Below are 288,358 nucleotides of genomic sequence, written 5' to 3'. Positions count from 1 at the left end.
ATTAGCATTAAAATAGATGGATAAATCAATGGAACAGAATAGATCCATAGGTACTGATTTTCATCAATGACACCAAGGTCATTCCATAAGGAAAATAAAGCTTTTCAACAAATAGTGCTGAAGAACTGAATAAATATATGGGGTAAAGTGAACCTCAACCCCTACTTCACACTATACACACAAAAAAAAATCAACTTGAAACAGATTATAAGTGTAAACATAAAAGCTAATACTGCCAGGTGCTGTGGCTCACACCTGTAATTCCAGCACTTTGGGAGGCTGGAGCAGAAGAATCACTTGAGCCCAAAAGTTCAAGACTAGCCACAGCAAGACCCTATCTCTACAAAAAAAAATTAAAATATTAGCTGAGCATACTGGTGTATACCTGTAGTCTCAACACATTGGGAGGCTGAGGTGGGTGGATCACTTAAGCCCAAGAGTTCAAGACTGCAGTGAGCTATGATTGCACCACTGCGCTCCAGCCTGAGCAACAGTATAAGAGACCCTGTCTCAAAAAGTATAGTTTTGTAAATACTATAATATTTATAAATATTAAAAATAAATATTATAGTAATACTATAATATTATAGTAATGCTAAATATTATAATAATTATAGTATTATATTTATAATTATAGTATTATATTTATACTTATTATATTTATATAGTATTATAACAATATTATAATACTAAATATTATAGTAATACTATAATATTTATAATATTACTATATTTATAATATTATAATGTAGTATTATATTATAATACTAAATATTATAATAATACTATAAATATTATAGTAATATTACTATATTATAAATACAGTATATATTATATATAGTATATATATTATAAATATAGTATATATATAGTATATAGTATATATTATAAATATAGTAATATTATAAATATTTATAGTATTACTATAATAATATAGTAATACTATAATATTTATAATATAGATTACTATAATTATTATAATATTTATAATATTATAGTAATACTATATTAATACTATAATAATATAACCGGAGAATAATTTCATGACCTCTGATAGACAAACATCTCTTAGAGAAAATACAAAAGGCACTCACTTTAAAAGAAAAAAATGATTAACAAATTGAACCTCATGAAAGTTAAGAATTTTTACTCATCAAAAATTGCTGTTAAGAAAATGGAAAGACTCCGGGCGCAGTGGTTCACGCCTGTAATCCCAGCATTTTGGGAGGCCAAGGTGGGCAGATACCAAGGTCAAGAGATGGAGACCTCCCTGGCCAACTTGGTGAAACCCTGTCTCTACTAAAAATACCAAAATTAGCCAGGCGTGGTGGCAGGCATCTGTAATCCCAGCTACTCAGGAGCCTAAGGCAGGAGAATCGCTGGAACCTGGAGGTGGAGGTTGCAGTGAGCTGAGATCGCACCACTGCACTCCAGCCTGGCGACAGAGCAAGACCCCATCTCAAAAAAAAAGAAAACGGAAAGACAAGCCACAGACTGGGGAAAAATATTCACAATTTGTGTATCTGACAAAGTACTTGTATCCAAAATACATAAAGAACTTAAATAAATCAAAAATAAAAGACTTGAGCAGACTTTTCCAGAAAAGATATTTAAATGGCCAAAAAGCACATGAAAGGTGCTCAACATCATTAATCCTCTAAGAAATACAAATTAAAATTACAATGAGATACTACTTCACAGCCACTAGGATGGCTAAAATTAAAAAGACTAAGAATACCAAATGTTGGCCAGCATGTGAAACAACTGGAACTCTCATACATTGCTAATGGGGATTAAAATGGAACAACCAATTAGGAAAACTAGCAGTTTCTTGGAAATTTAAACATACACTTACTATATGACCCAGCAATTCCACTTTCAGATATTCTCCCAAGAGAAGTGAAAATGTATGTTCACACAAAACTTGCCCACAAATGTTCATAGCGGCTTTTGTCGTAATAACCATACAGCTGGATACAACCCCAAGTGTTCCTCAACGGAAGAATGGATAAACAAACTGTGGTGTATTCATACAATGGAATACTCCTCAGTCGATATGTACAATAACATGGATGAATCTCAGAAACCGTACGCTGAATGAAACATGCCAGGCACAAAAGGGTACATGTTATGTGATTTTACTTATTTGAAGTCCAAGACAGATAAAAGTAATCTATCATGATAGAAATCAGATCCACTATGGGTGGTGGGAATTCGCTGGAATGGGGCACAGGGGAACTTTCTGGAGTGAGGGAAACGTTCTATATATTTTTTCATATATTCAAAGGATACATACGCAGGTCTATTACCAGGGTGTATTGTGTAATGCTGAGCTTCTATGGAACCCATCACAAAAATTAACTCAAGTTGGATTAAAAACTTAAATGTAAGTCCTCAAACTATAAAAATCCTAGAAGAAAATCTAGAAAAAAACTTTTCTGGACATTGGCCTAAGTAAAGAATTTATGACTAAGACCTGAAAAGCAAATGCAACAGAATCAAAAATTGACAGTTGGTTCTTCATTAAAGAGCTTCTGCATAGCAAAAGAAATAATCAACAGATTAAACAGACAACCTACAGAATGGGAGAAAATATTTGCAATCTATGCATCCAACAAGGGGCAAATATCTAGAATCTATAAGGAAGTTAAACAACTCAGCAAGAAAAAACAAATAACCCCATGTCTTGATTGTGGTGTTGGTTCCAGTTGTATGGTTTTGTCACCACTTGTAGAATTGTACAATTAAGGTATGTGTATTTCACTGTATACAGATTTTAACTTCAATTTAAAAATGTAAAAACACATTCCACTTGCACTGAATATTGCTAATGCAGGACTCCAGCCCCTTACTAAATCCCAACGGTGTTTTCTGAAGTTCCCAGAGTGGACTGTGTGTGCTCATGAACAAGTCCGTCAGGCTTCCATGCAGCCCCTGCTGTCATTGTGGCTTCTGCAGGCTCCTGGGGCTTCCCAAGCATCCTTGACTTTCCTGGCCTGGCTGCTGCCTCCTTTCCACTGCAGTCTCCCCTGTCTGTTCGATCTGGCTCCTCACACCAAAAAAAGCTGTGGTTATTTATCTGTGCTGACGAGCCCCTAGCAGGTCACTCATAACTCTTCAGTGGAAGACTCCCAAGCAGTGTTACTGTGAGAGTTCTGCCACCATTGTCATCATGTTTCTTTGTTGTTGGCCCCAGTGTTTGATAGGTTTTGTTGTTATTAATGTTGTTTTTCTGGAAAACTGCTCTTTCAGCTTTTTCTTAGACCCATCTTTCCTCCCAAGACTTGTGGCAGCTGGACCAGGATCAGAGATGAGCAGGAGACAACCTACTGTCTTTAGGATCATATCTCACTCCAGAGCTCACAGCTTTTCAAGGTCTTCCTTTGCAATGATATCCCTGCCCCGCCCCACCTCCTGAGAAGACAGACCATCCTGGACCCTCTCCTTCTCCCATATTTCAATGTGGATATCCAGGGACAGCTGATGTGCTCTTTTTCTTAATTTTTTTTTTATTTCAGTAGCTTTAAGGGTGCAAGTGTTTTTTTTTTGTTACGTGGGTGAATTTGATAGTGATGAAGTCGGGGATAGTGGTGAAGTCTGCACCCATCGTCTGAATTGTGTATTTTGTACCCAATAGGTAGTTTTTCATCCCACCCTCTCCCCTTTTGAGTCTCCAGTGTTCACCATAGCGCTCTGTCTGCCCTTGTGTACCCATAGCTTAGCTCCCACTGACAAATGAGAACATGCGGTATTTGGTGGTCCACTCCTGAGTTACTTCCCTTAGGATAATGGCCTCCAGTTCCATTCAAGTTGCTGCAGAAGGCTTTGTTTCATTCTTTTTTATGACTGAGTAGTATAACATGGTGTATATATACCACATTTTCTTTATCCTGTTATTGGTTGATGGACGCTTTGGTTGATTCCGTATCTTTGCAATTGTCAATTGTGCTGCAATAAACATACACGTGAAGGTGTCTTTTTGATATAATGACTTATTTTCCTTCGAGTAGACACCAGTAACACTAATTTACATTCCCATCAGGAGTGTCTAAGTGCTCCCTTTTCACCACATCTGCCTGTTGCTGTTGCCCGTCCCACTAGACCTCTATGAGCTCCTCTGATGTTGCCTAAGAAAATCTTATACTCCTTCCCATTATTCCCCAGTTTTTAGTAAAGTTTGTTAAACACAAGTTTATGCTAGGAGGGCTTTGTAGAAATGAGAGGAAGCCTGTCCACTTTGCCCCATGTGTAAACTCCAGGCTTCTCCCCATTTCTCAAAGGCCTCCAAGCATGAACTGAGTGTTTCACAAACTGTACTAAAGACTGGGGATTGTAGGAGGGAACACACAGCAGAAGAGGAAAAATTTAATATTGGACACCTGATCTCTTGATTCCATCAGCCATGATCTTTTCCCCAGGGATCCCTGATTCCCTGGAAGATTACACACTGCAGGGGTCCTCTGTAATCCTCTTTCTCCCCTCTTCTCAAGTTTTGTCAGAGGGATTCAAAAGCAATCAAAACAAACAAACAGAAGATCTCAGTTAATAGTGCAGCTATCTCAGTGACAGGCCCAGTCTGAAGTCTGTGCATCTTGGTTACCCACCATGCTTCGACCCCCAGTGCTTCAGGCTCACTCACTGCTCTCTACCTCAAAGTTGCAGACACAAGCTGCTGGGAGTTCTGAATGGGCACATAGAGTCTCTTCCTACTTCTCCAACCCCTCAGCTTCAGGCATCACTGGGTTGAACAAACCTTGGTCCTCTCGACTCCTTCCCACTACCTCTCTGCGCCGGGTTGCACTAGGCTCCCAAGGCAGGCAGCCAGGGCTGAAGCCCCTATCCCTTTCAATGAGTCTTCTCCAGGGAGGGTTCTCATTTTGGGGTATCAAGAGTGTCCACAGCATGGAAGCGGTGAACAGGTAACACTTCTACACTGCTGGTGGGAATGTAAACTAGTACAACCACTACTGAAAACAGTGTGGAGATTCCTTAAAGAACTAAAAGTAGAACTACCACTTGATCCAGCAATCTCACTATTGGGTCTCTACCCAGGGAAAAAGAAGTCATTATATGAAAAAGATACTTGCACATGCATGTTTATGGTGGCACAATTCACAGTTGCAAAAATGTGGAACCAACCCAAATGCCCATCAATGAACAAGTGGACAAAGAAACTGTGAGATACAGATACAGATAGATATAGATATAGATAATGGAATACTACATAGCCATAAAAATGAATGAATTATGGCATTCACAGCAACCTGGAGGAGATTGGAGACTATCACTCTAAGTGAAGTAACTCAGGAATGGAAAACCAAACATCATATGTTCTCACTCATAAGTGGGAGGGAGTTAAGCTATGAGGACACAAAGGTGTAAGAATGACACAGTGGACTTTGGGGACTCAGGGGGAAAGGATGGGAAGGGGGTGATGGATAAAAGGCTACAAATTGAGTCCAGTGTATACTGCTCAACTGATGGGTGTATCAAAAATCTCACAAATCTCCACTAAAGAACTTACTCATGTAACCAAACACCACCTGTTCCCCTATAAACAATAGAATTTTTTTTTTTTTTTTTTTTCTGTTGAGACGGAGTCTCGCTCTGTTGCCCAGGCTGGAGTGCAGTGGCCGGATCTCGGCTCACTGCAAGCTCCGCCTCCCGGGTTCACGCCATTCTCCTGCCTCAGCCTCCCGAGTAGCTGGGACTACAGGCGCCGCCACCTCGCCCGGCTATTTTTTTGTATTTTTTACTAGAGACGGGGTTTCACCGGGTTAGCCAGGATGGTCTTGATCTCCTGACCTCGTGATCCGCCCGTCTCGGCCTCCCAAAGTGCTGGGATTACAGGCTTGAGCCACCGCACCCGGCCAACAATAGAAATTTTTTAAAAAATAAGTTTTAAGAGTGCCCACAGGACACACACATCTCACGCTTAGCCTTGAACATTCAATATCCCTATTTCGATAACTACCCTGTTGATGTTTGCATTGCTATGGCTGTGTGCATTTTGCCTCACAATCAATTTTAGATGATTGCAGAACCAAAGCAAATGATTTGCAGTAGGGTTGGGGTTTAAAGGTCTGGTTTGGGTACTGGAGCTATGCTCTATCGTTGGGTTCTCACTGACTAGGTGGGTGACCTCGGGCAAGCTACAGCAGATTACCTTGAAGTGACTTTGGCAAGTTACCCCACTATGCCTCATTTTTCCCATCTGTAAAATGAGGGTAATAACAGGATCATGGGGTGGGGGTGAGGATTGAACGAGTTATTATGTGGGAAGGGTGTATAATAGAACAGCATCTGCAAGAGAGTAAGTGCTACTTAAACATTTGTTAAATAAATTATGAACATTATATAAATTGTCTTCATGGACTTCAAAAGGAGGACATGACACACGGTGGGAAAATGAGTTGAAGAAACCAAACTTGTATACATTCCTTTAAATACGCCACTTGTGTTAATATTTTTAATTCAGCTAAGGGGTAAATTATATAGATGTGCACACAAGGTTGCTTTTAGCTTAGTCAACAAGAGCAGAAGCTTCAAGATGGCAACATAAAACAACATCCAAGACAACGTTGAAAGAAAGGTGAATGATAAAATTGGGGTCAAGCCATCTTCAATTGAGGGCACTCTCTTGGCTCCACTTCCCCTCACTGTAAGAAATACAGTTGGAGGGATAAATACAAGGACATAGGCCCCAAAGTTGCCTGAGTGGCCAGAGAAGAGAGACCCCCAAGGCTGGCTTGCAGGCTACCGGGCTGCGGGGGGAGTTGAGAAGAACCTTCCTTGGTGTCCTCTTATGGGGCAGAGGTGACCAGACTGTCCATCACAGCATCATAATGCTTAAGCGGCATGAAGTCGTAAAGCCCACAGTGAAGCAGGGATGCTCCACTGCCGGCGGAATCTCTCTCTCCCTCTCTCTCTCTCTCTCTCTCTCTGTCTGTCTCTCTCTCTTCCCTCTCTCTCTCTCTTCCCTTCCCCTTGTCCCTCCTCAACCCAACGGGGGAAGCAGGAGACCCTGAGCAGCCAGCCCTCCAGCTCAGTCACTGGCCAGAGGGACCTCCTGAGGATGGGCACTCTGCCCTGCCCAGCAAGGCTAGAAAGTCCGGGAGAAAGTAACATCATTCACTCATTCATCCACTCATTCAGTAATTATGTACTGAGTGCCTATCACGTGTCAGACCCTGCCCCAGGCATTGCAAGCATCAGAGACTCAAACCAAAATGCAGTACAGGCCAGCTGTGGTGGCTCACGCCTATAATCTCAACACTTTGGGAGACTAAGGTGGGAGGATCGCTTGAGGTCAGGAGTTCGAGACCAGCCTGGGCAATATAGTGAGACCTCATCTCTACAAAATATCAAAAAATTAGCCAGGTGTGGTGGTGCACACCTGTGGTCCCAACAACTCAGGAGTCTGAGGCAGGAGGATCGCTTAAGCCCAGGAGGTCGAGGCTACGGTAAGCTTTGTTCACACCACTGCCCTCCAGCCTGGGCAACAGAGTGAGACCGTATCTCAAAAAAAAAAAAAAATTGTAGTATAACCGCACAGTGGAATATTATCCAGCCTGAAAAGGAAGGAAATTCTGAAACATGCTACGATGTGGATAAACTTCAAGGACATTATACAAAGTGAAATAAGCCAGGCACAAAAAGACAAATATTCCGTGATTCCACTTATATGAGGTCCCTACAGTAGTCAGATATACAGAGACAGAAATTGGAACAGTGGTTACCAGGAGCTGAAGGCGGGGTGAACGAAAAGTTATTGTTTAATGCGGTCCCCACCCCAACCTTTGTGGCACCAGGAACCAGTTTCATGAAATTTTTCCACTGATGGGGTAGAGTGTGTGTGGGGGGGATGTTTCAGGATGAAATTCTTCCCCCTCAAATCATCAGGCATTAAATTCTCATAAGGAGCACACAACCTAGATCCCTCGCATGCGCAGTTCACAACAGGGTTCACACTCCTCTGAGAATCTAATGCCGCGCTGATTTGACAGGAGGCAGAGCTCAGGTGATAATGCTCGCTCACCTGTCTCTCATCTCCTGCTGTGTGGCCCGGTTCCTAACAGGCCACAGACTGGTACCAATCTGCCACCCAGGGGTTGGGGACCCCTGGTTTGTGGTACAGAGTTTCAGTTTTGCAAGATGAAAAGAGTTTTGGAGATGATGGTGGTAATAGTTGCACATTGCGTAACAATGTGAATATACCTAAGACCACTGCACTATACACTTAAATATTGTCAGGATGATACATTTAGCATTATGTGTATTTGACAACCATTTGAAGCAACAACAACAATAATAATGATGAAAGAAGGTGGAGCTTGAGTAAGCACTTGAAGGAGGTGGTGAGATTAGCCAAGTAGATCCCTGGGGTGAGAGCAGACCAGGCAGAGGGAAGCAAAAGAGAAGAAGCCACTGGAGCGGGACCATGTGTTTGATGTGGTGAAGCCACCGCATCCCCCCAGACTTCATGCCACACTGGTGACATTTTATGCCGCCACTGTCTTTGACCTTAGTTTCTCTTGGGCAGGTTTCAATTTATTTTCTACTTGTTGAAGCACCTGCTAGTCAGGTTTTTGGGATAAGCATCTTGTAAAGTGCATCTAAGTAGCACGTGTTTCTGCACCTGACATGATAGACCACGAGCCCCACGAGGCCAGTCCCTCATCCTCGTTTTCCCTCTGAGCCCTGAGAGTGCCATGCTGGCCCCAGATTGAGACACCTACAGCTGCTCGCCAATGAGCAACGTGCTTGAGAGGAGAGCACAGGGAGATAGGAGAGAGAAGAGCACTTCGTGTTCCACAGAGGAAGAAGGTCCTTGAGATATAAGCCCCAGAGGCTCAATGGACTATGTTGATTTCACCAGCTTTGGTGATAAATAAGCTTCGTCATTCCCCAGTCTGCTAATAATTAGGTCTCAGACAAATCAGTGATCGAACTTTAAAAGATAGTCTGTGAACCACTACATCTCACAGAAGAACAATTGCACAAAAGTTTACTGTAGCCATATGAAGGGAATTTTTATGAACCTTTTAAATCTGCTGATATACTTGGGAAGCAAGCGCATCGGTGGTGCATTTAAAAGTGTATTGGAAGTAAACATTTTACGGCATGTTTGGGAGGAAGGGAAAAGTTAGCCAAGATTCATATTTTTCTAGGGCAAATGAGGTCATGCACTGGTTTGTGGCTGATCTTCCCTCCCATGGGATCCTGTAAAGATTCGTGAAGGCCCCAAACACTGCTGTTTTGCTACTCCTGGAGATTTGTGGGGTTTGGGTTAAATGCAATAGTAAGCATTCTCCCTCAAGACAGCCCAGGAGGCAACAGCCAGAAGATGGCGCTGTAGCTACGGAAACGAAGACAACAGCGTCCATGCGTGCCCTCCCACAGCCCGAGGACTTGGGACCCAGGAACAGAAGCAGATGCGTCCAGAATGAGGCTGGACCTTAATGCCCCACTGGGGCCTAAGCAGCGGTCCCCAAGCTTGGTTGGGCACAGTGGCTCTCACATGCAATCCCAGCACTTTGGAAGGCTGAGGTGGGAGGATCGCTTGAGCCCAGGAGTTCAAGACCAGCCTGGGAAAGACCAGGGTCTAAGCAGAAGGCAAAAAGAGACTCCTTCTTCCTTCTCCTGATCCACAGCCCTGCCTGGAGCTTTCAGCGGAAGCGTAATAGGACACCAGAGTTGCTCTGTGTTTCTGTGGTCTCAGCAGGAAGGCAGTCTTTGTTCAAGTGGACATTCGCCATTTAGGCTGTTAAAATTGCTTCTTCCTCTCAGATCCTCGTTTTCTTTAAGAGACTTGTGTCCCCTTGCTCGGGCTTGACCCGTCAGGATCCTTAACCCAGGCCCTGGAGGGAGCCCTCTCATTGCAGTCCTGGTGTCTGGACTTGCGTCTACCACACTACATGATGTCTCAAGCCACCCTGCTTCCTCTGTTTTTCCCAAGCTTTGTTCTCTCGCCTCTCTTGAGTTGTCTGGGAACCTTCCAGTAAATTCCTAATGTGCTGATACTTGCTGGAATTTGTTGCAGTTGCCTGTCAGCGGAGAATCTTGATGGGTAAAGATGGGTATAGCCCCAGGGTCTGCTACTAAGACAAACCTCAGAAGTACTTGCACCACACATCTCCAGGCAAACACTCACTTTGCCTCCAGAGGTCTGTGATAGTTAATACTGTCAACGTGATTGGATTGAAGGATGCAAAGTATTGTTCCTGGGTGTGTCTGTGAGGGTGTTGCCAAAGGAAATTAACATTTGAGTCCGTGGACTGGGAGAGGCAGACCAGCCTCAATCTGGGTGGGCACCATCTATTCAGCTGCCAGCGCAGCTAGGATAAAACAGGCAGAGGAACGGAGAAGGACTAGACTGGCTGAGTCTTGCAGCCTCCATCTTTCTCCTGTGCTGGATGCTTCCTTCCCTTAAACATCGGACTCCAAGTTCTTCAGCTTTTGGACTCTTGGACTCATACCAGTGGTCTGCCAGGGGCTCTCGGGCCTTCAGTCACAGACTGAAAGCTGCACTGCCGGCTTCCCTACTTTGAGGTTTGGGACTCACATTGGCTTCCTTGCTCCTCAGTTTGCAGATGGCCTATTGTGGGACTTCGCCTTGTGATCAAGTGAGTCAATTCTCCTAATAAACTCCCCTTTATATATTCATCTATCCTGTTAGTCCCATCCCTTGAGAGAACCCTGACTAATACAAGGTCCTACCAAAAAATGGCCAGTGTGCTTCTCTGGGGGTGCAAATAAAGCCACGAGGAGCTATGATTTCATTATTTCAAAAGCCAGAAATAATCCTTGGGATTCCAAGGCTTCACAGAGACAGAGGATGGACCCTATGCTCTCTCCAGGACCCTTTCTCAAGCAGGATTCTCAGGTTAGAAGTGTCAGGAGCCATCAAAACCCAAGAGGCTACCATGCAGAATCCTGGATTTAATTTTATTTTAATTGTGGTAAAACATACATGACATACAACTTACCATTTTAACCATTCTTACGTCTACAGTTCTGTGGCATTAAATACATTCATGTTGTGTGCAACCATGACACAATCTGCATCTCCAGAGTTCCTTTCATCTTCCCTAGTTGAAACTCTGCACCCACTAAATGCTAGTTCCTCATTCCTCTTCCCCATCTCCAGCCCTGGGCAACCACTATTCTACTTTCTGTCTCTATGTATTTGACTACTCCAGATACCTCATATAAGTGGAATCATACAGTATTAGTCTTTTTGTGACTGGATTATTTCACTTAGCAGAATATCCTCAGGGTTCACTGATGTTGTAGCATGGGTCAAAATTTCCTTCCTTGGCTGGGCATGGTGGCTCATGCGTGCAATCCCAGCACTTTGGGAGGCCGAGGAGGGAGGATTGCTTGAGCCCAGAAGTTTGAGACCAGCCTGGGCAAGATAGGGAGACCCCATCTCTACAAAAAGTCAAAAAGGTAGATGGGTGTGGTGGCGCATGCCTGTGGTCTCAGCTACTCAAGAGGCTGAGGCAGAAGGATCACTTGAGCCTGGGAGGTCAAGGCTGCAGTGAGCCATGATTGTGCCGCTGCACTCCAGCCTGGGTCACAGAATGAAACCCTGTCCCCTCCCCCCAAAAAAATCCTTTCTATTCCAAGCTGAATAATAATCCCTTGTGCAGATATAGCACATTTTGCTTCCTCATTCATCTGTCAATGGACCCTTGAGTCGCTTCCACCTTTTGGCTCTTACGAAGAATGCTGCTGTGAACACGGGTGTACAAATATCTGCTTCAGGCCCTGTTTTCAGTTATTTTGGCTGAATTTACTCTCGAAGGCAGCTGAATGTGAGTTGCACAGCCTTGCCATTTTACAGGCAATCTACTTGAATAATGTCTATCTGAGCACTTCTCATGTGCAGGGCACTATGACAGGCTCAAGGGACAACAAGATGAATCTACAAGGGCATGGGTCCTTCCCCAGGTCCCAGCAGGAAGAGAAGAGGTTCTAGCACAGAAACGTCAGGAATGATGCTTACCCAGCTCCCACGAGGTCCCAGACAGGACTGCCAGTAGCTCCTCTAGGAGCTCTGAGAACAGAGGGACTGGCATGAGCTGGCAGGGCACTGGGGATGGGCCATGACATGGAGCAGCAGGGACCACCCTTCTTGTGGTAAGAGCCTTGTTGTCCCATTACAGAAGCTCCAAGATAGGCCTTTCAAAGCCTCCTTACCTGGAATGCCCGAGGAGGCTCCTGCCCTGCACCCTCATGGGCAAGGACTTTACATGAGGTCTCGAAGGTGGGCAGCACACCTCCCACTGGATGTGATCTTGGGTAAGTTACCTATCTCAGGTTAAGTTGACTGAGCCTCTATCACTTCATCTGAAAGCTCATAGCGTGGTTGTGAGAACTAAATGAAATCATGCATGTTGATATTTAGCTCTGTGGCTGGCCTTAGGAATTCCCTGACACAGCATTGACTGTTTCTCTCTAACCTACTAGCTCCATGTGAGCAAGAATTCTGTTTTGCTCATCCCTGTATCCCTGGGAACTAACATAGTACCCAACACTTAGGAGGTGCCTAGTAACTATTACCAAATTTTCTAATCTTCACATTTTAAGCCACCAAAAAAAGGCCGGCCTAGGTGAATTTACAAGACAAACTGTGTTATCTCTCAGCAAAAAAAAATCACCCTGCTATGCATGCCTCTCCAGCACTGGGGCTAGGTGCCTGCAAACTGCATTTTCCATATTCTTTTGCTAGCTGGCTGACTTTGGGCGAGGTTTCACTAATACAAAGCCCTGGGGATAAAAATGAAAGGCATGAGAAAAGGTAAAACTATTTTCCAGAGGCTTCTGTGGCAGAAGTAGCAGTAGCAGCCGTGGAGGAGGGTCAGCAGGGAAGGGGACAGTGGCCAAGGCAGGAACAGTTGTGATGGCAGCAGCGGGTCAGAAAATGCAGGCTCGGGTTCCTGCTCAGGCAGCTCGTCCTTAACAGCTGTGGTCTCAGGGGCATCCAGCTATGTAGTTGTAGCTTCCATAGCTGTTACTCATTGGGTATATTCACTGCACCCTTTTTTCCTCCTTTCACTTTTCTGACACCTTTGTAACCAATTCCTTAGATTAAATGCCCTGTTTTGAAAGACCTGGGGGTGTTTGACTGATGGGACTTGAACAGATACAGTTAACTCATTCTTGGAGCAAGTGTCTAGGGGAGTCAGGGCAACCCTTCTCGCACGGCCATTCTAGCGATGGTCCCACCTTTTCATCTCTGCACAGCAGAGGCTGTTATGAAGAAGCCTCATAACAGGGTCTTCCAGGGCCCACCTGAGACACAGGCCACTTCACACGGTTGTGCTGGTTGTTCATTGCACAGAAGTGCCCTGCTAAGAGTACATGCGCAGCTGAGACCTGCTCTCCAAGCCTGTGCCCAGACTGTGGCACTCGCCTTGTGGGTGGGGGAGGCCTTTCTCTAAGGTATACATAGGCAGATGATAACCCCGCTGAGATGGGTGGGGCCAGCTAGCTCAAAGCCCCTAGCACCCTCCCAAACACCCGCAGGGTTGTTTTCTGGGCAGACTTGGACATTTCAGAGGAAAAGCATTTTGGTCAGGATTGATGAACAATTCCACTTAGGCAGAGGCCAGGCCAGACCTAAGCGGATTCCAGACCCAGCAGAGCTTCTGGTGCGGCCCGAAACCTGGCTCTCCATTGCTCAAAACATCTCCAGGCCTCCCTCCTATTGTGTACGAGCTTCCACTGGGAAACTGACCTATTTCTGCCCTCACAGAGCTCCTCGGCAGTTGGACCAGCAGCAGTCAGAAATCTTTCTCTATGTATCCTCTTACTAAATGAAGAACCCAGGAGACGGTACCACGCCCTCCCCAGATCACTAGCTCCCCAGGCTGGGCCTCGGTGGCACCCACTGTTTTCCAGGCATCTGTGTCCACACTGCATTTTTGAAGGGTTTCAGGTGCCTCTGACAAAATGCAATCAAATGAAACAAGCCACCCATCTCTGGGCTCCCTAACCCTTGCAGAACTCAACATTTCTTTTCCTGTTGATGGGGAGAAGCAACACCACCCACTGAGTTCACTGAAACCGAGGCTTCCATATTCCCGCAGGAGAGTGCTCGTATGCTTAAAACCCTCGCCATATGTGTCGATTTAAATGGAAACCAAACGGGGAAGGATTCTGACGACAGTCTGTCACTGACTGGAGCGCTACTTCCTCTAGTTAATTTATGTCTTCCGTAATCACATTGAGGCTTTTTAAAAGGCTCTACCTGTGACGGCATTTTTTTTTTTTTTTTTCCCCATACGTTCACATTCAAAGGTCCCTGGCCCATGTGCTAATAGTCATTTTAAGACACCTCATGCTCCTATCACTTTATCTTCCCAGCTCTTCACCTATATTAATTAATTAGTGCTATAAATACAACCAGCACATGACTACTCTGGAGCTAATCAGTCACTGACACGGCTCAGGACCTGGAGGAAAATTAGGAAAATTGAATCTTTCCAAAGTTGGGCCTGTGCAAGGTAACTTAGTCAATCGTGTCCTGAGGGTCAGTGAGGACCAACTGATTTAGGCTCCACCTGGGTAGAAAAGCAATTTCCTGAACAGCAAGCCAGCAACCCTAGTTAAAGTGATTCTGACCTGTTATAAGTAAAGCATGAATTCTGTTTTCCTGCTGGTTGGGTGTACGGCCACTTACTGAGGGCCTGGTGCTGCACAGCCCTCATCCTGGGCTGTATAAGGAATGTCAGAAGACAGTGTCAGGCCTATCCCACTACATCGCTATGGTGGAGTTAAACAGAGCCAGCATGCATTCCAGGGTTTGAAACATCAATCCCAAAAACCGAGCAAGGGAAATCAGGGGACTTGGGGTTGACGTCACATATTAGAGATTCTCTGAGTCATTCAAAAAAAATAGTGAATATCTACAATGTGTTACAGGCCCGAGACACTAAGATACTTGATGTCTATTCTTTCTTTTATTTATTTATTTAAGACAGGGTCTCACTCTATAGCCCAGCCTGGAGTGCAGTGATACAATCGTGGCTCACTGCAGCCTCGACCTCCGGGGCTCAGGTGATCCTCCGACCTCAGCCTCCTGGGTAGCTGGGACTACAGTTGCATGCCACCATGCCTAGCTAATTTTAGTTTTTTGTTTTTTGTTTTTTTTGTAGAGATGGGGTTTGCAAAAACCCCATCTCTACAAAAAATATCCGCTTCCCGTAAGCTGTGAGGATGCCTTTGCATCCTCATAGCTTAGCTCCCACTTATGAGTGAAAATATACGATGTTTGGTTTTCCATTCCTGAGTTACTTCACTTAGAACAAAAGGATATTCCAAACTGCCCAATTTATCCGATCATTGGCCTGCCTAGAAAGGAGGCTGGAAGAAGAGAACTCTTGATTCAACCATAGGTCTCAAGGACTCTTCTTAGTGCTGATCCAGCCTGTTAATGTTTAGCTTGCACCTTCACTCTTGAGTTTCTGGGTCCAAATTCTGGGGTTGGCCCTGGCGAGTTCTCCTCCACACTGAGCCTTGGCCTGGCCTACAGACCTCTTGTCCTGGGGCTGGCCTCCTTCTGGGTCACAGGCAAATAGGACTAAATGGGAGTAAGATCCAGTGGGACTGAATCCTTGAGTCTGATCTAGGAACGTCACTTCGGTTTTTTTTTTGTTTTGTTTTTTGTTTTTTGTTTTGAGACACAGTCTTGCTCTGTTGCCCAGGCTAGAGTGCAGGAGCCGGATCTCAGCTCACTGCAAGCTCCGCCTCCCAGGTTTACCCCATTCTCCTGCCTCAGCCTCCCGAGTAGCTGGGACTACAGGCGCCTGCCACCACGCCCCGCTAGTTTTTTGTATTTTTTAGTAGATACAGGGTTTCACCGTGTTGGCCAGGATGGTCTCGATCTCCTGACCTCGTGATCTGCCCGTCTCGGCCTCCCAAAGTGCTGGGATTACAGGCTTGAGCCACCGCGCCTGGCCTAGGAACCTGATTTCTGTAGCTCAGTTTTCGTAACTTCTTGTTAACTGCAAGATAAAGAACTCATCTCACGCAGACTTTTCACATGAAATGGGAGCTGCAGGCTGGTGTTTATATCTGTGAGTAGAATTGCTTTGGTCACCTCTAATTTGCATTTGTTTTTTGCCCACCTTGCAGATGAAATCCAACAATGCTATTACACATAAGGCTCTGGACTAGACATGGGGGATTAAGGATGTAAAATTCTTAGACACCAATTTGACAAAGAAGGAAGGCTGTCTGGGCTCTGGCTAGGAACTTGGGCCTTGTGTGGGATGTGTAGATGAACAATAGTGTCAAAAGCCAGACCCTGTGACTCACATCTGTAGTCCCAGTTATTCAAGAGGTTGAGGCAGGAGAATCACTTGAGCCCAAGAGTTTGAGTCCAGCCTGGGCAATACAGCAAGACCCCACCTCTAAGAAATAAAAATAACCAGACGGGGTGTGTTGGCTTGTGCCTGTAATCCCAGCACTTTGGGGGACTGAGGCAGGTGGATCACCTGAGGTCGGGAGTTCAAGACCAGCCTGGCCAACATGGTGAAACCCTGTCTCTACTAAAAATACAAAAATTTAGCCGGGCATGGTGGCGGGCACCTGCAATCCCAGCAACTCCGGAGGCTAAGGCAGGAGAATCGCTTGAACCCGGGAGGCGGAGCTTGCAGTGAGCCAAGGTTACGCCATTGCACTTCTGCCTGGGCAACAAGAGCAAAACTCTATCTCAAAAAATAAATAAATAAATAAAAATCAACAACAATGTTAAGTTTAGTTTACAAGAAGCCTTGAAAGTACAAGGTGGGAGAGCTGGATTCTGCCTGCTTAGGGTGGAGAGTGGAGGAGGCGGGCAGGAGGTCAAGAGGAATGTCGGAAGAGGTCCATTTCCAACAGGCAGGGTTAAGCAGTGCCAGGGGAGGGAACACTGGAGGGCACAGGAACCACGTGGGCAAGGACAGGAATGGGCAGGGCATGCTGAGGAGTGATGATTGGGAGCCCACTTTCAACACCCATCCCAAAAAGGCTCCTGGACTTCCACACTTTGGAGATTTCATTTCCTCCTTCAGTGTCCCAATCCCTCATTCCTCACCCAGTCAAGTATCTTACAACGGCAGTGAAAGCAGGGACAGGTTTCCCTGGGAGCCAGCCTGCAGGGAAATGATCTCTTTATGTCTCCTGTGCCTTCCTGCCCCTTCTGCACTCTCACGGTCCAGCTCTATTCTGAGGCAGTCCCTCTGAGTGGGAATAGGTGTGTTTTATTCTTGCATCCTTGGCGCGACAAGCCACCCTCCAATAGTTTGCTTCTGCTCCTCATGAAAGAGTCTGAAATATCCAAAGACAAGTGTTCCGCCCATCCACATAGAAGGAAAAGTCCCACAAGTGGACAAAGGCATTCTGAGCAGCTACAGGTTGAAGACTGTGAAATTGACAAAGGAAGGTGCATTTTCTTAAAGTTTTTCACTCCACTGTAACAATGTATTCTTAGGCGAGAGGGGGCTCTGGACACCTGGTGGAGCTTGTGAGACATGCCCATTAAGGCTGCTCAGGAAAATTTCACCCTCTTGGAAAAGACACCATTCTGTTGGTGCACAGCCAAGGCTGTCTCTGCTTTCTGGAAGGGGACTCTTCTCTTTCAGGGATCGTTAGGAATCCCAGCAGCTGCCCTGTGCTGTGCACGAACCTCAACATCCACCAACACACAGAAATCCTGCTACCTCCTGGCCACTTTTCTGCTCCACATCCCCCCAAAAAATTTTACTGAAGTAGGATTGACAAACAAAAATTGTATATATTTAAGGTATACAACACAATGATTCATATATATATATATATATAGTGAAAATATTTCCACAATCAAACTAATTAACAAATCCATCACTTCCCATAGTTATCCTGTTGTGTGGGAGGTTGGGGGGGTGATGAGAACATTTAAGATCTAACTCTCTTAGCAAATTTCAAGTGTGTGATACATTATTACTAACTGTTCACCATGGTGACTGTGGATTAGTCTATGGTTAGTCACCGTGCTGTACTATGGTGACTATGGATAGTCACCATGCTGTACATTAGATCCCCAGGCCTTATCCATCCTGTATAACTAAAATTTTATATCTTTTGACCAGTATCTCCCCCTTGCTCCCACCCCACTAGCCCCTGGTAAGCACCATTCAACTCTCTGTTTCTATGTGTTTAACTTGGTTAGATTCCACTAAGTGAGGTCATGTGGTATTTGACTTTCTCTGCCTAGCTTATTCACTTAGCATAATGTCCTCCACATTCATCTATGTTGTGGTAAATGGCAGGATCTCCTTTTTTAAGGTTGAATAATACTCCATTGTATGTAGGTATGTTTGTGTGTATGTGTGTTGTATGTGTATGTATATACATACACATGTGTATATACATGTCTATTCAGGTCCTTTGCCCATTTTAAAATCAGGTTATTTGTTTTTTTGCTATTGAGTTATTGAGCCCTTTATACATTTTGGATGTTAACCCTTTATCGGATATATGGCTTGTAAATATTTTCTCCCAATACATATGCTACCTTTTCATTTTGTTGTTTCTTTGCTGTGCAGAAGCTTTTTAGTTTGATATAGTCCCATTTATTTAATTTTCTTTTATAGCCTGAGTTTCTGGTGTCATATCCAAAAAAATCATTGCCAAGACCCGTGTGAAGAAGCTTTTCCCCCACATTTTCTTTTAAGAGTTTTATGATTTCAGGCTGGGCGCAGTGGCTTACGCCTGTAATCCTAGCACTTTGGGAGGCCAAGGCGGGTGGATCACGAGGTCAGAAGATCGAGACCATCCTGGTTAACATGGTGAAACCCCATCTCTACTAAAAATACAAAAAATTCACCGGGCATGGTGGCACGCACCTATAGTCCCAGCTACTCAGGAGGCTGAGACAGAAGAATCGCTTGAACCCAGGAGGCGGAGGTTGCAGTGAGTTGAGATCATGCCACTGCACTCCAGCCTGGGCAACAGAGCGAGACTCCGTCTTTAAAAAAAAAAAAAAAAAAAAAGAATTTTATGATTTCAGGTCTTATGTTTAAGTCCTTAACCCATTTTGAGTTGATTTTTGTGTATGGCATAAGAATAAGGATTCATTATCATTCTTTTGTATGTGAATATTCAGTTTCCCCAGCAACATTTAATGAAGAGATTGTCCTTTCTCATTGTGTATTCTTGTTGTTTTTGTCAAAGATTAGTTGATCATATATGTGTGGGTGAATTTCTGGGCTCTCTATTCTGTTCCATTGATTTATGTTTCTGCTTTTATGCCAGTACCATACAGTTTTGATTACTATAGCTTTATAATATAATTTGAAATCAGAAAGCTTGATGCCTGCAACTATGTTCTTCTTTCTTAAAACTGCTTTAGCTATTTGGGATCTTTTGTGGTTCCTACAAATTTAAGATTGTTTTTTATAGTTCTATGAAAAATGCCATTGGAATTTTGATAGGAATTGCACTGAAATTTTAGGTCACTTTGGATAGTATGGACGTTTTAATAATATTAATTCTTCCAATACATAAAACACAGGATATCTTTCCATTTATTTGTGTCTTCTTTAATTTCTTTCATCAACATTTTATGGTTTTCATTGTACAGATCTTTCACCTCCTTGGATACATTTAGTCCTAAGTATTTTATTCTTTTTGATGCTGTCATAAAAGGAAATGTTTTCTTAATTTATTTTACTAGCAGTTTGTTTTTAGCGTATAGAAACAATTGGATTTTGTATGTTGATTTTGTATTCTGCAACTTCACTTAATTCATTTATTCTAACAGTTTTTTGAGGATGTCTTTAGGGTTTTCTATATATAAAATCATGTCATCTGCAGAGAAAATTTAACTTCTTCCTTTCTGATTTGTATGCCTTTTATTTCTATTTCTTGCCCACATGCTCTAGCTAGAATTTCCAGTACTTTGTTGAATAGAAGTGGATAGAGTGGACATCCTTGTCTTATTCTTGATATTAGAGGAAATGATTCAGCCTTTCACTGTTGAGTTTAATGTTAGCTGCGGGCTTGTCATATGTGGCCTTTATTATGTTGAGGTACGTTCCTTCTATACCTAATTTGTTGAGAGTTTTTATCATGAAATTATGTTGAATTTTGTCAAATGCTTTTTTGCTTTTATTGAGATGATCATATGGCTTTTATCTGTAATTCTGTTAATATCATGTATCACATTCATTGGTTTGTGTACATTGAACTATCCTTGCATCCTGGGGATAAATTCCATTTGATCAGGGTATATGAGTTTTTATGTGCTGTTGAATTCAGTTTGCTAGTATTTTGTTGAGGATTTTGGCATTTATTTTCATCAGAGATATTGGAAAGTAATTTTTTCTTATAATCTCCTGATCTGGCTCCTCTATTAGGTAATGCTGAGCTTTTGAAATGAGTTTGGAAGTGTTCCCTCTTCTTCAATTTTTGGTAGAGTTTGAGAATTGCTATTAATTCTTTTTTTAAAGTTTGGTAGAATTCACCAGTAAAGCCATCTGTCTATGGGCTTTTCTTTGCTGGGAGATTTTTCATTACAGATTCAATTTCCTTGTTTTTCATTGATCCGTTCGTATTTTCTGTTACTTTACAACTCAGTCTCAATATGTTCTATTGTTTCTCTAATCACTATTTCATTTATTTCTGCTCTGATCTTTGTTATTTCCTTTCTTCTGCTTACTTATGTTGGGCTTAGTTTGTTCTTTTTCTAGTCCCTTTAGATGTAAAGTTAAGTTGTTCATTTGAGATCTTCACTTCTTCTTAATGTAAGTATTTATCTATATAAATTTCCCTCTTAAACTGCTTTTGCTGCATCCTAAAAGTTTTAGTATATTTCATTTCCATTTTGTTTATCTCAATTTTTAAAAAAAATTTTTTTTTCTTCTTTAACCCGTTGGTTGTTGCTGTGATCTGAATATTTGCATCCTCCTTGAAACCCTAACCTGCAAGGTAATGGTATTGGCGGGGAAGGGGGGGGCTTTTGAAATGTTATTAGATCATAAGGGCAGAGCCCTCATGATTAGGATTAGTGTCCTTATAAAAGAGATGTCACCAAGCTAGCTAGCCCCTTCCTCCATGTGAAGTTACAGTGAAAAGACATTAGTCTATGGAGAAAGCAACCCCTCAGCAGACATTGAAACTTTCGTTGCCTTGATCTTGGATTTCTCAACCTCCAGAACTGTAAGAAATATATGTTTATTGTTGATAAGCCACCTAGTTTATGCTACTTTGCTAGAAAAGCCTGAGCAAACTCAGACAGTTGTTCAGAAGTGTTGTTCAATTTCCACATATTTGCTAATTTTTCCAGTTTTCCTCTTGTTGTTAATTTCTAGTTTTATACCATTGTGGTCAGAAGAGATACTTAATATGATTTCAATATTCTTAACATTTGTTAAGACTTGTTTTGTGACCTAACATCTGTCATAGAGAATGTTCCATGTGTGCTTAACAAGAATGTGTATTTGGTTGCTGTTGGATACAGTGTCCTGTATATGTCTGTTAGGTTTATTTGGTCTAAGGTGTAGTTTAAGTACAACGTTCCCTATTTATTTTTATATCTGGATGATCTATCTGTTTTTTTAAATGGGATATTGAAGTTCCCCTTCTATTATTATATGCTGTCTATTTCTCCCTTCAGATCTGTTAATATTTGCTTTATATATTTAGGTGTTCCAATGCTTAATGCATATATATTGTCATATCCTCTTGATAAATTGATCCTTTTATCATTATATAATGAACTTATTTGTCTCTTGTGACAGATTTTTACTTAAAGTCTATTTTTTCTGATTTAAGTATAGCCACTCCTGCTCTCTTTTGGTTACTATTGGCCTAGAATATCTTTTTTCATCCCTTCACCTTCCATGTGTGTCTCTTGTAAGCATCATATAAGTAAATCTTTTTTTTTTTGGTTTGTTTTTTTGAGACAGAGTCTCACTCTGTTGCCCAGGTTGGAGTGCAGTGGCGTGATCTCGGCTCACTGCAACCTCTGCCAACCGGGTTCAAGTGATTCTCCTGCCTCAGCCTCCCAAGTAGCTGGGATTACAGGCACCTGCCACAGCATCCAGTTAATTTTTGTAGTTTTAGTAGAGATGAGGTTTCACCATCTTAGCCAGGCTGGTCTTGAACTCCTGACCCTGTGATCCACCCACCTCGGCCTCCCAAAGTGCTGGGATTATAGTTGTGAGCCACCACACCTAGCCAAATTAAATCTTTTTTTAAAAAATCCAGTCAGTCACTGTACATCTTTTGATTGGAGAAATTAACCCATTTACATTTAAAGCAATTATTGATAGGTAATAACTTACTGTTGCCATTTTGTTAATTGTTTTCTAACTATTCTGTAATTTTGTTTCTTTCTTCCTCTCTTAACATCTTCTTTTGTGATTTGATGGTTTTCTATAATGGCATGCTTTGATTTCTTTCTTTTTATAGTTTATGTATCTGCTAAGGCTTTGCTTTGTGGTTACCATGGGGCTTACATGAAAATCTTATAATTATATCAGTCTATTTTAAGCTGATAACAACTTAACTTTGATCATCTACAAAAACTCTATACTTTTACTTCTCTCCTCACATTTTATGCTTTTGATGTCACAATTTACTTATTTTTATATTGTGGGTCCATTAACAAATCATTGTAGCTACAGTTTTTTTTCATAATTTTGATTTATACACCACCATTACAGTATACAAGTATTCTGAATTTGAGTACAGATAGTCCCTGACTTACAATAATTCAACTAATGCTGCTTCAACTTTACAATGGTGCAAAAGCAATATGCACTTAGAAAAAAAAGTAAACCAAAACAAAAAACTTCAGTATAGTATTTAATCAATTACATGAGATATTCAACTCTATTATAAAATAGGCTTTGTGTTAGATTATTTTGCCCAACTTTAGGCTAACATAAGTACTCTGGGTATGTTTAAGCTATAATATTCAGTAAATTGAGTGTATTAAATGCGTTTTCAACTTATAATGTTTTCAATTTATGATGGTTTTATCAGGACATAACCTCATCATAAGTCAAAGAGCATTTATATATACTTACCTTTACAATTAAGTTTTATACTTTTATACGTTTCATTTTACTAATGAGTGTCTTTTCATTTCAGCTTGAAGAATTTCTGGCCGGGCGCGGTGGCTCAAGCCTGTAATCCCAGCACTTTGGGAGGCCGAGACGGGCGGATCACGAGGTCAGGAGATCGAGACCATCCTGGCTAACATGGTGAAACCCCGTCTCTACTAAAAACAGAAAAAATTAGCCGGGCGCAGTGGCGGGCGCCTGTAGTCCCAGCTACTCGGGAGGCTGAGGCAGGAGAATGGCGTGATCCCAGGAGGCGGAGCTTGCAGTGAGCCGAGATTGCGCCACGGCACTCCAGCCTGGGTGACAGAGCGAGACTCCATCTCAAAAAAAAAAAAAAAAAAAAAAAAAAAAAAAGAATTTCTTCAGTATTTTTTTTTTCCTTTTCACCAGGCTGGAGTGCAGTTGCATGATCTTGGCTTGCTGCAGCCTCCACCTCCCAGGTTCAAGTGATTCTCCTGCATCAGCCTCCCAGGTAGCTGGGACTACAGGTGCGTGCCACCACGTATGGCTAATTTTTGTATTTTTAGGAGAGATGGGGTTTCACCGTGTCGGCCAGGATGGTCTTGATCTTTTGATCTCATGATCTGCCCACCTCAGCCTCCCAAAGTGCTGGAATTATAGATGTGAGCCACCATACCTGGCCTTCTTCAGTATTTCTTATAAGACAGGTCTAGCGGTCATGAACTCCTTCAGCTTTTGTGTGTCTGGGAAAGTTTTTATCTCTCCCTCATTTCTGAAGGATATATTTTCCAGATAAAGTGTCCTTAGTTGATAGTTTTTTTCTTTTAGCACATTGAATATGGTATATTTGATTATATCCTACTCTCTCCTGCTCTGCAAAATTTTTGCTGAGGAATTCACTGATAACCTCGTGGGGGTTCCCTTGTATTTTCTCTTATCATCTATTTTCTCTTGCCTCTTTCAAAATTCTCTTTGTCTTTGTTTTTTGACAATTTGATTACAGTGTTCCCCACTGCAGTCTTATCTAGATTGAATCTGTTTGGGGATCTTTGATCACCATGTATGTGGCTGTCCATATCTCTCCCACTATTTGAAAAGTTTTTAGCCATTATTTCTTTAAATAAGCTTTTGCCCTTTTCTCTCTCTATTTTCCTTGTAAGATTTCCAGTGTGGAAATTTTACTTCTCTTGGGGATGTCTCATTAATTCTGTAAGTTTTCTTCATTCCTTTTTATTCTTTTTTCTCCTCTGACTGGATAATTTCAAATGACCTGCCTTCAAATTCACATATTCTTTCTTCTGCTTGATCAAGCCTGCTGTTGAAGCTCTCTATTGCATTTTTTCATTCCATTCCTTGTTTTCTTCAGGCCCATAATTTCTGTTTGGTACTTTTGTGATTTCTTTCTCTTTGTTGAATTTGTTCTGTTCATGTATTATTCTTCTGATTTCATTGAGTTGTCTATCTGTATTCTCTTATAGCTAGGTGAGCTTTCTTAAAACAATTATTTTGAATTACTTGTCAGGCAATGTTTATAGATCTTCATTTCTTTGGGGTCAGTTACTGGAAAATTACTGTGTTCCTTTGGTTGTGGTGTATTTCCCTGGTTGTTTGTTTGTTTTTTATGTTCCTTTAAGTCTTGCATAGATGTCTTTCCACTTGAAGAAGCAGTCACCCCTCTGACTTGCTTTGGGAGAGAAATGCCTACACCAGTAAACCTGGCTAGAAATTCCAAGCCCTCTCAGACATTTTTCATGAAAGCATCCATTCCACCCTTCTCGTTTCCTGTTAGGATGGAATTCTTACAACTGTATACCTTCTCTCAATTTTACAAAGCCATGCTGGGTGTTGAGAACCTCATTTCCCATATGACAGTGTTTTGAAATGCTCAAATTTGTGTGCCTTCTCCCAATTCCCCAGAGTCAAGCTGGCTGACTATACATGCTTGTTAGCCATCTGCAAAGGCTAACACTCACTTTCCGGGGTTATACACAGGGAGCCAGCCATGGGTGGAGAGATAGGTGAGGTGTTTGGAGCATTGAGGTGTCCATGGATCAACTGGAGAAGTCTGCAGGTGAAGCATCCCTAACAGCTTGTGGGTAGGCTTCCTGATGGATTCTGCAAAGCAGTTAGTAGGATTGTGGCCCTTTGTTGAGTCCCATGCCCTAGTTACTGTGAGTCTCCACCTCTATTTCCTACTCCCAGCTTCTCCCAGCTACTCAGCATACTTATCTCCTCAGTATGACAGGCGAGGAAAAGGCAAGCCTCTTGGACAGCATTCCACACAGCTGTGAAACCTGGGCACTCATTCATTGCTTTCATTTTTTCCAGTGGGAGGAATTGCAGGCTGAGGGAGTCTCTTCTGTCATTGAGCTGTGACCCCATGGTGGAGGGAAGGTGCTGGTAAAGTAAAAGTGTTCTTGCCCTCTTGAATGCATCTATTCTCAGATTTTATGATTCAACTGTGTGCTGGAACTTCTCCCACTGGACTCTCAGATTCCCACAGAGGTACTCTTATCTTGGGGTGACTGTCAAAATTGGTGTACTATAGGTAAATTATGACAGAAAATTCCTATTCCACCGTCTTGCTGACATCATTGTCTTCCATTTGTTTTCTGTTCTAAAGTTTCCTGTGCTCTCTAGGGCTGCTTCTCAAGGCCACCTGCCCACATCATTGGTGCCTTCTCTCAACTGCCCATGGTTTCTGTGAGATTGCCCATGAAACTGTGTTGTAGTCCAGCTCTTATGCTCTCAGAACAAGAAACCTAGAAGAATAATAAAAATACCAGATTTAAGCCCAGAATCCACTTCAGCAGCATTCAGATCTTCCAAATGAAGAAAGCTAATTATCTGCACCCACTCTTCCTTAAAACAGCAACATTCAAAAAGAAGTGAGCAGCTCCTCTCCAAAGATGTGTAAGCAGAGGCACAGGAACTATCTGTTCTCAGCCAAAGATATTCTAGCCTTTTGCTACTACCAATGTGGTCCATGGACCAGCTGCATTAGCATCACCTGGGATGCATCAGAAATGCAGAATCTTGTTAGAAATGCTGCTCCACTCCAGATCTACTGAATCAGAACCTGCACTTTATCGAGATCCCTGGACGATGCGTGTGCACAGTAAGGTTTGAAGCTGCACATTAGAATCACCTTGGCAACTTTAGTTTTTAAATATCAACACCCAGGCCCCACCCACAACCAAGTAAATCAGACTCTTTGTGAGTGGGGCCCAGGCATCTGTATTTTAAATGTTCCCAATAGGATTCTAGTGTGGCCTGAGTGAGAATTTCCCACGAAGATTCCTGTAGTTCATACCCAGCTAGACTTGAGAAATTTTCCTTCTCTTCTTTGTTACTTTTTCATAGGTAATATGTGCACATAACTTTTTTAAAGTCAAAGAATAGAGGCCAGGCATAGTGGCTCACGCCTGTAATCCCGGCACTTTGGGAGGCCGAGTCAGGCAAATCACTTGAGGCCAACAGTTTAAGACTAGCCTGGCCAAAATGGTGAAACCCTGTGTCTACTGAAAATACAAAACAAAAAATTAGCCAGGTATGGTGGCACATGCCTATAGTACCAGCTACTTGGAAGGCTGAAATGGGAGGATCACTTGAACCCAGGAAGCAGAGGTTGCAGTGAGCCAAGATCTCACCACTGCACTCCAGCCTGGGTGACAGAGCAAGATTGTCTCAAAATAAATAAACAAGCAAAAACAGTGAGCCAAGGTCTCACCACTGCACTCTAGCCTGGGTGACAGAGCAAGTCTCTGTCCCAAAATAAATCAACAAATAAGTAAATAAATAAAAGTCAAAGAATATAAACTAGTGTACAGTGAAAAGAAAGTCTAGCTCCATCTCTAAACTTCAGTGGCCCAATTTCCTCTCCAAAAGCAACCACTGTTACCAGTTTGTGTGTGTGTGTGTGTGTCCTTCCAGAGATTTTCTGCTTTTCTTTTTTTTTTTTTCAGTCTCACTCCGTGGCCCAGGCTGGAGTGCTGTGACGTGATCTCAGCTCACTGCAACCTCCACCTCCCAAGTTCAAGCTATTCTTCTGCCTCAGCCTCCCAAGTAGCTGGGACTACAGGCACATGCCACCATGCCCAGCTAATTTTTTCTTTTTTTGTATTTTTAGTAGAGATGGGGTTTCACCATATTAGCCAGGCTGGTCTCAAACTCCTGATCTTGTGATCTTCCCACTTCGGTCTCCCAAAGTGCTGGGATTACAGGTGTGAGCCACCGTGCCTGTCCCTCCCAGGGCTTTTTTTCTATGCATGATCAAACACATCCAAGTACAGACACCCTTCTTGTTTATATACATAGTAGTATTATACTACACATGCTGTTCTGTATCTTGCTATTTTCACTTAACACTATATCGTAGACATTGTCCCATAGCAGTAATCATGTCTCAATTCTTTTTGACAGCTACATACTCTTCCGTCGTATCAATGTAACATCATTTATTAATCAATCTCCAATTGATGTACATTCAGGATATTTCCAATTTTTTTGTTACTACAATCTGCAATGAATAATACATAAAATAGCACACACTTCAGTCACTCTTTCCCTCTTTTCCTACTTTTTTTCAAAGCACTCAATACCACCTCAGGGTAACCACATCATTTATCATAGAGACTGGGACACCTTTTTTTTTTTCTTTTTTTTTTTGAGATGGAGTCTTGCTCTGTCTCCCAGACTGGAGTGCAGTGGCGTGACCTCGGCTCACCACGTCTTCCACCTCCCAGGTTCAAGCAATTCTCCTGCCTCAGCCTCCCTACACCTGTACCTGGGACTACAGGTGCCCACCACCACGCCTGGCTAATTTTTGTATTTTTAGTAGAGACAGTTTCACTATGTTGGCCAGGCTTGTCTTGAACCCCTGACCTCAAGTGATCTGACCACCTCGGCCCCCCAGAGTGCTGGGATTACAGGTGTGAGCCACCGTGCCTGGCCCAAACTGAGACACTTCTGAGAGCAGAAGGGGACCCTAACAGTTCTGCTAGAACATGTCTATGACTCTGCCAGGCAACTGGGATACATGGTCATCCTATATGATCTATTGTGCATTGCCTATTTATTTCTTTATCGTCTGCTTCTCTTACTCGAATGCAAGCTCCTGGAGGGTAAAAACTAGTCTGTCTTCCTCATGACTGTTTCTCCAGAGCCCTGAACAGTGCCTGGAATGCAGCAGTACCTCATGAAATGTTTGATGAATGACTAAACAAATTAAAATTAAATATCTCTGAATAGCATCATTAACACATTTGTAAGAATATCATCAAGATAAATTCCTAAAAGTTGCATGATTGCATCAAAAGGTATGTGCTTTTTTTTTTTTTTTTTTTTTTTTTTTGAGATGAGACCTCACTATGATGCCTTGGCTGGACTGGATCCAAACTCCTGGGCTTAAGCTATCCTCCTGCTTCAGTCTCCCAAGTAGCTGGTAGTATGTGCATCTTATAATTTAAGAGATATGACTGTATTGTACTCCATGGAGTATGTACTAATTAGCACTCCCACAACAATGAGAGTGGGACATCTCCCTCCCTCCATCTGCACGGCCTGCATGTGTGCATGTGTGTGCAAATGTGCTCATGCTCACACATCCATACTCAGTGTGCTCCACACACAGGCACACAGAGACCTGCTGCCACAGTGCTGCCAGGACAAGCACTGTATCTTCTGACTTCCAAGGGAAACAGGTTCTGGAGCTGGGAGAGGAGAAGGAGGCCCCTCACGCTTTCAGTCAAGGGTGTTTGTTCATCCTCTCTTCTCTCCCATACCCCTCCCAGACAGGATCAACATTTGCAAATTACCTTCCGGGCCTCTGACTATGAGATGCAGCATGGCAGCACCTAGTGCAGGCCTAGCTCAATAAATGTTTAATTAATTAATCAATCAAGCCAAATCAAAGATTAGGTTGATTATGCAGATATTTTTATCTATGTGGAAGTAGGCAACTGGTTAATTGCTTTTTCTCTTTTTTAAAATGTTATACTGAAATGATAATAATATATTGGGGAATTCTGCAGATATGGCCTCAAAGGTCAAAAACCTGATAAGTATGAAATATTCCCAGAATGTCCTCAGGGGCAGACTGCTGCAAAAGCAATCGTCATTATCCTAGGAGTCAATGCCTTGATGTTGCCATGATGCTGAGGTAGAAAATACTCTGGCTTATGATGGAATAACTAAAATCCACAAATATGGTCTGTTACAGGAAAGGGGTTCCAATCCAGACCTCAAGAGAGTGTTCTTGGATCTCGCACGAGAAAAAATTCAGGGAGAGTCCACAGTGCAAAGCAAAAGCAAGTTTATTTGAAAAATAAAGGAATAAAAGAATGGCTACTCCATAGACAGCAGCCCCAAGCACTGCTGGTTGCCCATTTTTATGGTTAGTTCTTGATGATATGCTAAACAAGGGTGGATTATTCATGCCTCCCCTTTTTAGACCATATAGGGGAACTTCCTGACGTTGCCATGGTATTTGTAAACTGTCATGGCGCTGGTGGGAGTGTAGCAGTGAAGACGACCAGAGGTCACTCTCGTGGCCATCTTGGTTTTGGTGGGTTTTAACCAGCTTCTTGACTGCAGCCTGTTTTGTCAGCAAGGCCTTTATGATCTGTATTTTGTGCTGACCTCTTGTCTTATCCTGTGACTTAGAATGACTTAACCATCTGGGAATACAGCCCAGTAGGTTTCAGCCTCATTTTACCCAGCCCCTACTCAAGATGGGGTTGCTCTGGTTCACACACCTCTGACGATTTTCCCCACTGTGGCTGTCCATACATATGCTGATCATGAGGACAAAGGAATGGGTTATTGCATAAGATCCTTAACCACGCGTCTCCCTGTGGGATTCCAGCAGAATCTGGGCATGCCACAGCTCTGTGAGAAAATATTAGGTTGAGGCCGGGTACAGTGGGTCCTGTAATCCCAGCACTTTGGGAGGCAAAGACAGGTGGATTGCTTGAGGCCAGGAGTTCGAGACCAGCCTGGCCAACATGGCGAAATCCCATCTCTATTAAACAAAATTGGCCGGCATGGTGGCACGCATCTGTAGTCCCAGCTACTCAGGAGGCTGAGGCAGGAGAATCGCTTGAACCCAGGAGGTGGAGGCTGCAGTGAGCTGAACTTGCACCACTGCACTCCAGTCTGGGCAACAGAGTAAGACTCCGTCTCACCAAAAGAAAAGAAAAAGAAAAAAAAGAGGAAATATTATGTTGGGTAAAATGTAGCAAGTGAAAGTCTGGTCATCAAATAACCTCAGTGAGGAGAGACACAATGTGGCCCCTGTGCTTCATAAATTTCCCATGGATAGTGGTGATTTCTATGAAACCCCATCCAAGAACCCTGTGGGGATCCCATGTTCGGTTCCCTAAGTTCCTCATGTCATCACTTAAGAGTCATAAATTATCTGCCTTACTTTCATTTACAGATCAGAAGGTGCTAAGATTTTTGTGACATTGCGTTTAGTTGCAGGTATTAGACTAGGGCTTTTTGGATATTAATCTGGTTGAAATTGTTCTCCTGGTGGATTTGGGATGGAATAAAGTGACAGCATCCTGAGGGCCTTCTCTGCGAAATCCACAACCAGGCACCCTGGGCAGATACCTCCAGAACCTACCATCCCCTGTTACTGGCAGCAGCTCAGTCTAAAGTGGCCCGGGACCTCTGGAAGGTGCAGTCTGCAGAGCGGGAAGCCCTAGCAGGTTCAATACAACTAGAAATTTTGGGGTAACTTCCAGAAGCTGGGAAAAATAATTCACAAGTTCCCCTTACTTTCTAAAGATTTGCCTTTGATTTTTAAAACGCTCTTTTGGGTTGAGTTGGAGCACTCACTCACACATTCGTCTGGGAGGCGGTGATCTGGCAGCAGCCCATGCCTCAGAGGCTGCCAGGAGGACTCCAGCGGCTCGTCGAGGCCTCCGATTCTTTGCAGCCTGAGCTTGAGCGCAGAGATGCGTGATCCCGACCATAAGCGCTGCCTTCACAGGCTGTCGGGGAGTGTGAACCGGGGACAGCAGAGCTGGCTGGCAGCCTCACAGTAGCCACTTCCTCCTCCACCCGCACGATGCAAACACTCAGAAAGATCAATAGCTGTTGCTTCAGAATTTCCCTCTGCTCAACGTTGTCAACACATGTTCAGCCACACTCAGTGTGTGTATAAGTCCACAAATACCCGAGCCAACAAACACATTGATCACACGTCGATCTTCACGGTCGACTCAACACCTTTCAATGGCGCAACACATCCCAGCGGAGGGCAAACTTGGGCCCGGCTAAGGATGGATGCCCGCAGGCTCCCAAGGGGTCCAAGTCTAATCAAGATTCACTAAAGCTTTGGGGATGCTAATCTGGGGACCTTGCAACCATGCAAGGGATATTTGTGCTATCTTCAGGCCCGGATCGTGTGTGAGGGAACATGCCTCCAGGGTCTGGATAACAGATCATGTATCAGAAAGCACAGAAGTAGGCCAGGCGCGGTGGCTCACACCTGTAATCCCAGCAATTTGGGAGGCCGAGGCAAGCGGATCACTTGAGGCCAGGAGTTCAAGACCAGCCCGGGCAGCATGGTGAAACCCCATCTCTACTAAAAATACAAAAATTAGCCAGTCATGGTGGCATGTGTCTGTAATCCCAGCTACTCGGGAGGCTGAGGCAGGAGAATCACTTGAACCCGGGAGGTGGAGGTTGCAGTGAGCTGAGATCATACCACTGCACTCTAGCCTTGGCAACAGAGTGAGACTCTGTCTCAAAAAAAAAAAAAAAAAAGAAAGAAAAGAAAAGAAGTAGTGTCCAGAGAGGCAGCACCTGGAGGCATGGGCTCTAGAACAGTCACCTGCCTTCTGGAGAACTCATGTTTTCAGCCACGACGCATCTTCCATCAAGTGCCATAGGATGACCTCTTAACAGGTGGCAGCTCTGGAACAACTCAGTTCCAAATTACCTGTGTCTGTCTGTTTTAAAACGAAGAGGCAGCACTGTCTTTCCCGGGGACTCTAACCAACAGCCTCAAGAGCACTATGGAAGGAACCCAACTTTGGCAATACGTAGGCTTGGGGTCCAGCTCTGGCTGTGCCGTAAATAGCTGGGTGGCCCTGACCAGGTTTCAGAACCTTTTGGAGCTTTGATTTCTTCATCTCTAAAATGGGGATGATAGCATTCTCTCCCTTGAGTTTGTTGTGGGAATTAAAGAAGACGCGTATAAAACGTTTAGGACTCAACATGAGGGCGGCACGTAGAGGCAGGAAGAGGCCAACAGTCAACCCACTGAGCAGGGAAACTCGGCCTTCCTGTGGTCTTTCCTCCTGCAGGGCAACCTTCCCCAGGACCCTGTGGAAAGCAGAGTTCAGACCAGTGTGCTTCTGTAAAGTATCACAGCCTTGGGATTGACCTTGAACATGACAGTGTGTCGTGGACATGCAGTGAGATTGGGGATAAGGTAGCTCATGGGCAGCAGGCAGAGGAGGCTTGGGTTGGGAGGAATCAGAAGAAAACCTTGTACTAAGTGGACCCATCCCACACTCACAACTCAAAGACGGAGGAACTGATGGGTGACCTCCTCGAGGATGCTATTGTAGTGCCTACGAATCTCACTGGGGTGTCCTCACCAGCAGACATTCCCACCCCTGATCTTCATGCCCACATTGTGGGCCTTCCACAACAGACCCCACATACACACCCAGGCACCAGGAGGGTGAAGACCGGCCCCGTTATCCAGCTCCCCTTATTCCTGCAGTGTCTTCCTTTTTTTTTTTTTTTTTTTTTTGAGACAGAGTCTTGCTCTGTCATCCAGGCTGGAGTGCAGTGGCGCAGTCTCGGCTCACTGCAACCTTCACCTTCTGGGTTCAAGCGATTCTCCTGCCTCAGCCCCCCAAGTAGCTAAGATTACAGATGTGCAACACCACGCCCAACTAATTTTTGTATTTTTAGTAGCGATGGGGTTTCACCATGTTGGCCAAGCTGGTCTCGAACTCCTGACCTCAGGTGATCCACCCGCCTCAGCCTCCCAAAGTGCTGGGATTACAAGTATCTTCTGAGACTGCTGTAAAACCAGTGGGGACTCCTGGATACCTCATAGGACCCCAGGGAGGAGCTCCAGCCCTGCACGGGGATGAACTGAGTGGACTTTGGCACCTGTAGGTGGGGTACGCACACCCCATCACACAAGCAGTTGAGAATATCACCTATCGTTATCACTGTTCAGGTCCAGGAAGTCGGACTTGGACACACGATGGGGAAGCTGCCAGGCAAGTTCCCAGGGCAGAAAAGCAGACACTGAAAGAGGCTTCTGAGAAACCAATTTGGGAATCTACGTGATATGACAGAGATGAGACAAAAGGGAGAAATGTCATTTCAGACTTCTTCCTGGAGAAAAACTATAAGCATTTAGAGGAAAGACTTTGATAAGCTGCCTGTGGTTTGGGGGTGACACCGCAGAAGCCTGTTGAAGTAAGAAAGACGGCATTTTAAAAATAATAATAAAAACTGGCCGGGCACAGTGGCTCAGGCCTGTGATCCCAGCACTTTGGGAGGGGTGGATCACCTGAGATCAGGAGTTCAAGGCCAGCCTGGCCAACATGGTGAAACCCCATCTCTACCAAAAATACAAAAATTAGCTGAGCGTAGTGGCATGTGCCTGTAATCCCAGCTACTTGGGAGACTGAGGCACAAGAATCGCTTGAACCCAGGAGGCGGAGGTTGCAGTGAGCCGAGATCACGCCACTGCATTCCAGTCTGGGTGACAGTGTGAGACTCTGTCTCAAAAAAATAAATATAAATAAATACATAATAAAAATAAAGATGGCAATCAATCTGCCTCCTAAAGAGAATCCTGTTATCTGGGGCGGAGTGGCAGGGAGGAGTAGAGCTTTGTTTTATTGGGTTTGGGATTATGAGTTTGAGGATAGGACGGAGGGAAGAGCTTAACAGTTGGACATAGAGAGGAGAAAGATTTTGCACCCTGGCACGATGAACAGTCAGGTGATTGGACACTGTCTAGAGGACAGTTGGGAATGACCAAGAGTAGCCATTGGTAGCCAAGAATTTTCACTGAGAGGCCGGGCGCGGTGGCTCAAGCCTGTAATCCCAGCACTTTGGGAGGCCGAGACAGGTGGATCACGAGATCAGGAGATCGAGACCATCCTGGCTAACACGGTGAAACCCCGTCTCTACTAAAAAATACAAAAAACTAGCCGGGTGAGGTGGCGGGCGCCTGTAGTCCCAGCTACTCGGGAGACTGAGGCAGGAGAATGGCGTGAACCCGGGAGGCAGAGCTTGCAGTGAGCTGAGATCTGGCCACTGCACTCCAGCCTGGGCGACAGAGCGAGACTCCGTCTCAAAAAAAAAAAAAGAATTTTCACTGAGGATGTTACAAAGTCTTTGAGTTGTGACCCTAAAAACAAAATTTTTTCCCTACTCACAACACTTCTGGCACAAAATGTATGCATTTTTCACATCAAGTGATTTTCTAGTTCTCTGAAGACACCAGCTGGGTATCTAGTGATTCATTTCAATTCTGACCTTAGGTACCCAGAGATAGCATCCGACTCCATAAGACTGCCTCCCACGTCACACCCCAATTGCAAGTAGGGGGTTGCCCACACTTCTTTCTGTCTGACTTAGCTACAAATCAGGAGTTCCCACAGCCTCCTCTTCAATAATTCAATAATTTGCTACAATAATCATAATAATTAGAAAATAAAGGTTCAATGTTTTGCTATAACAGCTCACAGAACTCAGAGAAACGCTTTACTTACCGTTACCAGTTAATTATAAAGCATATAAATAAACAGTCAGATGACTAAGTATGTGGGGAGAGGTCTGGAAGGGGCAGGAGGTCCGTAGGAGCTTCTGTCCCCATGGAACTAGCTGGGGTGTGCCACCCTCCCGGCACATGGAGGTGTTCACCAACCCAGAGGCTTGTCAGCTCCCATTGTTCGAGAGTTTTTAGAGCTTCACCTCCAGTCCGCTTCCCAGAGATCAGTGTGTGGGAATGAAAGTTCCAATCCTCAAATTATTTGGTCCTTCTGGTGACCAGAAAAGCTGATCTTTCTGGCAACCCAAGCTAAGGCTGTCTAGGGATCCCAGACTAAGCCACGTCATTAGCATAAATTCATGGGACCAAAGAGGCTGATTATGATTGACAAAACACTCTCCTATCACTCAGGAAATTTCAAGAGTTTTAAGATCTCTGTGCCAAGAACTGGGAACAAAGACCAACTATATTTCTTATACTATAGCCTTCTCTGCCGACCCGGGGTCATTCATGCTTTTGTGGGTAAGGACTTTTGGAGCGTATGGGAACAATGTCTAGGTTGACATGTGAGCAAAACACACACCACATGCCTAGACACAGGAACCAGGGGATGAGGGCGGAGCTGCTATTTACGCTGTAGCAGGAGCCAGAGGCTTGAGTACAGACCCAGCTCTGCAGCTAATGATTCTCATAAGCAGCCAAGATCAGGCCACTGCACTCCAGCCTGGGCAACAGAGTGAGACTCTGTCTCAAGTAAATAAATAAATAATAAAAATAAAGATGGCCTTCAATCTTCAATCAAAAAAATCAATCAGCCTTCTAAGGAGAATCCTGTTAACTCGGGCGGAGCGGGTGTTTTGTTTCATTGGGTTTGGGTTCGTGAGTTTGAGGATAGGACGGCGGGAAGAACTGAACAGTTGGGCAGAGAGAGGAGAAAGGTTTTGCACTCTGGCACGATGAAGAGACAGGTGATTGGATACTGTCTAGAGGACAGCTGGGAATGACCAAGAGGCTCTGGAAAAGCCCCTTCCCCTCTCTGGGTTTTATTTATTTACTCACCCCTAAAATGGGCTCATGCGCTTCCCACCATAACATTGTAGATTCTGACTTTTAGTTCAGCACTCTCCACAATGCAAAGTGGGGTGATAGCGTTTATTGACAGAGCATTTGTGCATTTATATGGAATGTACTTGCTGCATCCCCATATAATGAATTTTCTCACAAATTACACATGCTAAGAACTGCTCAGATTAAACTGTAAGATCACATCAGATGCACTATTGATTTTCATTATTTTAGTTTTGTCCATCCCTGAGTTTTCTGCAATTTATCTGCCAATTTCAGCAGAACAATCTCTGCCTCCTCTTTCTAGTAATCAGTTCATAAAACTTCAGAACTTGGGAGTTTGAGGAACAAGGCTAGTTTGGATACAATGCCTGTCCTTCTACAGGGATGATGACTGTGGACCTCCTGGAGTCAGTAGGGATTCCTCTGGCTACAGCATTGGATGTCTTTCGATGGCAACGTGAATCAACAGTCATGCCTGCATACACACTCTTCTTACGAAATAAGGAAGGCTGGACGCTGTGGCTCATGCTCATAGTGCCAGCCCTTTGGGAGGCTGAGGAGGGAGGATGGCTTCAGCCAGAAGTCTGAGACCAGCCCAGGCAACATGGTGAAACCTCACCTCTACAAAAAAAAAATACAAATATTCACCAGGCATGGTGGCATGCACCTATAGTCCCAGCTACCTGGAAGGCTGAGGTGGGAGGATTGCTTTAGCCTGGGAGGTTGAGGCTGCAGTGAGCCAAGATCATGCTATTGTACTCCAGCCTGGTCAACAGAGCAAGACCATGACTCAAAAAATAGTAATAAAGCAAAAGAAAGAAAGCAACTTCTGTTATGAAAAATATATCCTGCTAATGCACAAATGCTTTATCCCCCTATTATTATAGCTGCCCACTGGGGAACACTGGCAGCCCTTCTCCACGGACGCTCTCTGGGGTGCCTACTTTCCCACCCATTTTGCCCTTTTGACCCTGTTTCCTTGCAGTGACTGGGCTGCACAGTTTCTAGGCAACCCTAGTTCCCCCAAAAGGGCAAGCAAGGTAATTTTCCAGCAAAGGAGGCCCCTCCTGACTTTGCAAGGGCCATGTAGGGAGCTGAGATCCCTCGGGTGTCCCTTTCAGAATCTCTCCTCTGATTCATTGTCATCCTGGAACAGATTAGCTCTGCATACAAACACCAAGTTATTAAAATTGGACACTGCTCTGCCTCTGATATTGGGAAACAGTTACAGATAGCTTTGTATAGAATGACTTCTATGACAGAGCTACAAGATGTACAACTCCAAGGCTATTAAAAACAAAGGAAGATGAAAAGCAAAACCAGAAGGGCTGCTCACCCAAAAACTTTCAGGGGAACAGCAAATAAGTCAAGGGATTATTCATGAGAAAAAGACCACAAATAGAGAAACACTCAATGGCTTGAAGTATGAGCCTTGGGGACTTGCAATGAGCTCATTCATCATTTACTTACTTGTACAAAGGGCCGAGCGCTGTCCTAAGTGCTGGATCCCCCACAACTGAGAACAACCAACAAGATCCTAACTCCTCTGATATTTAAACACCTGTAGGAAGCCAGGCACCATGGCTCACGCCTATAAACCCAGCACTATCTTGAGTCCGGGAGTTCAAGACCAACCTGGGCAATGTGGAGAGACCCTGTCTCTACCAAAAGTACAAAAAAAAATTGCCGGACGTAATGGCATGCACTTGTAGTCCCAGCTACTCGGGAGGCTGGGGTGGGAGGATCGTTTGAGCCTGGGAGGCAGAGATTGTTGTGAGCCAAGATCAAGCCACTGCACTCCAGCCTGAGTGACAAAATGAGACCCTGTCTCAAAAAAAAAAAAAAAAATCAGTAAGGGGAGACAAACAATTAAGTTGTAAACATATCATAAACAAGATGATTTCAGGTTGGACACGGTGGTCACACCTGTAATCCCTACACTTTGGGAGGCCAAGGAGGGAAGATCGCTTGAGGCCCGTAGTTCGAGACCAGCCTGGGCAACATAGTAAGACCCTGACTCTACAAAAAATCATTTTTAAGAAATTCGTTTTTATAAAAGATAACTTCAGAAAGTTGTAAATTCTATGATGAGAACGCAACAGAATAGAGTGATTGAGAGATATTGGCAGGGACACAGAGGCCACTCCTATACCCTGGGTGGTCAGGAAAAACCTCTCAGGATGCGACATTTAAGTGGGGTGCAGAGAAGCACAAAAAACTCTGGGAAACTCCCGGAGGATTTTGGCTTGAGCAACTCCAGTGAAAATGAATGATCAGTGTGTCAGGATGAATGATAAACCCTTTCCATCATTCTTGGGAGGGACACAAGTTATTCTTTTGTTTTTGTTTTGTCGGGAGTTTAGGAGCCAACTCATTAGAAATAAAAGCGGTGACAACATTCCACTCTGCAACCTGAGAAACACTTGAGCTCTTCTTTGCATATGATGCTTTTTAATCTATTTCTTCAGAAAAACAAATGCCAAGCAGGGGTTAGAAACAAATGCTGGCATAAGTGTAAACATCCATTTTATGAAGACTCAAAGGCAGGCCCTTTCTCTGCCAGAAATCTGTTTCTCATCTGCAAAGGGCAGGAGAGGCCTTAACCCAACTGTTTGGTTGAGGATCCAGACTTCAGACTTAACCCAGTGGGTCTTGGAGCCAACTTAATAGAGAATGGAGTGTCTTTGTTGAAAACTCTAGTGTGTTTTGTGGAGGGGAGTGGGCAAAAGCTAGCTGAATGTGCAAGGGAGGGATGAGATTTTAGAAGAGGCAAAATATCAAGGAAGAGAAACTGCAAACAGATTCATGAGACTCAATTGGCTGCGTAGCCGCAAATATCATTTCTGTGATTCCTGTAAAGGAATCACACGACAACTTCCAAGTGCATCTGCTTGCTGTGCGGATGGCCTCTAATGAGACACAGTTTCTAGCCAATTGGGTTTCACACCACTCAGTGCCAGCTTGGCGATTTGTTTTGCATTAAACACTGCAGCCTGTTAACCTGGTGAGTAACTGTTCTGGGTGGGCAGGCAGAATCCCCCACTGCACTGCCCTTTTTTCTTAAAAGAAGAAGAAAAAGATCGTGGTGATGATGGTGGGGTGGTGATGATGATGATAATGATGAAGAAAATGCCATCAATCAAGTTACCCTCTTGAAAACTTGAATTCATTGAGCTAAAACGACCCAGATAATGGGCCTTTTAAAAATATTTTCTGGGCTGGGCTCATGCCTGTAATTCCAGCACTTTGGGTGGCAGAGGCAGGTGGATCACTTGAGGTCAGGAGTTTGAGATCAGCCTGGCCAACATGGTGAAACGCTGTCTTCACTAAAAATACAAAAAATTAGACGGGCGTGGTGGCGGGTGACTGTAGTCCCAGCTACTCGGGAGGCTGAGGCAGGAGAATTGCTTGAACCCTAGAGGCGAAGTCTACAGTGAGCCAAAATTGTGCCACTGCACTCCAGCCTGGGCAACAGAGCAAGGCTCCATCTCAAAAAAATAAATAAATAAAATTCTGAGGGAAGCGCTCAATCCATTTTTCAGCCTTTCTGTGCCCTCTGCTCTTGCTGGGAGAACTAGGCCTCTCCATTTCTTTCATTTCAGTCTCAAGATAATTTAGAGTTCTGGAGTGTGCAAGACACTTGGGAATTCGACCTGGAGGTGACTGAGCTGGGGACCTGGGGGCAGTGGAGGGGAGCAGTTTAGGAACAAAGACATCAGACTTCATAAATCTCAACCGTAAATGTAAAAGTCCTCCTGTGTAGGATTTTTCTTCTTTAGAGGACAAAAATGAACCATCCCCAGCAGAAGCAGTCTGTCCATGGTCTCTTTCTCATTGGTCCATATAAATTTAAAACCTTGGACTGGGCCAAGAGTCTGGATCCCAAAGCACACTCACTGAGGCTCCATTAGAGCCTCTCATTTACCCTGAAAAGACTGTGGTCACCTTCCCCGCATTCCTCCTACCTCTTTCCACAGCAGAAGGGAGAGGGGTGTGTCAGCTGTGATACCATGAGCCACCAATGTGTGTCACTGCTTCTTCCACAATGGGACGCTTGCTGGGTAAAACAGCTCATTCTCAAGCCTCCTTCCTTCGAGGTCAGAGCAGGGCAATGGTGGGGATCAGTCGCTGCAGAAGAATCTTGATTTTCTGGATTTCAGCTGCAACTGCTGCTTCAACAAGTACTGCGTGGAGCCCATCAGAACCATTACGCTGCTGAAATGAGTTGAAAGCAATGCCCCATCCACGTGTGAAACTTACAGGGTGATAATAAAAGCTTTCCCTGGCAATGACAACAAATGTTTCGTTCGTGTGTTGTTTGTTTTTTTAGGCACTTCCACCAAGGAATACAATGAATGTTTTTTTACCTACATTAAAAAAAAAACAGTCTTCTTAGCTTGTAGAAGTCAGGAAAGAGTGTATGTAGCTGCACATGTATTTGTAGGTGTTTGCACAGTGTACATGAGTGTGAGGTGTGTGTGTGTGTGTGTGTCACTTTCAAAGTACCAGAAGCCAAACTGTCTGTTGATTTTCTGACAAGCTACAGGGTCCTTTTCAACCACCAAAAATAGAAAGATGACCATAAGCAGATGAATACTGTCAGGAAGCCCACACCAGGCGGCCCTGAGCATTTGATTCAGCTGACACTGGCAATTGTTCACAGTGAGTTTCTGCTCCCATCATGGTCAAGACAACCCTCCAAGCACTGTGGCCCCTTAGGCCAAGCCCAGAAGTTGCAGGGCTTATTGGTTTGACACCAATATGTGCTGATTAAGAAGCTGCACCCTGGAGAACCACGAATCGTTTTAAGCATTTTGTGATCTAACATCTTTTCTTTTCTTTTTTTTTTTTTTTTGAGACAGGGTCTCACTCTGTCGCCCAGGCTGGAGTGCAGTGGTGTGATCATGACTCATTGCAGCCTCGATTCCCCTGGGTTCAAGCATTCCTCCTACCTCATCCCAGCTACAGGCATGCACCACCATGCCCAGTTAGGTTTTTGGTTTGGGGTGGCGTTTTTGGTTTTTCGTTTTGTTTTTGTAGAGACAGGGTCTTGCTATGTTGCCCAGGCTGGTCTGAAACTCCTGGGCTCAAGCAATCCTCCCCCCTCGGCCTCTCAAAGTGCAGGGATTACAGGCATCAGCCACCACACCTCGCCTGTGATCTAACATCTTAAGATTTCAGGCAAATATGATTATGATTACTTTCCAAAAGAGAATATTTCCCCAGGCCGGGCGCGGTGGCTCAAGCCTGTAATCCCAGCACTTTGGGAGGCCGAGACGGGCGGATCACGAGGTCAGGAGATCGAGACCATCCTGGCTAACACAGTGAAACCCCATCTCTACTAAAAAATACACAAAAAAAAACTAGCCGGGTGAGGTGGCGGGCGCCTGTAATCCCAGCTACTTGGGAGGCTGAGGCAGGAGAATGGTGTGAACCCGGGAGGCAGAGCTTGCAGTGAGCTGAGATCGGGCCACTGCACTCCAGCCTGGGCGACAGAGCGAGACTCTGTCTCAAAAAAAAAAAAAAAAAAAAGAGAGAGAATATTTCCCCAATGCCTCCCTCAAAGAACCCAGGATTAGCAAGCCATTCGAGACTTGTTTGGTGAAGTGTTTGTGAGATGGTTCCATAACATATAAAAGAAACTTAATCAAGGCAATATGAGGCTTTGTAAAAATTAACAGACAAATAACGGGGGCTTTAGAATTCAATGCAGAGGACTGGGCTGTGGCCAGACTCCGAACTGCAGGAGGGTGACACACATTAGGACACAAAGAAGCAACCAGCAGACAGGTCATATCTGAAATACATAAACCCATGCTATTGGTAGTGCAATTCAAAGAATTTGTCTTGCTAGACCATTTTACATAAATATTTTCCAACATATTCAATCAGCCCCCTCAAATTGACACTGTCACCAAAGTCAAATCAATAGTTCTTGGGAGGGAGGAATAAGTATCTTATCTAATAATCAACTTATTTGAGATCTGCAATGCTGGCTCTCATTACCGAAAGACATTTCTCAATTATTTACATTTAACTATGCATTACTTTGATTTTTGTCTCAGCTGCATTCAGATAAAATGTGAGCTTCTAATTTAATTTTCATCTGGATTTCCTGTGACATATCTATTTATGCCAATTTCCCAGGAGGAAATGGACATCAGTAATAAAGATAGTTATAGAAAACACTTACAAAGCACTTTTAGCACACCAGACTCTGAGCTCAAGCCACCATCAGGAGTGTCCACTTCAATCTTCAGGCAAGTCTATGAGGAGGCCACGGATTGGTATCCCCATTTTATGGATGATGAACTGGAGCTGAGATTAAGTGTCTTATCCCTGAGATTGAACCCCTGCAGTCTGACTCTAGAGCCCTGCTCCTGGCAGGACGTGGTGACTCACACCTGAAATCCCAGCGCATTAGGAGGCCAAGGCAGAAGGATCGCTTAAGCCCAGGAGTTCAAGACCAGCCTGGGCAACAACATACAACTCTCTCTCTACAAAAAATTAAAAAGTTATCCGGGCATGGTGATGCGTGCCTGTAATCCCAGCTACTTGAGGGGCCAAGGATGGAGGATGACTTGAGCCTGGGAGTTAAAGACTGCAATAAGCTTTTATTTATTTATTATTTATTTATTTATTTTTATTTATTTTATTTTATTTTTTTTGAGACAGAGTCTCACTCTGTTGCCCAGGCTGGATTGCAGTGGCACGATCTCAGCTCACTGCAACCTCTGCTTCAAGTGATCCTCGTGCCTCAGCCTCCCAAATAGCTGGGATTACAGGCATGTACCACCATGCCTGGCTAATTTTTATATTTTCAGTAGAGATGGAGATTCGCCGTGTTGGCCAGGCTGGTCTCGAACTCCTGGCCTCAAGTGATTCACCCACCTCGGCGTCCCAAAGTGTTGGGATTACAGGCATGAGTCACCGCACCCAGCCCTGCAGTGAGCTTTGATCATACCAGTGGGCAACCGAGTAAGACCCTGTCACAAAAATAAATAAAATTAAATTAAAATAAAACCCTGCTTCTAACCACTGCACAGCCCCACTTCTCAGTGGCATGAGTAATTCCAAGCAGAGATTTCCGTACGATTTTCTGCTCTGAGTCAGCAGATAATAAGCGGACCATGATGTTAACACCAGAATGGACCGAAGAGATGACCCCATCCCTGAGGAAAGTCAAAGTCACTTCCGTCTGCTGTTCTGCTCTGCCGTTTGATTTCCTTCTAAGATGTTTGCCCTTCTCTAGGAGTTTTGTACAAGACTTGGCGCCTCTGTCTATTGCATTCTTTAGACAAAGGGTATTTTCTGAGTAGGACTCGAAGCCAAAGAGACGAGCATGTGGATGCAGTGCGGCATGTGGATGAAGCCTGCCTGCACCAAAACCCCAGCTCATCCCCTATTAACAATGTCTCCCTACAGAAGGATAAAGTCACCGTACCTCAGCGCCTTCATCTGTATAATGGGGATGATCATAATTCTGCTGCAACGTGGGGTTAGGAAGAGGAGGACAAGAAACCACACATGTTGGCCAGGCGCTGTGGCTCATGCCAGCAATCCCAGCACTGTGGAAGGCTGAGACGGGCTGAGGTCAGGAATTCGAAACCAGCATGGCCAATATGGCAAAACACTCTCTCTACTAAAACTACAAAAAAAAAAAATTAGCTGGGAGTGGTGGTGCACGCCTGTAGTCCCAGCTACTTGGGAGGCTGAGGCAGGAGAATCGCTTGAACCCACGAGGTGGAGGTCGCAGTGAGCCAAGATCGTGCCACTGTACTCTAGCCTGGGCAACAGAATGAGACTCAGTCTGAAAAGAGAAGGGAAGGGAAGGGAAGGGAAGGGGAGGGGAGGGGAGGGGAGGGGAGGGGAGGGGAGGGGAAGGGAAGGGAAGGGAAGGGAAGGGAAGGGAAGGGAAGGGAAGGGGGGGGAGGGGAGGGGAGGGGAGGGGAGGGGAGGGGAGGGGGGGAGGGGAGGGGAGGGGAGGGGAGGGACCACACATGTAAAGAGCTCACCATGCTGCTGGCACAGAGTAACTGCTCAGTTCTCAGTTACGAGTCGCAATCTCCCCCAGGGGCTCTCCCTGCAGCACACCCTGCACGGCACCTGCTCTGGGACTTCGTTATACACCTTCTTTCTCCACTGTGCTTTGACTCGCTCACTGACCTGGGTTGTACCTCATTCAACTCAGGAGCCCCAGCCCCAACACAGTTCCCAGCCCATAGCTAGCACTCATGAATGTCTGCTGATTGAGTGACTGCATATATGCACTGGCTGCAACCCCAGCTCACCGCGCAGACGAGGCTGCAAGGTCAGAGGGGCCAAGCCTCTAACTGGGGCCATGGAACTGGATGGTGGCAGAGTCAAAGGGCAACTCAAGCTGCTTGACTTCCAGTCCAGTGTCTGCACACCACAGCAGAGCACCTCACCTTTGCTTCTTGCTCAGTCACCCAGGCTGGAGTGCAGTGGCACGATCCTAGCTTACTGCAGCCTCAACCTCCTGGGTTCAAGTGATCCTCTCATCTCAGCCCCCTAAGTAGCTGGAACCACAGGAAGGTTAATTTTATTTTTTTATAGAGATACGATCACCCTATGTTGCCCAGGCTGGTCTCACACTCCTGGGCTCAAAGAGATCATCCTGCCTCTACCTCTCAAAGCACTGGGTTTACAGGTATGAGCCACTGCTCCTGGCCTGCAATTTTCTTTAAAATGGTTTTTTTTTTTTTTTTTGGAGACAGAGTCTCGCTCTGTCACCCAGGATGGAATGCAGTGGCATGATCTCAGCTCACTGCAGCCTCTGCCTCCTGGGTTCAAGTGGTTCTCCTGCCTCAGCCTCCCGAGTAGCTGGGATTAAAGGTGTCCGCCACCATGCCTGGCTAATTTTTATATTTTTAGTAGAGACAGGGTTTCACCATGTTGGCCAGGCTGATCTCAAACTCCTGACCCTGGGTGATCCGCCTCAGCCTCCCAAAGTGCTGAGATTACAGGCGTGAACCACCACACCCAGCCTAAAATGATTTTATCATAGACCAAGATCCAAGGGATATCCAGAGCATCATTAATCTCAAACTAGGGATACATTCACAATCTATTTTTAGTACTTTCCATAATTTACATGTCAGCATTCCATCACAAAATGAAAAAAAAAAAGTTACAAAAATACGGACCTAAACATTTTTAGTGTCTTGCATTTTAACTAATTACACAGTAATACTATGATAATCTAATAGCAATTGACAAGATAAAAATGCACAGTAATCATGTATTGTACCTGATATAAGCAATATTACATCACCTAATATCCTGCCTTTTATGTGCCTATTTCATTCCTTGGAAGCTCCCTGGTAATGAATATGCTATTAAGCAGGGCTTTTTTAATTTGCATGTTTCCCTTATAGTGATTCATCAATAAATTTTTCTGATTTCCTTCACAAATAAGTTTCATTATTCCTCATTATTTAAAAAAACAACCACATTCTCCTGTCCTGAAAGGATGTCATATATTAGATGACCTTCCTATATAAAATCACAAATGAGAGAAGACCAGACAACCTGCAAGAAAATAAGTAATCAGACAATCAGGCACTAAATACAGCTGGGCAGACAGTAGGCATTATGGTATAGTCTGCCAAAAAGGCCAGGCACAGAGGCTCACACCTGTAATCCCAGCACTCCAGGAGGCTGAGGTGGGTGAATCACTTGAGGTCAGGAGTTCAAGACCAACTTCCCCAACATAGTGAAACCCTGTCTCTACTAAAAATATAAAAATTAGCTGGGCATGGTGGCGGGTACCTGTAGTGCCAGCTACTTGGAAGGCTGAGGCACGAGAATCGTTTCAGCTGGAGAGGTGGAGGTTGCAGTTAGCCAAGATCACACCTCTGCACTCCAGCCTGGGCAATAGAGTGAGACACCATCTAAAAAAAAAAAAAAGAAAAGAAAAGTCTGCAAAAGAAAATTTTTACAAAGCAAAAATCGAAAGAGAATTTAGTTTTACTACAGCATGAGTTAAATCTCAGCTTTTGCACCATTTATCCACGATTTCTTCATTTTGTTGTTTTAAGCACGCTTTTAAGACATACTGGATAACTAGTAAAAATTGTATACAATTTCAAATGACATTTCAGATAAGTTTTATTGACTTAATGCTCTGATAATAAAATTATAACAATCAGTATTATTCTGATTGATTGCCATTTTTACTTTCACTTTGTAAAGGACTTGGTGCATCCCAGAATTGAATGTAATGTTGCTGCCATCTCAAGGTCAGTCACTGAAAATGAGGTGGCTCACTCCAATCTAGTGCACTAAAGCACATAAGTAACTGAGGGCTTTATGGATGAAAATACCACTTTGCGGTCACGTCGCGGTAAATCTAAACTTTTATTTGCAATGAAATAATGGGTTTTATATACAATTTTCAATGCAAACATACTCAAGTAATGCTACTATGGCAGTGTGAGTACTGGATCTGTGAGAGAAAAGGCTTATACGTCGCAGTCCAGGGGAAGAAATGTCAGTGCATGAAATTGAAGAACCATCTGTGCCACTGGCATATTGACACAGCGTCATCCAGATACAGTGGTTTCTTTAGAAAGAGATCTCGTTCTTGAGTTTATTTTGCGTTCGTAAAGCATGCTTGGCTATTTTCCCTCCCGCTTCAATCTTTCCCAGTTGGTGACCTCCATGACCCTGACACTCTTCCGTCTGGATTTATCAAAACTACCCTTAACATGAACAAACAGTTCACGGAAAAGGAAATGCCAACAAGCCGATTCAAGGAGATACATGTTTTGCCTAACAGATTGTCAAAGATCAACTTTCGATCACACTGGTTTGGCAAGGTAGTGCTGTAAATTAGAAAAGAGGAATATGTGGTGATAGTTTCCAAATTTTAAAATGCATATACCTTCTGACCAGCGATCTCATCTCTAAAAATGTATCTGTCAGATCTATACATACGTGTGCACACAGAGATGTATGTACAAGGAAATTTATCACAGCAAAAGACTGGAAACAAACTAAATGTCCATCAACAGAAGACATGTAAATTATGGTAAATCCATAAAATGGAATACTGTACAGCCTTTGAAATCAACAAGGCAGCTCTATATGTACCAATATGGCACAATTTCCGAGATCATACGGTTAAGTAAAAAAAAAAAAGCAATGTGCAAAACGTTGTGTATAGTGTGCTTAGAGTGTATGTATTTGCATAGAATCTCTGTGGAAAAACACAATCAACGCTAACAATGGTTCCTTTGTAGGAAGAACTAGGGGACTGGTAACAGGGTGGGAGAGACTTAAAATTCACTATACACTCATTTTTGTCTTGAATTGTATACTGTATATATGTATTAACTACTTGAAATGCATACATAAAAATAAAACACTTCAAAAACTGCTTTGGATTGTAATTCAAATAAAAAGTCAATATTTACGAAGAAAAGACCGGCCAGGCTCAGTGGCTCACATTTGTAATCTCAGTCTGTTGGGAGGCTGAGGCAGGAGGATCACTTGAGCCCAAGAGTTCAAGATCAGCCTGGACAACAAAGTGAGATCCATCTCTACAAAAATATAAAAATTAGCTGAGCCGGTGGTGCGCACCAGTAGTGCTAGCTACTCAGGAGGCTGAGGCAGGAGGTCGACGCTGCAGTGAGCTGTGATCACACCACTGCACTCCAGCCTGGGCAACAGAGCAAGATCCTGTCTCAAAACAAAAAGAAAGAAAGAAAGAAAAAATAAAAGAAAGAAAGAAGGGAGGGAGGGAGGGAGCGGGGAGGGAAGGAAAGAAGGAGGGAGTCGGGGGAGGGAAAGAAGCCACAGAGGAGAGGACAGAAGTAGAAGGATACAAGAAGGGCAGGTGAGGGCTGCCACTGGGGGCCAGGGATTTGCTTCCCTCCACCATCCTTCCCACATCCCCCCCTTGACAGTTTCTCTGTTCTAATCCAGCCTGAATTCACATTTCTTTTTCTTTCTTTCTTTTCTTTTCTTTTTCTTTTTTTTTTTTTTTTTTTTTTGACAGAGTCTCACTCTGTCACCCAGGCTGGAGTGCTGTGGCACAATTTCGGCTCACTGCAACCTCTGCCTCCCGGGTTCAAGCAATTCTCTTGCCTCAGCCTCCTGAGTAGGTGGAATTATAGGCATGTGCCACCACGCCCAGCTAATTTTTGTATTTTTAGTAGAGATTGGGTTTCTCCATGTTGACCAGGCTGAGGCTAGTCTCAAACTCCTGACCTCAGGTGATCCACCCGCCTCAGCCTCCCAGAGTGCTGGGATTATAAGCATGAGCCACCACACCCAGCCTGAATTTGCATTTCTTCCCCAATCCTCCCGCTTCTTCCATTCTCCTCTCACTTCCCATTTACTCTCCTCTGCATTTCCATTCACTCTCCTAGTGGTCAATCCTCATTTCAGTTTCCCTGGTTTCTCACGTTCTGCCTGTCTCTGAGGATTCTCCCCAGCCCCCTCCGTGAGGAGGACCAGAGCCAGCCCTTCCGTGCTGGTGCCAGTATACGACCGGGCTTGCCAGGTACACACTGCGTGCACCCGGGACGCCCAAACAGTGTGAACAAGCTGCGTTGCGGTTAACAGCCCCATCTGTCATCTGCCCTCTTCTGGGCCTCCAAGTGCTCAGCAGAGAGTTGTCTGTTTATCTTCTTCTCTAAGTTCAGATACCACAGTGATGAACAATATATCTGCCCCTTGGACAGCACTGGTCAACATGTAGAAGAAAGGCATCCGGGATGGGCTCTAGAAATCTGGAGATATTTCACGCATTTGGGGTGGGGATTCTACCCACAGTCTCTCAGACAGGGACCCAGGAAAACCCAGTACTAGCCGAATGTCTGTGCTGAATACATCAGCAGAGGTGGTAAGAGAACGCCACACACAGAGGAGAAAACGGAGCCGAAGGAAGGAGGCGAGGACCTCCAACTGTTACGCATCATGCGTTTACTGCACTTTACTTGCCTTTCCCTTTTTCCTCCTTTATTAAAGCAAATCACCTGCTATGTTTATAACTCCTTTCAACGGGACATCATTAATGGTGAAGCCGAAATTCTGTTTAACATGGCTCAATAATTCAAATTCCATCAACCATCCATCAAAATACTTTTATAAGCCATTGACATGAGGCATTTCAAAAAGGTGCACATTTCATCTATCCAAACCCACATTAAAACCGGTTGGTTTTCTTTTGATATTAATTTGAAATGCTAGAGTTCAAAAGATTAGGATTCCTGCACCAACTCACTGAGTTTTCCAACTTGATCCACCTTGAAAACAGACACATTGTTTTTATTCTATTTGACGGTTATTGAAAAAGCTACAAGCAAACCAATACGCACTTTATTTCCTCTTAAAGAGATGCCTTGGTAGATGTCTGGCCTATGGAAATCCTCCATTTTTCTCACAGAGATCCTCCAAGAGAAGGTGAACATGCTAAGCCCTGCCACACCATGTTACAGCGGTTCTCCAGAACGGAAAATGGTGCAGAAACTGGGTCCTTGGCAGGATGGTTGAGTCCAGGCCCCTGTTCCGTGGGCCCCCAGCTGCACCACCTCTCTGCTTTTCCCATCCCTGAGATCCTTCCAGCTCTAAAATTCTACAACATTAACTCTGAGATAAACAACAGAAGAAGAGCAGGACAGCAAAAACGCAGAGCAATGAAAAGTATGGCCAGGCACGGTGGCTCACACCCGCAATCCCAGAACTTTGGGAGGTGGAGGCAGGAGGATCGCTCAAGCCCAGGAGTTCAAGACCAGCCTGGTCAACATAATGAGCTCCTGTCTCTACAAGAATATTTTTTAAATAGGCAGGCATGGTGGTACCTGCCAACAGTCCCAGCCACCTGGGAGACTGAGGCAGGAGGATCACTTGGGCCCAGGAGTTTGAGACCAGCCTGGGCAACATAGGGAGATCCATATCTCTACCAAAAAAAAAAAAAAAAATTAAAAATTAGCCAGGCGTGGTGGCACATGCCTGTAATCCCAGCTACTCGTGATGCTGAGGTGGGAGGATCACTTGAGCCTGGCAACTGGAAGCTACAGTGAGCTATGTCATGTCACTGCGTTCCAGCCTGGAGAACAAAGTAAGACCCCAACTCTGAAAAAAGAAAATAAGAGTATAGAATGCATGCAGGGCTTAAAACCTAGATGACAGGTTGATAAGTGCTGCAAACCACCATGGCACATGTATACCTATGTAACAAACCTGCATGTTCTGCACATGTATCCCAGAACTTAAAGTAAAATAAATAAATAAATAAAAGAAACTATGTTATAATAAAAGAGACTTGAGGGACTGGAAAACTCTAAAAAAAAAAAAAGAAAGAAAGAAAGAAAATTTAATCAAGCCTGAGTCCCAGTCAGAGACAGGAAATGGGCTTCCATTGTCTTCCCAATTTTAGGGGTTTTACACAGATATGAATTAAGAGAGACTATTTTTCTTTTGCCTCCAGGTCCCTTTTTCCACCTTCTGTGTGATCATCTGCAATCATCTCAATCATATATAACAGACACTTTTAAAAGTACCCCCACCTCAGGAGGTGTCAAACTGGGCTTTGAGATGGCACTCTAGAAATCCAAGATCTCCTTAAGATGCAAGGCATGTCATGAAACAAGGGCACAATGGCAGATGTGACTTCTGAGTAACGGCTGGGGCTTCAGGAAACTGACCCCTGAACCAAACAAGCAAGCATAGTGGCTGAAGAATTAAGGCCCGTGAAAGAACCAAAAGGTGGGATTAAGAGACAGATGGACTCCTGGCTGGGTGCAGTGGCTCATGCCTGTAATCCCAAAACTTTAGGAGGCTGTGGTGGGAGGATCGCTTGAGCTCAGGAGTTCAAGACCAGCCTGGACAACATAGTGAGAGAACCCCATCCCTACAAAAAAATAAAAAATAAAAATTATCTGAGCACAGTGGAACATTCCTATAGTACTAGCTACTCTGGAGGCTGACACAAGAGAATCACTTGAGCCCAGGAATTCAAGACTGCAGTGAGCCATAATTGCCCCACTGAACTCCAGCCTAAACAACAGAGCAAGACCCTGTTCCAAACTGGGTTTTGAGATGGCACTCTAGAAATCCAAGAAATTTTGTTTGTTTGTTTGTTTTTGTTTTTGAGAGAGAGATAGATGGACTCCTAAAGACAGTACTTGGGAGTGGAGAAGGAATTATCTAGAAGGGAACAAATTAAGAGAATGAATGCATTGTAGGGCACTGACCTCATCAACCAAGGAATCTAAGATGAGGCCTGCCGTGAACAACACTGTTGACCACCAATCTGATGTGGGGTCTCCCCGTTGACTCTATCCCAGCATTGTACAGAAGTGGATTGGACAGAATTACTGCAACCACTGGTGTTACAGGGTTTCGAAGACTTTTATTCTGCATTTAAGAGATTTACAGGAAATCTCCAGGCAGTTAAGCTGAGGGGCTGAGCGTGCCTCTCAGCTGGCTGGAAGCCAATCATTTGGAGGGTCATTCTAATTCCTGGGATATGCAGTCATACAGTCAGGAAGCAGCCCTGACCCCACTAAGGTCAGTGTCATGGCCAACTACCCTGAGCTCAATTTAGAGACATAACTATGGCAACGACTGTGCCCAATCGGTTATTAGAGGAGATTTATTGACGGATATGCTTGAATAGCAGAGCCATTAATTGCAATTACTAGACAAGACACTTTGTTCATCTCGGGGAACTGGATGCCAAAATGCCCTAACAACTTTAAAATCCCATTTGCTCTTGGGCGCTCCGCTGGTGTCACTGCACCTGCCCAGCTTTCCAATCCTGAGATGGAGAGGATAAGGGGCTGAGCCTGACATGGCACCAGCTGGAGAAACCCACAATGCTGGGTCCTGAGGCACCAGGCAGAGGAACCTTCCATAGACCCTGCAAGGCCCTTCACAGAGGTGAGGGAAGTATGAGCCGTCCTGCTCCACCCAACGCCCCTTCTCCTGGCCTGTTCTCACACTGCTATAAAGACATACCTGAGACTGGGTCATTTACAAATAAAAGTTTAATTGGCTCATGGTTTTGCAGGCTGTACAGGCTTCTGCTTCTGGGGAGGCCTCAGGAAACTTACAATCATGGTGGAAGATGAAGGGGAAGCAGCCACGGGAGCAGAAGGAAGAGAGCAGACTGGGGTCACAACTATAATCCCAGCACTCTGAGAGGCCAAGGCGGGCAGATCACTTGAGGTCAGGAGTTCAAGACCAGGCTGGCCAAAATGGTGAAACCCCATCTGTACTAAAAGTACAAAAACTAGCTGAGCATGGTGGCAGGCGCCTGTAACCCCAACTACTCAGGAGACTGAGGCAGGGGAATCCCTTGAACCCAAGAGGAGGAGGTTACGGTGAGCCGAGACTGCGCCATTGCACTCCAGCCTGGGCGACGGCGAGACTCCATCCCCTCCCCTCAAAAAGAATAAAGAAGGAAGAAAGCAAAGGGGAAAGTGCCACATACCATTTTTTTTGGTTTTTTTTTTTTTTTTTTTTTTTTTTGAGATGGACTCTTGCTCTGTCGCCCAGGCTGGAATGCAATGGCGCAATCTCGGCTCTCTGCAAGCTCCGCCTCCCGGGTTCAAGCAATTCTCCTGCCTCAGCCTCCCAAGTAGCTGGGATTACAGGCAGGCACCACCACGCCTGGGTAAATTTTGTATTTTCAGTAAAGATGGGGTTTCACCATGTTGGCCAGGCTGGTCTCAAACTCCTGACCTCAGGTAATCTACCCACCTCGGCCTCCCAAAATGCTAGGGTTACAGGCATGAGCCACCACACCCAACCCAAAGTGCCACACACTTATAAACAACAGACAGTACTGGGGGATGGTGCTAAACCATTAGGTACCACCCCCAGGATCCAATCACCGCCCACCAGGCCCCACCTCCAGCACCTGGGAATACAATGGAGCATGAGATGTGGGTGGGGACACAGAGCCAAACCATATCAGATCTCACCAACAGAGCACTGAAATATCTTCTACCTTTGCTCTGCCAATCCACACTTGTCATTTCCTTTGAGATTTCCCTGAGTGGCCCTGCTGTGTTTGGTGGTGTTCCGCCCTGGCTCTAATCACTTTGTGGTCCCCTGAGCCTGGAAGAGTCCAGTCCCTGGATACCAGCCTTCTGGTCTTCCTCAGTGCTGCCTCCTCTGAACACCCCATTTCTCTAAAACAGAACCTCCACCTCCCTCATGTACCTTCCATCCCCTCACTCTGTTCTAGTTTCTTCCAGCACTGAAATTACACTTTGCATTGGTCTGCCTCTTTGCCTGTTTATTTCCGTCTCTTTCACTAGATTCTAAGGTCCAGGAGAGCAGAAATTTGGTCTGTTCCTTCCACCACTGTATCCTTGGCGCCAAGTACAGTAGCCGGCACACGGCTGATACTCAAGAAACATTTATTTTTTGTTTGTTTGTTTTTCTCTGTTGTGTTCTTGTTTTTGAGACAGTGTCTCGTTCTGTCGTCAAGGCTAGAATGCAGTGACATGATCATAACTCACTGCAGTCTCGAACTCCTGGCCTCATGCAATCCTCCCACCTCTGCCTCCAAAAGTGCTGGGATTACAGGCATGAGCCACTTCTCCCCATTCATATTTGTTGCATGAATGAATGGACTCGGCACATTCTGAAGTTGTGCTTACAGGGACCTTCTCTATCCAACTAGATCATGGCTTCTGTGAAAGCATCCCTTCTTCCTCAGCACTGTGCCCATCTTAGATGCTTTAAAACTTAAGTAAGTGGGGCCAGGCGCGGTGGTTCATGCCTGTAATCCCAGCACTTTGGGAGGTCAAGGCAGGCGGATCACCTGAAGTCAGAAGTTCGAGACCAGCCTGGCCAACGTGGTGAAAACCTGTCTCTACTAAAAATACAAAAAACAAAAACAAACAAACAAACAAAACTCTAGCCAGGCGTGGTGGTGGGCAACTGTAATCCCAGCTACTCAGGGGGCCTGAGGCAGGAGAATCGCTTGAACCCGTGAGGCAGAGGTTACAGTGAGCTGAGATGGCGCCACTGCACTCGAGCCTGGGCAACAGAGCTAGACTCCGTCTCAAAACAAACAACAAAAAAAAGTAAGCAAATGAGTGACACTTTGAGCCACAAACCCTATCCACACATCAGAATAAGAAAAAGCACATATCCCACCACTTTTCTAGGGAATAATAAGAGCTAACACTTAAAGAATGCTTTCTCCAGGGAGAGTTGTAAGTACTCTCCAAGGTATTCATTCATAAAATTCACAAGACAACACTAGGAGGTAGGAAATAGAATTCTGTGCTCGTGACAGGTAAGGACTTGGGGTTACACAGTTAGCAAGTGACAGTGATGGAAATAGGTCCAGGCACTCCAGACAGAATCTCTGTCCTTAACCCCCGTGCTAGGCTTTCTCTTTCTCCCGACTTTGAAAACTAGGATAAATTCAAAAATAATTAGAAAAACATCTCAAGAGAGGACTTTGGGTGCTAACCCTCTGCTCTGCAACCTTGAGTTTATTTTTTATTTTTTATTTTCTTTTTTTTTTTTTTTTTTTTTTTTTGAGGCAGAGTCTCGCTCTGTGGCCCAGGCTGGAGTGCAGTGGCCAGATCTCAGCTCACTGCAAGCTCCGCCTCCCGGATTTACGCCATTCTCCTGCCTCAGCCTCCCGAGTAGCTGGGACTACAGGCGCCCGCCACCTCGCCCGGCTAGTTTTTTGTATTTTTTAGTAGAGACGGGGTTTCACTGTGTTAGCCAGGATGATCTCGATCTCCTGACCTCGTGATCCGCCCGTCTCGGCCTCCCAAAGTGCTGGGATTACAGGCTTGAGCCACCGCGCCCGGCCTTTATTTTTTCTTTCCAAGTAGATTGCAAGTTACAAATCCCTGCTCCAAATTAAGATGTCACATGATAATCTCTCCCTTACAGGTAAAACTTCAAGACTATGCTTAACCTGCGGTTAGTGAGGCACATGAAGTTCTTTCCAAGAGAGAGTTGAATGCAGCTCTTCCCTGAGCTGTAAGAACGCAGCCCCAGATTAAATTGGCAGAGCGAAGGCGGGAGCAGGCAGAGACAGTTGGACTCTCTGCCAAGGGTGTAGAGTACAAGAATTTCCAGCTAACAAAGATGAACTTCTCCACTGATGCAAAACTGGCCCCCTCAGGTGTCCCTGTGATTTACAACATTTCCGTGTTAACATGCAGGGGGGCCTTTGATAAACGAGACCCCTTAAGTAACTGGAATGTTCTATACTCAACACTGATGCCCACTAATGTTAATTAAGTATTCACTGAAATAAAAATTTCTGGCCTGGCATGGTGGCTCATGCCTGTAATCCCAGCACTTTGGGAGGCTGAGGCAGGCAGGTCACTTGAGCCCAGGAATTCAGGATCAGTCTGGGCAACATGACAAAACCCTGCCTCTACTAAAAATACAAAACAATTAACCGGGCGTGGGGATGCACACCTGTGGTCCCAGCAAGGGAGGCTGAGATGGGAGGATTGCTTGAGCCTGGGAGGTGGAGGTTGCAGTGAGGCAAGATCGCATCACTGCACTCCAGCCTGGGCAACAGAGTGACACCCTATCTCAAAAAAAAAAAAAAAAGAAAAGAAAAAGAAAAAGAAAACAAAAAGAAAAAAAGAAAAGAAAAAAGAAAAAGAAAATCAAGATTTCCTCAGTGGATCCAACAACCCACATAAATGTAACCCTTGATAACCCAACCAGTCTACCATGGATGTCTACCATCCAGTTCTCTATTTTACACAGTTAAATGGAGCAATGTGATATTGGGTAGATAGATCTGAAGCACTACAAGAATCTACTAGCACCATGCCAGATGCTGATACTACATTGTGGATGACCCCACAGAATCCCCAGTCTATAGAAGGGGGTGGCCATTCATCCCCAAACTACACAGATAAACTGCAACTATAGCAAGGGGCACACAGTGTTAAGAGAGGGTAAAGAGATTTTAATCCGGTCACAGAGGTCAATGAAGGCATCCCTGAGAAAATAGCTCTTTCATTAAGACCTGAAGGAAGAGTAAGAGAATGAATGGGGAGTGGGGAGAGACAGTGAGGACACGGAACATGGTCTGGCTGGAAAACCGAAGTGTAGATTGGTGAAGATGGGCAGGGGTGATGGCGCTGAGGCTGGGGCAGTGCCTAGGGACATCAGGCTGGACCTCGAAGATGAGATAAAGGTCTCGATCTTTATGAGTAGCCACTGGGAACCTTTAGGCTCCTTCAGAAAGGCACAGATTCGAGGACTATGTAGAAGTTGAAACTGACAATCTGCTATGCATCCGTTCGGCACACTCTACTTGCTGAGGCAGGAGACTAGACAGACACACTAAAGAGAGAAAAAGAAAGGTCAACAGCAAGGGCTGAATGAAAAGGACTTCCTGGCCCATCTTAAGGTAAACAGAAAATTAGACACTGAGGGCACACATCCCCAGAGTGGTACAGTCAGGCCAAGTTTCGCTACTCTCAGTTAACTGCAAATGTACACTTCTGCAAATGGCCCAGAAACAAATCTCAGAGCTTAATAACAATGAGAATCAACCCATCTTCAACCACGGAGATGGGTTCTATTTTGCACTGCTCTCACTAAAACAAAACAAAAATCTAGGCAGACGTGAGGTCTGTAATCCCAGCACTTTGGAAGGCCAAGGCGGGCAGATCACCTGAGATCAGGAGTTCGAGGCCAGCCTGGCAAACATGGTGAAACTCCGTCTCTACTAAAAATACAAACAAAAAAAAAATAGCCAGGCGTGGTGGCACATTCCTGTAATCCAAGATACTCAGGAGGCTGAGGCAGGAGAACTGATTGAAGCCGGGAGGCGGAGGTTACAATGAGCCAAGATCAGGCCACTGCTCTCCAGTCTGGGTGACAGAGTGAGACTCGGTCTCAAAAAACAAAACAAAACAAAAAATTCGAAAATCTATAACATAGCTATTCTTGTGATGACACCAACATTATTATGCATCCATAGAGCAAGGTACTGGTCTTAATCTGCACAAAAATCACAGAATGTTCATGCTGGAAGGAAACTTAAACATTATCTGAATATTTGTGTACTTTTCCAGTATTCTCACATATGTTTTCATATACAGTTTATTTTCTGTTAACATGTATGTTTGGTATCCTCTAATTAAACTATGTGTTTTTCATGTGGGCTATACCATGCGTACTGCCTTTCAGGTTACCCTCATTCCCATCTAAGCACCAGTGGAACACACATACCCCCACCCACCACTCCCTTCCCCCCACCCCCACCCCCCTACACGACTGTACTCAGAGGAGCTTAATCAACACTGTTAGTTGACTGACTTGCTGACAACAGACCAAAGGCTGCCTCTGAGACCGATGGTCAAAGCCATAAAGTCAAGAGATTTATTTAGTCTCCATTTAAAAGAATCTGATTCGGCTGAGCTCAGTCGCTCACGCCTATAATCCTAACAATTTGGGAGGCCAAGGAGGGCAGATCACCTGAGGTTAGGAGTTCAAGACTGGCCAACATGGTAAAAGCCCGTCTCCACTAAAAATATAAAAATCAGCCGGGCATGGTGGCAGGCACCTGTAATCCCAGCTACTTGGGAGGCTGAGGCAGGAGAATCGCTTGAACCCAGGAGGCAGAGGTTGCAGGGAGCTGATACCATGCCACTGCACTCCAGCCTGGGCAATAGAGCAAGATTCTGTCTCAAAAAAATAAAAATGAAAATGAAAGAATCTGATAAAAATATAAGGGAGCCAGGCACGGTGGCTCATACCTGTAATCCCAGCACTCTGGGAGACCGAGTCAGAAGGTTTGCTTGAAATCAGCAGTTTGAGACCAGGGTGGGCAACATAGCAAGACTCCCATCTCTACCAAAAAAAAAATTAATTAGCCAGGTGCAGTAGCGTGCACCTGTAGTCCTGGCTACTCTGGAGGCTAAGGTGGGAGGGTCACTTGAGTACAGGAGTTGGAGGCTCAGCTAAGAGTCAGTAGCTAGGATCATGCCATTGAATTCCAGCCTAGGCCACAGAGAGAGACCCTGTGTCAAAACAACAACAAAAACAACAACAACAACAACAACAATCAACCAACCAACAAACAAACAACCACAGGGGAGAGATGAAATGAACCGCCAAAGACTTGCTCCACCGGCTCTTCAAAGGATGGGAAAAACCAAAAGGGGCTAGAACCTGAGGCCCCAGCCCCTCTCCATGCAGGGAAGTTGGTTCTGTCACTCATGGGAAGAGTGGACCTGGATTAAACAGGAAAGCTGAGAAGGATGCCATATCCCTGGTTAAAAGGTCAGGGGGAAAATGAGTATATCAAGCAAACTGAGAGGTGTTGCAATTTCAGAAGGAAAGTAATTTTCTTAGATGACAGCAGAAGCCACTTTCAGCTTTTTCTTTTCTTTGATCCATCAGCGAGCGTTGCCCTGGCCACCAACCAAGTTCACACAGTCCAAGCAGACATTCTGGATTGCATCAACATGTTAGCACTCTTCATTTTCAAAATGTAGACCATATATAGCTAAGATTAAACCTGTAGCAACCAACCCCTAGATGTCATTGTTGCTGCTGAAATATCAACTCTTGAGTCTTGGAATTTTTACATCCGAAGAGATAGCAGTGTTCATCTGAATAAGCCCCTTAAATAATGCAAATTCAATTCACTTTCGGTTTTTCAAAGCCAAGTCCAAAGTCTTCTGGACTTCTTAACCAAAATGCAACTAAATCTTAGGGTGTTAGCACACATTCAGTTGCCAACAAAATCCGCATTCAGGAAAAATAGGCTGAAAAACCCACGTAGTCGTATGTGACATTCCTAACGTGCTCACATCAAATTCCACGACATAAGCTGATTATGGAGTCGCTGGGCGGTTCTGCCCTTCTTCTTTTCGTGTGTTGTCTGACTTCTGTGCCTGCCTCTGTCATCGGTGTCTGGAGCTCAGAGCCGTCTGTGCCTTGCGAACAGCAGCTTCCAATCAAGGGCGTGTGGAAGAGCAGAAGCGCCCACCCTGTTTCCAACAAGCCATCGAATGCGACATATTCTTTGTTCATAGTGTCCTTCAACTCCAACTTTTCCTTCCATTTCATATCATTCCAGTCCCAGTCTTTGCAATAACAATACTTTATTGCTTATTGATTGCTTTCTATGAGTCAGACATACATTTGGTTCTTTAAACTTTTCAACAGCCCTGTAAGGTAGGTATGAAGTAACTGAGGCACAGAGAAGTACAGTATCTTGCCCAGGACACACAGCCAATGAGTGCTAACAGGTTTTGAAGCACAGGGTAAGTGAAAACCCGTCCACAGACTGGATTCTTAGGACCTTTCTGTGGCTAACTCCCTTGTCTCTAACCGGGTGCCATGTTTATTCTCTTTCCAAGCCTCCGGCCCTCAATCTCACGCCCTGTCTTCCCAAAACATGATTTTAAGTGGCTCCTCCAATAAACTTTATGCTTGGGAGCATGTCTGCTAAATGAAATCACTTTTTTCTTTGATCACTCAGTGTTGACTGAATGTAGCTAAATTTTAGGCCCTGTTCTAGGCCAGGAGGGCAGGAGAGATATTGATGAACGAAACTGACAAGCTCTCCTGGGCTCTTGAAGCTCATCTCCCACCAGTGTAGACAGATGTTGAGACAGTGATTACACACGGAATTAATGACAAGAGAGTGAAGTCCACAATGACGCAGGAAGTCACACAAGCAGAGCCCCTAACATGGGCCCTCCATCAGAAGGCCCTCAACAGAGGCCTGCTGCCTGTCTCCGTCTGGCTCAGTCTCAGCCCCAATCTGCCTTTCTGGTCAGAGCTCTTCCTGCTCCCCATACTGAGTCCTTCAACCCCAGCAGAGGGGTCTCCACGATCCAAATAGATGCCCTGTGTCCATGTGCACCTCCCTGCTCCATTCAGGTTGGTCCACTTTCTTCCACATGCCAAGGTGACCCATTCTTGAACTTAGCTAGCTCAGGTTTTGCCTTCCCATTACCTGGTCCTAGAGATGTCCCTGCAGGTGGCTAAAGATATGAGCTGAAGGAGGAGGCCTGATGCAAGATGGATGGATGGCATGGCAGCCTGACCACCTACTCATGAAGCTTCATGCACCTCACAGCTCCGCTCATGTCTAATTCGGGATGCACCACTTATACCTGGTGACAGATTTCTACTGGGCCCTCCTGCCTTACGGCCTTGTGGAGCTGATGAAGAGGCCAGAAGGGGCATGCAATTTGCTATTTGCAGTGTGAATAATATGGTTTGGCTCTGTGTCCCCACCCAAATCTCATCTCAAATTGTAATCCCCACATGTTGGGGAAGGTCCTGGTGGGGGGTGATTGAATCATGTAGGCGGACTTCCCCCTTGCTGTTCTCACGATAGTGAGTGAGTTCTCACGAGGTGTGGTTGTTTGAAAGTGTGTGGCACTTTCCCCCTCACTCTGTCTCTCTCCTGCTCCAACTATGGTAAAATGTGCTTGCTTCCCCTTGCCTTATGCCATGATTGTAAGTCTCCAGAGGCCTTTCAGTCAGGCTTCCTGTTAAGCCTGCAGAACTGTGAGTCAATTAAACCTCTTTTCTTCGTAAGTTACCCAGTCTCAGGTAGCTCTTTAGAGCAGTGTGAGAATGGACTAATATAGTGAACTTTCTTTGGGTACGATATGCATTTTTTTCCTCTTCTTTCTCACTCATGTCTCTCTCTCAGTAAAAGAAACATCCCAGGCTGGGCACAGTGGCTCACGCTTGTAATCCCAGCACTTTGGGAGGCCAAGATGGGTGAATCACTTGAGGTCAGGAGTTCAAGACCAGCCTGGGCAACGTGGTAAAACCCTGTCTCTACTAAAAATACAAAAATTAGCCAGGCATGGTGCCGCACGCCTGTATTCCCAGCTACTCGGGAGGCTGAGGCAAGAGAATCGTTGGAACCCAGGAGGCAGAGGTTGCAATAAGCTGAGATCGCGCCACTGCACTCCAGCCTGGGTGACAGAGTGAGAGTCAGTGTCAAAAAAACAAATATAAATAAATAAATAAATACATACATACATAAATATTTAAAATAAAATGACGCAACACTCCAGAAGGTCAAATACTACACCATGTTCCCTCTGCTTGGTCTTCCCCAGTATGAAGAGCTCAAGCTGGGAACCTTAGAGGACAGACTCCTTGCAATCTACAGTTATCCATTTACTGATGTCTTAAAGAAGTAAGAAGTAGAACTCCCAGCCAGTCAGTGATGATGCCAGCAGCTCCTCCTAGTCTATCACCTCAAGAGGAGCTGTCAAAATAACAAATGACATATTTTTAAGTTGCAGGATTACCCCTTAGCTGGGCTCTCTTGGTTTGATTAGCAGTTACTCTTTCTTTTAGTGTCTTTCTTCATCTTCTCCTCCTTCTTCTTTTCATTTTCTTCCTCTGCTCCACTCATCAATAAAGGCCACTGTTTTCAGGAAACTGCTTCTCTAGGAAGAATTGAACAGTATCCTATTACAATCACATTGTCTTGTTCAGAAGCAGGTGGTATTACCTGTCAACAGGGGTTTGGGGCAGAGCAAATAGCTCCCACCCAGCTCGGTGGAGCCACTCCCTGGCTCCTGGGGAGAGAAAAATGGCCAAAGGAGAGAGCTCTTTGGAGGCCTCAAAATCTCATTTTCATTCCCCTTGCAGAGAAGAGACTGACTTTATTGACAAAGACGACTGAAAATTGCTTGAGCGTTCCAATAACCAGTCTGCGTTGAGGCAGAAAGACAGTCTGGCGGAGGCAAGCTCCCTGCTCCACCGCTAGCTCCGCCGAGCCACGCTTTCCTGCAGCACCAGTCTGTGGCATATGCAGACTAGACTGAAAGGAGCCTCCTGTCGGCCTCAAAAGCAGCCCCCCTCCACCTCCACTCCCAGCCTGCTGGTGCGTTTCCTGGATCCCAATCACAAATCAACACGAATGCAGGGAATCTCTGCCAGACACCAAACTCTTAGGCTGATTCAGGAGCTTGGGGTCAGGCCTAAGTTGGCTTGGACCAGGCACAGGTCCCACTTTCCACTGGAGTGCCCTGTGGCTTGGCTGCACATTGCAGGTGGGCCGCTAGATGTCACCATTATTGATTCTTGTCCTTATACCCACGTCCTGAGTCTAAGACAGGGTCTCAGGGCTAGGGGAACTCTGGAGAGAATTCTGTCCCAGTGTTGACTGCAGGAGTGCTCTATGTGCTATGTCTGAGTTCCTCGGTGGGCCTTTTCTAAATAAGTTAGCATCTCAGCCCCAAAACAGCAGAGCTGCAAATTAAGCAAAGTCCAGTGTTAGCCAGAGCCAACTTTCACAATCACGTCCCCTGCCCTTTCTCCTCCTCTTTGTCGTCATGGTTGATCATTATGTATCCTTCTGGTTTACTTGGGCCCTCAATAAGAAATCAATTAATATGTATGCCTCATAGCACCAGGGATTTTAGATGTCGATGTGCTGTTGAAAAAACGTAGGTCTGTGGCTTTTAGCAGAGAATGAATGACAGATGGATAATTTATGATGGTCCTTGAGACCTGAACTATAATTATGAAGTATTTCTAGGTGTATATTCAGGATGCAAAGTGTAAGGAATCCAGAGCTAATGTTAATTTATTACTGACAGCTGTATATATAATAATATATCACATCTTTTCATCTTACATTCCTTCTGACTTACATCAAGCAATCTTTTCATTCATTAATAAAATCAAGTCTTGCCATTACTCTTAATGATGGGGTTCCATCTTGAACCCAGAGGACTCCTATCATTAAACTCTGTGCTTCTATATATCAGTCACCTGAAGCTCAAAAAAAGGATAAATTGAACTTCTTGTTTTACAAGCAAGGTGAAAACATCGGAAAGACGGAGCCCACTTGCTCACAGTCCCACAAGAGCTAAGTAGCAAAGTCAGGGACAATTTTGGGGTTTATTTTTCTCAGCTCACACTACCACATCCTTTTTTCCCTTTTAGCTCTTTTGCCTCCTCTCACCCTTGTACCATCTCTCCTTTTTTGAGGCAGTGTATTTTTTAAAGGTCATGATAAAAATTACAGCTTAAAGAAATACGTGCCACACGTCTCGTCCAATTTTCTGTGCTGTGCCAAAGACTTACATGATTAATCCCTTCAAAAGAAATCTAATCTTATCACACCAAAGACAAGGTGTCCTTCATAAGTATTGTGGCTGGAAACAAGTAGGTCTTCCTCCAGTTTCAACTGGTTCAATGTCTCATTCAGTTTACAACCAGTCATCACCTTGGCAACTTACTCGAGGCACTGCCTTCAGTGTTCCCAAAATGTAAGCAGTGCTCCAGTTCAACTTGTAAAGCACTATGTGTCATCAAATTCCATGGTCACTTTAGGAGATACGGAGACCCATGATACTTGTAGGAGAAGCGAAACCTTTAGCCTCATCAACTAATTAATGGCCTCAAAGTAAAATAATGAGGTGTGTGGAGATAGGGATTCAGTTACCGGGTCATCTCTCATCTGGAGACACAATCAGATTCCACTGAATAGGCGCTAGATAACTGAGTAAGCAAGTTTCCTATCTATAATACTAAATCTTACTAGGATTGTTTAATTAAATCATGATAAATAACACTCTGTGGCAGGTGAGAGGTGCTGAGAAGAGTTTAGGTGAGATGTCCACAAGTTCAGTGGAACTACATCTGAATGCCTTTGCATTCTTCTGACTTAAAAATGGTGACTGTAATTTTCCAGAGAATTCTTTTCTAGGAAAAAGAAATACTGAGGTTCTGTGTCCCAGGCTTTTTGAAGTTGTCTTGGTTTTCCTATCAGATTCTGCATTGTATACTTTCTCAGTCTTCAGGAATGAAGGCCCTAATTCTTTCATTATCATTCCTTTCTGCCTATAATGATTTCTTCCTAATGGCTCTGGCTGTTGCAGGTACATCAGAGTAGGAAGTGGGTATCAGTGGCTGTGTCATGCTACAGTAACAAACAGAGTTCTCAAAGAACTAACATTAGAATTACCATTCCACCCAACAATCCCACTACTGGGTGTATACCCAAAGGAAGATAAAGCATTTTACTGAAAAGACACCTGCACTCCTATATTTACTGAAGCACTATTCACAATTGCAAAGACATGGAATCAACCGAAATGCCCATCAATGGTAGACTGGATAAAGAAAAAGCAGTACATATTAATAGCAAGGAATACTATGCAGCCATAAAAAAGAACAAAATCATGTCCCTTGCAGCAACATGGATACAGCTGGAGGCCATTATCCTAAGCAAATTAATAGAGAAACAGAAAGCCCAATACTGCATGTTTTCACTTATAAGTGGGAGCTAAACATGGGGTATACATGGACATAAAGAAGGGAAAAATGAACACTGGGGACTCCAAAACGGGAGAGGCATGGACGGGGGAAAGGTTTGAAAAACTACCTGTAGGGTACCATGTTCACTATTCGGGTGAGGGAATCAATGGAAGCCCATATCTCAGTATCACGTAATATACCATGTAACAAATCTGCACATGGACCTCCCAAATCTAAAATTGAAGAAAAGAAAAAAAAAAAAAGGCCAGGTGTGGTGGCTCACGCCTGTAATTCCAGCACTTTGGGAGGCCAAGGTGGGTGGATCATCTGAGGTTGGGAGTTCGGGATCAGCCTGGCTGACATGGTGAAACCTCGTCTACTAAAAATACAAAATTATCTGGGAGTGGTGGCATGCACCTGTAATCCCAGCTACTCAGGAGGCTGAGGCAGGAGAATTGCTTGAACCCAGCACGGGGAGGTTGCAGTGAGATGGAATCGCACCACTGCACTCCAGCCTGGGCCACAGAGTGAGACTCCGTCTCAAAAAACAACAACAAAAAATCAGCTCCAAAATCATCAGAGACTTGCTCACCCTACATATCCACCACCATGGGTCAGCTGGGGACTCAGCTCATCATTTTCCCTCTAAGATGCTGGCTGACGGGGTGGCTGCCACCTGAAACATTGCCAGTCATCAAGCCAAAGGGAAATGTACACTGGAGGGAACTGCACTGGCAATTAAATGCTCCAGCATGAAGGGAATGCCCTCACTCCCACACACCATCCATTCACCAACACCAGTACTGGCCACACCACCAAGCCACAGGGCCAGGAATTTCTATCTAACCTTATGCCAGAAGAGGGACAATGGGAACTAGCTGGTGAATACCAGTAATGACCACCACAGGAACTTCAGACAAAGATACACTTTCGTTCGCTTGTTTTAGAAGTTCTTTATTTCCCTAGATTATATTACACTGTGTTTCTGTACTCTCCCTTGATCAAATAATTCTATCATTTCGTCTGTCTACTTTCAGATTCATGGACATTACACTTAAGACATGAGTAATGAAAAGGCTCTCTTCAGATAATGATAAGCTAAGATAGTTTGTGCCAATAGCCCAGGGGAAGGAATTGCTCATATTACTTGTTTGTTCTCCCTTTCAACACTTCGTATTTCTGGTTTTCCTTGACTGTTTTTTCCTTCCACCCTTCTATGCTAGTCTCCTGCTCAATCTCTTACTTTTTATTGAAAAAAAAAATTACTCAACATTTTATTTTTATTTCTTCATAGCGCTTTGGTCTAATTGGCAAAGGATTCTATGGAACAGCAGAATTCTAACTTTGCGGCCGGGTGCGGTGGCTCACGCCCATAACCCCAGTACTTTGGGAGGCTGAGGCGGGTGGATTGTGAGGTCAAGAGATGGAGACCATCCTGGCCAATATGGCGAAACCCCATCTCTACTAAAAATACAAAAAAATGGCCGGGGGCGGTGGCTCACACCTGTAATCCCAACACTTTGGGAGGCCGAGGCGTGCGGATCACGAGGTCAGGAGATCGAGACCATCCTGGCTAACACGGTGAAACCCCGTCTCTACTAAAAATACAAAAAGTTAGCCGGGCGTGGTGGCGGGCGCCTGTAGTCCCAGCTACTCGGGAGGCTGAGGCAGGAGAATGGCGTGAACCCGGGAGGCAGAGCTTGTGGTGAGCCGAGATCACACCACTGCACTCCAGCCTGGGTGACAGAGTGAGACTCTGTCTCAAAAAAAAAAAAAAAAAAAATTAGATGGGCCTGGTGGCACGCCCTGTAGTGCCAGCTACTGGGGAGGCTGAGGCAGGACAATCACTTGAACCTGGGAGGCGAAGGCTGCAGTGAGCCGAGATTGTGCCACTGCACTCCAGCCTGGGGAGAGAGTGAGACTCTGTTTCAAAAAAATAAAAATACAAATTCTAACTTTGCTGGTTTCCTAACCCCCAAATTCAGATGAATTTGTATTCTGAAATACAGTAACAGGAATTATCAGCCTTTCTGATTCTAAATTTTGTTGGCTCTTCCTCCCAGGACCGTGGACAGCCCAGCCAGCTGTAAAGGCTTCTAAAAGATCTGGAATAGATCCCCAGGAGGTATCTCACCAAACGAGTCCATTCCATTACAATGGCCAGAATCTTCAGTTTTACTTCCTTGCTCATGTCCACCGCTCACCCGGAGTCCAGAATCAAGCACCACGCTGCGTAGTTCCTAATACGGCAAAACTATCCAGCATTTTTGGTGAAATTGGCTGGAAAGCTTCACTCAGTCCGTTTTTCACTGTTAGCAGGGGAACCACCCTAGTATCTTTCATAAAACAGATCCGAATGACAAACACCATCGTGCCCTCGGAGGGCTGAGGTTGTGTTACTGAGTCTGGCCCTACAAACCCTGAAAATCCTGAATCTCTCAAGCAAAGAGATTTTCCCCCCAGCTGTTGTCCTTAACAGGCACCCCTTAAAGCCAAGCTGCGAATCTGGCGAGGACTTCTATATTTTAGCCAAGAACACCTCAAAATGTACAGTCCTACCAAAAGAACTAATACAAATCTAGAAGCACAAGTCTAAAGGAAAAAAAAAAACAATGCTCATTGTTGAAAACCAATTGCGGGGTGAGTGGGGTGATAAGGCTAGCCCAGAGCGGATTTAGGCGACATGGGGAGATGCCAAAGTGAATACAAGGTGACTTCTAAACCTAGACGTGGAAGGGGCCGTGAGAGCCAGACAACTGGGCCCGAACCCCGCCTGAGAGCCGGGATTTGCAAGGTGCTAAGCCTGCTAGGGAGCCTCCCTCTCGCGGGTCCAGCCTCAGCGGCCTGGGATGCCTGTGGGCGGGGCCTGAGCCTCGCCCCGCCCCCGCTGCCCGCCATTCGGGTCACCTGACCCACCCGCGGCTCACGTGATCCATCCCCAGCGCCGCCATTTTGGAGCTCCGCATGAGGAGGGGGAAAGCGGGGGAAAAGAGGGAAAAGAGCCGGGAGAGAGGTGGGCAAGGACGAGGGCGAGGGCACGGCCGGGTCCTGCCTGGCCAAACGAGGCTCGCGGAAGCAGCAGCCGCCGCCTGACCGCAGGTACCGCGCCCCGGGGCCGCCCCTCCGCCCGCTGTTAGCGCCGCCGCCGGCCATGTGCATCCTCCCCTCAGGCCTCTGCCGGCGCTCGCTTCCTCCTCAGCCGGCCGAGCCCCTCCCGGTGCTAGCCACAAGCCCCAAGTTCCGTGTCCCGGTTCTGTTTTCTGTGCAGCAAGGCCTGCGGAGACTCCGGGCTTGCCCTGCAGCTGGGGGTGGGGGGAACCCGCTGCTCCCCGCATACTGTCACCAGCCCGGCCCGCCTGCAGGCCCGCCCGCGGGCGTTGCTTCCTTCTGCGGACGTGAGATCGTTTAGGCCAGCCGGGGTGGACCCAGCAGCGATGTTCTCACAGCATCTTTTGATTAATTTTCTAAGCCCCCTCATTCCCCACCCATCACCTCAGTCCTTTAGCCAGTGCGTGTTGTAGAAAAAGCTAGTACGGAAACGCAGTCCTGGTCTTCTGCATTTATTACCGTCCTCTGGAGATAGAATGATATCTCCAGCGATCACGGAGACCATCAGGGAAAGTTCCCACCTCTTAAGACCTGGGGGCATCGGAATGAATGGTTTGTGTAGAAGGCCGGGATGATTAATAAGGTGGAGGCCACTTTCCCAACCCCAAGGCGGTCTTTTTAAGTTTCTGCAGTGGGCTGTAATTTGCTATCAGTCTGCATCGCTCTTCTCAGGCAATTACTGGATTTATCACCTCTTTGAGTTTGCACTTCCTCCAGTACTCTGCTCTCACTCAGAGTATGGGTTGCGTTATTGATTAAAAGAAAGCCTGGCCCTTCATTTCTTTACCTCACTAACTCGTTGAAAATTAACTTCAGGGGAGCCCTAAAGATGTTTTTTCTGCGCTGGCAGTGAGCTATTTTACTTAACCGTAATCGATAAGGTAGTTGCATTGTAGGTGAAACGAATAAGCATTTTTTTATCTTTTAGATTTATTCTAGCCAGTATAATAGTGGCAAAGAAATGTAGGACCAGAGTAGGAAACTGCATTAGAAGATATATAGGTCACACTACTGTGTCGTATCTTTTTACGCTGTTTTTCTGCCTGTTGTGCTTGAAAATTTGCAGAATCACTCGTTAGATTGTGTTTTTAGTTTAGATTAAAATAGCAATGTGCAATTTATTGTTCCATTCTCATTAGAAAATGGTGTCAGTAAAAGCAATCGTGTAGAGTCCAGCACGTAAATTCTGAAGTAAAACAAAATACACAATTATTGGGAGAGGTTTCCAGAGCTATTTTTTCCTAACTTCTGCAAAACCCTCAAGTCGGCTTGTTAGATAAATTATTTAAATTTGCGTTACGTAATGGGGTTGCATGAACATTCCTCTGAATTTCTTTTTACATGGAATATTGAGACATTTTTCACTGCCAAAAAAAAAATCGTTACTTTGTTTCACCAAGAAAGAGAAATGTTTTGATACTATATACTTTCGTTCTTGGCCACAGCTGGATTTTGAAGATTGATCCAAGGGACTGTGTTAATTTCAGGAATTGATTTGAAAGACACTGGCTCTGCCACTTAACAGCCATGTAACCTTGGGTAAGTCACTTAAACCACAGTGAGTGTTTCCTTATGTATAAGTTTTGTATAACACCCACCTAGCCTGTCCCAAAGAGTTATGAGGATCAGATACCACTAACATGTTTGTTAGAGCCTAGCTGTAAGGAGCTGTTACTCTTTTGAGTATTGATATTTTGTACATGTTTATTCTCATTGAGAATTAAGAGGAAAATTGGTGTATTAGAGAAAGCATGGCTTTAGAATGAGATCGGCCTGGATTCCTGTTCTTAAACCAGTTACCACTTTGTGTCTGTGAGTCTTAGGTTCCTCATCTGCAAAAAAAAATACACAAAATTTGAGTATTACACAAAATCTACAGAGGCATTACTCCCTAGACTTGCACCTCATGGGCGAGGATTTCCTCAGTCATTTTTGTAGTCTCCAGCACTCTGGTTGGCACATTATAGGTGCTCAATAAATGATAGTAAATCTGAATATTGGTTAATGTTAGTTAGACCTTATGTCTTCATTGCAGCTGCCAGATTAGAATATTCTCTCAGGCTATGTGCCAACTAAGAAACTCTAGACTATGAAACTCCATATACTTGTGATATTTATACTCATTTTTTTCTTAGTGGTAATTAATAATTGCCTGGGGCTCAGAAGGTTTTAAATCAGATAAATTATAGCCAATATAGTGAGTTAAATCTATAAATAATGTGTAAGCAGTTTCCAGGTAACTTTATAGACAGTTTATAATTCAGGGACCTGAACGTTCATCTAGCTTCACCCTCTTGTTTTACATCTGAGCAATCTAAAACTCACAGAGACAGTGACTTGCCTAAGGTCACACAGCTAATTGAGGGCACTTTAGGGGAGGGACCCTTGAGCTTATGTCCCCTGCCTTCTTTTGGCTGGAGCAAAATAAATGTGTCATATTTTAGAATTACAATAATCTGGAAGAATGGGGAATTTATTGGCCATTACTTCTATAGCACAAGTTTTTTTTTTTCATTTTGGAAAAAAATTCTTGTTCAGAAAGAGAAGGTTCTTTTGTATTGTATTGTACTGTCCTTCATATATACACAGAAAATTATAGCCTTTTCTCCAGGCCCAGATAGATTGTTCACCTTGATTTTACTCATGATAACCATACTACTGTAACTATAAGGAACTAATTAGATACACAAATCACCAAATAGCAAATTATAAGGAAATGAAGACAACTGAAATAATTTGGCTCCTAACTTTTTGTGAGAAAGATATTAATTAGAAACGTTTGCCTGTGGAATACTGTTGTCAAGGAAAGATTTGAGAGAGTTGGTGGAAAGGGTTATAGAACTTTTCTGATTTGGGATAAAACTTTTGTTTATTACTTATTTATTTGTAACAATTTAATATATTTAATGTTGTTATGTCTAAACATTCCAAACAAGAAATCTCCTGTTTTGCTAATGCCTGTCGTCGTCTTCCCTCCTAGTGAACTTTCATATTCAGCTATATCGATCTTTTCACTCACCCCCAGATAGCATGCTTATTCTCACTTCTAAAAATGTAGTTATTTCGTGGCTGCTTTTCTGGTCACTGCTACCCTTGTGTCAACTTGTATCAGCAGTATTCCAAGGAAGCACATGGCACATTGAAATGAGGATAATTCAAGGAAGGTGTATTTACAAAGATATTAGTAATAAAGGTGTTGGACTTCAATAAGCAAACCACAGCATAATGCAGTTATCTGGAGCTAGCAACATTAGGAGAGGGAGAGGTGTCAGAATCAGAAGAAGGGTCTTGGAGAGCAGCCTACCTGGAAAGAAATAGCCTTCTATTGAGGAACATGGCCAATCCAAGGTGACTTAGAGATAGAGAACCGGGACAATGAATATTCTGATCTCACTCTGCTTCCTCCCTCTGATCTGTCTTGGTTCTTCATTGGCTGACCTCAACCAGAAAGCAGAGGGCAGGGGAGCCTAGTGATGTAATCCCTCTGACACAGAGCAGAATGGAAAGGAGGATACAGTGAGCCTGGAGGGCAAATGGATGATGTCTGGCATGCTACCCATCCTTTGGGAACCAGTGGACATTTTAACCTCTCCATGAAGCCTTTGTTTACCTTGCTAGCCCAAAGGAGCTCTTCAGTCTCTTTCAGGATTTAGTCATTGACTGTTGCCTTTTATTTTACCTTGTATACTATTGCATTGTTTAAATGCCGTTACTTTTTAACTTCCAAATGTTTGCCTTATCCATTCAACTCAGTTTTAAACTACAAGTATTAAAAATATAAAATTTTTCCTGATACTTTGCCTTGTGCCTTGCATGTAACAATTTGTTACATGCACACACATATTTGTATTTCTGCATTAGTGGTCTAAGTAAAATTTCTGGGATTCTAAGTAATCAAGAAATTTGAAGAGTTGGCCATAAGGTAACTTGCCCTCTGTGTATACTTTATTATGAGCTGTTTAGCCTTTTTATTATGAAAAATGTTAAACATTTATATAAGTAGAAAGAACAGTGAATTCCTAGGTACTCATCATTCAACTTTAATTACAGAATTAGTCATTCTTACTTTATTCTCATCCTCTCCACCCTACCACTGCACTATCACCAAGGTTATTGTTTTACATGGATCTCTTGGAGGCCAAGGAAAGTATGCAGATTGTCATAGTTTATGTTGTCATCACTATTGAGCCACTGACATTGTATGTGTACCCCTTATTTCATCTCTTTTGTTCAGATTTACTTCACTTGACACGCAATCTCATATATATGTGTATGTGTGTCTCACACACACATATCATACATATATGTATTTCTGCATTAGTGGTCTAAGTAAAATTTTTGTGAAAATTGGAAGAGTTGAACTTACTTCCCCTCTGTGTATACTTTATTATGAGCTGTTTAACCTTTTTTTTTTTTTTTTAAACAGAGACTCGTTTTTATGAGATTAACCTGTGCATTGGTTTTGCATGTGGACCCAAACTGGTGTTTTTCAGGTGTTTCCTGACGTATTTTATGTTGTCATATCTGTTTTATAGCTGCCATTACTGTACTTATCCCCAAATGTATGCAGCCTTTAAAATGAGATACTTACATAAATGTTCAGGGAAAATTGGAGCATCTGCTGCAAATTTCCATTAGCTCTTAATGCCTGAGCAGACACAGCTTTAAAAATCTGAATGTTTTGTCAGATTCTTTTGTATTAGTCTTTTTCTTGAGTTAAGATGAACTCCTCCTTTTCTTCATTTCACTTTCTTTTTAAGGTACACACTGAAATATCCACAGGGAGCAATTTGCACTGGTCTGTGTCACTTCTCTTATATCATTAAGTAGAAGAGAGATAACATGAGTCACCTTTGTAACCCTATGGGTGTACAAAGTCTCTTGAACAAACATTCACTTGTTAACCTCCAGGTGATCAGTCAGCCTACATGGGTGTTACATTTCATGGGGAAGGAGACCTTAGATCTACAGTAGAGAGCCGTATCGTGTTCAGAAAATTGAATGTTTGGGGATTCCTATTATTAAACTGATTATTTAACCAATTTGCATTTAACCATTGAACTGACAGAAATAAGGCCTTAAGTTAATCACCTTAAAGGGAAATCAGTAGTCACATGAAGAGCCCCAGCTCCCCTTGGCCTAAAAATGTGGAATTGTAAGACAATAAAGCAACTTGGGAAGTCACAAAAGGGTTTTTCTAAGGAAACAAATTGTTCCCCCATTGGTCTCCTCTTTAATGACTTACAGCTGAACGAAGAGATCTAAAAAGACTTTTGTTCCTTCTACCTGAGAAAGATGAAACAGAACTAGTATTTTGAGAGATTGTTTAAGGGAGAGTGGCTGAAGGACCACGGGCCTTCGGGAGCCAGGGTAGCTGTCATTGTTGGAATGGCCATGGAATGCATTTTCTGCTGTGAGGGCAGCAAGAGACAGCTAGTAGCAAAGAGAAAAAAGCTGATGCCATAGGGCAGAGTATTGTTAGGAAGAAGGGAAGAAGTAGTACTGAAGAAGCCAAGAGTAAAGTGTTTGCATTTTTGGCTGATGTGGACGTAGATCTAGAAAGCTGGCTTGCCAGAAAGAGTAGAAAATGAAGAAAAGCCATAGCTGCTGCCCAGAGTTGTGGGCGACCTGGCACTGAAGCTGGTCACCACTGTGTGTGTGTGGGGGGCGGGGGGGGCGGCGGGGAGGAAGGGCGGGGCCTGGCAGGACATTAGGTATCATCTTGGCAGGGGCTGAAGGGCCCTTATATGTTGATTCAGCCATGCGGGGAAGAACAGCCATGATTCACCACCTAAAATAAGAATTCAGAGCCTGGGACTGAAGTTTAAGAATAGTGTGGTCTCTGGTCTATAGCTAGTGCCACTAAAAATTTTTGTTGGCATTTATTGAATGTTGTGAGTAAGATTCCAGAATGCACCTAAAATGTGGAAAAACAAAACTTGTTGCTGGAAAAAAGCCTAAACTTAAAAATGTGATCCAAGTCAACAAATTAATCTCACTTTAAGCCAAAGGAAATGTTTGAAATGAAAGTACTGCCAGGAAATATAAAGAGTATTCTAGACTTAGGCAGGAAGATTTATGGGTATTTTATGTTTAGTGACTTCCTCAGCCATAATGCATTATTAGAATGAACAGATAACCCCTTCTAAGGAAACTCTGTTCATATCTGGACCTGAAACACAACTGGGATATCAATTTCTTCCTTCTCTGATGTCCCTTACCCTTTCAGGAAAAAAAAAAACAAAAACAGAAAACAAAAAAAAAAAACCTATATATGTGGATATGAGTAATAGTTGACCACTAATATGACCTCTAGAAAAAAACCACAGGATAGTTTGTGGTTTATCTTTAGGAAGATGAAGGAAGTAAAAGTAGGAACTAGATCACTGCTTTTATTTAATTTCATTTATATAGTACTTTCCCAAATTCACTATGCCCTGTACAAACTACATGACTGTAGTTTCACAATTCCAAAGATTTGGGGAGAAAATAAACAAATCTGTGATTTTAGTAATAAAACTGCAGCTGTATTTAGTATAAGAAATAGTCTCTCAAGAATTGTATCAGTCATTGACTTTACAGAGTGATATTTCACAGTAACTGGAGGGGTTTCACATGCCTTGAGAATGGCTATGCTCCTTTAATCAAGGAGTAGGAGTCTTTTTTTTCTTTCTTTCTTTCTTTCTTGGCATTGTGCAAAAGGGAGCGAGTACTTTTAGTCCTGCTGGATGCTGAAGGCAAAGAAAGTGAAGAAAAATGGAGAAAAATATCATCATTTCCAAAGAAATAAGTGATAGAGGGGAGTATCTTCATTATTAGTCTTGATTGCGTTCTAAAGAGAAATTCTAACCAATTTAAATCTATACTGGGGATCGCCAGGTGTGTGGACGTGGCGCTTCCAGCGTGGAAAAGAGTTAGGTTAGATTTGACACTAAAATTCGCTTATATTTCCTAAATTACATGCCTGTAATTATCCTGTAACCTGGAATTTTTGTTTTACATTATCCTTTTTAGATATGGAAGAAAGTAGCAGTGTTGCCATGTTGGTGCCAGATGTTGGGGAACAGGAAGCTCTATTGACTGCTGAAAGTATCATCAGTCCTTCATTGGAAATTGATGAACAAAGAAAAACTAAACCAGATCCATTAATCCATGTTATCCAGAAGTTAAGCAAGATAGTGGAAAATGAGAAGTCACAAAAATGTCTTTTAATTGGGAAGAAACGCCCACGTTCAAGTGCTGCAACACACTCTCTTGAAACACAAGAACTTTGTGAGATTCCGGCTAAAGTAACCCAGTCACCTGCTGCTGATACTGGAAGAGCTGAGATGTCACAAACAAATTTTACCCCTGACACTCTTGCCCAGAATGAGGGGAAGGCTATGTCTTATCAGTGTAGCCTTTGTAAGTTTCTATCATCATCTTTTTCCGTGTTAAAAGATCATATTAAGCAGCATGGTCAGCAGAATGAAGTGATATTAATGTGCTCAGAGTGCCATATTACGTCTAGAAGCCAGGAGGAACTTGAAGCTCATGTGGTGAATGACCATGACAATGATGCCAATAGCCACACCCCATCCAAAGCCCAACAGTGCGTAAGCCCCTCCAACTCTTTATGTCGGAAAACCACAGAAAGAAGTGAAACCATTCCAGACATCCCAGTAAGTGTGGACAATCTACAGACTCATACTGTCCAAACTGCATCTGTGGCAGAAATGGGTAAGAGAAAATGGTATGCATACGAACAGTACGGCATGTATCGATGCTTGTTTTGTAGTTATACGTGTGGCCAGCAGAGAATGTTGAAAACACATGCTTGGAAACATGCTGGGGAGGTTGATTGCTCTTATCCAATCTTTGAAAATGAAAATGAGCCCCTAGGCCTGCTGGATTCTTCAGCAGCCACTGCGCCTGGTGGGGTTGATGCAGTGGTCATTGCTATTGGAGACAGTGAACTGAGTATCCACAATGGGCCATCAGTGCAAGTGCAGATTTGCAGCTCAGAGCAGTTATCATCTTCATCTCCTTTAGAACAGAGTGCAGAAAGAGGAGTACACCTAAGTCAGTCAGTTACCCTGGACCCCAATGAGGAAGAAATGCTGGAAGTGATTTCTGATGCAGAGGAGAATCTGATTGCTGATAGCCTACTTACATCAGCACAGAAAATCATCAGCAGCAGCCCCAATAAAAAAGGGCATGTTAACGTGATAGTAGAGCGATTGCCAAGTGCTGAAGAAACCCTTTCACAGAAGCGCTTCCTCATGAACACTGAAATGGAGGAAGGGAAGGACTTGAGCCCGACAGAAGCCCAGATTAGGTGCGAAGGAACGGATGATGTTTATCGTGCTGATAAATGTACTGTTGATATTGGGGGATTGATCATAGGCTGGAGCAGTTCAGAGGAGAAAGATGAGTTAATAAGTAAAGGACTGGCCACTGATGAGAATGCCCCACCAGGCCGGAGAAGGACAAATTCTGAGTCTCTTCGATTACACTCATTAGCTGCAGAAGCCCTTGTCACAATGCCTATAAGAGCTGCAGAGTTGACAAGAGCCAACCTGGGGCACTATGGAGATATAAACCTTTTAGATCCAGATACTAGTCAAAGGCAAGTAGATAGTACATTGGCAGCATACTCAAAAATGATGTCGCCACTTAAAAACTCTTCGGATGGATTAACTAGTCTTAACCAAAGCAACTCCACCTTGGTAGCACTCCCAGAGGGTAGGCAGGAATTGTCAGATGGGCAAGTTAAGACAGGCATCAGCATGTCCTTACTCACCGTCATTGAAAAATTGAGAGAAAGGACAGATCAAAACGCTTCAGACGATGACATTTTGAAAGAGTTGCAGGACAACGCCCAGTGCCAACCCAACAGCGATACAAGTTTGTCCGGAAACAATGTGGTGGAATACATCCCGAATGCTGAACGACCCTACCGTTGCCGCCTGTGTCATTACACAAGTGGCAACAAGGGCTACATCAAGCAGCACTTACGAGTCCATCGACAGAGGCAGCCTTATCAGTGTCCTATCTGCGAGCACATAGCAGACAACAGCAAAGATTTGGAGAGCCACATGATCCACCACTGTAAGACAAGAATATACCAGTGCAAGCAGTGTGAAGAATCCTTCCATTATAAGGTAAGCATTGGTTCAGGAAGCCTTTCAGAGGACCTTAGCATCTTAGAGTGAGAAGGGAACTTTGTAGATCTAGTCCAACCACCTCATTTTATAGATAAGGAAACTGGGTCCCAGAAAAGTTGGATAATTTGCCCAGGGGGATCCCTACTTATCAGTATTAAAGTTGAGACTGAAATCTAGGTCTTCAGAATTTCTGCTGTAGAATCCTTTGCCCTGCCTGCTGCCTCCTTAACAGCCTCTGTGTTTGAGTGTGTATAGTTTATTTAAAGTGTTGATTTTCTGTTGCAAGAGAATTATAGGGAGTGTGTAGTGGATTGACATCATACATACGTTTGACTTAAATTTAACCGTACATCATCACAACAAAAAAATATGTATTTTTCATCTTATATGGCCCCAAAATAACAGGCATTCAGTTCAGCTTCTGCACAACCAACAGTGATGTGTATCATTGCAGAAGGAAAAATGGGCTATAGTGGACCTATTGAAAGGCACTGTCATGGAAATAGAACCCTGTGTGTCATGTTTTATGGGCAGGGTAAACAACTTTCAAAGTTATTTTGACTGTCTGATTTTTATCTTAAGTGCTGACCTTATCAAAACTAACATCCTGTATGAAGTGCTATTTTGTAAAGGTAACTCGTTGAATCATTGGTTTAGAACTTTTCTTCTTCAGTGGACCAGGTGACTCCTTGAAAATGTATTACAAGTGTTATCCTAAGGGCTAACTAGAAGTTAGACTTTTTCCCTCAGATTACCGTGGGGTCTAGCTGTGATAAAAAGGTAACAGGAGGGAGGCCGAGGCGGGCGGAGCACGAGGTCAGGAGATCGAGACCATCCTTGCTAACACTGTGAAACCCCGTCTCTGCTAAAAATACAAAACCTTAGCCAGGCATGGTGGTGGGCACCTGTAGTCCCAGCTCCTCGGGAGGCTGAGGCAAGAGAGTGGCGTGAGCCCGGGAGATGGAGCTTGCAGTGAGCCGAGATCGTGCCACTGCACTCCAGCCTGGGCAACAGAGCGAAACTCCGTCTCTAAACAACCAGACAAACAAACAAAAAGGTAACAGGAATAAAAAAGCCCTTGAGTCTGAGGTTCACTGCTTCTCAGATTACACTCATGAAATTCCAAGTAGGACATCCACATAGGCTGCAAAGACAAGTTCCAGAAGTCTCCAGGAGTTTCTTTTGCTGCTGAGCTCTTGATTCGTGGGAATGGAAGTAGAGGAGACAGGATGTCCTTGGAGGAGCACTTCCAGTTAGGTCTCTTACACATTTAGATATTTAAATGAAAAATTAGGAGTCTGGAGATTACGGATTGGATTTACTTTTGTGAAGCTGCATTATTCTGAACACTGCTGGTTCCTCTGGGCCTACCAGTGTTTCAGTAAATACGGACACGCCCTGCGTAATCACTTAAGAAAGTGGTGACTTCCTTTCAGAGAATATGAAGAGGAACTGTCCATTGCATGATATTATGATTTGCTAATGTACCTCTTTCTATAAATTGTCAAATGTGTCAAATGATCTTTTAGCAGACTTGATTTTAAAATACGGTAATTCGTTGTACTAGGCCATGAAAGCAATGAACCCTTTCTTCTACAGCCTCCTAAGAGTTGGACATGTATATTTATTGAAAATTACATATTTCTTTCCACTTTTTAGAGTCAATTGAGGAATCATGAGAGAGAACAGCACAGTCTTCCAGATACCTTGTCAATAGCAACTTCTAATGAGCCAAGAATTTCCAGTGATACAGCTGATGGAAAATGTGTCCAGGAAGGTATCTATGTATTTTGTTATATAGGCTGCAGTGACTCGCACATGACGTAAAAGTGCCCTTAGTTGTCATGATTGGTTATTTTCAGGGCAAAAGCCTATATTCTTCTCCATTTTTGTACCATGGATGTGAGTGAATCTGATCTCTGTTTCTGAGGAAATGCCAACTACTGAATGAAGCAGATGATTACTAGGTCCTAGGTGAGAAGCCCTAGATAGTAAAGATTCATCTTCAGCTTTGTAGGTAGATATTGCAGTTGAAACTTAAGCGCCCCTTAGGAGGTGATGTACCAGAAAGCCAGAAAAGCTACAACGTGGAAAACAGGCCTCCCCTCCCTCTCTCCGCACCAGTTGACCTGCTGAGAACAGAGCTTTTGCAGATGGTAGGCCCCCACCCCAAACTTTAACTGGGGCTTCCCGCTGTGATCTTATTCTTACCCAAGTATGACTGCCAGATTTCATCTGCATTATTTAAACAAAAAAAAAACCTCACGCATAGACACACAAGATCTTTTTATGTACTAGTTAGGTGGCAGTCTACCGAGTTTCTGGTAATAGGAATATTAGAATCAAAAGATTTAATTAGCGCTCCATGAAAAGGCGGATGCCACATCCAGAGAATTGAGTATAAAGTGTACTAAGCTGTGCCGCTTTGGTTCAGCTCACTTAAATTGATATACTTTAAATGTCTCCAGTGTGGCGCATAATGTTTATGGGAGATAAAACATATTGGGGTGACTTTCCTTTTTAGATTTACTAAGAATTAAAGTTAGAAACGACTACAGAGTGAAATGTTTTACCATAATGTTTCATTAAATTATACCCCAGAAAGCATAACTGATTCTAGAATGCTTCTGAAAGAACTGATTTTGACACCACTGTAGCACCAAAATTCTCATGTCAAACAGATGTCATCCCTGTAAAACTCTCCAAAACAAAAGGAGTTTATGGCATAGCATCTGTTTCTGCAGTAGATGGCTGAGCTAAAACAGTTTTGTTTCCTTTTTACAAAATAGCCCTCAATGCCTCCTTTTATTTTAATTCATTATGTTTCCATATCTCCTTTAAAGGAGACATTAAAACGTTTGATATGATTGGACTATAAATCCCTAATGAAGGGATGAAGTAAATACTACTCAGTAGCACCACCTGCAGTTAATATCAGTGTTGGAAGATGTCTTTTTTAGCACCGTCCTAAAAAGCAAACATTTCAAACTGTCCAAATGAGTTAACAGATTAAAATTCACAATTTTAATAAAAAGATTAAAGCGTCAGCTCAAAATTAAAATAACCGCTTCAGACTTTACAGTATTGATGTATGTTTACTATATTTTATGTTGCAGCATCTTTTCTTTGTGGCTCATGCCTTTTTTTTAGGGTTACATGTATGGATTTTTAAATTGCCTGCCATGCCTCTTTTCCTCCACCTGCCTCCATTTGCTTTTTTCTCTCAGTACTGTAGCAGTTCAGATGGCTGCATATTTATACCTGGATGGGTACTTTATTAACTCAATATTAGATATTTTGAAATCCGGTTGTCAGGCCAAAGAGAAAATTTTTAGCTCACAAATAAGGTAATAATAATTCATGCTTTGTTAAAACTTCTTTAACCATTTAGTAAACTTGTTAAACAAGAAGAGAGATGTGTGCCTCTGTGATCCTCAGTCTCTGCCGTTCTGACAGCACAGATACCTTAGGGCATGTTTCAGCTTAACATTTGCTTGGCCAAAAGGTGTGGCCTGCCTTGTCTTGACTAGATACTGTGCTAGGTGCTGGGAGTGCAGTGAAAGGCATCACTGCCCTTCAGGAACCCAACTCAGTGAAGAAGACAGAACGAGGCTGATGAGTATGTCAGCAGATACCACAGGAGCTCAAATAGAGCCGCAAGCAAAGCTCTTTTGTATGGTGTTACTCCATGAAACCTAATTAAATTGGTTTTTATTGGAAGCCTATAATTTGCCAAGCCCTGGGGATTCAGTCTAAACAAAACAAGCAGATCCCTTATCCTCAGAGAATAGACATTTAGTGACAGGGCAGAGATTTTACCCAGACATGCAGGTAAAATACAGACTTTGCTAAAGGAAAAATGTAGGACTTACTAAACTATGCTGTGAGGTTCTAGCATTTCCAATTTGTAGATGAGAAAACTGAGACTTCAAGAGGCAAAATAATTTACCCATGATCATACTAGTAGAAAGTGGCAGAGCGAGGACTAAGCCCAAGTTTTTGAACTTTAAATCCAATATTCTTTCCATTGGAAACAGTTGCTTGAAGTATCACAGGCTCTCATTTTGTGCTATATTAAGTTTTTCCATCTGTCAGTTTTATTAGTTGTCATTGATCTGTAATATTTCTCACACAAAACCATTATCCAATATTTCACACTTCATTTTTTAGGGTTTTTTAAAAACTGTATTTGGAACAGTGCCATTTACAATCAAGTCCAAGTTTTTAACCTACCAATTAAGAGCAATACTTAGATTATAATTATGATTAGTGTGTATATTAATGTTATAGATTTATACCAGGAAATTAGGACATTTTGTTCTGCCTGGCAGTAGTTATTAGCAAAAGAAAATTTCAATTTCAGAAGCTGTAAATTTAACTTAAGGATTTTCTTTGTTGAAATTTCAGTGTGGGTTTTCCTTTGTATAATACCACGGATTTTACTTTTATGCAGTGTATACAGGTGTTCTACCTAAGCTTTCTTCCTGCCAAGAGACACACAGTTCTTCCTGCTCTCCCTTTTTCATGAACTTCCATGCTTGTTTTGTTTCTGAATATAAAGCAGAGTGTGAATAGCCTGTGGACTGTATGCTGACAGACAAGTACATGAAGCGTTGAATATCTTCAGGAAATCGTTTTATATGATCAAGTCACTCAACTCGTGTTGACATAAGCTTACCCCCAACTTGAATTACTCAGCCCTGTTGTTGCAGAGTGAGTTTAGTAACATGGCTTCTTTTCATTGGATCCATGTTTCCTGCGTTTCGGAGAGCTGCATATTCATGTCAGTCATAACCTTTGTCCCTGTAACCTGTCAGTTAACTAGAAAGAATTATACATTGCATAGCACTTAAAAATTTACGGCTGCTTTTCCTTTCTTGTTGCATTGATAGCTAACGTTTAGTGGTAAACAAAGAAAATGCACTGGCTGAAAAGGCCTTAGGCTTTTTTTTGCAGGGGGAGAGTGGGGGAGAGATCTCTTGCTCTGTTGCCCAGGCTGGTCTCCAACTCCTGGCCTCAAGCGGTCCTCCCACGTTGGCCTTCCAGACTGCTAGGATTATGGGCATGAGCCACCACACCCAGCCAGCCAGGCTTTTTATATTGAGTTGGTTATATATGCTTCATAGCTACACTTTATAATATTGGAGTATAGTATTAAATTACAACTTGTTGGCAAGTCAGTGTTTCTTTAAGACAGTATATCCAGTATTGGTTAGAGTAACACCTATTTGGTGATACAGATCACCAGGGTGTCTCTGATTAATGTAGCTCCTACACAGTCAGCCGGAAGCAAGTTCATTATGATTTAGAATATTGTACACGGTTATGCAGAAATCATCCCAACCTATCTGCGTTTATAGGTCAGATGATGTTCAGTTTATATCTGCTGATAGTGTATATGCAGGAAAACCTATAAAACCACTTCAGACTTGTTAAAACAGCGAGAAAGCCGTGATTGAAATACTAATACAACTGTGTGGTATAAATTTTCATTTACAATGGAATATAAATGCTGTCATTTGAATCTTGTCAAAGCCTACTACTAAAACTCTGAAATACCTTGTCTAGGGAATAAGTCTTCAGTCCAGAAACAGTATAGATGTGATGTGTGTGATTATACAAGTACAACGTATGTTGGTGTCAGAAACCACAGGCGAATCCATAACTCTGATAAGCCGTACAGGTAAGTGTTATGATTCTAGAATTTTAATGCTTGTATTAAAATATTTTATAGTAAAAAACTAAAATGAAATAATTAAAAATGTATAGCACTTATTGAAACACAGGTTAAGAAGTAAGAAATTTCCACTAATTGGTTTTATATGTTGTTGTTTATATATTTACTTATTTATTTTTTGAGTCAGGATCTTGCTGTATTGCCCAGGCTGGAGTGCAGTGGTGTGATCATAGCTCATTGCAGCCTCGAACTCCTAGCCTCAAGGGATCCTCCCACATCAGCCTCCCAAAGTGCTGGGATTGCAGGCGTGAGCCACTACACCTGGCTGGTTTTATAAGTCTTGTTTGGTTTGTTAAGATGTGAACTTTAAGCTTGAATCTTAGGACAGTAGGCATTTTGTCTAGTTGATATATAGGAAATTGTCTATCTGTCAATTTTATGTTTTCATTTCATATGGGTATAAATTTCATAGCAATTTTCAGTGCCTTAGAGTTCATTTCAGTAATTTGGCAGTAAGGTACTCAGTATTCCAGCAAAAGATCCTTAAAACTTAAAGGCAGTAAAATTTCCTATTAAAGAGTCCATTTTTCAAAATTAAGCTAGTATGTATAGAATAAGTCATTTAATGTTTTTAACTTGATTTTTCCCAAAAGCCAATTCAAATATGTATTTCAGAAAATATAGGCATTCTCAGTGATGGTGCTAGGCCATGGGCATGAACTTTTTCACCCCCTTGTCAAAACTTTGCAGGTTTTAACTCTCTCCCCAGAATTTATAGATACGATACAAGTGAGTGTGGGAAAGTTATTCTATTAATCTCAATGAAAACCCGATAGACTGTGCCATAAAAGGTCATTGTTTAATCCCATAGTGTGGTGATCTGTGTATGGTTTCGAATATTTAATACGTGCTTAGTTTGCAAACCAGTAGATTTACTTATAATCACTCTTGAGACAGTACATCTGTTTGCAGAGTCTTAAAACTCTGTGGAAGATGTTTGACCTTGCCTCAGTCTTCCTCAGTGTCTTTCTTTCTTTCCTTCTTTCCTTCTTTTCTTTCTTTCTCTTTCTCTCTTTTCTTTTCTTTCTTTCTGTCGACAGAGTCTTACTCTGTCATCACCCAGGCCGGAGTGCAGTGGCGTGATCTCGCCTCATAGCAACCTCCGCCTCCTGGGTTCAAGTGATTCTCATGCCTCAGCCTCCCGAGTAGCTGGGACCACAGGCATGCTAATTAGCTAATTAGAGACGGGGTTTCACTAGGTCTTAAACTCCTGGCCTCAAGTGTCTGCCCACCTCAGCCTCCTGAAGTGCTGGGATTACATGGTTACACCATGTCCAATGCATCTATTTAATAGGTGGGACTGAGTATGTATACATTCGTGATTTATACTGGGAAATGATTAGGAGAATGTGATGGAAACAGGGAACATTGGTTTACCTGATAGGAGGAGAAAGCTTTGCCTTTATATTTTTGGTATCCTTGAATTTAGACATACCATGCCAAATTCATGTGATTTAAGTAAGAAGAAAATAACATTTCTCTGGGTCCAGAATTACATTGTTCTTTCATTCATGGAGAAATATTTATTGAGCAAATATTATGCTTCAGGGGCCATGCTAGATTCTTGGACTACAGTCATAACAAAACAGATGTCATCTTTGCTGTCATGGAACTTGTAGACAAACAATATGCAAGTAGACCCACAAATACTTAGGATAAATGTATGCAACAGGTTAGTGATTCCAGTTCTGTTGAAGGTTTTACATCTGCTTTATTAGATCAGTCTTGCAGCTTAAAGATTCATTTTGATAGCTGTCAGTGTCTCAGGGATGTTTTCTTATGTTCTTAAAATATTCACAGACTCATAGGATTCGTTGCAGTTGTCCTAAGGTCTTCCTTCTAACGGGCAACATCCTGTGAGAATCCTCTTTGTGTAACATCAGAGAAGTCTCAGTCTGTTATTTTCCAAATTTATTCACACTCCACTTTGTCACTGGATTTGGTGTGTTTATGCCTTAGAAACAATTTTGTCATACCTCCCTCTTTGTACTTATTATCAGTTTTTCCTCATAAGTCTTATTTTCTAATGTCATGGCTCTCCTTTTAACCTTCTTTAAATACTCACCATCCTTTGTCTTCATGGGATTTCTGGTCACAGAGCATTATGGATTAACATGTTCTATTCCAGGATGTTTCTAGGACTTTCTCCTCATTGTCCTATACTGTGTACCTTAAGCTGAGCTGGTAAATTTATAAATTTATAAAGCCTACAGGCTTTATAATGCCTGACTTAATTCAAGGATCACAGGAGTTTCTCTGGCTCATTTTGCGTCTGCTTCATTCAGTTTCGTTGCCTGGTGCACTTATGGTCAGAGTTTGGGCTTGGTTTCTCAGAGTTCATGCCATACTCTATGCATTTCTGATTCCCTACATTTTGTTAAGAAACATGCTCACAAGCAGCAGTAACAAGTTCTTATAGAGCTGCAAGGTCTTGTTGCACAACTTCTACATTTTGCACAAGGGCACAAAAGGTTTATTGTTTATTTTAGTGTGCCTGTTACATAATAGGTTTTCTGTAGTGGTGAAACCTGTTCCTTTCTCGTGCTTTTGCTTTTTGTGCTGTCATTCCAGTCCTTCAATGTCCCCATCTTTGTGGTCTGGGCAGTATGGCTTCATGGATCCCTGGTTCTAGGGGCAGATAGTCCTGAGATTGAATCTGAGCTCTCTCACTTGTGGGATTTGTTTCACCTCTCTGTGCTTGGTTTTGTCATTAATAGAATGAGGATATTAAGGTTGTGAGGATGAAATGAAATACCATATAAGGTACCAGCACATAATAAGCAGCCAGTAAGTGGTAGCTGGTAGTTACTCGGCCCAGCGTTTATCTTCTCAATAATTCATTATCTAAACAAAGAAAAGTACTAAAAGGCTGATGACCTCTAAACACTAGGGAAACAAAGAATGAATTCTGTGCCAGGGTAGGCAGGCAGAGCTCATTTTACGGGAGAGATGCTGGGCCCAGGCAGAGTGCTGTCCCTGCTGAGGTCCCCGTGCTATGTCTGGCTGCTTTGGAGTCACTCTAGTGTCTTGGGAGCATCCCAGGCCTGGACCACACACTTCCTGTGCCCGACTGGTGGCCTTGGGAATGTTATGCTTCACTAAGCCTCTTTTCCCATACAAAACCGGGGAGAATACTTCCCTGCTCATAAAGCTTTGTGAAGATTAAGTGAAATTATATTTATGAAGTACCCAGCATGTTACTTGGTGCATTGAAGGGACTTGTTCCCATTTTCTGCTCATGAAGTTGTCAGATTATCTCAGAAGCCCTGTTCTTACTCAGAAAAAAGAGAGCTGTTTTCCATTCCTGTGGAAGGCAGGTAAAGATTAAAATGACATCATTCCGGCAACAAAAGCCAAAATTGACAAATGGGATCTCATTAAACTAAAGAGCTTCTGCACAGCAAAAGAAACTACCATCAGAGTGAACAGGCAACCTACAGAATGGGAGAAAATTTTTGCAATCTACTCATCTGACAAAGGGCTAATATCTAGAACCTACAAAGAACTCAAACACATTTACAAGAAAAAAACAAACAACCCCATCAAAAAGTGGGCAAAGGATATGAACAGACATTTCTCAAAAGAAGACATTCATACAGCCAACAGACACATGAAAAAATGCTCATCGTCACTGGCCATCAGAGAAATGCAAATCAAAACCACAATGAGATACCATCTCACACCAGTTAGAATGGCGATCATTAAAAAGTCAGGAAACAACAGGTGCTGGAGAGGATGTGGAGAAATAGGAACACTTTTACACTGTTGGTGGGATTGTAAACTAGTTCAACCATTATGGAAAACAGTGTGGCGATTCCTCAAGGATCTAGAACTAGATGTACCATATGACCCAGCCATCCCATTACTGGGTATATACCCAAAGGATTCTAAATCATGCTGCTATAAAGACACATGCACACGTATGTTTATTGCGGCACTATTCACAATAGCAAAGACTTGGAATCAACCCAAATGTCCATCAGTGACAGACTGGATTAAGAAAATGTGGCACATATACACCATGGAATACTATGCAGCCATAAAAAAGGATGAGTTTGTGTCCTTTGTAGGGACATGGATGCAGCTGGAAACCATCATTCTTAGCAAACTATCACAAGAACAGAAAACCAAACACCGCATGTTCTCACTCATAGGTGGGAACTGAACAATGAGATCACTTGGACTCGGGAAGGGGAACATCACACACCGGGGCCTATCATGGGGAGGGGGGAGGGGGGAGGGATTGCATTGGGAGTTATACCTGATGTAAATGACGAGTTGATGGGTGCAGCACAGCAAGATGGCACAAGTATACATATGTAACAAACCTGCACGTTATGCACATGTACCCTAGAACTTAAAGTATAATAATAAAAAAAAATAATAAAAATAAAAAATAAAATAAAATGACATCATTCCATCCCAGTCCCTACTAATGCAGCTATTAATAACTTTGTTTTATTTTATGTAAACCATACACCAATTATAGTTATACCTGACATTTCTTTTTTTTCTTTTTAAAATTTTATTTTTCCAGAAGTTATCGGGGTCCAGGTGGTATTTGGTTACATGAGTAAGTTCTTTAATGGTGATTTATGAGAACCTGGTGCACCCATCCCCCGAGCAGTATACACAGCACCATATTTGTTGTTTTTTATCTTTCGCCCTCCTCCCACTCTTTCCCCCCAAGTCCCCAAAATCCATTTTATCATTGTTATGCCTTTGCATCCTCATAGCTTAGCTCCCACATATCAGTGAGAACATACAATGTTTAGTTTTCCATTCCTGAGTTACTTCACTTGGAATAATAGTCTCTAATCTCATCCAGGTCACTGCAAACGCTGTTAATTCATTCCTTTTTATAGCTGACTAGTTTTCCATCATATATATCTCTCTCTCAGAGTTCTTTATCCACTTGTTGATTGATGGGCATTTGGGTTGGTTCCACAGTTTTGCTATTGTGAATTATGCTGCTGTAAACTTGCGTGTGCAAGTGTCTTTTTCAAATAATGACGACTTTTCCTCTGGGTAGATCCTCAGTAGTGGGATCGCTGGATCAAATGGTAGTTCTACTTTCGTTCTTTAAGGAACCTCTGCACTGTTCCATAGTGGCTGTACTAGTTTACATTCCCACAAGCAGTGTAGAAGTGTTCCCTTATTGCCACATCCACACCAGCGTCTACTGTCGATTGATTCTTTGATTATGGCCATTCTTACAGGAGTAAGGTGGTATCACACTGTGGTTTTGATTTGCATTTCCCTGATCATTAGTGATGTTGCATTTGATTTGCATTTCCCTGATCATTAGTGATTTTTTCATATGTTTGTTGGCCATTTGCATATCTTCTTTTGAGAATTGTCTATTTATGTCCTTAGCCCACTTTTTGATGGGATTGATTGTTTTTTTTCCTACTGATTTGAGTTTGTTATAGATTCTGGATATTAGTCCTTTGTGAGATGTATAGATTGTGAAGATTTTCTCCCACTCAGTGGGTTGTCTGTTTACTCTCTTGACTGTTCCTTATGCAGAAGCTCTTTAGTTTAATTAGATACAGCTATTTATCTCTGTTTTTATTGCAATTGCTTTTGTGGTTTTGGTCATGAAATCCTTGCCTAAGCCAGCGTCTAGAAGGGTTTTTCCAGTGTTATCTTCTAGAATTTTTATAGTTTCAGGTCTTAGGTTTAAGTCCTTAATCCATTTTGATTTGATTTTTGTATAAGGTAAGAGATTATACCTGACATTTATAACATTGACCCCAAAGTTTTACTGAAAAGTTCCAGTCAAAACTTTTCATAATAGATGGTCATCAGTTTAGTTTAATATTGCACTGCTGGACCTGCCCTGATTTACATCTCCCAGTACCACTTTTGTAGAGAACAAGATGGGAGAACAAAACGTTGTCCTGAGAGTATCAGTTTCTTTTTAACCGTATGGCATGGAACCCATTTTCCCTTAGAGACACAGCTGTACTGTGCTTAGGTTCTGAAACTACACTGTGGCAGGGGGACAGTGTGATGTCAAGGGAAGTACAGGGGCTTTGGGCTCAAGTACTCCACACACTGCCCGGGACATAGTATGTGCACAGTAAATGTTGACTGATAGTTGTCCATATCCCTCAGTTTTTCATATCTATAAAATGGGTCTGATTCTTTAAGTTTTTTGTATAAGTTTAATTTATTCTTGAAAATAAATGTGTAGTGGTATTATTATACCTTTTCTTCCTTAAGTAGAATAGCTGCCCAAATAATATAAGATGAATTTTTTTAATACCCAGTCCAAAAATACCCATTTTTCCCTAATTGTTTCAAAATGTACTTTTAGAGGTAGCTTTTTCATATCGAGAACCAAACAAGGTCCAAGTCACTCTATTAGGAGAGTCTCTTAAGTCTCTGTTTCCTTCCTTCCCTCTAAATTTTTTAAATAGATTTTATTCTTGATGTTCCTATGCCTCCTGAAAACTGCATAAATCATAACGGTACAGCTGATGAATAATGACAAATTAAACTCATGCTTGTAACACAAACCGTTATCAGCTCTTCAGCAGCACCCCTTCGTGGGCCTTCCAGTCTTTAACTACCCCTCCCCTCTTTCTGGTAACCACTATCTTCACTTGTAACATTATCAATTAGTTTTTTCTGTTTCTGAACTTAATAAAAATGGAATCATACAGGACATATTCTACTTTATGTTTAGATTTTTTCACTCAACGTGTGTGTGTATAGTTCCACCTAGCACAAATGCATTTTATTGCTGTATAGTATTCCACTGTTAAGACCACCACAATTTATTCATTGTGCTGTGGATAGACATTTGGGTTATTGCAAGATTTTCCTCCCTGACATGATCTGATACCAGTTTGAACATTGTTTTACATGTTTTGGGGCATATATATGAAATGAGTCCATTTCCATTGGGTTTATACCTAGGGGTGGAATTTCTTGGTAATTGGACATGTATATGTGTTCAGATCTGGTAGACAGTGTCAATAGTTTTCCAAAATGGTTGTACCTATTCACATCCTCAGCAGCACTTTGTGTTGTCAGTCTTTAATCTCTATTGTTTTGGTAGATGTATAACAGTGTATTATTGTGCTTTCGTTTGCATTTCCCTGATAATTTCTGAGTTTGAGCATCTTTTCATTTATGGGCTATTGCCCACTTCTTTTTTGCATTGTCTGTTGTATTTAGCATTGTTATGAGGGAATACGTATTCTCAGGCTGAGTAGTTTATAAAGAAGAGGTTTATTTGGCTCATGGTTCTGCAGGCTGTCCTCTGCTTCTGGTGAGGGCCTCAGGAGGCTTCCAGTCATGACAGAGGTGAAGCAGGAGCAGATATGTCACATTGTGAGACATGGAGCAAGAGAGAGGGAAGGAGGTACCAGGCTCTTCTTAACAGTCAGATCTTGCAGTAACAGAGAGAACTCATTATTCATGAATGGCTACACCAAGCCACATTCCTAAGGGATCCGTCCCCATGACCCAGTCGCCTCTCCCCAGGCTTTACCTCCAACATTGGGGATCAGATTTCGACATGAGATTTGGAAGGACAAATATCCAAACTATCATCTGCTGTTTTCTTACTGATTTGCAGGAGCTCTTTATGTATTCTGAGTACAAGGCCTTTGTGGGGCATATTGCAGATGTCATCTAAACTATGGCTTGCCTTTCTACTTTCTTAATGGTGTCTTTTGATGAACAGACATTTCCAGTTTAATATAGCCAAATGTATTAATCTTTGTGTTTAGGACTTTTTTGTCTTTATATTCTGAAACTGGTTTTGATTTTTTGAAATAGTCTGTTGAGTAAGGTAGATGACGATACATAAATAAAAATGTGTGCTGATTTTCAGGGATGGTGTATCAACTATGTGTGCTTAGGTATTACTGAGCCTGGTTTACTATAATATGGCACTAAAGCTAAAAAAAATCTAAACAGAAAACATTTCAGAAAGGCTTTCAGCAGTGGGAATGACAGTTTGGAATGGAAATAATAAGGTTGCCTCTCAGTGTAGTCAGTTATTGTATGGGATTTGTATAAATATGTTAGAAATGATAACAGCTGATATTTTTGAGAAGATTGTTTTTGGGCCAGGCATTCAATACATGTCAGTTCAGTCCTCACAGCAGCCCAGTACTTAGGAATATTACTACCCCAATTTTATAGACATGGAAACAGAGGCTGGGCTAGCTTAAACAACTTTCCCCATGTCTCAGAGCTGGGGCTTGAACTCTTGCTTCTAATAACTGTGTCATCCTGTCTGTCTGTGCTACACCAGGGAGATCTCTTTATGAAGTGTACTGCTGCTGCGTGCCAGCAGCCCACACCAAATCAGGGTGTGAAACAGAAGCAATTTCATTATGCTCAGGGATTCTGTGGGTCGGTCAGGAATTTGGAAAGGACACAGTAGAGATGGCTTGTCTCTGTCCCATACCATCTGGGGTCTCATCAGAGAAAGCTTAAAGGCTGAAAGTGACCCAGACAGCTAGGGGTTACAGTCCTCTGAAGGCTGCCTCAGCACAGGCTGGTGCTGTGCTAGCCTTTGGTTGGGCCTCAGCTGGAAAACACACATGATTTCTCCTTGTGGACTTTGCAGGTCTGCTAGTCCCCAAAATGAGCTTCTTAGATAAGTAGGCAAAAGCTGTGTTGCCTTTTATGACCTAACTTGGAAGTCACAGCCCATCACTTCCACCAGAGTTATAGGCTTCAGTCTTTTTTCATCTGTAGGCATCGTGATTCTTTAGTCAATGTGTTGGCTTGGGGAAAAACTTAAGTCTTTAAAAAGCTTCAGTTTGTTTAAGGAAAACAGTGAAGGAGATAGTTTCATCAGGAGGAAAACATGTATATTTTGTTTTGAAGAGATGAACTGAAAGAGTTTGTTTTTCTCAGTGGCATAAAGATCTCTCAGGTTCATCACAAAATTTGAAGTGGCTGTTTTGTGGGGGCCTTAGTTATTTCTTTAAAAGCGTAGAAAATGAATTGAAGGTCATAAGATAAGCCCTATTGCAGAATTTCTGTTGAAATCATTGTATATGTGTTCAAGCCAGACTCAAGTCACCCCAAATCTTGTAGGACATCCAGCTACTTTCTTCCATCTAAGCCCTGAAGGCATTTGACCTGGAAAGTAACCAAGTAAGGTCCCAGGCCAGGGAAGTGGGGGTTTTTTAAACCAGCATCGTTATCTCCTTGGGGTTCTGAGACCAAAGTAACTGACTTACTAACAGTGGGAGAAAGTCTGTAGAAAAATTCAGTCTCAGGCTTTTTAGCCAAGTTGTAAGAAGCCTTGAGTTTCTACACTGGCTTTCTTTGGGTTGCCGAAGTAGCTTCTTTGCATTGGGAAGAAATCATTTTTATACAGATACACATCGGGTTTTATTGGGTAACATAGAAATTGTGCTTCTTTGGACATTCCAAAGCCTGGATTCCGCAATGGCCATATTTACAGGCCACTCTAGGAGTCCAGCAATCACACTGTTAGGGTGTTCGCTTCTTTCCTCATGTCGTGTGTATGACTTTGCCTTGGTAGAGGAGTCCCAAATGGCTCTGTCATCAGGAGCATCTAGCAGTTCCACCAAGGAAGCAAAGCAGAATCATGACAGGTGGTGTCATGATCAGTGTGCTCTTTTGTCAGTGTGGTTTCGTTTTGGTTTAAGACTTTTTTTGCCCAATGGATGGGGCGGGATAGGAAGGAGCAGTTTACCCTACGTGGAAATATGGTTGGTGCTGGTCTGTTGGTGAGGTGGTTAGAAATGATTTGTTAGACATAACCTCTGTTTCAAAACATATTTTCTTTTTTTTTAATGTTTTTGTTTTTTAATAAATCTTATTGTATATATTGGAGGTTAACAATATGATGTATAGAATATAGACAGTAAAATGGTTACTATAGTGAAGCAAATTAGCGTATCTATCATCTTACATACTTTTTTGTGGCAAGAGCAGCTACAATCTACTTATTTAACAAAAATTCCTAATACAGTACATTTTGATTATAGTCGTTATGCTGTGTATTAGATCTCTAGACAAGTTCATCCTACATACATGCTGCTTTGTATGCCAGAATCTTCTCTCCCTCCCCACCCCCAGCCCCTTGTAACCACTCCTTCCTTCTCTGTGTGTGTGTGTATTGGACTTTTAAGTAACATTGAGCAATACTTGTCTTTCTGTGTCTGGCTTATTAGCATGAGGCCTCCAGGCCCATCCATGTTGTGGCAAAAGGCAGGATCTCCCTTTTTAAGGTGGAATGATTGTGTGTGTGTGTGTGTGTGTGTGTGTGTGTGTGTGTGTGTGTGTCGCGCGCATGCCACGTTTTCTTTATCCATTTGTCTGTCAGTGGACACTTAGGTCGTTTCCATAACTTGGTTTTTGTGAGGAATGCTGCACTGAGCATGGAAATGCAGATACCTGGTAAGGTGGCGATTTCATCTCCTATACAGAAGAGGGATTTCTGGGTCATGTGGTAGTTCTATTTTTAATTTCTTTAGGAACCTCCATACTAGTTTTCATGGCCGTACCAATCTACATTGTCACCAACAGTGTAGTAGGATTTCCTTTTCCCAACACCCTTGCCAACATTTGTTCTCTCTTTTGTCTTTGACAATAGTCATCCTAACAGGTTATCATTTCATAGTGGTTTTAATTTGTGTTTCTCTGATGATTCGTGATGTTGAGTACATTTTCGTATCATTGTTGCAATTTTTATGTCTTTGGAGAAATATCTTTTCAGGTCCTTTGCTCATTTTTTAATCAAGTTATTTGTCCTTCTGCTATTGAGTTATAAGTGTTCATTATAAATTTTGGATATTAACCCCTTATCAGATATGTGGTTTGCAATTTTTTTTTGCAGTCCTTAGGTTGCTTTTTCCTTTTGTTGATTGTTTTCTTTGCTGTACAGAGGTTTTTTGGTTTGATGTCCCTTTTATTTGTGCTTTTGTAGCCTGAGCTTTTGGTGTCATATCCAAAAAATCATTGCCACTGCAGCGAGATTTTTCCCTGTACTCTCTTCTAGGAGTTTGACAGTTTCTGATATTCCATTCAGCTATTTTGTCCATTTTGAGTTGATTTTTGTGGATGATGTAAGATATGGATCCACTTTAATTCTTTTGCATGTGGATATCCAGTATTCCCAGCACCATTTATTGAAGAGACTATTCTTTCTTCATTATGTCCTCTTGGTGCCCTTGTCAAATATTCATTGACTGTGTATGTTTAGATTGATTTCTGGGCCATTTATTCTGTTCCATGGATCTGCATTTCTGTTTTTATGTCCTTACCATACTGTCAAAACATATTTTCTGTCATTTCTCCTTTTTCTGGGTACTACATTTATAGATCAGAGCCTCCCAAAGTGCTGGATTACAGGCATGAGGCACTGCGCCCGGCCCATTCTTTATTATTCTTAAGGAGTCTTGGGGGGAAATGAACTCTGTCCTAAAGAATAATCTGCAATGCATTTATATTGATGTACAAGATAATTTGTTATAGCATTGCTTATAATGTCAGAAATATCAAAAACCTCTAGCTCTATGCTACTTAGTAGAGTGGTTAAATTACGATATTTTCATAGGATGGAACGTTATACCCCATTGAAAATGCATAATTTTTAACTTGAGAAAATACTCATGGAACATTGTCAAAAGTAGGATTAAAAATCTATAGTATGATTCTACTTTTGCTTCAGATCTACATATGTACATTTAAAAAGACCAGAAAGCTATGCAAGTAATTTTTTATAATTTGTCTTTATACTTGCCTATATTCCATTTTTATGCAAGGAATATAGATTATATAATCAGAAAAGGGTTTAAATAAAGAGATAGCATTTGCTGACCAGTTGAGTGGACAGGAATTGGCTCAGTAATTTAAAACAACAATCCATAAGCAAAGGGCTCTGATAGCATGGCAAATCAGATAACCCACAATGCTCCAAATGAAGAAAAGGCGTTTTTTTCAGCTGTCAGTTCTGCAGGCCGAAAAGTTTGAGGGCCTGGCCCTGGCTTCTGGTGAAGGTTTTTGTGCTACAACACAACGTGGCGGAGAAAGTCACAAAATGGGGGACACATGCGAAGAACCAAAGAACTGAGGGGTGTCTTGGCTTCATAACACCCCACTCTCGAGAACTAATTCATTCCGAGAACCAGTCCGGTCTTAGAAGAGCAGGAACTCACTTACCACTGAGAGAACAACACCAGCCATCCCATTTATAAGGGATCCACCCCCAAACACAGAAACCTCCCACAAGGCCCTTCGTCTCAGTACAGCCCTACTGGGGATCAAATTTCAACGTTAGTTTTGGTGTTGACAGACAGACGATATCTAAACTGTGGTGCTGTGTCTTAGTCCATTCAGGCTGCTATAACAAAATGCCTTAGACTGGGTAATTTATGAACAACAGAAATGTGTTGCTTACGGTTCTGGAGGCTGGGAAGTCCAAGCTCAAGGTGTCAGAAGCTTTGATGTCTGATGAGGGCCTGCTCCCTGCTTCATAAATAACACCTTTTTGCAGCCTCCTGACATGCTGGAAGGGGCAATAAAGCTCCCCTGAGCCTCGTTTATAAGGGCACTAATCCCATTCACAAGGCCTCTGCCCTCATGACCTAGTCACCTTCCAAAGGCCCCACCTCTTAATACTATCCCTTTGGGATTAAGTTTCCACATAGGAATTTCAGCGGGGGGCACGTACGCATACATTCAGATCATACCACTCACATTCACAAGGCCTCTGCCCTCATGATCTAGTTACCTTCCAAAGGCCCCACCTTAATACTGTCCCTTTGGAGGTTAAAGTTTCCACATAGGAATTTCAGGCAGGCGGGGGCAGGGGTGGGAGGCAGGGGACACGTAAATTCAGATCATACGACACTTAGAAACTTTGAGAAATAAAATGTTTTGTCTCTTTTTAAGAGACTTATTGAGTGGTTTGAATAGTGCTTGCCTTCTCATTGTGTCCTTTACAGTCTAGAATGAGCATCTTTCCTGTGCTTTGGCAAGTGGTCAGTTGTCCTTTCTAAGAAATTGTCTCCAAGAGTTCATCTAATGCAGACTTTTTTGCTGCCATAACTTCCTTCAGGAACTACATACCTCGTTGTTAAATTCACTTTCAGTAAGATCCTCTGGCTGCATATCCCAAGTTTTCTTCAATGTCAGCAGTATCAGCATTCCTGTGGCCAATTATTTATTTGTTCTAGAATTCATTTACATTTATGTCTAATTTTGCTTCCAGCATTATCACTTTGTGGGTTTTTGCTGCACTTCAATTTTGTTGGCCAGTTCCTCTCTTGTGACTATCCATTTTCATAACATGTCCTGCAGGTTTAACGTTGGGAGATAAGGATGCAGCATAACTACATGCTTTGCTGTCGGGGAGTGAACTGCATAGCACAGTGACCAGTCACCAGCTTTGAAAGGCTTGCTTGGTCACTGGGCATGGTACATCTCTGTTTACATAGTAGACAGAAGAGCTGCCAGTGAAGTTTGTTTTCTGCAGTTACTCACAGTTCATATTCCCATAGTAGTTAATAACTGAAATTTGAACCATGCTGTTGGGGGACTGATAATGTTTAACTAAGCCATAGTAACTGAAATTCATGCAGCTCGGAACCGTGCAATGCAAGGACCACACACACACACACACTCTCTCATTGTTAGGCTTCTTCTTGTATATTTTATTTTTTCCATTGCTATTATAAATTGTTTTTTCCTTCTTCTAGCATTTTGCTAGCATTTTAATATTGTTTCTATATAAGAAAGTTGTTGATCTGTACAGAATGTTAGATTTGTGGCTTAGTTAACGGTTTTTAATTTTCTGTTGGATTGTTAAGGTATATCATTACATTATCTGCAAATCATTTTCTCATACTTTCCTTTCTGTTTATAGCTTTTCTTTCTTTCTATTTTTTTTATTTTTTCTTGAGACAGAGTCTTGTCTGTCACCCAGGCTGGAGTGCGTTGGTGCAGTGGTATGATCTTGGCTCACTGCAACCTCCATCTCCTGGGTTCAAGAGAGTCTCCCAAGTAGCTGGGATTCCAGGCACCCGCGACCATGCGTGGCTCATTTTTGTATTTTTGGTAGAGACGGGGTTTTACCATGTTGGCCAGGCTGGTCTCAAACTCACGACCTCAGGTGATCCGCCCACCTCAACCTCCCACAGTGCTAGGATTATAGGTGTGAGCCACCACACTCGGCCTATACCTCTTCTTTCTTTCCCTCGTCTGATTGTCCTAGCTGGTACCTCCACAACACTGCATAACAGTGGGGATAGTAAATGTCCTTGTTCTGTTCTTGAATTTAATAGAAATGCTTCTGGTGGTTCCTAATTAAGCTTGACACTAGTTTTGTAGTTGAGAAAGTTATATTTTGATGATATTGAAGAATTATCCATCTACCTTATTTTGTAGAGAAGTTTTATTAAGAATGTGTATTGGGTTAGGTGTTGTTGGTTTAAGTGCCTCCTGAGTATGGCAGTAGGAAATACACAGCTATACCCATGGAGTATATTTGTAAAAAAAAAAAAAAAGAAGAAGAAAAGAAAAAGAAAGAAAATTAAATATGACCTTGAATCTAATGAAATGAAATCTGTAGATCATTGGTTCCCAACTAAGGGTGCTTTTGCCCCCTCAGAGGACTTTTGCCAGTGTCTGGAGACATTACTGTGTTTGTCACAATTGACGGAGAAAGCGCTAATGGCATTTAGTGAGTAGAGGCCAGCGATGTTGCTGGACAACCTGCAGTGCCCCAGAAAGCTGTCACAGTGAAGAATTACCTAGCCCCAAATGTCAGGAATGCAGAAGCTGAGAAACTTTTTTCTAGATCTCACTTCCAGTTCACAAGAAACATGAAGGACACAGGGACATGATAAACGACATCACCAGAAAGTCCTCAGTGTAGTCCATGTGGTGAGAGATTCTGCAAGACAGATGGCCTGATATCTGCAACAGATACATGCATGAGGGGTGACGGGAAAGAAAGGAGAGATATTATAGATTAAAAGAGACTTAAGAGACTTACCAACCAAATATGAAATGTACATCTCATTTGGATCCTAATTTGAATAAGACATGTCTGCAAAAATCAAGCAACTTTAAGTTAGGAGACTACATGAAACAAGATTAGCAAAATGCCAACAATCAGTTATTGAAACTGGATGGTACAGATTCATCACATTTTTATTTATAATTTTGCCTTTGTTTAACGATTTCCATAATCAGAAATTTAAAAATGAATATTGATTTTTTTAGATTTAGTCTCAGCAACACCAGCGAAAATATGCCTTTTCTCTTCCAATCCTTTCAAATGGTGACTCATAATAATGAAGCTTCTAATACTGAACTGTCTGTATTCCTAGAATAAGTCTCCCCTAAAAGAATGAGCACATGCTGGTGCACAAATTAAAGTTTATAGACTGTGTTCCTAGAAGCTTTAAGTGCCTAAAATTTTTATGCAAAGATGATTGTCAATTGTCAGAATTATATATTCTGCATAAAATAGAGAATTAAATGGAATTCCACCAATTCCATCCAATGTGAAATGCTAGGCAGCTTATTGTAGTCAATAAATACTTTATTGTAGAAAGTTTAAATTGTAACAGTAGCCTTCCATGATTCAAATTTTATAAAAATATATGTATTTTTAAATACTGGAAAATAAACATCAAAATAATAATAATGGTTATATCTAGTGAAAAGGCTATGATTGATTTTTATTTTCTTTTTTTTTTCTCCTGTATATTTCTAATTTTCTAGAGTGAATTTTTGAAATCAGGAAAAAAGTTATTTACAAAATTAAAGCAGTTCACCGATCACCCAAATCTTGGTTTCTGATACCTTTTTCCAATAGAAAGAACTAGAGAAATTATCAGTCTAGTCTAGGACTGGTGGGGAATATGCAAGGTGATCTTGGAGCGTCTCATAGGACCAGCAAGTAAGGAAGTGCTTAAGAAACAAAATTCGGGGTGTAGCAGAAGGACATGGGAGCCAACCACAGAGGCCCAGGGGGCAAGGCTGGAGGAGTTTGAGCAACAAAATAAATAGTGCAATACAGAATTATACCCCAAAGTATAAAATACCCATGTGTCCATACTGATGTACATAAACGGTTGAATAAATAGGTGGGTGAGAATCGACACGTCCTGTGCAGAAGAATTCCACGTGATTGACGTAGATACCCCTCCCTCGAGGAGGCGGGTGATCATCCCAGCTTTTAAGTGTGGGCTGCACACAGGGACCACCTTCCCAGTGGTACGCTATGGAAACAGGGTTGAGAAAGAGGAGCTTGTCCCTGGAGAAACCTGAGCTCAGCCAGGGGAGGAATGTCAGGGGCAAGTTCTCGTGAGAGTGGGATGTCGGGAGGACGGCGCTTTTCCTTTGTGGCCTTTCTCCCAAGAACTCATCAGCTTAGTCTAACTGTGAAAAAAACAGCAGACAGCCCCAACTTGAGGGACATTTACAAAATACCTGACCCATGTTCCTCAGATCTGTCAAGGGCATTAAAAACAAGGCAAGTTAGCCAGACTTGGTGGCTCAACGCCTGTAATCCCAGCACTTTGGGAGGCCGAGGCAGGCGGATCATCTGAGGTCAGGAGTTAGAAAGCAGCCTGGCTAACATGACGAAACCCCGTCTCTACTAAAAACGCAAAAATTAGCCAGGCGTGGTGGCGCACGCCTGTAATCCCAGCTACTCCGGAGGCTGAAGCAGGAGAATCGCTTGAACCTGGGAGGCGGAGGTTGCAGTTTGCCGAGACCACACCACCGCACTGCAGCCTGGGCGCCAGAGTGAAAATGCATCTCAAAAGAGACAAGGCAAGTAGGAGAAATAATTGCAGTCTAGAAGATCCTAAGGAGTCGTGAGGACTAAAAGCCTTGTTGTGTCCTGGATGGGGTCGTGGAACAGAAACAGGATGCTAAGTACGAACCAGGGAAATCCAAATAAAGTGTGGACTTCAGTTAATAATGATGTAAGGAACATTGGCTCCTGATTTGTGACAGATGTACCCCAGGAATGTAACATGTTAACAGTAAGGGAAATAACTTTTCTATGTATCTATATCTATATCTGTAACTATTCTAAAATGAGAAGCTTTTTTTTTTTTTTTTTTTTTTTAAGGAAAACAGTAGACAGTTCTCTCTTATTTTTAAAAGGTTGGAATAACATTAGAGATGTTCTATAGGATACATTTGCGATTTCTGGTGTTTACTTTCTGACCCAGTTTTCGCAAAAGTATGAAATTCTTGTTGCATATATCTGACTTGTCATTGGGGGATCATTCCGGATAAAGAATTTTCGGGTGAGGCCTCAGGACCACAGTCTGAATGTAAGTTAGGAGGCAGGTATCTGAAGAGCCAGCATTTCGTGTCTGTTTCCCTTTAGCATAACATAAAAATTAATGTATGAGAGCCCGACATGTAAACGCACCTTGGTAGAGGCACTAGGTGGAAGGGAGTGGGCATCTCTTGGCTGGCATCGAGCTGGGTGCCCAGCCACCATGGCGCAAGCAACTGATCCAGAGACATTTGAGCAGGGACTGTAACCACGCTATAGTACACACCACCACCGTGTGACAGTCACAGATACAGACACTGAGTTTAATGGTTTGGGGGTGGAAAAGCTGCCAGCTGCCCACCCTCTGATAAAGATGTTAGTGAAGATATTATAGATTTATTGAGGTTTGTCAAAAAGTGGCTGCATCTCAGATATAAATGGGCAAAGTAAAATGAATTTAGTTTGTTTGTTTTTTTTGTAGATAACCAAGAATAAAATGTAGTGATTTTATTTTATTATACCAGCTGTAATAAAGTCTTAAGGAGAATGCAGGCTGTAAAAGCTTAAAAGGGGAACAATTTTTTAAATATTTAAATAATGAAACGTCAAACATTTTACCACATTTTGAAGAAATAAAACATTGTAGATATAGCTAAAGCTTCAATTTCTTACTTCTTCAACCCTTCCTCCTGAGAGGTACCCCATTGTCTTGATAGTGATGTGTATCATTTCAGGTATTCGTGAATAACTTTTCTATGTACATAACGTATATGTATGTGTATATACATATATATGGATGTATTAAGCAATACATTCTGTTGGTTTTGGTGTTTCAACTATTTAAGTTAAAAGCCTAACAGGTCTTTTTATTTTTCTTTTCACTGATCATTATTGACATTGGTTCCTGGTGCTAAGTGTAGATCTCATGGGGGTTTTTTGGTTGTTTTTTTTTTAACCCCACTTTGTAACATTCCACTATATGAAAATAAACCAATTTGTTTTCATATCCTTGTGGAAGAACAGAGGCTGTGAGTTGTATCCTTTTTTTGCTGTTCATGGCTAGGATGATTCTTGTATGTGTTGCCTTGTGAACACCAGAATTGTGGGGCTATAGGTGTGTGCCACTTCAGCCTTAATAGATATTGCCAAATTGTTCTTCAGAATGCCATACATAAAATTTGTACGTTTCCATTTTTCCACATCTGTGAAAAATCTTACCAGATTTATCAGATTCCACATCTTATCAGACTTACTTATCTTTGCCAATCTGAGGGGTGTGATACATTTCCCTGATTGTTGTAATGAGATTGAACATCTTTTCATATAGTTGAGTTTATTAGAAGTTCTATCAAGAATTGCCTATTTGGGCCAGGTATGGTAGCTCATGCCTGTAATCCTAGCACTTAAGGAGTATGAGGTGGGAGGATCACTTGAGCCCAGGAGGCCAAGACTGCAGTGAGCCATGATCGCACCACTGCACTCAAGCCTGGGCAACAGAGCAAGACCCTGTCTCAAAAAAAAAAAAAAGAACTGCCTGTGTATTGCCTGTAAGTGGGCTGGTATTTCTTGAGATCAGAGGCCTTTGGCTTTGGACCTGATTCCTCAGGGTGTGTAAAAAAAGAATACTGCTGCATGCTATCACAAAGTTAAATTGGAGGTGGGTCAGAGTAAGAGTTTAGTCTTTGCCCGTATTTAATTGTTTTATTTACTCCTATGCCGTTTGATTTTCTTTGTGCCTCGTTATTGCTGACTGTGTCTCTTATTGGTGTAGGAAAGAGTTCAGGTAAGTCACCTGATTTGTTAGGTTTGTAATTAAGTATTTAACAAAAATGTCTTTGGAAAAGTGCATTTGCAGTTTCCTAAAAAGATGACAGTTTTACAGTACGACCCAGCAATTATGCTCCTAGGTATTTGCCCAAATGATGACAACTTTTATCCTTATAAAAACTTGCGCTTTCCTTATAAAAACCTGTGCTTGCTGGGAAGCTAACGCAGGAGGATTGCTTGAGCCCAGGAGTTTGAGACTGCAGTGAGCTCTGGTCGTGCCACTGGACTCCAACCTGGGCAACAGAGTGAGACCCAGTCTCAAAAGCAAAACAAAACAACTTTGCACATGAATGTTCATATCAGCAATTATTCGTATTTGCAAAAAACTGGAAGCAACCAAGATATTGTTCAGCAGGTGAGTGAACAAACTATGGTACATCCACACAGTGTAATATTATTCAGCAATAAGAATGATCAACCCCTGACAGACATGGAAAAACCGTACATGCATATGCTGTGATTCCAATTATGTGATGTTCTGGGAAAGGCAAAACTATGGAGTCAATAAAAAAAAATCAGTGGTTGCCAGGGATTCAGGGGCAGGAAGGAAGGATGAAAAGGTGGAGTACAGGGCATTTTTAGGGCAGTGAAACTGTTCATATGACACTGGAATGGTGGATTCATGGCATTATACCTTTGTCAAAACACAGAATTGGCTGGGCATGGTGGCTCACACCTGTAATCTCAGCATTTTGGGAGGTGGGTAGATCACCTGAGTCCAGGAGTTCGAGACCAGCCTGGACGACATAGTGAAACCCCATCTCTATCAAAAATATAAAAATTAGTCAGGCATGGAAGTGCATGCCTGTAATCCCAGCTACTCAGGAGTCTGAGGCACGAGAATCACTTGAATCCAGGAGGCAGAGTTTGCAGTGAGCCAAGATTGCGACAGAGCAAGACTGCACTCCAGCCTGGGCAACAGAGCAAGACTCTGTCTCAAAAAACAAAAACAAAACAACCCACAGAATTATACAACACAAATAGTGGACCCTAATGTAAACTGTGGACTTTTGTTAATAAAAAATGTATCAATATAGATTCATCATTTATAACCAATATAGCACACTGGTATTAATAATGGGAGGAATTGGGAGCAGGGGAGGAGGGGGCATGTGAGGACTCAGTTCTATCTGACCAGTTTTTTTTGTAAGCCTAAAGACATCTAAAAAAGTATATTAATTTTTCTAAAAATCCTTCATTGTTAAATTCAGATTTTACCAAGTGTACCCAACTATGTGGAACAATTGTTTTTTAATAGAAACTTTTTAAGATTATTTGTTTTATTTATGAAATCTAAATTGTGGAAGCTTTTTCAAGATGACTGCTTCCATTTTTTGTGGGTCTGTAAAGAGTGCAGAGTTCATGTTGAAAATCATTTCATTCCTTTTTGCTTTCTCAAGTAGAGTGGTATAAAGTATTAATTGTGTAAGTTTTTCTTTGTGTGTGTGATTAATTTAGAGCAAATGTTTTGCATATTACTACATCAAAAATCTTTCCAAATATTGTAATAGCTAAAGTAATCTGGAATGTTTGTCTTGATTGTTACTCATTCTTTATAATATAAAACACTTTCTTTCATTGATTCCAGGACATCTATTCTAGGACCTCTCTGAAATCAGTGTACTTCTTAGAATGAGTAACGTCTTAGATTCAGTGAAATACGATATGTCTAATAAGGGTCCGGAAGAAGGGCTATAATGATTGTTAGAGAATCATGATAATTTTTCACTGGTGTTATGGGACCGTTCTTATTTTCCTTTGCCTGCCTGTCTTCCAGATGCTCTCTGTGTGGGTATGTGTGTAGCCATCCTCCTTCTTTGAAGTCTCATATGTGGAAACATGCAAGTGACCAAAATTACAACTACGAACAAGTAAACAAGGCTATTAACGACGCAATTTCACAAAGTGGCAGGTATTTCATCCTACCCCCTCCCTTTATTGCTATATGTAAATTAAAGCCAGGATTAAATCTACTAGTTCTACATTATAGCCTCCTCACGGTGTGGTGTGTTTGTTTTGTTTTTAAGAGTTCTGGGGAAATCCCCTGGAAAGACTCAATTAAAGAGCAGTGAAGAGAGTTCTGATCCCATCACCGGAAGTTCGGAAAATGCGGTGTCATCTGCAGAACTGATTTCCCAGACTCCCGCTGAAGTTCTGGGTCCCAGCGAGAATGAAAAACTGAGCCCTACAAGTAATACCTCATATAGTTTAGAAAAAATCTCCAGTCTGGCCCCTCCTGGTATGGAGTACTGCGTTTTACTCTTCTGCTGTTGTATTTGTGGTTTTGAATCAACCAGCAAAGAAAACCTCTTGGATCATATGAAAGAGCACGAGGGTGAAATTGTAAACATCATCCTGAATAAGGACCACAACACAGCTCTAAACACAAATTAGGTGGAATAATGACTCGAACACGAAAGCAGTAGAAGAGGATTCCTTCACCACAGTTTCACATTTGCGCTGTCAAACAACTTCCTAGCCACAGAAGAAATCATTGATGTGATTTTCAAGAAAATGACAGATGTGACTTTGGAACCAAACTTGTAATAAAAGGAATTCCAAATGGACAAGCAGTAATGATATTTAAATATTTTGAGTGAGGGGGAGTGGGTCGAAGAGGAAGCAGAGGTGTAATCCTGTATTAACCCTCTGTCACCCCTTCGTAGTGTTGAGTGTATTTATTAAAGCTTATTAGAGGGTAGAAATGCAAGCAAAAGAATTAAGAAAGGGCTTTTCAGGAACCATTCTAAAAGTCATAAAAAGGTCACAGTCTTAAGCAGAGCTTAGTTTTCTTCTCACTTCTCAAATGCAGACTGTGAGGCCTCCAGTGAGAAATGGGAGGCATTTCTGGGAGGGGTTTTTTCAGTGTCACCAACAGAGTCAACAAGGAAACAATTAGAGGGCTTTGAAATGATCTACTGAAATCCCTAAATTGATAGAAATTCATCATACTCAATCTAGGACATGTTTTAAGGAGTAACCTTAAAAAAGAAAAGACCTCTCAATTCAAAACTAGATTGTAAATAGGCATTCAAGAAGTGTTGTCTTAAATTTACAATGAATTTCTTGTGAGCCGAGGACGAAACAGGTGAATTCCCACCAGACTCAAACCAGATCTCAGTTCATAGTAATGCTAAATCGTCTTGCGTGTCCTCAGAGGTTCTTTTCAGTGTCTGTTAGAATTTGGCATACTTTCTCCATAGTACATAGACCTTCTAATACTCTCTGCTAAATGAGACCACACTTGTTATCTGAAAGTGTAAAAGAAACAGTGTATGAAAATTTACATTTGATCATCCTGCACTGGAAATAGTTGAAACTATTTCCAAAAATCCCTTAGGGGATGAGGGGTGAAATTTAGAAGCTGCTGAAAATGAGTACTGCTGTGTTGAGCTTTTCCTTCCTGGGATATATTAATTTAGTTATATTTAGCAGAAGAGGAATATAACCAAATGTGACTAAAATTAATAGCAGAAATTCAGGTTGTTTGTAAAAATTTTAATAACAAATAGCATTTGGCAAGTCTATAGGATTCCTCCTATCTGGGAAATTCTATTTTGTTAAGAGTGCGACAGGACATATGGAAAACCAATGCAAAGTGCTTAAGCATTAAAACTTACCATCAAATAGATGTAGTCTTATTAATTACACATTTTGTGATTTAATTATTTCAAGGAGTGAAGAAAACAGGGTGTTTTTGTTTTTGTAGTTCTGATTACTCATTTATGCATTGTTTTGTTAAAGTAAATTCTGCCTACAAGTGAAAAGGTCGGTGCGCTCTTCCGTGCACCATCCTCATGGTGCTATTTCCGAATATCTGAATATTGATTTCTAACACCTGAGATGAGGCTGTGACCGATCAACTTGGAACACTGTGAAGGTTTTCGAATGGGATATGCTGTAGGCACATTTTAGGAAGAATTCTGTTCCCAAAGTCCAGGTATGATTGGATTAATATTTATAAAATTATTACTAGGAATTAAAGTGGGGCCAGGCATCTTGCAACATTTTCTGATTTGTTGGTTTTTTTTTTTCTTTCTAATCTCATTTTGGTGATATTTAAGCAAACATAAATGATTGTAACTTTGCAGCCTTTTTATTTAGGTAGCTTTAATTTATTTATGAAAGTTAATCCATTTCTGATACATGGTTTTTAAAAATATGAAATGGATTTATATATACTGTATTCCTCAAATCCACTGAATGTGGACTTATATGCATTTTCTCCTTTTTTCAGAATGGAAACATTTTAATTTCAAATTCAAATAAAACATTTAAAATGACTTCATTATTATTACCCATACTGTTGCCACTCATATTGTAAGTCAGTTTTTTCATTGCTGGTACAATGACTCAGTATTTCTTTATAAAAATATGTTGTTCTGAAAATCAACAACCTTAGAAGAATTTTGTTTTATAATATTTCCTTGGCTTTAGTTTTATGTCATTTTTAGAAAATAATAATAAGCATGCCCAAAATTTCAAAGATGTGAATTTTTAAATTACCTTTCTTTATTTCTTTAAACTAATTCCATTGATTGTTACTTAAATTTTCCACTTGGAATCATGGATTTAAAATTTCCCCACCTCATGGGGAAAAAACTAACCCAGAAGTTCAAAGCCTCTAAAGTTTCGTTTGATTCTGGCCTTAGAATTGTCCTTAAAAGCTTTCTCCTGGCCCATAGGAGGAAGCATATATCAAGGAGGTTCTTTACCTTCCCATTATCATTTTGTGGCAAGCCTTAAGTTAACAATGTGTCTACCAAGAACAATTGAGTTTTCTAAAAGTGATAATGAAGATTATGCAATTATAATTGTAGCAGAGATAGCTATTAAAATAATCAGTAGCCTGGGCACAGCAGCTCACACCTGTAATCCCAATACTTTAGAAGGCCAAGGCTGGAGGACTGCTTGAGTCCAGAAGTTTAAGACCAGCCTGGGCAACAAGGGGAGACCCCGTCTCTACAAGAAATTAAAAATTAGCCAGGCATAGTTAGTTGGCATGTGCCTGTACCCCAGCTACTCAGGAGGCTAAGGTAGGAGGATCACTTGAGCCTGGGAGATAGAGGCTTCCAGTGAGCCGTGATGGCACCATTGCACTCCAACTGGGGTAACAGATGAGGTCCTGTTACCCACCACCGCCCCCGCCCCCCCGCAAAAAAAAAATTCAGTAGCAATTCCTTCATAGGAATAACATTTTATTTATTGGTATTAGACTTATTAGACAGAGCTCACAGTATTTGCTTTCTCTTCTGAACACTTAAAAAATTCTAAGATGTGATAGTGAAAATAGCTTTGAAAAGAAACTGCATATGGCAAAGGTGGGGAGGGGGGAAGATGATGCATTCTGATCATTATAAAGAATACTTTTCAGGGCTCTATCATTTTCTCCCTTTCTCTAATCATCCAGAATACGGCAGGTGTCCCAGTGTTCAACAGTATCATGCTAATATTCCATTTGATCGGTAGTCCAAGTTCTTTGACCAGATAGTGCAATGTTGTGACACCAACCGAAGCCTTTGTTCTGGATCTTTCTTCTATTGAAGGTGGCTGCTGGTGGCTTCATAATTATTTTCTGTTTTTTTCTCACAAAGTAAATGGTGGGCATCCATGTTTACATTGCACCTTCCTGTGCTGTAATTGGCTTGACAAAGACAAGCAGGCTTCTCTGTTGAGACTTACTGTGTTTTTAGTTTTCATAGACACTTATTTAATCTTTTTAAATTGTACAGCAAGGTGCTCTAAGTAATATTCGATAAAATATATTTAATAGAAATTTGCGTTTGATATTCATGAACATGAATACATGTATTTTTTTAAGAAATAAGTATTGTGTAACACTATGGCATTGCTTCTATAGCCAAAGTATAAAAATTTCTGGAATACTGACATGTAAAGACTACAGTTAATTCTGACACTGTATCTTATTAAAATAGGATGATTTGCATTTTGTAAAATTATCCTGCACATCGAGCTGCATGCCTTAAAGCTGAAACTCTAGGACTGTGTTCATGGGAGAACAGTTCATCTGTTCAGAACAGTGAGGCAAGGTCTGTAGTGCTTCTTTAACTACCTTTGGAAATACTGTACAATGTTAGAATAATTTATTTTGCTTTACAGGAGTTTGTCATGTATTGACTTTAATATTGTATTTTGGTAATAAATTTTTTGTTAAAAAAACTTGCCTCCAAGTTTTATTAACCACGGGTTGTGTCCATTCTTTTCCTGGAAATGATGACTTTATTGCTTAGAAAGTTGTATTTAAATAATTAAAAGCTTCCCAAGGGTTAAACGAAGGTTTATGATGACTCTTGATAACTTGTTAATCTGTTGCTAACTAGCATTAGACTGTTACACGATAAATTGAATAAGCATTTAGCTTTTTAAATCATTTTTAAAATTCAGTCTAATTTTGAAGCTTTTTTCCTTGCTACCCAGTTCAGTTTCTCTTCCAAATGTGACACGCTTATATGCTTTCAATTCTGATATAGTCAAAGTGCTAATGACTAGTTCTGCTATTGACAATTAGCATTCCTTAGCGAAGGCCAAAAACTACAGTGATATGTTCACACCTTGATCATTTTGTAATGTATACAGATAGCTGTTGACATCATATTTGTTGCATTGACAAATGAAGCTAATATCATCTGACTGTATTGTGGGTCTGGTTATCCATTTGTGCCCTAGAATCCTGAGCCACCTCAGTTGAAAGTGACCAAGACCAAATATTTCATCCTATGCTTCCCAGGGACAACGTAATCATATCCCCTGTCTTTGAAGAACCCAATCTGAAACTGTGTCACTAACCTCCAAATTAGAGAATCCTAGCATGGAAGCTCTAGAACATATGGTCCAGTGTGGCAGCCACTATAATATGATCTAAGTGTAAAATACATAGCAGTTGCAAAGACTTAGTACAAAAAGAAAGGAAATGTATTAACAGTATTTTATATTGATTACATGTTGGAATGATATTTTGGTTTAAATAAAATATTAAAATTAGTTTTACCCTTTTTTTAATGTAGCTACTAGACAATTTTAAATTATATGTGTGGCTTACATTATATTTCTTTTGGACAGTGCTGGTACAGAAGAGAGATTAGCAAACTAGGGCCCTCTCTTCAAAGCCAGCATGCCTCCTGTTTTGGCAAATAAAGTTTTATTGGCACACAGCCATGCTTGTGTGTGTACATATCATATACAGCTATTTTCAAGGTACAACAGCAGCACTGAGTCATTGTGACAGAGACTGTATGGCCCACAAAGCCTAATTCACCACCTATTTGATAGAAAAAGCCTTCTGACTAGACCTCTGAACTAGAACAATGGTATAATTTGTGCTCTAGAGCTACCAGAAAGAAAATGGCTTTTTACAAAGAAAGCTTTTTATAGTAGCGCTTTATAACTAAATTAGTTTGTTTCTTCCTTTGTAATTTTTATAGTCTACCTGTCTCAGATCTTAACTATATTTGATGACTTGAACCTATTTCATCTCTGATATTTAAAGCCAAACAGTTTGAAATAACAATGCATAATTAAATAATAAATTAAATCAAAATGCAGCTATAAAAAGTCTCACTTGCCTCCTGACAACTTTATGGTGTTGATGTCAGCCCCCACGGCTTCACCCTGCCAGTGGTGTGGGACTGCAGCACACCGCCTGCACATGTAACCATGGTGCAACGTAACCCCAGTGACTAATCCACTTGGCTGGGGTGACAAGTGAATTGAATAATCCAGGATATAAAGAAAAGAGTCTTAAATGCACCTCTTTATAATGAATAGCATGTGTGACTCCAAAGCCAGCTTCAAAGGTAGGGAGGAGGTGGTAGTTGGCTTTGGTCTAGAGCTGTTGATTAAACTGGCAGAGCTAAGAAAAAGTCCGTACTCTTCTACATAGATTTCTTCCAAGTCAATCAGTGAATATGTAAAATGAGAACATTTTTGGCCCTGTAAATTCATAGAGAAGTTACTAATTGGTGCCATACGATAGACTGACTTAGGTAGTGTGTTTTGATGTGTATCTTAGAATCCAAATCAGCGGCGCATAAGATGCTGAAACCATTTCCAGAGACCTATGGGTACAGCACAGTCCAGTTTGCATGCTGTGCTAGGGGACGATAGACCTCATTTTTCTAGTGGTACATTAATAAGTATACTATATCTAGTTTTATTTGAACTAAGTGTTTATGAGAATATGACAGCTTTGGTTTCTTTAATCTCCTGGGTTTTTTTTTTTTTCCAATAATGGGTAATCAGTTTAAATTGTTTGCCTTACCAAAGTAGATTATGTAGGTAAGAAGGTTTTCTTTTGAATTAAAAAGTTTAATGTCAGGCATCTAATATAAATTCTTACTGCCATATAACAAAATTGTGTCACATGTTGGTGGCTTTTTGCTCCCTAAGTCAACCAGATTTACACCAGTCGTGTTACTTAATCCAGATAGAAAAGGTGTCATTCTGTAATAATTTGTACAGATCTATATAAGACAGGTACTTCTACAACGCGGTGTTTGTTTTAAAAGGATTCTACATATTAGGTAAATGTAGAAAAAACATCTAAAAACATCTGTTAAAAAACTGTCACCAGATGCAGTGGCTCCCACCTGTAATCCCAGCACTTTGGGAGGCTGAGGCGGGCAGATCACTTGAGGTCAAGAGTTCAAGACCAGCCTGGCCAACGTGGTGAAACCGTATCTCTACTAAAAATACAAAAATTAGCCGCTTGTAGTGGCACACGCCTATAGTCCCAGCTACTTGGGAGGCTGAGCCTGGAGGACTGCTTGAACCTGGGAGGCGGTGGTTGCAGTGAGCCAAGATCGTGCTGCTGCACTCCAGCCTGGGCAACAAAGCGAAACTCCGTCTAAAAAAAAAAGAAAAAAAGAAAATATTTGCACAAATCAGAAAATCATGGATCCTTAGCCATGAGCTCAGACCCAACTGTTTCACCTTTCTGATTTATCAGCTTTGCACTTTGGTAAAAGGAAAAACAAAAAGAATATTTATAATTACCCATGTTATTACCATGGATTGATCAGTAATAATGAAGTATAGTTTTAAAATGAAAGTGTGTTATCTGAAATGTATACACAATGGAAAGCTGGACCTGAACAGACGCTCAACAAAATAAAACATTCATTTTTCAGGATTTTTATTAGCACCTACTATTGATATTTAAAGGCTTATTGTCACAACTATGCACATCTCCAATTTTTTTTCCTACTTGTCATCTCATGCGTATTTCAGAAATAATGTGGCTGTGTTTTACTGAAATAGGCACGTCAATCCACATCTTGTTCTTTTTGTTTATATCTGCAGTCCCATTTAAATTCAGTATTTCCCACCACAAACGGTGTTAGAAAATTCTATTTTGGGCTTATGAGAAAAAGTACAGCAGGATATGGTTCAAAGCTTAAGCTGTATTTCTGCTCTTCCAGAGCTAGCATTCCACAAAAAATAGTTATGCTGAAATAAACAGTGGTAGGAAACCAGTGGTTTCAAGGCTATCTGCACTTTCTAAAACCCTTCTCCATGTGAAGCCTGAGAACACAGTTGGTGCAGCTGTGCCTCCCTGGAATGGTGATATTGGAGTCCACCAGTTTCACCGCAGAGGTGAAAAACTCTAACATGAAGCTCTTCGGCATTTGGGCCCCCCTGGAGCAACCCTGTGCTCAGCCTGCAAATGCAGACAAAAGCTCCAGTGTACTGTCTGACAGTTGTTTTTTAAAGTTCCAGGGTACATGTGCAGGATGTACAGGCTTGTTACATAGGTAAACATGTGCCATGGTGGTTTGCTGCACCTATCAACCCATCACCTAGGTATTAAGCCCTGCATGCATTAGCTATTTATCCTCATGCTTTCCCTCCCCCCATCCCACCCCCAACAGGCCCCAGTGTGTGTTGTTCCCCTCCCTGTGTCTATGTGTTCTCACTGATCAGCCCCCACTTATAAGTGAGAACATGTGGTGTTTGGTTTTCTGTTCCCGCGCTAGTTTGCTGAGGATTATGGCTTCCAGTTTCATCCATGTCCCTGCAAAGGACATAATCTCATTCTTCTTTATGTCTGTATAGTATTCCATGGTGTATACATACCACATTTTCTTTATTCAGTCTATCATTGATGGGCATTTGGGTGGATTTCATGTCTTCGCTATTGTGAATAATTCTGCAATGAACATATGCGTGCATGTATCTTTGTAATAGAATGATTTACATTCCATTGGGTATATACCCAGTAATGGGACTGCTGCATCAAACGGTATTTCTGGTTCCAGATCTTTGAGGAATCACCGGGCGTGGTAGCACACACCTCTAATCCCAGCTACTCGGAAGGCTGAGGCAGGAGATCATTTGAACCCGGGAGGCGGAGGTTGCAGTGAGCCAAGATCGCGCCATTGTACTCCAGCCTGGGCAACAAGAGCAAAACTCCATCTCAAAAAATAAAAAATTTAAAAGTATACCTGCAAACCAGTCCAAATGCTAGCCTCTTCACGTCAGGTGCCATCCTGCAGGCCCAGGGCATAGCTTACTAGTTCTATCAAGTGGCCTCGTGATCAGGCAGGAAAACAGCAAAAGTGGCAAAAATAAAACCAAATCAGCACTTGTCTTTAACCATAATCCACTGATAAAACTTACTCTTGAAAGATAAAGTGGAACAAGGCACGGTGCAGTGGCTCATGCCTGTAATCCCAGCACTCTGGGAGGCCGAGGCGGGTGGATCATTTGAGGTCAGGAGTTTGAGACCAGTCTGGCTGACATGGTGAAACCCCATCCCTACTAAAAATATAAAAATTAGCCAGCATGTTGGTGGGGACCTGTAATCCCAGCAACTTGGGAGGCTGAGGCAGGAGAATTGTTTAAACTCAGGAGGCAGAGGTTGCAGTCAGCCGAGGTTGCACCACTGCACTCCAGCCTGGGCGATACAGTGAGTGTGATTCTGTCTCCACAACAACAAAAAAAGTGGAACAAGAGCTTCATAGCCATATTCCTAACTAGGTTATTCCTTACAAAACTAACAAGAATAAGTATGGACATGAGATACAAAGGGCATGATCGCTAATTAAAACCCTAAAATAGTAACGCCTATCTACCGTAAACAGGCAAGCCAGCTGCACCTATACATTGTATTAAATACCTTAAGAGTTTTTGAAATTCAAGACATCAGTGGCTCACTGTAATCCCAGCATTTTGGGAGGCAAAGGCAGGAGGATTGCTTGAGGCCTGGAGTTTGATACCAGCCTAGGCAACATGATGAAACTCCATCTCTACAAAAATAAAAATAAAAAAATTAGCCTGGTGTAGTCCCAGTTACTCGGGAGGCTGAGGTGGGAGGAATCACTTGAGCCTGTAGCAAACTGTGATTGCACCACTGCACAACACCCTGGGTGATAGAGCAAGATGAAAAGAAAGAGAGAGAGAGGAAAGGAAAGGAGGAAGGAAGGAGGGAGAGAAAGGACGGAAGGGAGGGAGGGAAGGGGAAGGGAAAGAGAAAGGAAAGAAAAAGAAAAAGAAAAGAAAGAAAGGAAGGAAGGAAAAGAAAGAAAAAAGAGAAAGGAGAGAAGGAAAGGGAGGGAAGGAGGAAGAAAGAAAAAGCAAGAAAGAGAAGGAAGGGAGGGGAGGAAGGAGGAAGGGGAGGGAGGGAGGATGGGAGGATGGGAGGATGGGAGGGAGGGAGGGTGGGAGGGAGGAAAGGAAGGAAGGAGAGAGAGAAAGGGAGGGAGGGAGGGAGGGACTAATGGTGTGCCTGAAACAATACACATCAACCTTAACCTTCAAAAGAATGTACTTTTCACATGGGTAATGGCAGGTGCTGCCAGTTGTTCCTCAACATCCATTCTTCCATGATCACAGAATTTTTAGCTGGGCACAAAGCTGCCCAGGTAGGCTGTATTTCCCAGGCTTCCTTGTAACTACATGAAGTCATGTGACCAAGTTATAGTTCATGGGATATGATTAGTGATATATGAAAGTTCTGAAGAGATCACACCAGGCACAGTGTCTCATGCCTGTAATCCCAGTACTTTGCGAGGCCAAGGAGGGAGAATCACTTGAGGCCAGGAGTTCCAGACCAGCCTGGGCAACATGGTGAAACCCCATCTCTACAAAAAAAATACAAAAATCAGCCGGGTGTGGTGACACACGCCTGTAGTCCTGTTACAGTAGGCAAACAGCTAGACACGAGGAGGAGGGGAAGCCCCTAGAAAAGGAAGGTCTGGGAAACCTCATGCCCAGGGACCACCCAAAATTTGCAAATTATTGACATCTCTAATGCTGGAGGGGGTGTGCAATGAGTCCAGTGTGAGCAAGGAGGCGGGGAAATACCTATGCAGAAAGGGACACCCCTTAAGACTCCTGGTAAATCACCCACTCTTCAGTAAACCTCTCAGAATGTTGCTAGCTGTGTGCTGTTGAGGGAAAGATGGCAAAGGAGAAATTCCTAAGATACCAGGTACAATAAATACAGACCTGACCTCTATACAACCCTCCTGTGGTGGCGGCAATGAGCAATGCAGCCATTTGGTAGAGTCTGCACCCAACACCAGCCACACATGCCCACCAAATAGTAGTAAGAGAGGGTCCCATGAGCCTGGGAGGGAACGAAGCAGTGATAAAGGCAAGGACTTAAGGCAGAAGCAGGAAAACTGGACAAAGAAAAAGGGCAGGAACTTAAGACAGACGCGGGAACTTCCAGAAAAAAATCGGACATCATTAAAACCCACCACAGAACCCTTGGAGCGGCTGCTGGCTCGTTCTGTCTCCACAGCTGGCTCTGCCTCATCTTTCAAAGTATTCTGTCTCTCTAAATAAACTCTCTGCTCTCTGTTTTCCTTCAATCAATTCTCTCTTTTTTGGCTAAACTGTCTCTTGGCCGAATTCCTTCTCCCAAGGAAGACTAAGAACTGAGGACTCTGCCTTCCAGGTAACACCCCCAAGTACTCAGGAGGCTGAGGTGGGAGGATTGCTTAAGCCCAGAAGGTCGAGGCTGCAATGAGCTATAATTGCACCACTGCACTCCAGCCTTGGCAACAGAGTGAGATACGATCTCTAAAAATAAAAATTAAAAATTTTTTTTTAAAAAAGAGATGAAATGAATCTAGGATCACAGAGTTCAAAGCTGGCTGAGAAAATATACCAGTTGTCCTTGAAACATCCACTGTATTTGATGGCTGTCTTTTCTCTAAACATATTGTAATGCAAATATAAAATTGCTTTGTTTCATAAAACGATAGAATACATCAGCTGAAGTTACCACCAAAAGAAATGAAAGAAACTTCTGGGTGTGCCCTTAAAATGAAGGGAAGTTCCACCTCCCTTCTTTCTCTGTGCTGCCACCTGTTATGTAAATGTTATGATCACTAACTATGAGAACAAGCACAGGAGAGAACTAAAACTCAACAACAAAACCCAATTCAAAAACGGGCAAAGGGCTTGAATATACATTTCTCTAAAGAAGATCTACAAATGGCCAAAGAGTACATGGAAGGATGCTCAACATCACTCATCATTAAGGAAATGGAAGTCAAAACTGCAATGAGATACTACCTTATGTCTATCAGGATGACTATCAAAAATTTAAAAAGCAGAAGATAATAAAGTGTTGGTAAAGATGTGGAGACACTGGTACCCTTGTGCACCATTGGTGGGAATGTAAAATAGTACAATCACTGTGGAAACAGTACGGTGGTCTAATGTGCATAGAGTTTCAGTCTTATAAGATGAAGAGTTTTGGAGGTATATGGTGGTGATGGTCACACAACATTATGAATGTAATACCACGGAACTGTACATATAGAAACAGTTAAAATCAGCCAGGCACAGCAGCAATCCCAGCACTTTGGGAGGCCAAGGCGGGCAGATCACTTGAGGTCAGGAGTTTGAGACCAGCCTGGCCAACATGGTGAAACCCTGTCTCTACCTAAAATACAAAAATTAGCCAGCTGTGGTGGCAGGTGCCTGTAATCCCAGATACCTGGGAGGCTGAGGCACAAGAATGGCTTGAACCCAGGAGGTGGAGGCTTCAGTGAGCTGAGATCACAGCCTGAGCGACAGAGCAAGATAAGAAGGTAAATTTTATGTATTTTGCCACAAAAGAAAAATTTTTAAAAAAACCACAAGTGTGACATTTTTGTTGAAAGGACCCTGGGTCCCTGACATTGTGGAACCAGACTGCTTACATGACAGAAATAAACATTATTTCAGCCACTGTCTTTGGGTCAATACTGATCCCTCAGCTCTTATTTCCAGTCTGTCCCACCATTTACATATCGAGAAATACATTAAAGGGAAAAGTAAACCACCAGGATTCTGCAAGGATCCAACTACCAAAACATAGTCTATATCGGTGTTTCCACCTTTATTTCATTACCATCCTCCTAAGCCCTTCAAGGCATTTTTCCCAATTAATTTCCCCACCCATGACACAGAAGTACTGTACTGTTTCTCTTTCTAGGTACTGTAAGTATATCTGTGCTTTTTCTTTTTTTGGAGGGGGGGGACGGAGTCTCACTCTTGTCACTCAGGCGGGAGTACAGTGGCGTGATCTCAGGTTACCGCAACCTCCACCTCCAGGTTTGAGAGACTCTCTTGCCTCAGCCTGCTGAGTAGCTGAGTCTACAGGCACGTGCCACCACACCTGGATAACTTTTGCAGTTTTAGTAGAGACGGGGTTTTGCCATGTTGGCCAGGGTGGTCTCTAACTCCTGACCACAGGTGATCTGCCAACCTCGGCCTCCCAAAGTGCTGGATTACAGGCATGAGCCACCGCGCCAAGTCTGTATATCTGTGCTTTATACATTAAAATAGTAATTTTTTTCAACAACCAGGGACCAGTTTTTCCCCACTAGGGGGTTATATTGCCATAGGGAATTCATCCTTGTATTTAAATGAACTGGTTGAATGAAGACAGTTACAAGGAGAGCTATTTATTTCAGACCTCATTTCCTGGTATCTTGACTGAACATCCAAAAAAGTCAAGAGATTGTGAGGAGAAACCTGCAAGAGGAGTCTGGATTTGTTACCTCCATCACGTGGAGAATCACTAAAGTACAACCAAATCAACGTGATACTGCTAGACTCCATCTAGCTGTTGGGATAGTTTCCATCTCAGAGCTTTCGGACCTGGACAGTTGCAATCAAACCTGTGGACTTTATGCATAAGGAGTCCTTTGGGTTATCTCATCTCTGTCCACTGGTTGACTCAGGAAGGTTTGTGGGGAGCACTTGATAAGGGTGAGTGAAAATCCAGCCATAATTTAAGGCACGATAAAATGTCTGAATTCGAGAGTGTTAGAAACACATCCTTTTCTGGCTGAAAGTCCTGCGTACAACAAGAAAAAAAAAAAAAGTCCCAAGCCTAACAATACGCCTTGGCATCTATTAGTGGGAAAATTCTGCTGCTGAGATTTGTGGACACGTGTGTACATGCCTGTTTTGCAGGAAATGACATTACAGCAGTCCAAGGAAACAAATCAGAAGGACCAGCCAAGGACACTGTTTCTCGGACTAACATCTAGGGAATCAGCACATGTGGCAAAAGCTTATGTAATAAAACATCATCATCTGCTTTAATTGAATACCTTACCTATTTGTGTCCTCATTCAAAAATATACAAGTTATTCTAACCATGGAAATGAAAAAAAGTGTAGGTGGTAACCATGGAAATGAGGAAAGTACAGACAAGTAGAGGTAAGCAGAGAAGCAGGTGTTAAAGAAGAAAACGAGGCCAGACACAGTGACTCACCCCTGTGATATCAGCGCTGTGGGATGCCAGGGCAGGAGGATTGCTTGAGGCCAGGAGTTCGAGACCAACCTGGGCAACATACTGGAACCCCACCTCTATTAAAAATTGACCAGGTGCAGTGGCTCACACCTGTAATCCCAACACTTTGGTAGGCCAAGGTGGGTGGATCACCTGTGGTCAGGAGTTCGAGACCAACCTGGCCAACATGGTGAAACCCTGTCTCTACTAAAAATACAAAAAAGTTAGTGAGGTGTGGTGGTGCATGCCTATAATCCCAGCTACTTGGGAGGCCGAGGCAGGAGAATCACTTGAACTCAGGAGACAGAGGTTGCAGTGAGCCGAGATCGCACCATTGCACTTGGTCTGATGACAAGAGTGCAATGGGTGACAAGAGCGAAACTCTGTCTCAAAAATAATAACAATAAAAGAAAATGAAACAAAAATTCCCTATGTAAATACTTTGCTAACTTTACATTTTATAGAAATCCTTGGATTTGTGCACCTATGCTAATCTGTCTAAAAATGTCACTATTTTAAAGCACTACAAATTTAGTTAATATAAAGTTGAACAAAGGAGGAGAGAAAACACAAACATTTCATAATGCTTTTCTGAAGGTTCCTGGACCAAATCGAGGGTCAGGCTGCTTATTCTCACAGCCCAATAACGAGATGCAGATGAACTGGGAAAGGAGGGAGTTTATTTCTGTAACTGGGTACAGGGAGAAGGCCTAGAAATTATCCCCAGACCAACTCAAAATCATAGTGTTCCAGAGCTTATAGACCTTCTCAGCTATATGTCTGTGTGTAAGTGTGCATTCATCTAAACACATAAGTGATCGACTTTTTCAAATCTATAACTAAGATCTAAGTTCTGAAGACCCTCCTCTGGAACCTCAGTAAATTTATTTAATCTAAATGGGTCCAGGTGCTGGGGTGATTACCCTTATCTTGTTTCCTGTTAAATCATGGTTTGGGGAGTTCCTTCGGACCCCAATAAAACTAGTATAATCCTAAACGGGTCCTGTTGAGAATTCCTCGTTATCTTGTCACGCTTCAAGACCCAGGAAAGGCCAGGGCCAAACTCCGGATGGGCATTTGCTACATTCTAGCCTTTGTATAGGGTACTGGCTCTATCGCTTTTTACTATTTAACTTCACCACTCAGTCAGTAATGAAATGGTTGTTACGGAGGCCTGCATTAGTGAGACCTGGCCTGCCACATGAAGACTCCAAGAGAAGAAGCCATCTATTGACAAACACTTTAAAAGGAGGGAAAGAGGAATCCAGTGTGATGTCAGTGACTGTGGGACTCTGGAATGATGCGAGCATAGAGGAAGCTCATCCCTGGCACTCGGCCTGGGTTCCCTAAGACCTACACATGCCGAGCCAATCTCAGAGGACTGCCATAGACATGCCCCACCTCTGTGGTCTCAGACATGAGTCATACAGTGTGTGTAAAACAATTCAATGGGATATATGCAGAAAACACTAGGATTTCCACGTGTAGTCACTTTGTTTAAAAATATGTTTATATGGGCTGGGTGTGGTGCCTCATGTCTGTAATCCCAACACTTCGGTAGCCCAAGGCTGGAAGATCACTTGAGCTCAAAAGTTCAAGACCAGCCTGGGCAACATGGTGAGACCTTGCCTCATTTTTTAAAAAAAATATGTTTATATACATACAGAAAGAGAATACAAAATTTTTTTTCTGATAAAAGTTTGGAGGCTGGGCGCGATGGCTCACACCTGTAATCCCAGCACTTTGGGGAGACCAAGGCAGGCAGATCACTTGAAGCTAGGAGCTCAAGACCAGCTTGGTCAACATGGTGAAGCCCCGTCTCTACTTGAAGTACAAAAATTAGTCAGGTGTGGTGGTACACGCCTGTAATCCCAGCTACTCAGGAGGCTGAGGCACGAGAATCGCTTGAACCCAGGAGGTAAAGGCTGCAGAGAGCCGAGATCGCACCACTGCACTCCAGTCTGGGAAACAGAGTGAAACACTGTCTCAAAAAAAAAAAAAAAAAAAAAAAAAAAAAAGTTTTTTGGAGACCACTGCTTTGACCTTCACCAAGACACTTGAAAAGTCAACTAAATTGGATGAAAGCACTGTTGGAAAAAATATATACGTAGTGTACCAAACTGTCCCATACATGTTTCTATAAGGGAATACTCAGCATTGTAAATATCTCATTTCTCCCAAACATTTCTAAACATTTTATATAATTCTAGTAAAAATTTCCATGGATTCTGTTTTGGAACTTGGTAAATGATTATAAAGTTTATCTGAGCAAATAAATATGCAGAAATTGCCAAAATACATATTGAGACGGAGTTCTGCTGTTGCCCAGGCTGGAGTGCAATGGCGTGATCTCGGCTCACCGCAACCTCTGCCTCCCAGGTTCAAGCGATTCTCCTGCCTCAGCCTCCCTAGAGTAGCTGGGATTACAGGCTTGTGCCACTACGCCCAGCTAATTTTGTATTTTTAGTAGAGATGAGGTTTCTCCATGTTGATCAGGCTGGTCTCAAACTCCTGACCTCAGGTGATCCGCCCGCCTTGGCCTCCTAAAGTGCTGGGGTTACAGGCGTGAGCCACTGCACCCGGCAACTATCTAATTTTAAAAAAAATTGTCAAGTCTCTCTCACACCATAAGAAAAAGATATAATATTTTTAAATACTAGCAGAAAGAATTTAAAAAAATTTACAATCTTGAGACGGGGAAGGTTTTTCTAAGCATGATGGAAAAACCCAGAAGGCATAAAAGAAAGTTGACAATATAAAAATGGAAAATTCCTGCACAGCAAAAGACATCATACCAGATACACAATAATGAGAAAATATCAGATACACAATAATGAGAAGATATCTGCAGCATATATGACAACAGATTAATAAATACCCATAATCAGCCAGACGCAGTGGCTCACGCCTATAATCCCAGCACTTTGGGAGGCCAAGGTGGGCAGACTGCTTGAGCTCAGGGTCAAGACCAGCCTGGGCAACATGGCAAAACCCCATCTCTACAAAAAAATTTTTTTTAAATTAGCCAGGTGTGGTGGCACACGCCTGTGGTCCCAGCTACTCAGGAGGTTGAGATGGGAGGATTTTGTGAGCCCAGGAGGTTGAAGCTGCAGTGAGCTGAGATGGTGCCACTGCACTCCAGTCTGGGCAACAGAGCAAGACCCTATCTCAAAAACAAAAACAAGAAAACCCGATAATCTATAAATAATCCCTTCATAGCAAGATTAAATAGATGGTGAAAGAACACAGAAAGACAAATTACACAAAATAAATGCAAATAGCCAATAAACTCCTGATATATTGTCCTCACCTCACTAACAAAGAATGCACACTAGATAATCATGTATTATTTGTCACCTAAGATTGGCAAAGGTTTAAAATGCTAATTGTTGGCAAGGGCATGGAGAAATAAGTGCCATAATACCCACTGGTGGAAAAGAAAAACAACAGAATCTTTAACCTTTTTGGAATGTAGCTTGCCAATGTTTATCACAATTTAGAATATGAGTTATAGGGCTGGGCGTGGTGGCTCAGGCCTGTAATTCCAGTACTTTGGAAGGCTGAGGCGGGTGGATCACTTGAGGTCAGGAGTTTGAGACCAGCCTAGCCAACATGGTAAAATCCCATCTCTACTAAAAAGACAAAAATTAGCCAGGTGTGGTGGCGGGCTCCTCTAATCCCAGCTTCTTGGGAGGCTGAGGCAGGAGAATCACTTGAAGCTGGGAGATGGAGGTTGCAGTGAGCCGAGATCGCGCCACTGCACGCCAGCCTGGGTGACAAAGCTAGACTCCACCTCAAAAAATTAAATAAAATGAACATTGTATATCAGACAGGAAAAAGCCAGTAATACAGAAGAACTCACACCCTCGGGATCCCAAGAAAAGATACTTCCATGGGAAGGATGTAATGAACAGTGTTAATGACTTCTGGTGCAGTGCTTCTCAAAGTGTGATGGACATATAAATGAACTGGGGGGCATATTAAAATGCAGATTTTGGCTACACAGGTCTTGGGTAGGACCTGAGACCCGGCATGTCTCAGATGACCCCAGGTGATGCCCATGCTGCATAACCCACAGACCACATGCTGAGTAACAAGGTTCTGCTGTGGTTCCCTAACTTTTCTGAGAACAGAACTATCTGGAAAACTTCTGTATTAGTCCACACAGCTATACATACTGCTCTGAAGAATACTGCTATAAAGAATGCCCGAGACCGGGTAATTTAAAGGAAAGTTGTTTAACTGACTCACAGTTCAGCATGGCTGGGAAGGCCTCAGGAAACTTACAATCATGGCAGAAGGCAAAGGGGGAAGCAAGGCACTTTCTTCACAAGGAGGCAGGAAGAAGTGCTGAGTGAGGAGGCAAGAGCCCCTTATACAACCATCACATCTCGTGAGAACTCACTATCACGAGAACAGCATGGGGGAAGCTGCCTCCATAATTGAATTACCTCCACCTGGTCTCTCACTTGAAAGGTGGGGATTATGGGAATTACAATTCAAGATGACATTTGGGTGGGGACATAAAGCCTAATCATATCAACTTCTTATAAGGATTAGTGGTCCCCTAGCCCTACAGATTCTAAATTCAGTAGGTGTGGGGTAGGACCTGACAACGTGCATTTTTTTTTTTTTTATTATACTTTAAGTTCTAGGGTACATGTGCACATCGTACAGGTTTGTTACATACGTATACATGTGCCATGTAAGTGTGCAGCACCCATTAACTCGTCATTTACATTAGGTATATCTCCTAATGCTATCCCTCTCCCCTCCCTCCACCCCACAATAGGCCCTGGTGTGTGACGTTCCCCTTCCTGTGTCCAAGTATTCTCATTGTTCAATTCCCACCATGAGTGAGAACATGCAGTGTTTGGTTTTCTGTTCTTGAAATAGTTTGCTAAGAATGACGGTGTCCAATAACGTGCATTTAACCTCCCAAGCGATGGTGACAGTGACGCTGCAGATCCCCAGACCACACTTTTGAGATGCACAGCACAACTATTTCTGGCCCTGGCAGAGACAACCAGGGAGACCATTCAGGCTTCTAAACCTACTGCAAACCAGAAGTCTTCCTCTACACCACCACTGCAGTCACAGTCCATTACTGGAACCCATTCCTTTTACATTTCGTCTCTGGCTCCTGGCTCATATGGCCAGAAGTGTGAGCGAGGACCTACACTCATTACCCATCACCTCCATGGTTACTTTATCAGAACCAAAGACTAATTCTTAATTGGCTTATTCTCCCCAAGACTTACTCTCAGCAGTAGGTCCTACTTAGGAAAAGTCTCAAAGCTTTATCTTGCTTAGGAACGTCCTTTCATAGTATTAAAACAAGCAGCTGCTGCTGAATTCTACTTCTTTTTAACTAAGTGATGATGTTTCACAACGGTCACATTTCCCCCAGAGTGAAACAACTTAAGAGAAAAAAAAAAAAAACCTATACAGTAAGAGGGAAATCCTATTTAAGGGGAACTCAATTCACCTATGTATTCATGAAGCAGACAAATGTACATAAAGTCACCTTAACATGAAAGATGATAAACATACAGTCCTTGCCCTCAAGCCACGTGACAGAAAAGCTACCAACAATCAGGCTGAAACAAGACAAATGTCATCTGAAGAAACAGCTGACATTTGTTTCTATCAAAGTCATTCAGCAGATACCTAATGTGTGCTCTTTACTAACAACCGACACACAAAGGAGGACGATCTCCAGCAGAGGTGACTAGGAAAGGCTTCCTGGATGGAGTAATTTAGTGTTGGAGTCAGACCAATGAGCCGCCTTTTCAAGGGTGGAGGTCCCAGATGGCCATTCCTTTAACAAAAATCAATTAACATGTAAAGTATGTGCTGACAAATAAAACGTTTGATGGGCCCGGTGCAGTGGCTTAAGCCTGTAATCCCAACATTTTGAGAGGCTGAGGCACGCCTGCCTGAACTCAGGAGTTTTAGACCAGACTGGGCAACACGAGACCCCATCTCTACAAAAATTAAAACGAATCTCAGCTACTCATGAGGCTGAGGAAGCAGGGTCACTTGGGTGCAGGGGACTAAGGTTGCAGTGAGCTATGACCACACCGCGGTACTCCAACCTGGACGACAAAGCAAGACCTCCGTGTCTAGGAAAATTTAAAAATTAGCCAGGCATAGTAGTGCGAGCCTGTGGTCCCAGCTACTCGGGAGGCTGAGGTGGGATTGCTTGAGCCCAGGAGGTCGAGGTTGCAGTGAGCCGTGATAGAACCATTGCACTCCAGCCTGGGCGACAGAGTGAGAGCCTCATCTCTAAAAAATAATTTGAAAAAAGGTTCCATTTAGTGTTTTTCGTGGTGTGACTAAGAAAGGTATCTAGAAATAAAGCACAGTCACTACCTGCTCTCAAAAAGCGGCTGCCAATCTAGTTTGGAGACAGAAAAATATACCCGAGTGAGAACACAGAGGAGCCTATTTTCGGAAAAGGGGCGTCTTTGGAGACGAAAAACCCTCTCTGTGGGACGCTGACGGGCAGTCGTTAAAGGACTTCCAAGCACTCGTCAGTGGCAATCGGGCAGAGGCTTTGCCAAGGCTTGGAGGCGGCGCGCCAGGCCGGGCAACGCGGGAAGCGGGGCAGGCCCGAGTGGCCCTATTGCTGGCGTCCCTACCGATCCCTGCGCATCCGCCACAGAGCAGGGGACCGCAGGAAGGAGGAAGGAGGGGAAGTCCCGTAAATCAGGCCCTCAGGGGCTCCCAGGCCCGCACCCTTCTCAAGCCCCGGAGGCCACCGCTGAGCCGCTGCTCTGGGCCGTGCGGCTCGAGGCGACCCTTCCGCGGAGCCGCCGGGCCCTCCTCTCCCGAGCCCAAGCTCTAGCTCTGGCCTGAGGTGACCGGCGCCTGCGTGCGCAAACACAGGATTCGCACCCCGCTCCCCACGAGAACGGTTCCGCCGCGGCGCTCAGAGTCTCCGGAACAGACCGGACTCAAGGCAGGCCAGGCAAGCGGAAGTGTGCCGCTTCCTTCCGGCCAGCGCCGCACGAGACGGGGCGGGGACCCGTGGAAGGAGGCGGGGACTCGTGTTGACGAACAGCTCCTGAGGCCTATGGGCGCGGCCGCAGCCGCCCGGCCTCTCCGGCGCGCCCCCTCCCCGGGGCTGTCGACGCCCCCCAGCCCCTCATTTCCACAAAGCTCAGCGGCGGCTCTGCCCTCCTTGTCCCCGCGGCGCGCTGCGGCCCGTGGCGCTGCCCCGCTCCCGCCTAGCCCAGTCAGCCTCCTTCCCCTCCCGGAGCCGCGCGTGAGGACCGCTGAGACCGCAGGTCTGTGGCGGCGCGCGGGGACGCGCGGGGGAGGGTCCCCCGAGAGGGCGGGCGGCCGCCGGCGGAACACACGGCTACAGCCTAGAGCCCCTCAGGCCGCACCGCCCCGCCGCGTGGCGCATTCGGGGGGCGCGGCCGCGGCGTCTGGGCGTCGGGAGGGGCGGAGCGCGGAAGTGTCAGCCGGGACGCGGGCCGGGCTGGACTCGGGAGGGACCAAGTTTGCGGAGCGACTTCTACGCGACGGCCGTGCGGCCAGGCAGGGCCTGGGCTGCGACCCCCAGGGCCGCTTGCCCGAACTTCCCGGCTGCCCCTGTCCTGGGAGATCTACCTGATGGGGACGCCAGGTGTGCAGGGGCGTGGCGCGTAGGTAAGCGGACCCGGTGCCTGCCTCACCCAGGGGATGCTCACTAGAGCGCTAGGCTTTTTAATTTTTTTTTTTAGAGACGGGGATCTCGCTTTCTGGCCCAGGCTGGAGTGCAGTGGCGCGATCACGGCTCACTGCAACATCGAATTCCTGGGCTCAAGCGATTCACCTCAGCCTCTGGAATAGCTGGGACCACAAGCATGCACCACCGCACCCGCCTAATTATTTTATTTTATTTTTTTATTTTTATTTTTATTTTAATTTTATTTATTGTATAGATAGGGTCTCGCTCTGTTGCCCAGGCTGGTCTCAAACTCTTGGTCAGAAGTGATCCTCCTGCCTCAACCTCCCAAAGCGCTGGAATTACATGAGCCGCCTCGCTCGGCCAGCACTAGTCGTCCTTATTAATAAAGAATCGAGTCTGGTCCCTTTTCGGTCGCTTAGGATGGCATTCCTTTTGATCTGATGGAGGAACTTTTTGTTTCATAGTTCATGGGACTATTGCAGTGCCTGACACATAATTGGTACTTAAATATGTGTTGGTTTTCTGCCTTACTATATCAGAATATATGAATTGTTTTAAAAAGCCCTTTCCCACTTAGAGAGGACTCTAGGATGAGGTCACGTGGGGGATAAGCCCATCTGTGGCTGTAGGACTTTGTTAAACACTCTCTCTGTTCCAGGTTCTCCATTTCCAGTGCTTGAAAGCGCAGTACTTAAATCTGGCTTCCTGCTTTTTTATTTTTTATTTTTGGTATGAATGAGTACATGAATTGTATAATGTTAGTTGGTTTGTTCTGCAGAGCAAGTTACCCTTAGGAATTAATAAACTGTGGAAACAATCATGTCAGGCTACTAGTCACATTTGAGAAATAATTAGTAAGAGGCTGTTCATTATTCAGAGGAGTGAAGCAAGATGTTCTGGAGGACTGGAACCCGCTTACTCACTGCCACCACTCCCCCGCCTCCCACTTACTGCTGCCAAACCAGGCTCCTGCTCCCCGCGGTTACTCCCACCGACGCTCCCTGGGATGGCAGCTGCCCTGATTGGCACACCCCCGCAGTCATCACCACTGAGGCATATTCCTGAAGCTGCCAGTGTGAATTGTTTTATAGAACACTGGTGTTAAAATTCAGGTACCTGAGACAAAACAATATTTTAGTTCTTCAAAATCCGGTTGTCAACACATTTACTATGGAGTATCTCCCACGTGGCCACTTCTGTGGGAGGTACTGAAGACCTACTACCGCCTATGGAAGTAGAAAATAATATACAACTGTGTAATTACGTGACGCATTGCATGGTAACTGCTATGGCTCAGGGAGGGAGAAGATCAGCCGGAACTGGAATGTCCCAAGATGTTCTGGAAGAACAGTGTCGTGTGTGTGTGTTGCTCACCTGTATTCCTGACTCCTGGCAGGGCCTGCTGTAGAGCACATGCTTCATGAATAAATATGATTGAGTCAAATAAATATTTATGTTTTGAGTGTAGCTTTGAAGGCCAGCAACGATTTAGATGGCAAGATCGAGGGCAGGCTGGGCAGAATGGCTCATGCATGTAATCCTACAACTTTGGGAGGCCAGGGCGGGGAGGATCACATGAGGCCAGGAGTTCACTACCAGCCTGGGCAAGATAGGAAGACCCCATCTTTACAAAAAATAATTAGCCTGGTGTGGTAGCACATTCCTGTAGCCCAGATACTTGGGAGGCTGAGTTGGGAGGATCACCTGAGCCTGGGGAAGTAGAGGCTCCAGTGAGCCATGATGATGCCACCGCACTCCAGCCTTGGTCACAGTGAGACCCTGTCTTAGGGGGAAGAAAAAAAAAGATGGGAGGGCATGCGAATCGAGGGAAAATGGCATTAGTAAAGGCATTTCAGCCTGGATGAGCACGGGGTGTGTTGGGGAGAAGGTACTGACGTTGATGGCCTGTTTATTTCTGTGTAGAAGTGATTGGGAGAACAATGCATGAAGGTCTGACATCATGATGTCCATTCGGCAAAGAAGAGAAATAAGAGCCACAGAAGTTTCTGAAGACTTTCCAGCCCAAGAAGAAAATGTGAAGTTGGAAAATAAATTGCCATCTGGTAGGTGATTTAAACTAAAGCAGCGATTTGGGTTGCTTTTATTTCTGCATATTAAAATGTCACTCTCCAATAGGATAAAAATTTGTTGGGACCTGACAATTAAAACTTGTTCTAGTACCCTGATGTTCTAATTGCAATTTGATTAGATTGATTTTACAGTTATGATTTAACAAAAGATGAAAGAACTTTGATTCGAAGCATTCGTCAGCTGTCTGTTCATTAACTTATGGTTCTTCCAATCTCATCCTTTGGCTCTCTAGAGTAGTGGTCCCCCATCCACACCCCAGAGTTTAGTCTATCTCTAATTTTTGTGGTCGTGTGTACTGTTCACACCAGGCAGCCTTACCTTGGGTGAGTTTCTCATTTCATGAAAATAGTGAACGGTGGATCAACATTTTTTTAAATCCCTTGTAATTTAGTCAAATACCTGAAGTTTTCTTTTGCTTTTTTTTTTTTTTCTTTTATTGGTGGGAAAAATAATCAGAACTCGGTCAGTTGTTTGTATAATGGTAAAGCTTGCTAAGTGATGCATCAGATAGCATTAACTTCTGTCTTCCTGAGTAGGTTTTATAACTAAAGCATGGTCAGGATTTTAAAAGTTAACATGAAAATCTTCATACCCATTAACCATTTTGGATATCTGACAGAATTTACATTATTTACAGCCATGTTAATTCTTACCAGCCAGGCTAGTAAAGCAGTTCAGGGAAACAGTTTAACAAAAGTGATTTGTAATGGGAGGTCATGCCACCTGGCTCAGCCATTAGCAAGTAATCAATGCATTTTGGATAATAGTACTTTCTGAACACCTTAAACACTGCAAAGAAAGAAAAATACACTCCCATCCTGAAACTAACACCAGTGACATTGTCTTGCTGTCTAAATGTCATATTCTGCATATGTATACCCATAGACATTCATATACAGTTTTGCAAAATTGGGATCCACATGCTGTTTTGTAGCTTGCTATTTTTCTCTTATTATGTTATGAACATGTCATAAGCCAGTTAACGTATTTTTGAAATATCCATGTAAAGTATTTTTATAGCTGCCACTGTAGAAGTGAAAGGTTTTCTTACCATTTGCTAATACAGACAGAACTGTGATCAGTGTCCTTGTGGCCATATGTTTGTTTAAAACTTTATTTCCTTGGGGCATATCTTAGTCCATTTCTGTTGCCATAAAGGAATATTTGAGGCTGGGTGATTTATAAAGAAAAGAGGTTTATTTGCCTCAGTGTTCTGCAGACTGTACGGGAGCATGGCACCAGCACTGGCCTCTAGTGAGACCTCAGGAAGCTTCCAATCATGGTGGAAGGCCTAGGGGAGCCAGTGTGTAGAGATCACATGACCAGAGTAGAAGTAATTTCCGGGGAATACAGGGTGTCAGGCTCTTTTTTAACCAACCAGCTCCCCTAGGACTAACAGAATGAGAACTCGAGAACTCAGTACTGCTAGAATCTCACCAGGCCATTTATGAGGGATCTGGTTCCATCACCACACCACCTCCCATTAGGCCCCATCTCCAACATTGGGAATCATATTTCATCATGAGATTTGGAGGGCCAAATAGTCAAACCATAGCAGGGTACATGCCTAGATTTGGAATTACTGGCCAAATGGGATGCTCATTTTTGTGGCTTTTACTCACTGCTGCCATGTTGCATTCCAGAGAGGCACCAATTTATTCTTCTAGCAGCAGTGTTTGAAGATGTCTATTTTTTATACCCTTACCAAAACAGAGTATTCGCATTTTGAAAGCTGTCAAATTGGCCAAGATTTTTAGAAGTATAACTCACAGTTTTGATTTGCAGTTCTTTAACATTAATGAATTTGAACATCTTCAGTCTGTTATTATTGGCCACTTTTTTCTATTGTACATTGCCTGTTCATGTCCTTTATCTTTTTCCTACTGCAGTATTCATCTTGACAGGACAATAAATTGTCCTGAAATAAAATAAATTGTCCTGAAAGTATTCATCTTATATTAAGGGTATTTAAGCTTTCTTGTATGTGGTATCCATATTTTTCCTAGTTTATATATCCTTTAACTTGAGTTATGTTGGATTATTTATTCTGTGGGTTTTTTCCCGCCAGAGCATTCCTGCAAAACCTGTGGGTTTTAAAAAAAGTTTTAGGTAATCGGCCAGGCGCAGTGGCTCTTGCCTATAATCCCAGCACTTCGGGAGCCCAAGGCGGGTGGATCACTTGAAGTCAGGAGTTCAAGACCAGCCTGGCCAACATGGTGAAACCCTGTATCTACTAAAAATACAAAAATTAGCCAGGCATAGTGGTGTGTGCCTGTAGTCCCAGCTACTCAGGAGACTGAGGTGGGAGAATTGCTTGAACCTAGGAGGCAGAGGTTGTAGTGAACCGAGATTGCTGATTGCTCCACTGCATTCCATCTTGGGCAACAGAGCAAGATCCTGTCTCAAAAAAAAAAAAAAAAAAAAAAAAAAATTTTTTTTTAGGTAATTAAGTGTTTAAAATAGCTTTTAAAGAATAAACCACCGGTTGTACCTAGATCATCTAAAAGATTGATTGCGTCCTAGGCATGTAACACATTTAGTCATCCGTTTAACAGACTTCATAGTTAAATTATGGTGGTTAAAGTGTGCCAGACAGAGGTCCTCAGTATTAAAAATGAATAAGATATTTGTCTTCAAGAAGCTCACACTGTAGTTGGCAGAACGGACACATGAACAGTTGGATATGGGGCAAAAGTTGTAATAGAATAAAACAGGTCTGTGGAGTCAGAAAGGACCCTCTGTTGGAGACAGGAAAAGCTTTCCCAGTGACAGGCAGCTAGACTTAGCTTACTTGGTAATCAAAGTAGAACTATTACATTCTAATTTTTTTGCTAACTTAGTTATTTATCTGTTCCATTTTTCCAAAAGGTTGTACCAGTAGAAGATTATGGAAGATTTTGTCATTGACAATTGGTGGAACCATTGCCCTTTGCATTGGACTTCTGACGTCTGTCTACCTTGCCACATTACATGAAAATGATTTATGGTTTTCTAATATTAAGGTATGGAGTTTCTTTGACCATTGTATGATTCACTCAGTGGGGTCTCCAATAGTAAGCCATGTGGATGAATGACCAAGGCAACACAGTTTTGCCATAAAGAATCCAATCTCTAGAAAGGTTGAACTATAGAGTGAAAAGATTTTTGTGTTTATTATTTTAAAATAACATATCAGAATCTTTTAAAAAATATTTATTTATTTTTTTGAGATGGAGTCTCACTCTGTCACCCAGGCTGGAGTGCAGTGACACAATCTTGGCTCACTGCAACCTCTGCCTCCCAGGTTCAGGTGATTCTTTTGGCTTAGCCTCCCGAGTAGCTGGGACTATAGGTGTGCGTCACCACACCCAGCTAATTTTTGTATTTTTACTAGAGACGGGGTTTCACCATGTTGGCCAGGCTGGTCTCGAACTCCTGACCTTGTGATCTGCCTGCCTCTGCTTCCCAGCATGCTGGGATTACAGATATGAGCCACCACGCCCAACCAGAATCTTTATTTTTAATTTTTTGAGATAGGTTATTGCTTTGTCACCCAGGCTAGAATGCAGTGGTGCAAACATGGCTCACTGCAGCCTGAGCCTCCTGGGCTCAAGCGAGTATCCTGCCATTGCTTCCTGTGTTGCTGGGACCACAGGCATGTACCACCTCGCCAAGCTAATTTTTTTATTTTTTTGTAGAGACAGGGTCTCACTTTGTTGCCCATGCTGGTCTCAAACTCCTGGGCTCAAGTGATCCTACTGCCTTGGTATTCCAAAATATGAGAATGAGCGACAGCACCCAGCCCAGGATTTTTCTAATCAAATGAGTTTTTTCTTTTTCATTAAATTATTCCATTTATTTAGCAGTTATTCTAAATTAGTATTTTTCAAGTTATAGATTGTGAAATTAGTGCAGTAGGTCATGAGTAACATTTTTCTTAATGAAATCAAAAAGAAGAGAATACTATCACATCTAGTAGAGTTGAGGATTGTTTTGTGAAACTTTTAATTGTGTATATATATATGTGTGCACAAACTGGGTCACAGTATATAAGGTACTTCTCTTTTTTTTCTTGTTGGCTACAACAGGAAAAAAACCAACCAACAAACAAACAAAAAAACGAAAAAGAAATCAGAAAGCCACTGCTTTAAATCATGAGCTCCACAGAGGGTCCTCAGCATGTTCATGCCTATCTAATACTTTGTGCAAGTGGTTTTGCAGGGCATAGGGCGATGGGGAACCTATGATATTTCCAGGGAAAGGAGCAGTAATTTTAATCCAATTTGCAAGGGGGTCAGCCGGGCATCACGCCTGTAATATCAGCACTTTGGGAGGTTGAGGTGGGTGGATCACTTGAAGTCAGGAGTTCAAGACCAGCCTGGCCACATGGTGAAACCCCATCTTTACTAATGAGCCAGGCATGATGACATGCACCTGTAATCTCAGCTACTCGGGAGGCTGAGGCACAAGAATCACTTGAACTCGAGAGGAAGAGGTTGCGGTGAGCCAAGGTCACACCACTGCACTCCAACCTGGGCAACAGAGTGAAACTCTGTCTCAAAAAAAAAAAAAAAAAGTTGGGAGGGTGGTCTGTGACTCTTTAAACACGTTTCCTTGTTTTCTTTCTCTCTCTCTTTTTCAGCATTTCTAGAACTCCTCTTGGCATTGTTTTCAGAACTCATATATAACTTACATGTGGAAATTTACATCCAAATATACCTTATTTTTAAATCTAATATGTCATGCTCTTAAACTGTGGTGTCTGATGATTAGTTGCTTGTAAAGGTAAACAAACACCATCAAAGCCAAAGATGTATATCTGTAAGAAAGTTCAAAAGAAGTGACTGATGTAGGATCTAAAGACATTTTCCAAAGAAAGTTTTCCAAAACATTTTGGGCTTTGGTTCTCTTACTGGAATGAGCCTCCAAAGGAGATTGCTTTGATGAGAAATCTAGTTCATAAGAATAACTTCTAGTGTGTTTATTTTTAAACCTGCTGTGTTACTTTATGGGAACAGTATATATATCTTTATACAAATTATCATAGTACCAAAGAATAATTCTTATCCTTCAGTGACAGTAGGTAGGTCTTGTCAGAAGAATTTTACCCGTTTATCTATCTTTTTTTGGGAGGAGCTGGGGCGGACAGGGTCTTTCTTTGTCACCCAGGCTGGAGTGCAGTGGCGCAATCACAGCTCGCTGCAGCCCCAGCCTCCTGGGCTGAAGCATTACTGTCACCTCAGCCTCCCAAGTAACTGGTGCACGTCACTATTCCCAGCTAATTATTTAATTTTTTGTAGAGATAGGCCTACTGTGTTGCCCAGGCTGTTCTCAAACTCCTGGACTCAAGCAATCCTCCTGCGTTGGCCTCCCAACGTGTTGGGATTGCAGGTGTGAGCCACTATGCCCTGCCTATCTCTTTAAAATGGAATGCTGGCAGGGCTTGGTGGATCACTTGAGGTCAGGAGTTTGAGACCAGCCTGGCCAACATGGTGAAACACTGTCTCTACTAAAAATGCAAAAGAAATTAGCCAGGCATGGTGGCGCATGCCTGTATTTCCAGCTACTCAGGAGGCTGAGGCAGGAGAATTGCTTGAACCCAGGAGGCAGAGGTTGCAGTGAACTGAGATCGTGCCACTGCACTCCAGCCTGGGTGACAGAGCAAGACTTCATCTAAAAAAAAAAGTGCTTATAAAGCGATTACCTCGAATTAAACCATGTAGTGCTTATATATTAACATAAGTATTTTGAAAAAAGACTGAAATATCCCTGTGTGAGCAGATAGCTCAAATTAAATGCTAACAACAGTGTAGCAAGGAGACATGTTGAAAGAGATCATATAACTTAATTATAAACTATTAAGTGTAGCTCTTTAATGTAAAACTTGTAACTAGCCTTGCTGGTTTCCTTAAATAAATATACCCCATCATCAAGCAATTTGAACACCCTTGGTTTTTCTCTCTTTACTTTCACTGGGTTAAGGAAGTTCTAGTTTCACCTAGCATTTACTGAGCTCCTGTTCCGTGGGTAACATTGAGTTAAACACTGTGGAGAACTTGGAAGGAATAACACAGATTTCTGAATTTGCCAGCAGATTTTCCAGTATAGTAAATGAATTGAGTAAGTATATATTAAGCACCTACAGTATGCCAGCAGGCACTGTGCTTAGTGGTAGCAGTATCACTGAATAAGACAAGGCCGTGCCCCCAAGGAACTTACACTCTTGAGAAGGAAACAGGTGAGTATCCAGACAATTACAGGACATCCACACTCAGTGCTAGGATGGGGTGAGATAGAGAGCACTGTGGGAGCACATAGGAGGGGGAGCCTAACCTCATTTTGGAAGATCAGGGAAGCTTTTCTAGAGGAAATGATGGTTAAATAGACCTGAAGGAGGAGTAAGAGTTAACCAGGCAAGCTGGGGAGGAAAGATGAGTGTCCTAGAAGAGGGACAAGTGCAGGAAATTGAAGAGGCAAGAGAGCCTGGTATGTGAAGCATTGGCAGTAGTTCAGCCTGGCTAGAGAGTAGAAGGGGAGAAGGGATGTACTGGGAATGGTAAACAGAGGCCAGATAATAAAGGGTCTGTCTTCTCTGTCTCAAAGATAGAACTCTCTCTGAATGTATTATAGTAGTGAGCCATATTTTTAGTGAGGCAGCGATGTCATCGTATTGGTGTTTCAGAAAGTTGCCTCAGGCTATGATGTGGAAAATGGATTTGGGGAGAGCAAAACTAAAGTCAGGAAACTGCTAAGATAATCCAATTCAGCGGATTCAGTAATATTTATCGCATTCACATATTCAGTAAGTGAATATCTTCTGTGTGCCAGACAGTTTTCTAGGCCTTGGGAATAAAACATTGAATACGACATAGAACTTAATTAGGATGAAAAGGGGAAAAATCAGAAAGAAAATGAAAATGAATCCTGTGGTGAAAGTCACACGGGATGATGAGATAGTCACTAGAAGGCTGCTTGGAATAGGAAAGTGAAGCAGACCACTTTGAGGACATGTAAACCAAAACCTACATGATATTATAGAAGGAACCAGCCAAGCTAAGGTCTGCGAGAACGTTCTAGGCAGAGGAAACAGCAAGCCAAAAGTCTATAAGGTAGGAATGAACTTGGCAAATCCAGGATCAGAGAGAAGGTGCATGTGGCCAGAATTTTATGAGCAATGAGGAGAAGGTACAAGAGAGGAGAAGAACAGATCACGTAGGGCTTTGAGGCTGCAGAAGAGTTGCAGAGACGTGAACTGAAGTCAGAGCTTTTTAGGAAGTGGACTTGGAGGGATGTCTTGATTCATTGTGTAGAAGTTCGTTGAGAGGGAACAGTTGAGAGGCTGTCGGTCCAAGCTGCCTGGTTTGCTTAGCAGCGGGGTGGATGGATGGACATGCCATTTACTGTGACAGTGAGCACCGAGAGGAGCAGAGCTGGAGGGTCTGAGTTCTGATAGCTACCCACCATTAGGCCAAACTTCACAGGATGAGGGCACAGCTCTCTACAAAAATGCCTTCGTTTCACACACCAGTGCAAGTTTGGGCCCCCCCACCCCCAGACAACCCTCACTTCTGACCAGCTGGCTACAAATTCTGAGGTTCCCACCACCCGCTCAGGTTCAACAGTTCACTGGAACAACTCACAGAATTCAGGAAAGTGCTGTATTATGACTACAGATTTGTTATAGCAAAAGATTACAAATCAGAACCAGCCAAAGGGAGTGACATATGCAGCCAAGTCTTCGAGGGTCCCTTTGGAAGCTTTCATTATCTTTTCCCCATGGAGTCAGGCCCATTACCCTCCTGGCACATCAGTGTGTTACACTGCGTGGAGCCAACCAAAGAAGCTCCCCTGAGTTCCGGTGTCTAGTTTTTATTGAGGTTTCATTATGTGGGCACGATTGATTGAATTATTGCCCACAAGGCTGGACACAATCTCCAGCCCTTTTCTTCTTAGAGGTTGGGCTGCTAGCACATGGCTCAAAGCCCTGACTCTCAGGCCACATGGTTGAGTGTTCTGGCATGGCCAACCCCAATCCTGAGTCATCTCCTTAACACAAATTAGGAGCTCACCCTGTCACCTGCTAGCACAGGCTCTCAGATGAGGTCTGAAGAACCTACCATGAATAACAAAGACACTCTCATCACTTAAAGTTCCAAGGATTTAGAGCGTATCTTCCAGGAACTGGGGACAAACAGCAGCCAAATTCTTTATTCCTAGAGCGTAGAGTTTTAATATGGTTTGGCTGTGTCCCCACCCAAATCTCATCTTTAATTGTGGTTCCTATAATTCCCACATGTCGTGGGAGGGACCCAGTGGGAGGTAATTGAATTATGGGGGTGGGCCTTTCCTGTGTTGCTCTCGTGATAGTGAATAAGTCTCACGAGATCTGTTGGTTTTATTTATTTATTTTAATTTTTTTTTTTTGAGACAGAATCTTGCTCTGTCGTCCAGACTGGAGTGCAGTGGCACAATCTCGGATCACTGCAACCTCCACCTCCTGGGTTTAAACAATTGATTCTCCTGCCTCAGCCTCCTGAGTAGCTGAGATTACAGGTGCGTGCTACCACGCCTGGCTAATTTTTGTATTTTTAGTAGAGATGGGTTTCACTATGTTGGTCAGGCTAATCTTGAACTCCTGACCTCGTGATCTGCCCACTTTGGCCTCCCAAAGGGCTGGAATTACAGGTGAGCCACCACGCCTGGCCAGATCTGCCTGCCACCGTGTAAGACTTGACTTTGCTCCTCATTCACATTCTTCCATGATTGTGAGACCTCTCCAGCCACGTGGAACTGTGACTCCAGTAAACCTCTTTCCTTTGTAAATTACGCAGTCTCAGTTATGTCTTTATTAGCAGAGTGAGGAATGGACTAATACAAGGTTACCTCCCCGTAACCAGGGACAGAGGCCAGCCAATTTTTTTCTTGCACAGGAGGCAAGGCAGGGAACAACGAGCTGAGGTTTGACTATGTTGTGAGGCACTTTTAAAGCAGTCCACACAGAAATATGGAGTAAAGGGAGCTAGACTTACGGGGCTGAAGGCAGGAGTTCCGTCTGTGTTGGAAATGGGCATTTTCATATTACCATCTTGTAGATGTGTGGGTGAGATTGTTTCAGGAGTGTGTAAAATGAGAAAGGAAAAAGAACCTGGGCCAGTTTCTGTCTGTGCCTCAGATACCATCTGGGAAGCTATAAAACAGGCACTTTTCCCCACCCACCACGCTTGTCCTCTGAAACTTACAATTGAGCTCAGAGTCTTATTCAATTTTTTTCCTCTTTGTTGAAGCAGTAGTCCATAGCACACATTTTGGTTTGTTTCGTATATCACAAGAAGAATCCTCCAATGTTAGAACCATTTCTCAAACCTGTTAATACTTCTGCGTAGGCATTTGGTTTAGTGTTTTGTTTAGATTCTCTAGATCAGCATTGTCCAATAGGACTATAATGAAGGAAATGTTCAGTCTATGCACTGTCTAGTACAGTGGGCACATGCGGCTGCTGAACACTTGAAATGGGGTAGTACAACTCAAGAACTCAATTTTTTTTTAATTAATGTGATTTAATTTTTAAATATGTACATATTTTCTGTCAATAAACAATTAGAAATTATAAATATCACTGAACAAAGACCTTATTGACCAAAGAAAAACTCATTTTTAGAGTGTATATTCCTTTATAAATCTCCTCTAATTTATACCATTTCTATATTGGGGAATTATTTGAGAAGAGTAAATCTGTTTTCCTTTGGTGTTCCTACCTCATCAAAATTAGGTAGTGTTTAGTGAAAATAGTTTGATGTTATTTTTTAACATTTTGAAGTAGTTGTAATTATTCAGAGAGTAAAAGTGTTGCTTATATAATAGACAAGTCATACATTGAATTTATGCATTCAAAATTATTTTTAAATGTTTGTTGTATTGTTTGTATGTGAAAAGTGGAAACCCTGAAATAGCAACTGGAAAGTTAAAGGAAAAGATACTAGTTTTACATGGTCTTAGAAAATATATATCTAGTATCCTTTCTCAGCATATTTTTGAAATTTTAAGTTATTTTTCTGTTGTCTTAATGCTGGGAAATTGAAAGTATTCAAGATTTTTAAAAATACCGTTTATTGAATGTCTGTTATATGCTTAGAACTATTTGGGGGCATTTTAATACATACTGTATTTATTGGTACCTATTTTTTGAGACAGGTTCTTTTTTTTTTTTTTTTGGAGACGGAGTCTTGCTCTGTCGCCCGGGCTGGAGTGCAGTGGCCGGATCTCAGCTCACTGCAAGCTCCGCCTCCCGGGTTTACGCCATTCTCCTGCCTCAGCCTCCCGAGTAGCTGGGACTACAGGCGCCCGCCACCTTGCCCGGCTAGATTTTTGTATTTTTTAGTAGAGACGGGGTTTCACCGTGTTAGCCAGGATGGTCTCGATCTCCTGACCTCGTGATCCGCCCATCTCGGCCTCCCAAAGTGCTGGGATTACAGGCTTGAGCCACCGCGCCCGGCCGAGACAGGTTCTCACTCTATCACTCAGGCAGTGGCACAATCAAGGTCACTGCAACCTTGAACTCCTGGGCTCAAGCAATCCACCCACCTCAGCCTCCCAAGTGGTGCCGGCTAATTTTTTCATTTTTTGTAGAGACAGAGTCTCACTTTGTTGCCCAGGCTGTTCTTGAACTCTTCGCCTCAAGCAAGCCTCCCACCTGGGCCTCCCAAAGTTCTGGATGATAGGTGTGAGCCACAATGCCCGACCTACATATTTGTGTAATCTGCCTATCTTTAGAGCCCAAACACTAACTCTAAATTGTCCTTTCAGTGCAACCAGCTTTTTTACTGCCCTTTATTGTAAACAAAAACAAAAAGTAAACCACCCCCAGCCTTTTTTTTTTTTTTTTTTTCTTGAGACAGAGTCTTGCTCTGTCACCCAGGCTGGAGTGCAGTGGCACGATTTTGGCTCACTGCATCCTCCACCTCCTGGGTTCAAGCGATTCTCCTGCCTCAGCCTCCCAAGTAGCTGGGATTACAGGCAGGCGCCACCGTGCCCTGCTAATTTTTGTATTTTTGGTGGAGACGGGGTTTCACCATGTTGGCCAGGATAGTCTCGATCTCTTGACCTCGTGATCTGCCCACCTCAAACTCCCAAAGTGCTGGGATTACAGGCATGAGCCACCATGCGCAGCTAGTGAAAGCCCGTTTTCTTACTTGGTGTTCTGCCCTTATGGTGCCTGGCACGTCATCAGTGCTAAGTAGCTTTCAGTATTCTGCAGAAGAGTCAACTGCTGGGGCTGAGGGGTGTGGGGTAGGCAGAGGAAAAGGGGAGGCACTGGCTGCTGTGAAGGATCTGGATGGGAACTAGAACCAAAGGATATGACTTCCAGAGCTTGCCTTCAAGGATACGATATGGTTAGTCCTGGCAGTTACAGGAGCCAGTGGATGCATTTTAAGTGATTTTTGTTTAGTAGTTTTGTTTTTTATTGTGGTTGTTGTTGAGATGGAGTCTCACTCTGTCGCCCAGGCTGGAGTACAGTAGTGTAGTCTTGACTCACTGCAACCTTCGCCTCCCAAGTTCAAGTGATTCTCCTGCCTCAGCCTCCTGAGTAGAGTAGCTGGGATTACAGGTGCGCACCACCACGCCCAGCTAATTTTTGTATTTTTTAGTAGAGACGAAGTTTTGCCATGTTGGTCAGGCTGGTCTCGAACTCCTGACCTCAGGTGTTCCACCTATCTCGGCCTCTCAGAGTGCTGGGATTACAAGCGTGAGCCACCGTGCCCTGCCATGTATTTGATAGATCTGTATAGCCTTCCTTTTTATTTTTTGAGTGTGTATTTTTTTAAAATTATTGAAGCTGTGTTGTAACAATAATGAAAAATTTTAAATGAAAAAATTACTTAATATTCATTACCCTTAACAAAAAACAGTTTTCATTTTTCCCTTCTATTCTTCCTCCTAAGTGCCTAAATATTTTACTTATTTATGACCCGAGTATAGCTAGTTTTTATAATCTACCTTATCTGCTGTTACATCCTATGCTTTTTCCATGTGTACATTTTCACAAAACTTTTATAATTACGTAAGTAGTTATGGTTTTATAATTTAATATTTTTGAAATTTTTATACTCTTGATTATTCCACTATTTTCATGCTCCCAACTTTGGATAGTTAGATTGTTTATAATACTACAGTTAAATTCCTAACATGGCTTACTTATTCTCACTTTAAAGTGGCAATGTAGTGGTTATCAGTTCCTTCTTTCTTGGAATTCCTTCAGAGCAATTAAGGAATGTGAAAAATAGATAATCAAGTTCCAACTTTGATCAAGGGGGCTGTCAAATCCAGTGGCACTCAGAAAGATGTTGAGAGAAGAGTCTGCGGCCAGGCACGGTGGCTCATGCCTGTAATCCCAGCACTTTGGGAGGCCGAGGCGGGCACATCACTTGAGCCCAGGAGTTCAAGACCAGCCTGGCCAACATGGCAAAACCCTATCTCTGCTAAAAATACAAAAATTAGCCAGGCGTGGTGGTGCACTCCTGTAATCCCAGCTGAAGCAGGAGAATCGCTTGAACCCAGGCGGGAAAGGTTGCAGTGAACCAAGATTGCGCCACTGCACTGCAGCCTGGGTGACAAAGCAAGACTTCATCTCAAAAAAAAAAAAAAGAAAGAGGAGTCTGCAGGCTGCAGGGGTCAGATAAAGTGAGTAAAGCGTCGTCCTCCAAAGTTAGCGGCATCTCTTTAGGGGTAAAACCAACAGCACCTTGAGTAGGACCATGGGATGAGTGTGCAGGCTATAGTGGCAGCAGCTCTCTTGGATCCACTCTGCTATGAAGAACAGCACGCTACACAGGCCGGCCGGAAGGAGTTGATCACAGAGACAAGCCATATTTGTAAGAGATGGGATTTAAGAGGACAGTAATGAAGGGAGGCAACCTGCATTTTGAAGATCCCCAAAGCTATCAAGTTCTGTTGACTAAAATGAGGAAAAGACTAAACAACTCACCCTTGTAAACCACCCTATATAATGAAAAATCTTGCTGACCTGAGCTTTGTGCCCAGCCTCGCCCCCACATGAACTTCCTGCAAGTAGCTTGTGTGGTAAGAACTTGCCACATTCAGACATAACTGATAAGGAAGGAACTGGGACAAGATTGTCCAGTGATACTGCAACAAAAAAGGGAAGAGAACAACAAGTAGACATCATTGATGAAGAACAGTCCTCAGAAGAATTTTACAGTGGAGATGTGGAGGTTGTAACCACACATGTCACATTAAAAGATAATCATTTGCCACTGTGGAAGATGCATACAAAGGAGAAACGTAAGAAGCTGTGTACCTTCTTCAAGGGGGAACAGGAAGAGAACAAAAGGAAGTGAAACATGAACTGGCAGACTTTAGACAAGAAATAGAATTACAAGGTAGAATCATTGTAGAAATTATGACCATCTCGGATGCACCATACAGGAGACTAGAATCTGCAGAATGTACAGAAAGAGCAATGTTGGACAGGACTGAGAGGTCAACAAAATGAAAGGAAGATTGAATAAAGTGACAGTATGAGAAAGCAAGTGACAATTGAGGACAAAGAGCAGCAAGCATGCATCGTTTGTGTCCCAAAAAAAGAGAACCAGAACAATAAATCAGGAAAACGAAACAAAAAGCATGTGTTTAAAGATGTAATTCAAGGAAACTTTCCAAAAATAAAAGGAAATTTGAATCTAGTAATTGAAGGGGCAGAGCAGGTTCCAGGATAAATTGGCCTAGAAAAATCATTAGCAGGATAGAGTTCTCTGAAGTTGCTGGACTTAAATATATAAAGAAACCTTTGGACATTCTAGACAAAAAGAGCAAGTTACCAATAAGGAGAAACAAAGGTCAACCTGGCATTCAGGTTCTCCACAGTAACGTCTAATGGTCAGAGACCATGTATGATGCCTAGAAAATGCTCAAGTAGGGCCGGGTGCAGTGGCTCACGCCTGTAATCCCAGCACTTTGGGAGGCTGAGGCGGGCGGATCACGAGGTCAGAAGATCGAGACCATCCCATCCCGGCTCACACAGTGAAACCCCGTCTCTACTAAAAATACAAAAAACTAGCCGGCTGTGGTGGCGGGCGCCTGTAGTCCCAGCTACTCGGGAGGCTGAGGCAGGAGAATGGCGTAAACCCGGGAGGCGGAGCTTGGAGTGAGCCCAGATCGCACCACTGCACTCCAGCCTGGGCAACAGAGCAAGACTCCGTCTCAAAAAAAAAAAAAAAAAAAAAAAATGCTCAAGTAAGAGAAAGTGATTTACACATTTTAACCCAGTCATTCCATTGCATATAAAGACAGCATACAACCTTTTTTTCCCCCTAGAAATAATATATTTTTAAGAATACCTGAAAAAATTGGAAGAGGAAAAACTTGATCCATCCATGAGATACATGGAAAAACAATGACAGAAAGATGCTCAGTGGGGCTCAAATTTATTTTAACTATAGGACTAAAACTAAAAATTAGTGATAGAACAAAATGTATATGATACAGATATTGTCATATTAGGTGCAAGAGTAATGCAGATCTTGTCATTAATTTTTTATTTATTTATTTATTTATGAGACAGAGCTTGCTCTGTCACCCAGGCTGGAATGAACTGGCATGATCTTGGCTCACTGCAACCTCCGCCTTCTGGGTTCAAGCAATTGTGCCTCAGCCTTTCCAGTAGTTGGGATTACAAGCCTGCACCACCATGCCCAGCTAATTTTTTTTTTTTTTTTTTTTTTTTTTTTTGGTATTTTTAGTAGAGACGGGATTTTGCCATGTTGCCCAGGCTGGTCTCGAGCTCCTGAGCTCAGGCAGTCCACCCACCTCTGCCTCCCAAAGTTAGGATTACAGGCGTGAGCCACCATGCCCGGCCGCCATTACTTTTAAATGGCAAAAACCACAATCGCTTTTGCACCAACCTAGTACATAAGAATGCCAACATAAGTAATAATGTTATATTACATAATAGTATAATAATAATATAGCAATGTAATATGTATAACACAAGATAAAAGAGGAAGGAGAAGAGAGGGTAAAAGATGGTGGAGGCTGACTGGGCACAGTGGCTCACGCCTGTCATCCCAGCACTTTGGGAGGCCAAGGATCACTTGAGTTCAGTAGTTCAAGACAAGCCTGGGCAATATGGTGAAACTCCATCTCTAAAACAATAAAAAAAAATTGCCGGGCATGGTGGCATGTGCCCATAGTTCCATCTACTTGGGAGACTGAGGTAGGAGGATTACTTGAGCTTAGGAGGCAGAGGTGTCATTAGCTAAGATTGTGCCATTGTCCTCCAGCCTGTTTGACAGAATGAGACCCTGTCTCAAAAAAAAAAGGATGGGGGAGGCCAGCTGGTAGAGTGGCTCACAGCTGTCATCTCAGCACTCTGGAGGGCAGAAGGTGGGAGGATTGCTTGAGCCCAGAAGTTCAAGACCAGCCTGGGCAACATAGTGAGATCCCATCTCTACAAAAATTATTTTTTAATTTGCTGGGTGTGGTGGTGTGCACCTGCAGTCCCAGTTACTTGGGAAGCTGAGACAGGAGGGTCATCTGAGCTGGGGAGGTCAAGGCTGCAGTGAGCTATGATCACACCACTGCACTCCGGCCTGGGTGACAGAGTGAGACCCTGTCTCTAAAAACAAAAAAAAAGAAAAGAAAAAAATTTTTTAAAAAATGGGTGGGAGTATCCTGATTTCTTTCTCTTTTATATCTGGAAGTCAAAATTTTGTTTTAAAACTGGTAAGAAACACCAGCCTGGGCAACATGGCAAAAATCTGTCTGTACTAAAAATACAAAAAAAAAATTAGTCAGGCTTGGTGGCACACAACTTACCACCAGCTACTTGAGAGGGTGCGATGGGATGATCACCTGAGCACAGGAGGCCAAATCTTAAGTGAGCCAAGATCATACCATTGCACTCCAGCCTGGGCAACAGAGCAAGACCCTGTCTCAAAAACAAAAAAAGATGGCAGTACTCTTCAAGTTGATCTACAGATTCAACATGATCCCTCTCAGAGTCCCAGGTGGACTTTTCACAGAAATTGACAAGCTAGTCCGAAAATGTATACGGAAACTCATGGGAGTCAGAATAGCTAAAACAGTTTTGAAAAAGAAAAACAAAGTTGTAAGACTCAAACTTTCTGATTTCAAAACTTACTACACAGCCACAGTAATCAAGACTCTTGTGCTGGCATAAGGTAGACGTATAGATCAGTGGAATAAAATTGGAAATACAGACATAAACCCTTAGATGATCAAGTGATTTTCAGCAGGGCACCAGGAAGGACGGTTAAGTAGAGAAAGAATAGTCTTCAATAAATGGTCTATAAACAAATGGATATTCACATGCAAAAGGATGAAGTTAGACCACTGCCTCACACCACACACAAAAATTAACTCAAAATGGATCATAGGCCTGAATGTCTAAAACTGTAAAACATTTAGAAGAAAACATACAAATGAATCTTTATAACCGTGGAGTAGGCCAAAACTTCATAGAGACAACACTAAAAACACATGATTAAAAATAAATAAATAAATTTGTTTTCATCAAAATTAGACATTTTCATACTCCAAAGTACACCATCAGGCCAGGCACAGTGGTTCATGCCTGTAATCTCAGCACTTTGGAAGCCAAGGTGGGCAGATCACTTGAGGTCTGGAGTTCAAGACCAGCTGGGCCAAAATGGTGAAACCCTGTATCTACTAAAAGTACAAAAATTAGCCAGGTGTGATGGCACACATCTGTAGTCCCAGCTACTAGGGAGGCTGAGGCAGGAGGATCACTTGAACCTGGGAGGCAGAGGTTGCAGTGAGCTGAGATGGTGCCACTGTGCTCCATCCTGGGTGACAGAGCGAGACTCCGACTCAAAAAAAAATTAAAAATTAAAACTTGAAAGTCAAAATTATTCCTTGATCCATGGGCTGTAGAATGGATTTTGTGTTAGCAGGTGTGAAAATAACACAAATCACCAGATGCATTATCAATGAGCAGTAGTATTTTGAAAAGAATTTTTTTTTCTTCCTGAGTAGTAGGTCTCAACAGTGGGCCTAAAATATTCAGTAAATCATGCTATCAAAACATCTGCTGTCATCCAGGTTTTGTTGTCCATCTCTAGAGCACAAGCAGAGTAGATTTCACATCGTTCTTAATAAGGGCTCTAGGATTTTCAGAATGGTAAATGAACATTGGCTTCAACTTAAAGCCGCCAGCTGCATTAGACCCTAACAAGAGAGTCGGCCTGTGCTCTGAAGCTTTGAAGCCGGGCATTGACTTCTCCTCTTGAGCTGTAAGAGTCCGAGACGACATCTTTCAATAGAAGGCTGTTTCATCTACACTGAATATCTGTTGTTTAATGTAGGCACCTTCATCAGCCATCTTAGCTGGATCTTCTGGATGACTTGCTACAGCTTTTCCATCAGCACTTTCAGCTTCACCTTGCACTTGTATGTTAGGGAGATGGCTACTTCCCCTCAACCTCATGCACCAACCTCTGCTAGCTTCCAGCTTTTCTTCTGTAGCTTCCTCACCTCTCTAGCCTTCACAGAATTGAAGAGAGTTAGGGCCTTGCTCTGGATTAGGCATTGGCTTAAGAGAATGTTTTAGATGGGTTGATTTTCTATCAGAGCATTAGACTTTCTCCATATTAGCAATGAGGCTGTTTTTCATTCTTATCATTGGTGCGTTCACTGGAGTAGCACTTTTAATTTCCTTCCATAACTTTTCCTTTGTGTTAACAGCTTGGCTGTTTGGCACAGGAGGCCTAGCTTTTGGTCTCTCTCAACTTTCGACATGCTTTCCTCACTAACTTATCATCTCTAGCTTTCCATTTAAAGTGAGAGATGTGCCACACTTCCTTTCAACGCTTAGAGGCTATTATAAAGTTAGTAATTTCGATATGATTGTGTCTCAGGGAGCAGAGAGGCCTGGGGAGAGGAAATGAGACAGAAGAATGACAGAGGTATCAGAACACACACAGTTCAGTTCACCGTCTTACATGGGTGTGGTTTATTGTGCCCCAAAACAATTACAGTAGTATTGATGACATCAAAGATCACTGATCCTAGATCCCATGACAAGTATAATAATAAAGAAAAATGTGAAATATTGGAAGAATTACTAAAATGTGACGGAGACAAAAAATGAGCGATAGCTGTTGGGGAAATGGCGTTGATAGTTGTTTGATGCGTAGTTGCCACTAAGTTTCAGTTTGTAAAAACACGTTATCTGCAAAGGGCAGGAAAGCGAGACACAGTGAGATGAGGCGTGCCTGAAGTCATTTCCCTTTATTTACAATGTGTTCTTTCTTTGGTGTTTTTTGTTGTTGTTGTTGTTTGTTTGTTTTTGAGACAGGATCTTGCTCTGTCTCCCAGTCTGGAGTGCGGTGGTGCGATCTTGGCTTACTGTAGCCTCGACCTCCTGAGCTCAGGTGATTCTCCCACTGTAACCCCATGAGTAGCTGGAACTACAGGTGCATACCACCGTGCCCAGCTAATTTTTTATATTTTTGGTACAGATTGGGTTTTGCCATGTTCCCTAGGCTGGTCTTAAAGTCCTAGGCTCAAGTAATCCACCTGCCTCAGCCTCCCAAAGTGCTGGGGTTATAGGCATGAGCCACCGACACAGCCACATTCTTCTTTCTTGTTGGAACATAAACATCTTTTGGTCAAGTACTAAATTCCTGCACCTTTTTGTTTCCCCAGCAAATAAATGTGCAGTGATAAGGAAGGCAGTTCTCCTTTGGCTGTGAGCACCAAGGTTACTCTTCTTTTTAGTCTTTTTTCTGTTTGCTAACATTTTCCACCTATTTACTTGATATGGCCGAATTTGCATGACTTCCCATTGAATACTCCTGCAAAGCAAGGAGACTTTAGAATAGATAGGGTTAATCCACACAATACTAGCACAGTAGTGCTAAGACTGCTGATTGCCTGAGTGTGGGCCCAGTGGAAGAACTGTCGCTTCAGCAGCAGACTGCCCTCCTCACAAGCCCTGCTTGGCACTTCTCACATGCCACGGCTTTAATCAACTCTAGGGCAAGAATCATTCCCCTCTAACAGATGGACATGAATTTAACCAGACAATAAACCATGTATGTGCCATAAATATGTTTGCTGAGGGCATGATTCCCAGTACAGAACTTTAAGAACAGCTGTCTTATGGGCTACTATTTCTTGGTGAGATGATTTGTTAACCTCATTCTGAAACAGATTACATTTATAAAGTTAATTTTTCAGTGGCTTCCCCACTACTAACAGTCTAATTATTTTGGGGGACAATTTTTGTAAACAAAACTTTTTTTTTTTTTCTGAGACAAGAGTCTCACTCCATCACCCAGGCTGCAGTGCAGTGCTGGGATCTCAGCTGACTGCACCTTCCACCTCCTGGGTTCAAGCAATTCTCATGCCTCAGCCTCCCAAGTAGCTGGAATTACAGACATGTGCCACAATGCCCGGATAATTTTTGTATTTTTAGTAAAGGCAGGGTTTTGCCATGTTGGCCAGGCTCATCTCAAACTCCTGACCTCAAGTGATCTGCCCACCTTGACTTCCCAAAATGATGGGATTGCAGGTGTGAGCCACTGCGCCCGGCCTGTAAACAGAACTTTTTTACATGAGTTGTTTTTGTTTTTTTTTAAAGCAGGGTGAGGAAGACTTTATTCAGGACCATCGTGATAGATGTAGGGACTGCTGCAACAAGGTCTTGCAGTGGTGGAGAGAGATTGTACTCAACTCCTAGTATAGCATGGGTGAGTAGGAATGGGCAGCCAAGGAGTGGGGTGGGGTCAGTGGCTGGGAAATGAGTAAGAGGAACCACTGGGGTGCGGGAGATTCTGGCTCAACCAGGCTTAGAGGATTCTTGCTAAAGGCAGGCCAGGGTGACCAGACATTATGTGGGGGATCTATTTACATGAGATTTTTTAAAAGCTAATTTGATGTTTCCTTTCCACATTGGGTGTCGTTTGTCTCAAAGGACTCTTTAGCCTTTGGGCATTGCCAGCAACTTATCTGAGTGCCTGTGGGGAATGTGATGAGTCATTGTGAGCAGTCATTTTATTTTCTTTTTGTACTTCTGTTAAGTTACTATATACACCATTACTTCAATGGTTTTAAGTACCATTATGGTACTTAAACCATGTGGTTTTTTGTTTGTTTGTTTTGTTTTGTTTTGTTTTTGAGATGGAGTCTCACTCTGTCTCCCAGGCTGGAGTACTGTGGCATAATCTCTGCTCACTGCAACCTCTGCCCTCCGAGTTCAAGTGATTCTCTTGCCTCAGCCTCCCGAGTAGCTGGGATTGCAGGTGCCTGCCACCACGCCCAGCTGATTTTTTGTATTTTTAGTAGAGACGGGGTTTCACCATCTTGGCCAGGCTGGTCTTGATCTCCTGACCTCATGATCCACCTGCCTTGGCCTCCCAAAGTGCTGGGATTACAGGCGTGAGCCACCGTGCCCGGCCAGCTGTACAGTTCTTTATAAATACAAGTCTTTTGTCTTTCTACTTCTTCCTGTCATTATCTTCGAAGATGTTTTCGTTCTGTCAACATTGCATTCCCCGTGGAACCTGTGCAAATTGAAATATGAAGTATTTCGTTTTGCATTCTTTAGAGGGTAACTACTATTGGTGTATATTTTCACGGGTGTGATCTACCAAGCGAAGTATAAATTGCCGTAAAACTGGAAAAGTGTTTGAATGAGTGAAGCAGATGTTCTGTTAGCATGAAGCAGATGTAAAACTTGCAAGTGTCTGTCTAATAAAGTATAGCATTTGGTTCTATACAGCTGGTGCCAGATTACCAATTAATCATGTTTGAATGCATTTTTACTAATTAGGTCCCCCTCTGTTCTTTATGCATTCTGGCTATATTAAAGGGAGGGATGGGACACAAAAGCTTTCTACCTTTAGTACGTTGAGCAACATTTTTTCTTATTCCCTGGTCTTTTATTCTTAGAACCATATAATTCACTCTTTCATTCTTTATTGGCTCTCCAGTTTGATTTGGGATGTAGGTGTGACATGAGGATTTTCCCTCGAGTGCCCTTGAACACTTTAAGGAAGCTAAAGAAAATAATGTAATTAATGTTGTTGTTTTTCTTATTTGCATGGACAAAAGCTAGTATTTGCTCAGTTAACATCAATTCATAGCCTCTGTGGCTATTTGAGTAGGAGTTTGAACATTCTAGAAACGAGTGATGCCAGGTTGGGTTTATGTTCTTAAAAGCAATAGAGCACTTTTTCTCAAAGATAAAAAATGAGTGGGTTAACATAACTACCCAGAAGAATTGCCTTTACTGCTATGAAAGATACAACACAAATCACTCGCAATGAAAGTTAGAAAAGTTGTATCATTATGTATTAGCCTTTTTATAAAGCAAGTGTGTTATTGAAATTAAATTTTAGGCCCAGGCACTGTGGCTCCTGCCTGTAATCCCAGCACTTTGGGAGGCCATGGCAGGAGGATCACTTAACCTCAGGAGTTCAAGACCAGCTTGGGCAACATGGCGAAACTACCTCTACAAAAAGTACAAAACTTAGGCAGACATAGTGGCATGTGCCTGTAGTCCCAGCTACTTGGAAGCTAAGGCGAGAGGATCACTTGAGCCTGGCAGGCGAAGGCTACGATGAGCCGTGATTAGGCCACTGTACTCCAGCCTGGGTGACAGAGTGAGACCCTGTCTCCAAAAAATAAATAAATAAATTTCAGAACCTGATGGGCCTTTTTTTAAATGCTTAATTTCCTCAAGCATTTAAAACAAAATTTGTTTTCTGTGAAAGGAAGTTCAATATGTAAGGTTTGCTACCATACCTCTCATTTTTCTAAAAGGAGTTAGCAAACAATGATAAAAAGATTTAGAGAGTAGCAGAAATATATTAAATAAATAATTTCTAAGTCTGAAGATAATAGCATGAATGATTCTTATGTATTTATTTATTTATTTATTTATTGAGGCAGGGTCTTGCTCTATCATCCAGGCTGGAGTGGCTTGATCATGGCTACTGCAGCCTGAGCCTCCCAGTAGGCTGAGTCTCAATCAGTCCTCCTTCCTTAACCTGGGAATTCAGGTGCATGCCACTATGCCTGGCTAATTTTTTTTTTTTTTTTGGTAGAGACAGGGTTTTGCCATGTTGCCCAGCCTGGTCTTGAATTCCTGAGCTCAGGCAATCCACCCACTTTGGCTTCCCAAAGTGCAAGGCTGTAGGCGTGAGCCACTGCACCCAGCCTGAGTAGTTCTTTTAATGAAATGTTTATTACCATATGAAAATTAGTTGGAGTTAGGGGAAAGCAAAATGAGCTAAAAGAAGTTCATCAGCTGGAAAATGAGATGTTCAGTATTTATCACTTTCCCCCACTGGGTTTGTGGAATGTGGATCTGCTATAATATGAAAAAACATGGCTGGGTGCGGTGCCTCACACCTGTAATCCCAGCACTTTGGGAGGCCGAGGCAGACGGATCACCTGAGGTCGGGAATTCAAGACCAGCCTGACCAATATGGAGAAACCCCTGTCTCTACTAAAAATACCAAATTAGCCGGGAGTGGTGGCACATGCCTGTAATCACAGTTACTAGGGAGGCTGAGGCAGGAGAATCACTTGAACCTGGAAGTTGCAGGTTGCAGTGAGCCAAGATCACACCATTGCACTCCAGCCTGGGCAATAAGGGTGAAACTCCATCTCAAAAAAAAAAAGACAGATCGAATTATATTTTAGACAATGTGTTACAGATTCTAGGACATGGTTTGTTTTGTTTCGTTTTTAACACTGGTGTAAAAGAATCTCTAATGACATAGATAATAACTTTTTATTTATTTATGCTTTTACAGGTACAGGTTAAGTATCCCTCATCTGAAATGCTTGGGACCGGAAGTGTCTTGGATTTCAGATTTTGGGTTATTTGCATATACATAATGAGAAATCTTGGGGATAGGATTCAGGTGTAAACATGAAATTCGTTTATGTTTCATGTATACCTTATGCACATAGCCCAAAGGTGATTTTATACAATGTAGTTCATAAGTTTGTGCATGAAACAAAGTTTGTAGATGCTGAACCATCAGAAAACAAAGGTGTCACTATCTCAACCATCCTAGTGGGCAATCTATGATTATTTGGCATCACCATTGTTCCTGACTCTGAATTTACATGCTACCTTTATAAGTAATCATTTTCTTATACTTATTCACACATAAGTACCTAACAATAAAAAATATGACATACCATCAGTACAGTGAAAAAAATAACACTTTCAGGGTAACTGTGGCATCATTTTGGCTCTCAAAAAGTATCCAATTTTAAAGTATTTCATTTGGATTTCAGCTTTTCAGGTTAGGGCTGCTTAACCTATAGAAAAAGTGTAGCATCCAACAGTATTAATTGCATTATTCCAGAAAATCTTCAGTGTCATTATTGTCTATTGCTTCTATGTTTTATAGTAATAATTTAAATTTAATAAAAGTATCTTGTAACTAAATTGGCTAATAGCTATTACTTTAGGTTTTCAGTTCTTCTAGGGTTGAATACTTACCTAAAAGCAGTTTAAATATTTCATATATCCATTTACCTGCATGAACCTCTTCCCACCAGGGTTACACTTGTCAGAGTAAAATTCATGTGTCTGCCTTATTTGACTACGAATGCCTTTTAATCTTAGAATAAAAAGAAAATGATGGATCTTATGTAATACTGGTAGCTTTTAGGTAGGTGTCTAATGCAATTATATTTCTTTTCATGTGGGAGATTTTTTTTTCTGCCATCCCTGTTTTGTGTCTCACTGATATTGCATAGGAATGATGATGTATTCTTTAAAAATTTTTTTAAGATTAAACATTCACTAAAGTAGAGAATAGTGGGACAGACTCCCATGTATCCCTCACTCAACTTTACCAATGATCAGCCTTCCATTTTTGTTTGCCAAAATTTTTTGAGATATATTTTCAGAGATTTTTCTCTTTCAAGTTGCAGTTATATATCCTTTCTACAGGAACAATAAACCAAAACTAGGTCATGTAAACCCATAGGATCTAACTCTGTTTCAGGAAGTGGAGCGAGAAATCTCATTCAGAACAGAGTGTGGCTTGTATTACTCCTACTACAAGCAGATGCTGCAGGCTCCAACCCTCGTGCAAGGTAATTACAACTGATAGTTTCGTTTGGGGTCTTCTGCATTTTTTTCAATATTTTAGTCAGAAGTACTGTGTACTAAAAACTACTTAAATGCTCTCTAGAACATGTGTAGCTTTTCCTTGTTAATGTCTGATCATTCCATGAAAATGTCTTTTTTGCTCGGGAAGAAGTTATGTAATACTTTATATAACCCTCCTCTCTTTGCCTTCCAGTTCTGTTCCATCCCAAAAGTAATACCTTTACAATTTCATGGTTTTGTTGCTGAATTTTCTCATGATCATTTTGGAAGAGGTCTTTGCAGGTGAAAGGAGTATTGTCTGAGAACAGGAGGCATTTTGGTAACACAAATAAAAATTACAGTTGTCTCTCTTGTCCCCAGTACCCCCATTCATTCCTTTATTTCACAGTCGCCATTTTTGTGCATTTTTACTTATCCTGAGTGGGTTAGACCCCACACTCTGCCTTTACTCCATCTAGTGAAAGCCCCAACATGCATCTCTTCTACCTAATATATACTTAACAGGCTTAGCATGAATGCATGTGACAGAAAAACTGCTCTTTTATAGGCTTTATTTGGAGTCGGCTTTGACATTTTTGGTGGCAGTTATTCATAAATTAGTTGCAGTGGTATGATCATAGCTCACTGCAGTCTCAATCTCCCAAGCTCAAGCAGTCCTCCTGCCTCAGCCTCCCAAGTAGCTGGGACTACGGGTGTGCACTACCACATTCGTTTTTTGTTTTGTTTTGTTTCTCTGTGGAGACGAAATCTCACTGTGTTGCCCAGGCTGGTCTCAAACTCCTGAGCTCAAGTGATCCTCCTGCCTCAGCCTCCCAGAGTGCTGGAATTATAGGCATGAACCACTGTACCCAGCCCATAAGTGATGTTTTGTACTTGTAGTTTTATCACCTAGGAGACATGACATTTTGGTTATCTTTGGTTTTGTGCCATAAAAATTAATGAGTTGGTCCCTGTGTTGATAGCCAGATTCATCCATAATAAGGGTAATTACTCACCAGCCCTTCACTGGTTTTAGCAGCCATTGATGATTATCGTCTGTAGTTCTTATTTCAGTAGGGATGCAAATTAGTGACCTTCTAATTCTGTCATTCCTCCTGTATTTATTAGTTGGAACTCTGTTATATAGAGAACCTTCTCATTGTTTGGCTACCTTGCGGTACAGTTTATACAAGAAAGGCAGGCTTAGTATTCATTTTTCCCCCATACAATCAAACCTTGTTATTCACAGATCGCATAGTTGCAAAATCATTTACTTCCTAAAATATACTTATAACCTAAAATCAGTATTAATAGTGCTTTCACAGTCGTTCATGGACATGTCCAGAGCAACAGAATAGTCTCTGGCATACGTGTTTCCCACAGAGACTGAATGAGGTGACACTCTGCCACCTTGCCTCAGCTTTCACACTGCAGTGTCCTTTTCAGAAAATCTCTTTTATGCCATGGCCTTTGCATTGTTTTGCTCTTTGTTGCAGTTTAAAATGATCCCCCAAGGCCAGGTGCGGTGGCTCACGCCTGTAATCCCAGCACTTTGGGAGGCCGAGGCGGACGGATCACCTGAGGTCGGGAGTTTGAGACCAGCCTGACCAATCTGGAGAAACCCTGTCTCTACTAAAAATACAAAAAAATTAGCCGGGCATAGTGGCGCATGCCTATAATTCCAGCTACTCGGGAGGCTGAGGCAGGAGAATTGCTTAAACCTGGGAGGCAGAGGTTGTGGTGAGCCGAGATCATGCGAGTGCACTCCAGCCTGGGTGACAGAGCGAGACTCCGTATCACAATTTTAAAAATAAAAAAATTAATGAATTAAAACACAACAGACTGGGTGGCTTAAATGGCAGAAATTTTTTTTCTCACAGTTTAGGAGGCTGGAAGTCTGAGGTTAGGGAGCCACATGGTCAGGTTCTAGGGAGGCCTGTCTGCCTGGCTTGCAGACAGCCACCTTCTTGCTCTGTCCTTACATGGCAGAAAGAGAAGAGCGAGTTCTCTGGTGTCACTTTTTTTAAGGCCACTAATCCCATCATGAGGGCCCATAACTCTCCAACCTAAGAGTTGGAGAGTTATCCATCCGTAACATTCCTGTGTTAGACTTCAGGCTTGCCATAATGTAATACCACAGACTCCGTGGCTTAAACAACAGAAATTTTTTCTCCCTTCTGGAGGCTAGAAGTCCAAGATCCTCATGCTGTTAGGATTGGTTTCTATTGAGGCCTCTCTTCCTAGCTTTGTAGATGCCCTTTTCTTGCTGTGTCCTCACATAGCCTTTCCTCTGTGCAAATGTAGAGAGAGCACAAGGGCAAGCTCTTGTCTGTTCCTCTTATAAGAACACCAGTCCTATCAGATTAAGACCCCAACTGTGTGACCTCACTTACCCTTTATTGCCTCCTGTAGGCCCTGTCTCCAAGAACAGTCATATTGGGGGTTAGGGCTTCAGCATACAGATTTGAGGGGGACACATTTCAGTCCACAGCACCTCCTATTGAGGGACATCTGGGTTGTTTTGGATCAATCTTTTGCTGGTACAAATGGTGCTGCATGAGTGACCTTGTGCCGATGTCATTTTGTCTTTTTGCCAGCCTGTGTGTGGGATTGATTCCTAGACACAGGCTTTCTGGGTCAAAGGGTAAATTCCTATGTGATTTTTGCTAGATACTGCAAAATTTCTCTCCATAGAGATGACACCATTTTATATTCCCAACTATAGTATATAGGAGTCTACTTTTTTATAATCTCACAGAGTGTATTGTAAAACTTTTTTTGCCCAGGCAGTAGGTGAGAAATAGCATCCCTCAGGGTAGTTTTAATTTGCAGTCTTTTAATAGGAGCAAGGTTGAGCATCTTCTCCTATGGGGAAGGACTGTGTGCATGTTTTCTTCTGTGAACTGTCAATTCATGCCTTGGATTAATTAGCCTGGTTACAGTGACAGAGGACCTCTATGGCTTGGATCTCTATAACAGCAGGTCGAGTTCTCCTTCTCATGACAATGTCTGCTGTGAGGGAGCTGCAGCTCTACTCTGCCCCGAACATCCGTGCATTCAAGCCCTATTCGGAACATGCCAGTGTCATGGCAGAGGGCAAGAGCAAGAGCTGGTAGAAACATGCCTTGTCTCCTAAAGCCTCTGCTCAGCTGTGACTTACATCCACTCACATGCCGCTGGTTAGAGCACATGGCCAAAGCTGTTCTGGGGAGTGGAGAAGGAAGGCCATGTATACTCTCCCAAAGGAGATACTGCAGGTCGCATGGCAGGAGGGCAGGGTGGAGAAATGTGAAATCCTCTTGCCCGCATTTCTAGAGAAGGACCTTGTGGTGGTGGTGGTGGTGGTGGTATTTGCATTCCGGTTACAAAAGTTTTAATTTGCCTATGTTTGTGTAAATGTTTAAATGATGTCCATCGAATGTGTGGTAAGCTCTTTGAGGGCAGGAGTATGGTTTTTTTGCTTACTATTATATCCCCAATGCCTACCACACTCTCTACAACATACTAAACAATCTGTGGATAGTTTTGAATGAATGAATAATTATGAGTGTAATTATTTTCTTCCTGACTTTTCACATACCAATCTTAGGTTTTCATGGCCTAATATATGATAATAAAACTGAATCTATGAAGACAATTAATCTGCTTCAGCGAATGAATATTTACCAAGAGGTTTTTCTCAGTATTTTATATAGAGTTCTACCCATACAGGTATGTTATGTTTTGTGACACTGAATTGTTAATATCAGATGAAAGTCAAAGCCTGCCATTTTGAGCTGAAAGTTGTCACATCTGTCCTTCTGATCTTCAACTGGTTTAGTAGAAAATCAGCAATACCGTATTTTTTCCATGTATATTGTGAACTTTTTATTTTGTAAGATATTGCTTTTTGTTTACATAAGATAAAAGGTTTTTGTACATAGATGCTTCCTGGCTTAGATATGTATGCAGCCTAGAAGCTAACAAATACTTTCATTTGGAAATGTGTAATCAGTCTTGATGGATCTTTGAGATAAAAAAATTTGTAAAGTCAGCAAATCACAATGACCACTTCTCATGTGAATGAGGTATCCTCGGACTGAGTTAGGTATAAAACTTTCTGGAGTAAAGAGTGAAGCCAGACTTCTCACGGACTTCCTTCCCCTGTCTCTTAGTGGTGGGAAGAAAGGCTGCCCGAATGGGTGAAAGTGTGTAGGCTTGCTGCTTGGAATTAGGGGCAAGCTCCTGCATATTCTGTTCCTACTGTCATGTTTGAAATGGTACTGAGGAGGGTTAGGGCTCACCCGTCAAACTTGTTTTATTGTTCCCTTTTACAGAAATATTTAGAGCCGGTTTATTTTTATATTTACACCTTATTTGGGCTCCAGGCGATCTATGTCACAGCTCTCTATATAACCAGCTGGCTACTCAGTGGTACGTGGCTGTCAGGACTGTTGGCGGCTTTCTGGTATGTCACAAATAGGTGAGTTGGAGTCAGTATGCTTCTTTTCTTTCCAAAATGTAAGTAAAAATGAAGTGACTTCATTTCCAGCTCAGAGAAATTTCTTCTGCCACATTTGATTGGTTGGGAGCATTTTCTCTTTGGTTTTACCTGGTGGTTTACTCAATTTTTCTTGTTTAGTTAGGGAGAAAGTGCTGCTTACGTATAATTCCAGCTGAGGAACAGAGAGCATTGAATTGCAAATCAAGAAAATCATTCATAATAATCCCAAACCTATTATCTGTTTGCTGTGTGATCAAGATTTCTCCAGCCACATATCTCATCTCTTAAAGGGTTTTTTTAAATTGACAAATAGTAATTGTACATATTCATGGGCTACATAGTGATATTTCAATACATATAGAGTGTATAGTGATCAGATCAAGGTAATTAGCATATCAATCATTAAAAAGTTTTTGGGTTCTTTTTGCTCTTTTTTAAAGCCAATGAAGATTTTTAAAAATTTTATTTATTTAGGGGTTGTTTTTGTTTTTTGTAGAGACAGGATCTCCCTGTGTTGCCCAGGCTGGTCTTAAACTCCTGGCTTCAAACAGTCCTCCCACCTTGACCTCCCAAAGTATTGGGATTACAGGCATGAGCCACTGTGCCTTGCCTAAGAAGTTTTAATTGTATCTTCACTGTCAACCTTAATAGGGTTGTGTATGGCTCTCAATTAGTAGAGCTTAAAGATGTACAAATGCAAGGGCATTTTTGCCTTATTTAATATCTACTATTATAAGCAGTAGAGCCTTATGAAATCACATCTTAAAAAAACATATTCAAGATCATTGAATTATTGCCTGACCTACAGTGGCAATACCAGTATTCAAAAGGAGTCTTAAAACTTGAGCATGAGTTCTAATACAGGTTTTATTTTGTAAGTCTAAGCAAATTACTTGTTATTACAATCCTGTTGGGGGTTTACTGTATGCCAAACACTTTACAATATGCATTATATGTCTTCTTCTAAGCACCCTATAGAGTAGATACCATTATTATCCCCATTTTAGAAACGATAAAATCGAGGCTTAAAAGGTTACATTTTGTATATAGATATAGATATCTGTATATCTATATTTCTTTTATATGAGACATATGTATACATTGATACATTGTTTCATTTATATATCTCTTTTATATAGAGATATACATAGATATAGATACCTTGTTTGATATATAGACACACACGTGTATGTATGTGTTATATATGTGTATCATTTATTGAATGCCTAGTATGTGTGGGGATGGTATACAAAGATGAAAAATCTTACCCATACTTGCCCTCTTGGGGTTCACATTCTAGAGAGGCAGGAAGTTTTTTAAAAATACTGTCAATGACATATTTAAGACTCAAGTATAAAAAACACCAAAGAAATACAGAGAGGGAAAATGTTTATTGCCTCTTGACACTAATGAAGTTAGGGAGAAATAAAAGTAAGGGTTTGGCATGATACATTTGTGAGTAGGTCTGACCTGGGTTTGAATCCCAGGTGCTAAGGGCATACCCATGGACAGAGCACTTAAATGTTCTCTATGCCAATTTTATGTTACAGGGATGATGATGATGATGATAAGGACAGTTATTGAGAACCAGTGGCCAGAATCAGATCTTAAGTATACTTGTCCTTAATATGATATATCTTTCACTGAGGAAGTCTTCGAAGAAATTATTGTAAAAGCTATCACTTTGGCCATTTGTGTTTTCTTTTGTGCAGAATAGATACCACAAGAGTTGAGTTTACCATCCCACTGAGGGAGAACTGGGCGCTGCCATTCTTTGCAATTCAGATAGCAGCAATTACATATTTCCTAAGACCAAACTTACAGCCTCTTTCTGAAGTAAGTGTTTATAAAATTTCATATATTTTTAATCCCCCAATTTTATATATGAAGCTTCAAAAAATGTGATGTGCTTAGTATCCCAATGCATGTGAATAGTTCTTATTCCATGACCAATTTTTAAACTTGAGTTAAATTAAGTTTTCTTTTCCTGAGCTTTTTCCTACTTTGCAAAGAAAATGTTTTCATTTTTGATGTTAAAAATGTACTCAACATAATCTACCCTTAAATAGTTGCAGCAAACCCACACACGATTTCTGCAAAACTGTCAGAATTTTTAAGCCCTTGCTCTTGAGATGTGATTTGGTGCATTATCGCCTCCATAATAGTGTGGAATACACACACCGTATGTGAATATTTATATGCAAAGTGTCACTTTATGATAGTTAGAGCTTAAATAACAAATGCAAGGGTTTTCAGAGCAACAGTTTATGGTTTTTCTGTTTGGTTTATAGAGATACTGGCTGCTCTTGAGAAAACTTGTCTGCAAGGTTTTTTATTACTAGAGACATGTAAATTATACAAAGGTTTTCTTTTTACAGAGGCTGACACTTCTTGCCATTTTCATATCAACTTTTCTCTTTAGTCTGACATGGCAATTTAATCAATTTATGATGCTGATGCAAGCATTAGTGCTGTTCACACTGGACTCCCTGGACATGCTGCCAGCAGTGAAGGTGAGCTTTGCTTTCTTTTCTCACTTGAGATTTTCGCCATTTATTGTTTTTATATCATAGAATGAGATGAAAATATGCAAGTACTTATGGGTAAAATTGAAGCTGTTTCTTAGATCTGCTGTACATTTGCTGTGGCCAATTGAAGCTAAGTAATTTATGAAGCCTAGTTTGACCATCTTAACTTTTATTCTGCTTATTTTAAGTTAAAAAATGGAATGGATTTATTTTGGAGTATAAGTGCCTAGGTCAATTGTTATTTATACAGATGACTTAAATTTTAAAATATAAGATAGCTCTTTTAAGATTTCTTACTATGTACTGCCACTTTTAAAAAAGAACTCAATAGGTATATAACAGTTTTTCTGTAGTACTTTATAAAATTTTCATAGTCACATTTAACTAATATGGGATGTGAATCCCTGTTGACTGGCTGAAAGTCACATGTGAAATAAAGAAACCCATCTCTGTCTCCTAGTGTCTGCTGCTGTCATTTAATCACATTTTTTCATGTGCAAAAATATGATTTTATGTATTGTATACAGTTTTAAAATGGCTTATAGTTACTATTCTAAAGTAGTAATAACTTAAATATTTCCCAAGTAGAATAAAATACTTTCTCCAGATCTAAGGCAGCAGTGTAGCCCAAGGATTTGCTCTCATTTATTCCATATCAAAGGAGATGCAGCCAGCTTCCATACGGATTGAGTCTGAATTAAGAAACATGAAAGCCAACCAGCAAATACACATTGCCTGTCTGCTGAGACACTGTAATAGGATGGGCACTACAGGAAATGCTAATATGTGTAATTTATTGTCGTAGCCACAGTTTGCCTTTTAGCTTGGGAAACAAAGGTTACACACATCAAGAACAGGCAGACAAATGATAGCTGCTAATTAGCAATACTGATATATCTAAAAGAAGAAAAGTTATTTTTAGGCAGATAAGTGTTTACAGAAGTGAGAAGCTAGAACTGGACCACCGGATCACAAACGAGAGTAAAATTTGGGTGGGATGTCGGGTGGGGGCAGAATAGGAAGGTAGAATACGGCAAGAGCGAGTAGATAGGACAAAGTTTATATATGTATATAAAATGTTTGGTGTTTCTGCAGGTGTGCCAATGGCCACTCCTACACTGCTGGTAACCTATACACTCCTATAATCCTTCTTTAGTGTAGTTTCACAGCACGTATCAAAAGCCTAAAAATGTATTTGCCTTTTCACCAACATTTCTACCCCTATAAATTTGTCCTAAGTAAATAATCTACCATGTTCATTTTAGCTGTATTGTAATAAGAAAAAGCTGGGCAGAAAAGATAAAAAGAAATAAAAAACTGGAAATGACTTGAGCCAATAGCAGTAAGGTATACTTAATAAATGATGGCATATCTATGCAATCAGGTATTACATAACCATTAGTTTCCCCCCATATTTTTTTGAAAAAGCAAAACAGAGAAAATGAGTAAAGGTTCTGGAAAAACACACAGTAAAAGTATTAACAGTCAGCTACATGATTGATGTTCTGCATATTCTTTTTGTTCTTTAGATCTTTGATTTTTTCTGATAATGAACATGTATCTCTTTTCTTTTTTTCTTTGAGATGTGAGTCTCACTCTGTCTCCCATGTTGGAGTGCAGCGGCGTGATCTTGGCTCACTCCAACCTCCACCTCCCGAGTTTAAGCAGTTCTCCTGCCTCAGCTTCCCAAGTAGCTGGGAATGCAGGTACATGCCACCACACCTGGCTAATATTTGTATTTTTAGTAGAGACAGGATTTTGCCATGTTGCCCAGGCTGGTCTTGAACTCCTGACCTCAAGTGATCCACCTGCCTCAGCCTCTCAAAGTGCTGGGATTACAGACGTGAGCCACTGTGCCCATCTGAATATGTATCTCTCTTAAAATTAGAAAACAAAGGTACTGTTTTGGCTCACACAACATTTTAAAATAATATAGCTAATTTATATTTAGTTCTAAACTTTGTTCAACTTTTGCATTTGAAGCTATGTTGGTATTAGAAGTAGTTGTAAGTATCAGACTTTAAGAAAGAACATTATTACAATGAAAGGATCCTGAGTTATAAAACTAAATTGCTGCTATCAGCTCTGAAAGTAACTGGCTCTTTTAGCTTAGGCAAGTGATTTAACTTAGTTTCTTCATGAATTAGAATCACTTCTCTCTAACCATGTCAAATGGGAAAGAGTTGGAATAATTGGTATAGAAAAAGGTAATAACAAATTCAGAGCTCAAGATGGTGACAAGAAGCAGTACCTTCTTCAGTCCGTTTTGTCGTCTTTTCATGAATGATGAAACTCTTACCAGCAAAAACTCAAGTTTCCAGTCAGAAATGTGAACAGAGTAAAACAGAACAGCGAGCATATTATAAAGTGTATACTTTAGCTTAATTAAAGGCTAAAATATGGAGGTTAATAAAGTTTTCTTAATTTATGTGGAAACAAGACACATTCATGATAAATGCTTAAGAGATCATGTTAAGTACCCTATATGCTTCCAGACAAGAGTGGGTAGAGACATTTCTCCCCGTTCCTCCCCAAAGTACATTTAAAAACCTTAGACACTATATGTATATAACAAACCTAAGAGGAATTTCAGAGGTAGTAAGAAGAAATCAGACTGCCTAAAGACCTTGAGACCAGAGAGAAAATTTGACAGCGAGTTTCTTGGGTTTTCTTTTTGCCCCATATATCCTTGACTGGGTGCTGAAGAAGTCAGAAACCTGGGAATACCAGTGGACTCAAACAAAAAGCCTACTCCCTCTAGCAAAAGGACCAGCAGAGAGGAAGCCTAAGAAGACAGAAAACTTTCAAACATTAACTGCCTTATTCTAGCCAAATGCTACAGAAAAAAACCACAGCCCCACTCCCACCTCCATCAGCAAAGTTCAGTGGGAAGCCTAGACTCCTACCCTTACCCAGCTGTCACTAGGCATGCCTCGCTTCCTGCCAGACCTGTGCCAGAGAAGTCTAGTGGGGAACCAGAACTTTCACCATCTCCCAGAGACATCTGTGAAGGCCGCTTGGGAAACCTGGACTTCAACTCTCACTCAGTGGTAATGAGACATCCTGTCCCCTCTCTGTCAGGGGAGGCCAACAGGGAGGTGGAGACTCTAACCACCACCCAGATGTAATAAGCCTTTCTCTATCTACTGCCCTACCCTATGCTGTCGGTGGACCATGTAAGGAGCAGTGGTGACACACTTCTGTCTCTCCCAGCCAGGATGTGTCAGCAGGGACCTGTAGAGAGCCTGAACTTTCACCTTCACCCAGCAATAAGGAAGCACACCTTCTGCTGACCCCCAGATGTCAATGGAGGGCAAGTGGACACCTTGGACTTCCATTTCCGTCTGGAAGTAACGAGGCAGCACCCTTCTTTCCCCGTTAGTGTAGCGTTGGCATAGTTTGAATGTTTTTGTGGTCCCCCACCAAATTTATATGTTGAAACCCAAACACCCAAGGTGATGGTATTAGGAGGTAGGGCCTTTTAGGAGGTGTTTAGTGCCATTATAAAATAGGCACAAGGGAGCTGTTTCACCATGTGAGGAGGACACAGCAAAAAAGTGCCATGAATGAACCAGGAAACAAGCCCTCACCAGCCAGTGAATATGCCAGTTCCTTGATCTTGGACTTCCCAGCCTCCGGAACTATGAGAAGTATCTCTTTTGTTGTTTATAAGCTACCTAGATTACAGTATTTTGTTACATAGCAGCCTAAATGGACCAAGACACGTGGTGTCACAGGAGGCCTGCTAACATGGCAGATTTAAATAAGATCCAGGGTCCCATAATGTAATAGGATACAGTTAAAAATCACTTCTTAGGCCAGGCACAGTGGCTTATGCCTATAATCCCAGCACTTTGGGAGGCGAGGCAGGCAGATATTTGAGGTCAGTTTGAGATCAGCCCGGACAACATGGTGAAACCCTGTCTCTACTAAAAATGCAAAAATTAACTGGCTGTGGTGGCATGTGCCTGGAATGCAGCTATTCAGGAGGCTGAGGCAGGAGAATAGGTTGAGCCCAGGAGGCGGAGGTTGTAGTGAGTTGGGATGGGGCAACTGCATTCCAACCTGGACAACGGAGCAAGACTTTGTCTCAAAAAAAAAAAATCACTTCTTATACTAAGAATTAGGAAAATATCTCTTGAGTGAGAAGAGACAGTCAATAGATGCTAACACTGAGATACACAGAAATTGGATTATCTTACAAGGAATTTAAGGCAGCCATCATAAAAAAAAAAGCTTCATTGAGCAGTTACAAACACACTTGAAGCAAATGAAAATACAAGCTCTAAGCAAACAAGGAGAAGACACAAAGAATAAGCAAGTGGAAATTTTAGAACAGAAAAATTCCAATAATCAAAGCTTAAAACTCAGTGAATGGACTCAACAGCAAAATGAAGTGGTCAGAGGAAAGAATCAGTGAACTTGAAGATAGAACAATTTAGAAATTAGCTAATCTGAACAAGAAAAAATAGAATGAAACAAAAATGAACAGAGCCTCAAGGACCTGTGAGACTATAATGAAAAGTCTAACATTCAGGTAATCAGAATCCCAGAAGACGACAAGAAAAGAGTGTACTGAAGCTGAAAAAAGTATGCAAATAAATACTTTTGGAAAAAATGTTGAAATTTCCTCAAATTTGGCAAAAGCTACAAACCTTCAGAATCAACAAGCTGAGCTAGTATCAAACAGGAAAAATCCAAATAGAGCCACACTAAGACATTATAATCAGACTTCTGGAGAGTAAACATAAATTTTAAAAAAAGTTTAAAGTAGTCAGAAAAATACTGTACCTATAGGGGAAAACCAATTAGAATGACAGTGAATTCCTCATCAAAAACCATGGAGGGGCTGGGCCCAGTGACTCATGCCTATAATCTCAGCACTTTGGGAGGCTGAGGCGGGTGGATTGCTTGAGCCCAGGAGTTCGAGACCAGCCTGGGCAACATCATGAAACCCCATCTCTATAAATAATAATAATAATAATATGATTAGCCAGGCATGGTAGCACGTGCCTGAGGTCTCAGATACTTGGGAGGCTGAAGTGGGAGAAATTGAGGCTGCAGTGAACTGTAATTGCACCACTGCATTCTAACTTGGGCAACAGAGCAAAACCCAGTCTCAAAAATAAAAGCAAAAAAAATAAAAATAAAAAACATGGAGGCCAAAAGGAAGTGGCATAGTGTTTTCAGATGGAGAAAAAAAGAACTGTCAAGGCTGGGTGCAGTGGCTCATGCCTGTAATCCTACTACTTTGAGAGGCCGAGGTGGATGGATCACAGTGTCAGGAGATCAGGACCATCCTGGCTAACACGGTAAAACCCTGTCTCTACTAAAAATACAAGTTGGGCGTGGTGGCAGGCACTTGTAATCCCAGCTACTTGGAAGGCTGAGGCACGAGAATGGCATGAACCCAGGAGGTAGAGCTTGCAGTGAGTCTAGATCATGCCACTGCACTCCAGCCTGGTCGACAGAGCGAGACTCTGTCTCAAAAAAAAAAAAAACCTGTCAGCCTATACTCCTATACCTAGTTAAAATGCCCTTCAGGAATGAAAGAGAAATCAAAACATTCTCAATTAAGGAAACTAATATTGCCAGTAGTCCTACCTTAAGAGAATGGCTAAAGGAAGTTGTTGAAACAGAAAGGAAATAAGGAATTTAAGAGCATCAGAAAGGAAGAAAAGGCAATGAAAAAAGTAAAAATGTGAATAAATATAACAGACTTTTCTTATTCTCTTGAGTTTCTAAATCATGAGGCTTGGCGTGGTAGCTTATGCCTGTAATCCCAGCACTTTGGGAGGACGAGGTGGGCAGATCACCTGAGGTCAGGAGTTCGAGACCAGCCTGGCCAACATGGTGAAACCCCATCTCTACTAAAAATACTAAAATTAGTTGGGCGTGGTGATGGGTGCCTGTAATGCCAGCTACTCAGGAGGCTGAGGCTGGAGAATTGCTTGAACCCAGGAGGCAGAGGTTACAGTGAGGCAAGATTGCGCCATTGCACTCCAGCCTGGGAGACGAGGGAAACTTCGTCTCAAAAGAATATATATATTGTATTTGATGGCTGAAGCAAAAATTATAGCACTGTCTTATGCGGTTCTCTGTATGTAAAAGAAATACTTAAAACAATATAAAATGGGAAGGGTAATGAGACTTAAATGGAAGTTAGGGTTCTTTGCCTCACTCAAACAGTTAAAATGTCCATACCACTAGTCTGTAATAAGTTATTAATGCATAATGTAATAGCCAGAATAACCACTTTAAAAAACTATACGAGGCGGTACATGAAAAAACAGTATAGATAAATAAAAATGAAATTCTAAAAATGTTCAGATAACCCATAGGAAGGCAGGAAGAAGAAAGCAGGAATTAGAAACAAGCAAACAAAAAAGAATAAAAGAGCAGATTTAATACCTAAAATAGCAATAATTACATTAAAGGTAAATGATCTAAATATACTAATTAAAGAGATGGCAGGGTGGATTTAAAAAGCATGACCCAACTGTTGTCTAAAACACACTTCAAATACAACAGTATAGATAAGTTGAAAGTAGAAGGGTGGAGAAAGATAACAACATGCAAGTATTAATCAAAAGAAAGGAGTAGCTATGTTACTATCAGAGAAAGTAGATATCAGAGCAAAGAAAATTACTAGGGACAGAACAGAACATTATATAATGATAAAAGGTTTAGTGAACCAAGAAGGCATAGCAATCCTAAGTGTACCTGCACCAGACAACAGTACTGCGACATGTGTGAAGCAAAAACTGACCGAACTGAAAGGAGAAATAGACAAATTCACAATTGTAGTTTGAGACTTCAACACCTCTCTCTGGACAATTGATAGAACACCAGACAGAAAATCATCAGAGATATAGAAACCAACAACACCTTCAACCAACAGAATCTAATAATCATTTACAGAAACTCCACCCAACAACAGCAGAATACTCATTCTTTTCAAGCAGTCACAGAATACTTACCAACATAGACTATCTCCCGAGCCATAAAACAACAAACATAGATGAATTAAGATTATAGAGAATATAATCTCTGACTACAATGGATTCAAATTTGAAATCAGTACAGAAAGATAACAGGAAATGTTTCAATACTTGGGAGTTAAACTCACTATTACATGTACAGTAGTAATAGCCAGAATAACCACTTTAAAAAAATATAAAGATATACACTAAAAAAGAGTCAAAGAGGAACCCTTGGAGAGCATTGAACTCAATGAAAATGAAAGTGAAGCATATTTAAATTTGTGGGACACATCCAAAGCAGTATTAAGAGGAAAACGTGTAGCACTAAAATACTTACATTAGAAAAGACAGAAAGTCTGAAATCAGTCATCCAAGCTTTCACCTTAAAAAAGGGAACAAAATAAATTCAAGCCAGGAGAAGACAATAGTAAAGAGCAGAAATCAATGCTATTGAAAACATATGAATAATAGAATTAATTAAAAAGAGCTAGCTTGGTCGAGCACGGTGGCTCACACCTATAATCCCAGCACTTTGGGAGGCTGAGGCGGGTGGATCACCTGAGGTCAGGAGTTCAAGACCAGCCTGGCCAACATGGTGAAACCCCATCTCTACTAAAAATATAAAAATTAGCTCAGCGTGGTGGTGGGTACCTGTAATCCCAGGTACTTGGGAGGCTGAGCGGGAGGATCACTTGAATCCAGTAGGCGAAGACTGCAGTGAGCCGAGACGGCGAAATTGCACTCCATCCTGGGCAATGAGAGCGAAACTCCGTCTCATGGATGGATGGATGGATGGGTGGATGGATGGATGGATGGATGGAGAGATAGATAGGTAGATAGAGCTGGCTCTTTGAAAGATTAGTAAAATTGTGAACCTTCTCCATAATTGCCTTGGAACATTAAAACTTTTCAATCTTAACAGACTTCCAAAGTTCTGAGTCTCAGGAAGAGTGGGAGGTGGGTGGGTGTTGAGTGCTTAATGGATACGATTCACATTACTTGAGTGATAGATACAGGAAAAGCCCAGACTTCATCAGTATATGTTTTATACATGTAACAAAACTGTACTTGTACCCCTTAAATGTACACAAATGTATAAACCAAAGTTTTGAGCCTCTGTGGTACTATTTATGTGGTAGCCAGTATAGCATAGTGGTTAAGCACACAGAGTCTGCAGCCAGGCTGCCTAAGTTTGAATGAGTCATACGTGGGTCATATGGAAAACTTTTGGTGTTTTATTAATGTTAAACAGATGTTAACTGTGGTTATTATGAATGGTGATAAGGAGCCTGAACACGATCCATTGAAGACAACTGCAGTTATTATACACAGAAAGGATATACAGTTGTCCCTTGAACAACACAGGGGCTACAGGTGCCAGTGTCTCCCCCCAGCAGTTGAAAATCTGCACACAATTTTTGACTCCCCAAAAACTCAACCACTAGTAGCCTACTGTTGACCAGAAGCCTTATCAATAACATAGTTGATTAACACGTATTTTGTATGTGATGCATTATGTACTATGTTCTTAAAGTAAGCTAGAAAAAGGGAAATGTTAAATCCAAAGGAAGAGAAAATGTACTTACTGTTTATTAAGTGGAAGTGGATCATCACAAAGGTCTTTATCCTCATCATCTTCACATTGAGTAGGCCGAGGAGGAGGAGGTACAGGAGGGGTTGGTGTTGCTGTCTCAGGAGTAGCAGAGGCAGAATAAAATCTATGTATAATTGGACTTGTGTTGTTCAGGGGTCAACTATATTCTTGCTGCCTTGTTTCTATACTGTACTGTACTAATAGAACCGGGAAAGAATATCCAGTATACCACTGATAATCCAGGACTTCCTAATACACAGTACTGCTCAATTTTACATTTTTGGCTGTTCATCAGCAATGTTTCATTTGAATGTATATAAAACTATACAATCTTGTTGTTACACAAACTGCCCCTTTTTCTGGAAATAGGCTCACTTGATATAAAAAGAACTGTAAACATCAAAAAACACCCACAAATAAAGGCAAACAGAAAGACGTTTTTGGAAAAAAAGCATTTGTAAATGAGTTAGTATCCTTAAAGAGTTCCTACACATCCATGAGAAAACCATTTATAAACCGATGAGAAAAGGGAACAAAGGACACAAACACTGCCTAGAAAGAAGAGCATCAAAAAGAGTCAAATGCATGGGTACAGATTTAACCCAAAGTGATAACTTGTGCTTTACAAAACACCACAAAGCATTGCTGAAAGTTTTAAACGCCTAGATTGGAAAGATAATGCATGTTCTTGGGTTGGAAGACTTAACTGTTGTTAAGATGTCAGTGCTCCCCAAATTGATCTACAAATTCAACACATTCCCTCTCAGAATCCCAGGAGAAGTTTTTGCAGAAATTGACAAGCTGATCCTGAAATTCATATGGAAACTCAGGGGACCCAGAATACCTAAAACAATCTTCAAAAAGAAGAGTAAAGTTGGAAGACTCACACTTTCCAATTACAAAACTTACTAGAAAGCTATAGTAATCAGGACAGTGTGATACTGGCAGAAGGGTTGACGTAAACCCAAGGAATAGAATTGAGAGAGATAAACCCTCACTAGAAATGGTCAGTTGATTTTCAACAAGGGTTTGAAGATAATTAAATGGAGAATTAATGGTCTTTTCAACAAATAATGCAAGAATAACTGATATCGACATGCATGAAGTTGAGCCCCTTCCTCTCACTGTACACACTAACTCAAAGTGAATCACAGACCTAAGTGTAAGAGCTAAAACCAAAACTTTTAGAAGAAAACATAGTAATAATTCTCCATGACTGTGGAGTAGCACAGACCTTCTTAGATACAACACCAAAAGCACAAGTGACTTTTACAAAAGCAGATTAGTTGGACTTCATCAAAATTAAAACTGTTGTACTCAAAAGTGTATTATTAAGAAAGTGAAAAGACAGCCCATAGAACGAGAGAGAATATTTGTAATCTTATATCTGATCAGGAATTCCGGAATGTATGAAGAACTCTTATAACTCTTTCAGTGATAAAATAGCAAAGGATTTGGGTAGCTGTTTCTCTAAGTAAGATACATAAATGTCCAATAAACACATGAAAAGATGCCAACATCATTAGCTGTCAGGGAAATGCAAATCAAAACCACAAGCAGATACCACTTTACACCCACTTGGATGGCTAAAATTAAAAAACAGAGACAAATGTCACGGATGTGGAGAAATTAGAACTCTCATACGTTGATGATGATGGGATTATAAAATGATGTAGTCACTTTGAAAACCAGCATTTCCTCAGCGTTTCCTGATTTTAAATATAGAGCTACCATATGATTTAGCAGTCCCACTCCTAGATACATACCAAGAGAAATGAAAACATAACCATGCAAAAATATTTGTATATGATTGTTCATAGCAGTGTGATTCATAGCTACAAAGTGGAAACCACCTGAATGCCCATATCCCTCCCATAAACAATGTAGTCTGGCCATGCAATAAATAGTGTTCAGCGATAAAAAAGAGTGTTGATACATGGTGCAACATGAATGAAACTTGAGAACACTGTGCTAAGTAAGAGAAGATAGCCAAAAAAGATTGCACTTTATTCCATTTCTGTGAAATGTCCAGAATTTACAAATCTGTAGAGAACAGTGCATCAGTGGTTGCCGGGGCTTGGGGTAGGGGATTATGGTGAGTGATGGCTAGTGGATATGGGTTTCTTTTGGAGTGATGAGAATGTCATAAAATTAGACTGAGGTGATAGTTGCACAATTCTGTGAATATACCAAAAATCATAAAGTATACACTTTAAATGGGTGAATTTGATGGTGTATGAATTATATCAACTAATAAAACTGCTAAGAAGGAAAAACTCTTCCTTCTCTAACCAGTAATTGTACTCAGGAATCTATCCCTAAGGAAATGTTTTTATTCATCCATTCCTCCAATGTTTATTAAGTGCCACTCTTCTGGTGGGTATTCTTTAAGGTGCTGGGGATACAGCAGTGAACAAAATACATAACTAATCAGAATTCGATTAGAAATTCTGAGAATCAGATCTGAAAAAAATTTTTAAAAGGATGTTCACAATGTTAATAAAAAGCCAGAAACACCTGAATGGTCCAGTGGCAAACAAATTATGGCATATGGTGGAATGTTACATAACCATTTAAAATTTAAGTTTTCACAGAATAGTCACTGATGTGAGAAAAGGATATGGTAGGATGTGAAGGATGTAAAATCCTGTACATGAAATACTATATACTGCTATGAAATCAATATTATTTCTTTAGGTAATGGTGCTGAGTTTTGACTCAAGAGCCCACCTATTGATTGCTATTTCTTGTTTGTGTTTTTCTGAAGTGTCTAACTCTCCTAGAGTAAGATACATTATCTTCATGATCCTAAAGATCATCCGCATCCATTTCCCTGGGTTCCCACTGACACTAAGCAAAGCGCTGAACTGCTGCAAGCCTCACTTTTCAATGCTTCTATCAATAGGTTTGTTTCCCTTGAGGTTAAGAGTACAAAACCATGGAGAAAATCAGATTTGCTGCTGAATAAAACTGGTATTTTTCACATGTCAGTATGAGTATGGCATTGTCTGATTTGAAAGAGAAGAAGAAAACTAACAGAATAAGTGTCCACTCTTTGTTAGGAACTGCCTTTTTTTTCTTTGTGGCATGTTTCGTGTATTCAAGTTAGTTGTGTTTTGCTGCTTTTAGTATCAACCTGTCAACAATTTTCATTACATCGAGAGTTAATCCTTAGCGCTCATTATGTGCCAGGCATTTCCTCCCCACCCGCCCATCCCCCTCTTTTTTTTTAGAGACCAGGTCTTGCTCTGTTACCCCGGCTGGAGTGCAGTGGAGCAATCATAGCTTACTGCAGCCTCAACCTCCTGGACTCAAGTGATCCTCCTGCCTCAGGTTCCTGACCAGCTGGGACTACAGGCTTTTGCACTACCATACCTGGTTAGTTTTTTTATTTTTGTAGAGACACAGTCTTGCTGTGTTTCCCAGGCCGGTCTTGAACTCCCGGGCTCAAGCGATCCTCCTGTCTCAGCTTCCCAAGATGTTGGGATTACAGGCATTAGCCACCGTGCTTGGCCACCAGGCATTTTCATACATTACCACATCTGGTTCTTGTCAGACCCTACATCAACTCTGTGAGGAAGGTGTCATCGTCTCTGGTTCACGGATGAACCATTTAGGGCACATAGCTGGTGTGCACCAGAATCGGAACTGCAGTACCGTGCTGTTGATGCCGGAGCTGATGTCATTGCCCACTGTCCTGTGCTGCCTGCTGTGAAGCTGTGAGGTCAAAGAAAACAAGGTCATGCAGCAGGAGGGGTTTGCAGTCTGATCAGGGGATCTGGGCACACACTCACATAGACAAAGCAAGGAATGAAACAGTCCTAAAGTATAGAGTATGGAAAGCTAGGAAATAACAGAGCACACAGTAAAGTACTTATTGTTGGCCATAAACAGTAACTGAAATAGTTGAAAAGAAAACTGAAGATTACAAATGGCCTTTGCCAATTCCCAGAAATAAATACATTTATGTTGTTGTTTACATCCTCTACTTCATATCATCCCTCTTTACTTCCCTTTTAATTAATGGTAGAAGATTTGTTATTAAAAGGTAAATAAACAGTTGGTGTGTATATGATTTAGTTTCCTTTTTTAGATTGTGTTTCTTTTTTTTTTTTTTTCTTGTGATGGAGTCTCACTCTGTTGCCCAGTTTGGAGTGTAGTGGCACATTCTCGGCTCACTGCAACCTCTGTCTCACGGGTTCAAGCAATTCTTCTGTCTCAGCCTCCCAAGTAGCTGGGATCACAGGCACGAGCCACCACACCCGGCTTTTTTTTTGAGACGGAGTCTCACTCTATCACCCAGTGTGGAGCACAGTGGCGTGATCTCGGCTCACTGCAAGCTCTGCCTCCCAGGTTCATGCCATTCTCCTGCCTCAGCTTCCCGAGTAGCTGGGACTACAGGTACCCGCCACCACACCTGACTGATTTTTTGTATTTTTTAGTAGAGATGGGGTTTCATTTCTTAGCCAGGATGGTCTCGATCTCCTGACCTTGTGATCTGCCCGCCTTGGCCTCCCAAAGTGCTGGGATTACAAGCATGAGCCACCGCACCAGGCCTTTTTTTTTTTTTTTTTTTTGTATTTTTAATAGAGATGGGGTTTCACCATGTTGGGCAGACTGGTCTTGAACTCCTGGCCTTTAGTGATCCCGCCCGCCTCGGCTTCCCAGAGTGCTGGGATTACAGGTGTGAGCCACCGCGCCCGGCCTAGATTGTGTTTCTTGAAGCTATGTGTGTTTTCTGCATTATTTGTAAGCTGAGGTTGTATCCAACTCATGACCAACATGTCGGCATGTGGTGATCTCTTGGTAAAATGTTTGTACTCATCTAATCTTTGGTTCTTGCAGGCGACGTGGCTGTATGGAATACAGATAACAAGTTTACTCCTGGTCTGCATTCTTCAGTTTTTTAATTCCATGATTCTTGGATCGCTGCTCATCAGTTTTAACCTTTCAGTATTCATTGCAAGAAAACTTCAGGTAGGACTTTTTTTTGCGCTTTATGGAAGTAACCTTTTTTTTAATTGCGTGGCTTATTGAACCTTATTTTCATACAGCATACAAAGAGAAATTTACGACCTGATTTCACACTAAAAAGCGCAAGTGGCATTGTGTGCTTTTTCATGTGCATGTGGTAGCATTTCGATTTCAAGCTTTCTGAAGTCATCTTTTTGTTTTGACAGTTATTTCTTAGAGAATTGGAACCTTACCTTCAATGTGGGGGTCGGCTAAAGGTGCTTGGTTGAATGTCACTGATTTAAAGTTGAAGTAAAACAGAAAAGTTTTTAATTTTCATGAGTGTGAACTCAGGAGTGAAAAGAGTCTCCTGCTTATGTTGGGAGCGTGTTCATCACAGTCTTTCACGTTGGTGGATACCCTGTTGTCATTTGATGTAGTAAAGCTACTCTTTTCCCCATCCTTCCATACCACACTAGTTATTTTTAGGTGAACCAAAATTAACTCTGTTTTGAGAATTTTGAAAATCCAAATAAATAGCTTTAGAAACAGTGGAACATTTCCTAGGGTATTGTCAAATCATGTTTGAAAACAATGACTTGCTCTTTTAGCTTTATTTATATAATTAAATTTCTTGTATTTACATAAGATATGAGTCATTTGTTTTTGCTTAAAATTATAACATCCTGTTTCACATACACTAGAAACATTTCTGTGTGAAGAAGCCATGGTTTTCCACTTTGAGAAAAAGAAATCATTTTTCTTATTAGTCTTTTGAGTGAGAATTGTTATGGACAAAGGCTTTTGACTATCAAAAACAGCAGTTCACAGTCATCCTTTTAACCTTAATTATAAATAAATACTACTCGTATTTGAACTGTTAAGATATTATTATATTTAACAATGTATAAAATTATCTGATGATTATAAGAAAACTATTACATGTCAAAAGGCACAATGTACTTCTTTTTACACCTATAGGTCTTTTATGTAACTGAGTTGTAACTATGTCTGTGATGTGGGAATTAATTGATAAAAGATGTAACAGGGCCGGGCAAGGTGGCTCATGCCTGTAATCCCAGCACCTTGGGAGGCCAAAGTGGGCAGTTCACGAGGTCAGGAGATCGAGACCATCCTGGCTAACATGGTGAAACCCCGTCTCTACTAAAAATACAAAACGTTAGCTGGACGTTGTGGCGGGCGCCTGTAGTCCCAGCTGCTCAGGAGGCTGAGGCAGGAGTATGGCGTGAACCCGGGAAGGGGAGCTTGCAGTGAGCTGAGATCGCTCTGCTGCCCTCCAGCCTGGGCAACAGAGTGAGACTCCGTCTCAAAAGAAAAAGAGAAAAAAAAAAAAAAAGATGGAACAGTTTGTTTGGTCAGCGTATCCTGAATACCTTCCAAATGGCAGACCCCAATCGTCCAGTTACTAAGGTCTTAAAAAATAATTAGGAAAAAAAAAAAGACTAGGATACATTTCCTCATCTTATGAAGCTCATTATTAAGTGACTCATTTACTGCTAGAAAATCACAGATATTAAGACAGTGTAACCCCATGAAAATGAGTAGGTTGTAATTTCCACGTGTGTTTTACCTTTATGTTGTATGAGCCAGTGTTTTTAAATCCTTAAGTAAGCTTATCTTCACTGTTTATGAAGTTATTTTAAAACTTAAGAATTAAAACATAACTCTTTTAATTTCTAGAAAAATCTGAAAACTGGAAGCTTCCTTAATAGGCTTGGGAAACTTTTGTTACATTTATTTATGGTTTTATGTTTGACACTTTTTCTCAACAACATAATTAAGGTAAGTTAATAAAATGACATATTTAATGTATTTTTAATTAACTTATGGCATTGGAGATAATTTTTGAAACTTTCTTTTTCATTTTTAATAAACTAATTGTTTTAGAGACTGGGTCTTGCCATTCCCCAGGCTGTCCTTGAACACTTGGTCTCAAATGACCCTCCCACCTTAGCCTCCCAGGTTGCTAGGACTACAGGTGCCACCACACCTGGCTTCTTTGAAACTTTCAATTTTAAATAAATTCTTGCTTTATAAAGTGTATTACCGTGACTGGAGAGTTACCAGTTTTACTTCAAACAGGCTCAGTTTTAACTTTGTCTTAGTAACAACGATTATTTTATTGATTTTAGTCATTCATTTCTGTGTACTCTTATGTCCCACCTTGAACTTACTCACCTTTTGTTATGAAACTTTTAAAAGCTTAAAAAGCATTGAACAAATATTTCCCTAAATTTAAAACTTATTTTTAGTACCATAATATACACATAGCTTTCTGTACTGTGGTACTTAAAAAAAAAAGACATGATTTTTATTGAGTTCAGTTAATAAGTAAACTGGCCTTACTATCTACTTTCTGCTAGAAGAAGAGTTAAGCTCATTTTTCCCAACATTTAACTGACTTATATGTAACATGCCTAACAGAACAACTCATTTAGTAACGTAGGCATCCATTGGTTTTATGTCCAGTAGGTGCTTTGCTAAGATTTTTACATTGCCCCAGGGGCTCTGCTTAGTTTAACATACTTTTTAAATGTTTTTATTGGCTTTTTAATTTTTTTTCAGGGTAGGCTTTATTAAAGGTATAGTTCTTGGACCTTGATATCCCATTTGTTTTTATGCTAGAGCAAAACTACACTGATTTCTTCAGATAATTTTGCCTGTCCTAGAAGGTCGGTCTCAGGATAGGAGGCATCTGCAAAACAAGCTCCTTTTCCACAAGAGAACTGTGGTCCTTGTTCACGTCTGTTGACTATCAAAGAAAAAGAGTCTTCACTCAGCCAGTCACTATGTCACTGTGTTCTTTTTTTTGTTTTGTTTTGTTTTGTTTTTTTGGACAGAGTCTCTCACCCAGACTGGAATGCACTGGTGTGGTCACGGCTCACTGCAGCCTGGATCTCCTGGGCTTAGGTGTCCTCCCACCTCAGCCTCCTGAGTAGCTGGGACTATAGATGCATATCACCACGCTAATTTTTGTATTTTTTGTAGAGACAACGTTTTGTTGTGTTGCCCAGGCTGGTCTTAAACTCCTAGGCTCAAGCAGTCCACCTGCCTTGGCCTCCCAAAGGATTATAGGCATGAGCCACCATGCTCGGCTGTCAGTATGTTCTTAAACTCCATACAGTCCAGTACTTGTCAATAATTTATTTTTAAATTTCTACTTTTGTTTCTGTTTTTGTTTTTTTGAGACGGGATCTCACTGTGCCACCCAGACTGGAGTACAGTGGCACGATCTTGGTTCATGGCAGTCTTGACCTCCTGGGCTCAAGCAGTCATTCCACTTCAGCCTGAGTAGCTGGGACTACAGGTGTGTGCCACCACACCTGGCTAATTTTCACAATTTTTGTACAGATGGGATCTTGCCATGTTTCCCAGGCCGGTCTCAAACACCTGGGCTCAAGGTATCCCCCCACTTCAGCCTCCCACAGTGCTAGGATTACAGACACGAGCCGCTGCACTCAGCCAAAAGCTTTTTTTTGAGTTGATGAATACCCCATTTATCCTGGTGGGATTATTACACACTATATGCTTGTAAAAAAATATTCATATACTCCATAAATGCATACATCTACTATGTGCCCACAAAAATTAAAAAGCTTATTCAAAGCCAGGTATGGTGGCTTATGCCTGTAATTCCAGTATTTTGGGAGGCTAAGGTGGGAGGATCGCCTAAGGCTAGCTAGGAGTTCAAAACCATCCTGGGAAACATAGCAAAACCTAAACTCTACTAAAAAATTTTTTTTCAAAACTTATTTGAGTGGAACTGCTAGCATTTCTGGAAAAGTGGCCAAAAGATACACAATTCTTCCATTGACCCACTATACATATTCAGTGACCTGTTCTTGGATTAAATCAGTAAAGAGCTGCATCCCTGAACCACCATTTTTTGAATCTCCAAAGAATAACATCTGTTGAATTGCATTTGATGTCTTGCCAGTGACGTACAACAAGAGGAAGTAGAGAAACTTTTCCTTGAAAGTCCTTGCTGTTTTTGCTGTACCCATGGGAAAAATTTATTTTGAGTCTCAGTTCTAGGACTGTTAGGATCTCTTCTGAGCAACTGTTTTGTTTTACTCTTATAAATCTGTGAGTGACATAAATATATTGACCTACCTCTTTGCATTTGCTGCTGGAATGCAAAAGACCAGATTTGTGGCTCATCTCTAATGAATATATTGTGTGTACTGAACTCAGTTGTGGCTTCATGTTTTTTCCCTATCTTCATTTTTCTTCAAATAGAATGTCTTCACCATTTGTGTTATTATATATGGATTTTTAAGCCACAAATTTAAAATAGAATTATATGAGTTAAAATTGTAATCACTAATGATGAACACTCATATTTGTCTGTCCACCCCTTGAGGGTTACAACTTGAATTGTCTTTGAGTGAATAAGTCTTGGATCGATTGTATCCGCAGACCAAAAGCCCCAAAGCCCGACAGGCCTTGTGGGTGGTGTATCTATTTGAGGTTTCAGATCATCGTCTTGTCAGTTTTCTGGTCTGAAAACTTATGCTCACTATGCCTCAGCCTTCTCCCTCTCCCTGAAACCAAAAAATCTCATCTTTTACCTATTTTGCATATTTAACTTATGTATAAGATGTTTTTTGAATAAAGGATTATGCTAAAATGGGGAGTGGGGATTGGAAGGAGTTTGGAAGTCCCTGCTTTGGAATTCCTCAGTTCTGAGAACTACTGTGAACATTTACTGATTTTATACACCCACATCCTCCTATGAAATTGGACACTGAATATATAAATTCAATGAGAAATTATCAGAAAACTATGCCTAAAGGACTAATAGCAATTTTTGTTTTCTCTTTCCTCGATAGAAAATTCTTAACCTGAAGTCAGATGAACACATATTTAAATTTCTGAAGGCAAAATTTGGGCTTGGAGCAACAAGGTATAACTGAATTGAAAATCTATGTTTGCTATTTTCTGTTGAATCAGCAGGGACTTTAAAACTTAAGTTGTCATTATGCCTTCACCTATTAATTACAGACTCCCTTTGAGGAAAGATGTAATGTCATTTCTTTGTCTTGTATTGAATTTAATACTTTGCTTTCCATTTGTTCCCTAGGGATTTTGATGCAAATCTCTATCTGTGTGAAGAAGCTTTTGGCCTCCTGCCTTTTAATACATTTGGAAGGCTTTCAGACACTCTGCTTTTTTATGCTTATGTATTTGTTCTGTCCATCACAGTGACTGTAGCATTCGTTGTTGCCTTTCATAATCTCAGGTATGGTATATTTCAGAAATCTAATGCTCTCCTATTAATGAACTTGTTCCATGTTGCAGAAAAATTGCAAAGTTGAAAGTCAGAATATCAGACACAGAACAGAGTAATAGTATTCATCTTAAAGGGGGAACATACCTCTTCTACAGTGGACTACACTCCCAGTAGTTAAGAGACAACAGAGTAACGATCAGATTGCATACGGTCTGGGCCTAAGTCTTGGCCTGCTCACTTGGGGACAAAGTGATCCTTGAGTCAGTTACATAACCTTTCGATATGTCCATTTCCTTATCTTTAGAATGGGAAGACTAAGAGTACTTACTCTACAGGGTATTTGAGAAATAAGTAAGTCAGAACAACATAAAGCACTTAAAATAGTGTCTGGTGCCTAGACTTTGGCAGGTACAAGCCATCATGAACTGGTTTCATTATCACTGTTGACTTGTAAGCCTCTGTTGTGTTTCCATCATTAGCATCCTGTGTTTTTCTCCCTTCCACCTGTAGCTGCTTTTTTGTATTCCTCTTGAAATGTAAGAGTTAATTAATTATTGCTCATTTGTTTTCTTGCATCTTGCTTCAGGGCTGATAATATTGGAGTGGACCATAATTATTAGTATCTACTGAAAGTTTTGAGTAATAACTGCTAGTTTTAAAAAACTTAGCATGTCTACTAATCTACTGAAAGAAAAAAATCAAGAGTATAAAGGCTTTTTAAAAACTTGTAAGAATATCTATCCATCAAGCTGCTGGGGGGTTTGCATTGACTGTTCGTGTTAAACTGAAAGAAAATTAAGTGTAAGAAGTTGAAGCTACTGTCATTTGTGAAAACTTAATGAAGCTCAGGAGGAAGCCCTTTTTCTGTAGTTACCTTGCTAATTAAGATGCTGGTGAACTGTGATTCACAGCCACGAGAGAGCTGTCATTAAAATGAGTCCAGAGCAGTTGAGAGGTTTTATGATTATTAAGAATGAAGCAACATTGAACCATGAAAATATTTCATTGACCATAAACTATTTTACTATCTTTCAGAAGTGTTCTTTTTTATACCTAACCCAAGATAAAATTGAGCCCTGTGAAAATAGATGGAAATTATTCTGGACAGTGTGATTTAATATTATTCCAGACATACCAAGTGTCGACAGGACTCTAGACTGCATACAAAGCAGGAAGTTCAGTGGGCCTGCAGTATCTTTGTGAAAATATCTGCCATGCCCTGTGTGAATCTATGAGCCATCTCTGGAGGCTGATTTGGTACATGATCATAGATAAAAAGATTTTAGAGCATCTTCATCTACCAGATAGGGATATTAGGATTTTATTGGAGGAAAAGCACTACATTAAAGTAGTTAGAGAATCATAGTACAGTCATGTGTCACTTAACAAGGGGGACATGTTCTGAGAAATGCATGTTAGGTGATTTTATCATTGTGCGAATATCATAGAGTGTACTTACACAAACATAGATAGTATGGCCTACTACACACCTAGGCTATATGTTATGACCTACTGCATCTGGGCTACAAACCTGGACAGCAAGTTACTATGTTAAATACTGTAGGCAATTGTAACACAATGGTACGTATTTGTGTAACTAAATATATCTAAACATAGAACAGGTACAGTAAAAATACAAAGGCCAGGTATGGTGGCTCACGCCTATAATCCCAGTGCTTTGGGAGACTGAGAAGGATTGCTTAAGGCCAGGAGTTCTAGACCAGCCTGGGCAACATAGCAAGACCCCATCTCTACAAAAAAAAAAAAAAAAGAAAAGAAAAGAAAAATTAGCCAGGCATGATGTGTGCAAACTGTAGTGCTAACAAGTTGGGAGGCTGAGGCAGGAGGATCACTTGAGCCCAGGCATTTGAGGTTTCAGTGAACTATAATTGCACCATTGCACTCTAGCCTGGATAATAGAGGGAGACCCTATCTCTATTTTAAAAATACCGTATAAAAGATTAAAAATTATATACCTATATAGGGCAACTACCATAAATGGAGCTTGCAGGACTGGAAGTTTCTCTGTGTGAGCCTGTGAGTGAATGTGAAGGCCTAGGACGTTACCATACACTATTGTAGACTTTATAAACACTGTGCACTTAGGCTACAGTAAATCTATTTAAGAAACAAAGTGACTGTGCTGTGACATTATGATGGCTATGATGTCACTAGGCAATAGGAATTTTTCAACTCCATTATCATTTTACGAGTCCACTGTGGTAAGTGTCATCTGTTGTTGGCCGAAATGTTGTTATGTGGCACGTGACTACGTCCAAATGTGAATTAACTTTTAAATAAGGGCCTTTTGTCAGTGCCAAGTTTTTTTTTTTTTTTTTTTTTTTGAGACGGAGTCTCGCTCTGTCGCCCAGGCTGGAGTGCAGTGTCCGGATCTCAGCTCACTGCAAGCTCCGCCTCCCGGGTTTACGCCATTCTCCTGCCTCAGCCTCCCGAGCAGCTGGGACTACAGACGCTCGCCACCTCGCCCGGCTATTTTTTTGTATTTTTTACTAGAGACGGGGTTTCACCGGGTTAGCCAGGATGGTCTTGATCTCCTGACCTCGTGATCCGCCCGTCTCGGCCTCCCAAAGCGCTGGGATTACAGGCTTGAGCCACCGCGCCCGGCCGTCAGTGCCAAGTTTTTAAAGTATTGCTACCTTTTTAGTACTAGGAAGGATGATACTATGACTTGCTTTGTTTTGTTTTGTTTTTGAGATGCTCTCACTCTTGCCTGGGCTGGAGTGCAGTGGTGCAATCTCATCTCACTGCAACCTCTGCCTTCTGGGTTCAGGCAATTCTCCTGCCTCAGCCTCCTAAGTAGCTGAGATTATAGGCACGCACAACCACCTCTAGCTAATTTTTGCATTTTTAATAGAAACGGGGTTTCACCATGTTAGCCAGGCTGGTGTTGAACTCCTGACCGAAAGTCATCTGCCTGCCTCAGCCTCCCAAAGTGTTGGGGTGACAGGCATGAGCCACTGCACCCTGCCAGATAACTAACTTTTATGCAGCACGTCTGCATTAGTGTGAGGGGTACATCTGAAAGGGGAACAGTGTTCTGTGTTCATGGAATTAATCAGAGATTTCCAGTTTGGCTGGGTTATTGGGGAGGTGCTGAGGACTTCTCTTAGGTATCTAGAGAGGATAAGAGCAGATACTCTCCTTGTCTGTTTTATTTTTATTTACTTTTCACACCTTGCCCTGTTTATGGATATTCTCCTTGTTTAGAGTATCCTTTTTGTACCAGTAGAGAAACCAGTGTTTGGGTTGTAATATTTCCTTTAAGATTCCAGTGGTGAATTACCAATGGTGAGAACAGCCTTAGAATATCCTTTTAATTTTCCTATGTATCTATGGTAGGAAAAAAAGGATTTCTGGGAAATAAAAAAGGTCAGATCTTTAGTTATATAGAGAAGCATCACAGGTGCCCAGTTCTATTGGGTATGTATGAAGGGATTAGTAGACCTTCATGAAAGTTTCATCTTTAACTAGTAGCCTTTACTGTTGTTTTCTTTTTCCCTCGACAACAAATTGTGCAACATCTAAACACTGATCAGTCTTAACATCACTGAAGTGGAGACAGCCAGGCAATGTGTGCTTCCCAGTGTAATGCGATGTGGAGTAGAGCTGTCCCACTTTCTGTGGGAATATGTTTCAAGTTCCTCAGTGGATGCCTGAAACTTTGGATGGTTTCAGACCCTCTCTATACTATGTTTTTTTCCCATATATACATCCCTGTGATAAAGTTTCATTTGTAAATTAACCGTGGTAAGGGATTAACAATAATCATAAACTACAACAATCAATAGCAACATGCCAGCATCACTTCTCTTGCACTTTGGGGTCTTAATTAAGTAAAATAAAGGCTGCTTGAACACAAACAATACAGGGACATTTAAATGTATCTTACTTTATTAGTAGTTTAGTAGCTGAATGTATCTGCTTGTCTGTCTTGGGTGGGTGGGTAGAGTATACAGTGTGGAAACACAGGAGCAAGGGATGATGATCTGTGTCTCAGGTGGGACAGACAAGGATGGAGAGATTTCATCATGCAACATAGAATAACGTGTAATTCAGCACTATGAATAGCTTGTTTCTGGAATTTTCCATTTAATATTTTCGGACAGCAGTTTCCTCAGTAACAAACCACTGAAAGTGAATCCACAGATGAGAGGGGACTACTGTGCATCATAACCCCGTGAAGTGTTCTTGCCAAAACCCTGAACTTGTGTCTAATAAACCTCTAGATCTAATTACGAGTTTACAAGAAGCATGAAGTGTATAACCACCCCTGTGAGCCACACCTGGGAGACAGGAACAGTGTCAGGACATATGTTCCGTGTTCTTCCCCAAACAAATGGCCTGCTTTTTAAAAAAAGGAGATACTTTTATAGATCAGAAGATATTTAAAGAGATGTGTTAGTGAAATGCAACGTGCAGTTCTTAGTTCCTGATTCAGAGAAACCTGAAAAAAGCAGTTGATGCAAACAGGGAAAATAGAACATGAACTGGGTATTAGATGATGTTAAGGAATTAATGTTACTTTTATTGGGTATAATAATTTTAATGTAACTGTGTTTGATAAAAGTCATATTTTGGATATCAGGAGGTATTGGTAGGTTAAAAATGTGATTTTTGAGGGTTCATAAGGAAATTGAATTCCAAGTTAATAGATGTGTTTTTTGCTTTTATTTGTAAAAATTTGAAAAATACTCATAACTAGTAAAACATCTTTTAAAGATCTCTTTCAGTTTCAGAGATTCCAAAAAAAAATTTGGTTTTTTTTTTTTTGCATTCTCTTTTTTTTAAAGAATTGAAGCACTTTAAATTTTTACTTCAAAGCTGCTGTGAAATTTCAGTTTTTCTCATTATTAATGCATTTATATTGTTACACTTTTAGCCTCATAAATTCAAAATTGATCAATGCAAATTCATTTCATCTTATGGAAATAATCAATTTCTGAATATATAAAGGCATACATTTCTTGTATCTTCTTCTTTTAAAAAGATCTAACTAAAATTATGTTTCCAGCTCAAATTTTGTATGTTGCTGTTTTACTCAGTGATTCTACAAATCAACAATCCGTGGGTAAAACGGAAAAAGGCACAGTTAACCTGAAACCAGAAACTGCCTACAACTTAATACATACCATTCTGTTTGGATTCTTGGCATTGAGTACAATGAGGTATTTTTCTTACCTGTTTGTTTACTTTTTAATTTAACCACTCTTGATGTTACTTAGCAATATAATGTGGAAAGTGACAGTCATCTTCATTAATAATCATGGTTCCCATAAAATCATCCTTATATACTACCTTCTCTCGGTATAAAATATTCATCATCAGTTTTTACAATTAATTACAAACATGCCTTTACGTTTTACTCAAAATATAGTCCTCAAAAGGCAGTGGAGTTAAACAACGAACCCTTCGGCAAATGGCATCTGTATAGTTTTAAGTAAGATTTTGCCGTCATAGACTGTAAAGCTGCCTTTACAGGTATCTCAGAATCCAGGTTTATATACAACTAGTACTTCCTGACTTGCGCCTGTGTCTGTTCTTGCAGAATGAAGTACCTCTGGACGTCACACATGTGCGTGTTCGCATCATTCGGCCTATGTAGCCCCGAAATATGGGAGTTACTTCTGAAGTCAGTCCATCTTTATAACCCAAAGAGGGTCAGTGTCATCCCTTTTTCCATCTCCTTTTGTGACTTGTAGTATTTCTTTCATACTACTTTTTTTTGTTTGTTTTTCAGTAGCAGTGAGATAAAATGGATACTGAAATTGAAGCTAAAAATACATAATTGATATATTAAGATTTTATAGGGAATTATTTTAAAATAATTTTATTTTTAAAAATTACTTTTTTCTCAGACTGTAAGTTAGATATATTCATTATACAGAATTTGAAAATACAAAAAAAGCACAAAAGGGGAATTAAAATTACCAATACTCCCCTTGTCCGGAATTATAACTGTTATTATTATAATGTATTTTCATAAAGATAATTATTAATACATGTATGACCATTTTTCAATAGCCTATAAATGCAGTTTTGAATTGTTCTACTCCATAAATTCACTAGGTGGCAATATGGTAGAAGCTGCAGATATCTCACAAATGATTAGAATCCTCATATCGACTCAGTTATTCTGCATATTGGAGACTTGTGCTCCATTAAATTATATTTATGGTATATTTTTAAGTCATATATTTACAAAGCAAAACTGTAAGTCAAAAGTGTTTTAAAAAACTGGGCACAGTGGCTCACTCCTATAATCCTAGCTGCTCAGGAGGCTGAAACAGGAAGATCACTTGAGCCCAAGAATTCCAGGCCAGGCTAGGCAACATAACACAATCCTGTCTCTCAAAAAAGAAAAGGTTCAAAATACTTGTAATCTAAATAATGTCTTTCTTATATAGATATGTATAATGCGATATTCAGTACCGATATTAATACTGCTGTATCTATGCTATAAGGTAAGACTGATTTTCCTCATTCTTGTCATTCATTTATTTAGCAAAATAATTGCTTTGATTCAGTGTATTTTTTGTATTATTTGGCAAATAGAGTGGTTTGTGGAGGTTATAAATACCTCCTTAGCTTCTTACTGCAGGTGACATTGATTGGAAAACGGATCTTTTTCCCAAATAGTTTTAACAAGTAAAAACATGATAGCAAAAACTACTATAGCATTTAATAATTCTAATTAATTTTGATTTAGACTATTAATATTCAGCTGATGCAAATTCTGAAAATAAGGTGTTTTCAGGCTATTTTGAAATGAAAGAAAAATTATTTTCCCATTACCTGATTTATATAGACTAAGAGATTTTTAAATGTATCTTACTTTAAGCTCCATGTTTTGTTAGATGCTTATCTTCATAAGAGAATTAGACACATAAATAAATAGTGTCTAAGGCTAGGCTTTTTTAAATCTGTTCTTCAGTATCAATAGGAAGTATTTGAATTTTTCATATTCTCATTTGACTAGTTTCTGAAACAGCATGAACTGCCCTTTAATTCAGATGTTATCAGAGACAATGATCATTGGTCAGGTTGACTGTGGCTTTTTGTCACATCTTTGACACTGACAGTCTTGAATCATCACCAGGGCAGATAGCACAGACTGTTTTACCCAATTGAGCTTCTGACCTCTCTTTTTAAAAAACTTAACATACTAAGTTTAGATTTTTTTTCCTTTAAGTTTTACTTTGAGTTAGAATGACGGATTTCAGACTCTGCCGTGTAGAGTTGTTCTCTGATTCGGGAGGGTGGCTAAAAGCAGGGGTGATGGGGCCTCCCACAGAGAGGATCAGCTAGAGCAGCGCAGCTTTGGGGTTTATTTGCTTATATTTTCATGTAGGGTTTTGTGAACCAAAGGTTTCAGGCTAAAGAAAATATTGCTAAATACTATATTGTAAATATTTCAAAGAAATGTGTTCTGTCATGAGCCTATCAAAACATTTACCATTAGCAAAACTCTGTGCTAAAATAGATTTATGCCTCCCCACCTCTGGGAATTTTATTGCTCTAATGTAAATAACTGAAACTCATTAAAAACATCTAGACACCAACAATTAAGGATTAAACAGTATATGTTACTGAGGAGTCCAGTCAGTTTACCTTTCTTTACACAATGATGCTGAGGATTAAAGCACACTCCTCACAGAAAAGATAAAGCCCATGAATGTTTTTCTCACCACTGAAGCTGTACCAGACAATAACCATCTTTCACACTGCCTGTGTGCATGTAGGTTCAGTTCTTTTATGTCTCAGCTATCTATTGAAATTTTACGGATTTTTTTTTTTTTTTTTTTTTTTTTTTGCTGTTTGAGGACTGAGGTCGTTTGTTTGTAAAAAAATTGAAGAAGGACATTGTATAAGAAGTAAACTTTCCTAGGGAGCCCTAACTCTTGAAGCATGGTCCTCAGATAAACAGCATCAGCATCTCTTGGGATCCTGTAAACATGCATGTGTTGGGGTCCCACTCCAGACCTACCAAGTCAGAAGCGTGGGAGTCCAGTACAGAAATATGCACTTAACCAGCCCCCCAAGTTTAAGAACCCCCTGCTGTAGCGTTTACAGGGTTTCTCAGCAGTGGCACATTGACATTTGGGCCAGAGAATTCTTTGCCGCCTGGGGCGGGGGCCGTCCTGTGTGCTATAGGCTGCTCTGCGGCACCTTCACCCTCTGCCCGCTCATTGAAGCACCTCTCCCCTGTCACCACACATTGCCAAACACCCTGGGACTAGGGCTGGGGGCACAATCTCTCCCCTCACTCCTCTTGAAAACCACTGCTATAGAAGAACCAGGACGGCTAAAGAAGCCATCATCTCCAGGAAATCCTTGCAGGTTTTCCCTGAATAAGGGAGTTAGTATCCTAAGGAATCCTCTAAAAGACTGTTGGCCTAGCCTCTTGATACAGGACTTCAGGAGAAATCCTAATGCATTCTGCTTTCACTGTGTAAAATAGTTCAGATATTTCATCTCCACAAAACATATATAAAATCACAGAGAAAATAAAGATGTTACGGGTATGAGGGGTTACCCTGAAACTGAATCTGTTTTCCAACTATTCCAGCTGTTACAGACTTACCTGTAAGTAACGTGAATTCATGTTTCAAAGCCTGATTTCAGTTTTACATTGCAATTGTAATTAGGGTTTCAAAATTTCTTGTTTATACTACTAATTTTACTGTATCTCTCTTTAGGATAAGCCTATTAAAAGGAAAAAAGCATGTACTAGCCTCCACTCTGAAGTCAAGACTTTAGTAAAATTAGTACATTGGTCTTGATTAACTTATGTGGATTGCTGAAATCCCTACTGTTGATTGGTAAAAACAGCAGTTAGTTAATTCAGCACTTTCATATGGTTAAAGGAGTTTGCCACAAAATTCTCACTAGCTTTTAACATTTTCAGAATTAGTAACTTTCAAACTAGAAAAATACCTAATATTCATTGAGTTCACAGATTTCAAATATGTTTATGCTGTAAGAATTAGAGCATTTCATTAAAAAGTTGGTATTCTATTGGTTATCAAATTAATAAGGAAAAATAGATCATTGAAATATTACAAAGGTATCATTTAATCAGTAATTTTTACTACATCTCTTCCAAAAACTAGAACCAGAAGTCCTGACACCTGATATCCCATCACTAGCAATTTTCCTGATTCACCCACCCAGGAGACAAGATTTGAATGAGCAGTAAAAATGGCCAAAGATGAGATGACCAAAAAAAAAGTGATAGGTCTCAAACACAGCCAGAGATCAATCAGGTGCTGCTTTAATTCTACTAGTGGTTCTTAAATAAAAGTATTCTATTTTCTATGTCAGTGGAGCATACATACGTTGTCACTGGTGGTCTGTGCTAATATGTGAAATGAATTCTGCCTTTAACCTTAGGATGTATATAGATATGATCAAGTCTTTTTAGTCAACTGTCATTTGATAAAAACAATTAAGATTTAGTTAATTGTTGGATTAAATGGACTTAAGGTATTAGATAAGTGGGTTACTCAGAGAGTAGTTTTTATATTTTATTTACAAAATCTTAAGTAACTCAAGTTGACCAGGAGGCACCAAGTGGTATAAATAGAACCAGATGTACCAGATTGTCCTGGAGAGCCCTACATTTAAAGATTCTTCTCTCTCATTGTACCAGCAATTATATTAATATATGTCAAACCATTTGACCAGATTTCTAGTACAAAAATACAATCATGCTATTATGAAATGAAAAGGGGGCTGGATTTGGAGCCAGGGTCCAGGTTGTAGCTCTGCCACTTGTGACTTGGTCAAGTCAGATACCTCTCTGAGCCGCAGTTTCCACACTTCTAAATGAAAAATAAATCCCAGTGGGTGATGCTGCCTGTTGAGTCATCCATGTCATGGGTTATTGTGAGGATAAAACAATGCCATATTCTAAAACATTTTTGCAGCCATAAAACGGCTCTGTCTTCTACAGGATACATTCTACTTTTGGGGGTAAATTGTGTGGTATTAGTTAATTACATATTCCTAACAGACTGAGCTTTCTCATGGTTGGCATTTTTGTCATGTCAAGATAATGTTTTGTCAGGTATTAACATCACATACAATAGCATTTTTATTGGAGCAAGCTAAAAGGCTCATTTTTTAAAGTTGGCGATACCTCTCATCCTGATTAGCTTCAGATGAAGATAATTTCAGACACTTCCCAGACGCCAGTTCCCTTGTATTAGGAGGGTTGCTGCAGAGGTGAAATAGTTGTATATTCAAGTTGCCATGTTTGTTTAGTTCACACATTATATGCAGTTTATCTTTTTTTCATTTAATCTTAGTGATAGTTGTGGGTATAGGGGTGGATTTTGTTTTTGTTTTGTTTTTAATTTCAGTTCTGGCCAGGAATGATGGATGAACTCTCCGAGTTGAGAGAATTCTATGATCCAGATACAGTGGAGCTGATGAACTGGATTAAGTAAGAGGATTTTTTTTAACTTTTAAAATTGTAAGTGCCTTTTAAGAGTCACTATAGACCACATTTGGTTTTGGGGGGTTTTTGTTTGTTTCTGAATCTAATTATGAAGAAACATTCGTCCTTACTAAATTTTTCTTTAAAACTCCATAATTGAAAATAACGTCTTTCTATTCAAGAAATATTCTCTCCAACTGTATCTCATGAAGAAAGGGAAAATACCCATTTGGAAAGGAAAACAATTGCAATAAAGACATTTCAAACCACTGACAGAAATGGCAATAAAAGTTTATTTATAGTATCTGTTGAAACTTAAAACTTTATGTCTCTGCCAATTTTATCTTTATTATTTTCATTTTAATACCATTCTGATTTTCTACTAATGGTGACACTTGAAAGTATTCTTTCTGGCCAGGCACAATGGCTCACGCCTGAAATCCCAGCACTTTCGGGGGCTGAGGTGGGCTTATCACCCGAGGTCAGTAGTTCAAGACTAGCCTGGCCAACATGATGAAACCCCTTCTGTCTCTACGAAAAATACAAAAATTAGCCAGGCAGGCGCCTATAGTCCTAGCTACTCAGGAGGCTGAGGCAGGAAAATCACTTGAACTCGGGATGGGGAGGTTGCAGTGAGCCGAGATTACGCTACCACACTTCATCCTGGGCGACAGAGCGAGACACTCTGTCAAAAAAAAAAAAGGAAATATTCTTCCCTCATTAATTATTTTTAAATTATACTGTAAACTCCAGTTAAGTAGAGGCTTATGCCAGCTCAGTGCAGATTTTATGTTAACTCATCATATTGCCAAAGCTTAGGACCAGAGAAAGTTTTAGATACAAAACTTGGCACCTTCCGTCTTGAATATAATGCTTTAGTGTCCTGTTGGCTCTTATTTCTTCTGGCACTTTGTTGTTTTGCCTCAGTATTCAGCATCTGAATGAAATTTGTGTATTTCAAAGCTTTATTAACAAAACCTGCCTCCCACCAGCAAAAATAAACTTTTCTACCTAGAGCACCATTCCTATGCCCTGGAACACTGTATTTCCCTACTTTTAACCAGAAAGCCTTATTCACACGTAAATAGAGGCTGCGCATCCCATGTGGTGCCTTCTGAAAACATTGGCTGGATTGTCTGCATCACTTGGGATGTTAGTGACCGTTTCAGCACCTGCCCATGGCTAACATCAGCCCTGAGTGTCTGCAGAGATGGTCAGTGCTTGATAGCTGAGGCCTTCTAGGTCAACGCATGGATCTCATAGAGATTTATGTCTAAAACATACCCATGGCTTTGGTCTTAATATCGGGCTGGGTGTGACTAGATTCAGTCAATGTAATTTTTCACATATTTCTAGTGCTGAGAGCAGTAAGCCGTGCTTTGTCTTTATTTATTTAATTTTAAATCATGCCAGACAATTACAGAGTAAATAATTCCTTCAGTATTTATTATGTACAGGAAAAGAGAGTTATTCATGTAAAGGAAAGCTAATTTTGCATTAACTATAGTCAGCTGGAAATTTATGACGTACATCTGAAGTTGAGGCTGATATTTTCTATTTTCAGGACTCTACTGTTGAAATTAATGCTGGAGGACCCCTGCTTTCTGGTAGCATCCTGAAGGTGGTGGGTCTTCTGGATCTCCTTAGATGAGTACCATAAACACCCCAGTCTTTCAGGAATTAATTACAAAGTCATTAAAAATGTATTCTAGCAGAGCCCCAGGTTATCTTTGGCAGTCTTAGACTAGATATATTTGTTTGTAGTGCCTTTATTTTTATATTTTTCCCCACAGAAAATTAAAGTAACATTTCTGGCTGTGAAAAATTGTGGATGAGAGATGATTCCAGGTGTAAAGAAGAGAATACAAGTGTCCTATTTCCCTTGTTTGGGAGGTGATGTTCACTCTTCAGACCCTCCTTTTGTTAACAGCTCCTCTCCCTGTAGTGCCTTTGTAGTAGACATACTCTTTTGGCTTTTTTTTTTTCCTCAGCAACTGAAGGATTTGCATTGTTCCAAAAAATTTGTTCTATTGTGATCTAGTCTCGGCTTTTTCCCCTAAAATTCTTCAAATCTAAATAATATTTTTGTAAAACCAGCTGCTTGGCATGTTTGCAAAGTAAGCGTAAGTGGTGATGAATGTAGGCCAAAATAGGGTCTATGTAGACATCAAATATGTTTGTTTAAATCAACACTCAAATCCACACTGGCCTGTAAGGCATGGATTCCAAACGCAAGTGACTGCCTTAATATTCTTTTAACCTGCCCTGATTTCTTCTGTTTTTGAGACATAAAATATGACCTTCAAGTTTCACCTCACTGCTTTGATTAGTCACACGGTATCCATGTTATTAGCAAGTATGAATTGCGCTGGAGAAAAGGCTGCGGCCTAAGGACTCTTTCAAATGCATGGGCTGCGTCTGAAAGAGTCCCAAGATGCCTGGCAGAGAACCAGCACTGTCCCTGAGGGCTGCCTCTGTCCTCCCCTGCCTGTCTTCCTGTCTGCCCTGTTCCCAGACAGTCAAAGCAGACACACTCAAATGTCTGTCTGCTGCCCATGCAGTCATCACGGCATCTGTCTGACAGGGGCACAGCCTCCATCTGACATGGCTGTCCTTGGGATGAATCACAACTGGAGAAATAGTGGCCTGCAGAAACCCTGGGGACACCTCAAGTGACCCTCCATTTTGGCACACAGCACCCCTTATGTGAAGTGTTGAAAAGAAGCTTATCCGTCTTCTTCATCACTCACATACCTGGAAGTGTCCCGCCCCGTGTCCTTGCTGCTGGGGAAAGCCACACCCCACACGAGGTGTCACTGTTGTGCTCCTGGACACAGGGCTTCGGCTCGGAGATTCAGGCTTTCCAAGTATTCTCGGAGGGCTTCTCTGCTTTGAGGGTAAATTGAAAGATGTGGTTGCCTCAGTGGGAGTTGGTTCTTTCTTTTTCAGAGGCTGAAGAGATATCCTCAAGGGAAAACAAAAGGCATTACTCGAGGGGAACACTTAAAATGAGAAGGGTCATACCCAAGGGATTGGATTCCTGTGAAGACTCTTAAAGCCTTAACTAATTTATAGAGTTATTCCACATCTGAAGTTGTGCACTTGTTAATAGAGTTCAGCAGATGTTCATTGAGCACCAGCTGTGTATGGGCACCACGTGAAGTGTGTGGATGCAGGTGGCACTCCACTGCAGCTGCCTCTCACTGGAGTAACTGCTGGGCTTCGCCTCAGCACAGTTGCCCTCATACTTCTCTCCCGGATTCTCACTCTCTACTCCATTTTAAGATCTTCAGTGGCTTAGCAAGTTCAGTGGGAAAGTTTTTTTTTAGAATTCTAATTTTAATAATAGAAAATGTTTTATGCTTTCCTATCTTTAGCTCCTAAAAGGAGTAGAGATTGAAGTTTCAGAATGAAACCAAGAGTGTTTAGGGATTAAGTTGCTCTTTATTACAAGGATGTTGTGACATTTGACATGTTGTTAAAGTCAGGGCCCCAGGCTGCAGTAGCCCCAGCCGCCTTCCCTAAGAGCTGGGAGGCATGTCCAGCCTTCCGCACCCCAGCTTTTGTGCATTCACCTGTCTGCTGCTCTCCACACTACACCGATGCATTGCATGCCTTGTTTTCAAGCAGATTTAAATGCATATATTCATATTTACCCTTCTCTCCTGATAAGGTTTCCTGGATACAAAATTAAAAACTTGGAATTTTTTTTTTTTTCCTTCTGGTATCTCTTTCAGCAAAAGTCAGGCAGTAGTTTTAAAGGTTTTCTGTGTGATTAGAAAGCACCTTTACCTCAGCAAGGCCGAATGCAACCACAATCTGTGGTTTCCACCTTGTTTCTTTGTGTCCTTGAATGTTTCATTTTTCGTTCCTGAAAATTTTCTTCTGACATTTTGCAAATAAGATAGACAGATCTATAGATTTGCATATTTTGAGGGATGACATTTTAGCTACTTCACTTTAGGAGATTTTCACTGGAAATAGTCTCTTTCCAGTAATGAAACCTGCGTGTGCAGTATTTTCTCGATGGGTCTGAAAAAATGGACCAACTTTCTTTCACATTTAAGCAAAGCATAAAGTAAGTGTATATTTTAAATATGATGTAGGCTAAGTTCAGACCTTAAATGCCTATAAGCCTCTTTTCTATTTACTGAATCATTTTATAGTATTTGCATAATTCTATAAATTTTTGAAGTGTAGATAAAGCAAATGTTCACACATTGTATTATAATGCTCAGTTTCCCCATTAGTTCAACAGCAATTAACTTGTTGAAGCCTAGAGCTTCAAAAATAAATGAGATTATTTGTTCAAAATGCCATCAGGTCTTCCTGGAATGACATTTAAATTATATAATGTAAATCCATTTGACCTGTGAGTCCTTGTCATTATTTAGTGACATTTCTTACAGAACAAATTGTGTGCAGGTTGGGCAGCCTGCTATGGAGCTTGGCAGAGAGCTATAAAAACAAATTATCCTTTCATTTTATACATCATTTGTTCAAACATTTGTAAAAATTGCTTTGTTTTTCTATAATAGAGAAATGTCATTCAATGGTTAAAAGCACATTAGCTATTTTAGATACAGACCACAGACTGTATCAGGCAAGAGTGTGTGTGAAGGAAGAGCACCCAGCATTATGTCCATCACTGCGCGTGCTTTCAGCTAAGGACAACGAATCCCTTCTCCCTTTGCCTGCTAAATTTACCACAAAATAGAAAGGACAGTGAATATAAGTATCTTTTTAAGTTTAGAAATGTGTGATTGTTTGTTTCTCATTTTGTTCCACTTTGCTTGTAGCTTTTCCTTTGGCATTTGCCTTACGGGTAGAGTGAAGTATTGGAAGTAGCAGTGCTATTTCCCAGGTTCACCACGGAGCTGGCATATCAGACAAGGCCACATGGCACAGAGGAAAGAAGCATCATCCCTACTGTCCTCAGAAGTCAGTCATTTTCAAATAAGTGTTATTTTTTGTTTTGTTTTATTTTATTTTATTTTTTAGACTGAATCTCTGTCGCCCAGGCTGTAGTGCAGTGGCGTGATCTCGGCTCACTGCAACCTTCACCTTGCAGGTTCAAGTGATTCTCCTGCCTCAGCCTCCCATGCAGCTGGGACTACAGGCAGGTGCCACTACACTTGGCTAATTTGTGTATTTTTGGTAGAGATGGGGTTTCACCGTGTTGGCTAGGCTGGTCTCGAACTCCTGACCTCAAGCAGTCTACCCGTCTCAGCCTCCCAAAGTGTTAGGATTACAGGCGTGAGCTGCTACACCCAGCCAGAAGTATTATTTTTAATTCATCTTATAGGCATGAGGATATGTGTATTTTACTGCTTTAAAATAAAGCCACGTCCTCAGTGAAAGAGTATGTTAACAATCCAGAGGATTGTGGCACTAACACATTAAACAGAGATACTTCTTTTAAACTTTCTGACTTTTGCTAATAAGGCCAGACATTAAGAAAGTCACAACTTAATGAGCTTTATTCCACTTTTTATCTCATTCCCCTGAGCAGCCATGTGTCACTCGCTCTGCTGGTAATGGCCCTGCTGTTGCCTTGGGGCTGCACCTGCCAGGGGCCGGGGGTGGAAGCCACTCAAGAGCTCTTAGAGCCTGCCCAGGAGAGAGCATCTTCAGTGACTGCTGTTTCATTTCCAGCTTAGCTGAAGGCCTGCAGTAAGCATTAGTAAATATGCTTTAGTAAATAAACACTAGTAAATAAACTAGGCTCACTACAGCACTGGGTTATTTTGAAGTGTCTGTCTGTAATGGGACCTGTTAAGTAAGCTTTTTTCTTTTTTTGAGATGGAGTTTTGCTCTGTTGCCCAGGCTGGAGTGCAGTGGCACGATCTTGGTTCACTGCAACTTCTGCCTCCCAGGTTCAAGTGATTCTCCCTCCTCAGGCTCCTGAGTAGCTGGCATTACAGGCGCCCACCACTACGCCTGGCTAAGTTTTGTATTTTTAGTAGAGACAGATTTCACCATATTGGCCAGGCTGGTCTCAGACTACTGACCTCAAGTGATCTCCCCATCTTGGCCTCCCAAAGTACTGGGATTACAGATATGAGCCACCACACCTGGCCTAAGTAAGCTTCTTGAAGGCAGGTTGTCATACCGTGTTTGCCAGCCCAGCACATAGTAGACCTTCAGCAATATTGTTTGAATAAAGAAAGAACTTTATAACTCCCTAGAGGGCAGTTTAGGACTTTGGGCATTTAAGCCTTTGTGAACTGTAATTCATCCAAGGGCTATGATTATAGTCCAGGAGGCAGGCTGAAACCTTGGTCGTTAGCTGTGGCTGGATAACAAGGCCTGTCATCTCATCTCTGCTGTAATTATAAAATGCATGCTACACATAGCTTTGTGCATCTTCTTGGTGCTGAAGCTACACAGAGATTCCTATTATACATTCAAAACGGTGATGGTGAGACAGTCTTGTGATTGGAATGGATGTTGTAAGCTCAGCTGCCGGGTTTGTCTTTTGTGTAGAAGGCCAGCTTGGCACTGTTCAGGCAGTGAGACTACAAACCAGGATCACTCACCCCTGATAGCTCTCGCCTCCACCTCCTGCTCTGCCAGGCGTGGAAACCAGACTCATGTTCTTTCTGCATCTTAAATCTGTCTAGTTTAGAGGACCAAAGACAGCCACTTTTTGGCACGGATGTGTCAAGTTATCGTATCATTGATTGCTGTGGAATGGCTCGTGCCAGTTGAGAGTATTCAAAGGAAAGAAGCCTGGCTTGGAAAAATGGTGGCACTTTTAAAAATTAGTATTTGTTCGTACTTGTTTCCTTTAGCATTACACTCTAGGTGAGGGTAGCACAGTACACGAGGCCCAGAGTAAGTGTTTAGTAAGTGTCAGTTGAATTAAACTGAATTTCAGTAAAACCTTTCACTGAGGAATTCTGTGCACCTTCATTGCATTTTCATTGAAACCCTCTTATTCCTCTGACCACGTGGGACAAAATGTGAGACAGTCCCTGTAATTTGTTGGTACGGAGGACAGAGCTAACATCTATTTGTTCTTGTGTTCCTGGGTCTGTCAGAATGACAAGCTCTCAAGTGCAGCCAAGCTCACATGAAACTTTTTTCCTGCTGGAATCCGCATTCTAGACTCTGGCATGGGAGAGGGGATGCATATTATGTGTCATTATGTATGCTCATTGTCATTCCAGCCACTTTTTTTCCTCACTTAAGAACGCTTATTGGAATGCGAGTGAATGAGAGTGTCATTGTTAGAAAGAAAATCTTGAATTTTTCAAAAGTAAACTATTTGTAAATGTCACAACTTGAATTGTAGGATGTCTTGCTTGTAGACATCCAAGGCCTCTGTTGGATGGCGTTCACGCTGGAGTCTTAGCACTGAGTTGGAATAAATAAAACATCCTGGTGGGATGTATGAATGTGATGAGGCTTCTCTTAGAAACCGCAGCACCAGAGCTAGTTGCGTGCCCTGCTCCAAAACCATGGAGAACAGCCTGCCGTGGCTTTTTCTGCAAAGGATGTTGAATTTTAATGATTTTAAATAAACTCCTTACAACCATCTTCCTCATTTTAGTTCAGTCCAGCAGGCACAGACTCCTCTCAACACAAGAAGGATAAACGCATCCCGCAGTGTCCTCATTGGGCCTCTGTGGGAGATTCTGCACTCAGGAGAATTCCTGGAAGAGAGCTCTTACGGCCTCCTGAGAAATTAACTCCTTGACCACTTGCAAGTGACTCTCAGGTTTCAGAAAAAAAAAAAAAAAAAAAAAGGAAAGGAAAGGAATTAAATCAGCTGCTATGATTCCTTTTTTCCAGGGAGGAAAAAGGAAAAATGCTTTCCCTGTATTCTGAGAGTCTTTTCTTGGTCCTTAGTCCCTGCCCCTCACACCCATGGGAGGCGGAGAATCGTGGTGTGGTGGGAACTAGAAAACGAGTTTGTGCCGTAATACTAGGGTGCCCTGTGTTCCTTAAACTGCATATAGTTTCTCATAATCAGAACTAAAGAAAAGTTATGTGTAAAATATTTGCGTTTTCACATCAGAAGTATTGTGTATCCCCCATATTGAGTAATAAGATATTGGCTATTTCAGAATCTTGTTTCCATGGTTTTTGTTTGTTTGTTTTTTTGAGACAGAGTCTCGCTCTGTCACCCAGGCTGGAGTGCAGTGGCTGGATCTCAGCTCACTGCAAGCTCCACCTTCCGAGTTTACGCCATTCTCCTGTCTCAGCCTCTCAAGTAGCTGGGACTACAGGCGCCGGCCACCTCGCCTGGCTAGTTTTTTGTATTTTTTTAGTAGAAACGGGGTTTCACCGGGTTAGCCAGGATGGTCTTGATCTCCTGACCTCGTGATCCGCCCGTCTCGACCTCCCAAAGTGCTGGGATTACAGGCTTGAGCCACCGCTCCCGGCCCCATGTTTTTTGTTATTGTTGCTAATTCTGTTTTTATTTATGGTAGTATCTGTGATTTTTTTCCTTATTGCTTTTTTAAGCAAAAACCCTTGGAATTGAAATATTGTCACCTGCAGTTTCTGGCTTGATGATTTGTTACATGTTGCTTTAGGTAGCCCTTTTGTTAGGTTGGATACACAAGCAGTAGCAGTCTTTTAGGTTATTTTTGTTAGACTCTGCCCCTCTGGAACAATAGCAAGAGAGGATTGTGGGTCTTGGCCTAGAAGTCTGAACTCAAAAGCTACACTGCCTGCCTTCTAAGACAATTCCTTATAAAAGTAAACCTAGCAAAACAGTAAGAGACTTCCCCACTGCTATTCTGGTGAACAGTCAAAAACAGATACAAAACGTTGTTGTAAAAAATATGGGACTGGTGCAAAAGTAATTGAGGTTTCTGCCGTTGAAAGTAATGGCAAAAACCGCAATTACTTTTGCACTCACTGGTTTGAGTGGAAGTCAAAACCCAAGCAAACTCCCGTTTTTGTTTTTGTTTTTCCCTGATTCGTAACTCTTTGTAACATAGCTGGATTCTTTTGAAAGAGTTTGATATTGTCTTCTTTGTTGTCTTTAAGGACCTCTTAACAGTGGTGTTAATTCAGACTCTAAAATCTTTCAGCACTAACACTCCAAGAAAGGCTGTGTTTGCGGGAAGCATGCAGTTGCTGGCCGGAGTCAAGCTGTGCACGGGAAGGACCCTAACCAACCACCCGCACTACGAAGACAGCAGCCTGAGAGAGCGGACCAGAGCGGTGAGGGTTCCCTGTGCCTCCCCTCACTTCTTGTGGCCAGCCATGGGCTGCACGTCCCTGTGTGTGGTAAAGATGGGGCTGAATGCTGCACCCTCCAGCATTAGGTTAGGAGGGTGTGTTAGTCTGTTTTCATGCTACTGATAAAGGCATACCCAATACTGGGCAATTTACAGAAGAAAGAGAGGTTTAATGGACTTACAGTTCCACATGGCTGGGGAGGCCTCACAATCATGGCAGAAGGCAAGGAAGAGCAAGTCATGTCATACATGGATGGCAGCAGGCAAAGAGAGAGCTTGTGTACGGAAACTCCCCCTTATAAAACCATCAGATCTCGTGAGATTTATTCACTACCACGAGAACAGCACGGGAAAGACTTGCCCCCATGATTCAGTTACCTCCCACCAGGTCCCTACCACAACATGTGGGAATTCAAGATGTGATTTGGGTGGGGACACAGCCAAACCATATCAGAGGGGAAATCAGAGCGTAAGTGCACAGGGCTCACATCTCCTGGTTCGGGACCTCTGCCTGCCCACATCCACTAAGGACGTGCCATTAGGGCCACAGGTCCTCCCCAGGGAAGAACCGAGAAGACACACGCCTTGAGATGTGCAGAAAAGAGCGTTTAGGAGCAAAGCTTTTGGATTAGGGAGGGGAAGGAAAAGGAGTTGAGGCATACTGGTCACATTTCTCATGGACTATTCTGAAGTCTGGGGTTTTTGTTTTTTAATAGATAATAATAGTCTCATAGTTCAAAATTCAGAACATACAAAAGGAAATATAGTGAAAAGTGCCTCTCCCATTATTGCAGTTCTTAGTTCCCCTCCTAGGAGGCAGATAATGTTAGCAGTTTCTTGTGTCTCCTTCTACAGGTATTTCATGCATATACAAATATGGTAGGGGAGGGTGGTGCTCCTTTCTCCATTTTAACAAAAGAAGTGGCATTCTATATTCTGCTTCTTCAGCACTTAATGTGTTTTGGAAATCATTCTATATTCAGTATATTAACAGCTTCCTTGTTATTTTTAAAGCTGCTTACTTAATATTTTATATGGCTATGGCATATTTTATTTAGCCATTTCTGCTGTTTCTCTGTCTTTTGTGATTATATGAACAATGCTGCAGATAAATTTGTCTGCACATCACTCTTTCCAGACACAGTGTCTGTCTGTACAGCAGATTCTTGGATGTGGAAGTGCTGGGTCAGGGTTGTTGGCATCTGTAATGTAGATCGAAAGATTTATCAAGTCCTCTCTTGATAAATCTTTATCAGGTCATATTTGTTTACATTCAAGTCAGCAATGCAGGAGGGTGCCTGTGTCCCTTCATCCCCACCAATCAGGTTTCAAACTCATAAATGTTTCCTAATGTCACTTTTTCATGTTGGCATTTGGAAAGTTGTTAAAAAAAAGTCTTGTTTTGAGGTGCTATTTAGCCTGAAAGCAGATGATTTTTACTAAATCTCCTGTTTTGTGTAAGAATCATTTGAATTTAGACTCCTGCTAAAATAGGAATTTTTTGGTGGGCTCACGTGTTCCAGATAGTTCCAAATTAACTAGGAGGATGCAGGAAAGAGGCTCCCTCGTTTTCCAGACACCAGGTTCATCCGGGGTGGCCTCTACTGCTTGGACTGGAGACTACAGAAAAGACAGGTTAGGTACACAGAGCGTCCTTCTTGGCATCTCCTTTCCTGTCTCGGTACTAGGGTTAGGCCCCACACACTGAAATCCTGAAGGCCCTACGACTCTTCATCATGACCCTGGAATCCTTGGAATGCCTTCAGTCCGAGACCTTGTGCTGGACTATAGGACGACACAGTTGTCACAGTAATAGCATCCTACCTCCGTACCATTTCACCCATCCGTGTGGACACATCAAGTTAGACCCTTAAGCCCAAATCAGAAATCTAGCATCGAAATCAGGGTGCAAGAAAGGAGGCAGTGCCTCTCTTCATGAACCCCCACATTCAACACCTCACAAAGTCTGTTTCCATTCCAGCCCTAGAATCTAGGACGCTCAGTTTGCATCCATCCACTAAGGGTGTGTGGCACTGGTATGAACGTGAAGGGGGCCTCCTGTGGCATTGCCCACGGTGTGCTGCAAGTGGCTCTCACCCCCAGGATGGACGAGAGGGAGAGGAGCAGGGGGGTCTCTCAGTTAGCCGAGATGCGGTGTAGCAGGTAAAGCAGCCTGTGCTGCCCCAGCCTAGAAGCAGGGACCCTACAGGGGTCCTTCTCCCCACCTACCTGTATCAGAAGCTGGAGCTCTGCCCTACTGGGAAGCGTGTCCCCCAGACTGTCCCATCGCTCTTAATGGGCCATTTTAGTCTAGGGGTCCCCTTTTTAAAAGTAGAGACTATATCTTATTTACTCAGTCCTGTCATTTACCTTGGAACAGCGCCTACTAATGAATATAGTCCTAACTTGAAGTAATATATTCTGAATCCAGATGTGTTCTTCCTGGCTCACTCTCTTCCCAAGGCCGAGCACTCACAGTGTTTTGGGAACTTCCACGCACACGCTCCAGGCCTGCAGATGAGTGCGTGCAGCGTGGCCTCGGCTGGAGAGAGCACCTTGGGCGTTAGGTCTTAGACTCAGCCCTGTGAAAGGCTGCATCACATAGTGAACTCCCTGGCAGTTGAGTAGCATTTGCCACATTGCATTTTTATCTCTTTTTGAAGGTTTATCAGATATATGCCAAGAGGGCACCAGAGGAAGTGCATGCCCTCCTAAGGTCCTTTGGCACCGACTACGTAATCCTGGAAGACAGCATCTGCTACGAACGGAGGCACCACCGGGGCTGCCGACTCCGGGACCTGCTGGACATCGCCAACGGCCACGTGAGCCTGCTGCCTCTCCCTGTGTGGGGGTCCCCTGCCCCTCCTGCTCTCTCCCACTGAGTGTCCTGTGTCCACTGGTGCATTTCCACAGGCCGGCTTTCAGAGGCTAAGATGCACTCCAGGGCAGGACTCTGATTTGAATCCTAAGAATGTGCATCTTTTTATCTTTTGTGTCTAGTTGAATTACGCTACAAATCAAGTATTGACTTTTTCTCTTGCTTCCTGCAGAACTTCTGCCTCTCTTGGCACTTTAGTGACTGCCACTGGGGCTGGGCAAGGAAGAGGTGAGAGGGGAGCCCTGGGTCCCCAGTGTCACACCAAACAGCAGCTCTGCCTTCAGCTCATTTGTATGATAGGGCTCTGCATAAAATGTATCTGTTAAGGATTTTGCTGCTATAAACAAAGCCTCAGCCTTTAAACCCACTTCTCCAATGCTTCGTATTGGCTAGCCGCTGCATGGCGGGGATGGTGGGGCCCTCCTGCCCTCCAGTCTAGGTGGTGGATTCCCCCTGCCCCTCCTGCTGTCTCCCACTGAGTGTCCTGTGTCGTCTGGTGCGTTTCCACAGGCCAGCTTTCAGAGGCTAAGTTGCACTCCAGAGCAGAAAAGCAGTCAGCCACTTGTCCCCTCTCCCTTCTGAGGAAAGTGTTCTTGGAGCTATGCCAGGTCTCAGTAAGCAAACAGATTTTCACCCTTTAGAGGTGTGAGGTATGCAGTAATTAATGGTATGAAGGCCAATAGATATTTGTAAACGAGTTGTACAAAGTGACAAACCTAGCCTTAATTTGAAAAAAAAAAAATTCTTAACTGTACAAAATTTGAGATTCAGATTTTTGCCCAAGGAGAATCATAGTTCATAATTGTCTTGAGTTCAGAGGTGGTGCAGACCAAAGACATCCATTTAAATTTTGATTTGAGTGTGACTTTTTCAGGTTATTTATTTATTTTTGGAGACAGAGTCTCACTCTGTAACTCAGACTGGAGTGCAGTGGCACGATCTTGGCTTACTGCAGCCTCAGCCTCAACCTTCCAGGCTCAAGTGATCCTCCTACTTCAGCCTCCCAAGTAGGTGGGACCACAGGCATACATCACCATACCCAGCTAATTTTGTTTATCTTTTGTAAAGAGGGGGTCTGGCTGTGTTGCCCAGAGAAGTCTCAGACTCCTGATCCAAGCGATCCTCCTGCCTCAGCCTCCCAAAGTGCTGGGATTTTGGGCATGAGCCACCACACCTGGCCAAAGTGTGACTTTTTCTGATGAATTAGAAAGCTTTCTCTGATCACAGTAGTTCTCTGTATTTCATTACTGTGAGAGAGACAGTATAGTATGTTCCTAAGAGCAAGCAGACCTGAGTTCTGGTTCTGGCTTTCCCATTAATGGGATCATCATGTGACGCTGCACTCTCCTTCTCAGCCATGGTCTGCACTTCTGAAGGGGGAAAAGGATGGGCCAGATGATCTCCAAGTGCCAATGGACATTGAAATAATATAATTTAATTTCACTCACATACCATTCTTAAACTGAATACCCATTCCTGCTCCTACTGTCTTTTGTAAGTAGCATTTCCCCTCAAAATTGTATTTGGGTTTGTTTTGGTTTTAGATGATGGATGGCCCAGGAGAGAATGATCCTGATTTGAAACCTGCAGACCACCCTCGCTTCTGTGAAGAGATCAAAAGAAACCTGCCTCCCTACGTGGCCCACTTCACCAGAGTGTTCCAGAACAAAACCTTCCACGTTTACAAGCTGTCCAGAAACAAGTAGCACAGATTTCTGCCCAGTGTCTATTTTTGATACAGTGAAACTGCATCATGATGAAACTCGGTAGATGACGTTTCCTATGTAAGTAGGTAGCCCAAACCTTCAAGCTGTGATATGAGTAAGTTCTACAGATGTTTACACAAGCATTGCCATCTTTGAAAGCATCTTCTACAAGCGGAAGTCTTTTTTGTTGTGTGTCTATCTTTCTCATTAATGTTCTTTAGCCTAAATGTTGACAACTTTCTAAGAGTGACCTAAAATTATGTTGTTGGAGAGAATGATATGTGTTCCATGGATACCTGGATAGGCACATACCATGTTGGAAGATGAGCACCTGCTCAGGATTTGAAATACTTTTAATTTTCAGGTGGCTTAAAACAGCTATGATTGAATCAACTAGAAACGATGATCGGCTTATTTAATATGATTTCACTGGTGAAGACTAATTGGTAGCTTTCTAAAAAGCTCTTTAGTGTCCTGTTTTATCTTAAAATGTTAAAATATTTTCCAATTGTCATGCTTTTAACATTAACAAAAAAATCATGTTAGGGCTTTGTATCAAACATTTTGTTACACTCTGAAATGTAATGTGGAGTATTTCAGCACTATGTGTCATGTATTTGTGTGTGTGTGTGCGTGTACACGCATGTGTTTTAATGCTGGGCACAGAAAAGTGTTACAAGTTCCATATTGTAAGTCCTTAAAGGGGCAGAAATGTATGTAGCCAAGTAGAATTTATTACATTTTAGTGTTATTATTTTAAAACTTACTGATACTCTAACCTCTCCTGCAAGTAATAGTTTTGCTTTATTTCTTACTCATTTCAATTTATTGGGTTTGCAAAATTTTGTAAACTTTTTGTGTTTTTAGCCTTTGTATTTTTTACAGCCTAGAATCTTGCAAAGTCTGAATATTTTTTAAATGTTCTATCTTAACTAGTTCACTAACACAGTATTTTTAGCAGACAGCATTTTCAGACAGCATTTTCATACCAAGTTTGACTTGTGGTCTCCAATCTTACTGGGAGGGCCCTGGTAGTGTAATTCTTTTCCTTACTAAAAGGTAACCAAGTGCCTCTAAGTCATGCTTATTTGTAAACAACAAAGAAGAGTATATGTACTTGCTCAAAATTTTTTTGATAATTGCTTATGTAATTAATTTCTAATGATGAGGACATGTAAAAGTTGCTAGTAAGAACATATTATGCATTTAATTAAATCAAGATGGCTAATGGAATTAACTTTCTCCCCTGTTCTTGCCAGGTGGAAATGATATAAGCATTTCTGCTTGCAGTTGTATTGAAGTAAATTACCGTAGACATCAAGATGGCTACATCACATTTTCAAATGATTTTATATTCAATTACTACTTATTAAGCAACATTCAAAAAGTCTTTTACACTGTCATGTTGGACACAAGCAGACTCAGCTTTTATCAAAACTTGTTTAAATAAAAAATTGACAGTAGCTGGGTTATTAAATTATGCAACTGAAACTCCTGAATTATACCTTTTTTGTATCCCTTAATACGATTGGAGACCACTGCAGTTTAGGATAATACAATAATAAAACGTTTTAATCAGTACTAAAACTTAATAATTAAGCCAATAATGATGCATGCCTGTTGTAGCTGACAGCATGGGTCAGTACATCCTTCAGCGAGTGCCTTACTCTAATTGAAACCAAGCACACGTAAGGTACAATATGTTAGACTCTGTGGTTTTGTTTTCAAAATCCTCTGTTATGGCTATATTTAAATTTGTTTTAAGTATTCCTGTATGTATTCATCTAAGCATTTGGGCATTTGGAGTCTTAATATACAAAAAACATGCACTTAAATTTGTATGCTTATCACCGCAATGATGGCAAACAGTGATTGTTTTTCTTTTTCATAGTTTAGGTGTCATTGTTGCCAGCACCTTTAGTGCTCAGTCTTCAGTGAAAAATATAAAGTGCCAAAAAAATCTTGCAAGACAGAATCCATACTTAACACTCTTTCCAAGACACTGTGACCATGTACAGTAGAAGTTTTTATTTCCTGATGACCAAATCTATCAACGAATCATGTTATTAATAAATATTTTTAGCACTCGTCAGTATTCTCCAATGTGACCTTCTCATTGGAGTACACAGAAGGAAAGCAAAGAAGAGCATCTGACTTCTGGCTCTGGCTTACAGCCTCTCCACCAGGCCGAACAAAGCAAGAGACCCACGGCAGTAGCTCCCCGCCACTCAGACCTGGGTGGTGCTAGTCTGAAAGAATGGCTCTGTTTTCTGTTGATAGAAAACCCACTTGATTTTGCTTCTGAGTTAGCAATCAGAAGACCCTCTAAGTACAATAGAAGTGCTCTTAACGGACTCTGCCTATGTGACTCCCAGGCCCCGGAGTCTCCATCTCTCTCGTAAGCCACCTGCCCTGGCACAGCTGGAGGCTGCTCTCTGGTGTTCTCAGTGCTCTGGCTCCCTCCCTTGAGTTGTGCGCCCGTCCCAAACTACTACATGCAAGCTCTGCTTCCTCTTGTAAGTACACAACTCAGTTAAGTATTTACGTACACGTAGAAAATACGGGTGTGAAAAGAAAGAGCTTTCTGTAAAAATTAAGTTGAATGCTTTGGTAAGAAGTGATAAAGTCTAGTTGCCAATAAAAGTTGCTTTTAAATTAGGTGTGGCTGGGAAAATTATAAGATATTGGGGAAAATATACGAATCAAGAAAATTTCTGAGCTTAGATTGCTTCATAGATTTATGTAAGTACTCATCCCACCTTTTAAAACTCTAAACCGAGAAGAGGGGACCCAAATCATGTTACTGGTGTGATTTATGTGAGAAGTAGAACTATAGTCATTGGACCCTTAGGCAAAGGAAAAACTCATGTCTTTATATCAGAAGATCAGCAAACGAATGTACAGTTACACAGTTGAGGTTATGATTCCCTACTTTAACCTACTTACTTTATTAAATGACCAACTACTGATACTGATCACAATAGTTATTAGAGATTCTAATTTAGTGGGAAGGTTCTAATCACTTTTATTACAGGCATTTGAAAAATAGGGATTCATTGCAAGTATATTAGCCAGGAGCATAGTTAGATGTTACCCAGGCCTTTTGTCATCGTGTTAATGATGATTTTCCTGACCCTTGTGAGATCAGTGTGACAGGAGTGTGTGCGTTTGTGTTTGTGTGTGTGTGTGTGTGTTTGGTTGGATGCTGCCAGGTGGCAAAGGCATATGTAAATACATCATCCGATCTGCATCTTTATTCCACAATTAACTAAAAGTAAAAATGTCTATTCTGATTCTATATTAATTTTGTCTAAGATGTAAAAATTTTAGTTCATCTTTGGCCAAAACCTACCTAAATTAACGTACAAATATTTGGTTTTTAAAATTTAACTCAAATCTCAAAATCAATAAAGTGTTATCAGATCCTGTATCTTGGTTAATATGCTCCCAAATACTTTAAACATGGCAACCTTTTGGCCTAAGAGAGTGTTTGTCTGTTCGTGGAAAAAAGCTTTTGAGATGAGAGAATGTCTTACTTTCTTGTGGCAATTGATTTTCTGTTTTTAACACCCTTTGGGTAAAATCTTACAAAGAGCTTTTATAATTTGTTTTACTGAATTGTATGGAGATTGTATACTAAGTAAAGCTCTTTTAAATTGCATGAGTGTCTTGCATTTCTTTGAAGGTCAAAGCCCAAGGAACCTGCTTGTTGAAGTGCATTAAATATTTGCTAAATAGAGTAAATCGCTAAAGATGGGTGTGTCAGGATCTTAATTGTAACTGTTATTGTTGAGGGTGTTTATTTTTTCACACGGATTTTGGTTTGACATCTGCTTATTTGTTTCACTTGAATTCCAAAGTTATAGTTTAGATTTATAAAGAGAAGACTACTGTCAGCAGAATTTATCCTTGAAGGGCTAAATGCTATTTGTTTTGACCTCAAGAACAGTTTCTACTTAATTAAATTCTGACTCTTTAGTAGTTCAGGAAGATGGGTGGTAGTGCACCTGCTTGGTTAGAGTGTATAGATAACAAATGTGTTGGACTATTACGTTCAAAGCAGAAGTTGAAATTTCAAGCAAAAATGGTCAGAAAGACAAAATGGAAAAAAACCGGCAGTGAGATCTCAAATATTCTGTACTGACAGGTGGTCCCTAGCAAAATAAGAATAATAGTATAGATAAGCGAGAGATGTGGGATATGAATGAACTGAACATGGAATGGGCTGACATGGACACCAGGCACTTGACAGATGAAATGCTTTTTTTTCTCTGCCCCTCCTTTCAGATAAGGTGTCTGAAACTCATCTCATAAACCTTTTCATTATTATTTAGAAGTTTGCTTTGTAAGATTGTTTTTCAACATGCACATAATAGACCTATAGTATAATGTGAAGTCAATTTCATGGGTTACAACCAACATTTAAAAGGAAAGGAGGGAGGGAGGGAAGGAGGAGGACAGCCCAATGTTCAGTGTAAGTGCTGTTTTGTGGAAGATCTGTTCCAGTTATACATGTACATATTCATGTTTGGGGGGTACAATATAAAATACATTTCTTCTGAGTTATAGTCAGGCTGAAAGCCCGGCTTTATTAGCTGGGGGATTCTGGGAGGATGGCAGCTTGAACTTGTCTGTGCCCTTGCCCTCTGTGCTAGCCGAACTGTCTAAATGAACATTGGTGATATTAAAGAACTAGCATAATGATACAGAATGGCTGGGCTCCCAGCTAAACCCCACCCTTAAGCCCGGAACCCTGACCCTAAGTGAAAACAGCTGTGTTTCTGCCCAAATGTTGCCTTTTGCAGCTGCCAGAGCCCTATCCTGTGCCCATAAAAATACTTCAGATGGCAGAGCAACTCAAGCAGCTGAACAGCAGGGATACAAGCCGCCAACTGGCGGGAGTACAAGCAGCTGAGCAGCGGAGACTGTGGATAGACCCAGCTAACTTCAGACATGTGGCTTCAGGGAAAGATCACCTTCCCACACCATCCCCTTTCCAACTCCCATCCCACTGAGAGCCACTTCCATCACCCAGTAAAATCATCCACATATTACTACCCTTCAGTCCGTTCGTGTGACCTGACTCTTCCTGGATGCTGGACAAGAACCCAGGTGCCAGGAGGGCAGGGGCTTGGATGCTGCTGTGGGGCCCACACACAGCCTGCCTCCTGCCAGAGAGGAGCAACTGGCCAGTTCCAGCCTTCCTTCCCTCCAGTTCCTGCACTCACTTGCTCGCATACTCCCTCTCGCGAGGAGTGGCCAGCAGCAGGCTGAGTGAAACAGCCACTCCAGTTCTCACCCACGAAGGGGTTCCCTTGCTCAAGGGAACAGTCCCATCTCAATAATTCTTATATGTGATATGGACATTTTCTTAAGTTTCTTTAAAATCATTATATTTTAAAATATATACTGAAATATTTACAGGCAAGTGTATGTCTAGGATTTGTGTCAAAATAATTTTGTGGGGCATCTAGATGAAACAAACAATGAAAACATATGGTTTAAGCTAGTTTGGAATTTTTTTATAATGAAAAGAGAGAAATTAAACCCAACGAAACAGACCAGGAAACTAGGAAGATAAAATTTATGAGATGGCTGAAATCAATCAATGCAACAAATAGTAAGAAGGATAAATAAACTCAAAATTCAGTTCTTTTAAAATGAAGCAGATAAACACTGGGCTAACCTGATTAAGACAAAACAACAAAAATATAAAACAGTAGAAATGTAAAAAATGTAATTCCAGAATCAGGAATAATAATTATATGAGGATAACATATGCAATTTTGTAACAAAAATAAATAACCTATAGGAAATGGGTGACTTTCTAACAAAATAGAAAATGTCAATGTGGCCTGAAAAAAGAAGTTGAAAACTTGGATAGACAAGACCCATGAAAGTTCTCGCATGGGGTTCAAAGGTCACAAAGGACATTTGGACAAGAAGGGTACACACCAGATTCTTTCTCACTTTTAAAGAGGGGATGACTCCCAAGTTCACTTAGTCTCAGCCATAGAATAGGGAGAGCCCCAAGTTTTAGGAAAGCTAGTCCAACTTTCACACCAAAATAGCACAGAGAATGTGTCCGTTTTCTATTACTACATAACAAATTACCACAAATTTTGCAGCTTGAAACAACACACGTCTATTATCTCAAGGTTTTGTGGATCAGGAGCCAAAGCACAGGTTAGCTGGGTCCTCTCCTGTCTCACAAGGCTGCAATCAAAGTATCAGCCAGGCTGCTTTCTCATCTGGAGTTAGGAGACCTCTTCCAAGTTCACACAAGCTGGTGGCAAAATTAAATTCCTTATGCCTGGGACTGAGGCCATTAACTCATAGAGGCTACCCCTCTCTAGGCGATTCACAGCATGACCGTTAGCCTCTTCAAGGCCATCAGAAATCATCTCTCCAGTTCGTCTTTTAAGAGTTTTTCGGCCGGGCACGGTGGCTCACGCCTGTAATCCCAGCACTTTGGGAGGCCAAGGCGGGTGGATCATGAGGTCAGGAGATTGAGACCATCCTGGCTAACACAGTGAAACCTTGTGTCTACTAAAAATACAAAAAATTAGCTGGGGGTGGTGGTAGGTGCTTGTAGTCCCAGCTACTCAGGAGGCTGACGCAGGAGAATGGTGTGAACTCAGGAGGTGGAGCTTGCAGTGAGCCGAGATCGCGCCACTGCACTCCAGCTTGGACGACAGAGCAAGACTCTGTCTGAAAAGTAAAAAGGGGGGTTTTCACCTGGTTTAAGTCAGACCCACCCGATATAATCTCCATTTTTGTTAGCTCAAAATCGGCTTATTTGTGACCTGAATTACATCTGCAGAATCCTTTTGCTTTTGCTATATAGCCTTGCCTAATTGCATAAGTAGGAGTGGCATTTATATTCATAGGCTCATCCACACTCAAGGGGAGGGGCTCTGCAGGGCATTTTCCTCAGGCAGTGGGAATCTTGGGGGCCATCTTAGAATTCTTCCTACCACAGTTTAAAAGGACATAATCTGGGCCAGTCATGGTGGCTCACACCTGTAATCCCAGTGCTTTGGGAGGCCAAGGCAGAATGATCACTTGAGGTCAGGAGTTACAGGATTAGCCTGGGCAACATAACAAGACCCCATCCCATCTCTACAAAATATATGTTTTTTAAATTAGCCGTGAGTGATGGCACACACCTGTAGTCCCAGTTACTCAGGAGGCTGAGGTGGGAGGATCCCTTGAACCTAGGCATTTGAGACAGCGGTGAGCTATGATTGCATCACTGCACTCCAGCTTGGGCAACAGAGCAAGACCCTGTCCCTTAAAAAAAAATTTAAACGAGGCAAGGCGCGGTGACTCACGCCTGTAATCCCAGCACTTTGGGAGGCCGAGGCGGGCAGATTACTAAGGTCAGGAGATCAAGACCATCCTGGCAAACACGATGAAACCCCGTCTCTACTAAAAATACAAAAAATTAGCTGGGCGTGGTGGTTGGCACCTGTAGTCCCAGCTACTCGGGAGGCTGAGGCAGGAGAATGGCGTGAACCCAGGAGGCAGAGCTTGCAGTGAGCCAAGATCGCGCCCCTGCACTCCAGCCTGGGCGACAGAGAGAGACTCTGCCTCAAAAAAAAAAAAAAAAAAAAAAAACTTTAAAAGAATGGGGCCTGGCGATAATGGTTAACATAAGGCTTTTGTAAACTTTGACAGAAAGGAGGCACACAAGGTGAATCCCAGGTCACCTAGGCTTTCTCCCTTAGAGGCTTTTCCAAACTGTGGCACAGGAAAATGGAGCCCAAGCAGAGTGTGGCAGGCTTCCTGGAGGAAGCAGATTTGAGTTGATAGATGCTAAGGTGGCTGGGATTTGGCAGGGGTTTGGAGGGGCAGAGCACCAGAGAGGAGGGAGTTACAACAAAGAAAACCTAAGAATTTCCTATTGGGTCCTTGGTCAGTTCCTAGCCTGCAGAGGCTTAGCAGAGAACATCTGGTCAGTGGCAGAACTGAACAGAAATTTCAGAGGTTACACAATCCTGAGGAGACTTTGGAATTTGGGTCCAGCTGGGACTGAGAGACCATGGTGAATCTCCCAGGCATTCAGCTGAGACTCTAGAGAGGCTATACCTTATTCTGGGAGTAGAGGCTGTTATCCAAATTGTCTGCCAGAAACAAATGTAAATCTGCTATGAAGGATGATAACCTTATTCATGGCTTCAAATTATCTTTACACTTTTTATATACACAGTGTAGCACTCAATAAAAAATAATCAGGAATAATTTTTAAAAACTGAGACCAGGTGTGGTGGCTCACACCTGTCATCCCAGCACTTTGGGGGGGTTGAGAAGGGAGGATCACTTGAGCCCAGGAATTTGACACCTGGACAACAAAGCAAAATTCTGTGTCTACAAAAAATACAAAAACTTAGCTGTGGTAGCATGTGCCTGTAATCCCAGCTACTCAGGAGGCTGAGGTGTGAGAATCACCTGAGCCTGGGATATCGAGGCTGCAGTGAGCTGTGATCATGTCACTCTGTACTCCAGCCTGGTGACAGAGTCCTGTCTCAAAAAAAAAAAAAAAAAAAAAAAGACAAAAAACATGACTGAAACAGAATTGAAGTAGAAATAGAGCCACAGGCAAATCAAATATTGCGGCATGAAGCATAGACTTTAAAATAACTATGCTTATCATATTTAAGACTTTAAATGACAAGATGGAGAATTTAGGTGAATAACTGAAAACTTTATAAAAGCAAAATGGAAATACTAGAACTGAAAAAGTGCAATGAATTAAGTGTTCACTGTTGGGTTAGACACAGCTGAAGAGAGAATTGATCAACTGGACAATAGGTTGGAAGAAAATACCCAGGCCGGGCACGGTGGCTCAAGCCTGTAATCCCAGCACTTTGGGAGGCCAAGACGGGTGGATCACGAGGTCAGCAGATCGAGACCATCCTGGCTAACACAGTGAAACCCCATCTCTACTAAAAAATACAAAAAACTAGCCAGGCAAGGTGGCGGGTGCCTGTAGTCCTAGCTACTCGGGAGGCTGAGGCAGGAGAATGGCATAAACCTGGGAGGCAGAGCTTGCAGTGAGCTGAGATCCAGCCACTGCACTCCAGCCCAGGTGACAGAGCGAGACTCTGTCTCAAAAAAAAAAAAAGAAGTATCCAGACTAAAACATTGTGGGTTGGGGAGAACGTGAAAAACAAAGGAAAGGCTGTGTGTGGTGACTCACACCTATAATCCCAGCACTTTGAGAGGCCAAAGCAGGATAGGTTGGGCCTCAGGAGTTTGAGACCAGCCTGGGCAACATAGTGAGACCCGTTTTGTTTTGTTTTGTTTTGTTTTGTTTTGAGATGGAGTCTCACTCTGTTGCCAGGCTGGAGTGCAGTGACAAGATCTGGGCTCACTGCAACCTCCACCTCCCAGGTTCAAGTGATTCTCCTGCCTCAGCCTCCCAAGTAGCAGAGACTACAGCCGCCCACCATGCCCAGCTAATCTTTGTAGTTTTAGTAGAGATGGGGTTTCACCATATTGGCCAAGATGGTCTTGATCTCTTGACCTCGTGATCCGCCCATCTTGGCCTCCCAAAGTGCTGGAATTACAGGCGTGAGCCACCATGCGCAGTCCGCATTTTCATTTAAAAAGAAAAAGGAGAGCATGGAATATATTTTGGTACATTTTATGCCATTCTCTAAGTGGTACTGGCGTCCCACAAGAAGAGGAAAGAGAATGAACCTGTATCACTTTGAGCATGCTACTCATATTCTTAGCTTCATGTCTTCTTTTGTAAATGGAGGTGTAATCATAATCTACCTGTTGGGTTGTGGGGTGGATTAAATGAGAGAACATTTCAAGCACTAGGCCCAATATCTAGCACATGGTAAGTACATTAGATGAAAGCTACAGGATTATTATTACAGTCATCTTCAAAATGAGAATGTGAAAGAGAAAAGCCTGAAGAACAAAGTTACAGGTGAGTCTGACAGATACTAAAGAGCCCTTAGTAATTTTATGTTAACTATTCTTGCTGTAGAAAATGTCTTTAAAAGCAAAAAAAAAAAAAAAAAAAAAAAAAAAAAACTTCAGGGACTTAGGAGGAGATAAAGAGAACAGTTTTATAGAGAAATCAATTTCTTAGTAAGTCCCGAGGTGTGTATTTGCAACACAAGGAAATGGATTTGTGTTTGTGTCTGTGTATGGGTGGGGAAGAGACAGAAAAATAGAGCCATGGACAAAGATGAAGAGACACTGATTGATTGAATATTCTTAGAGGAGACATTATCATTGCTGAAGATAAATGCCAAAGCCCTGCCAAGGTGCACATATTCATAAAGAAGTAGAAGGGGCTGATTGTGCATGAATCTGCTTAAGAAAGGGAAAGGAGTGAAGAAACATGATTTCAGGACTAGCTGGGTAATTAGAACCGCAGTGAGCTAATTAAGGCTCATAAATTTAATGAAACTATTAGCATTTTCTCTTGCAAGAAAAGGTGTATGTTTTTTCTCAGGAAATGACACCTGTGAACAATTATCTGTCATTTCTATTAAGATTATTTACATAAGTTTTGCTCATTTGGCACTCACTGCTGTTAATTATTATTATTTTTTTTTTACAACACCTGATCTCACACTAGATTCACTCTGTAGCTAGGAAGGTGCTTTGGGGGTTACTGATAATTAATAGTTCAGCACAAATAGACAAAACCATTGTTAGGGGACCTGCTGTACTGTTACTGTGGTATTTTTGTGGGCAACCTTTTTGTTTAATAGAAAATGTTTCAGAATCTTTGAATATCTGTAAGAGCCTGGTAGATTATGAAAATTATGAACACAGTTTTTCCTAGGCCATCGTGTAGCTCAATGGTTTCTTCAGTGAGAACTTACTGAGTACCTACTCTATGCCAGAGGAAGAGGTGAGAAAAGGGCATGAGGATAGGTTTATGATATAAACATGAATTCAAAAGATCCTATTATTGCACTGAATTGAAATGGTTATGATGACCTCTAAGGGAAAACCAAGGGTGTATCATTTAGGAAATTTAAAATTGCAAGTGTAAACCAAAAGTATCTGAGACAAATCTTAATTTAGAAAGTTTATTTTGCCAAGGTTAAGGACACATCATGACACACAGTCTCAGAAGGTCCTGATGACATGTACCCACGGTGGTCGGGGTGCAGCTTAGGTTTATACACTTTATGGAGACACGAGACATCAATCAATACATGTAAAATGTACACTGGTTGAGTCCAGAAAGGTGGGACAACTCAAAGTGGGGGGCTCCCAGGTCATAGGTACATTTAAAGATTTTTCTGATTGGCAGTTGGTTGAAAGAGTTATTGTCAATAGAAAGGAATGTCCAAGTTATGGTAAGGGACTCTGAAGTCCCAGGTTTTATTATGCAGATGAAGCCTCTAGGTAGCAGGCTTCAGAGACAGTAGATTGTAAATGTTTCTTATCAAACTTAAAGAGTCTGTTCTATCCATAATTCCCAAAGTAAGGAGGGTATAATGAAGCATGTCCAGTTTCCCCTTCCCATCACGGCCTGAACTAGTTTTTCAGGTTAACTTCAGAATGCCCTTGGCCAAAAGGAGGGGTCCATTCAGGTGGTTGGGGGCCCTTAGAATTTTATGTTTGATTTACACAAGTTTCAGAAAACCTAACCCGAGTCGTCTTACATAAAGGGAATGTTTTAGCACATTTAACTTTTTCAGGCCTTTAGGTAAGGCTTAATCTGATATCCTAGTAATTAGATTTATTCAGTTAATATTTGTTGATACCTAAAAGGCCTTGGGAATACATTAGTGTCTAAGACATTCCATATTCTCATAGAGCTTACATTTTAGTAGAGGATACGGACAACAGATAAGAAAAATTACAGAAAACTCCAAATGTTTTAAGAGAAATAAAAGTGCTGTGGTAGAGATGAGTGGGCGGCTCCTTGGGTTTGGGCGCTCAGAAAGCCTTCTTGGAGGAGATATTTAGGCCAAGGTTTTAATGACTACACCCAGAAGAATCACTCTATACTAAGATTGGCGGGAAGAAGCCTCCAGGCCGCTAAGCCAGTATCACAAAGCCCCGGGCAGAAAGGAGCTTGGTGCGCCTGTCAGATGCAGCACATGGGAGATGAGAGAGTAGAAGGGTGCAGAAGGCAGACCACACATGCCACCATAAGGTAGTTGAGTTTGTTCCCAGATGTGATTGAAAAATAGTGGAGGATTTTGAGCAGGGTAGTGACATTATCTCATTTGTGTTTCAAACAGCATCTCTGTGATACTGTATTTTTCTATTGCTGCCATATCAAGTGACCAAAAACGTACAGGCTTAAAACATCACAAACATGTGGTCTCCAATTTTGTAATCAGAAGTCCAGGTAGAGCAGGGCGTGACTGTTTCCTCTGCACAGAGTCCAGGAAGATGAAACCTAGGCTCCCTTCTGGAAGCTCCAAGGATGAGTCTGGTTTCCAGGCTCATTCAGTTGAAGAACCAGGGGTTCTCATTTCTTGGCTGACTCTCAGCTAGGGACCACCCTTCACTCCTCAAGGCCTCTCTCTGGTTCTTGCTGCATAGCCCCCTACATCTCAAGACCACCAGCAGGGTGTCAAGCTACACATTCCTTCTGTCTCTTTGCCGCATCTTCTTGACTTCAGCTGGGAAAGAGTCTCCACTTCTTAGGACTGGTGTGTGTTAGATTGGAACCACCAGATAATAGAAGATAATCTCCCTCATCTCAAAGTTCGTAATTGTCATCACATCTGCAAAGGCCCTTTGGCCAAAGAGCATGACATATTCACGGGTCCTGGAGATTAGGAAGTGGACATTTCCTAGAGATTAGGAAATAGATATTTCAGAGGGGGGCGGCATTAATCAGCTGACCACAGATGCTGGGTGGAAATCAGACGTGCGGGTGAGGTGTGCGATCGGAAGCAGGGAGACCAGTGATCAGGATACTTCGGTAGTCCAAGTGCAACGTTATGGTGTTTGGGAACAGAATGGTAGGTAGGAGTAGAGAAAGAGAGGAAGTAGAGCTGATAGGACTTGCTGGTATTATAACAACATAAATGGAACCGGAGGTCATTATGTTAAGTGAAATAAGCCAGGCACAGAAAGACAAACGTCACATGTTCTTGCTTACTCGTGAGAGCTAAAAATTAAAATAATCGAACTCATGGAGATAGAGAGTAGGGTGGTTACCCAAGGCTGGGAAGGGTAGTGGGGGAGTGGAGGGGAAGTGGATGGTTAACGAGTACCAAAAAATATGAGCAACACCTAGTGTTTGCTAGCACAACAGTGCACCTGTAGTCAAAAATAATTTAATTGTACGTTTTAATTGTGCATTTAATTGTACATACTAAAAGAGTATAATTGGAATGTTGTAAGTCAAAGGTGTATTATTCTGTTCTCACGCTGCTAATAAAGACATACGTGAGACTGGGAAATTTATAAAGAAAAAGGTTCAATGGACTCATAGTTCCACGTGGCTGGGGAGGCTTCACAATCATGGCGGAACATTAAAGAAGAGCAAAGGCACGTCTGCCATGGTGGCAGAGAAGAGAGCTTGTGCAGGGGAATTTCCATTTATGAAACCATCAGATCTCGTGAGACTTAACTACCACAAGAACAGTATGGGAGAAACCACCCCCAGGATTCAATTATCTCCACCTGGCCCCACCCTCGGCACATAGAGATTATTATAATTCAAGGTAAGATTTGGGTGGGGATACAGCTATACCATATCAAAAGGATAAATTCTTGAGGTGACAGATATACCATTTACTCTGATATAATTATTATGCATTGCATGGCTGATTCAAAAGATCTCATGTAACCCATAAATATATATACCTACTACATACCCACAAAAAATTAAAAATAAATTTAAAAAAGAAAGACTTGCTGGCAGATTAGACATCAGGAATAGGGGAAAGACTATCAGGAACAAATTTTTTTCTTGGCTTGCATAACTGGGTGTATAATAGTGCCTTTTCTTGATTTCTCTTTTTTTTTCAAATGAACAAAAGGGTGCCTTTTCTTGAGATGGAGAAGATTATGTGTTAGTCATGATTGGTGTTCAACAAATATTCTGGTTCTCCCCTCTTCTTGGCCCCTTTTCACCTTTGTGGGGCCTTATGACTTGTTCTTGACAATGAGATACGTCATTTCTGGGTCAGAGCATTCAACTCCCCTGGCAAAATCCTCCAGAACTCACTCTCTCCCCAGTGGTGGCTGCTGCTCTGTCCACCTCGGTCCTGGAATAAGGATGGTGAGGAGCAGAGATTTCTTGCCAACTGGCATTCAACTTGTACTGTAAGAAATAAACCTGTATTGTTTTAAGTCACTGAGATTTGGGGGTTGTTTGTTATTGCCCCACAGTCTCACCCATTCTGACCTGACATACTGGGGGAGGAGCAGGAAAAAAGAATTGTGAATTGGCCATGTGGAGTTTAAGGTGCTTTTTTAGTGGTGTTCCAGGTTCCAGGCCTTTCTGCCCACTCCACTGCTGTGCTGTGAGGAGTGTAAACATATTCCACTCCATTCTTGCAGACCCACTCCTGGTTCTAGAATAGCTGCCCACTGCTCTCAAGGTCTGTCTGTTTCCTGGTCCAAGTTCAGAGTGGGGAAAGTGTACCTCCAAGATAGCTCAAAGGGCCAGTACTGGAGCCTTTTGGACCTGGCTTTGTTCATGTGCCCGTCGTAGAGCCAACCACTGTGACCAGGGGCATGGGTTCAGGAGATGACTTGGACTAGTCAGTTTCTATCTCTGGAGTTGGAATGTGGAAACAATCACACATAAATGACCTGGTTAGGAAAGCCAGAGTACTATTGGGAAGGGAGAAGATGGGAAGAGATGCTGGGAATACATGTCCAGTACAAGGAAAAAGACATCTTCAAGTTCCTGCAGCAGATCTGGCACTGTCCTTGGCACTTTGTGTGGTCTTACCTGTAGGGTCCAGCCCTGTGGGGCTTAGCAGGTGTTCTCCCCATGTGCGGAGACAAGAGATTGTAGAAAAATAAAGACACAAGACAAAGAGTTAAAGAGAAAACAGCTGGACCCTGGGGACCACTACCACCAAGACGCAGAGACCGGTAGTGGCCCTGAATGGCTGGGCTCGCTGATATTTATTGCATACAAGACAAGGGGTCAGGGTAAGGAGGGTGAATCATCCAAGTGATTGATAAGGTCAAGCAAATCACGTGATCATGGGACAGGGGGCCCTTCCCTTTTAGGCAGCCGAAGCAGAGAGGGAAGGCAGCATACATCAGCAGAAAATGCTGTCTGCTTCGGCTACCTAAAACGGAAAGAAAGACTTTCACTATTTCTTCTACCCCTGTCTACTAAGAACTTCAAAGAGGAACCAGGAGTATGGGAGGAACATGAAAGTGGACAAGGAGTGTGACCATTGAACCACAGCACTACAGGGAGGGGTTTAGGCCTCCAGATGACTGCAGGCAGGCCTGGAAAATATCCAGCCTCCCACAAGAAGCTGGTGGAGCAGAGTGTTCCCTGACTCCTCCAAGGAAAGGAGACTCTCTTTCACTGTCTGCTAAGTAACGGGTGCCTTCCCAGGCACTGGCATTACCGCTTGACCAAGGAGCCCTCAAGCGGCCCTTACGCAGGTGTGACAGAGGGCTCACCTCTTGCCTTCCAGGTCACTTCTCACAATGTCCCTTCAGCACCTGACCCTATACCCGCTGGTTATTCCTTGGTTATATTAGTAATACAACGAAGAGTAATATTAAAAGCTAATGATTGATAATGTTCATACTAATGATTGATAATGTCCATGATCATCTCTATATCTAATTTGTATTATAACTATTCTTATTCTAACTATTTTATTTATTATACTGAAACAGTTTGTGCCTTCAGTCTCTTGCCTCAGCACCTACACACTTACCAATATTCCCATCCTTCAGGGAACCATTGCAAACACTGACAATGTTGGCTAGAATTGACACGAATGTCTCCCACATAACCTTTAGCCACCGTTAGATTTATTCTGACAAACATTTTTCCCAAATAAGCAATGAAAATAATAAGTAACTTTTTTGTTTGTTTGTTTTGCCAGTTGCCTCAACTGCAGTAATTAGCCATGTAGAGAGGTGCCTGAAGACCCTACAGTCAGCTCATTTGTCTCAGGTATGTTATCTTTGAAACCATGCCCCAAAGAGTTAACTAAAACCAATGACTGACAGAAATTCTTGAGCTTGCAAGATGGCAGATAAGAAGAGAAACAATTTGCTGAAACACTGAAACTCCCTCCACTTGTAAGATAACAAAACTGGCAGAAACCAGTTGAACCAATATTGCCAACTGGAGTCTGCATTGAAGGAGCTTGTGGACATCACAGCCCAAATTTCCACTGTACGTTTCATACTACTTTGCCGCAAACTTGTACGTGGGACCCAGGAGGGGGCATGGAGAGAGAACTGCACATGTGCAAGGACTTTCCAGACCTCCCCTTTGTTTCCACCAATCTCCTGCTAATCCCAGAACCCAGCCACTAAATGTTTTCTAATAAAAGTACGGCCTAAAAGCCAGCACAGAATCAGATTTGAGCTGAACGCCTGTCTCCTTGTTGGTCAACCCATAACAGAAAGCTTTTCTTCACTCAGAAATAATGGTGTCATCATATTGGCTTCTAGTGCTTGGAGCAACCAGCCCTTCTGCTTGGTAATGCCTTCCTTGCCCACATCCTCTTATTAGAGAGCTGGCTGAGACCACATTCATGACCCCTGCCCACAGCCGGCTGCCCATGGCTATCTTACCCGGGGTGAACCATCATTCTTCTCTGTGTATTTGGAAATGTGATTCAGAGATTCTAATTGGTCTCCAGTGGCAACTTGAATCATGAAGACATGAGGCTAGAGCAGCTATGTGCACACCAAGAAGACAAAGCCAGCCTGCAGCCCGCCACGAAGCAAACACGAACAGCAGCCACGAGCGGCCAGGTGGTCCCAAGGAGGCGGGCAGAGGAAACCTGGTCTGTGGACTCCCAGGGCCCACATGTAAGTCCCTCCCAAGGCTCAGCCTCACTCATTCTTCCCAGGTTTCATGAAGCTCTTTGTTACCTTTCAGCCGAATGACTTCTCTGACTTGGGCTAGGGCAAGAACACCTTCCTTATAACTAAGTCATCCCCGATGAAGACCCTAAAGAGTTCTCATGAGTCTGTTTTCCTTGAGGCAGACACCTTTTCTGTAATGCTCTTTCATACCACCATTTCCAAACAGTTAAAAATGGTACTTCTCATTCTGAATTCTGGTTAATTACATATGCTTCTGCCCTTCTCACAGTGCTTTGAAATTCTTGAAGGCAGAAACTTTTTTTTTTTTTTCCATCTTTAAATCACCAGTGGATTCTTGGAGTGAGTGTGTATCAAGGGTTTGTTGCCTTGGATTCTGCAGGTGAGGTCAGGGTCAGATGACATGATACTCAGTGAACTATAATTTGTGTCTTCCTTCCAAGGAGAGAAACAGAATGAGAGTGTCGACCGTGATGCCTGGCAAGATAACTTCCCTCCCTAATGCCTTTCAAAGAAACTGACCTACCTATACATCCCCAAAAGAATGTACGAATATGAAAACTCCACTAAAAATATCCAGGCATTCAAGTCAACAGCCAAAAAAAAAAAAAAAACAAACAAACAAAAAAGGCAAGGGGAAGTAGTGACAGAATACAATGTAGGGGATATGTACCCACTTACAAAACAATGTCTGCCATGTCAGTGTTGGGTGCAGTGCTGATATTTATTGTTAGATCAAATCTAATTTTGCTGTTCAGATCTTCAATAGGTATGGAATTATTTCTGTGTTTCTTTCTTCTGTCAGGGGTTGAAAGGCGTTAGACTCTCCCACTGTGACTGTGGATTTGTCTCTTTCTCAGTTTATTTTATTTCAAGATGGCGTCCCACTCTGTTGCCCAGGCTGGAGTGCAGTGGCGCGATCTCGGCTTACTGCAACCTCCGCCTCTCGGGTTCAAGCGATTCTCTTGCCTCAGCCTCCCGAGTAGCTGGGATTACAGGCACACACCACCATGCCCGGCTAATCTTTTTGTATTTTTAGTAGACATGGGGTTTTGCCATGTTGACCAGGCTGATCTCGAACTCCTGACCTCAGGTGATCTGCCCACCTCGGTCTCCCAAAGTTCTGGGACTACAGGCATGAACCACTACACCCAGCCTCAGTTTAGTCCTGTTAATTTGCTTTATATGTTTTGAAACTGTGCAATTGAGTGCATCAGTATTTAGAATTGTTAACATTTGCAGGTGGGCTGGTCTCTTTAACATCTATGAAATGCCCACTTAATTTCTAAGCAGTGCTTCTGAGCTAATTTTGTTCAGTGCCAATGTAGTCTACCAGTTGGTATACATATTTGTGACCTTCCTTGAACCTTTCTGTATTCCTATATTTATATAGTTAGGGAGGTTTTGCCTCCATTTTCACTCTTTTTTTTTTGGAGACAGAGTCCTACTCTGGCGCCCAGGCTGGAGTGCAGTGGCATGATCTTGGCTCACTGCAACCTCTGCCTCCTGGGTTCAAGTAATTCTCATGCCTCAGCCTCCCAAGTAGCTGAGATTACAGGTGTGCATCACCATGGCTGGCAAATTTTTGTGTTTTTAGTAGAGATGGGGTTTCACCATGTTGGCCAGGTTGGTCTCAAACTCCTGACCTCAGGTGATCTGCTCACATTGGCCTCCCAAAGTAAGCCACTGTGCCCAGCCCATTTTTCTTTTTAATAAAAGTCTTTAGGCCAGGCACAGTGGCTCATGTCTATAATCCCAGCACTTTGGGAGGCCGAGGCCAGAGGATCACTTGAGACCAGGAGTTTGAGACCCCCCGCTAAACAATGTAGTGAGACTCATCTCTACAAAAAAAAAAAAAAAAAAATTAAAAAATTAGCTAGGCATAGTGGCACATGCCCATGGTCCCAGCTACTAGGGAGGCTGGGGTGGGAGGATCACTTGAACCCAGGAGTTCGAGGCTACAGTGAGCTATCATCCAACCACTGCACTCCAGCCTGAGTGACAGAGAGAGATCCTGTCTCTAACAGCAACAAAAAAGTTTTTAGTCTGTTTAGAATTTAATGTAAGCACTGACAGATACATTGGAGTCTACGTACACTATCTCACTATTAGTTTTCTATTTGACCTGTTTTCTATTGTTTACCCCTCTGTAAGAAAATATTTTTTCTGATTTTATGTTGAAATTGTGTCAAATCTATAGAAAAGTTACACGAATTATAAAAAGAACCCAGATTCACTGATTTTTAATATATGACCCTATTGGCTTTATCATTCTCTCAGCAGATTGATAGTTACAGGAAAATGTTTATTATTATTTCTTCTGAATTCTTTAGGTGTATGCTGCATATATCATACCATTATGCCCCTTAATTTTTCAGTGATTATTTCCAAATAAGGGTATTCCTTTATAGAACCACAATTGCATTACCAAATTTAGGAAATTTAACATCAACATGTGATAATCTACAGATCTAATGATACAATGTAATGATATACATCTAACTTATAACATGTGATAATCTACAGATCTAATGATACAATGTAATGATATACATCTAACTTATAATATATGTTCTGATGTAGTCAATTGCCCACAAAATGTTTATTATAGCAATTATTTTTCCAGTAGAGAATCCATTTCAGAATCACACGTTGCATTTGGTTGTCAAATCTCTCTTTTTTTGTTTTGTTTTGTTTTTTGTTTTTTGGTTTTTTTGATAGAGTCTTCTGTCGCCCAGGCTGGAGTGCAGTGGCACGATCTTGGCTAACTACAACTCTTCCCAAGTTCAAGCAATTCTCCTGCCTTAGCCTCCCGAGTAACTGGGATAACAGGCACGCACCACCGCTCACACCTGTAATTCCAGCACTTTGGGAGGCCAAGGCAGGCAGACCATTTGAGGTCAGGAGTTCAAGACCAGCCTGGCCAACATGGTGAAATCCTGTCTCTACTAAAAATACAAGTCTTTTAAGTCTCCCTTCATCTGGAACAGTTCCTCAACCTTTCTTTGTCTTTCATGAAATTGATATATTTGAAGAATACAGGCCAGTTATGGTATACAATCTCCTATGTTCCCGGCTGGATTGCTACATAAACGATATTGTATCCTCAGGGTATCACACCTGGAGGCCCATCATATTCTTATTCCTTTATTCGATGATACTATTTTTTTTCTTTTTTCTTTTTTCTTTTTCTTTTTATCTTTTTCTTTTCTTTTCTTTTCTTTTTTTTTGAGACTGAGTTTTGCTGTTGTCGCCCAGGCTGGAGTGCAGTGGCACAATCTCAGCTCACTGCAACCTCCACCTCCTGGGTTCAAGCGATTCTCCTGCTTCAGCCTCCCAAGTAGCTGGGATTGCAGGCATGCACCACCACGCCTGGCTAATTTTTCTATTTTTAGTAGAGACTGGGTTTCACTATGTTAGCCAGGCTGGTCTTGAACTCCTGGCCTCAAGTGATCCATGCATCTCAGCCTCCCAAAGTGCTGGGATTATAGGCATGAGCCACCAAGCCCAGCCTCAAATGTTATTTGAACTAATTCTTTGCCCTTCCATTTCACTGTAGTTTTTGCGCTTGTAAAATAGAGTTGAGTTTATCGGTTTCAGTTGGCATTTAGAGTTTTCCCCCATGTATACTGATCTAATTTCATTTATTTATTTATTTTTACTATTTAGAACATTAACATCATCTAACAGTGAAAACAATAAAAAAAAAAAGATAGACTCAAAGAAATGTTGCTCCTTCCTCATTTCTGCTATCTCGTCCTGCTCCTCTTGTACGGAATCCTTTTTTTTTTTTTTTTTTGAGACGGAGTCTCACTCTGTTGCCCAGGCTGGAATGCAGTGGTGAGATCTTGGCTCATTGCCACCTCCGTCCCCTGGATCCAGGAGTCTTCTGCCTCAAGTCTCCTGAATAAGCTGGGACTACAGGTGCCTGCCATTATGCCTGGCTAATTTTTGTATTTTTAGTAGTGACAGGGTTTCACCATCTTGGCCACATTGGTCTCAAATTATATATTATATTATATATAAATTATACATAATATTTAGGATATTATGTTATATATCATAATATATAGTATATTATATATTATATATGACTTTTATATAATATATGTATTACATGTCATATATAATTTATGATTATATATCATATGTAATTATATATTATATAACTTATATAATATAATATATAACATATATAACATAATATATAATATATAACGTATAATTATAACAACATAATTATATATGATATATAATTATATATCATATATATGTAATTATATATTATATGTTATATATAACATATATGTAATTATATATTATATGTTATATATAACATATAATTATATATAACATATATAATTATATATTTTTATATAATATATAAATTATGTTATATTATATAATATATAATTTTATATTAATTATATAATAATTATATAATATATAATTATATAATATATATTTTATATAATTATATTCTATATATTATATATAGTATATATAATTATATGTTATATATAAGTATATATAATATATGTTATATATAATTATATATTATACTATAATTATAGTCATAATATACCATTACATATTATCATATATGTAATATAATATAATATAGTTAAATTATTATAATATATCTTAGAAATCATTCCATATGGGTCCATAAATATCTTCATTGTTCTACAGATGTTAAGCCCATTAACAATTATTGATATGATCTCAGTGTTCTCACATTGTTCTAATTACGGCGTGTATAATATTTACCCTGTTTCTCTATGATGTATAAGTATCTCACATTCTACAATTATTTTTTATATTTTGGAAGCCTCGTATTTTGTTTCACTGGTTACCTTATTTATACCTTTGATGTTCTTCATTCGGCATAAATAAGAAAGCTCATTTAACTTCTACTCTCTGGTGTCTCCGTTTTCAAGGTATCTGTTGATTCTCCTCTGTTATCTATTCAACAGCCATTGTCATAGGCTACTTTTCTCCTTCTCCATTCTGCTCCAGTTTTTAGTTGCATTCCTTCCACTTTGTCAGAACATATTCTGTTTGCATTACTATTTCTCCACCATGGCTCCACCTGTTGTAAGGGTCTCATAATTACCTGAAGTGATAGAGTATTATTTCCAGGTGCTTTGTATTAAAGATGGATCTTTATTACACCCTCACAGCCTCTCCCTGTCCCTTTCCTGGCCTTTCCCTTTTTCTCTCGATATATTTGTTTTTTTTTTTTTTTTTTTTTTTTTTGAGACGGAGTCTCGCTCTGTCGCCCAGGCTGGAGTGCAGTGGCGCAATCTCAGCTCACTGCAAGCTCCGCCTCCCGGGTTCACGCCATTCTCCTGCCTCAGCCTCCCGAGTAGCTGGGACTACAGGCGCCCGCCACTGCGCCCGGCTAATTTTTTCTATTTTTAGTAGAGACGGGGTTTCACCATGGTCTCGATCTCCTGACCTTGTGATCCGCCCGCCTTGGCCTCCCAAAGTGCTGGGATTACAGGCGTGAGCCACCGCGCCCGGCCTTCTCTCGATATATTTGTGCATGAAATATATATTAAAGTACAGCTGCACAATTAAAAATAAAGAAAACAGAAACATGGAATAAATAGAAAAGAAAGAGCAACATAGAACATCTAAAATTTACCTTATCAATAATTATATTAAATGCAGTGGTCAAAACTACAATTAAAAGGCAGATATTGTCACACTGGATACAAAGCAAAACTTTAAAGAAGCACACTTTGAATAAGAAGGCATGGGCAGGTTTAAAATAAGTAGGTGCCAGACACAGTGGCTCACGCCTGTAATCCCAGCACTTTGGGAGGCCAAGGTGGGTGGATGACCTGAGATAGGAGTTTGAGACCAGCCTGACCAACATGGTGAAATCCCATGTCTACTAAAAATACAAAAATTAGCTGGGCGTGGTAGCACGTGCGTGTAGTCCCAGCTACTCAGGAGGCTGAGGCAGGAGAATCGCTTGAACCTGGGAGGGAGAGGTTGCAGTGAGCCGAGATCACACCACTGCACTCCAGGCTGGGTGACAGAGCAAGACTCCATCTTAAATAAATAAATAAATAAATAAATAAATAAATAAATAAGTGATGACACTAACAGCACAGGCAACAAAATAAAAAACGACAAATTGGACTGCACAGAAATTTAAAATTTTGTACATTGAAAGACACCATCAGTAGTAAAAAAACAACCCACAGAATGGAAGGAAATATTTTCAAATCATACTTCTGATAAGGGATTAATATCCAGAATATATAGAAAACTAAAACAAAGAAAAAAAATTCAAAAATGAGCAAAGGACTTGAATAGACATTTCTCCAAAAAAGATCTACAAATGACCTACAAGCATGTAAAAAGATACTCTACATCACTAATCTTTAGGGAAATGCAAATCAAAACTACAATGAGATACTGCCTAACACCCATTAGGATGGCTCCTTCCAAAACACACACACACACAGAGAAAGTAGCAAATGTTGGTGAGGTTGTGGAGAAATTGGAACTCTTTTGCAATGTTGGTGGGAATGTAAAATGGTGCAACTACTACAGACAACAGTATGACAGTTCCTCAAAAAATTAAGCAATTAATTTCAGCAATGAATGGGTACTTCTGGGTAACACCCACCAAAATAGAAAGCAAGATTGCAAAGAGAGATTTATACACCCATGTTTGTAGCAGTATTGTTTATAGCAGCTCCAATGTGGAAGCAATAGTATCCATCAATATATGAATGGAAAAGCAAAATGTGATATATTGATACAATGGAATATTACTCAGGCTTAAGAAGGAAGGAAATTCCGCACATACTGCAACATGGATGAACCTTAAGGACATTATGCTAAGTGAAATAAACCATTCAGACAAATATTATATAATTCAACTTATATGAAGAACATAGAATAGTGTAAATCATAGAGACAGGAAGTAGAGTGGTGGTTGCCAGGGGATGGCAGGGGTTGGGGGTGGAGGGATCAGGAGTGATTGTTTACTTGGTGTATAGTTTCAGTTGTGCAAGATGAAAAGTGTTATGGAGATGGATGTTGGTGATGGTTGCACAACATTATGAGTGTATTTACACTGACCTGTACACTTAAAAATGGTTAAAATGGTAAATGTTACGTGTATTTTACCAAAATTTAAAAATTGGGGGAAAATAGATGAAAACAGACACTAACCCATTACCCATCTAACACTAACATAATCTCTCCCACTAACACTAATCACAAAAATCTGTGGTGGCTATATGAATGTCAGCAGAGTGGATTTAGCAATAATAATTATTACCAGGGATAAAGAGGGATATTTCACGATAATAAATGAGTCAGTTTATCAGAACAACAATCCACATTTGGTTGACCCCAGCAAATTTTTGTTTCATTTATATTAAAGCTTTAATACTTTGTTTCTAATTTAACATAATTGAAAGGATAGATTAACCCACAAATACAGGTAAAGCTCACAATACCATTCTCATTAACTGATTAAACAAGTACAATATTTAGGACTATTCTACCCAACAAGTGCGGAATTCAAATTTTTTTAGGTGCATACATTCAACATTCAACAGCATACACTACAGAAGAACATTCAGCAGCATACACCACAGAAGAGGCCATAAAATGTTTCAGTAAATTTACAGGGATTGAAGTCATGCAAAGTATGTCCTCTAACAACAGTGGAATTACATTGGAAATCAATAACAGACAGGTATCTGGAAAGCCTTTCAAATATTTGGAAATTAAACAACACACTTTCAGATAATCTATGGACCAAAAACAGAAAGCAAAAGAGAAATTAAAAAATATTTTGAGCTGAATAAAAAAGAGCACACAACGTATCAAAATAGGTGAGATGAAGCTAAAGCAGTATACAGAGGAAAATGCATAGCTTTAAGGGCTTATTTAGAAAAGAAAAAAAGTTAGAAATCAGTGACCTAAGCATACACCCTAAAAAACTTGATAAAAAGAACAAAGTAACAAAAGGATGTGATAAAGATCCAAGAAGAAATCAATAAAATAGAAGACTGGAAAACAATAGAGAAAAATCAATAAAATTTAAACCAGAGTTATGAAAAAATCAATAACACTGATAAAATTCTTTTCCTTTTTTTTTTTTTTCTTTTTTACGCGAGGATATCATCCTCTACTGGTACAAGTAAGATGAGGGAGAAAAAGATTTTCAATTAGATGGTGTCATTCTCAAATTACAGGCAACATTCTAACTTGACTGATTAATAAAAAGAGAAGACACAAGTTATCAGTATGAAGGACATCACTACTGATCCTATAGACACTAAAATAAAAAGAGAATATTATGAACAGCCTTATGCCAATATTATGAACAGCCTTATGCCAATAACTTAGATTAAATGGACGTTGTTTCTTGAAAAATACAAATTGCCAAACTGGCTTAAGAAAAAGTATAACATTTAAATAGCTTTATACATCTTAAAGCAATGGTTCTTTAGTATGTATCAGAATCATCCGGAGTTTGCCCAGCTCCAGAGTTTGATTTTGTTAGTCTAGGGTAGGGCATAAAAGTTTTTGGATGCATGCCGTGGCTCATGCCTGTAATCCTAGCACTTTGGAAGGCCGAAGTGGGTGAATCACCTGAAGTCAGGAGTTTGAGACCAGCCTGGCCAACATGGTGAAACCCTATCTCTACAAAAAAGTACAAAAATTAGCCAGGCGTGGTGGGGCTTGCCTGTAATCCCAGCTACTTGGGAGGCTGAGGCAGGAGAATCACTTGTACTCAGGAGGCATAGGTTGCCGTAAGCCAAGATCATGCCAATGCACTCCAGCCTGGGCAACAGTGAGACTTTGTCTTAAAAAAGAAAAAAAACAGTTTTTAATAAGTTCCCAGATGATATTAATGCTGCTGGCTTCTTTGCCAAGTTTTGTGAATGAGTCTCTTTTTTTCCTATTCATTTAATGTTTATATTTTTACTTTTATTGTTTCTGAGGGGTTTTTTTTCCAGCTTTGTTGAGGTATAATTGGCAAATAAAAATTGTATATATTTAAGACGATACATACAACATGATGTCTTGATATATGTACACATTGTGAAATAATTGCTACAATCAAGCTAATCATCATATCTACCACTTCACACATAGATGCCATGGTGTGTGTGTGGTGAGAACATTTAAAGTTTTTTACTCTCTTAACAAATTTCAAGCATATAATATAGTATTATTAACTTTAGTCACCATGCCATACATTATTAGGTCACCAAAACTTGTTCATCCTCTATAACTGAAACTTATTACTTTTTGAGCAACATCTCTGTTAGCCCCTGGCAACCACCATTCTACTCTATGCTTCTATGAGTTTGACTTTTTAAGATTTTTCATATAAGGGAAATCATGCAGTGTTTGTATTTCTGTGCCTTTATTATTTAACCTAGCATAATGTCCTCCAGGTTCATTCATGTTGTCACAAATAACAAGATATCCTACTTTTTAAAGGCTGAATAGGCCGGGCGCGGTGGCTCAAGCCTGTAATCCCAGCACTTTGGGAGGCCGAGACGGGCGGATCACGAGGTCAGGAGATCGAGACCATCCTGGCTAACCCGGTGAAACCCCGTCTCTACTAAAAATATACAAAAAAAAACTAGCCGGGCGAGGTGGCGAGCGTCTGTAGTCCCAGCTACTCCGGAGGCTGAGGCAGGAGAATGGCGTAAACCCGGGAGGCGGAGCTTGCAGTGAGCTGAGATCCGGCCATTGCACTCCAGCTTGGGTGACAGAGTGAGACTCCGTCTCAAAAAAAAAAAAAAAAAAAAAAAAAAAAGGGATGAATAATATATGCCGTTGTGTATGCATGGAATACATGGAAATGTTGTCTACATACCACATCTTCATTATCCGTTCACCAATCAATGGACAATTAGGTTTATTCTACATCTTGGCTATTCTGAATATTGCTGCAATAAATACAGAAGTGAGGATAGTAGTAGAATTGCTGTATCATATGGCAGTTCTACTTTTAATTTTTTGAGGGACCTCCATACTGTTGTTCATAATACATTTGGTGTGTGTGTGTGTTTGTTTGTTTGTTTGATGGAATCTCACTCTGTTGCCCAGGCTGGAATGCAGTATAGCACGATCTTGGCTCACTGCAACCTCTGCCTCCCAAGTTCAAGTGATTCTCCTGTCTCAGCCTCCCAAGTAGCTGGGATTACAGGTGCCCACCACCATACCCGGCTAATTTTTGCTTTTTTCGTAGAGACAGGATTTCACCGTGTTGACCAGGCTGGTCTCGAACTCCCGACCTCAGGTAATCCACCCGCCCAGGCCTCCCAAAGTGCTGGGATTACAGGTGTGAGCCACCACACCCGGCCTGTTGCTCATAATGGCTGTACCAATTTTCAGTCCCACCGACAGTGTACAAGGGTTTCCTCTCTGTGTGCCTGTTCCCCAAAGAAATAAGTGCAACTGGGAAAATTATTTTTAAAAATCAACCATTTAAAGTTTCTGGAAATTGTTCTAAGAGCCTGTGGCAAATGAAGAAATATTTGTTCAGGAAAGTCAATGAAAACTTTGTAAAAACAGTAAAGGTCTGTGGCATTTGAACCACAAGTTTTTCCTACCCTCAACCCTCCCAGCTCAGCATGATGGAAACTCCACTCCAGGCATGAGCAGCCAAGAGCGCAGGGCTCCTTCTCCTCCAGCTGACAGTCAATGGCTACAGAACCTTTCAGAGTGGCAGGCCACAGCATTTATTGCCCAGCTACATGTTGCAGAGGCTAAACTCCAGGCAAGTGTGGTCAAGAGATTTGGGGCTCCATTCTTCCACCCAGATCCCTACAATAGAGCAGAGGCTCAACTTAAGGCATGAAACACTGCGAATACTAGGCCCTGATGGCCCTCACTCCAGCCAGTTCACAGTTTCAATGTCAGGGGAAGCAAGCTGGGAAGACCAGAGGCTACCAGTCTCATCCCCTACCCTGCTCCTAAAGCAGAGGGGTCACTCAGAAGTGCGCTACTGTCTCTACCCCCAGGCTGATATTTTGCCAGGGTAATAGGCAAACCATGAGAACACAGATCTCTGAAGCCCTCCCCAAAGGAACTGACTTTACTTTAAACAAACTATAGGGAAGTCCATGACTAAGTCACAAACCATGGAGGTTTTGGCGGTAAGTAATTAAGGATATTAGTAGCTTCATGTGAACTACAAGCTAAACTATAGATCAGCTAGTTTACCAGACAGAACCAAAGAAAAAAGACGTTAAAACGAGCCTTCCTGCTCACGCTTGTAATCCTAGCACTTTGGGAGGCCGAGGTGGGTGGATAGCCTGAGCTCAGGAGTTCGAGACCAGCCTGGGCAACACGGTGAAACCCCATCTCTACTAAAATACAAAAGAAATTAGCCAGGTGTGGCAGCGTGTACCTATGGTCCCAGCTACTTGGGAACCTGAGTCAGGAGAATTGCTTGAACCCAGGAGGCAGAGGTTGCAGAGAGCCAAGATCACACCACTGCACTCCAGCCTGGGCTACAGAGTGAGACTCCGTCTCTACAAAAAAAAAAAAAAAAAAAAAGAAGAAATCTTCCTGGGATTAAAAAAAACTAACCTTAAACACTAGACTCATAAACTACATAAACTACTTTTACAAAAGGGCCCCAGTGTAACAGGATGAGACTATGAAGCAATTTCTGTCTCAGAGCATTGTTGAAAACATTTGAGCAGTCAGCTAGCAATAATTAGAGCCTAAAGATGGGTGTGATCAGGGAAAGAGACTGAGAAAGCCCCGCTGGAACCACTGTCATGACGGAGTGACTGTGCACAGGCCCAAGGTTGCACATTTCAAGGGGCAACAACTCCACTAAAATAGTCCATCTGATACTAAACAAATCAGCCCAGGGGGAGGGAGTCAGTGTGTATATTATCGAACTATTCCTAAAAACGTCCAGTTTTTAAAAAAATTACAACACATGAAAAGAAACAGGAAAACGTAACTCATAGGAGAAAAACAACAAAGGCAACAAAAACCAACTGTGAGATAGCTCAGATGTCAGATGTAATAAACAAAGATTCCAAGACAGCCATGTTAAATACATTCAAAGAAGTGATGGAAATCATGCTGATTGAAGTGTGATGAAAATACGTCATTCTATCAAAAATATCAGTGAAGAGATAAAAATTATTTTAAAAAACCAAATATGTCCATCTGGAGCTGAAAAGTACAAAAACTGAAATAAAAAATTAAATGGGCTTAAACAGTAGATTTGGACTGGCAGAAGAAAAAATAACAAATGTGACAGTAGATCAATAGAAATGATACAACCAGCAGAACAGAGAGAAAAGAAGAAAAATGAATAGAGCCTTAGAGACATGTGGGATGTCATCAAGCACACAAACATATGCATACTGTAGAATCAGGAGGACACAGAGAGAGAGAGAGAGAGAGAGAGAGGAGAAAAAAATTCTAAGAAATAATGGCTGAAATCATCCCAAATTTGATGAAAAACACTCATCTGCACAGTCAGGAGCTTAACAAATAACAAGTAGGATCAACACAAAGAGATACACACAAAGATGCATTGTAGTAAACATGCTGAAGATATAGAAAAAAATCTTAAAAACAACAAGAAAACAACAATTCAACATGAATAAGGGAACCACAGCAGGATTTACCACTGACTTCTCCTGAGAAACAGTGGTAGCCAAAGTCAGTGGGGCAACATATTCAAAGATTCAAAGTGCTGAAACCAAGAATTCTTTTTTTTTTTTTTCTCTTTTTTTTTTTTTTGAGACAAGGTTTCACTTTGCTGCCCAGGCTGGAGTACAGTAGCATGATCATAGCTCACTATAGTCTTGAATTCCTGGGCTCATGGGATCCTCCTCCCACCCCAGCTTCCCAAGTAGCTGAGACTACCAGCACACCATCATGCCTAGCTAATTTTTTTTTTTTTTTTTTTTTCTGAGACAGGGTCTTGTTATGTTACCCAGGCTCATCTCGAACTCCTAGACTCAAGCGATCCTCCTTCCTTGGCCTCCCAAAGTGCTGGAATTATAGGCATGAGCCACCAAGCCTGGTCAAGTCAACCAAGAATTCTATATCCAGCAAAACTACCCTTCAAAACATGAAAAATAAATTAAGGCTTTTCCAGGCAAAAACTGAGAGAATTCACTGCTAGCAGATCTGCCCTACAAGAAACACTAAAGAGAGTCCTTCAGACTGAAATGAACGGACACTAGATAATTTAAATCCACCTGAAGAAATAAAGACCACTGGAAAATATAATTACATGGATATATATACAGTATAAAGTATTCTTTGCTGCTCATTTTTCTCCTGACTTAAAAGACAACTGAATTAATGAATAATTTAAAACCTATGTATTTTATCCCTTTTAATACTATTGTAAATGCATTTTTTCTTTCTTTTTTTAAATTATACTTTAAGTTCTGAGTTACATGTTCAGAATGTGCAGTTTTGTTACATAGGTATACACGTGTCATGATGGTTTGCTGCACCCATCAACCCATCACCTACATTAGGTATTTCTCCTAAGGTTATCCCTCCCCTAGCTCCCCACCCCCCAACAGGCCCCAGTGTGTGATATTCCCCTCCCTGTGTCCATGTGTTCTCATTGTTTGACTCCCACTTATGAGTGAGAACGTGCGGTGTTTGGTTGCCTGATCTTGTGATAGTTTCCTGAGAATGATGGTTTCCAGCTTCATCCATGTCCCTGCAAAGGACATGAACTCATCCTTTTTTTGTGGCTGTGTAGTATTCCCTGGTGTATATGTGCCACATTTTCTTAATCCAGTCTATCATTGATGGACATTCAGGTTGGTTCCAAGTGTTTGCTATTGTGAATAGTGCCACAGTAAACATACATGTACATGTGTCTTTATAGTAGAATGATTTATAATCCTGTGGGTATATGCCCAGTAATGGGATTGCTGGGTCAAATGGTATTTCTAGTTCTAGATCCTTGAGGAATCGCCACACTGTCTTCCACAATGGTTGAACTAATTTACACTCCCACCAACACTGTAAAAGCATTCCTATTTTTTCACAACCTCTCCAGCATCTGTTTCCCGACTTTTAAGAATTTTTTCTTAATTTTATTTTCAGAGTGTTCATTGCTAGTATATAGACATACAAATGATTTTTTACATTGAATTTGTCTCCTGCAACCTTAAAGAACTCTTGTATTCCTTCTGATAGCTTTTTAGTGGATTCCTTGGTGTTTTATACATACAAGCTTATGTCATTTGTAAATAGAGATAGTTTTACTTCTTCTTTTCCAATCTGGATGTCTTATAATTCTTCTTCTTCTCTAATTTCTCTGGCCAGAACCGCCAGTATGGTGTTAAACAGAAGTGGCGAAAGCGGACGTCGTTCTCTTTTCCTGATCTTGGGAGGGAAAACATTCAGTCTTTCACTATTAAGTAGGATGTTAGCTGTGGGTTTTTCATAAATGTCTGGTATCAGGTTGAGGAAGTTTTCTTCTGTTCCTAGTTTGTTGGACATTTTTTATCATGAAAGATAACTTCCTGAGACCAAACTGAAGAATACATAAATGAAGGATATTGGTAACTAGATCAAATTGGTGATTTATATCTCTTGTTGAACTGATAAGATAGCCAGAATGCTTTCTGTCATAGAGGCAAGTTGAGCCGTCCCTGGATGCATTAGTATGTTAAGATCAAGGAGAGAGACCATAGTACATATGTTTGTCTCCACTGAAGTTTGTTTGTCCCCCTCTCCTTAAACCACATCCCTGCCCCATTGAATCTAGGAAGTCATAGAATTTACAAATAAATGAGAAGTTCCTAATAAAGAACTAGTGTCAGACACTCTTATCCTTGGACTCAAGTGGGTGATCATAAACTTCAAAAATACTTAATTGTATGTCATTATTTGCAAATTAAAACAACAATTACAGAAATTGCAAATTAAAACAACAAAGAGATATCACTACATACCTATTAGGCAAAAATTCAAAACACCGATAACATTAAGTCTATCAAGGATGTGGAATAACAGAAACTCTCATTCATGGTTGGTGGCAATGCAAAATGGTACAGCCACTCTGGAAGACAATTTGGCAGTTTCTTATAAACTATATTCTTACCACATCGCCCAGCAATCAGGTGTCTTGGGATTTACACAAAGTAGTTGAAAACTTATGTCCACACTAAGAGCTGTACACAGATGTTTGCAGCTGCTTTATTCATAAGTAAGTGTTAAACCTTGGAAGCAACCAAGATGTCCTTCAGTGGGTCGATGGGCAAATAAACAGTGGTACAATCAGACAATGGAATATTATTCAGCCCTAAAAAGAAATGTGCTATTGGGCCATGAAGAGGCATGGAAGAATCTCAAATGCACTAAGTGGAAGAAACCAGTTTAAAAGGGCTACATACTGTATGTTTTCAACTCTATGACATTCTGGAAAAGGCAAACCTATGGAGATAGTAAAAAGATTAGGGGTTGCCAAAGATTAGTGGGGAGGGAGGGATGAATAGGCAGAGAACAGAGGATTTTTAGGGCAGTGAAACTGCTCTGTAGCATCCTGTAATGATGGATCCATGTCAATATACACTTGTCTAAACCTGTAGAACATGTAACGCTGAGAGTGAACCCTAATGCAAACTGTAAATTCTGGTTGATTATGATGTGTAGGTTAATCAATGGTATTAATTTTACCACTCCAGTGGGGGATGTGAATAATAGGGGGGGCCATGCAAGTGTGAGGGTAGCACAGGGTACATGGGAAATCTCGGTGCCTTCCTCTTTTTTCTTTCGTTCTTTTTTTTTTTTTTTTTTTTGAGACAGAGTTTTGCTCTTGTTGCCCAGGCTGGAGTGCAATGGCGCTATCTCGGCTCACTGCAACCTCCGTCTCCCAGGTTCAAGCAATTCTCCTGCCTCAGCTTCCAGAGTCGCTGGGATTACGGGATTCTGCCACCATGCCCGGCTAATTTTTGCATTTGTAGCAGAGACTGGGTTTCGCCATGTTGGCCAGGCTGGTTTCAAACTCCTGACCTCGGGCGGCCTCAGCCTCCCAAAGTGCTGGGATTACAGGCGTGAGCCACCGCTCCCGGCCTCTGTGCCTTCCTCTTAATTTTGCTGTGTGTGAACCTAAAACTACTGTAAAAAATGAAGTAGTTTTTTTTTTAAGTTAATTGAGTTATTTTTTTCAAATTAATTGAATGCAAAATCAGTCAGTAACAGAATGACTTCAAAACCAAGAAAGAAACTGCAGTGCAGAGTATTTGAGTCTGACGTCTAACAGAAACACTATAAAAAGCAAAGAATTACTACTATCCATGAGAATGTTTGGGATTTTTCAAAATGACAATGTTTTAAAGGAAATAGTTCAACATAAATCATTAGCTTATTAATATTTCTATGCTATTTTAGGTTAATATGCAAACTCGGTGTGTAATATTTTAAGAATTCTAATGCAAAATAATTAGTGAGCCATCTGTAAATCTAAGGTGCTTTCTATGTGACTACCAAAAATCTACTCTGGTACTTTTTGCAGTAAGATATTTGTAATTAATTCTCCCTTCACATGTATAATCTACTTCATGAAACCTAAGCTGTGAGGCACAATCTTTTCTAATACCCTTCCAAGAGATCTGGAGGAAGGTTCAAGAGATCTGGAGGAAGGTCCAAGAGATCTGGAGGAAGGTATCAGAGTGACCAAGGGTTCTGCCCCGGCACCCACTTGCCAGCAGCGTGACCTTGGGCACTTTTTCTGTCTCAGTTTCCTGAACTGTAAATAGATTAAATCAACAGTCTTATCCCATAGGGTTTTTGAAAAATGATTAAATTAATTAATAATTCAAAACCCTTAGAACAGTGTTGGGCACAGAGTAAACACCTATTAATATTTATTGATATTATTAACACAATTTTGACACTTCTTAAAAGCAAGTTTGGCTTGTGTAATAATTCTTTTTACCCTCTGGTATAAAATGTTTACCCCTGATGTGGCTGACCCCTATGTGAATAGATACCTCACCTTCTCTTTGTCTACTCTCTGCCTATTTTGAAACACATTGTGCCATCAGCAATAAAGGAAATAACTTCACAGAGCATTAGCAGCTACTTGAACATGCCAGGCGTGGTCCCAGCTGAAAGCACTGGCACATGTGGTCCCCCGGCCCAAGATTCCCTTCCCTCCCCTTTCTTTTCTTTTGTGTTTTGTTTTGTTTTGTTTTTTTCAGACAGAGTCTCACTCTGTCACCCAGGCTGGAGTGCAGTGGCACGATCTTGTTTCACTGCAACCTCCACCTTCTGGATTCAAGCAATTCTCCTGCCTCAGCCTCCCAAGGAGCTGAGATTACAGGCACCCGCCACCATGCCTGGCTAATTTTTGCATTTTTAGTAGAGGCAGGGTTTCGCCACGTTGGGCAGGTTGGTCTCAAACTCCTGACCTCACGTGATCCACCTACCTCGGCCTCCCAAAATGCTCGGATTACTAGATTGAGCCACCACGCCCAGCCTCTTGCCTCTTCTTTCCACACAACTTCCTCCCTCCCTCCACTCAACTCTCTGCTCAAATATTGTCTTCTAAGAGTGACCTGTCCTAATCCCCCAATTCTCTTTTATACTATCAATCAGCACCTATTATTGTATTTCTGCTTGTTCTAGTTTCTTCACTAGAATCTAAGTTTCCGAAGGGAAAGGACTGTATCTCATTCACTCTCTCTCTTCTGCTTCCAGAACCTACTGTAATTAGACTTCCTTGGCCTCCCTATGGAAAAGAGCACCCCCTTCTTGGTCTCCCTTATTTTGCTTTGATTTTCTTTACAGTATGCTTTATCATATTGTTTAATTATTTGTTTTTCATGTCCCTAAAACATAAACCTCATGTCTCCAGTACCTGAAAGACCTGGCATCAATTAGACACTTAATAAATATTTTATTTTTTGTCTATTTTTATTTTATTAATTTTTTTATTTTTTATTTTTATGTGTACATAGTAGGTGTATATATTTATGGGGGTACATGAGATATTTTGATACAGGCATGCAGTGTATAATAATCACATCAGAGTAAGTAGAGCATCCATCACCTCAAGCATTTGTCATTTCTTTGTATTAATAATATTTTAATGAATAAAGAGTATCTGGTATAAATAGGCCCTCAGCAAATATCCCAAGTGAATACATTTTCCAGAAGATGTAATAGAAAGACGAAAGGAAGGCTGTATTTCCCATGGTCAATCAAAACATAATAAAATTTTTATTTTAAAAAATTCCATTATATCTTACATAAGGCAAATTAGTTCTATTATAAAGCCATGATTGCTAAGCTCATATAGGTCCTCAACAGCTCAGAAATTCTATTGAGCTGTCAACTTATTTTTTCGTTTTTCATGACAATTATTCCAAATCTCTCCTCTTCATCCAGCCCCTCCTCTTCCTACACTCCCAGTAGATAAATCCATGTATCAGTAATCTATTTCTGTATAACAAAGTACTCCAAAACTTACTGACTTAAAACATTAAAAGCATTTATTATCTCACAGTTTCTATTGCTCAGGAATCCAGGCATAAATTAGCTGGATGCCTTTGGCTCAAGATTTCTCATCAGGTTTCAGGCAAGCTGTCAGTGAGGTCTGTGGTCTCATCTGAAGGCGCAACTGGGGTAGGATCCTCTTCCAAGCTCACTCACATGGTGGTTGGTAGTGTTCAGTTCCTTGTAAGTGGTCAGTTAGAGGCTTCCCTCAGTTTCTTGCCTTGTGAGCCTTTATGTAGGATTGCACATCACTTGAAAGCTGGCTTTCCTCCAGGTGCACATGCACACAAGAAAGTCTAAGCCAGAGGCCACTGTCCTTAGGTTCTCTAATAACAGAAGTGGCATCTCATCACTCCACCATGTTGTATTTGTTAGAAGCCAGTCACTAAGGCCAGACCACACTTAAAGGAGAGGATTCCACAGGGAATGAACACCAGGAGACAGGGAGTCTTGTGAGATCTTAGAGTCTGCCTAGTGCACCCCATTTCCAATTTTATGGAGAAAATAGAGGCAATGGTATTAGAACGTTCTCATCTTCTACTCATTCATCTGCACCACCCTGTCTTCCTTTTCTGCTGTAGCAGTGGAGATGCGATATTTCCACCTGTGCTTTGGTTCCCATTTCGATCCTTTTTCTCAGATTATTGAGAGCCAGTGTGAGAGGGGTAAATTGATTGTTACCCCTTTGTTGCACAGTCAACCTCTCAACTCAACTACATCATTCCCAACAGCTTTTCAGTGGACTCAAGACTCTTCCCACAGAAGCAAACCAACAAAAACACAAACAAAACAAAACAAAACCTCCACTTCCCTTCTCTTTCCTATATATATCATTTTATTTCTCTCCTTTATTTTTCCAAATACTCTCCCTCCTCAAAAGAAAAAAAAGCTGTCTGTTGTCACTTGTCAGTCCACTCCAAGATCGCTTTTGGCAGAATTACTTGACTAACTGTTGCTGGTGTTACCAGTGACTTTCTGAAACTCAATGAACATTTTTTAGTCCCTGTGTTCTCTTAATTTTGAATGCTGGTGACCACTGCATCCTTCCAGAAACCCCCTCTTCCCTTACTTTCTAAGACAATGCTCTCCTGGTTCAATTCCTGTTTCTGTAGCTTCCCCTTCTCTACTGCTTGTGCAGGATTACCTTCTCCTACTCATCCCTTTGATGTTGGAGCTCCTGGGGGCTTGGTCCTAAGATTTCCCTTCTCACTCTGATTTTCTCTTTTTTGGTGACTTTACCTTTCAACTACCATCTCAATGCATATGACTCACCAACTGACTTCTCTAGTCCAGACTTGTGTACATATTGACCCATTTGACATTTCTTCTTGATGTCTCAAAGATACTTCAAACTCAATATGTTCAAAACTGAACTCATTATTTTCACCCCAAACCTGTTTTTTTTTTTTTTTTCTTGTGTTCTCTAGTATGTTTGTTTCCTAGGGCTTACTGTAACAAATTACCACAAAATCGGTGCTTAAAACCACAGAAATATATTCTCTCACAGTTCTAGAGACAAGAAGAGAGTTGACCTCCTTCCAAAGGCCAGATCGAAGGGAGAATCCTTCCTTGGTTCTTCCAGCTTCTGGTGGCTCCACTGGTTCTTGTCTGGCAGCCACATAACTTCAATCTCTTTCTCCATCTTCATGTGGTTTTCTCTTCTCGTGTGTTCCAAATCTCCCTTTGTGTTTCTCTTAGAAGGACCCAGAATAACCCAGGATGATCTCACCTCAAAATCCTTAATTACATCTGCAAAGACCCCTTTCTAAAATAAAGCCATACTCACAGGTTCTGGACGGACATATCTCTTGGGAGGCCACCATTCAACCCAGCTCCATGAATGGCACCTTTATCGAGTTGTTCAGGCTCGATACTGGAAACAAGTGAAAAGATAGCACGAACACAGGAACCTCATAACTGTGTTCGTGCTATCTTTTCACTTTTTTCCAGTATCCAAAGCATCCACAAGTTATTTTAATTCCTCAACATCTCAGGTATCTGTCCACTCATCACCTCTCACCTAGAGTCTGTAATAGCTTCCTGTCTAGCCACAGCCACTCCTGCATCCTACCGTCCATTCTGTGCTCTGTAGACTTGTTTCAAAATACAAATCTAATCATGCTGCCCCATTCCGCCTTATCTCCACGTGTTCACTGTTTTAGGAAACAGACAAGTATAACACAGTCTATATTAAAATCAAAATGAAATGAGGATAAGCTTGAAACTGAGAGGCTTTGGGGATGATAATACATAGCAGGCAGGGACATGCTTGGTAAAATAAGCTAAGAAGAATCCCTACAAGATCAGATGACTTTGAACTTGACCTGCAACAATTTGATATAGTGACCTTCCTAGGCTCCTTCTCTACTCTATAAGAAAACAAAGCCACTGAGAATTGATGCTAAAAAGCATCTGTCTCCCTTCAACACTCATCATGCAGTGAATTTTGAGATGGCTGGGATCCCCTCAGAGTATTTCTGCCAACAGCATTCAAACTTGACAAGCCTGCTTTCCCCATCTTCATCTTTTCTTATAACTCTTCTGCTGTGGTACCTGAAAGTGAGCTGTCCAATTGGTTTCAAAATGAACTGCCTCCAAGTTACCTACTTTTATATTACTGTCACTACAAAGCTGTCCCCTCTAATTTACGTTCTAAAAATAACTAAGAGGAGACCTTATAGGTCTGATGAAAGCAAATCTCTAGCATAAAAAGTAAGATGTTCACCAATCAATCATAAACCACCCTCTGGGCACCTATGATGTATTCAGCACTGTGCCAATTGCACTATCCTTTAGCAAGAGTTTTGGACCCAAAACAGGGAGATGGAGCACAAGATAATTTTCATGAGTAAAATATTCCCTCCACAATTTCTGTTCTTAGGATAGGCTTGATTCTGTTGCCGTAATGAACGGCCCTAAAACCTCGGTAGCTTAAAACAATAAAGGGTTATTTCCACTCTTGCTACTTATCCAGCAGGTTGGCTGGGACTTTCCATCATTCTGTCTTCTCTCCTAGACCGGCTGATGAAGCACCCACTGTTGGGACATGCCTCGTCACTATGGCAGAGAGAGAAATGGCTCTTGAAGGACTTGCACCCGTAATTAAATGCCCTGGCCAGGAAGTGAGATGTGTCTCTTCCTCTGTCAGCTCATTGGCCAGAATATGGCCCCACTTAACCACAAGAGGCCCAGAAAATGCATTCTGTGATCGTCTCAGAAAGAGCACTGGAAATATTTGCAAACAGCATTAAAGATGACCACAGTCTGCCCTCTGGTCACTAAATATTTGGACTACCCTTCTTCCCAGCAAGCAAAATGTACTCACCACCCTCCCCAAGAAAAATAATCCAAAAGTTCTACCCAATGAGGGCATCAGACTTGAAGTCCCAGAGTGTTGAGTGGGGCATGAGCAACTCTACAGCAGGTCCAAGAAGGCACTCTCCATCCAGAGACCTAAGAACTAAAAGCCAAATTATCTGCCCCACCTCCCAAGCTGTTGCCCCACTCCCAATATACAAAAATGGAACAGTTGTCGGCTCACCGCCATCAACACACCTTCAGAGAGGAGAAGGATGGAAGGCACTCAGACACTGACTCTATTTTCCCTTCTCTGTCTTTTCATTGCATTGAACATTTACATAGTGTCATTTATCTGCCAAGAATGCCCGTAAGCATAGTACATATATTAATTGATTTAACCCTCGCTCTACAGCGCTATGGGAAAGATACTATTGTAAACCCCATTCTCAGATGAGAAAACTCCAACAACTTATTTGTGCAAGGCCCCCAGCTAGTTCATGCTACAGCTGGGCTTCTGCCTGAAGCAGCCAAGCTCCAGAGTCTGCTGCTAACCATTACACCACACTACCTCTGCAGAATGTCTTCGTCTTTAGAGATTCATTTACAAGTAAAATTCCAAATTAGACTTGCAACTTCAAAGCGGAAAAAAAAATGTATCTTACGAGAAGTACATTTGAATCTTGAAGGGAACAGATTGGTTCCTGGAGTTGCCAGCACCCATCTCTCAGTGTGCATTTGCAAACTCCCCAGTGGGTTGCTGTGGGCACCCAGGAGGACCCTGTGGGACAGGCACACCTCTCGGAGTTGGGGTCCCACTCAAAAGTGGGACGCTCCCAGGTGGCTCGGTCAGAAAGGCTCCAAGTAGAAAAGACTGCAGCTTTGCTCTACTGCCAGCCAAGGAAACCACCTGTGAACAAGTACACACTCATGGGAGGTGGAAAGGGAAATGGACTTTCTGAATCCAACACAGGCTGTGTTTTGAAGACTGCCTCATAAGTCATTATGATTTTATGGCCATAATTTCCCACCACTTAGACCTAATAATTTTATCTATTTAGACCCAGGGATCACCACAAACCCCATTTCTTATATTCATAATTTATTTTTTTTCTTCTTTGGATATGTGTTCCATCAAGCATGCATTTTAGGACACACCCATGAGTTCCCGACTCTGAGGTTTTTCCTACAACAATCCGCAAATAATCATTTCACTATCTTTAACATCTTTAGTTTAGTTTTAAGTAATTAATTAATTATTTTTGAGACAGGGTCTCGCTCTGTCACCCAGACTGGAGTGCATTGGCTGAATCACACAACTCACGGCAGCCTCCACCTCCCAGGCCCAAGCAATCCTCCCACCTCAGCCTCGTAAGTAGCTGGGACTATGGGTGCATGCCACCACACCTGGCTATGTTTTTTTTGTTGTTGTTGTTGTTGTTGTTTTTAGGGACGGGCATCTCACTATGTTGTTGTCCAGGCTGGTCTCAAACTCCTGGGTTCAAGTGATCTACCCACCTCAGCCTCTCAAAGTGCTGGGATAATAGGCATGAGCCACCATGCCCAGCCATCACCTTTAGTTTTCAAGCAAAGAAACAGACAACCTGAAATTTCCCATAGTAAGTGGACCTTATAGTATTTGTCTTGGCCCTGATTGCTTTCTTCTGATTTGTTTTATTATAGCAGGAGAATCCTTTTAGCATATGATTTCCAGTTGTCCTTCCATTTTATCTATAAACTTGGTTTTGTTACGTTTTTTGTTACGTTTTTTGTTACGTTTGTTGGTTTGTTTTGTTTTTCTCAGGAAAGCCCACTGCATGTGGTATCACTACTGTCGGTTTCCATCTCCAGCACCGGATCACGGCCACCCCCCAACCTCTGCCCCTTGCACTTGAGCGTTTCCCCGGCGACCTCATCTCCATGGCAGCGGTACAGATTTGGTTCCAACAGGCTTCTCAGGCAGTTTTCATTTTACAAAGATTTTTCCCTCAATGAATTCTCCAAGATCTACTTTTCCCCCCTTTCTGTTGTTTAATGCTCTTGTCTTTGGCCTCTTGGGTCTCTTGTTTGAACTCATGTTTCATAAAGATGTCCTCTTTAATTTCTTTGAGGGATTATACAATTCATAGCTAAAGGTTTCTTCAATTATACGAATCAATTCTTGTTCAGGTATATATATATATATATATTTAGTTATTGCTTATTGATAAAAAAAATGGTTGTTTTTGTTTGTTTGGTTGGTTGGTTTTTTTTTTTTTTTTTTTTTTTTGAGATGGAGTCTCACTCTGTGGCCCAGGCTAGAGTGCAATGGTGAGATCTCTGCTTCCCAAGTTCAAGTGATTCTTCTGCCTCAGCCTCTCGAGTAGCTGGATTAGAGGCACCGTCAGCAGACCTAGCTAATTTTTGTATTTTTAGTAGAGACAGAGTTTCACCATGTTGGCCAGGCTGGTCTTGAACTCCTGACCTCAAGTGATCCGCCCACCTCAGCCTCCCAAAGTGCTGGGATTACAGGTGTGAACCACCAAGGCCGGGCTTATAAAAATGTTTTTGATCGCCTGTAATCCTAGCACTTTTGGAGGCTGAGGTAGGTGGATCACTTGAATTGTGCCTTTGGTGTTGATATTAGATTAATGCTGGCCCCAAAGAATGAATTGTGAAGTGTTTCCTCTACTTCTATTTTCTGGAAGAGATTGCGAGGAACTGTTATTACTTTTTCCTTAAATGTTTGGGTGAAGTCATCAGTGAGATTTTAGATCATCTATGTGTGGTGCTTTCTTTTCTTTTTTACTTGAAGGTTATTGTTGATTCAATTTCATTTATATATATAGCGCTAATTACGTTATCTCTTTCTCCTTGTGTGAGTTTTGGTAGATTGTGTCTTTCCTGGACATCCATATGCACAAAAATGTACCTAGAAATAGATCTTATACCTTTCACAAAACGTCTTTTAATTTAATATTTTTTGAGATGGAGTCTCGCTCTGTTGCCCATGCTGGAGTACATTACCCTGATCACGGCTCACTGCAGTCTCTGCTGCCGGGGCTGAAGCAATCCTTCCACCTTAGCCTCCCAAGTATCTGGGACCACAGCAACGTGTCATATACCTGGCTAATTTTTAAATTATTTGTAGAGGGTGTCACTATGTTGCCCTGGCTGGTCTCAAACTCCTGGGTTCAAGTGATTCTCCAGCCTCAGCTTCCCAAAGTGCTGGGATTGCAGGTATGAGCCACCACACCAGGCCCACAAAAATTAAATGGATCATAGCCCTAAATGTAAAACAATAAAACTTCTAGAAGAAGACATGGAAGAAAATACCTTTGACCTAGAATCTGGTGATGAGTTTTTTGTTACAACACCAAATTCATGTCATTGATACAAATGTGCACACGGCTATTGTCCAGAGAGGCAAGAAACAAGAGATTGAGGCTGGGCATGGTGGCTCATGCCTGTAATTCCAGCACTTTGGGCAGTAGAGGTGGGTGGATCACCTGAGGTCAGAAGTTCGAGACCAGCCTGGCCAACATGACGAAACCCCGTCTCTACAAAAAATACAAAAATCAGCCAGGCACGGTGGCAGATGCCTATAATCCCAGCTACTGGGGAGGCTGAGGCAGGAAAATCGCTTGAACCTGGGACGCGGAGGTTGCAGTGAGCTGAGATTACACCATTGTACTCCAGCCTGGGCGACAAGAGCGAGACTCCATCTCAAAAAAAAAAAAAGAGAGAGAGATTGAAGCACCCCTCAGAGCCCCTTCTGTCAGCTGTAATTCCTTACTCTGTCTGCCTGCACATTCAATGAAGACAAATCTGAAAACTAAACAGAAATAAACCCTTAAGCTCCAGACAGTTTACATACCAAAAGCATCTTATTCAAAGCACTAGGGCTATCAAATGGATGTCACATCCAATTTGTTTAAACAGACATAATATGTGAATAATGGTGGACAAATATATCGTTGGACAAGTTTAGAGTCATCGCTTTCTTTTATCCTAAAGTCACAAAAGCTCAAGTTTAACTCTAGGCAAACAAAACTGTGAATTGAGAGAAAAAAAAACTTTGGCTTTACTCAAGAGATTTTTCTGTTGAATTTCTTCCAATAGTCAGTAATGGATAGATTAAAACTTTAGAAAAATCAAAAAAGTTTGTGTGTTTAAAGCAAGATGATTTCTTTCTTTTTCAATATTTTTTATTTCAATAAACTTTGGGGGTACAAGTAGTTTTTGGTTACATGGATGAATTGTATAGTGTTGAATTGTGAGATTTTAGTCCACTCCTCACACAAGTAGTGTATGTTGTACCCAATATGTAGTTTTTAGTCTTCCACCCCCATCCTATCCTCCCCATTCTTACCCTCCAAAGTCCATTTTACCCCTCTGTATGCTGTTTCATATCCATAGCTTAGCTCCTCCTTTTTCTTTTTTGTTTTTTGAGATGAAGTCTTGCTCTGTTGCCCAAACTGGAGTGCAGTGGTGCAATTCTGGCTTACTGAAACCTCCACCTCCCAGGTTCAAGCAATTCTCTTGCCTCAGCCTCCCAAGTAGCTGGGATTACAGGCATGTGCCACCACACCCAACTAATTTTTGTATTTTTTTTTTTTTTTTTTAGCAGAGATGGGGTTTCACCACGTTGGCCAGGCTGGTCTCGAACTCCTGACCTCAAATGATCCACCCACCTCGGCCTCCCAATGTGCTGGGTTTACAGGTGTGAGCCACTGTGCCAGGCCTTAGCTCCCACTTATAAGTGAGAACATATGATATTCAGTTTTCTGTTCCTGAGTTACTACACATAGGATAATGGCCGCCAGCTCCATCTAAGTTGCTATAAAAGACATTATTTTATTCCTTTTTATGGCTGAATAGTATTCCATAGTGTATGTATACCACATTTTCTTTATCCACTCATTGGTTGATGGGCACTTAGGTTGGTTCCATATCTTTGCAATGGTGAATTGGATAAAACAAGATGATTTTTGTTAATAGAGTTGAGTGTTCTCGTGGGGAGCAGTTAGAAAACAGGTCAGGTGGCTGAGTGCAGTGGCTCACGCCTGTAATCTGAGAGATTTGGGCAGGAGGATCGCTTGAGCCCAGGAGTTTGAGACCAGCCTGGGCAACATAGTGAGACCCCAGTTTCTGCAAAAAAATTAAAAATTAGCAGCCAGGCACGGTGGCTCACACCTGTAATCCCAGCACTTTGGGAGGCTGAGGCGGGCAGATCATGAGGTCAGGAGATCGAGACAATCCTGGCTAACATGGTGAAACCCCGTCTCTACTAAAAAATACAAAAAAAATTAGCCGGGCATGATGGTGGGCACCTGTAGTCCCAGCTATTTGGGAGGCTGAGGCAGGAGAACCGCGTGAACCCGGGAGGCAGAGCTTGCAGTGAGCCGGGTTTTAGCCACTGCACTCCAGCCTAGGCAACAGAGAGAGACTCCATCTCAAAACAACAACAACAACAAAAAATTAGCAAGGCATGGTGGTGCATGACTGTGGTCCCAGCTACTTGGGAGGCTGAGGTAGGAGGATCACTTGAGCCCAGGAGGTTGAGGCTGCAATAAGCTATGATCAGGCCACTGCACTCCAGCCTGGGCAACAGAGCGAGACCCTGTCTCAAAAAAAAAAAAAAAAAAAAGAAAGAAAGAAAGAAAAAGAAGAAGAAGATGATGATGACTACAGAGCAATGTCTTTTAAGGTTTTAGTAGAAAATTATTCTTCACCTGGAATACTATTCCCAGTCTGATTATCTTTCAAAATTAAGGGCGGGATGATAGACACAGTATATTTCAAGGAGTCAGCAAATATACTGCATTAGTGAAGAAAGACACCAATGCATGTATCAGTACATTGGTCTCAGTAAACAGATTATATCCCTAATGGCCTTAGCTGGGACATGGGAGGAAGGAATTGCTGCTAAGGGTTTTACCTTGCAGGAGTCTCAGAGAATTTCACCATTCTATTGGATGATTGGTCCAACTCAATTGAATCATTGCTCCCAAGGAAACCCAGATCACCATTTACTTAGGCCACTCTCCTCCCTGCAGTAAGAGGTTGTCTGCCCCATCCGGAAAGGTAAGATGCAGATGTGATGTAGTCTGCTGAAGAGACTTCAACAGTTGTGCTTTCCAGACCACTGAAAACCCAAAGTGTTATGGAGGAACCAGTACAGCAGTTTCCTCTTATCCACAGTTTCACTCTCTGGGGTTTCAGTTACCCACAGTCAACTGCAGTTTGAAAATATTACATGGAAAATTCCAGAAATAAAGAAGTCATAAGTTTTAAAATGTGTACTCTTCTGAGTAACATGATAAAATCTCACATTGCCCTGCTTCATCTTGCCAGACACAAAATAGCCCTTAGTTCAGTGTAACCACACTGCCTACCCTACCTGCCAGTTAGTCACCTAGGCGCTGTCTGGGTTCTCAAATCAACTATCTCAGTATTGCAGTGTTTGTGTTCAGGTAGCCCTTATTTTACTAAATAATGGCCCCAAAGTGCAAGAGGGGTGATGCTGGCATGTTGTTATAATTATTCTATTTTATTATGAGTTATTGTTATTAATATATTACTGCAACTAATTTATAAATTAAACATTACCATATGCATGTATGTATAGGAAAAAGTAGACTATCTATAGGGTCCAATAATATCCACAATTTCAAGCATCCGTTGGGGGTCTTGGAACATCTCCCTTGCAGATAAGAGAAAACTACTGTACATGGCACAAAACCTTCTTTTGAAAATTAAACTAAAGGCATGCTGTATTAGTCTGTTCTCATGCTGCCAGTAAAGACATACCAGAGACTGGGTAATTTATAAAGAAAAGAGGTTTAATAGACTCACAGTTCTGCAGGGCTGGGGAAGCCTCAGAAAATTTACAACCATGGCAGAATGGGAAGCAAACACGTCCTTCTTCACATGGCGGCAGCTAGGAGAAGTGCAGAGCAAAGGGGGGAAATGCTCCTTATAAAACCATCAGATCTCATGAGAATTCATTATCACAAGAACAGCAGCATGGGGGTAACCGCCCCCATGATTCAATTACCTCCTGCCAGGTACCTCCCACAACATATGGGGATTATGGGAACTATGATTCAAGATGAGATTTGTGTAGGGACACAGCCAAACCATATCACATGCACATCCCTGTACTTAGGTGAGTTCTGTTGTATCCAAAGCTATTCAAGGTGATTATTATTAGTACCATGCCTTCTGTGTTGTCTGGACCAGGTTCCTGCTAGAATCCTCTTACTCAGCATAGAGTCAACTTCAGCATTGTCCTGCTTCAGCCACCTCCAATATTGCATATAGAAATACCCATGCACCCTGAAGAGCCTTTCACAAGGCTCTCTCCTGATACTTAATGGCACAGGGCCATTTTCTCTTTATCAAATCATGATTTTTTTTTTTTTTTTTTTTGTGACGGAGTCTCGCTCTTTTGCCCAGGCTGGAGTGCAGTGGCCAGATCTCAGCTCACTGCAAGCTCCGCCTCCCGGGTTTACGCCATTCTCCTGCCTCAGCCTCCCAAGTAGCTGGGACTACAGGCGCCCGCCACCTCGCCCGGCTAGTTTTTTGTATTTGTTAGTAGAGACGGGGTTTCACCGGGTTAGCCAAGATGGTCTCGATCTCCTGACCTCGTGATCCGCCCGTCTCGGCCTCCCAAAGTGCTGGGATTACAGGCTTGAGCCACCGCGCCCGGCCCAAATCATGATTTTTAAAGCATACAACAAAATGTTTAAAACCAGAATATGCTGGGCGCAGTGGTTCATGCCTGTAATCCCAGCACTTTGGGAGACCAAGCCAGGTGGATCACTTGAGGTCAGGAATCCGAGACCAGCCTGGCCAACATGGTGAAATCCCGTCTCTACTAAAAATACAAAAAAATTAGCCGGGTGTGGTGGCAAGCACCAGGCTAAGGGAGGAGAATCCCTTGAACCAGGAGGCGGAGGTTACAGTGAGCCGAGATCACGCCACTGCACTCCAGCCTGGGTGACAGAGGCAGACTTTACCTCAAAAAAAAAAAAAAAAAAAAAAGCAAAACATATGACAATGAAACCATAAGCAGAACAAAGCAAAGTACCATGACGGTTACTTTTATGTGTCAACGTTGAATTCCTGGTTTATAAAATGATTTATAACTTCATATTCACCAAATAGGTAAAACTACACTTTAAGATGACAAACTGGGCCAGGTATGGTGGCTCACACCTGTAATGCCACCACTTAGAGAGATGGGAGGATCACTTGAGGCCAGGAGTTTGAGACCAGCCTGGGCAACATAGTGAGACCCCGTTTCTAAAAAAAAAAAAAAAGAATTAGCTGGGTGTGGTGGCATGCACCTGTAGTCCCAGCTACTCAGGAAGCTGAGATGGGAGGATTGCTTGAGCCTGGGAGGTCAAGGACACAGTGAGTTGTGATTATGCCACTGCCCTCTAGCATGGGCCACAGAGTGATATCCTGTCTCAAAAACAATTAAAAAAATTTTAAAACTAGCTGGGTGTGGTGACGCATGCCTGTAGTCTCAGCTACTTGGGAGGCTGTGGTGGGAGGATCACTTGAACACAGGAGTTTGAAGTTAAAGTGAGTCATGATTGCACCACTGCACTCCAGCCTGGGCCACAGAGCAAGACCTCTTTTCAAAAAAAAAAAAAAAGACAAACTGACTTGGTAAGACTACTTAAAATTAAGAAGATCTTTCTTTTTGGCCAACATTCCAACATGGTACATAAAAAAAGAAAAAAAGACCTCAGTTGTAAGTTTTGTGGGATTTTTTTTTTTTTGGTATAAAATTCTCCTAAATTTCTAGTCTTTATTTAAGATGAAACATAAATTGGCTCTATAGAGTTTTCACTGAATAATTAACTAAGGAAGCAGCTTCTCATTTGTAATAAGATTGAAAGAGATAAATAAATCAGGCCTGTGACCAATTTACCCCAAAATACAATTTCTTCATTATAAAGAACAAAACAAGAAAGAAGTTAAAGAACTCCCTTAATAAAAGCACTGAACTGCCACAAGTCTAATAGACTATTAGAGCCTAGATGAAGATGGAAAATTACCTAATAAAAATTGCAATTTGCATAGATTTGCCCCATAATTACAAAACTTATTAAGTTCCATTTTCCCAGATCCTATAATGGGGTTCACCTTTTATGTAATGCAATTCGTGATCACTGACTACTTCAGGCAGCAAACGTTGGTAAAATCAAATCCATAATTATATTTTTGGTTCATACGTGAAAGACTGAAATATTCATTAGCTGATCTATATACTATTTGTTAAAATTAAGTAGAATGAAAAATTCTGAAGAGGGTTTTACTCAACATCTTTAACTACCTTTTTCAGCCCTTTTGCTCCATTGGCTCTGTCCATAGTGAGTTTATGAAGGTTACAAAACAGGGAAAGAAAACACTCGCTTTGGGTCTATATTCATTCCATCTAGTTCAACACAGTAAATGTTTATTAAAATCGTCCCATATGTGTGGTCCTGTCTGAATTAAGCAGGTGGGATAACGTCAAATGTCTGTTTTGTCCTGAACCTTGTAAGCAGCAAGTGCCTTTTGGTTCTGTTGCCACAGAACCAAATAGGCCGCCAGTGAATCGTGCCTCCCTGGGTCCACTCTCTTTTCAATGTAATTTTGTGGCCCCTCCCATCAAGCAGTGATGGGTCTATTTCCCCAGCCCTGAATCTAGGCCAGACTTGTGACTTGTTTTGGCCAATGAAATGCAGCAGATGTTCAGCTGGGCCATGAGAAGGCCTATAGCTTCCTCTTTCCCCTCTTGCAATGTTCCCGCTGTCAAGGAAGCAAGACTGGGCTAGACCTAATTTCAGGAAAGGTCCAGCAGTTAGCAGACATGTGAGGAGGACATCATGGATTCTTGAGCTGCCAGATGACCACGGTGACATTAGTAACCCCAGACCAGAGCAACAGAAAACCCGCCCAGCTGAGCCCAGCCAACCCATGGAAATAATATTACATAAATAAATTAATAAAAACATAATTGTTGTTTTTAAGCACCTCAAGTTTGGGGATGGCTTGTTAAATAGCCCTGGGTAACTGATACCATCTCCAAATCCCCAGTTTCCCAGAAGAGAGTCTCTATGGTTCTGGAAACCACAATAGTGGGTGTAACTATGCGGAATGGTCCTTGAAAACACAAATGTGTCTTCTTTTCATTTTTTCACTAGCAGTTATTGCTACTAGTTCAAATGCACTATTCCTGTTCTCTTCATCAGTCACAATAACATTTAGGATTATAGATTTCTAGGTAGAAATAACCTACACATGGAGATACAGGCAGAATGAATTTCAGCGTGTTCCTTACTCCAGTGAAGCCTTGCAAAGTGGTCTTAAAGGGCCTCCACATCTGCACACTTCCAAGTTGGCTATAATTGTGTAGCAGACTCTCAAATACAGAAGTTGATTGATAGTTTGATTGGTTAACTTGCTCTGAAGTCATATCCATTGATATTTGTTTGAATGTCATTCTTGGAGTGCAGAGAAGGAAGGTCCTGTGGAAGGCTGTGCACTGTGGGGCTGGCACCCCAATCCAACAAATGAGGACTCCATCTTCCATGCCTCAATAACATTTTTTTGCTCTGTCACCCAGGCTGTACCACAATGGTGTGATCCTAGTTCACTGCACCCTCAACCTCCTAGGCTCAAGTGATCCTCCTGCCTCAGCCTCCCAAGTAGCTAGGACTACAGGCATGTGCCATCATGCCCAGTTAATTTTTAAAATTTTTTTTCATAGAGATGGGGTCTCTTCATGTTGCCCAGGCTGGTCTCAGGCTCCTGAGCTCAAGTGATCCTCCCACTGCAGCCTCCCAAAGCATTGGGATTACAGGCATGAGCCACCACACCCAGCCAGTCTCCCTCCTCTTAACTGCTTCCTGTCTTCCATTTCCACTAGACTTGGTTTAATCTCTCTAGGCCCTGAGTTCCAAAACCCATCTCAGATTGGGTTAAGGGGGAAATTCACTCTAACTGTCAGAAAAGTTATCAAAAACTTGAGAAGTGACCAAAGAGATCTGCTGGGGGTTCCTTCAGGGCAAACCTGGTTTTGCCTCTTTGATTGACTTTCTGTTGCCTGGGTTGTTTTACATCTCCACAGGGGCAGAGGTGAATTTCAAGATTTTTTTGGTAGGTATGCAAATAACCACTGACCAGTAGAAAAGATAACCCCAGCTACAGGTTTGTGGACTGCAGGAAATTAGCCAGTTTGCTATCTAAGCCAGCAACCCCGCCCTAATATTGCTTTACCAAGCTGTCTAAAATACCCAGTCCCTCAAATGCACTAAACCACTTTTAGCATCTTCCTGAACTCCACATTAATTAATGAGTCCAAGAAAATATTTGGCATTTTTTTTTTGCTGAGTCATCTTCTTTAATCTTTTGTGAATTACACCTTAACATAAGGCCCAAAAAGGGTTTCAGAGAAGCCAAAGCCTGGAGGGACTCAGCCTCCTAAAGCGGCCACCATCTCCTGCTGCTCTGGGCCACGAAGTCTCTCTCTCTCTCTCTCTGTCTCTCTCTTTCTCTCTGTCTGTCTCTCTGTGTCTCTCTGTTTCTCCGTCCCTCTGTCTCTGTCTGTCTTCACCTTTGTCTTTGCCTCTCTCTGTCTCTCTCTGTTTCTGTCTCTGTCTGTCTCTCTCTGTCTCTGTATCTCTGTGTCTTTGTCTCTCTGTCTCCCTCTTTGTCTCTCTCTGTCTCTTTCTGTCTCTGTCTCTCTTTGTGTCTGTCTCTCTGTCTCTCTCTCTGTCTCTGTCTGTCTTTCTCTGTCCTTGTCTCTGTTTCTCTCTCTCTCTCTCTCTCTCCATTGATCCCATGTCTGCCCCTGCCACACTCTCCCCTGGACAGCCTGGCCCTCTCCCCAACACCCTCAGGGAAAATGGCCACCCACAGCTCTCCAGTTGGTATATTCTCGATTTAGAGGAATGGCCCAGATGGACCAGAGTCCTTAAATCCCTTTCCAAGAAAGAGACTGAGGTCACTCTAATATGCTTCCAGCCTTTGCTTCTTGACCACTGGAAGATAAGGACAAGGATGTGAAATTTCTGCATTTGTGTCACCAAAAACATCACTGGAGTTCCTAGGGACTGTGGTGGCCACCCCGAGAGTTCCCTGCCCCTGGTGCCTGTTGGAGAGCTGAGCCCTGGAGAGGATGGAGGCTAGAGGCTGGGAAGGGGGATGTGGTGGTGTGATGGGGTCAGTCTCCCTCTTACCTCCAGAGCCGCGTATCCTTTGCCATTCACCACTGTTTTCTCCTTTTTGTTCTTAACATTGCCAAAATTTAAGTCATTTTACATTTTTTCAAGAGAGCCATTCCTTATATTAAAAATTCTACTCTAGGCCGGGCACAGTGGCTCACACTTGTAATCCCAGCACTTCGGGAGGCCGAGGCAGGTGGATCATCTGAAGTCAGGAGTTTGAGACCAGCCTGGCCAGCATGGTAAAACCACTACTAAAAATACAAAAATTAGCCGGGTATGGTGGCGCACTCCTGTGTGCCTCAGGAGGCTGAAGCACGAGAATCGCTTGAAGCGAGGAGGTGGAGGTTGCAATGAGCCAAGATTGTGCCACTGTACTCCAGCCTGGGCAATGGAACGAGACTCTTGTCTCAAATAAATAAATAAATAAATAAATTCTACTCTAATTCTTTTATCTAATTTGTTGTTTCCTGATTTTGTCTCCGGTTTTCTTTTTCTTAGCTTCATTGTATTGGTTTTCTAGCTTTTATGGGATGCTAAGTTCATTTCTTTTCATCCTCTCTTGCCTAATAATGGAAAAGCTTCATTTCCCTCCTCTGAGCAAACGTTCAGCTGTGTCTCTCATAAGTTTTGGAGCTTCCTGTTCTCCAAGTTGCTAACTCCTAAGGATGCTGGAACTGTTATTATGTTTGTGTTTCTTCCTGGACAGAAGGGGCTTGTTTAACTTCCAGGGTTTGAGTTTTTAAAATCTACCTTTTATAGTTGATTTCTAGTTTTGTTACATTGTCATCAGAAAATGTGCCCTGTGGCCCATCCTGCTGTGTGGAACTAGATTTTCTTCCTGTGCCTGTTTCATGGGTTCTTGAATAAGATGATTATACACAGGGCAGAACGTTACATGGTTCTACATCAATCTTATTACAATGCCTCTAACTCTTTTGTTTTTCCTATTTGATCAAAGATGGAGAATGGTGTGTTAAACCATCTCATTGTGATTTTCCTTATGACAATTTATTCTTGAATTTCTTCTAGTTTGCTTTATGCGTTTCAACTTCAGTAATTTGCTACATCTATGTTATTGATATGAACATCTTTATTGTCAATTATACCTTCTGTACCATTAATATTCTGACCCGAGGCCAGGTGTGGTGACTCACTTCTGTAATCCTAGCACTTGGGGAGTGCCAGGTGCGACCCGTAGACCCTGGCTGAACGATGGATGAATAAAGGCACTCAGACACAGATATCCAGTGAAAGAGCGAGCTAGGGGACTCGGCCGCCCACAGACACCGAAGGGGGTGCTATGAAGAGTCAGCAGCCATGGGCCTGACAAGCTGGCCCTGCGGGCATTTATTCAGCACAGATTTAATCACAAAGGCTTTGAGTCAACACACTTGTTGGTAATTAACATGGTTACCCTCCCCAGAGAGAGTAGTCCTGCACATGGATGATTAAAGACCAAGTTCCAAGGCCTAAGTAGACTAACTTATCTAGATCAGTTTCTTTACATTTCCTTGCTATCTAATCTAAGCTCTTATGAGAATTCAGCTGCCTTCAGCCAAATTTTCTTTCCAAGCTTTGCAAACCCCTAGCCTTCCAAGAAGGTTTGCATCTTTCTACAAGTTTTGCCACCACCCCAACCAATCTCCTACAGGGGAGGTTGAGGCAGGAGGATTGCTTGAGCCCAGGAGTTTGACATCAACCTAGGCTACCCAGTGAAAGCCCATCTCTATAAAAAATTAGCTGGGCGTGGTGGTACACACTTGTAGTCCCAGCTACTCGGGAGGCTGAAGTGGGAGGATCATTTGAGCCTGGGAGGTCGAGGCTACAGTGAGCTGTGATCGCACCACTGCACTCCAGCCTGGGTGACAGAGACCCTGTGTCAAAAAAACACTTTGACCTAAATCCATATCACCTATTAATAATCCTAGTTTAAAAAACTGCATCTACCTAACATTCATTCATTCAAATATTTGAGCACCTACCACAAGCCCAGGAACTGTGCCTAGTGCTGAAGACAAAGTGTTGAATGGAATCACAAGGTCCGTGTTCACAGAGCTCCTAGTGGAGGAGACAGACCATGATCAAACTTAGCAACGATGTAATACTCACAGTCACACACACACACACACACCCATGCACCATTATATACTGTCATGCACACTTTCACACATGCACACAGCCATCCACTCTCACACATATACTTGCACACACTCATCTTTAGCCTGTAAAAATATACCTGGAGGATGGATTATGAGGGAGGGAATTGCGGGGCTGAAAGTCATGGGCATTTAAAATGGACCAAAACTGCCACATTGACACTCTCCAAAGACAGTACAATTATCGTACGCACCAACAGAGCAGGAACAGAGCAGGAATGCTCCTCCCCCACACGCTTACAAACACAGAACTTTTTTTTTCTTTTTTTTTTGAGATAGAGTCTCACTCTGTCACCCAGGCTGGAGTGCAGTGGTGTAATCTCTGCTGACTGCAACTTCTGTCTCGCAGGTTCAAGTGATTCTCATGCCTCTTCCCCTGAGTGGTTGGGACTACAGGTGTGCGCCACCATACCCGGCTAATTTTTGTATTTTTAGTAGAGATGGGGTTTCTCCATGTTGGCCAGGCTGGTCTCGAATTCCTGGCCTCAAGCAATCCACCCACCTCGGCCTCTCAAAGTGTTGGGATCATAGCCATGAGCCACTGTGCCTGGCCACAAACATTTTTCTAGATTTCCACATTTAAGCTGGTTGATAATAGTTTAGATGTTTGTCCCTTCCAAATCTCACATTGAAATGTGATCCCCAGTGTTGGAGGTGGAGCCTAGAGGGAGGTGTCTGGGTCATGGGGCCGATTGCTCCCGAACAAACATCTTGGTGCCATCCTCCCACTAATGAGTGAGCTTTCACTCTATTACTTCCCTCAAAAATCTGATTGTTGGCTGGGCACCGTGGCTCACGCCTGTAATCCCAGCACTTTGGGAGGCCAAAGCAGGTGGATCACTTGAGGCCAGGAGTTCGAGACCAGCCTGACCAACATGGTGAAACCCCGTCTCTACTAAAAATACAAAAACTGGTGGGGTGCAGTAGCTCGCATCTGTAATTCCAGCACAGAAGGGAGGCCGAGGAAGGCAGATCACCTGAGGCTAGGAGTTCCAGACCAGCCTGGACAACATGGTGAAACCCCATCTCTACTAAAAATACAAAAATTAGCCTCGTGTGGTGGCACATGCCTGTAGTCCCCGTTACTAGGGAGGCTGAGGCAGGAGAGAATTGGTGGAACCCCGGAGGTGGAGGTTGCAGTGAGCTGAGATCACACCACTGCACTCCAGCCTGAGTGACAGAGTGAGACTCCATCTCAAAATATAAATAAATAAATAAAAATACAAAAAAGCCAAGTGTGGTGGCACACACCTCTAGTCCCAACTACTCCGGAGGCTGAGGCATGAGAATTGCTTGAATCCAGGAGGCAGAGGTTGCAGTGAGCCAAGATCATGCCACTGCACTCCAGCCTGAGCAACAGAGTGAGATTCAGTCTCAAAGAAAACAATATATATCTGATTGTTAAAAAGAGCCCAGCATTTCCTCCTGTCGCTCTTGCTCCCTTTCTGTACAGTTGACACACCTGCTCCCCACTCACCTCTGCAGTGAGTGGAAGCTTCCTGAGGCCTCACCAGAAGCAGATGCCAGCGCCTTGCTTCCTATACAGTTTGCAAAACTGTGAACCAAATAAACCCCTTTTCTTTATAAATTACCCAACCTCAAGTATTTCTTTATAGCAGTGCAAAACAGACTAAGACACTGGCCCAGTAGGTGACAGTAACATTTTTGTTGGTTTATTTAATATTTTTTTAACTCAGAAACCTAAGCACCTTTCACCCTAGATTCATCTCATCTATTTTTAGAAGTCCTTTACACATGCTGGGTATAAACAGCTTGTCATATGTCACAAATATGTTTCGCTTTATTGATGGTGTGGTATGTATATAAGTTATAAAATTTGGGGTATCCTCTTTTTTTTCTCCCATTACATCTGTATTTCTTTTCTTTCCACCTCTCAGATGATGAAAATATGCCCTGTTTTTTGCTGCTACTTTAACAATTCTTTTACTTTTGGGTTTTTAGCCCAGCCAGACTTTTGTGAATAATAGAAAGGCAGAGACATGATTTCTCACCAAATGGACAGGCAATTGTCGTGGCAACATTTATTGACTAATCAATGAAGCAGTTCACCAAAAGTAACATACTATTACCAGAGCAAGGGTAGAGAAGAGTGTTGTCGGACAGTGGAGAAAATGAGCTCCCATTCCTCTGCATAAAATTTTCTTTCCAAATCTCAGAGCCTATGTTCTTTCTTTTCTTTTCTTTTCTTTCTTTCTTTTTTGTTTTTGTTTTTGTTTTTGTTTTTTTGCAATGGAGTCTCGCTCTGTTGACCAGGCTGGAGTACAGTGGCGCGATCTTGGCTCACTGCAACCTCTGCCTCCCAGGTTCAAGTACTTCTCCTGCCTCAGCCTCCTGAGTAGCTGAGTTACAGGTGCCCACACCACACCTGGCTAATTTTTGTATTTTTAGAAGAGACAGGGTTTTGCCATGTTGGCCAGGCTGGTCTCGAACTCCAGACCTTAGGTGATCTGCCCGCCTTGGCCTCCAAGAGTGCTGGGATTACAGGCGTGAACCACTGTGCCTGGCCTCAAAGCCTATAATCTGAGAGAAAACTGTAACTATGTGGTAAGGAGCCGCATCCAGCCAATAAAGAGCTTTCTTTATTTAGAGAAGACAGACTTTGTTTCATGGAGGAGACCAGGCTTCTGAACTGAGTCTGGGATGCAAGGAGGTGGCCACCCAGTCATGAGCAGAGGTCCTGGTTCTCAGGAAAACAAATACCCCGGGAGTGAAGGGGGCCAATACAGCATGCATGCTGTGAGGAACTCTCCACAGTGACCAGTTTAACACAAAGCCAAGTCCTACGTTTTGATGTCTTGAATAGCTTGCCTTGAAGAGAGAGGTTGCCATGGTAACTCTTTCAGAGACAATGTCTTCACCGTAGACCAATTATTTAACCTGCAGAGAACAATCTTTTTCTCTGTGATGACAATTAAAATCCAACAAGGAGGTTGAATTCAGCAGCACCAGTATGGTCTCCACAGGGATACCTTCACTAAAAATGGTAAAACAGGCCAGGCGTGGTGGTTCACACCTGAAATCCCAGCACACTAGGAGGCTGAGGCAGGAGGATTGCTTAAGCCCAGGAGTTTGAGACTGCAGTGAGCTATGATTGCACCACTGCACTCCAGCCTGGGCACCAGAGCAAGACCCTGTCTCAAAAAATCAAAACAAAACAAGCAAATAAAATAATGAGACACTCCAGTAAACAGTATTGGCAAGATCAAAAACATTTTTTATAGATGACATAAATGCTGTATTGGATTCTTTTTGAATCAGCCTCTAGACAGGTCAGGAAAAAACAATTACAAGAAGGAAAATGTAAATGTTTTTACCTTGAACATACGAAAAAGTAAAAAGTCCACCTAACAGAAACTGGGAAATGTAGGCAGAAGGAGAGGGAAGGCAAGTTAGAGGGGGTTGATGTCTTCCCTCCCCATAGAGATAGGTTTAGAGATGCTACTGAATATCGACGAAACAAGACACAGAGGTCGAAGTGAGTTATTTGATGTTGCAAAGTCAGCCACCATCACCGACACCAACAAAATATAAACAGGAAGAGGGAAGAGGGTGTATTACTTTGTTTTCACACTGCTATAAAGAAATACCCGAGACTGGGTAATTCACAAAGGAAAGAGGTTTAATTGACTTCCAGTTCCACATGGCTGGGGAGGCCTCAGGAAACTTACAATCATGGCAGAAGGGAAAGGGGAAGCAAGGTCCTTCTTCACATGGCAGCAGGAGAGAGAAGTGCAAGCAGGGGAAATGGCAGATGCTTATAAAACCAGCAGATCTCTTGAGAACTCACTCACTTTCTTGAGAGCAGCATGGGGGAAACCACCCCCATGATCCAGGCACTTCCTACTAGGCCCCTCCCTTGACATGTGGGGATTATGATGATTCAAGACGACATTTGAGTGGAGACACAGAGCCAAACCATATCAGAGGGGAATGAGGTGAGAGCATGCAATCTTCATTTTTCACATTAGAGAGTGTTTTGACAGCCCCCAGTTAAATTGGGGTTCTAGCACCAGAGTGGCTAGCAACCCTGCCCTAGGGAGATGCGGAGGAGCTGGGCGTGAGTGTCTAGAGTGCACTTTTCTTTTAAAAAGTTTTTAAAATATTTTTTATTAAGTTGAGATAGTGTCTCGCTATGTTGCCTAGGTTGGTCACAAACTCCTGGCCTCAAGCCATCCTCCCACCTCAGCCTTCCAAAGTGCTAGGACTACAGGCATGAGTCATCATGCCCAGCCTAGAGTGTGCCTTTCATGGGATGCTTCTTTTACCCAGCGGACAGTGACCAGAAGGTCCTTTGCATGGGAAGCTTGTTTCCTGAGGCCTCCCCACCAGTGAACATCCTGGTGGCTGTTGTCTCAGCTGTGTCCAACTTATGCCTGCCTGACCATCGCTCTGGCTGTGGGAATCCAACCTCATGTTCCCAGCATCCCGGGGAAACGCTGCATGGGGAAGCCCCCGGTTCTTCAGCTGGAAGGTGCAAATTCTATCCACCACCAGGATAGGAAGCAAGGTCAAAGAGGTTTACTTACAGACCCTGGGCAAGGAGGGCACAATGTGTGGGAGGGCAGGTCACACAGACAGGAATGAAGAGTCAGGCAGAGAGAGGAGAGAGAGAGGCTCACCATGTATACACAAGGGAATGGGGCATGGGTCATTTTAAGTTCTTGGGAAAACGCCTGAATGCTCCATTTATTTATTTTTATTTCAAGAGTATTTAGTTTATTTCAAGAGTAATCCCAGCACTTTGGGAGGCCAAGGTGAGCGGATCACTTGAGGTCAGTAGTTCAAGACCAGCCTGGCCAACATGATAGAACCCTGTCTCTACTGAAAATACAAAAATTTGCCAGGCATGGTGGGCACATGCCTGTAATCCCAGCTACTCGGAAGGCTGAAGAAGGAGACTCACTTGAACCCGGGGTGGGGCGTGGCAGAGGGGGTGGAGATTGCAGTGAGCTGAGATCACGCCACTGTACTCCAGCCTCCAGAGCAACACAGCGAGAATCCGTCTCAAAAAATAAAAAGTTGTTGGGGTACAGGTTTTCGGTTTTGGTTACATGAATAAGTACTTTAGAGGTGATTCCTGAGATTTTAGTGCACCCATCACCCACACAGTGTACACTGCACCCAATACATAGTCCTTTTATGTTTCACCCCTTCCCAACTTCCCCATCCCTGAGTCCAAAATCCATTATATCACTCTCATGCCTTCACATCTTCATAGCTTAGCTCCTACTTCTAAGTGAGAATATGTGGTATTTGGTTTTCCATTCCTGAGTTACTTCATTTACGATAATGGCCTCCAGCTCGATCTAGGTTGTTGCAAAAGACATTTTTTCATTCCCTTTTATGACGGAGTGGTTGAATGGTCCGTTTAAAGGCAGCAACGAGAGAAAGTGGGGAGGCAGTCTGCTAGGCAGGAGCAAGATGCTTCTAAGTTCTTATTGCTGGCCACTGGCTTGAGCCATTTGGGTGTGACAGTCAACTTCGAATGCCCAGGGAGCAACTTCTGCTGTGTTCTTTCATTGCGGGGAGTCAGGCTATGGAATAGAGCCACAGGTGTATTAATTACAGTTGTGACATAAACACTAGAAAAACTGGCACATGGTCTAAAGTGACTCAGAGAGGAAAAGAGAGAGAGATAGGGGACCATTTCTCTTATGAGCAATCCTCTGTTACTTAACTTTCAACCATATGCATACATTGATAAAATGATTTTAGTGTTTCACTGAAGACCATTGCATGACATCTAAACATATCTGATAATACTCAATAGGTGAGTTTATCAGTTTTAAAAAGACTTGATTGGCCAGGAGTGGTGACTCATGCCTGTAATCCCAGCACTTTGGTAGGCTGAGGCAGGCGGATCACGAGGTCAGGAGATGGAGACCATCCTGACTAACACGGTGAAATCCAGTCTCTACTAAAAATACAAAAAAAAATTAGTCGGGCGTGGTGGTGGGCACCTGTATTCTCAGCTACTCAGGAGGCTGAGGCAGGAGAATGGCATGAACCCGGGAGGCGGAGCTTGCAGTGAGCCTAGATCGCACCACTGCACTCCAGCCTGGGCGACAGAACGAGAGTCTGTCTCCAAAAAAATAAATAAATAAATAAAAATAAAAGACTTGATCAACATGGAGAAAAGGGGTAACAACAGACTGAGAGATGAAACAGCATCTCCATCGTTGACATGTACGGCCCTTAACTGGAAACTGCTGGCAACGGACAAACTGAAAAAACACTAGAGTCACCTGAACACTTACTGATTTCACACTGAGGAATTGCAAAGAGAAGGGGATTGATGGGATAGTGGTTCTGTGAATTTCTTTTTTTTTCTTTTTTTTAAGAGTCATGGTCTTGGCCAGGCGCAATGATTCACACCTGTAATCCCAACACTCTGGGAGGCCAAGGCGGGCAGAGTGCCTGAGATCAGGAGTTTGAGACCATCCTGGCCAACATGGTGAAACCCTGTCTCTACTAAAAATACACAAATTAGCCAGATGTGGTGGTGCGTGCCTGTGATCCCAGCTACTAGGGAGGCTGAAGTACAAGAATTGCTTGAGCCTGGGAGGCGGAGGTTGCAGTGAACCGAAATTGTGCCACTGCACTCCAGCCTGGGCAACACAATGAGATGCTGATACAAACATACACACACACACAGACACATACACATGTTGTGGTCTTGCTCTGTCACCTAGGCTAGAGTGCAGTGGCATGATCATAGCTCACTGTAGCCTCAAACTCCTGGACTCAAGTGATCCTCCTGCTTTAGCCTCCTGAGTGACTGAGACTTCAGGCATGTTCCACCATACCTGGCTAATTTAAAATTTTTTAGTAGAGATGGGGGTCTCACTATGTTGCCCAGGCTGGTCTCAAACTCCTAGTGTCAAGTGATACTCCCCTCTTGGCCTCCCAAAGTGCTAGGATTATAGGCATGAGCTACCATGCCTGGCCCAATTTTTTTTTTTTTAACTAGTCCTTATTTTTTAGGAATACATACTGAAATATTTACAGATGAGATGGTACGATGTCTGGGATTACTTCCAAGTCATCCAGTGGGAGGAGGGTAAGGATGGAACCAAACTGGCTGTAAGCTGATAATGTGGGGTTCATCATACTATTTTCTCAACTTGTGTCTATGTGTGAAATTTCCTATATTAAAGACAGATACAGAATAGGAATGTATACACTAAATGGCAACAGTATACATTTTGACATCTTGGTTTTTTAAAAATTAAATACACGCTGTTCAGTTTTTAAGTAAAGCCCTAATTTGGGCAGATTCTCCCCTTCTAAGGGATTTGAACACAAATTTCTGAGCCATAAGGTTGGAGTATGAGTATTGCTGACAATACTCTGGCTCCTTAGTGTTTTCGGACAGAGAGAAACCAACAGTGCACAAAAGGGTGACTGTCACCAGACACTGAATGTGCCAGCACCTTGATCCTGTACTTCCTAGCCTCCAGAACCATGAGAAATAAATTCATTGTGCTCCCCAAAGCTCCAAGGACCTCCTGAAATACTCCAGAGTCCCTCTCAGCCTTGTGTAGCCCCCAATTCACTTGTCTGGCTGGTTTGTGGTGCCAGGCCAAGACACTACTTTGGATGGGGAGGAGAAAAAGAAAGAAGTAGGAGGGGAGGGTGTGAGCCATGATTTGGGGGAGAGAATCAGACGGTCAGCCAGAAAGATGCATATGGTAGACACTTAATAAATGTTTGCCTGGATAGACAAGAACCGAAGCACAGGAGCTGAAGAAAGGCAGTAACTTTTTTCCGTGGGTGGGAGGTTCACTGCAAAAGGCCAAAATAAAAATCGATATGATAATTGCTGTGATCTGAAAGTGTGTGTCCTCCTCCAAATTTGCATGTTGAACTCCTAACTCCCAAAGGGATGGTATGAGGAGGTGGGGCTTATTGGATCTGGAGAGTGGAGGCTGCTAGGAAACTGGCTCTGACTGATAAGGCCTTCAGGATTGGGATGACTGCCTTTATACAAGAGACCACAGCCTGTAATCCCAGCACTGTGGGAGGCTGAGACGGGCAGATCGCTTGAGGTCAGGAGTTCCAGACCAGCCTGGCCAACATAGTGAAACCCTGTCTCTACCAAAAAATACAAAAATTAGCCAGGCGTGGTGGCACGTGTCTGTAGTCCCAGCTACTCAGGTGGCTGAGGCAGGAGAATCACTTCAACCTGGAAAGCAGAGGTTGCAGTGAGCAGAGATCGTGCCACTGCACTCCAGCCTGGGTGACAGAGCAAGACTCTGCCTCAGAAAAAAAAAAAAAGAGAGAGAGAGAGAGGGATCATAGAGATCCAGCTAGCCTGTTTCATAATATGAGGGCACAGCAGGAAGGTGCCACCCATGAGGAAGCCAACCATCACCAGATACTGAATCTGCCAGCACCTTGATTTTGGACTTCCCAGCCTCCAGAACCAATAAATTTCTGTTGATAGTACCCAGTTTATGGTATCTTTATAGCAGCCTGAACAGACTAATACAGTTTCCTACAAAAAGCCAAGGATTTTGTAATGGGAATGAATGCCAAGATACTAAATATTGCTGTGCTCTTCTGAGGGTCACTCTTGCTAAAAGAGTCTGAAGAGTTTCTGTGACTCTTGTCTAAACTTATTTCTAATCCCCAGTTGTTTATCTTTTTGGATTTCCATTATATTTTTCTACTGCATTTGTTTGTTGATTTGACAGTGCGACCACAGCAGCATGGCACATATCAAAAAGGCAGCCACAGTAAGTCAAAGGAATTTAAGAAACAGTCAGGCACTGTGGCTCACGCCTGTAATCCTAGCACTTTGGAAGGCTGAGGTGGGCGAATCACCTGAGGTCAGCGAATTGCCTGAAGTCAGGCATTCAAAACTAACCTGGACAACATGGTGAACCCCCGTCTCTGCTAAAAATACAAAAATTAGCTGGGCATGGTGGTGGGTGCCTGTAATCCCAGCTACTCAGGAGGCAGAGGCAGGAGAATCATGTGAACCCGGGAGGCGGAGGTTGCAGTGAGCCGAGATCGTGCCACTGCACTCCAACCTGGGAGACAGAGCGAGACTCTGTGTTAAAAAAGAAAAAAAAAAATTGAGGCCAGGTGCAGTGGCTCACTCCTGTAATCCCAGTACTTTGGGAGGCTAAGGCAGGCAGATTGCTCACAAGTTCAAGACCAACCTGGGCAACATGACAAAACCCCATCTCTATAAAAAATACAAAAATTGCTGGGCATGGTAGTACATCTCTAGTCCGAGCTACTGGGGAGACTGAGGGGGGAAAGATTGCTTAAGCTCGGGAAGTGGAGGTTGTAGTGAGCTGAGATTGTGCCACTGTACTGCAGCCTGGGCAATACAGCCAGACCTTGACTCAAAAACCAAAAAAAAAAAGAAAAAGAAAATGTGACTTTTTTTCTTTTTTTTTTTTTTTTTTTGAGATAAGTCACACTCTGTTGCCCAGGCTGGAGTGCAGTGGTGCGATCTTGGCTCACTGCAACCTCCACATTCCAGGTTCAAGCGATTCTCCTGCCTCAGCCTCCTGAGTAGTTGGGACTACAGGCATCCGCCACCATGCCTGGTTAATTTTTGTATTTTTAGTAGAGACAGGCTTTCACCACGTTGGTGAGGCTGGTCTTGAACTCCTGCCCTCGTGATCCACCTGCCTCAGCCTCCCAAAGTAATGAGACTACAGGCGTGAGCCACCGCACCTGGCCAATGTGACTTATAAGTAATTGGAAAAGGCATTGCAGACATGGCAAGATTCTATATAAATTGCTTTAGCTGAAATTAGACACTCAATTAGGCACTTAATTACCCTGAAGCCTTATTGATGTCCTATTAGAAGTGGCCCCACCCACTAGAATCAAGTGGAGATGACAGGTCGGCTCCCTGTGGTGCCGGAAGCAAGCCTGATATAGCAAGCACAGGTAGCATTCAATCCACAGCTCCCAGGTCTCCTGGCCTCCTGTTATCCCGATCACACCACTCATTGCACAAGCATTTTCCGTCTGAGATCCCCTCAAATCTGAATTTTAAATGTGAGTTTCCTTTCAGGACTGCAAGCAGACAGTCGCTCTGCATAGCCCCTCTGTAAGGATGTCAACATTTAGCAACAGCTCGGACCTTCAAGGGGTCATCAGCAGAGCTGCACTGATCAGCTGCTCGGAGTCCAGCTCTAACTGATGAAGTCAACTAATGGTCCACGGCCCCCTTCTCATTAATAACTCACCTCCATGGGCAGCCGGCTCCAGGTCTCTGCCCCCGGTATCACATTATAGGATAATTATATTCAGATTAGTTTTTCATACCCTTTGGACAGAGACATGCTAATTTGGGTACTTAGACATTAAAATCTTATAAAGTTCTTGAGTGATTTTCAGTCCAAGTTCTTAAATGGGATGCCTTATTGGAAAGAAAACATGTGGCTATCAGCTTCCTATCAAGAACTAACCCCTGGCCAGGTGCAGTGGCTCACACCTGTAATCCCAACACTTTGAGAGGCTGAGGTGGGAGGATCACTTGAGGCCAGGAATTCGAGACCAGCCTAGGCAACACAGTGAGACCCTGTCCCTACCCAAAAAAGAAAAAATGTAATTAAAAACAAGTAGTTCCAGCCTGTAGTTCCAGCTACTTGGAAGAATGGGGTGGGAGGATTGCTTGAGCCTGGGAGTTCAAGGCTGCAGTGAGCTGTGATTGTGCCCCTGCACTCCAGCCTGGGTGACAGAGAGAGACTCTGTCCCTTAAAAAAATGCTGATTCCTGGGTAGATGTGCAACTGACTTTAATCAGACGCTCCCCTGTGGGTGGGGATGCTGTCTCACAACAGAGTCAGCACCTTATTTTATTTTTATTTTATTTTATTTTTTTGAGACGGAGTTTCACTCTTGTTGCCCAGGTTGGAGTACAGTGGCGTGATCTCGGCTCACTGCAACCTCTGCCCTCTGGGTTCAAGCAATTCTCCTGCCTCAGCCTCCTGAGTAGTTGGAATTACAGGCACCCGCCACCACACCTGGCTAAGTTTTGTATTTTTAGTAGAGACAGTGTTTCACCATGTTGGCCAGGCTGGTCTCAAACTCCTGACCTCAAGTGATCCACCTGTCGCGGCCTCCCAAAGTGCTGGGATTATAGGTGTGAGCCACCGCGCCTGGCCCAGCACCTTATTTTAAACTGTCCATCAGAGAAAGACAAATACTGTATGATCTCACCTACATGAGGAAACTAAAAAAGTCAAACTCATAGAAACAGAGAGTAAAATGGTGGCTTGCAAGGGCTGGGGTGGGAGATATGGGGAGATGCTAAAGGGCCACAAACCTTCAGTTACAAGATGAATCCATTCTGGAGACCGGCCAGACAGCATGGTAAGGACAGTTCATAATAACATACCGCATCCCTGAAATTTGCTAGGAGGGTAGATTACCACACACACAAAAATGATAACCAGGTTAGGTGACAGATCTGTTAACTAACTTAACTGTGGTCACCATTTCACAATACAGCTGACTCTTGAACAACATAGGTTTGAACTGCATAGGCCCACTTACACGAAGATTTTCTTTGTTTTATTTTATGTGTTTTTTTTTTTGAGATGGAGTCTTTCTCTTCAGAGTGCCATGGCACGACCGTGGCTCACTGCAACCTCTGCCTCCCAGGTTCAAGTGACTCTCCTGCCTCAGCCTCCTGAGTAGCTGGAGGACTACAGGCACATGCCACCACACTCGGCTAATTTTTCTGTTTTCAGTCGAGACGGGTTTTCGCCATGTTGGCCAGGCTGGTCTCGAACTCCTGACCTCAGGTGATCCATCAGCCCCGGTCTCCCAGAGTGCTGGGATTACAGCCGTGAGCCACTGCGCCCAGCCTACAGGAAGATTTTCTTCTGCCTCTGCTACCCAAGCTAGCAAGACCAACCTCTCCTCTTCCTTCTCCTCCTACTCAGCCTACTTGACATGAAGATGACAAGGATGAAGATCTTTGTGATGAACCACTTCCACTTCATGAATAGTAAATGTATTTTCCTTATGATTTTCTTAATAACAGGTTCTTTTCTCTAGCTTACATTATTGTAAGCATATGATATATGATATGCACACAAAATATGTATTAATCAACCATTTATGTGATTAGTAAGGCTTCTGGTCAACAGTAGGCTATTAGTAGCTTTGTGGTTTTTGCTTTTTGTTGTGTGTGTGTGTGTGTGTGTGTGTGTGTGTGTTTGAGACAGAGTCTCGCTCCATCAGCCAGGCTAAAGTGCAGTGGCGCGATCTCAGCTCACTGCAACGTCCACCTCCGGGGTTCAAGCAAATCTTCTGCCTCAGCCTCCCGAGTATCTGGGATCACAGGTGCGCACCACCGTGCCCAGATAATTTTTGTATTTTTAGTTTCACCATGTGGGCCAGGCTGGTCTCCAACTCCTGACCTCAGGTGATCCACCTGCCTCAGCTTCCTAAAGTGCTGGGATTACAGGCGTGAGCCACCGCGCCCAGCCAGCCTGCTTCAGTTAAGTTCTGCCTGGTGGGCCGGGCGCGGTGGCTCACGCCTGTAATCCCAGCACATTGGGAGGCCGAGGCGGGTGGATCACGAGGTCAGGAGAGCGAGGCCATCCTGGCTAACACGGTGAACCTGGGAGGCGGAGCTTACAATGAGCCAAGATGGCGCCACCGCACTCCAGCCTGGGCGACAGAGCGCGACTCCATCTCAAAAAAAAAAAAGAAAAAAAGTTCTGCCTGGTGAGCGTTCTTATCAATTTTCATTGCGTTTCCCTCACTTAATGGAGACCATGTTTTTGTGTCTGTCTCTGTCTCAATCTCGGTCTCTCTGTCTCTCTCCCTTACCCTTTTTCTCCATGAATTCCCATAGACTGAAGTTATTCCACCACTGAAGTCCTAACTTCAGCGTCCACTCTCCAAGCACTGCCTCCTGACCCCCAGCTCCCACTCCCACTCATGCTCCGTTCACTTCCATCTCCCCTGCTCTGCCCTAGGAGGACCTCCCCCACCTCCTGGCCCTGTTCCCTTCCCTGCCAGATGTGGACAGCTACTAGAAGTCCATGGTCCCCAGCCCCAGAAGGGCCTTCAGCACAAGCGTTCCTTCCACTGGCATCCCATACTCCAGGGGAACAGACTGTGGCTCTTGAAATCTGTGATTAGTCAAAACTCTTTCAGGGCTGGTTGCAGTGGCTCAAGCCTTTAGTCCCAGCACTCTGGGAGGCCAAGGCAGGTGGATCACCTAAGCTCAGGAGTTCGAGACCAGCCTGGCCAACATGGTGAAACCCCAACTCTACTAAAAATACAAAAATTAGCTGGGCGTGGTGGCATGCACCTGTAGTCCCAGCTGCTCGGGAGGCTGAGGCAGGAGAATCGCTTGAACCCGGGAGGTGGAGGTTGCAATGAGCCAAGATTGTACCACTGCACTGCAGCCTGGGTGATAGAACGAGACTCCATCTCAAAAAAAAAAAAAAAAAACTTTTTAGGATAAATTTTCTCATGAAAAGAATTTGTGGGCGACTGAGCGTGATGCCATCTCAAAAGAAAAAAATTTGTATATGTGACCTTGAAAGTTGGCCGGGCGCGGTGGCTCAAGCCTGTAATCCCAGCACTTTGGGAGGTCGAGACGGGCGGATCACGAGGTCAGGAGATCGAGACCAGCCTGGCTAACATGGTGAAACCCCGTCTCTACTAAAAAATACAAAAAAAAAAAAACTAGCCGGGCGAGGTGGCAGGCGCCTGTAGTCCCAGCTACTCGGGAGGCTGAGGCAGGAGAATGGCGTAAACCCGGGAGGCGGAGCTTGCAGTGAGCTGAGATCCGGCCACTGCACCCCAGCCTGGGCCACAGAGCCAGACTCAGACTCCCTCTCAAAAAAAAAAAAAAAGTCAAGTGACAGTAGGCAGACAGCAGTTTATGAGCCGTAAGGCATCTCAGCCCCATCAATAATTAAAGAGTATACTTCAGACACCAAAATAGATACAGAGACCAGTGTCATTGGACGCTGGAATTCTGTGTGTGGTTTGTGATAAACTTGGTGGACAAAATTTTCCTTTAAAGTCATAAAGTCCCATGACGTCTCAGTCTCAAGGTCAGGAATCTTGGTATCCTAATTTTCTGTATCAAGCTGTGGGGGACGTGGCATCCTGTTCTTACACGCGTTGTTCTGCCAGCAAAAATCCAGTCTTAGCAAACAGTCTTGTAACACAAAATATTTCTTTCTCTTTCTTATTTTTTTGAGACAGTCTTGCTCTGTCTCTGATATTACGATGTCCATACTTAAAAATAAAATACTAAAACATTCTTATGCTATAGGTTTGACTTTTGTGCATAGTGTCACATCTGTTACCCCACTTAAAAGAAATAGAAGTTGAAAAAAAAGAAATATATATATATATATATATATATATATAAAGGTGAATGCGGCCGAGCCTAGTGGAAGGCTGAGGCAGGCAGATCACCTGAGGTCAGGAGTTTGAGACCCGCCTGGCCAACATGGCGAAACCCCGTCTCTACTAAAAATACAAAAATTAGCTGGACCCACCTGTAATCCCAGCTACTTGGGAGGCTGAGGCAGGAGAATCCCTTGAGCCCAGGAGGCAGAGTTTGCAGTGAGCTGAGATCGGGCCACTGCACTCCAGCCTGGGCAACAGAGTGAGACTCCGTCTCAAAAAATAAAAAAAGAAAGAAAGAAAAGAAACAGATGAATGGAAACTACCCCAATCCAGTTCTGGCAGGACTGTCAACGTCCCGGATCCTTCAGAAATGAAGGTTTGGGTCACACCACAAGGCCAGAAGTCACCGGCTGAGATTCTTGCTGAGGACCAACAGAGTGGAAGGAGTAGCGGAAGAAGCTATATAAACACCGGCTAGAGCCACATGGTTACTGGAAACAAACAAACAAAAAACAAGACAAAACAATTTAAGGCCTATAGTTAGTAGAGTATGTTTTCCTTGCCTTGAAATATATGATATTTCCCTTTCTCATTCACCCCCCCCCCCTTTTTTTTTTTTTGGTGGAGGGACAGAGTCTCGCTCTGTCACCCAGGCTAAAGTGCAACGACACGATCTCAGCTCACTGCAACCTCCATCTCCCAGGTTAAGCAATTCTCATGCCTCAGCCTCCTGATTAGCTGGGATTACAGGCATGTGCCATCACGCCCAGCTAATTTTTATTAATTTTTTTTATTTTATTTTAATTTTAAAATAATTTTAATATTTTAATATTAATTTTAATTTTTAATAATTTTTTATTAATTTTATTAATTTTTATTATTTTTATTTTTTAAATATTTTTAGGTACAGACAGGGTTTTACCATGTTGACCAGGCTGGTCTCAAACTCTTGAGCTCAGGTGATCCATCTGCCTCGGTCCAAAGTGCTGGGATTACAGGCGTGAGCCACCGCGGTTCCCTTCTTATCTAGCATGAGATATACTGACAGTTGTTAACGTTATATCTCTACGTTTAAATTACAGGATATCAAAGGTGGATTGTGACTCGGCTACAAGAGGAATGATCGAAAGCTGGTAAAGTGATACCCAGGATTGTGCCTCCTCTTTCGAGGAAAATGCAGTGCATGTTTGGGTTCTATGATGGCTAGTTGCATCTTGTTAGGTGAAAACATGATTCTGCCACTGTTTTCATTTGGAACTTAAGGGTGGGGAAAGGAGGTGACTGTGCAGGCCAAGGTGACGAAGGGGTGGAGTCTGACAGATTGCAACTTTTCATCTTGGCACCAGCACCCCAGTCTATGGCTGGGAAGTCCATTGCCTGCATGGTCTGGGCATTAGGGTCGGCTAAGAGCTGAATTCGTGTAAGTGAAACCGAAGCCCTTACTCTTGAAAGGTCCTTTTGGTGGGATTCTTCCTAATTTTAGGCCCCACCAACCAACAGTGGGCTCAGCCCAGTGCAGAGAGCAGAGCTGCAGTTCCCAAAAAGCGTGGCTTACGCAGACCTCCCCTTCACGCACCCAGCTTCCAGAATGTTCCCACAAGTTCTGCTCTCACCAGCCGCACCTGTGTTTCTGGCTGTCATGATTAGAGGCTTTCAACACCCCCATTCCAGACCTTTAATTTCCTACCTTAAACCTAATTCCTGTATTAAACCCTGTGTTCCCATAAAACATTATTTTATTTTATTTTATTTATTTATTTATTTAGGGACAGAGTCTTGCTCTGTCGCCCAGGCTGGAGTGCAATGGTGCAATCTCAGCTCACTGCAACCTCCGCCTCCCAGGTTCAAGTGATTCTCCTGCCTCAGCCTCCTGAGTAGCTATGATTACAGGCAGGCGCCACCACGCCTGGCTAATTTTTATTTTTAGTAGAGATGGAGTTTCACCATGTTGGCCAGGCTGGTCTCGAACTCCTGACTTGAGGTGATCCGCATGCCTCGGCCTCCCAAAGTTCTGGGATCACAGGCGTGAGCCACTGCGCCTGGCCCATAAAAGGTAATTAAATAGTAGAGGCAAAAGAGATGAACAAACAGTTCACAAAAAAGGAACTACAGATGGTTCTTAGACAAATGAAAAGATATTCAACCTCATTTATTACCACAAAGCAGATGAAAATTTCCTCAAGACACATTTTTCATCTGTCAAACTGGTAAAAATCCATAGGTTTCCTGGCACCCTCTGTGGACAAGGCTGTGGGGAAGGTATCTTCCTACAGTGAGGGTGGAAACATCCATGAAAGAGGCCTACAGAGGGTGCAGTTAGCAACAGATGTAACGTTTACATAAGTGAATGAGTGACTTCAGCAATCCAACTTTACTTTTTTATTCTACAGATATGCATACCAGCACATGCGTGTAAAAGGTATCTATCTGTTCAAGGACTGTTTTTGTTTTTGTTTTGAGAGGAGTCTTACTGTGTCGCCCAGGCTGGAGTGCAGTGGCGCAGCCTCAGCTTGCTGCAACCTCCCTCTCCCAGGTTCAAGTGATTTTCCTGCCTCAGCCTCTTGAGTAGCTGGGATTACAGGCACGTGCCACCATGCCCGGCTATTTTTTTGTATTTTTAGTAGAGATGGGGTTTCACCATGTTGGTCAGGCTGGTCTTAAACGCCTGAGCTCAGGTGATCCACCCGCCTCAGCCTCCCAAAGTGCTGGGATTACAGGTGTGAGCCACTGCACCCAGCCTCAAGGATGTTTACTGTAGTATTGTTTGCAGTAGTAAAAACCAAGAAACAATGTAACAATTGTCAAAAGGTAAATAAATTCAGTTGGGTGGGGTAGCACACAATTGTTGTTACAGCTACCTGGGAGGCCAAGGTGGGAAGATGGCTTGAGCCTAGGAGCTCAAGGCCAGCCTGGGCAACAGAGCAAGACCCTGCTTCTTTTTTAAAAAGTTAAATAAATTGGCTGGGCATGGTGGCTCACGCCTGTAATCCCAGCACTTTGGGAGGCTGAGGCGGGCGAATCACCTGAGCTCAGCAGTTTGAGACCAGCCTGGGCAACATGGAGAAAACCCGTCTCTACTAAAAATACAAAAAATTAGCCAGGTGTGGTGGCAGGTGCCTGTAGTCCCAGCTACTTCAGAGGCTGAGGCACAAGAATCGCTTGAACCCGGGAGGCGGAGGTTGCAGTGAGCTGAGATTGCACCATTGCATTCCAGCCTGGGCAACAGAGCGAGATGGTCTCAAAAAAAAAAAAAAAAAAAAAAAAAAAAAAAAAAAAGTTAAATAAATTAAGATGTGTTCATATACTATAATATTATGCAGCTGTGAAAAAGAATGAACGTAAGAACGCTGTTTTGCATTGATATGGAAAGGTATCTAAGATACTGCCATGTGAAAAGAAAAAGATGAAGAACTATACATGGGGTGTGCAGTTTTTTGTAGCAAAGAAAGAAAAAGAAAATATATAATTTGTGTTTGTTAGTGTCTGCATGAATCATTTCTAAAATGAAGCCAATGAGAGTGGGAATTGGCAGAAACAGTACATGCGGGTAAACACGGAAGAGAGTTTCTTTGTATATCACTTTTGTTTTGTTTGTTTTGTTTTTTGTTTGAGACGAGTCTAGCTCTGTCGCCCAGGCTGGAGTGCAGTGGCGCCATCTCGGCTCACTGCAAGCTCCGCCTCCCAGGTTCACGCCATTCTCCTGCCTCAGCCTCCCGAGTAGCTGGGACTACAGGCGCCCGCCGAGGTCCCGGGCGAGGTGCCCGGCTAGTTTTTTGTATTTTTAGTAGGGACGGGGTTTCACCGTGTTAGCCAGGATGGTCTCCATCTCTTGACCTCGTGATCCGCCCACCTCGGCCTCCCAAAGTGCTGGAATTACAGGTATGAGCCACCGCGCCCGGCCATGTTTTGTTTTGTTTTTGAGACAGGGTCTCGCTCTGTCGCCCAGGATGGAGTGCAGTGGCATGATCTCAGCTCACTGCAACCTCCTGGGTTCAAGTGATCGTCCCCTTCAGCCCCCAAGTAGCTGGGACTACAGGCGTGAGCCACCACGCCCAACTAATTTTCTTATTTTCTGTAGAGACAGGGTTTCGCCATGTTTTCAGGCTGGTCTCAAACTCCTCAGCTCAAGCCATCTCCCGGCCTCGGCCTCCCAAAGTGCTGGGATTACAGACACGAGCCAATGTGCTGGGCTGTATACCATTTTTTAAATCATGTGAATATATTTCTATTCAAAAGTTAAATGTGCACAAAATCTAACTAGGTGTTGATTTAAGAAAAGCAAGTCTTACTACAATCATAATGACATTCGTTCAAAAAGTTAATTGCAGCCAGGTGTGGTGGCTCAAGCTGTAATCCCAGCACTTTGAGAGGCGAAGGTGGGAGGATCATTTGAGGTCAGGAGTTCAAGACCAACCTGTGCAACATAGCAAGACTCTGCCTCTATAAAACAATTTAAAATTATCACGGTAACACATGCTTGTAGTCCCAGTTACTCTTGGGAGGCTGAGGCGGGAGAATCCCTTGAACCCAGAAGTTTGAGCCTACAGTGAGCTATGATTGTGTCACTGTCCTCCAGCCTGGGCCACAGAGTGAGACCCTGTCTCTAAAACATAAAAAATCCTTTAAAAAAATACATAAAAATGTAATTGCTCACAAATCCCTTATTTTTACTTAAAACTCATCTAATATATTTATATGGAGAAGTGGGGTCACAATGATTTAGCTGGCTGCTTCCCCTCAACCTTTAATTTTAACTGCTTTAAACCTTAAGAAAAGTTGAAATAAGGATATGATACGTAGTCAGATACTCTTCTCCTACATTCACCACTTACTAATATTTTGCCACATTGCCTTTATTATTATCTACCTATTTAGTCACACTTGCACGCAAGCATACATGCACTTTTCTGGGTGAAATTATCTGAGCATTTGTTGTAGATGTCATGACACTTTACCCCTAAACACTGCAGCATGTAGCTCTGAAGAACAAAGACACAGCCCTTACACAGCCACAGGTTACTGCAATCAAGAAATTTAACTTTACTATTGACTAATAAGTAGTATGTGTTTAAATTTCCCTAATTATGCCCTTTATATATTTTTTCCTTTTTATTTTTTGTTTTTTATTTTTATTATTATTATTTTTTTTAGATGAAGTCTCACTCCATCACCCAGGCTGGAGTATGCAGTGGCACAGTCTCAGCTCACTGCAACCTCCACCTCCCCGGTTCAACCAATGCTCCCGCCTCAGCTTCCCAAGTAGCTTGGATTACAGGCACACACTACCACCCTAGCTAGTTTTTGTATTTTTAGTAGAGACGGGGTTTCACCATGTTGGCCAGCCTGGACTCGAACTCCTGGCCTCAAGTGATCAGCCTGCCTCAGCGTCCCACAGTGTTGGGATTATAGGCACGAGCTGACGCACCCGGCCTATACTTGTTTTTTTTCTTTTCTTCTTTTGAGACAGAGTCTTGCTGTGCCCCCAGGCTGGAGTGCGGTGGCTCAATCTCAGCTCACTGCAACCTCCAACTCCGTGGTTCAAGCAATTCTCCTGCCTCAGCCTCCCGACTAGCTGGGATTACAGACACAAGCCACCACACCCAACTAATTTTTGTATTCTTAGAGAGACGGGGTTTCACCATGTTGGCCAGGATTGCCTCGATCTTCATGATCTGCCCGCTTTGGTCTCCCAAAGTGCTGGGATTACAGGTGTGAGCCACCGCGCCCAGCCTGGTTTTTTTGTTTTTTTTTTTGTTTTTTTTTTTTTTCTGATTGACAATCTGGTCAATGATCGCACATTGCCTTTAATTGTTATGCCTCTTTAGGCTCTTTTAATACACAGCAGTTACCCAAACCTCTCTTGGTCATTCTTGATATTGTCATGTTTAAGAATCTGGGCCTTGTGTTTTACAGAATGTCCCTAAATCTGGGTTTTCCAAGGTGATTTCTTATGACTAGTCTTAGGTTAAACATTTTTGGCAAAGGTACTTACAGGTAATGTGCCTTCCACCAGGATGCCAAATGGTCCCATTGTTGGTGTAGAAGCTTGATTATTTGGTTAAGGTTGGTATCTACCAAGTTTCTCCATTGTAAACCCTCTTTTCTCTTGGTAATTAACAAGAGTTTTAAGGTGATACTTTGAGACCACATGCGTATCTTGTTCCAACAACATATCACTCAATGGTTCAGCATCCACTGATAAATTTTGCCTAAATCAATTACAACAAAGGTTTTTGCAAAAAGTGATTTTCTAGTTTTATCATTTCTTCTACACATATTAATTGCCATTTTCTTTTTGTGTGTGAGGGGTAAGGGGCATTATTACTATAATTCAAAATATATATATTTATATATAAATATGTATAAAGAGTATAGTAATAGTTATAAATGTGTAACTCAAAATGTATATAATGTAATGTATATAATGTAATATATATACATATATACACATATATATATCCCTTTATTGAACTGGTCATTACCTTGGCCATAGGGAGATATCCCCCAAGGAGTCAGTTCATGAATTATTAAGTGGCCTAAGATTTGCATCATCCTGACAGGTAAAAGGACCAAATTTACTTGACTATCAAACAGTTTTAGAATATTTTTTAAAAATTACAGTTTGCAACAACTGGAGCTGTACTCCTATGTTTTTTCCCCCAAATATATATATATATCATATATATATTTATATATATATTTATATCATATATATATTTATATATCATATATATTTTTTATATATCATATATATTTTTATATATCATATATATTTATATATATCATATATATTTATATATATCATATATATATATATATGATCCTCACGCCTCAGTCTCCCAAAGTGCTGGGATTACAGGTACACACCACCATGCCCAGCCTCAAACTATTTTTTATTTAATGTGTTATAATGCATTACTGTCGTAATTCCTCATACTCAATGTGTCCCAGTGGGAATGCCTCCGAGCTAGCTCCTGTGTCCCTCAGACATACTCCCATCAATCATGGGACATGTCCTTGCATTTAAAAATAAGATGTTGCAGGCTCAGTGTGTACATTTCTTGCTCCAGACCTGGAATCCACCATTTTCCATGAAGCCTTGGTTCCTTCTAGTAGGGAATGGTACTTAGAGACCACAGTCTGGGCACCAGGGGGTTTTATGGCTTCCGAGCCCTTTTTACTTACTCATTCTGATAAATAACTGGTCTTGGCTCTTCAAACATCTCTCAACCATTTCTCTACCCCACCTTCATTTTCCTTTCCTCCTCCTTTGGGCATCAAATTTTTGACAAAACATTGGAAGCTCTGAAGACTAGAAACTGTCAACCTTAATGGTACAACATTTGAAATGAGACAGCTTCATTTATTTCCCAGCACTCCCCACTCCCAAGTTGAAATGGGTTGCAACCAAGCTATTTTAAGGACTGCTTATAAAGAAAGGAGCCACAGGCAGTAGTCTCACATTCAGATCTTTTTCTGGGAAGGGAGGGAAGAAGAGGAGGAATTTCATCTAATACAAATATCATTTGCATTTTAAAAGTCTATGTCTAATTGCTACTTACAGCTATAGTAAAAATTGATTTAATACACTGTAATTGTATGGTTTGAATATGTAATCAGAAATGCAAAGCTTGATGTCTTCGATTTTAATTTTCATAACTAAAACCTCTCCGTTCGCATATTTCAGTAGTTTCTGGGCTGAAACACATTTTCTAATTAATGATCAAGATGTGCACAATAGTTCAAACCTTTTCAGGATTTGGACCACCCTGAATAATGCATTTTATTCCCCATCATAATTATGCTTGTCCCTTTATTGAACTGGTCATTACCTTGGCCATAGGGAGATATCCCCCAGGGAGTCAGTTTGTGAATTATTAAGTGGCCTAAGATTTGCATCATCCTGATAGGTAAAAGGGCCAAATTTACTTGACTATCAAACAGTTTTAGAAGATTTCTAAAAAATTACAGTTTGCAACAACTGGAGCTGTACTCCTGTTTTTTGTTTTTTTTGTTTTTTTTTTTTTTTAGTTGGAATCTCGCTCTGTCGCCCAGGCTGGGGTGCAGTGGCACAATCTCAGCTCACTGCCACCTCTGCCTCCCAGGTTCAAGCGATTCTTCTGCCTCAGCCTCCCGAGTAGCTGGGACTACAGGCGCCTGCCACCACGCCCGGCTAATTTTTGTATTCTAGTAGAGACAAGGTTTCACCATCTTGGTCAGACTGGTCTGGTCTTGAACTCCTGACCTTGTGATCCACCTGTCTCAGCCTCCCAAAGTGCTGGGATTATAGGTGTGAGCCACCGTGCCCAGCCAATCATGACATTTTTAACACCTCACACACACACACACACACACACACATACACTGTAGAGGATGTCTGCTGTTTTGGCCCATCCAGGATCCAGGTCCCTTTCCTCTGGTCACAGATTCTCTCTGGAGGACTGTGGGTCACCAGGAGTTGGGTGAGACTCAGGTGAAGTCAATCTGTGTTGTTAAGTTTTGAAGAGAAGGCAAGGGTTAAAGAAAGACAGAGGAGTCAGAGAGAGAGAAAGGCGGCTTTATAGCAACGCAGGTTTTATGTCCAGAACAAGATCTGTAGAGATGGAGGACCAGCTTAATGCCAGAGCCCACTGCCAGTTAAAGGCTGGGGTAATTTGCAGGTCTAGCCAGGGAGAAGGGGGATCAGGACAGTGTGGCTTGCCGCCCAGGAGGATATTGATAAGTTGTTTCTATGATCAGGTTTGGCCCTTTCTCTGGTGGGATGTTTTCCACGCCGGTCCTGGAAAACAATTTTTTTTAATGCCATTTAAATTAGGATCAAAGAGGCCGGGCACGGTGGCTCATGCCTGTAATCCCAGCACTTTGGGAGGCTGAGGCGGGCGGATCACGAGGTCAGGAGATGGAGACCATCCTGGCAAACACCATGAAACCCCGTCTCTACTAAAAATACAAAACATTAGCCGGGCATGGTGGCGGGTGCCTGTAGTCCAAGCTACTTGGGAGGCTGAGGCAGGAGAATGGTGTGAACCTGGGAGGCGGAGCTTACAGTGAGCAGAGATCATGCCACTGCACTCCAGCCTGGGAGACAGAGCACTCCAGCCTGGGAGACAGACTTCATCTCAAAAAAAAAAAAAAAAATAGAATCAAAGATATTCTATAGGCCAGATGCAGTGGCTCATGCCTGTAATCCCAGTAGTTTGGAAGGCCAAGGCAGGAGGATCGTTTGAGACCAGGAGTTCAAGACTAACCTGGGCAACATAGCGAGACCCCATCTCTACAAGAAATGAAAAAATTGGCTTACAACTAAATATATTAAAAACAAACATAAATGTAATAAATACCCAGATCTTCTTTTCCCCATCATCTACCATATTTTGACTTTGAGGTTACTTGCAGCTATTGTGTCTGTATGGTAGAAACGCTATAAAATGGTGCCATCTCTTCCTAGATCCACATTGGGTAACTTCATATTGTAGCTGAAAATCTGCCTTGGTGGGGGTTTTGAAAATGGATAAATGCTACAAACTAGGCTTGAAAATATTTTTTTAAATTGCATAGATATCTGTAATCCTAGCACTTTGGGAGGCTGAGGCGGGCGGATTGCCTGAGCTCAGGAGTTTGAGACCAGCCTGAGCAACATGGTGAAACCCGTCTCTACTAAAATATAAAATACTAGCACGCGCCTGTAGTCCCAGCTTCCGGAGGCTGAGGCAGGAGAATTGCTTGAACCTGGGAGGTGGAGGTTACAGTGAGCTGAGATCGGGCCACTGCACTGCAGCCTGGGCGACAGAGCGAGACTTCGTCCCCCCACAAAAAATAAAATTGCGTAGATTTAAGAAAGTGGTGGGAAAAAATGTTAATGTCAATTAAACTTAAAAGTGAATAGTATTTATAGCCTTTACATCATGCATAGGACAGACAACTGAGAAAATAGTCTTCTGATATTCAAAAATTATTTGATTCAGCAAAGAAGTTGCTTATGTCATTGACAAACAAGTGATGCACCAACATATATCTTATTTCACTTTCATCTTACTACGTAAATAAAAATAGCAATCAGCATTTATGTCAGAAGTATACTAGTTGATTGCAATCATTGGTTGGCTGTAGATATAAGACTTCAGCAAAAATCAACATAAACCTTTTGTTATAACCAACTGGCTAAATGAAATTTACAATAAAGAATACCGTATATTTTTTTATTATGTATAAGTCATATAATGGAATTTTTTTTTTTTTTTTTTTTTTTTTTTTTTTTTTGAGACAGAGTTTCATTCTTGTTGCTCAAGCTGGAGTGCAATGGCTTGGTCTCCACTCACTGCAACCTCTGCCTCCTGGGGTCAAGTGATTCTCCTGCCTCAGCCTCCCAAGTAGCTGGAATTGTAGGCCTGCGCCACCGTGCCTGGCCTAATGCATTCTTTAGTATCATTAAAATTTATAAAATGTTGATATATTAAATAATACTTCTCTACCCAGGTCCAGAAAAAAAGGTAAAAGCCGAAAATAATTATTTAAATAAATGTTAAATATACAACATTTTTTCCAGTCTCCTGATAAATATTTATCAGCATCCAGCATACTAAGTGGGCACAAGGCAACCTTTTGGGTGATGGAAATGATCTGTATATTGACCGGACTGATGGTTTCATGGTATATATATTTGTTAAAATTCATCGAACTATGCACTTAAAATGTGTGCATTTTATTACATGTAAATTATACCTCAGTAAATTTGATGTTTTAAAGAAAAATAAAATTGGCCAGGCACAGTGGCTCACGCCTGTAATCCCAGCACTTTGGGAGGCCGAGGCGAGCGGATCACAAGGTCAGGAGTTCGAGACCAGCCTGACCAACATGCTGAAACCCTGTCTCTACCAAAAATACAAAAATTAGCCGGGCATGGTGGTGGGCGCCTGTAATCCCAGCTACTCAGGAGGCTGAGGCAGGAGAATCGCTTGAACCCGGAAGGTGGAGGTTGCAGTGGGCCAAGATCACCTCACTGCACTCCAGCCTGGGCAACAGAGTGAGACTCCGTCTCAAAAAACAACAACAACAACAACAACAAACAAAAACTATGAAAAAACGACAAAAAACCATAAAAGTGGGGACAAAGGATAAGATGATGAAGACTCCAATTCCAAAGTACTTGAAAAAATATTTGGGGTCCAGGCATGGTGGCTCACGCCTGTAACCCCAGCACTTTGGGAGGCTGAGGCGGGCAGATCGCTTGAGTGTAAGAGTTCAAGAGCAGCCTGGACAACATGGTGAAACCCTGTTTCTACCAAAAGTGCAAAAATTAGCCAGGCACGGTCTCATAAGCCTGTAATCGCAGCTACTCAGGAGGCTGAGGCAGAAGAATCGCTTGAACCTGGGAGGCAGAGGTTGCAGGGAACCAAGATCGCGCCACTGCACTCCAGCCTAGGCGACCCAGCGGGACTCTGACTCAGAAAACAAAAGGCAGAGGGTGGGGGATTACAGTATTTTGTTTGTTGATGTATTTATTTTGAACTTCATTTAAGCCTAGAGAAGGCAAAAGTCACAGACGCCTCCCCAACAACCTTCCAGCTCCATAGCTGACGCATGGCTGGAGCTCTGGGGCTCTGTCTCTCATCTTCTGCCAATATCCAGGAGATCTTTCCTCTGTTAAAATAACAGCTGAGATTAATAGCTTTTGCAGTAATTATTGGTGACAGTAAAGGAAATGTGTGATTTGCATATTTTTTATTTTTTGGAGACAGGATCTCACTCTGTCACCCAGGCAGGAGTGCAGCAACCATGGCTCACTGCAGCCTCGACCTCCCAGGGCTCAAGGGATCCTCCTGCCTCAGCCTTCCAAGTAGCTGAGATTACAGGTGTGCAACACTATGCCTGGATAATTTTTGTATTTTATTTATTGTGTAGAGACAGGGTCTTGCACTGTCACCCAGGCTGGAATGTAGTGGTGCAACCACTGCTCACTGCAGCTTTGACCTCCCCAAGCTCACGCCATCCTCCCACCTCAGCCCCTCTGAGTAGCTGGGATTGACTGCAGGCATTCACCACCATGCCTGACCAATTTTCGTATTTTTTATTTACTTAGTTTTTTCTGTAGAGACAGTGGTCTCACTATATCGCCCAGGCTAGTCTTGAACTCCTGGGCTCAAGCCATCCTCCTACCCCATCCTCCCAAAGTGCTGGGACCACAGGCATGAGCCATCGCACCTGGCCTGAATTTGTGCTTTTAAAAGCCTCTCTAAGTATTTGGTGAATTTTCCACAGACATGTCCTTCTGCCCTTAGCTCTTCTGTGCAGGAGGGGAACAGGAATGAGCCCATTCACTCTGGAGGCATGTCTTCGCCACTATCTGAGAACAAAAGCCAAGTCTGAAAGTTAAAGTCACGAATATAGAGGGAAAGTTACATATGTGGACATTCTGTCTTAATGAAGTTCAGCATTCACAGAGCATTTGGAAACATTAAAACCTTCATTTTTTTCATCCAGATATGTTACAATATGTTATGTTACAATCACATCATTCTCTTTATATATGTACGTCTGCATATGATATATATGTCATATTCATATGTGACGTATATGATATATATCATATATACACGCTTTTATATCAAGACAAATGCTTGTTAAGGACAAATTGGTTTTACTTATTTTTGTGAATTAAAATCCTACCACTAGACTTGCCTTTAGCACCCTAAGTCAACTGATATTGGTGTTCAATATCAGTTAATATCAGTTACCAATCAGCAGGCACTCATGGAGTAGGGACTACGTGTTTATGACGCCCGCCTTTCTGTAAAGATGGGCATTTATTGCTTTGTATTTCTTTTTTTTTTTTTTTTTTGAGACGGAGTCTCGCTCTGTGGCCCAGGCTGGAGTGCAGTGGCCGGATCTCAGCTCACTGCAAGCTCTGCCTCCCGGGTTTACGCCATTCTCCTGCCTCAGCCTCCCAAGTAGCTAGGACTACAGGCGCTCGCCACCTCGCCCGGCTAGTTTTTTGTATTTTTTAGTAGAGACGGGGTTTCACCATGTTAGCCAGGAGTGTTTCTTTAATTGATGTAATTAATCCCGGCTCATTGTTTCCAACCTATTCCTCTTCTTGGCCCAGTTGAGGAAGTATTAGGTTGGTACAAAAGTAATTGCAGTCTTTGTCATTACTTTTTTTTTTTTTGAGATAGAGTCTCATTCTATCGCCCAGGCTGGAGCACAATAGTGCGATCTCAGTTCACTGCAACCTCTGCCTCCCAGGTTCAAGCGATTCTCCTGCTTCAGCCTCCTGAGTAGCTGGGATTACAGGCACCTGCCACCACCTCTAGCTAATTTTTGTATTTTTAGTAGAGACACGTTGGCCAGGCTGGTCTTGAACTCTTGACCTCAAGTGATCTACGTGCCTTGGCCTCCCAAAGTACTGGGATTACAGGCGTGAGCCCCCTCACCCAGCCTTTGTCATTACTTTTGATCGCAAAAAATGCAATTACTTTTGCACCAAGCGAATACATGTCTTGACATATCTTCATTACCAGTTGACCTTTGGATTTTCACTCTGAAATGATTCTATCACAAAGAGAATCTTTAAGTTTGTAATGAATAATGTAATTGAGCTGGGCATAGGGGCCCACATCTGTCATCCCAGCACTTTGGGCGGCTGAGGTGGAAGGATTGCTTGAGGTCAGGAGTTCAAGACCAGCCTCAGCAACGTAGTGAGATCTCGTCTCTACAAAAAAATTTTAAAATTAGCCAGCCATGACGGCATGCACCTGCAGGCCCAGCTACTCCGGAGGCTGAGGTGGGAGAATTGATTGAACCCAAGAGTTCAAGGTTACAGTGAGCTGTGATCACACCACTGCCCCCCTCCAGTCTGGGTGATAGAGTAAGACTCTGTCTCTAAAACAATCATCATCATCATTTAATTAATCTTATATTAATTGAGAATTTGGGTGATAGTAGTCCATTGTAGCAAATACATGATTATTTAAGGAGTAAGGGCTAACTTTCTCATGAATCGAGATATTTCAGCACAACCCCAGGAAGAAACAGGTCTGTGTAAATGGCAGGGAAGACGATTGAGCCCAGGAGGGTACTTAGTCAGTGCCGTCACACAGGGGAGGTATAGACCCTCTGACACAGAGTTTTTGCTGCTCTTTATTTCCAAAATCAGCCCTGGTCACACTGCCCCATGCTCCTTGAGCCCAGGAAGTCACTTGGGCTCCCGAAGACAGCAGGGGCACTTTAGAATGTCGTAGCCCACAGACCAGCCCATGGCTACCTGCATGCACCCAGAGAGTCCACCTAGAACCCATGCAGGAAAAGGCATAGTAAGGGCACAGAGACAAGGCTTAGGGTTGTCTAAGAATCAGCGTGCAGCTTTGGAATACGTCGGAACTGTCTCATGGCTCTGGCGCAGTTTACTCATTCATTCCCATGGAAGGCTTCCAGATAGTGTGTGTATCCCCAGCCCACACGGCCTCCCAGACAAGGGTCATTTGCTCACCACATTTACCACTTTTGCTGTATCCATATACCATCCTAGTCTACCCAGAGGATTTTTACCCTCACTGTGTGCTGGATTCAATTCCTACTGGACTGCAAGAGTCAATTGTTAAATTTTCAGAAAATGTGCAAGCTGTGTTGTGTTTTGTTTTGTTAATTTTTGAGACAAGGTCTCTGTCACCCACACTGGAGTGCAATGGCGCAGTCTCAGCTCACTGCAACCTCCACCTTCTGGGCTCAAGTTATCCTCCTACCACAGCCTCCTGAGTAGCTGGGACTACAGGTGCATGCCACCATGCCCAGCTAATGTTTTGTATTTTGGTAGAGACGGGGTTTCACTACGTCACCCAGGCTGGTCTTGAGCTCCTAAGCTCAAGCGATCCACCCACTTCAGCCTCCCAAAGTGCTGGGATTACAAGCATGAGCCACAGCACCTGCTCCATAAGCTGGTTTTTAAACATAGTCATTATTTTTAAAAAAAAAAAAAAAAAAAAAAGAGCTTATAATTAAGTATTGCATTAAAATACGAAGGTACTAAATACCTAAAGCATCACTCCTGATTATTTTGTTATGTTCTACTCTCACATTTGCTCTGATGTTATTTACATCTGCTCTGTCTCTACGGTGGGAATACAATATAATGACGTGCTACTGTGCCCAACTCAGCTCCCTGTTCAGTGACCTCACATCGGCAACCTGAAATTGGCCATGGTGAAAGTATTTACACCACGGGAAGCAGCAAATGTGACAAATCAGGGTTTCTTTTGTTTCCTTTCCTTTTGTTTGTTCCAAGAAACTTTGTTACGCATTTCCCAACCCACTGCCAGATATTGGCATATCCCTTGTGGGGCTGGAGTGGGAGGAATAGCAGTTAGTCTGGTGAATAACAGGAGACCCTCCCAACAGATTGGATGGTCTGCACAGACACTTGGAGGTACCAAAGGACATGAGCCAGGGCCAGCCTGAGACTGTTAGGAGGACCTGGGTACTCCCCAGGTGTCAAAGAAAATGAGGACTGAGGGTAGGCACCATGGTCCGCACCTATAATCTCAACACTTTGGGAGGTCAACGTGGGAGGATCGCTGGAGGTCAGGAGTTCGAGACCAGCCTGGGCAACAAAGCAAGACTCCCATCTCTACAAAAGTTAAAATAGGTCACAGTGGCTCACACCTGCAATCCCAGCACTTTAAAAGGCTGAGGTGGAAGGATCACTTGAGGCCAGGAGTTCAAGACAAGTCTGAGTAACACAGCAAGACCCCCATCTCTAAAAACTAAAAATATCTTGAATGAATGAGTGAGTTAGTAATGTTACTAGATGGAACCAAAGAATCACCTTCTCAGGACATTTTTGTTTTGGTTTTGGTTTGGTTTGGTCTTTTTGAGATAGAGTCTCGCCCTGTTGCCCAGGCTGGAGTACAGTGGTGCAATCTCAGCTCACGGCAACCTCTGCCTCCCGGGTTCACACCATTCTCCTGCCTCAGTCCCCCGAGTAGCTGGGTCTACAGGCGCCCGCCACCACGCCCGGCTAATTTTTTTGTATTTTTAGTAGAGACAGGGTTTCACCGTGTTAGCCAGGATGGTCTCGATCTCCTAACCTCACGATGTGCCTGCCTCAGCCTCCCAAAGTGCTGGGATTACGGGCGTGAGCCACCACACCTGGCCAGGATGTTTTTAAGGACAGGTGAGAGTCTTCCTAATTTTATTTGAGGAGAGGAAGGTCTTCCTCATCTCCTTTGAGGTTGGTTCTGTTTGGATGAGGCAGGTGGAAGCTACGATCAAATTTCATCTTGGCCCCCAATCATACAGGACCCCTGTCTGCAACAAGTTCCCCAGAATTAAGACCCAGAACTGAGAGCTATCCAAAGGCCCATGGGGGGCATGAACGGCCAGGAATGAAAAAAAAATGTATTGGTGCCAGACTACAGAGAAAAAAATGTAGTCAAGATGAATACACGTGATGAGACTCAAATCCAAGCCCCTGCGTTGTCATTTATTATTTTTTATATGCATTATATTGGATGTGGAATGGGGTGCATTTCTGTCTATTTAACATTTCATGTAATGGGTGCTCCAAAACTAAAGGAGCCCAGGAGGATCTTAAAATAGCCTGCTTCCTATTAGCCAGCAAACTTTCGTTTCTTTTCTTTTTCTTTCTTTTTTTTTTCCTAAGACAGGATGTCACTCTGTCTCCCAGGCTGGAACGCAGTGGCACAATCATAGCTCACTTCAACCTTGAACTCCCGGGCACACCACAATGCCTGGCTTATTTTTTAATTTTTTGCAGAGATAGGGGCGTCTCATTATGTTGCCCAGGCTGGTCTCGAACTCTTGGCTTCAAGTAATCTTGTCACTTCAGCCTCCCAAGTAGCTGGGGCTACAGGTGCAAGCCACTGCCCAGCTTATTTATTTATTATTTTAACAAAGTCGCACTCTGTCGCCCAGGTTGGAGAGCAGAGGCGTGATCATAGCCACTGTAGCCTCGACCTCCTGGGCTTGAAGGATCCTCCTGCCTCAGCCTCCTTGAATAGCTGGGACTGCAGGCACATACCACCATGGCTGGCTAATTTTTTTTTTTATTATTTTTTTGTGCAGACAAGGGTCTCTCTCTGTTACCCAGGCTGGTCTTGAACTCCTGGCCTCAAGCAATCCTCCTGCTTCGGCCCCCAAAGTGCTGGGATTACAGGCATGAGCCACCATGCACAGTTTGTTGCTTTCTAGCCATGACAAGGACATCCTGACGAGGTAATATAGCCATCTCCTCACCCTCCTGTATGGCCATCTCATGGTGAAGGAAGCTGTCATCTCAGCAAGTGGCCACAAAAGCTTGGACGGAGCTCCTTCTCAAGTAAAAGACTATTACTAGTTTTCAATGAAAAGCTTTCTTTTTTTTTTTTTTTTTTTTTTTTTTTTTGAGACAGTCTTCCTCTGTTGCCCAGGCTGGAGTGCAGTGGTGCAATCTTGGCTCACTGCAACCTCCCCGATCCAGGTTAAAGTGATCCTCCTGCCTCCACCTCCCAAGTAGCTGGGACTATAGGCACCCACCACCACGCTCTGTTACTTTTTGTTTTTTTTTCTTTAAGTAGAGATGGGGTTTCACCATGTTGGCCAGGCTGGTCTTGAAGTCCTGATCTCAGGTGATCCGCCCGCCTCGGCCTCCCAAAGAGCTGAGATTATAAGCGAGAGCCACTGCACCCAGCCAGGTTTATTTTTTAATGGACCAAATTCTGCTTCTGCTTCTTGCATTTCATGATTGTCAGTAAGTTCCACGGCACCTTCTCCATGACATCACGACTGATCCACGCAGGATCATGGCTAATAAATGGCTCTAAAACAACCTGGGAAGACATAACCTTTAAGTTTGCCAGGTACCAATCTGCAGTTCCACATACTGCACACACAGCTCTGAAGCCCACGCTCCCCGCAAGCCCGCCGTGGCTTTCTCGGAGAGGATCGGGCATATGGAACCATAACGGAGCATAAATTTACAGCAACAGAGATGGACGAGGGAAATTAAAGCTTCATCTGTAAGGACATACTGCGTGGCAAAAAAAAAAAAAAAAGAAGAAAACAACCGTTATTGTACTTTCTGCTTTGTAGTATAATGAGAAACTCAATCGTTTTTGATAGAGTGTGGGCTCCCTCTGCTGCTTGCAGGAGACACCAGGACTCTGGGCATTTGGGGTTCCTTGGAGATCAGCACAGAGGAGGTGGCCTGAAGTGGGAAGAGAAAGATGGGGCTGAGCGTTGCAGACGGACTGACTTGTTCTGCAGGCTCTGACCCTGTGGGCTTCTCAGAGTAATTGTGCTGCTGCTGCACCAAGAAGCAAGAAATGGAAGTAAGAGAAAAACACAAAGAAACTGTAAGATGCACTGGCTAGATCACCTGTGTGCACAGTGGAATGCATCACGGACGCGATGCAGCCTGCCCAGAGCAGCTTCTTCCTCCCACCCTCCCTCCCTCCCTTCCTTCCTTTTTAAATTTTTTGCAGAGACAGGGTCTCGTTATGTTGCCCAGGCTGGTCTGGAACTCCTGGCTTAAAGAAGTCGTCCCACCTCAGCCTCCTGAGTAGCTGGGACTACAAGTGCAAGCCACAGCCAGCCCTTCCTTCCTTCCTTCCTTCCTTCCTTCCTTCCTTCCTTCCTTCCTTCCTTCCTTCCTTCCTTCCTCCCTTCCTCCCTTCCTCCCTTCCTCCCTTCCTCCCTTCCTCCCTTCCTCCCTTCCTTCCCCTTTCCTCCCTCCCTCCCTTCCTTCCTTTCCCCTCCATCCCTGCCTCCGTCCTTCCCTCCCTTCCTACTTACCAACCTTCCTTCCTTCCTCCTTCCTTGTTTCCTCCCTTCTTCCCTCCCTCCCTCATTCACTTTCCAGTCACAGGGTAGGACTGCACTTCCCCACCTGCTTTGATTTTAGGCATAGTCACATGATTCACTTTGGCCAACACGATGTAAAGAGAAATGATGGCTATCATCTCTGGCTGGAAACTTACAGGGACAGGTCAGGCGCGGTGGCTCATGCCTGTAATCCTAACACTTTGGGAGGCCGAGGCAGGCGGATGACTTGAGGTCAGGAGGTCGAGACCAGCCTGGCCAACATGGTGAAACCCCATTTCTAGTAAAAATACAAAAATTACCCAGGTGCAGTGGCACATGCCTATAATCCCAGCTACTCAGGAGGCTGAGGCAGCAGAATCACTTGAACCCAGGAGGCAGAGGATGCAGTGAGCCTAGATCACACCACTGCACTCCAGCCTGGGTGACAGAGCAAGACTCCATCTCTAATTAAAAAAAAAAAAAAATTTAAGGGGACAGTGTGCAGGTCACTCGGTTATCTCTTCCATGGTACTTGGTAGCATTGAGATGACAGCTGCTCTGTCAGCCTAGGTCTCAGAGTGAGAAAATGAGGTAGGAGGCAGAACAGACTCCAGAGTCGGGGCTTGGACACCAGACCAGACTGAAGACTAGCTAAAACAGGGACGTGCTGGAAGCTCCTTTCTATAAGACATGCCCACCAGTGCGTCATGTCAGTTTACCATTTCCATGGCAACACCTAAAAGTTACTGCCCGTTTCCATGGCAATGACCCAAAAACCTGGAAGTTACCACCCCTTTTCTAGAAATTTCTGCATAATCTGCTGCTTGATTTACATATAATTAAAAGTGGGTCTAAATGTGGCTGCAGCACTGCTTCTGAGCTGCTCCTCTGGGCACACTGCCTTGTGGGGTCACGACCGCTTCAAGAAAGGTTGCTATCCAACACCACCAGCTTGTCCTGGAATTCTCTCTTGGGCAAAGCCAAGAAACCCTCTGGGGCTTAGCCCCAGTTCTGGGGCCTGTCCTGCTAAGGAAGGAGGGAGCGTGAAAGAAAGAAAGAAATGTGTAATTAGTTTGCTAGGGATGCCATATAAAACTACCACACACTGAGTGGCTTAGGACAAAAGAAAATTGCTGGCCTTGCAGAAAGAAGTACTGCAGTAC

The 288,358-nt window shown here is 42.2% G+C and overlaps 2 protein-coding genes and 1 long non-coding RNA gene across 8 annotated transcripts; 2 read left to right on the top strand and 1 right to left on the bottom strand.

Moving 5' to 3' along the window:
- Window positions 1-67,056: 67,056 nt before the first annotated feature.
- ZNF507 (zinc finger protein 507) lies at window positions 67,057-107,371 on the top strand. Of its 2 annotated transcripts, XM_007996194.3 has the most exons (7): window positions 67,057-67,230; window positions 68,685-68,778; window positions 74,254-76,382; window positions 78,045-78,162; window positions 81,954-82,068; window positions 102,981-103,115; window positions 103,231-107,371. In XM_007996194.3, exons 3-7 carry the CDS (start codon window positions 74,256-74,258, stop codon window positions 103,595-103,597), a joined length of 2,862 nt encoding a protein of 953 aa, XP_007994385.3. In that variant the 5' UTR covers window positions 67,057-67,230; window positions 68,685-68,778; window positions 74,254-74,255; the 3' UTR covers window positions 103,598-107,371. The 2 variants fall into 2 exon arrangements, with proteins under 2 accessions (XP_007994385.3, XP_007994386.3); XM_007996195.3 differs by lacking the exon at window positions 68,685-68,778.
- A 2,037-nt stretch (window positions 107,372-109,408) lies between these two features.
- Window positions 109,409-123,941, bottom strand: LOC119621731 (uncharacterized). Of its 2 annotated transcripts, XR_012093203.1 has the most exons (4): window positions 123,702-123,941; window positions 112,338-112,467; window positions 111,513-111,609; window positions 109,409-110,066 (listed from the first exon to the last, which is right to left on the bottom strand). It is a non-coding gene; the product is annotated as an uncharacterized lncRNA (long non-coding RNA). The 2 variants fall into 2 exon arrangements; XR_005238281.2 differs by lacking the exon at window positions 109,409-110,066 and having other exon boundaries at window positions 110,338-111,609; window positions 123,702-123,939.
- A 170-nt stretch (window positions 123,942-124,111) lies between these two features.
- Window positions 124,112-204,525, top strand: DPY19L3 (dpy-19 like C-mannosyltransferase 3). Of its 4 annotated transcripts, XM_073016675.1 has the most exons (20): window positions 124,282-124,619; window positions 126,565-126,704; window positions 129,601-129,734; window positions 150,744-150,834; window positions 154,419-154,540; window positions 155,146-155,291; window positions 157,025-157,148; window positions 157,691-157,825; window positions 171,263-171,394; window positions 173,072-173,173; window positions 176,224-176,297; window positions 176,475-176,633; window positions 181,688-181,810; window positions 182,191-182,302; window positions 183,050-183,106; window positions 187,007-187,089; window positions 196,131-196,263; window positions 198,944-199,102; window positions 199,669-199,772; window positions 200,703-200,810. In XM_073016675.1, exons 2-19 carry the CDS (start codon window positions 126,602-126,604, stop codon window positions 199,738-199,740), a joined length of 2,061 nt encoding a protein of 686 aa, XP_072872776.1. In that variant the 5' UTR covers window positions 124,282-124,619; window positions 126,565-126,601; the 3' UTR covers window positions 199,741-199,772; window positions 200,703-200,810. The 4 variants fall into 4 exon arrangements, with proteins under 4 accessions (XP_007994389.3, XP_072872776.1, XP_007994388.3 ...); XM_007996198.3 differs by lacking the exons at window positions 124,282-124,619; window positions 199,669-199,772 and adding an exon at window positions 124,112-124,252 and having other exon boundaries at window positions 200,703-204,525; XM_007996197.3 differs by lacking the exon at window positions 199,669-199,772 and having other exon boundaries at window positions 124,285-124,619; window positions 200,703-204,525.
- Window positions 204,526-288,358: the final 83,833 nt, after the last annotated feature.

The sequence above is a fragment of the Chlorocebus sabaeus genome, chromosome 6 (genome assembly GCF_047675955.1).
Source record: "Chlorocebus sabaeus isolate Y175 chromosome 6, mChlSab1.0.hap1, whole genome shotgun sequence".
NCBI classification, from domain to species: Eukaryota; Metazoa; Chordata; class Mammalia; order Primates; family Cercopithecidae; genus Chlorocebus; species Chlorocebus sabaeus.
Note: the sequence above shows the minus strand (reverse complement) of the source record. Positions and strands in the feature narration are given on the sequence as shown.

Excerpts from the sequence above, each read along its gene's own strand:
- DPY19L3 (XM_007996198.3), top strand. The coding sequence starts at position 126,602 with ATGATGTCCATTCGGCAAAGAAGAGAAATAAGAGCCACAGAAGTTTCT. Across the intron at positions 155,292-157,024 it reads TTCTGGTATGTCACAAATAG|AATAGATACCACAAGAGTTG; the intron begins GTGAGTTGGAGT and ends TCTTTTGTGCAG. Across the intron at positions 176,298-176,474 it reads TTTGGGCTTGGAGCAACAAG|GGATTTTGATGCAAATCTCT; the intron begins GTATAACTGAAT and ends TTTGTTCCCTAG.
- ZNF507 (XM_007996195.3), top strand. The coding sequence starts at position 74,256 with ATGGAAGAAAGTAGCAGTGTTGCCATGTTGGTGCCAGATGTTGGGGAA. Across the intron at positions 76,383-78,044 it reads AAGAATCCTTCCATTATAAG|AGTCAATTGAGGAATCATGA; the intron begins GTAAGCATTGGT and ends TCCACTTTTTAG. Across the intron at positions 103,116-103,230 it reads GCAATTTCACAAAGTGGCAG|AGTTCTGGGGAAATCCCCTG; the intron begins GTATTTCATCCT and ends TTTGTTTTTAAG.